Genomic DNA, 275,235 nt, shown 5'->3' with positions numbered 1-275,235 from the left:
AGCAGTGAGCAACACCACGTATGTGGGGCCTGCATGGACTTTCTAATGTACTGGGAAGGCAAACGGTTCCTGTGGTATATGGCGATGGTTATGAGCAGGGAAGGCACAATGGGGGACAATGAGAAGCACCTTTTGGATGAAATGGCATGTAAGCTGAGATGTAAAGGGCCAGTGCAAGTTAGTCTAAGGGGCAGGGCACTACGTATGTGTGGGTGCAAAGGCAGCAGAAAGCTCAGTCAGTTTGAGAAAGTAAGAAGAGTCTAGTGCCACTGCCTGCCAGGGCTGGGGGAGTGGCCCAGGATAGGGGAGGGAGGGATGTGGAGGCTCATAGCCAAGTTGGGGAGTTTCACTTCATCCTAAGGGAAACAGTTTAAAGAATCAGAATAATTTAGTAAGCTCAGCTTTCTTTCTTTTTTTTTTTTTTTGGAAGCTCTCTCCATTTCTTAAGAACGAATTCAGGGGATAAAGCATAGTGTACATGCAGACCACTTGAGAAGCTGTTGGTCTTGTATGTAAGAAGGCAACTTAAGCATCCAGGTGAACAGCAACACCTCTCTCAGATGGGGAAATGCAAGATGATTTGGAGAGAGGGAGATGATGGAGATTTGAAGGTGAGAGGATGGAGCATGCAGAGGTGAAGAGCTCACTGATAGCTAGGAGAGGCCGACCATGGTTAAAGCAGGTGGGCAGGGTGTGAGTAAAGGAATGTACAAGGGACTTTGGGATAAACAATCAGGCCATGTGTAAACTTGCCCTGGGGGTAACAGTTGGGATGTGTTTCTCTTATACATGGTGCTCGGTGGGAAAACATTCTGGGGGCATCAGTACCAACCAACTGCCACCCAGCCTCCATCTCTGTAGGAGCATCCTCAGTAAGATTTGCACAACACTGCTGCCATTAGTTACAAGAAGGTAAAGGGACAAGCACTTCACCAACTTTTAAAAGTAATGGTGTTAATAGCTGATACTGAAAAAGCTCTTACTATGTACTAGGCAGGGTTCTAAGCACTCTGTGCACAAACTGTGGAGTCCACGTGGCAACTGCAAGGTAGATGCCATTACTGCCTGGAGCCCATGCCACAAGCCACATAAACTGAGCCGTAAAGAGGTGAATTAACGCTTAAGGTGGAACTGGGATTGAATTCAAACCCAGAAAGTTCTGTTGAGTGACCCTCCCACCCCTGCCCTATTCCCACCCCATCAGATCTCCTGCCTCTCAGGACCCTTACAGCATCCTGCCTTTCAGAGTCTCTGTTCTAACCAGTGAGCATTAGGACGAGGCAAACCTTTAATTTCAGGGCAGGAAAATGACACACTTGACTAGGATAATAAGCTACTCTCATCTTAAGGAAGGGGAAGTGTTGAGCATGGTGTTGGGGGAGGAGGCATGTAAGCTCTGCAGAAAATAAGAAATAAGTTCACAAAGCCGCAGAAATTCTCCATCAGAAATAAAAATACAAAGGAGAGACTTTATTTTAGTGATAGTTAAGTCTCCTTTGTCACTAGAAAACAAGCAGAACCCATGGGGTTGCTGCCTTTCTCTCTGAAGACAGATGAGGAGAGGACAAAGGTAACAGAGCCCACAAAACCTGCAGAACTGCTGGGGAAGGGCTGTCTTTGAAGTGTTTGCCTCAGGCTGGGAAGGGTGGGTGGGAGGAGAGAAAAGGAATTTCCTGCCCTGCTGCTGAACTCCCACCTCCCAATTTGGAAAGTTGAGACCCCCCAGATGAGAACAGAAGTAGCAATCTCCCAGGTGAGTCCTTCTCAAGCTACTTAAAAATATCTTTACGCCAAAATAAGACAGACATTTCAGAAAATGTAGAAAATAAAAATCACCCATAATATGTCTACTACTGGTAATGTTTTTTATTCTATGCCTGTACATATTTTCCTCTTAAAAAGACCACTTTCTAATAGTATTTTGGTTTTTAAACTTTACAATCTATTGAAATTTTATAAAATAATCACTCATAACGGTTGCATCATTTTCTATCATTAGTAATTTGGTCTTTAGGTAGCCAACATTTATTTTATTTTTTATTGGAATATAGTTGATACACAATATTATTTTGGTTTTGATGTGCAACATTGTGACTCGATAATTATATACATTACTAAATGCTCACCATGTAAGTGTAGTTATCCCCTACTACCATACCAAGATATAATATTACTGGTCAAATTCTCTATGCTGTATTTGCATTCCTAAGACTGATTTTATTTTATAATTTAAAATTTGTAATTAGGTTACCAAATTAAAAAAAAAATTCTTATGACCAGTGGTTTGATAGCGTTTTACATTATTGCCGTGGGATAAATGACTAGAAATGGAATGGATGGCTAGATCGAGAGAAATGCACATTTTAGTGGCTTTTGATCTGTCTCAAATTGCCCACCAAGAAAGTTAATCAAGTTATACTCTCACTGGCAGTGTTCCATTTTCCCACAATTTCACCAGCATGGGAATTATCATTTAAAAAAAATAAGCAAGTTGAAAGAAAATATGTTTTGATTCACACTTTTTTCATTTTTCCTGAAGTCAAATTCTTAGAATATAGTTTGCTTACTCTTTATAACAAAGTCATATTGAAAATGGCACAAGTTTGACATTCAAGATGTCCATGTTTGAGAAAAGTCAAAACTATGATTCTTTGTCTAAATTAAATAGTGCGTGGCAGGCACACAGATAGGCAGGAATCTGAACCTGGGCAAGACATGACATTCCTGAAACAGGCCTGGGTCTCTCCTCTTAAGCTCCCTGGTGATAGAGGAGCATCGCAGGGCCTGGGGACCATCCCTCTTCACACTGAGAGGCGAACAGCTGTTTGGCATTTCAGATTTCCCATGATGCCCCAGTGCCCCCAGAAAAGGAAGTTTCACAACATAGGAATGTCCTAAGCAGCCTGTCTGGGGCAGCTTGAACTAGCTTGAACTGTTCCTGAACCTGGGGTAGCAGATGATTCTCAACTTGGCAGGGCACTGCTGAGGGTTTGGCAACTGTGGACTTCCCCACAGCAGAGCTTCACTGAGGGAGCAAGTAGCCCAGCCTCCAACAAATTAAGCCTGTTTGCAGATTAAGCCTGCTGCCTGTGGCTGAACATCTGGAGTGGCTTGGGGTCTGTGAAGGAAGAAATACAGCTCAACAGGAACACACCAAGCATGAGGCTTCTGGGGAAGTTTCTTGAACCCTTGAGCATCTGGGCTCCAGAGACTTGTGGTGCTGTAGCCTTTCTATGGGAGGGCCATTACCACTCCTTCCTGCTCCTATCATTCACTCATTCGTGTGCTCATTCACTCAACAAACTTTTTTTTTCTTTTATTAAAATGTTTTTATTGTAATACAACACAAACAGAAAATATGTAAGTATAAGTGTACAGCTCAATGAATTATTACAAAGCAAATACCCTTGGAACCATCACCCAGGACTAAGACTAGAACAATGTCCCTACCTCTGAAATCCTCACTGCTCGCTCCCGTCAGTGTCCCCTCCAGCCCCCAGAATAGCCACTATCTCCACTTTGGTAGCAACCCTTTCTGCTGTTTTTTTTTCTTTTAGGAGTTTTGCCGTCCAAGTAAGCATCCTTACCCACTGTCATTTAGTTTCTCCTCTTCTTGAACTTCATTCAGTGGAATCATACAGGCTGTATTGTTTGTGTCTGACTTCTTTCTCTTGGACCTGCTTGTGAGATTCATCCACTTCGTTGCACATAAGTGTAGCTTGTTCTCATGGCTGTGTAATGTAATAGCATGTGAATATACCACAATTTACTCAACTGTTTTTTTTTTTTTTGAGAGGGCATCTCTCGTATTTATTGATCAAATGGTTGTTAACAACAATAAAATTCTGTATAGGGGACTCAATGCACAATCATTAATCAACCCCAAACCTAATTCTCAACAGTCTCCAATCTTCTGAAGCATAACGAACGAGTTCTTACATGGTGAACAAATTCTTACATAGTGAATAAGTTCTTACATGGTGAACAGTACAAGGGCAGTCATCACAGAAACTTTTGGTTTTGATCACGCATTATGAACTATAAACAATCAGGTCAAATATGAATATTCGTTTGATTTTTATACTTGATTTATATGTGAATCCCACATTTCTCCCTTATTATTATTATTTTTTTTTTTTAAATAAAATGCTGAAGTGGTAGGTAGATGCAAGATAAAGGTAGAAAGCATAATTTAGTGCTGTAAGAGGGCAAAATTCAACAAACTTTTTTTTATTTAGAAATTGATTTACCCAAAGCCTGATACTAGGCTCCAGGGACACACAGTGAATAAGACTCAGTCTTTGCCCTCAAAGAGTTTGCAGACTAATGGGGAAGAAAGAGATTAAACAGGCACACTGAAATTTAAGGTGGAATTTAAAGAATAAAATTTGGGATACCAGCCAAGTGCCTGGAGAGTGAAGAGGGAGGAGGAGTTAATTTTTTGGGGGGATGAGAAAGATTCCCCAGGGCAAGTGCCATTTGCTTTGCATCATGAAGGATGAATTGTGTTTCAATACTATAGGTAGCAAAGTGAACAAGAAGCTGTAGAGTGGGAAACATGAAGAAAAGCACTTTTCAGACTCTAGAGACCTATAGGAGGAGCAAAAGTACCAGTATGTAAAACTATAAATCATCTGAAATTGCCATTTTGGCAGATTAATGAAAAAAACCAGATAGGGGCACTTTCAACCCAAAACAAAATTAGAGATGCCTTTCTGCTCTGGGTTGGCTAAACTTTTATTATTTTAATCACACGAAAGAAATTTCAGGACTCCCTACAAAAATAGACCACTAAGCACAGCTGACTTTTTGGTCACTATCTGCCAGCTCCATTCCCTGCCCACAGGGGCGTCTTCAGAAATCACTTGGTTCAAGTCTCCAATACAGGGCCAATCCACTTGCTCTTTGGGACAGACAACAGAAGGGATGCCTACCGTTTGCAACCAGGTTTATGCCAGCAACAGCCAGGCAGCTGTTCCAATGTTAAGAAATGTTTTTACCTTTTTTGTTTTCCTTAGAGCAGAAATTGAGGGACAGTAGGTACATCCAACTACAACACTCTTTACTTACAAATTTCCCTATTTTCATTAGAAACACTCAAAAATAATTAAAACCGTTTTAGAATATATGTTACAACATCAGAAATAATACTTTTCAACTAAGAGATTTGCAAAGAAAAAGCTTTAAAATATTTAGTGGGACTAAATTGGTACATTCTCTATAATTTGGCAATGGCCATCAAATTATAATGTAGTTCCTCTTTTACTGAACAATTCGATTCTAAAGCCATTAAGTGGGGGCAGAGTAACAAAATCAGAAAGCGAAACCAAACAATATTAACCCACAGTGTCAGACTGGAATTGTAGGTATTGATGTGAATGTGCAGTTTTCAATCTGCTTAAATAGATATAGAAATAAATAGAGGTGTAATTCATGTATGCATGTACATACACAGAGAGATTCCCCGGCTCTTCCCAGAGGGCTTGGGAGCAGTGACACCTCAATAGTAGTAAGCACACCTAGAGCTCAGATCTTGGCTTTTAGATACTGTATTCACTAAAAGGAACTAGGGCTCTTTGGAGAAATGGCTGCTTCCAGAGCTGAGGCAGGAAGGTTACAAGATGAGCCTGGGACATTTTGTTCTATCAGAAAGCAAGAAAGTGCTCAAAGAATGATGAGTACATGCCCCAAGGACTGCCACTTGAAGGGGCTTCTACTGACCAAATCAGAAACAATTTGAGTATCAAAATAGTGATGATAATGGGTTACAATCTATTGAATAAAATAGGAGACCATGAATCCATATAGAAAAGCAGAAGCCTGTTACACATTACTTCAATCAAGTGGGACAAATCAAAATCACGTACCACTGGAAGGGATGCAGGGAGAGAACCAGAATCACTCCCATGAGGTCCCACTGCAGTGCAATGTAAATCTCATCATGAAGAAAAAAGATACCACCCAAACTGAGTAATGATTTACAAAAGAACTGCCCTGTAATCTTCAAAGTCATGAAAGTCAAGGAAATTCCAGACTGAAGGAGACCAAAAAGACATGAATAAAGAGAAATTCAAGGTATGATTCTAAACTGGATCCTTTTGCCAAAAAATATGTTATTGGAGCAATTGGGGAAACTATGAGGATTAGATGGTAGTGATGTATTCATGTTAATTTCTTGATTTGTTGGTTATATTTGTGTTATGTTGGAGAATGTCCCAGTTAATGTGTTTGGAGGGGATTGGGCACCATTGGTTAAGGAAGCTTTCTGTAAGTTTATAATTGCTTCTAAATAAAATTATTTGCTTACCTTTCAAAACATTACAATGCCCCTTGATGTCTGAATGAATCTATCCAAATTCCCTCTTCTTATAAGGGCACCTTAGAAGGAAAGTAGAAGTTGAGCTTTCAGGAATTTTTCCTATAGATATCTTGCCCATATGTGAACTATCACATGTGTACAAGCTGTTCATTGCAATTGTCTGATAAAGCCAAAATTTGAAAATAACCTTAAAAAATCACAAATATGGGCTGGTGTGGGTAAAATTGTAATTCCAGAATATCTCACCTGGCTTTAGTATATCTGCATATCAAAAGGCGTTCAGAGGTGGAAAGAAGTATGGCTTTAGCGCATTTGCATCTTTCCTCAGGGATTGGAGAATCATCTCCATATCAATGGGTGATTACCTGGGCAACCGAGGGCTTATCTGTACCTGAGAGGTGATGGGGAGGGTGGGTGTGGTTGCTACTTGAGCAAGAGAATAAAGATGACCTGAGACTGCAGTTTGTGAGAAATAAACGGGTTTTAAACTTTTTTCTCCCTTTGACTGATTTTGGTTTTTAGGAGTATTTTGCCTGGGATTTCCTTTCCCGGGACTGACAGTTAGCATAGTCGGCAGGATTCTTCTGAACCTGAAATCTGTTATAATGGGTGCGACCTTTGGGAGGGCCGCCCCTAGAAATGATGGGGAGAAGCGGCGCTCACGCCGAGGGACATGTGTCTACACTTGTGTGGTCGTGAAGGCACCACCACCGCTGCTGACCACGCCGACCCTGGCCTGTGGCCCGAGCCTAAGGCTACTGCTTCTGCCACTGCTGCTGCTCTTGCTGCCATCCGGTGCCTGGCCACAACCATGGAAAGGAGCAGAGGTCCAGTTCACCTTGATAGAGAAGCAACTGGCTGCTGTGTACCACGCCTTGCTGGCTACAGAGCCCATCGCCGGAACGGCTCCGACCAAGGTAATAACCTCCTATCCCATCACTGGGTGGGTGCGAGACTGGACCCAAAGGCCACAGAGTGGTGTGGCACAGACACCTACAGTATATCATGTGACTGGCCACTTGCCTTTGGCATCCCCAGGGAATGATGAAGCAGACGCGTTGGCCCAGATGCGCTGACTGGAAAGAAAGCCTGCCTCTGATGTGGCCCAATGGCTACATCAGTGTTTGTTGCACGTGGGGCAAAAGACAATGTGGGCCTGTCGGTGGGGCTTGCCTTTCACCTTTGAAGAAGTCAGCCAAGCCCGGAAGGAGTGCCCTGAATGTTGTGCAGATCAGCAAACCACCAAGAGGGACCTAGAGCGTCTCTCTGCAGCCTATGGTTGGTCACCAGTTACTGAGAGCGATTGAGGCACCCGCTTTATTGGACATGTGTTGCATGGATGGGTGCAACAATTAGAAGTAAAATGGATGTGGCCCTGGACATTTCAACACATGGATCGGCAATGGCTGGCTCTTCTGGCACCTTGGGGAAAAGGCCTGGAAGCTGGCCTTATTTGTTTCTACGGTCTTCATGTCCTGGATGCGCCCCCTGGCTGCAGCTGCTCACGTGATGACTGGAATGGACGAATTTTGAACTTAATCTGCATGGGACTTTGAACCTAGCTGAATCCTCTGGCTTGAGAATTGTGATTGTGTTGCTGTTGTCAAGAAAAGAATGTTTAAAGAGAGGCTTGACTTTGTCTAATGTTTGGTAAAAGTTTTGTGAGCAATCTAGCATGATTGTTAGGAATGAGTAAACAAGTGTAGAAATGTATTTTGTGCTTAGTGAGAGATTGTGCTGTAAAGTACATTTACTTGATCTGCATAGGCTGAATCCTCTGGCTTGAGGATTATCAAGATTTTATTGCTGTTACTATTGCATGTTACTAGATTGGTCGGAAGATGGGGATTGAGTAAATCGTAAAGTGAGATTTCTGTAGGGGTGGATTGTGGGTAAAATTGTAACATTTCTAGAATATCTCACCTGGCTTTAGTATATCTGCATATCAAAAGGCGTTCAGAGGTGGAAAGAGTGGCTTTAGTGCATTTGCATCTTTTCTCTGGGGTGGAGAAGTCATCTCCCTATCAATGGGTAATTAATTACCTGGGCAACAGAGGGCTTATCTGTACCTGAGAGGTGAGGGGGAGGGCGGGTGTGGTTGCTACTTGAGCAAGATAAGAAAGGCGGCCTGAGACTGCAGTTTGTGAGAAATAAACGGTTTTTAAACTTTGTTTCTCCCTTTGACTGATTTTGGTTTTTAGGAGTATTTTGCCCAGGATTTCCTTTCCCTGGACTGACAGCTGGCTAAACACATATGATACATCCAAACTCAAAATAGATACAGAAAATGAGAGAATCAAATAGCTCTGGCCCAATCTGCAGAATACATTGTCGTATGGAAAAAGTGAGGTACAGTACAGGGGTGTGGAATGTTATCATCTGTGTACCAAAAATAGATAAAAAGGAATGTGTCAATGTACATGTTTTTCTATTGATAGGGCAAAAATTTCAAACTGTCCTGAATTTAGTGTCATCAGGACCAGAGAATGAGGGAGAAAGACAAGGGAAGGTCATCACTCAATAGCTGCAGACCACAGCTAATCAGAAACTCCATGTTCCTGAATCAAGTCATTTCAACAAGCACCTTAGGAGGTCCCCAGGACCACTGCATCCCCCTTGTGTGTGGCCAGTGTCTGACCACCATCAACAGCCATTCAGTGAGCCTTCTCTATGGACTAACCACCTATCCCCAGCCTCTCCCCACTTGAGTTAGCCCACCTTCCTTATCTGTAGCCAGTGTGAGCTTAATGAATTTTCTTGCCTTGAGACCCCCTCATAAATAAATGTCCTGTTTCTTGGGTCTGGTGGACAAGTTGTTTCTGTTAACTGGCCTTGCTGATGGTGAAGCAGAAACTTCCTGTCCCAGGACTCAGTCCTTATCTGGCTAGTGTCTATAAAATTCTTAATAAACCCCTTTATTTCAGAGATCTCTCTGTGTCTACAGAGTTTTTGACTTGACTTTATGCACAGGGATCTCTACAGATATGAGCAGTACCAGGTGCTTCAACAAAGGGAGAACGACATGAGAAGAGGCATCCTTTATACCTTTCGTACTTCTGAATTTTGAAGCAAGTAAGTATATTATCTGTTCAATAAATTAAATGATTTCTAAAAAAGCATGATGTGTTACCTACACACAGAGGGAATGTTCACAAGGAATTTCACAAATCGATCTATTTCTTGGGCTCTTCAGTGTTGTGAACTAAACTGTTCCCCCAGCAACAAAAGAATATATATGTGAAGTCCTAACTCCCAGTACCTCAGGATGTGACCATATTTGGAGATAGTCTTTAAAGAATTAATTAAATTAAAATGAGGTCATTAGGGTGGGCCCTAATCCCAAATGATTGGTGTCCTTATAAGAAGAGGGAATTTGGACACAAACACATTCAGGGGGCAATGTGAAGACACAGCTGGCTACAAACCAAGAAGAGATGCCTGGAACGGATTCTTAGCCTCACAGTCCTTAGAAGGAGCTGACCCTGCTGACATCTTGATCTCAGACTTCTGGTCTCCAGAACTGGGAAGATTTAAAGACGTTGGATGTCTAATCCTGGATTTGGGAGCTCAGACCACTGGCGACTCCCTGCACCCAATCCCCTTAGCAGCCCCTGGAGCCAGGGAGCCGGGAGCGCTCAGTCCACTGGCGCCATCTAGTGTTGGATGGGAGGTGTCTTTGCTGGTCTCTGATGGGGAGGTTTAGGCCTAAGGGACTGACTAGAAAGTCGAGATCAACCCTGTGTGGCAGGGTTTTGAGCAGCTGTGGCCTTGGAAGACAGTGGAGAGTATGACCCAGGAGTTTGTGAGTAATGAATCTTGGACTCTGTATTAGAGTCCTAGGCCTGCTGTAACAAATTACTACTAACAGGGTTTAAAGCAACAGAAATGTATTCTTTCATGATTCTGGAGGCTAGAAGTCCAAAATCAAGGTGCTAACAGGGCTATTCAACCTCTGAAAACTCTAGGGAAATGTGCTGTCCTTGCTTCTCGTGGCTGCATCACTCCAATCTCTGCCTCCATCCTCACAGGGCAGTCTTCTCTGTGTCTGTGGCCAAATTTCCCTCTACTTACGAGGGCACCAGTCACTGGATTAGGATCTACCCAATCCAGTATGATCTCAGCATAACTTGATCACATCTGCAAAGACCCAGTTTCCATATAAGGTCACACTCCCAGGTATGGGCTTTAGGGCTTGAATGTATCATTTGGGGCGGCACAACTCAATCTATAACAGATGCCCTTCATCCCACAGATGTTCCCTGAGCACCTGCAAAGTGCCAAGCCTGTGCTGGAGGTTGAGCTTGCAAGGCTGAATATGCAGACCAGCTCAGTCCTTGAGGTTTTCACATGTGCTTCTTTAATATGTTGGGTCTCTGAAGGGCCTCCTGGTTCACCCTTGACCTCTCAGCACCCAGGAGGGCAGGGCATAGCCTCCATATTTCATTAGTAGGAAAAGAAGTCCTGAGGAAGGGCAGGAGGAAAGAAAGGCTGCTGGAATGAGAGGAGGGAGAGGACACAGGAAGGGGGTACAGAACATCTGGCTAGAGCTTTGCAGAGCAAGTGACATTTGAGCTGGGGCTCAGTAGCAAATGGAGTTTGCAGATAGAAAAGAGATAAGCCAGGGGGAGGAATCTTCTAGGAGGGGCTAAAAGTGTGAGCAATGGCCTAGGAGTGGGAAAGGGGCTGTGATGTTGGGAGGATAGGGGAGTCTGATGAGGCTGGAAAAAAGGGTGTGTGTAGGTGAGGGCATGCTGCCATATGCACAGACCTTGAGAGCAGCTCTGCGGAGAAGGGCTTTGAGAGCCATCCTCATAGCTTTGAATATTCTGTGGGTGGAGGGGCACCTTGGGAGGTTTTAAAACATGCTCTAGGTGTCATAATTACCTGGGACTGTGCAGGAGGCAGAAAAGGGGTCCAGAGGCCCTCTTAGATAAAAATTGAAATATCATTCATGGAATAGGCCCTACTTTCTGACAGCACCAAATCTAGGATAAAACTATGTTACCTTGAAACTTACCCAAAATACCTAAGACAAATCTGACTTTTAAAAGAAGCCCCTGATAGCATCTTCTTACTGAGGTATGCAAGCTCCCTCATGGCAACACATAACAGGAAATCTAATCTGTGGGGCTTGAGGTGAGTCACTCAGAGTCTTTATCTGTGGGCATCAATGTAGTTATGGAAGTGTCTTTAATTCCTAGTTTGCTGAGAGTTGTTAAAAATGAATGTGTGTTTAATTTTATTAAATGCCTTTTCTGCATTTGTTAAGATGATGTTTTTTTCTTTAATCTGTTGAGGTAATGCGTTGTATTGAATATCAATAGAATTTATTGCTTTAAACCATCCTTCTCTCCTTGGTTAGATATGATAACAGCATATGGGCATGTGTGCATGTATATTTAAAAATATACTGCTGCTTTGTTTTGCTCATGCATCTATGTTCACAAATGAAAATGGTCTATAATTTTCTTTTCTTGTCCTTGTTTGCTAGCAGAACTATACTAACTACATAAAACAAAATAGGTGGCTCACCTCTTTTTAATTTTCTGAAGCCATTTGTAGGATATAGCCTATTGGTTTCTTAACAGTTGGATAAAACTGACCTATAAAACAGTATGTGCCTGGTATCTTTTGGTGGGGGAGACTTGATTACCAGTGCAATTTCCTCAGTGATTATTGATTTAATTGGCTTTTCTATTTTATTTAGGTAATGGTGGTGCTTTTTTCTATAAAGTTATCCATTTTAATACATGGCTTTCAAATTTGCTGGTATAAAGTGTTTTTTGACTTAAAAACATATTATCCATAATCATGTCCCCTTTTATATATCTCAATTCCTAAAATTGTTTACTTTTCTGACTTTCTGTATTTTCTTGTTCCGTCTCACCAGAGGTTTAAGTCTATTTCATTAGCTTTGTTTTATTCAGGTTTATTAACATATAATTTATATACAGTAAAATTTACTCTTTTTTAAAGTTTTTAGTTTTGATACTCATACAGTCGTGTAACCACTGCTACTATCAAGACCTCTGCCATCATCTCCCAAAATTCCTTCGAATGCTTTTGTAGCTGAGCTCTCCCTAACACCAGCCCTTGGCAACTGCTGATCTGTTTTCTGTCTCCATAGCTTTGCTTTTTTACAGAAGGTCATGTAAATAGAATTATATATTCTGTAGCTTTTTGAGTCTGGCTTCTTTTACTTAGCATAACGCATTTGCGTTTGATTTCCCTTCGTTTTATTGCCAAAAAGTATCCCAAAGTATGGATATACCAGTGTTTATTTAACCACCAGTTGGGGGGCATTTGAGTTGTTTCCATTTTTGACCAATGATACGGGCGTCTTTTCATGTGCGTATTTGCCACCCATTTGTCTTCTCTGGTTAAGTGTCTGTTCAAATCTTTTGCCCATTTAAAAAATTGTTTTTTTTTCTTATTAAGTTTTGAGTGTTATTTTCTATCAGATACAAGTCTTTTGTCAGATACATATTTTACAAATATTTGCTCCCTTTTTGTTTTTCTTTCTTTCTTTCTTTCTTTTTTTTTTGCTTTATCAACAGTGTCTTTCAAAGACCAGAAGTTTCCAAATTAAATGAAGTTCATAAGTTTTTTAAAAAAATAACTCATTTTGGGTTTTGTCGGTCTCTCCCTTTCTATGATTTCTGTTGGTGGTGCTTTTTATTTCAATTTATCTTTTCATTTAAAAATTTCCTTTTTTGTTTTTTAGGCTTATTCTCTATTTCCCTTTGGCTTCATGAGTTGAACACAACTTAATTTATTTACATTTGTTTTTCAGTAAATGCATTTAAGGTTACAGGTTACCCCCTAAATACCACTTTAGCTACATCTTGCATGATTTTGATTAGTAGTACTTCCTTCATTCAATTCTAAACAAGTGTAATTTCTCCTTCAGTCATGAGTTATTTGGGAGTAAATTTTTAAGTTTTCAAATATGGATTTAACTTTTGAATTTTAATTTAATTGTATTGTGTTTAGTAGAGACAGTGTTTAGTACATTATATGAAATACGCTGAGGTTTTTTGATTTTATAACTGGTCAATATTTGTGATGCTCTTCTCACATCTGAAATAACATATTCACTCTTTTTTTGTGCAGGTTTCTGTATTCAAAGAAGATACTTCAAATGGTGGCTGGCACATAGGTTCTTACTAGCTGTGAGCTAATAATATTTTTATCTTCTATTTTATGATTTTTTTTCAGCATGATCCGTCCATGTATGATAGAAGCTGTTAGAATCTTCCACTAGACCCAGGGGTATATCCGTTTCCTCTTATAATTATGTCAGTTTTTGCTTTCTATAATTTGAAGCAACTTTTTTAGTTATCTATTACTGTGTAGCACATTAACCCTTCCAAATGTAATGATTTAAAACAACACTAAGCACAATCTCACAGGTTCTGAGTCTGGGGTTCAGACCTGCTTCCCCGCTCACCCGTGGTTGGCAGGTTGGAGCATCAGCCTCTCTCCACGTGGAGCTCCCCCTGCTGCTGGAGAGTTCATGTGACATGGCAGCTGCCTTTCCCCAGAGCTAGCGATTCAAGAGTGTGCAAGGCAGAAGCTGTGATGTTTTATGATGTAGCTTCAGAAGCCACACATTGTTACTTCACCACATTCTAGTCATTTAGAAATGAGTCACTAAGCTCAGCTGATATTCAAGGCAGGGGAGTGAGGCTCTACCTTTTGAAGGAAAGAGGGTTAAAGAATTTGCACACATATTTAAAAACAACTCAGCTGTGTTATTCAATTTACTCAGATTTTGATGTTCTGTTTTCTTAATGGAGTATTCCTTTATTATGTTCTTTTTCCCCATTGATGTATTTTTAATACTGTATAGTTTATTTTATTTGCTTATGTTATGTTGCTAAGCCAGCCTTTCACTTCTTTATTTTCAAATTTTCTTTCCGGTTTGTTGGAGTTCTCTCTTTTAAGTAGCATTTTATTGGAATTTTAGGACTTTTGGTCTGATACATTTTTTTAATATCCAAGTTTATTGGTTTGTCTTATAACTATTAATACTTTTAGACTTATTTCTATTCTTATTTTGTATTATATTTTTATTTTCTTTCCTTTATTTTTTCTACTTTAGTTTTGATTGAAAATGTTATCAATTTTCTATCTCTTTTTTCCTTGTCTAGTTGGGAAGCCATAACACTATATTTCCATTATTTTAGTGGTCACCAAATTTTTTCTAAAAGAAATTGAAGTTATTATTTCCATCCTCCCAAATATTTCACAGGTCTTGCCAATTTTAAATTTAAAAAAAACCTACTTTTGTTATAAATTTCTGATTTTATTGCTTTGTCATCAAAGAATATAGTCTGGTAAAAATCTTTTGGAATTTGTAGAGGCTTCTTTTATGGCTTTCTATATTGTTTTAAATATTATATAATCTCAAAAATAATGTGTATTTTTTTCCCAGGTCCTATATACAATTAATAGCACCGTCTTATTAATTATATTGCTTGACCACAGAGGAGTGTGGTAATATTTCAAACTAAAATATTTCAAACTGAAGTTTTGTCAGCTATTGCTTGCCCTATGCCAAGATGTTCTCCTGCACTTTCAAAGACAGATGCCACATTGATTTTTCAGTGCATTTATGTTTATTTAATTTTAATGCCAAGCTCTGTTATTTGTTCCATTTGGATAGTTTGTTGCTCAGGCACATGGTCCTCTTTCAAATTAAAATAAAAACGTTGGAAAAGGTCAGAAGTGTGTTTAGGTTCATCAAATGGTGGTCAGGCACTGAAAATGGATTTGATAATGGGACAACACCTGTGTGAGAACGTTTGAAGGGCTTTCCGACATTAATCTCATGTTATCTAGTGAGAGCGTACAATGCAACTCTTCCACCAGGTGGCAGATGAAGCATATAGTTCAGGGTTCATTTCTCCCTGTTCTTCTCAAGCAAGAAGATCCCAGAAGAAATACAAGCAATGGAAGGTTTTCCCATGAAAGATAGGAAGGAGGTCCATATCCAATAGTTGTGTGTGCCTGTGAATGTACCAGAAGCAGAAACTTATAATAACAGAATCTGAGATACAGATTGGATCCTCTGAATCTCCTTTTTCCTTTTTTTTAACAGATAATCCAGAGAATGAAACAAACGGTTTGATTTATTTTTCCATTTGTTTGCTCATTCATTTGGAAACATTTCTTCGTATTTTTTTTCTCATTTTATAAAAAACCCCCCATCCACATATTAATGTAATAAAAAAATATTTGATCTATTAATTTTTTCTGTAATGTAGCATTTGTTTTATTTTAAATTTAACAGGATGATTTGATATTTCTGCTGCTGAGAAATTGGATATGTTGTTTTAATTGTTGGAAAAAGAAAACTGAGTTGTTATACTATGTTATACCCCAACATTGTTGTTCATGTAGGACACTTTAAATTTTTTCCATGCAGCCACTTGCAATCATAATTATAAAGGTTTTATTGCTATGTGGAAATTTCTTATAATGTGGCAGGTAACAAAAAGAAGGCAGAAAATAGATTTGCTGTTCTTACAGCTGTGTAAAGATGTGTGCACCTATGGATGTAGGTTAGAAGTGGAGGAGGGAGATAAAAACGTGGTTTTCTTGAGACTGGAATTGTGCATGGTTTTTGCCTTTTACAAATCATACATTGTTGCTATAATAATTTGATGAAGAATAAAATAAGTAAAGCATGCATTATATATGTGTGTGGATATATATGTCCATGTTTATGTAGATATATATATATATACGCATACACTTCAATATGCAATATTTAATACAAGAAAAACTTCACTGTGTCTCTTTTCTGGTCATTTTTATCTCTTTTATTCCATGATTCTTGATGAAAATAATTTTGTTGTATAGAAGACGATGTTAAAAATGATCAGTTCTGGAGGTCAAACGTACCAGGTCTACCACTGTTGTGGCCTGGGTTTCTCCTCTGACAACTGGAAATAAGAACAGGACCGTGTGACGGTTGAGCGATTTGTATTAATTGGCTGAAATAATCACCTTACAGTTATTCATTAAATTAAGAAAGCCAGCCGAGGTAGAGGGGGTGCATCTCCCTTTTGGGAGACTTTTCTCTGAACAGGCCCCGTAGTTGAAGCACCTGCAGAAGCGTGGACACAGGGATGGCTTTGTCTCTGGTTGCGGGCGTGGGAGGCGAGGGGCCGCTGGGCCTCGCTCGGGGGCCCTCCCTGCAGCTGCCACAGCACAGGCGCTGCCTTTCCTGCTGCCTGGGGCGTGGCAACAGCAGGAGAGCTCCCTGGGTCCAGTCGGCGCGGGAGTCAGAGTCAGAAGGAAGGAGAAAGTTGAAGGCCTCTCTCTCCTGAACGAAGAGGTCTGGGCAGGCAGGAGCTCTGCCGGTGTTGGCCCGGTGGGCTGGACCGGGCCTCAGGGTTTCCCACATGGTTGGTTTCATGACCGAGGGGCCTTCTCTCTCTGGCCAGGTCCAGGGTTCACTGGACTTTTCCCAAGGGGGGCGGGGCCGGCTCCGGGTTCTGCTCCCAGGACTTTATTTGAGAAAACAACCAAGGCTTGGAAGGACGTCCACCTGTCGGCGATGTATGCGTGGGGTCTGTTATATGGTGATATTTTGGATTCTTCCTGATTGTTTATGTCTACTTTTTCCCATGAGGCACATATAGAAAAACAGACAATTTGTTTAAAGGCAATTAAACCACTCAAAATAAATAACTTTTCATTTCATTAATCCCCGTATCATTGCATTTGAAAGCAAGAAGGGCAACCAGGTGCTCCCCTCAGAGGAAGAAGGTCCTGGAGCTGGAAGAACCTGTCCGTCAAAGACTGGGTCTCAGGGAGGCTGCTGGAAAGCGCTCTGTTTCCTTAGGTGTAAAAGAGAGTGGAGATGGGGGTGCACAGGTGTGGGCGTGGGAGGGGACCACACAGCCAACAGAATCTGGGGAGTCTTCAGACCTGTGTGCGCACGTGCAAGGAGCACTTAGGGCAAGTCGCCCTGAGAAGCCACCTGCTTCAGAGAATGTCACCTGATGGGGAAGCTGGGGCTGGATTCAGTGCGAAGCCAGGTCTCCAGCCTCCACCTGGGGTGGGGTGCCTGGCAGCACAATTGCCGCTTTGAGTCTGCCTCCCTGTGGTTGTGTGTTGAGCCCCCTGGCTCGGGCCTGTGGTCTTCCCATCTTGTTCTAGCCTTAAAAAAACTTTTTAGAAGAGTGTACCTTTAGCTATGCTGTTGACATCTAAACCTTTTCAACATTGGTTTACATAGTTACATAGGGTGTAGTTTCTGGTGGATTTTCAGTGTTGACATGTCAAAATACAACACACCACTCTTTTAAAATAAATCCATTGATATCCAAATACCATTGCAATTGATATCCATCATGGTCCATTTTAATACACAGAAAACAGCTCTTCTAACAGACGGAAATTTATATCATTCCTCTTCCTGAGCTCTTTTCCATTCCATTCCTCCCCGCCCCCCAGAATTTTACTACAATGTTTTACACCTGGAAGTATTTTTAAGTATCTTTTTTATCTCTATGCATTAAAATTAGGTATACAAACAAATTTTAAAAATCTTAATTATCTGTGATCAAAGCAACAAAAATATGTAAAAAAATTTTGATAGTTATTCCATTTTAAAAGTAATTTTACTGGAAATACATCCCTCATTAATAAGGTGGAGAGGGCTATTTTTTTCCACGAACCTTGGATAAATAAAATTCATTACAAGAAGGAGACATTTATGTATGTAAGTGCCATGAGATGTTGTTTATATAGGCATGTAGAGGGGAATGGATGAAATTTTGTTAAAGCAATGCCACTCAGTTTATAAAATTCCTTATGAGTTACATGTCAAAAATCTTTTATTAATGATCAAAAATTATACTTAATAGGGTATTAGCTGGCAACTCAGTTATGTCCTCCTCCAATTTAGTTAAAAGCAAAGACTGGAACCATTTGAGATACAAAGGATTTTGTTATCCTGTCATTAGACACACGGGCTTTCTCAATATCTATCCAATATTTCTAATTATCCCTTTGTTTTCTGCCGTGGGGTGCTGCTCTCACACTGGGCAAAAAAGGTAACTTCTCACCCAACTCAAATCTTGTCTAGTGGGAAAGGGGCAGTTAGAAAAGGGACTGGAGAGCTCTTGGTCACATGAACTTAGGAAGGAGTCATACCGAAGTGGAAGCTTGTTATGGACTGAATGTCTGTGCATCCCCCAGATTTAGATGTTGAGATCTTCACCCCCAGGTGGTATCTGGAGGTGTGTCCTATGGGAAATGATTAAGCAATGGGATTAGTGCCCTTTTCTTAAAGGAGACCCCAGAGAGCTCCATTACCCCTTTCTCTGTGTGAGGAAACGGCAAGAAGATGGCTGGCTCCTTAAAACTGTAACATTTCCAGACTATCTCGCCTGGCTGTAGTTGATTTGCATATCCTCAGGGGTAAGAGAAGTTCATCTCCATGTCAATGGGTAATTACCTGGGCAACTGAGGGCGTGTCTGAACCTGAGAGGTTAAGGGGAGGGGCTGGCTGGCTTGCCGGCTTTTTCGGGAGCAGAGGAGAGAGACGGCCCTGGACTGCAGTTTGTAAGCAATGAATGGGTTTTCAACTTAATTTCTCCCTTTGACTGATTTGGATTGTTACAGGTATTTTGCCCCAGGATTCCCTCTCCCCAGACTTACACTCGTCTATGAACCAGGACACTGAATCTCCTGGCACCTTGATCTCAGGCTTCCCAGTCTTCAGAACTATGAGAAATAAATTTTTATTATTTGTAAGGCACCCAGGTTATGGTATTCTGTTAAAGCAGCCCAAACTGACTAAGACGAGGACACCCAGAGTATTTGAGCCCCTCAGCCTAAAATCAATTACACTTTCAACCTCTGCTTTCCAAGGCACACAGCTCTACTCTGTGCTCCCCTCCATTCTGTTCTAGAATTGACCTAGGCCCAGTGGAAAGAGCAAATGGCTTTAAGTTTGGACAGATGGATCCTGCACTGTCACTAATAGTTACTGAACTTGGGAAATAGACCTCTTCTGACACATTTCTTCTTTCATAAAAAAGGGTTAGCAATACCCATCCCTGGTACTGAGAAGTCAAATGAAACAGGTCTATGAAACCCTTTGTAAAGTGCTTGGCACATTGTAGGCCTCCAATTTTTCCTGAATTTTACAAGGTACTGTAGGTAATTATTAGGGTATAATCTTATGTTACACATAGTGAGGAAAATACATGTGACTCAGCCAGATAAGGTGGTTTCCCATATCTTTGCCAAAGCAGAGTCTAGGGCAGGAAGATAAGCTGGTTTGGCTTGCTCTGGTGGAAGGGTGGTGGGTGGCTGTAAGGTGGATCTATGGCAGACTGGGCCATGTTGTCATGAGCTGCTCATTTGCTCAACATTTGCAGTGTCAGGCTAGTTTACAATGACCCTCTTAAACCTCATCCTCTATGAGGTGGATTCTCCGATGGCCTTGTTTTTACCATGTGATCTCCTCCTCTGATGGGACTCCACCCAAACTGGGCTAATCAGATTTTCCTCTCCAGGGAACCTGGAATTGGAACTAAAGAGTTTCCAGTCTCATTCTGGGGTCTACTTTGGATGGAGAAGATGTAAAAATGGGGTGACATGGTGTGGTCATCTCTGCCATATGGATCGAGAGGCAGGAAAGGCCAGGCTGCAGGGAGAGAGCAAATGAGAAAAAAAAAAAAAATAAACTGAGAAGAGAGAGGAAGACTATGCTCCTGAATTCTTGACAGTTCCCGCTTCCTGTTCCCAGACTTCTTCTCAGGCCTGGGCATATTCTTGCCCTTGGATTTCATGAGACACTTCTGGCTCCTTCATGATAAACCCATCTTTAGTTGCTTGCACTAGGTAATGTTTTATTCTGTGATCAAGTTACAGAAGCCAACTTGAGCTAGCTTAAGCAAAAAGAGGAAATGAGTGGAAGGTGCTGGGAGATTTCATGAAATCCAAGAGGTTTGAACAACTGTTTTAGGAGGTGCCAGCACCAGAGCCGCTCTGAGTACTTCAGTCACGGCCTGGGAAGCTGACTTCCTTCTGGAATGCTGCCATTAAGATGCCTTACTGTTGGGTTTCTTGGTTCAACATGCCAAAATTCCTGGGGTACAGAGAATCTCATTGATCCATGATGAACCCATTAGTAATGGCTATGGGGAAGCTTGGGCAACATCACTGTAGCTGCTGAAAGAATCTAGTCATGAGGATGGACGTACCACCTTTCAAGAACAGAGTGGTGCTGATTAGCCAGCTCAGGTGGTGTCTCTACTGGCTGGTCTGTGTGACTGCCTACAATTTACCGTGCATGGGGAATCATGCTTCTCACTGAGAGGGATACAAGATTTATAAAAGACGTCTCTGACATCAAAGAATTTATAATCTGTCCACAAATAATAATACTCAAGGCAATCTGTGACAACTACTGGAGATGCACAAGCATGAAGTGCTGCAGGAATTCAGAGAAGGGTGAGATACCTTTGAGCTGTGGGGACTACCACCCAGATTCCAGCCATGTCACGGTTGGCAAATGACTTACTGAACAAAATGTTAAAAATAAGCTCAGCATGCTTTATAATAATAACCGGAAAGAGCATATATTTAAAATCAAATGTTAAGTACAATAAAACAAGAAAGTGTTTTTGATGGACTGTTCTAGAGTGTGTGAGCCACTTTGACATGAGCAAATGCACCAAGTGGGAAGTAGACACACACAGATCATGCCAGGGTCCTGTCTGAATCCTATGGCAAGTTAATCATATGACTACAAACCTTGGTCCTAACCCAGACTGTAAGCCTCTGGTCAGCTAGTCTCCCTTGAACCTTAGTGCCCATAATGTTCCTGCTTGGTATCTCCTCTGCTCACGGCCCCTTCCTTTTCCACTGGTCATTGCAATGTTCCTTCCATGGCAAAGTTTTAAAAAGTTATTTTTAATGGGATATAATTGACAAATAACATTAACTTCAGATATACCATATAATGATGTTTGTGTACATTGCCGCATGATTGCCACAATGTCTACTCATAAAACATAGTCACAACTTTTTTTCATGTGGTGAGAACTTTAAAAATATACTTTCTGAGCAGCTTTCAAATATTCAATATGGTGTTATTAACTATGGTTACCATGCTGTACATTATGTTCCTGTGACTTACTTTTTGGCAAATACATTCTTTATCTATTCATTGAATATTCCCTTCATGTCTTTGCCTCAGCAAAAACCCAGGTGACTTCATTTATTTTAATGGTCTCAACTGTCACATACATGGAATTCCTTTCAACTTAATCTTAGAAACTGCTCTGGCCGATATCTGCCTCCTATGCTTCAGACCTACGCATCCTACTACCTGATGGACTCTCTTCCCAAGATGTTCTCGGTCCTCCCAACTCAGTGAACCCACGTGAACTCATGGGCATTACTCCTTCACCGTGTCTCCTCTACTGTGACGTACTGCATACTCTTGTTAAAGTCTGGAAGTGAAATTTGATTCTTGTTTCTACCACCACCACATCAATCACCAAGTGATTTGCTTTCTCAATATTTCTACACACAGTTCCCTCCCTTTACCATTACCCAGCAATCCCATGACTGACTTAAGGCACACCTATTGTTTTTGCTCATCATCTGTATTATCTATTGTTACATGACAAATTGCTAAAACAGCATGTATTATCTCAAAATGTTTCCAAGGGCTAGGAAGCTGGGGGTGGCTTAGTTGGGTGGTTCTGGCTCAGGGTCGCTCAAGGTTATGGTCAAGCTGTGGGTCAGGGCTGTAGTCATTTCAGGGCTCACTTGGGGCTGGAGAATCTGCCTCTGAGCCGACTCACCTGGTTGTGGGCAGGCCTCCGTCCATTGCTGGCTGCTGGCTAGAGGCTTCATTTACCATCTGCATTGGTTTGAGTGTCACTACGCTATTGCCAGCTTTTCCATGCAGGAGTGATGTGTGCACATGTGTGTGTGAAAGAGATACCAAGAGAGCGCGAGACACCTCAAGATGGAAGCCATAGTCTTTTTAAACCTAATTTCCAATGTTTTCACTTCTGTCATATTCTACTAGTCACATAGACCAGACCTAGTATGTTTGGGGTGAGCAGTGAATATAAAAATGGGACGATCCTTGGGGGTCATTGTGAGGGTTGGCTCCACAATATCGGTTTAGCCTTCTTATGGTAAAGCAGTGTCCTTTGGGGCACCACCTCTCCCCCACTGCCCTCCTCCACCCCTGGCATGGGTCTGGTATATGGGTCCTGGTCAGCTGAAGCCTGTACCTGCATATCCCACTATGGATTGAATGATTGCGGCCCTCCAAAGTGACAGTATTTGGAGGTGGGGCCTCTAGCAGTTAACCAGGAGTAGATTAGGTCATGAGGGTGGGGCCTCGTGATGAGATTAGTGCTCTTATAAAAAGGAGAGCAGGCACAGGATTTCTCTCTCCCTCACACTAGTGAAGGTCATATGAGGACGTGATCAGGAGGAGGGCCCTCACCAAGAGCCCGGATGTGCTGACACCCTGATCTTAGACTTCCAGCCCCAGAACTGTGAGAAATAAATGTTTGTTGTGTAAGCCACCCAGTCTATTGTATTCTATTATAGAAGCCTTAATTTGTGTTTTCTACAAATTGAAGTTTCATGGCTTCCTTTTTAAGATACAGTCACTCTGGCCATAGTATAGGTTCAGGGATGAGCAGATCACCCAGCTGAAAGCCAGGGAGACATCAGGAAGTGTCTGTTAGGGCTCCTGAGAGGATCTGCGCAACTTCAGGGGAGGCTCCTGGAAGGTATGCTGGCCTCCTCTGGCCTTGGTGGTGTGAGGTTGTGAGGCGAGGGCTGCTGGCATCTTGCTAACACAAGGCAAGACAGGCTGGGAATGAAGTTGACGCTCACAAGAAGTACAGCCAAGATATGGATGCTGGAGATACCTACAGCTGGGCATGGCCATAAATTACTCAGTTATATTAGTCAATATAAGTTCCTTCTCTTAATATGATTGTGCCCGAGATTCTGTTCTCTGCCATATAGAGTATCCTAACTGATTTTTACCATCACCCTCCTCAAAACCTTCCCCTCTGTCTTGCCAATGGGTTTCAGCCCCTGGCAAGTTCACTATGGATTCAGTGTGAAAAAAGAAATTGACAGCAAAATGTTCTTGGGGTGAAAGGGTTATACCCAACTTTATTTCCAGGTGGCAGGTCAGTCACTAAAATCCCGTTCACTCAGAGCGAGTCTGCACGCAGCAAGTCAGTCTGCCTCTGGGCCCCTCTGTCTGCACAGCTGTCCTCTGGGCCTCTCTGCACAGTCGTCCTGCAGAGCCATCCTCTGGGCCTCTGTCCTTGGCACTGCCACCACTCCAGCCTCTGCTCTCCTGCAGCCTTGCAGCTCCGCCACCATGTCGCCCGCAGAGCACTGGGCAGAGCTCTTTTTATAGAGTCAACAGCCATGCATTGCCCACAGGTGTGTAGTGAGCTAGTCAACCAGGGCCAGGTGAAAATCCTGGCCACAGGAACTCTCATTTTATCCACACGCTCTAAAACATAAAGCATGTTATCTTCTTGCAACATACACTCTGTGTCCACAGGATAAAGTCTAAGCCCATTAACATGGAAGTTAAGTCCTACCATAGTCCTCTGTCTCCACCTCAAGCCTCGTCTTTCCTTGCTTCCACTATGAGCTTAATTTCAATATTGTTGTGTCTCAAGGAATAGGGAGGCTCAAGGAGAGGAGATGGGGGAATGGACTGTCAGTGGAGCAGTCAGAACACACACATTTATTCATTCAGTTTGCTGTCTTTCATGGCCTGTGGTTCGTGGAGTCTCAAAACAATTATGACATCGAAGATCACTGGTCACAGATCACCATAAAAAATATAATGATAAAGTTTGAAATATTGTGAGAATAATAAAAATGTGACACAGAGACATTAAGTGAGTAAAGGCTGTTTGAAAAATGGCACCAACAGACTTGGCTCAACAAAGAATTGCCACGAAACTTCAGTTTGTAGAAAATGCAATAACCCTCAAAGTGCAGAAAAGTGAGGTATGCCTGTAATCAATAACTAACATACCTGCTAGCAATGAAGGAGAAATGGTTGCTTGAGAAAAAGCATGGAATGGCTGCTTAGATAATGAGAAAAGGACATGGGAAACAACGTGCAGGTGTGGGTTGTGATGCAAATTATAGCTGGGAACCTCCTGATTAGGGTGCCAGTTAAAGACTGAGATTCCTGAGCCTTACATTCCTGAATCAGGCACTCTGGGAAAATAGCACTGGGAGACTCCATTTGGAATACCACCCAAATGATTCTTTTAAAGAACCATTGAGTTTGATGGCAATTGAGAGTAGACGTCAAAGAGGAACAGAAACAGTGGCTAAAGCAAGAATTTAAATTGGGTGCTAACTCCTAGCACAAAATGACATCAAATAAGGACTGTGTTATGGACCTATGAAGAATTTCTAAATGTTGTCAATGCATTCTGAAGTAGTGGAAATTATTTTCTATCCCTAAGAAAATAAACTCAGGGGTCCTTATGATAACCTTCTTTGCCTTTATCTCTAAAGATACTTCCCTCTTTCTCCTTTAGTTTAATTCCTATGCTCTGCCTATTCTAATTTCCATCTCACTCCAAACTTCTCTGGCCTTGGTGGTCAGGACTCAAAAATTCAGAAGCCCTTCTTGTTTCTGGGAATTCTGGGGCCACCCTAATTCAAAGAAAAGCATCATGTGAAAATCATACTGCAGCTTTTGTGAACAGAGCCTCGGCAGGAAAACCAGAAAGTGGGGTGTTCTGGGCAGAATAGATCGTTAGTTCTCTAAGCTTGGTTTCCTCACTTAATAAATGTTGTAACACCTGAATGCAAGAATTAGCATAGAAACTGACTGAGATAATGCATGCAATGTTCTTAACACAGTGCCTGGCACATAATAGTGGCTCAGGAAATGGCAGCTGTCTATAATAAGTGGAATGATAAGGGAGATATACATGGGTGCCCTGAATTTAAGTTTCTTTTGATGTTAGAATGGTTTGTGTCCCAAGTTTGCTCCCCTGTGACTCTCTGTGGATAAAATGAAGGTTCCTGTGGCCAGGATTCTCACAAAGCCCTGGTTGGCTAGCTCACTACACACGTGTGGGCGATGCATCGTTACTGACTCTATATAAAGAGCCCTGCCTAGTGTGCTGGACGACATGGTGGCACAGCTGCAAGGCTGCAGGAGAGCAGAGCAGAGGACAGAGGCCCAGAGGACGGCTCTGCAGGTAGAGAGACCCAGAGGCAGAGACCCGCTTGCTGCATGGAAACTCACTCTGAGTGAACAGGATTTTACCGATTGACCTGCCACCTGGGAATAAAGTTGGGTATAATCCTTTCACCCCAAGAACGTTCTGCCATTCCTTTGATCACATTGAATCCATAGTGAACTTACCCAGGGCTGAAACCCATTGGCAAGACAATTGGCGACATCCTCAGGGTTTATTGGTGACCAAGGAAAAAGAACAGGCTGCCCTCATGGAAGGAGTGTTCAGCAGGCTGCACCTATGGACGGGGACACATTCGAGTGTCTCCTGTGGACATGTGGTGCTGTGAAGGGGTGGAGGACTGGGGTGCACCCCAAGAGAAAGAAAATTTGTTGCTGACTGAAACGGTGTCACTATGAAGTGCTGTGGAAATAGTAAAGGCCTGAGAGGAGGCAGCCCGAGGAGGAGCAGAGGCCCGAGGAGGAGCAGCACGCAGGCTGCCAGGTGCTGTGGGGCAAGAGAAAGATGCAGTGGGGTGGTCAGCACAGAAATGGAGGAGTGGAGGCCTGACGAACTGGTGGGGGTGGAGGCTGCCAGTGCCGGAGGCATCGGCCTCTCCTCGGTTGAGACCCCACCTGGTTGAAAGCTGGTAGAAAGCCAGAAGGGCTTGGCAACCCTGGGCTCTTCCAGGAGAGGTGCAGCCCCTCCTCAGCGTGTGGAGCGCTCCATGCTCTGCCTCTGCCCTCAGGCTCAAGTACAGAAGGAAATACTGTCTGCTTCTTGACGGAAGAATTTAAAGGGCCCCGTGAAGGTCATGAGGACCCAGATGTGGGTTGGTTTGAAAAGGCAGGAGCAGACAGAAAAAAAATTGGATGACTTGGAGGTATGGCAACAACCGAGACCGGAGCAGGGGTTCCATCTGTTAAGAATAAAGAGGCAGAGGTCAGAGACAGAGCAACAAGATCAGCCTGTGTGTCTGCAAGACTTTCTGCTGGAGAGGCTGGAGAAGGTGGGTATTGTAAAGCCCACCCATGGTCCTTTTGGTGAACTCATTCGAGTAGAACTGGTTTGAATACAGCCAGGATGACCACTTGGTGGCAATGGGTCTCCTCAGGCTGGAGGGTTGTTATAATTTGTTGTAATTTTTGTTATTTGTGTATTGTCATCGGTTATGGAATTTGGTTACAATGCTCCAGCTTTCTTTCACAGGGACTATTGCAGAGGATTGAGGGCACATAGATTGAGAGGTGAGAATCCTGGAGGGGTGGAGTGTGGATAAAATGAAGGTTTCTGTGGCCAGGATTCTCACCTGGCCTTGGTTGGCTAGCCCACTACACATATGTGGGCAATGCATCATTATTGATTCTATATAAAGAGCCGTGCCCAGTGCTCTGGGCGACATGGTGGCACAGCTGCAAGGCTGCAGAACAGAGCAGTGGCTGGAGTAGTGGCAGCACTGAGGACAGAGGCCCAGAGGATGGCTGTGCAGGCAGAAGGGCCCAGAGGCAGAGACAGGTTTGCTGTATGCAGACTCGCTCTGAGTGAATGGGATTTTAGTGATTGATCTGCCAACCCTTTCACCCCAAGAATGTTTTACTGTCATTTCTTTGGTCACATTGCATCTATAGTGAACTTGCCCGGGTCTGAAATCCATTGGCAAGACAGTCCAAGTCAGAGCTCCAGCCATAATCTGAGTGAGATATGAGTACTGGAGAAGGGAAGTTGGAGCCAGAAGACAGATGGATTTTATGGGGAACAAAAAGATGAGTCCCTAGGCCTAGGTCAGCACCCCTCCAACACTCCCGAGTGTTGGAATTACCTGCAGCCCCCAACAAGCTAGGGCTCCTCCCCAGACCACATAAATATGAATTTCTGTCAGCGGGGACCTTGGTGACAATGCTATAAGCACTTTCTGATCATCCTAGTACGCAGCTCGTGTCGAGAAACACCGATGTAGGCAAAGTAGTGGAGTCACAGGTATTTATTATTGTCCACAAAATTAACAAAATCATGATGTACAATAGAAAGAAGTCAGAGATATGGGGTGAATCTGAGTAAAAAACTGAACATTTAAAAAAACTATACATTCTCAGATTATTTAAGGATACTTATTATTCAAAAAAATCTTTAGAATTATTAGCTAGAAGCAAGGAAGCAACTTTTTTAGTGTTGGGAGTTTGGGACAAGAATTTTAAGCCCTCTGTTGAAATGTATGACATTTCAGAAACAGAATTGCTGGTCATATTTTCCACAGACATGTAGTTGTGTCATGTTAAGTGGAAAAACATACAAATTTGAATGTACACTTTTGATCATAAATATATTAAAGAAAAATGGAGAATGCCCATGGCTAAGTTTTATGAATAAAAAACTTTCATGATCCCAAATTCTATTTGTGAGAATGATTCATATTTTGAAGATACAATTGTGCTTACAAAAAAACACTAAAGGGAAATTGTAAAAAACCAGACAGCTATCCCTCAGGGCTGGGAATAAGGTCGGCCTTCTAAATTCTCACGTTTCTAAAAATGATGATGTGTCCCTTTTGAACTGGAAAAGAAAACATATCAAATACTCTGTAAGAAAACATGAGAAGGAAATAAAGTAAAATATAATCAGGTTGATTTGGTGAGAAGGGCTCATGAGGGTTTTCTTTCAATTATTTTTCCTATTGAACATTTTCCTAATAATGAATATATATTTATTATTGGAATAAACTCTATTTAAAAGTGAACATTGACTCTTACCTTCTTGTTTATACTTTACTGTCTGACAAAGGGATTTGGATGGAACGTTTACAGAGCAGTTTATAAAGTTTAGGAAATCAGCTCAGGAGTTGGCAGTTTTCTGTAAAAGGCCAGTAGTAAATGTTTCTTAGGTATTGTGGTCCATGTGGTCTCTCTCACGACTATACAGCCCAGCTTTTGTAGCAGGACAACTGTAGACAATAAGTAAATGAGCAGCAGGGGCTATGTTCCAAAAACACCTCGATGGCTACTGACCTTTGAATTTCATATATTGTTATGAAGTATTCTTCTTCCCGATCCCCTCCCCCTAACCTTTAAAAATGTAAAACCATCTTCAGGCCATACAAAAACAGGAGGCAGCCTGAATTAGGCTTAGAGACTGTGATCTGCTGACCCGAGTTGGATGAAATCAGGAATGTGATGAATGAAAAATGCCACAGTCATGCTGAAAGTTCCCAACAGGGATAGCCAATAACCTTTGTGCTTATTTTAATCTGTGATTTCTCTGCATTTGTTTTCTGTTACTAAAGATTTGCTACTCAGTTGGATGTCTTAGGTAAAGGATGCCACACCATTTTGTTGAAAGATGGAAATATGATGACCTGAAAAAAATCCTAATGCAAATCCAGGTCTTTCCTGTGCTTTCTGAAAACAGAAGAATTTCTAGAAAATGAAAACATGAATAACTCGTATCTTTATTAAATCAGTGATGAAGGAATTATAAGGGATATACATAAAAAAATTGTAGGATCACAAAGGAGAGTAATTTTCATGGAAGATGATTTAGTGTTTATTGGAGACAGTAAGAGACAATGTGGTAGGGAGACTTTCTAGACATTTCTGGAACAAACATTGCAGAAGACAAGTGGTGTAAAATACAGTAGATCAAGTCACTAGACACTCTAATGAAAAAATTTTGTGGAAATCACAAACTTTAACAGTAAATAAATCAAGGGCAAAGTCTTTATAAAGAAATGAGTCCTGAAGAAAATCACGATCCCAAAGGTCGAAGGCAGCAAGTTTTTCCATGGTGCACGCACAGCCCCATCGCTTTTTTCCACCCAAGAAAACCTTTTCTAGATTACTTTCTCTTATTGAAGCAAACATAATGTTTAGTGAGTGAAATTACGAGCAGTTGCTTCCATAATCAACACAATGTAGAAAATAATAAAATAATTAGGCAGAAAGCAAACAACTAAGTACTGGTTTGGGACAATTTGTGCGTTATAAAATGCTTATGTTTATCAGGCTAGTAGCTAAAGAAAAGCATTCTTTTTAGTTCAACAATTACATATTTCTTTTTAAATCCATCCTTAATTCCCCACACTTGAGATAACTAACTTCACAATTTTAATGCGTACCCACTGAGGTTCTTTTTAAAATAAACATAGTAAACATACAGATGTATGAATGGACAAGCTCATGCCATACCAACTATCCAAGTTCTAATCCAGAGTGCCTATGCACCCTGGAGGTCAGGGTAAGGGCTGGTAGCTTTGCTTCATCTTGAACAACGTTATCTCTGTGTAACAGTAGCTGCAAGCAGCAACCCTAGATTCTGGGTACCTCTCAAAAGTGGGGTGCTTTGGGTTCTACCTAAAAACATTAAAGAAGAGTTGTAACCTTTTCACCATCATCCTCTTCATGCCGAAATTTCTAAGCCTGACAACCTGACTGGGGAGAAGGGGAGTTAAGGATGTGGACTGCTGTGTTTCACACCCATTTTGAAAACCCAACATTCTGTTCCCGAAGCACGGTAAATTTTCGTGTGTCACGTACATTACAGAAACCTGAACAGGAAGGGTTAACCAAATATCATTTGGGCTTGAAAGCTCTTCCAGCCAGCTTAGTCCTAGAGTAGTGGAAATGCAGTAATCTGCATTCTGGTCTCAATTCCAGATGGCCTTCTGGCTGCATTCCCAATTTCGGTGTTCCATCACGCAAAAACAGTCCATTAAAAAAATACTGCCGTTCTTTAGTCTTTCTATTATAACCAAACCACACCTCCATGGTTTGGTTAAACTATTCACTTGAGCATCAAGGGGCACTCTCCCAAGTGCAACCGTAAATTGCAAGCAGCAAGGTATCAGAGATGGACAGGTATTTTTGCAAAGCCTGAATTTCTCTTACCTAGTACTCCTCTGAGCATCCGTAAAATAAACTTCTGATAAAAAAGAGGTGACATCTGTCTTAGGATATTTTTATAGGATAACTAAATGATGAACCGAACGCGATCATCTAGGAGGAGCAAACATTTTTTTACAAAAGTCCCTCCGGCGCCGGGTACCTGACCGCTAAGCTCAAGCCAGCACCTTTGCCTCGGTCCCGCACCACACGGGTGAGGGTCGCTGGGGTGATTACCATAAAGAAGCCCCGGCCCCGCGGAAACTTCCGGCCATTGGGGAACTTCCGCTCCTGGATCCAACCGTGAGAGCCCAGGGGTGGTTCCGGAAGTGACGCAACGCGTGCCCTCCATTTTGTAGAACGCCAGAGCAGCTAAGTGCGTCAGTTGTGGAAAGACGTAGACGAGTTGAGTCCTGGTCTGCGGGGAGATAGACGGCTCCGTCGCAGACTACGGACCTCTCTGGTCTCAGCTGCCAAAGATCCTGTCCGGTAGGTGAGTGGCTCGCTTTGAGGGAAAGGCTTCTCGGATCGAGGCTTCTTCATGGCCGCTCAGATCGTGAGTGGCCAGGGCTGCTCTCTTTGCGGAGGACGGCGTCCAATGAGCGCAGTTTATTCGAGGTGGGCGCTGGGGCACGTCTCCCTTTGGGCATTGTCTGAGGGGAACAGGTGGTGGAAGGGCGGTCGTGGTACGGTCGTTTTTATAGAGGGGTCGTGTGCCCCTCCTTGGCCTCCTCCTCCATCCGCACCCTCTCCCCGCCCTCCCCTGAGTATTTGACCGAGACCTTTTGCTTGGGGTGTGGTCAGGCCTTTCTGCGGGCGGGTGCAGTGGCTCCGGAACTGTGGAGTCGGGGGAGGGGGAGGGAGAAGGGAGTTTGGCTCGCGCGGCTCTCCCCACCGCTAGCTCCGCCGCCGCCATTTTGTGGCTGCCCAGCGTCCGCCCGTAGCCTCAGCGCAGGCGCGGCTGTGGCGTCGCCTGATTCCGGCTTCTACCCGCTGTGATGCTCCCGGGAGGCGGCGACGCGTGCGCGGCCCGTCGCCATTGGGCTGGCCTTGGCGGAGGGCGGGGTCGGCTCCGCCCGCACTTCTCGGCCTTTCCTAACTGCGGCAGATGGGAGGGGGCCAGAAGAGCCGCGGAGAGAGTGCGGCTGCGCAGTTCCAGAGGCGTCTGTGGGCGTTGCGGTTGCTGCGGTCTGGGCCCAGGGAAGGATCGTGTTGGGAGCCGAGTTTTAATTTTGTCTGCAAGGGACCTGGCCTAATAAGAGGCACTCTTGGCAATCTTGTATATAACATCACCGGGTAAACATTTTATTTTATGCCGTTTATGTTTTTGACCCCTTGACCGGGCATTCCTCTGATACTCACTAGTGTTGTCTCAACTGAATTATTTTGTAATAGGAAGTACTAGCCGGACAACATGAGTGGCTGTCGAGTATTCATCGGGAGGCTAAATCCAGCGGCCAGGGAGAAAGACGTGGAAAGGTTCTTCAAGGGGTATGGACGAATAAGAGACATTGATCTGAAGAGAGGCTTTGGTTTTGTGGTAAGTATTTAGAATTAGTTGGATTATCTATTGTGAAGTAGGTAAAGAGTTTGATAAAAAGTGTTTTTGATAAGAGTCCAGGTAGAGAGAATATCTTTAGGGAAAAGCGGTGAATTTTCTTAAAGGATAAAAGCACCTCACTGCTGGCTGGAGGGAAACCACTTCTGGTCACTCCATTAAGCCTACTTGGCTGGCACTGTCATTAAGATACTCATTTCCATTCTATCACACGGTTCTTAGTGCCCTTGCTGTATTGTAGAACACACTTCTAAACAGGGTCACGAATTGTGATCGGTTTTTTTATGCTTATTTTAGGAATTTGAGGATCCCCGGGATGCAGATGATGCTGTATATGAACTTGATGGAAAAGAACTCTGCAGTGAAAGGTGTTTTTATTTATGGTTTTATTTAGAATTGTACAGTAGAGTAGGTCAGCAGGCATAGTATTCTAAGTAGGTTTTTGCATAGCTCAAGTGGTAATGATTTTTCTTCCCTTCCTGTAGGGTTACTATTGAACATGCTAGGGCTCGATCTAGAGGTGGAAGAGGTAGAGGACGCTACTCTGACCGTTTTAGTAGTCGCAGACCTCGAAATGATAGACGGTATGTGATGGATGGTGGATAGCTGCTTGGAATAATCATTGCTGTGGGCGTGTTTAATGTTTAAAAACTATCAACAGTAGTGATTCTGATATTTACCATATAATTCTATTCCTATGTTCACTTTCTGATAAGTCTGTATAATGAGTCATAAAATAATGCAGAGACTATAGATAAAGGTCCATTTGAATGGATTATCATATCTGATTGCTTTAACTTGCCCACAGTTGAACAGAGTAAGTGCACATTGCTGCATTTCTTCCATTTTGAGTACTCATTTTTTTCTTCAGAAATGCTCCACCTGTAAGAACAGAAAATCGACTTATAGTTGAGAATTTATCTTCAAGAGTCAGCTGGCAGGTTTGTTGAAATACAGTTTTGAGATATTTTAATGTGGCTTTTTAAAAATTAATGGGTAGCTAATGTTTTATTACATTTTATTAAAAGTAATTTATCTTAAATTAACTTAATTATAATTTAAAATTTTTAATTAAACGTAAATGGGGGAATATTTCAGACTTTAATTAATTAGTGATGAAATGTAAATGTTTTGAGGATATTTTTTCTTGTTTTTTAAAATCAATTTTAACCAAATATTAAACCCTTTATTTGCCAGCCTATCTGTGTCGTTGGCCTTATGACGAGGAGTGCCTGTGGGTTATCCTAATCGTTGTCTTGGTCACTCTTGGTTGGGCCTGGTTGACTTTTCCAGTCAGCTCCTACAGTGATCTATTGGCCACCTCTAGATCTGTGTTTGCCGGTCTAGACGTAATCGGTGCACTTACTTGAAGTGCCAGGTTGCAGCGATCCCAGAGCGTTGATAACGTGATCTGATTCCTAAGTTGAGAGCTGTCTCCTGTAACGCTTCCGAATAAGAGGTCCTGGTCGAAAAGAGTTGAAAGAGATACGAAATTAGGTGGTCGTTGGAATCCTGATCGCAGTAAAGTGGTCCTTGGTAACTGCACAAGAGTAGAACATGTCTGCATCCGCCACTAGTCGGCTAATAGGGAGGGCTGTGCGATTTAAAGGCTTCCATCGTTTGGGTAGTGTTCTTCAAGTGGGTGGCGAAGAGCCAGTCGGGCATATGTCATGAAGGTTTCTCCGACCGATTAATGGTTTGCTGCTTGACTAGCCTAGGGAAATAATAATAAAGGTAAAGTAAACTTTTTTAATGACATATGGGGCACAAAGTAACTGGTGTCTTGTAAATGTTCTGTTTTTAAATATAAAATTTCTATTTTAGTCTTTAAAAATATGTACTGTTTGTTTCTTTTGTTTGTTTTTTTTTTGTTTTGTTTTTTCTTTTGTATTGAGCTCAGTATAGACTAATACTACTTTAATGTTAAAATCTGAATTTCCTCTAGCATTTTGCTTAAAAGCAATATGCTATTTGCTTATTTCGTGCCCTGACAGATAATTTTGAATTCTGATAGAATACAAGTGTGGTAAATGCCATGTTTGTACTTTATCTAACATCTTCTCTTCCAGTAGTCTTGTTTTTATACCATGTGGTTGTTTGTGTGTCATGTTTCCTTTTCTGTGCTTAACACAATTGTCTTGTGTTAAGGATCTCAAAGATTTCATGAGACAAGCTGGGGAAGTAACCTTTGCAGATGCACATCGACCTAAATTAAATGAAGGGTAAGTATGTACTGAAATTATAAGTCTTTTCAAGTACCCTGATAATTGGGCTGTGAATATTTGAGTACTTAAAATTAGGACATGGTTGATTTATGGTTACTACAAGTGTTTTTTTCATTGTAGGGTGGTTGAGTTTGCCTCTTATGGTGATTTAAAGAATGCTATTGAAAAACTTTCCGGAAAGGAAATAAATGGGAGAAAAATTAAGTTAATTGAAGGAAGCAAAAGGCACAGGTATCTCTTTAATATAGCCAATATATTTAAAGTTTTATTTAATGGATTTTTAGAGTCTGCCACTTTTATTTTATTTTATTTTTTCTTCCTAGTAGGTCACGAAGCAGGTCTCGTTCCCGGACCAGGAGTTCCTCTAGGTCTCGTAGCCGATCTCGTTCCCGGAGTCGCAAATCTTACAGCCGGTCCAGGAGCCGGAGCAGGAGCAGGAGCAAGTCTCGTTCTGTTAGTAGGTCTCCTGCGCCTGAGAAGAGCCAGAAACGTGGTTCTTCAAGTAGATCTAAGTCTCCAGCATCTGTGGATCGCCAGAGGTCCCGGTCCCGGTCCCGGTCCCGGTCGAGGTCCAGATCAGTTGACAGTGGCAATTAAACTGTAAATAACTTGCCCTGGGGGCCTTTTTAAAAAAAAAAAATTCCCAAACCATACTTGCTAAAAATTCTGGTAAGTATGTGCTTTTCTGTGGTGGGGGGAGAGGGGAATTTGGAGGGGGGGTGGGTTGGGCTGGATATCTTTGTAGATGTGGACCACCAAGGGGTTGTTAAACTAATTGTATTAAATGTCTTTTGATAAGCCTTCTGCTCACATTTTTGTGAATGTCTGAAGTATATAGTTTGTGTATATTGATAGAGCTCTTTTATAACTAAAGCAAAATTTAATTTTTTTGTACTAGAAAAAATTTGAACATTTTAGTTCCTGGTTATTCAAATATGCTAATTAAGAATTAGTTTAATGCCACAGTTAAACTAATTGATAGCTTTGGACACTTAAAAGAGCTCTAAATTTGCTTGTACATAAAAGGCTTAATTTGAGTTTTCCTTGTTAGGGTTGGGTGTCCTCCCACCCGCCGTTTAACAGCTGCCTGGCAAAGACATAAAAGCAGCTGTTATTGATAATAAAAGATTATAAAACTGCTTTTGTCTGTTTGTCTGAGGAAAGTGTACTGTTTACTCCTCCCTCCTCATCTACATATGGCACATTTAAAATCCCTCAGAGAATCCTGGAGTTTGATGGGATTGGTGTTTTTGAAACTTAAAAACTTAAATGTTTCTGACAGGGTTTTCAAAAGATGGCGGGAGAAGTCAGGGAAGTGTTCAAAAATTGTGACTTTAATAGTTGTTTGACAGTTTCCCTTGTGATCTATGTTCCTTATCCCTTGACTTTGTTGTGTTGGCATCAGGTTACGTACGCTTCAATAGCTAAGGGAAGGACAGCTTAGGAAGCAAATTGTGAAAGTTAATACTTCATGTGTATCTTACAAGTAAGAATATTGATCACACACAGCTTTTTAAAAAACTACATGAAAATGAGACATGGACATGACAATATGTGTTAAAGGGGAAACAAGTGAAAACTGCTTAAGGTTCTATATCTTCATTGTTAAAATTTAAAACTACCTGCAGGGAATGAGCTTTATTCTAGGAATCTCATATTGATGAGATTTTCATAGTCCACTGTTTGAGTGCTAGGCCAGATAAATGGTTAACAGTGGATAACGTAGACACTGTTCCATGTATTGTGCTTATTAAATTTTCGTAACTGTAACACTGTTTTACAGGAGTAAATTCAGGACCAAAGAGGAGAGCAAATAAATGGTAGATTGCTATTGGAACTTGGAAAGCCTAGTTCCAGGACGTTCAAACCACGCTTGTAGTGTAGGACTGATCTGCCCTGGCCTTGGAAGGGTTTTGAGGAAAGCAGTGGGAAGCATTTTAGCAAGATTACCTTTGGCTTCCCTTAAGTGGGGGTTTGGTAGCAGGATCTCCATATGTGGGTAGGTTTGAAGGGTTTTGCTGAACTTGGCTGAAAGCTCCTTTGTATCAAAAGACTACAGAATTTAAGCCATAAAATACTGATACTTCAACAGGTGGCTGATCATAGACTGAGTTTGTCTGGTATACTTAATTACTTGAATTGGGTTTATTTAAAATGTTGGAACCCAAAGGTGTTTCTTAGAGGATATCTGAAGGCTGTATGACGAGTCAGAAGTTAACTAACTATCCAATGGAGGGTTGTTTTTTTTTTTTTAATCCTTGGGCATTTTAAGTATAAATCGGTACCAACTCACTTTGTGTTTTTAACTTACCTACTCCTAAATAAGTAAATACTAGTGGCATAACCACTTTAATATTACAAACAGTTGTTAAGCAGTAAGGCAATAAGTCTCTTTGAAGAACTTGGCAGAGAGAGGACTTGTAGTTTATTTGGATATGTATGGGTATAATATGTAAAAATGACAAGCGGTACAACTTTTCACAAATCTGCATTTTTTAAGGGGGTGTTAGTGACCCAAATTGGTGATTCTTACACTTGTTCTGGTAATGGAGGTACTGATGATCCTGGGCATTTGCCAGACTGATGCCCTAAAACTGTCTTAAAGGTTTCAATTATACTTAATATTAAGTGATAGGAAAATTATAAGAAACAAGGCATTGTCTGTTGGCAAATAGTAGTTGTAAATCTTTCACCCAATGCATCTATGTGAGTGGGAAATGTTTAAATTTCATTGGAGAAAATTTGAAATTTAAGGATTCTGGTTTGAGAAACCACTCATTTTGGAATAGCTCGCAAGTACTTGAGTGTTGAGCAAGCATAATGGGAAAACAGCCAGTGGAGGAAGGGATAGATAATTAGTGAAATCTGCTGATAATTGTGTTTCTTGTTTACTGCCTTTTTCTTAAAAGTTTCCCCTCTATTTGGGATTGTATTCTCGGAAAGTGTCTGTTCTGTTATGGCTGAGTTTTTGAGTTTGTCTTGCTTAACTGCTTTGGCATTACCATGTCTGTTGTATACTTGGTGCCATGTTTCTGTTCTTAGCTCTTATCCAAAAAATGTCAAAAAGAGAAGGATCTGAATTTTTCAGGTTAGAAAAGACTTCAGAAATCTAATCGTCAAGCACTGTGAGCATTTATTTACCTTTTGGGTCTCAAAAATGAGAAGAGGATTTAGATACTTAGTTTTAGGGTAGAAAACCCATTTATTGGCTAGTTAAACAGTGCTTTTTATATGCCTCTCAGGCATTGTTTTGTACATGCAGGGGTAAAAGGCAATTTTGATTCCTGCCTTCATGGGGCTGCTAATAAGTATTTTTAAAAAGTGTCAATTCTGAACTGGTATAGGTGAGGCTCTTTGGGTAGACTCCCTGTCTTCCAGGCAAGGCTTGAAGCTGCTGATAGTTTCTTCTGGAAATACTGGTGGAAGACTGAGGCAAGACTGGTGTTCTGTCACCTTGTTCTGTGGTTGACCACAGTGGCTTTCTGAATGATTCTGACTAGAATCCAGGCCATGGGGTGACTGCTTGGCTGTGCAAGGCTTGCCCTCCTCCCCTTTGTGGGTGCCATTTCTCAGGACTCCTGGAGTTGTTTCTTCAGTTTTGGCAGCTGTATAGATCATTTTTCTTTTATCTGTAAAGTTGAGGAATGGTCAAAAATGGGAAGGAGAACAACAGAGTTAATACAACGCTTGTTCAGTGTGGGAAATGGATACCACTTCATCCCTAGGGTTTGCTGTCTTTTTGTTTTTTCCTTCATCTCATTGCCTTATCCCCTCCCATTAATGTTAAGTGTTGGGGAATTGCTCTGCCATCAACATCCTTGATGGTAATAATGTAGGTGATGTCTAATTGTTAAGAGTATTAATCACTTCCAACTTATTTGTGCATGCAATACAGTCAGGCAGTTTATGAAAGCAAAGTTCACTGTTTAATTCTGGGAGCAAGGAGGGGGCAGGGAGAAAAGAGCTTTAGGGGGCAGGCTTCCCAAGGAAGTTTCCATGCCCCTCCCTTACTGTGTTAGTCTACCTGTCTGCCTTCATAGAGGTGGTGAGCTGTGACATACAAGAGTCAGGGTCCATCTGTTCAGTTCCCATCTCAGAGAGGGTACAGGGGTCAAAAGCACAAAAGTGGATTATTCATCCTGAGCACTGCTGCATGGTCCTTTACAGTCCATTAACCCTAAACTAGGTTTTCACTTAGTTTTTTCACAGGTGGCTTCTGAGTGCACTGAGTGAACAACTAGTTAGGTGTTGATAGCTGAAGAATCATAATTACAGTATAGCCCCGGAATGCATCCTAGGTCTTCCTGGGACTAAGACTGAAAACCTGATCAATTGATGTAAAAATGTCTCCGCCTCCCACATTTGAGAGAGTGGAGACTTAAGTGGGCAGTATATGTTTTTGAGTTGCTCTCATCAGACTAGATTGTTTTCCACAACTGCACAATAGTGTTGAGCTAGAGCTTATATCAAATGGTTCTGAAGTATGATCATCTACTTGTTTTTGGGTGTTTGATAACCAAGATTGCTAAATTTTAGCTAACTGTAAATTACATTGGTACTGTAAGACACTTCCATCAGGCGAGGTTGTCTTCTATCTTGTAAGTCAATCTCCAGGGTCTAGAAAAGGTCTTGAAGGGTCCCTCAATTAAGTTCTTGAGAAATAGACAATTGAAGGACTTGAGGGATTAAGAATATACCTGAGAGTTAACACTGAAGTGTTACTAAGTAAGGTTGATTTTCCTGGTTTGAAAAGACTCTTGCTGTTAAGGTCTACTCTGAGGAATTTACTGGGCTTTAGGTTTGATTATATTTCAAAGAGAGTGAAGTGCTGTGAGCATCTTATAAAAAGGGTGGGGAGCTATTAGGAAGTTACTCAGTAATCTAAAGTATAAATCCAGATGACTGTGATAGTTAACTGTTTAATAGACTGTACTGTGTAACCAGAGTTGGAGTCCTCCTCTTTTGGATTCTGCATTGCTTTAATGTTTCCCCTCATTTGGGGTGTCAGTGTTGCTAGGGCTCTGACAGTTTTAGGGTATGAAAACATAGTCTTAACACAAACTTACAGGACTTTTGTGAATATGGGCCTTTTGCACTAGTATCGTGCAATGATCTAATGTTCAAGGTGGTTCTGCCTTCCTCAACTTGAGTCCTACATGGTTTCCCCAGTTAAAGTAGGCAAAAATGGCCTCAGTCTTAGGAGGCTAAATCCATCCACAGTTGATTTTTCTGGCTACAAGGCAGAGATGGAGTGTAGATACTGGAAGTAGCCTTCCTACTTCTTGCTACATGGTTCCTAATGACTTGGTAATAAAAGTCCCATCCAAAAGGTTCTTGCTAAAGACTTGATTGTTGGCAGAATCAGGTCTAAAATGAGAGAACTCGAAAGTGATTCAGTACTCACCCTCGGCATGCTTGATTTTCTTATAGCACCGAAAGATGGCAATGAAGAGAAGCCCTTCTCCAAGCTGGAAAATCATGTAGAGGAGAGGAAAGAAAAAAAGTGGCCCAATGGCTTCAGGGGGGAAGGTCACATTGAGAATGGTGGAACATAGTTGAATATTTTGGCATCCGGTTTCCATGCTGACAGTGCGTCTGCTTCTGTGTAGGTTAAAAAAATCAATCCTATATTCTGAGGAGAAAGGTTATGACGGTGCATTTTCATGTGCCCATATCCTATTCAGCTAATCTTTTAAGACCCACTGAACAGTCCAACACAAATGCAAATGAGTCAGGTGTGTGGAGCACACACAGGTTTCAAGAGAAGTTGACTAATCTCAAAATTACCAGTTCAACCTGTGGAAGATGGTGAAGAATAGGTTCATGTTGGAGTTTTTAATAAAACTTGAGTAGCTTGGAGAAAATTGGGAGAAATGTTTGGCTCGTGAGGGGTAGGAGGAAGGTGAATCAGCTATTATTCATTGGCTTGTTATATTGGGCTTGCATATAAGAGAATAGAATTTTCAGCATGCAGTAGAAGAATGAAATGTCTGGGGATCTTATCCTGTCCCAAGCTTTTGGCTTAGGCATATTTCTAAAACACTATTAAAAGTACAAACTTAATTCATTATCATTGTTTTTTGGAGCACATTCTCTTGGTTTTGCTTTCTATGGAGCAAAAAGAATGGGATGTTTACATATAATGCCCAGTTGAATTGCAGTTTGTGTTTTAAAAATAGTTAATTCACTTAAGCAAACCGAGGGCCATCCCAGCACGTTTATTAATGAGGGAGGCTACCGTGGTGGCACCTGATGATGTGGCCATTTATTAATGATCTGTATCACTTGTGAAAATTGACATTGAGTGGTGATTGGTAGCCTTTTGATTCTACTGTATAACCATGTATTACATCCTAATGTATTAACATGGCTTTGAAAATGGGTAACTACTTTTAAATTGTATTTTAAGAACAATTGAGTTTTTTGGGGGAGGGAGGGAATATCAGAGTGCTACTGATACTTAGACTTAACACATAAGGAATTGCCAGTTATGGCTGAAAAGAAGTTCCTGAAATGTACTTTACTGTATAGATAGGGTGCTTGATAGTCCCATCAGGCCCTTAAGTTGGCTGTTCCCAAAAAGTAGCAGCTGTGTTTGTGAGTTAGGTTAGGCGATAACAGAGATCCACAGCTGCTTCAGCTATTAGTGCCACTTAGCAGGGCTGTCACCCAGTGGTGTCCTTGTCAAGACTAAAGCTAGGTAGACAAGAAAAGGGGGAAAGGAAGAATACTTGTGATGACATGGAGCTACAGTGCCATTTAGCTGCCAGGGATTTGGACAGGAGATGGAATCTATATCTGGAGGGTGCACTTCGCCAAGAGCTATTGCTCTTTGCCTTTGGTCTCTTGGACTTGTTTCTAACCCATTCGATACCTTCCATCTCCAATAGTTCTCACGCTAGGAAAATACCTTCCCCAGATCTTGGATCTCATCCTTTTCCTGAGAGACCCGAGCAAGAATGAGGTCCATGGGACATAGGAATCTAAAGTAATACGTACCGTCCATTGAGCTGGAAGAGAGCAGAGAGGAGGTAACCCAGTAGGAAACCAATGAAAGGCATTAGGGAGGAGGTGGCCAGCAAGTGTGGTGTCATGACAAACATGATGCTCTTGCCCACATTGATGACAGAGAGTGCTATGATGGCCACAGCAAGCAGAAGCTTGATAATCAGCCCTCCCTGTGAATGAGGACAAGAAAAGGCAATCAGAAGGGGTAGGCTATGGAGAGAGGGGTGGAGGCCTGGAGAAGCACAGGTGGGCATTGGAGGTGGAAACACTGCAATTTAAAAAATGGGTATTTGAAGTAGAATGGAATATGAAATATCTTTTACATGTTTTCAGAATTACTGGTAGCTAGAAAGTTTCTTGGAGGAAAGAGACCTGATTAACAATTCTGTTAAAAAAACCCAGCTATTTACCAACAGCATTAATTTATTCAGGAGTGGTAGAGAGTCAAGCAAACTGGCAAACCAAAGACGAGTCTGGAGAACAGAGGATAGGAACTTGCCTTTGGGAAGGGCGGAAGCTGGGAGAGGTTTATTGAGTTCTCCTTGGCTGGTCTGGTCCTGGGCAAGAAGAAATTCTCCTTGCTGAAGTATAAAGTAAATTTACCTGTGCTGGGGAATGCATGGCATGCTTCTTAACTGCCATTGGTAGTACACGAGAGCTCCTCCTTTAGGCCTGCCCAACTCCATTTTAAATGAGGTTTCTTTCATTTTTACATTTCCCCATTTTGATCAAGCTCTTCCCTCAAAAGCATTGCTGATCAAGAATCCACATTTAGTGGTTTTGTCCCTTGGTGCCAGAAAGGACAGTTCATGAATGTCTTGTCCCATGTCAGAGAGAAAATGCATAGATTGGAAACCACTGGGGCCTCACCTGAGTACCAGGGAAGATAGGAGGGAGAATTATCAGGCATGCCCACATAAGGTCTACATCTTAACAAGGTTATAAGTGTTGGGAGATAACTCAGTGGTGGGCTAACATCACCTATTGGGTGCATCTCTTAGTGTAGAGATTTGATAAGTAACAGGTATAAAGTTTAAGAATGATTATATTGCAGAATAGTGACTCCAGTTTGTATGTATAATAATAAAACCAGTAGCCCAGATTTGAAGGCAACCAGCTAAAGATCAATGGTCATCATCCATGGTGGTGATTGGAGAAAAGTTGAACCAAGATACAGGAACACCTTGCTGTAACAGCCTAATCTGATAGGTCTTGTGGTTACAATTTGGAATCAAAGAGGAATTGGTTACAGCTAAGATCCAGGGATCTCTAGCATTATGAATAGATAGGAATTTCTGGTGACAGATCCAACAGAAAGGGTACCCCCTTTTGCCACAGATATGGCCAAGAAAGAAAGGGAGAAAGATAAGCAACTGTAGGACAGAGGTATTACAGATTTGGTCTCGATATCTTAGGAAAACTGTTTCCTTCAATTGTTTGAAATTTAGACAATTGTTAGAATTCATAGTTTACCAATGGCTATTTTTTTTTTTTTTTTTTTTTGTGTGTGTGTGAATTGGAAATTTTATTACAGGGGGAAGAAATGCAATGTCTGAATCAAACATCAGCAATGTAGCTAGAGTGGGAGAGACTCAAGGATCTGTGAATCATATTTCCTTTAAAGGACTACCAATGGCTATTTTAAAAGTGAAAATAATAAATATGTTGTCTGTTTCAATTCCTGGAAATCCTTATTTTCAGGTCACCAATTGGTATGCTGGTCCAGTTAGGGTTTGGTGTTTTCTTTAGATGATGCTAGTCGAGTCCTTAGAGTTTGGTGACACAAAGGTTGGTTAACAGTACCTGTACCTGATAGGGGCCTTTCCAGTGGAGCTGAAGAGAGTCGTCTTTTCTAATAGATGAAATCTCTGGGCTGCATGGTGTGATGTCTTCGTCTCTTGGGAGTGTGCTGCAGAAAGATCATTCTGCTAAAGCATGGTTAACAATAGACTGGAGATTTAGAAGAATTAATGTCAGTGTCTTTAGTGCAGGTATTTGAAGGTCCTCTACAAATTTTGCCAGTTGAGTCTTAATGATGACATCAGTGCCTTTGACTAGCCCTGAGGATCGAAGGTGGTAAGTGCAGTGAAAGTGGTGCACAGCTAGCCAAACTGCACAGATCTATAGAAGCACTTGACCAGTAAAGTGAGTTCCCTTGTCACTGAAATTTGAAAGGGGTTCCCTGGGTAGAGATGATCATTACCAGTAGGATTTCAGCCATATAAGTAGCAGTAGCCTATCTAAAAGGCAAGGCTTCAGTCCAAGAAAATATAGACCATTACCAAGACATACTTATATATCCATGAGATGGGAAAGTAAAATGCCATTTGCCACACCTCAAATAGTTCATTAGGCAATTTAAAGTGGGAGCAGTACAGAAAGGTTTTCTTGAATTGTATTTTGGGCAAGCGGGGCAAGCTACATAGGCACACTTTGGGGCCTTGTTAATATTTTTCACCAGTATCGGTTTATAAAGGTTAGACAGTAGTCAGTAATGGGCACTTTAAGAGTTTCTGGCAGGACTGGATTATTTGGCCCAGGTGAGTTTTCTTTTTTAATTGAATTATGGTTATTAGATTTCCAAAATTGTTTTTCCTTCTCTGAGGTGGAATTCTAGGGCATCTCTAGTCAGTTTTTCTGGATTATCATTTGGGGGAACTTCCCTTTGATCTATGACAGGTTGGGCTTTTGGTTACTTTGGAAGCAGTGCTCTCTGTAGAAATATCAGCAAGGTGGTTTCCTTTAGCCCCCAGGGAATCATATTTGGAATGTCCAGGGGCTTTAATAATGGGGCCAAGTTGGCTGACAAGAGTATGGCATCTATTAATTCCTGAACAGAGGACCCATTTTTTTTCTTGCTGGATGTGAGGAAGCCTTGCCATTTCTATAGCATTCCAAAGTCACGAGCTATTCCAAGAGCATATCTACTGTCAGTTATAGGTAGTTGCAGTTTTGCTCTTTGCTAAAATGCAGGCCTGAGCAAGAGCCTGTTGGGCCAACATAGTTTAGGACAACTTGGTGACTTCAAAAGGAATTGCAATAGCGTACCTAGCATGATATTTATTATTTTCACTTTTAAAATAGCCATTGGTAAACCATGAAGTCAGCATTGTCAGTCATGAGGAGTATTATCTGCAGAGGAGGAGAAAAGGGTGGCAGGATTAAGACTATTGCGGTGAAGTTGATTATTGGGATATCCAAGGGCGGGGGAACTTAACATGCTTTCTTTTAGGGCTTAAAAGGCCAAGTTATCTTGATCTTCCGAAATAACAGGGTTTTGGGAAGTTCAGGATCCATGAACTTTTTGGATCTGAATGTAGCCCTTGTTCTGAGATTAGGTGCCCCAAATATCAAACCTGAGTTTGAGTAAACTGCAAGTCCTGGTTGGAGACTGTCCCTTTAAGATTAAGAGCTCTAACAAGTGGCTGCTGTCATCCTGCTAAGAGGCTTGAGCATCTAAATAAACTTTTAAGGCTTGGGAGAAATCAGAGGGACTTTTGGTAAAATCCTGGGACATTGCTGTGCATTGTTTTCCTTCCTAAATAAAGGCAAAGAGATACTGGCTGGCCTTATCCCCAGGACAGAGGATGAGGCCCTAAGCCTTAACATCTTTTATGGGCTTGATGTTTTACAGCTGCTAATCCAATAGGAATAAATAGTTATTATCCTTAAAATTAGCTCTAGTGTTGTTAGAGATAGAACAAATAAAAGATGCTGAAAGGTAATTTGATTCACTTGGTTGGCAATATCAGATTCTAGAGTTATCTCCCCCTTTTGGGAGAGAAATTCAGGCATGATATTTCTCCAAGAAATCTTGGCCCAGTAAATGAATAGGGGCAGAGGAATTAAGGACAACCATTTTAGTATTCTGAAATAGGTGCTGTTTAATAACTGGGGTCATACACAGTCTGGAGTGTTATTTCTCCAAGCCAGTGTTTTGCCTGAGGGGAACTGTCCCCAGGCAAGTTCATCGTAGATCTGGTGAGACCAAATAACAACTGAACTGTTAGGGAAAAAGGGTTTATACCAAGCTTTATTCTTACAATAGTGGGTTGAGTACTGGAATCATGTCTTCCTCTGGGACATTCGCAATCCATCTCTGTTTTTGCCTGTGGCCAGAGCACTCTGTGGAGCTCTTTATCTAGTAACACCAACAACAATGGTTTATAGCCAAAGGGTGTGTAAGCATTAGCCTAGCAGCAGGCCAATTACATCATCAAGTAGATTAGGGTCAGGAGAGAATCCTGACCATAGGAACTTCCATTTTCCCTACAGCCAGTCAAGTAGAAAGATTGGGAAAAGCCCCTGTAGTTCCTCAGAGTCCCATAATTAGAGAAAACCTGGAGGACTGAAGGTGTTTGGAGCACTTCAGTTTGTAACCACTTTCTTCCAGTGCCCTGGATTTTTGCAGTAATGGCAAAGACCAGGAAGAGTTTAGTTTTATTTAGGGACCTCCATTTGTTGTAGTTGAAAATTAAAGGATTAGTGTTCTTCCTTTTCATTGAATCATCTAGGGTGCAGGTGAGCTGATTTGCTAAATTAACTAAATCTGAAGTGGACATAGTTTCTTGTTTCATTCTGGTCTTTTTATTAGAAGGAAAAGATCCTGGTTCAACCCATTAATGAACAAAGAGGCTACCCGAGTGGATTCAACATCAATAGGAAGGTGTGGAGAAAGTGAAGGTTCCTATGGCCAGGATTCTCACCTGGCTCTGGTACGCTTGCTCACTACACATGTGCGGGCAATACGCTGTTACTGACTCTATATAAAGAACTCTGTCCAGTGCTCTGGGCTGCTGCAAGGCTGCAAGAGAGCAGAGACTGGAGTGGTGGCAGCACCGAGGACAGAGACTGAGCTGGCTGCAAGGGCAGAGAGGCCCAGAGGTAAAGACCTGCTTGCTGCATGCAGATTTGCTCTGAATGAAAGGGATTCCAGTGATTGATCTGCCATCAAGGGAATAAAGTTGGGCATAAATCCTTTCACCCTAAGAACATTCCATTGTCGTTTTTTTGGTCTCATTTGAATCCATACTTAACTTGTTTGGAGCTGAAACCCATTGGCAAGACAGAAGGCTAGAATTTTTTCCTTAAAAAACCTTAGAGCCAATATAATAATCATACATAGGCTCCCTGAGCTTATGGGTACAAGCCTGATTCTTACTGCAATTAGCAGGTTTTGAGAAAGCCCTAGAGATTGCTAGGTGAAGTCATTTAGCTATTGACCTAGCCTGATGGTATAATGGGAGGGGGTTTGTCTCCCATTTGCAGTTCTAGAGATTTAAAAAAAATCATTCCAATTAGCTCTTTTCATCCGGTGTTGGGCTTGGTTTTCGACAATGAGTATGTGAACTTGATGGTGTAAATCTGAGAAACCTGGTTGATAAGTTTGAATGACTATATTAAGTTCCTCAGCAAATTTGTGAGGATCCTCAAGTACTTTGGGAAAATCTTTGAGATGGCTTGTAGTTCAGCCTAATCCAGGGGACAGGAAATTAGGGGTTTAGCATTAAGATCCTCAGTGTCTAATTTTAAACTGGCAGATTCTAATGGGTTCGGATGGCGAAGAAGTAGGGAGAGGTTTGGGAAAAAAGGGAAGTTCAGTTAGAGGGCTGGAAGGAAGAAGAGAAGGGTACCAAGGAGGGTGCAGAAGAGGAAGAGGAAATTAGTGGGGATGCATGGTGAAGGTGGAGTGGAGAGACCTCTAATGCCTTTTTATCTCTTTTCAATTGTTTATTTGCTTTGGTCAATTTAGAAATGGTATTTTGTAAAAAGGCAATTTTAGAGCTCTGAATACACTTGGAAGCCTTAAGATACCAATTGAAATAGGCATCCTATTCAGTTTTATTTTAGAGCCATGGTCTTCTAATTTGGTTCTAAGAAAAGCAAGTTTGGGGAGATCAAAAATTCCCTATAATGGTCATTGGAGTGCTAAATTATTTTTGGTTAAGGCGATCAAATTAGTAAAAAATGTACATGAGGAGGGACCATAGTTTATTTTTTTTCATTTTTAATTGAAATAAAGTTGATAAACTATTGGTTTTAGGTGTACAACATCATGATTCAACGATTATATACATTACTAAATGTGTAAGTGTAGTTACCTTCTGTCAACATACAAAGATATTACAATATTATTGCTATATTCCCCATGCTGTGCTTTCATCCCTATGACTAATTTTATAATTGGGAGTTTGTATCTCTTTATTCCCTTCATCTGTTTTGTCTACCCACTCACCCTCTTCCCCTGTACTCTGTATTTGTGAATCTGTTTCTGTTTTGTTTGTTTCATTTATTTTGTGTTTTAGAGTCCACATATAAGTGAAATCATATAGTTTTTGTCTTTCTCTGTTTAACTTATTTCACTTAGCATAAAATCCTTTAGGTCCATCCATGTTGTTGCAAATGTCAAGATTTCATTCCTTTTTATGGATTTACAATATCCCATTTTATATATGTATCACATCTTTATCCATTCATCTATCATTGGGCACTTAGGTTGCTTCCATATCTTGTCTATTGTAAATAATGCTGTGATAAATGTAGGAGTGTATATATCTTTTCAAATTAGTGATTTTGTTTTCTTCAGGTAAATTCTCAGGAGTGGAATTACTGGGTCATATGGTATTTCTATTGTTTGGTTTTATGAGAACCCTACATACTGCTTTCCATGGTGGTAGCACCAATTTACGTTCCCACCAACAGTGCACAAGGGTTCCTATTTCTCCCCATCCTTGCCAACACTTGTTATTGATTGTCTTTTGGATAGTAGCCATTCTGACTGCTCTGAGGTGATACCTCGTGATTTTGATTTGCATTTCCCTGATGTTTAGTGATTTTTGAGCATCTTTTCATGTGTCCATTGGCCATGCTTTTCATGCTGTCTTTGGAAAAATGTCTATTCAGGTGCTCTGCCCAGTTTTTAATTGTACTGTGTTATTTTGCTAATGAGTTTCAGGAGTTCTTTATATAGTTTTGGCATTAAATTTTTTAATACATATTTTAGATACCCCTTACTGGATATATCATTTGCAAATATATTCTCCCATTTAGTAGGTTGTCTTTTTGTTTTGTTGCAGTTTTCCTTTTCTGTGCAGAAGCTTTTTAGTTTGATATAGTCCCAGTTGTTTATAGGAGCATAGTTTTTTTTTATTTACAATTTATAAAATTGAGGTATTATTGATACACACTTTTATGAAGGTTTCACATGAAAAAGAATGTGGTTACTACATTCACCCATATTATCGAGTACCCCCCGACCCCGTTGCAGTCACTGTCCATCAGTGTAGTAAGATGCCACAGAGTCACTACTTGTTTTCTCTCTGTTACACTGTCGTCCTCATGATCCCCTCCATGTGTACTAATCATAATGCCACTCAATCCCCTTCTTCCTCCCTCCCCACCTGCCCTCCCACACCTCTCCCCTTTGGTAACTGATAGTCCCTTATTGGAGTTTGTGAGTCTGCTGTTTTGTTCCTTCAGTTTTGCTTTGTTATACACCACAAATGAGGGAAATCATTTGGTACTTGTCTTTCTCCGCCTGGCTTATTTCACTGAGCGTAATACACTCCAGCTCCATCCATATTGTTGCAAATGGTAGGATTTTTTTCTTTCTTATGGCTGAATAGTATTCCATTGTGTACATGTACGACATCTTCTTTATCCATTCATCTACTGATGAACACTTAGGTTGCTTCCACATCTTGGCTATTATAAATAGTGCTGCAATAAACATAGGGGCGCATATGTCTTTTTGAATCTTCAAACTTGCATTCTTTGGGTAAATTCCTAGGAGTGGAATTACTGGGTCAAATGGTATTTCTATTTTTAGTTTTTTGAGGAATCTCCATCTTGCTTTCCACAATGGTTGAACTACTTTACATTCCCACCAGCAGTGTTGGAGGATTCCCCTTTCTCCACATCCTCGCCAGCATTTGCTTAGTCTTTTTGATGTTGGCCATCCTAACTGGTGTGAGGTGATATCTCATTGTGGTTTTAATTTGCATTTCCCTGATAATTAGCGATGTGGAGCATCTTTTCATGTGCCTGTTGGCCATCTGAATTTCTTCTTTGGAGAGTTGTCTGTTCATATCCTCTGCTCATTTTTAATCAGCCATTTGCTTTTTGGTTGTTGAGGTATGTGAGTTCTTTATATATTTTGGATGTTAACCCCTTGTTGGATATGTCATTTACAAATATATTCTCCCATAGTGTAGGATGCCTTTTTTGTTCTGCTGATGGTGTCCTTTGCTGTACAGAAGCTTTTTAGTTTGATGTAGCCCCATTTGTTCATTTTGGCTTTTGTTTCCCTTGCCTGAGGAGATGCATTCAGGAAGAAGTTGCTCATGTTTATATTCAGGGGATTTTTGCCTATGTTGTCTTCTAAGAGTTTTATGGTTTAGTGACTTAAATTCAGGTCTTTGATCCATTTCAAGTTTACTTTTGTGTATACAGTTAGACCATAATCCAGTTTAATTCTCTTGCATGTAGCTGTCCAGTTTTGCCAACACCAGCTGTTGAAGAGGCTGTCATTTCCCCATTACATGTCCTTGGCTCCTTTATCGTATATTAATTGACCATATATGTTTGGGTTTATATCTTGACTCTTTAGTCTGTTTCCATTGGTCAATGGGTCTCTTCTTATGCCAGTACCAAATTGTCTTGATTACTGTGGCTGTGTAGTAGAGCTTGAAGTTGGGGAGTATAATCCTCCCAGCTTTATTCTTCCTTCTCAGGATTGCTTTGGCTATTCAGGGTCTTTTGTGGTTCCATATGAATTTTAGAACTATTTGCTCTAGTTCGTTGAAGAATGCTGTTGGTATTTTTATAGGGATTGCATTGAATCTGTAGATTGCTTTAGGCAGGATGGCCATTTTGACAATACTAATTCTTCCTATCAGTGTGCACAGGATGTATTTCTATTTATTGGTATCTTTAATTTCTCTCATGAGTAGTTTTCAGGGTATAGGTCTTTTACTTCCTTGGTTAGGTTTATTCCTAGGTATTTTATTCTTTTTAATGCAATTGTGAATGGAATTGTTTTCCTGATTTCTCTTTCTGCTGGTTCATCATTAGTGTATAGGAATGCAACAGATTTCCGTGTATTAATTTTGTATCCTTTAACTTTGCTGAATTCAGATATTTGATCTAGTAGTTTTGGAGTAGAGTCTTTAGGGTTTTTTATGTACGATATCATGTTATCTGCAAACAGTGACAGTTAAACTTCTTCTTTACCAATCTGGATTTTTTTGTGTGTGTGTGTTGTCTGATTGCTGTGGCTAGGACTTCCAGAACTAAGTTGAATAAAAGTGGGGAGAGTGGGCATCCTTCTCTTGTTCCCAGTCTTAAAGGAAAAGCTTTCAGCTTCTCGCTGTTAAGTATGATGTTGTCTGTGGGCTTGTCATATATGGCCTTTATTATGTTGAGGTCCTTGCCCTCCTTACCCATTTTGTTGACAGTTTTTATCATGAATGGATGTTGAATTTTGTCAAATGCTTTCTTAGCATCTATGGAGATGATCATGTGGTTTTTGTCCTTTTTGTTGATGTGGTGGATGATGTTGATGAATTTTCCAATATTGTGCCATCCTTGCATCCCTGGAATAAATCCTACTTGATCATGATGGATGATCTTTTTGTTGTATTTTTTAATTCAGTTTGCTATATTTTGTTGAGTATTTTTGCATCTATGTTCATCAGGGATATTGGTCTGTAATTTTCTTTTTTTGTGGTGTTTTTGCCTGGTTTGGGTATTAGAGTGATTTTGGCCTCATAGAATGAGTTTGGAAGTATTCCCTCCTCTTCTACTTTTTGGAAAACTTTAAGGAGGATTGGTTTTAGGTCTTCACTAAATCTTTTATAAAATTCAGTGGTGAAGTCATCTGGTCAAGGTCTTTTGCTCTTAGGTTTTTTGATTACCAATTCAATTTTGTTGCTGGTAATTGGTCTGTTCAGATTTTCTGTTTCTTTCTGGGTCAGCCTTGGATGGTTGTATTTTTCTAGAAAGTTGTCCATATTTCTTCTAGGTTATCCAGTTTGTTAGCATATAATTTTTCATAGTATTCTCTAATCATTCTTTCTATTTCTGTGGTGTCTGTAGGGATTTTTCCTCTCTCATTTGTAATTCTTTTTATGTGTGCTTCGATTATGTGTGTAGACTGTCTTTTTTTCCTGATAAGTCTGGTTAGGGGTTTATCTAATTAATTTTCTTGAATAACAAGCTTCTGGTTTCATTGAGTCTTTCTATTGTTTTATTCTCGATTTTATTTATTTCTGCTCTAATCTTTATGTCCCTCCTTCTACTGACTTTGGGCCTCAATGTTCTTAATTTTCTAGTTTCTTTAATTGTGAGTTTAGACTGTTCATATTGGATTGTTCTTTCCTGAGGTAAGCCTATATTGCAATATACTTCCCTCTTAGTATGGCTTTTGCTGGGTCCCACGGATTTTGCGGTGTTGGATTATTGTTGTCATTTGTCACCATATATTGTTTGATCTCTGTTTTTATTTGGTCATTGAGCCATTGGTTATTTAGGAGCATGTTGTGAAGCCTCCATGTGTTTGTGAGCTTTTTTGTTTTCTTTGCATAATTTATTTCTAGTTTCATACCTTCATGGTCTGAGAAGCTGGTTGGTACAATGTCAATCCTTTTGAATTTACCAAGGCTCTTTTTGTGGCCTAGTATATGATCTATTCTTGAAAATGTTCCACGTGTACTGGAGAAGAATTTGTATCCTGCTGCTTTTGGGTGGAGTGTTCTATAGATGTTTGTTAGGTCAATGTGTTCTAATGTGTTGTTCAATGCCTCTGTCTCCTTACTTATTTTCTGTCTGGTTGATCTGTCCTTTGGAGTGAGTGGTGTGTTGAAGTCTCCTAAAATGAATGCATTGCATTTTATTTCCCCCTATAATTCTGTTAGTATTTGTTTCACATATGTAGGTGTTCCTATGTTTGGTGCATAGATATTTATAATGGTTGTATTCTCTTCTTTGACTGACTCCTTTATCTTTATGTAATGTCCTTCTTTATCTCTTGTTACTTTTTTGTTTTGAAGTCTGTTTTGTCTGATACAAGTACTGTAACTCCTGCTTTTTCCCTGTGATTTGTATGAGATATCTTTTTTCATCCCTTCACTTTTATTTAGTCTGTGTATGTCTTTGTGTTTGAAGTGAGTCTCTTGTAGGCAGCATATAGACAGGTCTTGTTTTTTATCCATTCAGTAACTACATCTTTTGATTGGTGCATTCAGTCCATTTATATCTAGGGTGATTATCAGTAGATACGTACTTATTGCCATTGCAGGCTTTAGATTTGTGGTTACCAAAGGTTTAAGGGTATCTTTATTATCTAACAGTCTAACAACTAACTTAATACGTATTTCAAACACAATTTAAAGGTTCTTTTTTTCACCCTTCTTTTTCTTCCTCCTCCATTCTTTATATATATCATATTCTGTATTCTTTGTGTATCCTTTGACTGACTTTGGGGGTAGTTGACTTAATTTTGCATTTGCTTAGTAATTAATTGGTGTACTTCCTTTACTGTGATTTTTTTCTGATGAAAGCTATTTAACCTTAGGAGCACTTCCAGCTATAGAGGTCCCTCCAAAATTCACTGTAGAGGTGGTGTGTGGGAAGTAAATTATCTCAGCTTTTGCTTATCTGGAAATTATCATTTAAATTTGAAGCAGGGATTAAACAATCTTGCTGGGTAGAGTATTCTTGGTTCAAGGCTCTTCTGTTTTATTTCATTAAATGTATCATGCCACTCCCATCTGTCCTGTAAGATTTCTGCTGAGAAGTCTATTGATAGCCTGATGGGTTTTCCTTTGTATGTGATCTTTTTTCTCTGTCTCTGGCTGCTTTTAATACTCTGTCCTTATCCTTGATCTTTGCCATTTTATTTATTATATGTCTTGGTGTTATCTTCCTTGGGTCTCTTGTGTTGGGAGATCTGTGCACCTTCATGGCCTGAGAGACTATCTCCTTCCCTAGATTGGGAAAGTTTTCTGGAATTACCTCCTCAAAGACACTTTCTATCCCTTTTCTCTCTCTCTTCTTCTGGTACCCCTATAATGTGAATATTGTCCTGTTTGGATTGATCATACTGTTCTCTTAATATTGTTTCATTCGTAGAGATCCCTTTTCTCTCTGTGCCTCAGCTTCATTGTATTTCTGTTCTCTAATTTCTATTTCTTTTACTATTTCCTCTACCTCATCTAATCTTTTAAATCCCTCCATTGTATGTTTCATTTTGAATACTGTGTTTTTCAAAGTTTCTATCTTTTTCTTAAATTCCTCCCTGAGTTCTTGAATATTTTTCTGTAGGTCTGTGGGCATGTTTATGATTTTTATTTTAAAATCTTTTTCAGGAAGTTTGGTAATTTCAGTTTCATTTCACCCTCTTTCTGGTGTTTGTGGGATTTTGGTTTGTACCCGTTTCTTTTGACATTTCATATTTGTAATGAATAATATGGAGTAATAACTTTGAGTAGGTGGTGCCCTCTAGTGCCCAGAAGCTCTACTTTCTGGAGCTGCTCAGCCTCTGGAGCAATAGCGTGGGGGTCTCAGGTGAGTGGTGGTTGTGCCTCTCAGGAGGAAAGTGTACTTGCCTGCTTCCACTTTCATGGCCAGTGGGCTGAGTGCATAGGGAGGAGCCTTTATGCCATGTCCCTGTAGGTGCCATACATAGGTGGGGCTTCCCTCTGCCTGGCTTGGTGCAATGGTGGGTTTTCGAGCCATTGCTGGCTGGGACAGAGGAGTAGCAGGCTGAGTACTGCAGTTGGCGGACCTTGGTTGGGGCTGTGTTGCCAGCCAAGGGGATGGGGCACCTGAAGCTCCTGAAAGTTCCCAATGTGCTGGGCTGAGTATGCTGAGTCAATTTTGTCCACCCGTCATTTCTCCTGAGCAGCAAGCTCTGTGCAGTCCTTGCCCATTTAGCAGCCCTCTTGCTGTTGGGAAGTCTCTCAGAGTGCCTGCCTTTCTTTTGTCCCAGAGTGGCTGGTGTGTAGGTACTTGTTCTCCACAAGCAGCTGGAATCTCAGTTTCTCTGTGTTCTGCCTGTCTTAGCTTTCCAACCCCGCTTACCTCCAGGGCACCATGTGTTGTAGGTTCACACTCCCAGAGCAGAACTCCAAGGCTGGTTGTTCAGCATTCCTAGGCCTCCAACCCCTCCCCGTTTCTCTTCCTCCTGCTGGTGAGCTGGGGTGGGGGAAGGACTTGGGTCCCGCCAGATCACCACTTTGCCACTTTACCCCTTTTTGTGAGATATTCTCTTCCCCAGATGTAGGAAGTCTGTCCAGTATTCTTTCCTGTCGCTCTTTCCGAATTAGTTGTATTTGCTATATTTCCACATTATATATGGTTTTGGGAGGAGGTTTCTGTCTTACTTCTCATGCTGCCATCTTTAATCCCTTCTGAAAGTGTTTATCATGAATGGATATTGAATTTTGTCACACGATTTTTCAGCATCTATTGAGATGATCGTGTTTTTATCCTTCCTTTTCTTTATGTGATATATGACATTGATTAATTTACAAATTGTACCATCCTTTCATTCCTGGAATAAATTACACTTGGTCATGATGGATAATATTTTTGATGTATTTTTGAATTCAGTTTGTTAATATTTTGTTAAGGATTTTTGCATCTATGTTCATCAGAGATATTGGTCTATTATTTTCTTCTTATGTGTGTGGTGTCTTTGTCTGGAGTGATGCTGGCCTCATAGAATGAGTTTGAAAGTATTCCCTCCTCTTCTACTTTTTGGAATACTTTAAGAAGGATGGGTATTAGCTTCTCTTTAAATTTTTAGTAGAATTTAGCTGTGAAGCCATCTGGTCCTGGAATTTTGTTTGTTGGGATTTTTGATTACTAATTCAATTCCATTGCTCGTTATTGGTTTGTTCAGATTTTCTGTTTTCTTTCTGGGTCAGCCTTGGAAGGTTGTATTTTTCTAGAAAGTTGTCCATTTCTTCTAGGTTATCCAATTATTTAGCATGTAATTTTTCATAGTATTCTCTAATCTTTGTATTTCTGTGGTGTCCATAGTGATTTTTCCTTTCTCATTTCTGATTCTGTTTATATGTGTAGACTGTTTTTTTTTTTTTCTTGTTAAGTCTGCCTAGGGGTTTATCTGTTTTATTTTCTTAAAGAATCAGTTCTTTGTTTCATTGATTATTTTTCTATTGTTTTATTCTTCTCTATATTATTTATTTCTGTTCTGATCTTTATTATGTCAGTTATATTAACTTTGGGTACATTTGTTCTTCTTTTTTATAATTTTTTTAACTATGAGTTTAGACTGTTTATTTTGGATTGTTCTTATTTCTTGAGGTAGGCCATAATGCTATGTACTTCCCTCCTAGAATCACTTTTGCAGCATCCCACAGATTTCAAATGGTTGAATTTTTGTTTCCATTTGTCTCCATGTATTGCTTAATCTCTGTCCTAATTTGTTCGTTGATCTTTTTAGTTGTATTTGCTGTATTTTCATACTATATGTGGTTTGGGGAGGAAATTTCTGCCTCACTTCTCATGCCATCATCTTTTTCCTCTCCAGTCCATTGATTATTTAGAAGCATGTTGTTTAGCTTCCATGTGTTTGTAGGCTTTTTTGTTTTGTGTAATTTATTTCTAGTTTTATACCATTGTGTTCTGAGAAGCTGCTTGATACAAATTTCAGTCTCTTTGAACTTATTGAGGCTCTTTTTGTGGCCTTGTATGTGATCTATTCTGGAGAACATTCTGTATACACTTGAGAAAAATGTGTATCCTGCTGATTTGGGGTGGATTGTTCTGTAGATATGTTAAGTCCATCTGATCTAATGTATTGTTCAGTGTCTCTGTTTCCTTATTTACTTTGTCTGATTGGTCTATCAATGTGAGTTGTGTGTTAAAGTCTCCTAAAATGAGGGTGTTGCAATCTATTTCCCCCTTTAATTCTGTATTTGTTTTACATATTTAGGTACTCCTATGTTGGGTGCATAGATGTCTATAATGGTTATATCCTCTTGTTGGACTGACCACTTTAGCATTATTTAATGTCCTTCTTTTTTACTTTCTTTGTTTTGAAGTAAATGTTTTCTTATGTAATTTCTGCTACTCTTGCTATTTTCTATTATTTGCATGAAATATCCTTTTCTATCTCTTCACTTTTAGTCTGTGTATATTTTTGTGTCTGAAATGAGTCTCTTGTGGGCAGCATAAATGAGTCTTATTTCTTTATCCATTCTGCCACTGTGTCTTTTGTTTGTATTCAGTCCATTTACATTTAAGATAATTATTGATAGGTATGTACTTACTGCATTTTATCAATTGTTTTCTGGTTATTCTTATAGTTCCTCTATTCCTTTCTTCCTCTCTAATATTCTTGTTATTTGATGGTTTTCTTTAGCATTGTGATTGGATTCCTCTTTTTTTTTAAGCTTTTTATGTATCTATTGTAACTTTAGGTTTGTGTTTGTCATAAGGTTCAAGAATAGCTTCCTGACTACGTAACAGTCTATATTAAGTTGATGATTGCTCTATTTCAAACACAATCTAAAGTACTTTTTTCTTCTTCTTCCCCCTCCACATTCATGTATTAGGTGTTATAATCTGCACTTTTTGTGTATCCCTTGACTGATTTTGTATATAGTTTGTTTCACTACTTGTGTTTTAATTTCATAGTTGCTTGGTAATTAATGGGTCTACTACCTTTACAGCGGTTTTATTTTCACTGGTGAAAACTGCTTAGCCTTAGGAATATTTCCATCTATAACAGTCCCTTTAACATATCCTTTAAGGCTGTCTTAGTGGTTATAAATTTCTTGAGACATTGTTTATCTGGGAATTGTTTAATCTCTTTTTCAAATTTGAATAATAATCTTGCTGGGTAGAGGATTCTTGGTTGAAGGTCCTTTTGTTTCAATACATTAAATATTTCATGCCAATCCCTTCTGGCCTGTTAAATTTCTGCTGAGAAGACTGCTGGTAGCCTGATGGGGTTTCCCTTATAAGTAATATTTTCTCTTTCTCTGGCTGCTTTCAGTACTGTCTCCTTATCTTTAATACTTGTCATTTTAACTGTTATATGTCTTGGTGTTGTCTTCCTGGGGTTCCTTTTGTTAGGGTCTCTGTGCTTCCATGACCTGATTGTTTCCTTCCCCAGATTGGGGAAGTTTTCAACAATTGTTTCCTCAAAGAGACTTTCTATCCCTGTGTCTCTCTCTTCTCCTAGTGGCCCTATTATGTGAATATTGTTTCATCTGGATTGGTCACATAGCTCTCTTATTGTTCTTTCATTCCTAGAACTTCTTTTTTTCTCTCTGCTCCTCAGCTTCATTGTGTTCCTTTTCTCTAATTTCCATCTCATTTATTGTCTCCTCTACTTGCAGTAATCTATTATTCATTCCCTCCATTGTATGTTTCATTTCAGTTATGTATTCTCCAGCTCTGAGTGGCTCTTTTTCAGCTCTTGTATCTTTTTTTAAAAAAATTCTTTATTAAGGTATGATTGATGTACACTCTTATGAAGGTTTCACATGAAAAAACAATGTGGTTACTACATTCACCCACACCATCAAGTCCCCACCCATACCCCAATGCAGTCACTGTCCATCAGTGCAGCAAGTTGCCACAGATCCACTATGTGCCTTCTCTGTGCTACACTGTTCTCCCCATGATACCCCACACCATGTGTACTAAACATAATACCCCTCAGTCCCCTTGTCACTCCCTCTCCACCCACTCTCCCACACCCCTCCCCTTTGGTAACCACTAGTTCATGCTTGGAGTGTCTGAGTCTGCTGCTATTTTGTTCCTTCAGTTTTGCTTCACTGTTATACTCCGCAAATGAGGGAAATCATTTGGCACTTGTCTTTCTCCACCTGGCTTATTTCACTAAGCATAAGGTCCTCCAGCTCAATCCATGTTGTTCAGCTCTTGTATCTTTCTGTTGCAGTCCTCCATGAGAGTCTCAATACTTTTGTGCAGATCATATTAATGACTTTTACTTTGAAATCTTTATCAAGAATATTGGTGATCTCATGAATCCAGAAGACCTCTTCCATTTAGCCCTCTTTCTGGTGCCTTATCCTGTAGTTTTGTTTGGAACATATTCCTCTGCCTCTTCATTTTGTTAGGGTTTCTGTGTTTCTTCCTTTGTGTAGATGGATCTGCTATGCTTCCTGGCCTGGAGAGTAATAACTCTATGAAGAAGGCCTCCTGTGGTATCCAGAAGCTCAAGACTCTTGACTCTCCAGTGCCTGGTTCTCCTTTGCAGTGGAGCCCTGGTTGCTCTTGGTGGGCAATGGGCCTTTCTGTCTGTCTGCTAGCAGTGGTTAATCTCAGTGTGCTGCAGCTGGAAGTTTGCCTCAGCCCACCCTTTCTGATCAGGGCAGTGGCTTTTGCTGGGATCATTGTGGATGGGGCTGCCCTCTGCCTGCCCTGTAGTGATGGCGGGGATGTCCTGCAATGAGGGTGGGGTGGTTGTGCAGCTCTGGGCCAGGTTGGGGGATGAGCGACATGGTGGCAGGGAGCACTGTGGTGGTGTCATACAGGCACCCCCTAGCAGTGGTGTAGCACATGGCACTGGGCTTTGCCTCCAGCAGGGATGGAGGAGCTCTTGGATCTGGCCCCCGCAGGCACCTCCCCGGTTGGGCTGAGAAAGCTGGGAGAGCCTCCCTCTGCCTGCCAGGCAGCAAAACCTGGCTGCCAGGCTGAGTGTTCTAGTGCTGCTGGCAGTATGCAGGGAAGCGCCTTGGGGCAGAGCTGCTAGCGAGGGGGATGGAGTGTCTGGGGCTCCTGAGAGTGCCAGAACTGTTGGGCCAAGGGTGAGCTGGGAGATATGTCCACCTGCACTTTCTTTTGCAGAGAAAGCTCTGTCCAGCCTTGCCCCTCTGGCTCCCCTCCCACTGCTAGCAAGTCTTTCAAATGGCTGCCTCTGCTTTGGGTCTCAGAAGGACTGGGGAAGCTTGCCTGTCCTCCACTGCAGCTGAGATCTCAGCCTCCCAGAGTGTTCCAACTATCCTTGGTGTCCAGCCCTGCTAATCACCAAAACCCAATGTAGTGTAGACTCATGCTCCCAGAGTAGATCTCCAGAGCCAGGTATGCCGAGTTCCTGAGAGCCTATCCCCCTTCCTGCTCCATTCCTCTTCCTCCTGCCTGTGGGCTGGAATGGGGGAAGGGCTTGGGTCCCACTTAATTGCATCTCGGGCTGTAATGGGGGAAGGGCTTGGGTCCCACTTAATTGCATCTCAGTCACTTTACACTTTACTGTATGGTCTTTCCTTTACCAGGTGTAGGTGGTCTGTTCTGCAGTCTTCAGGTCATTTTCAAGTTCAGTTGTATTTTCTGTAGTTACTTCCTTGGTGTGTGTGGCAGGAGGTTTCTGCCTTGCCTTCCTACTTTGCCATCCTTTTTCTCTATCTCCCAGTCAAAAACCAAATAGTTTTTGCCCCCATCAAAAGAGTGGAATGGCTAATGTAGAGGACATGGGCTAACAGGAATTGTGCATGAATCCAGAAGCTCTTTTGCTTTGGACATTCACTCTCATTCCCTCACTCTTGTTTTCCCACTCTTGGGGTCTATAAAGTGGGTATGAACGCATATGTTACTGTGACCCTGGTGTGAAACCTGGCTCTGCTGGTCTCTAGATGTATAAACTTTGGTGAGTCACTTATCCTCTCTGAGTGAGGTTGATAGCACAGAACCTGGCATATAAGAACCATTCACTAAATTGTTGCTTTTGTTACTACTCAAAGGTAAAGGACAGGAATTTAACATCCCAAAGTTTCTTGTCACTCTCAGTCCTGCCATTTCGTGAAATCTCATGACTACAACCTCTTGTGGAGACAAGAGGCTAAAGGTAGTTGCTTCTCCATAGGTTATCATGTTTTTTACCACCTGACTTCACTGCTTTGTCATAGCACATTGACTTGTGATGAGTGTCTATTCATGAGCAGCCAATCCATCAGCTTGCCCAAAAGATGACTCGGTTCAAGCCAGTTTGCTCCAGGAAGCTTTCCTTGACTACCTGTCTCTCACCAACCCCATTTTCTTGCATTCTGCGAATACCTAACTGCATACCATATTTGATCTTGTTTCTCATGTCACTTCACTTTCTGCTATTATCAAACTCTTTGAGGACAGTGAATCCTCAGTGTTGCACAAAACTTAGTCTCTAAGTAGATGCATAGCACAAGTTTAGTTTTATTATTAAAGTAATGATTCTAATAAATTCATTGTTGTGTTACTTTTTCCTCCTAGCTTTTCAAAATGTGCATTCCTTTTAACAATGAACATTGCAATCCCATGAGGCAGGCATACAAATATTAGACTTTTTTTCAATAAGGAAGGAAACTGACACAGAAAAAGCCCAAATGACTTTCTTCAAGCAATGCACTTGAGATGATGGCGATCCTGCTCCCTGCCCGGCCCCATCATTCTTACCTTGGTGACATAGGGTACATATTGTGGCCGTTTGGCATTGAGGATGATTCCTATGGTGCAAGGAATGAGAACCAGGATCAGTGATACCATAATGCCACCATAGGGTACTTTGTCCTTGAGGTTCCCATCATAGATCCCCTTGGAGTAGATATACAGGAGGAGGGGCATCATGCCCAGGGCAAAGAAGGTGGAGCACGTGGTCATCACAATACTGAGTGGGAGAAACAAGAATAGGGCAAGGAGAGAGAGCCCATTAATATAGACTATTGTTTTTTACTTAAACAATATAAATTTATTTTCTCACAGTTCTGAGGCTGGAAGTCCAAGGTCAAGGTGCCGCCAGGGTTGGTTTTCTTTAAGGCCTCTCTCCTTGTCTTATACATGGCTGCCCTCTTGCTGCCTCGTCACATGGGTGTCCCTCTGTGAGTTGTGTCCTAGATATCTCTTTCTCTTCTTAATATAGACTATTTTGTTGAGTGCCTATTATGTGCCAGGCACTGTGCTAAACACTTTACATACATTACTTCCTTTACTTCTCCCAGGAGCTTTACAAGATACAGGCTGCAGGCTGATATTCTCATGTTCTTTACTTTCTGGTTTATCCTTACATTATTTAAGATAAATTGAGTGTGAGTCTCAGAGTGTGAATAATATATCCTCTCAGCTCTAATCGTCTTCTAATTTGACTATTACCATTTCCATTTGGAATCTAATACATACGAGGCCTCAGACCCTGTACAGGGAGAGGCTCTCCAAAAGGCCGACTGAGAGAATGAAGCTGCTAGGAGACATTTTGGATTTGTGGACATTATTCATGTTATAATATATGGCTCTGAATTCCATTCTAGTGGGAAAACTGGGGGTGAGGGCTTGGCAAGAACAGGAAAACCACACCAAGTATGTGGTCCTCCTCCTTACAGCCCTATCATCTATTTACACTTCTTCATGGTTACTGTAGTGGTGAAATGTGACTTAAATGAACACCAAGTATGGCCTAGATGGAAGGGCACAGAGAGTAACCAGCAAGAACAGCAGCAGGCAGAGGTATCACAAGGGATAAGAAGCCATCACAGGTGAGGAGAGACCCTCAGAGAATACTGTGGACTAAATAATGGGAAAACTTCCTTCATGAACACCTAAAACACTTCAGCACATACTTAAGCTTGTAAAATTGTAAGGGAGTTTTCCAAGGACCAGAAACAAAGAATGCAAAGTAGCTAGTGGGTGATTGTATGATGAAGCAGTGCTGTGTGGACTGGGTAGGGATGGAGAGCTAATCTTGGTAATCTGGAGGGTTAGGTTTTAACACCCAAGGGAGGTTTTTGGTTTTGAGAAGAGTTGAAACTGAAACATTACTAATAATTAGATTTTAATTTTTCCGATAATCCTTTTATCTCATGGGCTAAATATGAAACCATAATAGACAAAATATTTGGAAGAGAATAATGATACAACACATTTTAAAACGTGAGGGGATAAACTTTGATTAGACAATAGTTTCTTAGAGCACCTAAAGCACAAGAAACCAAAGAAAAAATAAATTTGACTTCATCAAAATGAAAAACCTTATGTCTCAAAGGATACTATCAAAAAAGATATACAAATGGCCAATAAGCACAAGAAAAGATGTTCAACATCATTAGTCATTAGGGAAATACAAATCAAGACTACAATGAGATACCACTTTATACCCACTAGTATGGTGACAATAAAAATGATGGATAAAAAATTTTGGTGAGGATGTGGAGAAATTGAAATCCTTATATGCTGTTGATTGGAATATAAAATGGTACAGCTGCTCTAGAAAAACAGTTCCTCAAAAAATTAAATAGTGTTACCATATGATCCAGCAACTCTACTCCTTGATACTCAAAAGAGAATGAAACACATGTTCACACAGAAACTAATATATTAATATTCATAGCACCATTATTCATAATAGCAAAAAAGTTGAACACAATGAAAATACCAGCTGATGAATGAATAAGCAAAAAATATGGGACATAAAGCAATGTAAGTACTGCTACATGCTATCACATGCACGAACCTTGGAAACATTATGCTAAGTGAGAGAAGCAGAAACATAAAAGGTCACATATTGTCTGATTCCATTTATATGAAATTTATGGAGACATAAAGATTAGTTGTTGCCAGGGGCTGGGATGAAGAGAGGAATGGGGAGGGACTGCTAATTAGACAGTGGTGATAGTTGTACAACTATACTTGTGAATATACTAAAAGGTATTGAATTTTTCACTTTTAAAGGGTGAATTTTGTGTTATGTGAATTATATCTCAATAAAAAAATAAATTTAAAAAATCTTGGGAGCAGCAAAAATAATTCTCAGAGGAAAATTTATAGCCTTAAATGTTTACATAGGAAAAGACTAAAAATTAATGAGCAAAGCATCTTACTCAAGAAATTAAAAGAAGCAACGCAAATTTTAGAAAAAAATATTAAATGGAGAGAATAAATTTTAAAAATAACAAATTAACTAAGAGGATCAATTAAACCAAGAGTAGATTCTTTGCAAAGTCCAATAAAATAGATTGTTTCTCACATCACTTCACTTTCTGCTATTATCAAACTCTTTGAGGACAGTAAATCCTCAGTGTTGCACAAAACTTAGCCTCTAAGTAGATGCATAGCACAAGTTTAGTTTTAGATACTTCTGGCAAGACTAATCAAGGAAAAAGAAGGCACAAGTTGATTATATTAGGTATGTAAGAAAAAATAATTACAGATACACTAAAGATTATAGAGAGTCATAGAAGAAACCAAGGACAGTTTTGTACTTTAATTTTTGGTTTGGATTGAATGGGCAACTTCTTGGAAAATATAATAACTAACTCAAAATAAAGGTGAAAATGTGAAGCAACTTAGAATCACTAAAGGCATTTAATGAGCTTAAAACCTATCCTCCCAACCCCATATGGTACATATAATTTTAAAGGACAGTTCTGCTAAAGATTCAAAGTACAGATAGTCCCAAGCTGATATAAACAGGGAATACAATAAGAGGAAATATGCCCCAATTTATTCTATATGCATAGTATAATTTTAGAACCAAAGTTGCAAAAGGACATTCTGAGAAAGGAAAATGAGGACTATTCTTACAAACAAAGAAACAAAAGCTAGATAAAAATTAGCAAATGTATCTGGCAACGGCTTTAAAAATAATACAATTATAAAATTCACTTATCCCACCCTATTGACATATATCACTGTATTATCAGATTAAAGAAAAAATGGTATAATCAACTCATAGATGCAAAAAATTGTTCAACAAAATTCAATGTTAATGCATGATGAAAATTAGCACACTAGCAACCGTGGAAATTTCCTAACCTGAAAAAGGCATCCTTCAAAAATCTACAACAAACAGACTTAATGGTGAAAAATGAGAACGTTTCCTTTAAGGGGAATAAAGCAGATACCTGTTACCACTGTCTTTATTGTAAATCATACTATACATAGGTTTTTGCTACAACAGCAAAACATGAAATAGAAAATGTGTAGGGATGGGAAAGGAAAGATACCAAACTTTCATTATTTGCCAATGTTAGGATGGTCCACAGAGGAAATCCAAGTGTCTCTCAGGATCAGAGGGCCAGGGACTGGAGGAAAGGAATACATTTGGTTTTGTATTTATCCTTCCTGCTTAAGTTGTCAGAGCACTGCATACACCCTACTTTTGGATGTCGGTACCCCCGCTTGAGGGGTGGTTTTTGAGCCCCTGTTAACAGACACTGGAGGCCAACGGAGGGAGCTGTGAAGGGACCTGTCAGAAGCTCTACAGTGAAGTGGGAAACTTCGGAGAACCTGAATGGTGTCTGTCTTATCCTGTTTAGGCTTCCTACGTCATTGTGGGGAGGCCTGGGAGCCTCAGGCAGGGCAGTTGGTGAGCTGGAGGAGCAGCAGAAGTGGGCAGAGGGGTCCAGTTCCCTCTGGCACTCTCTTCTGTTCCCAGTGAGACAAGCCCACTTCAACTTTGAGAGCATTTTCTCTTGCTTGTGGGTCACCTGTAGTTTTTGGATCTTGTCTAGTGGCATCCTTGAGGAAGGAGCTGCCATGCCTGGCTGCCTTGAGAGGGCCACCTGGTGGCCTGGTTCCCCCAAAGGTGCCCACCTTACTGTGTTAGCTGGTGGTCCCCAGATGCACTCTAGCTGTGAGGTGGAATAATAGGGAAGAGAGAACCCAGAATCCACAAAACCTGGGAAACCTCTGGCAAGTCTTTGGACTTCAGTTTTCTCACCTGTGAAGTGGAATCAGTATCTTAAGATTCCCCTCAACTCTAAATGGGAACTAATATAATGTACTTACAGTTGTCTCAAACTGGCAGCCCCTGAGCTGCATCTGGCCCCTCAATATATACTGTTTGGCTTGCACAATGTTTTAATTTCTTTTTAGTGAGTTTCCAATATTTAAAAACTTGGAGATTGTATATAAAAATGGAGATTCTACCTTCTCTTTAAAAGTAGGAAATGGTGGCGGCTGTAGGTCCCCACTCCCACAGCACACCCAGGCAGAGATACTTGGAATCTGCCCTGTTTAGGGGGCTCCATGCTTCCCAGGCAGGCAGTCAGCCTCTAGCTCCTTTGTTTATGTACATGCCTGGCCCTGAAGGTACTGGAGTAAAAGCACAGGATTTGGAGGCCCCCGGACCTAAGACAAATTTATTAACCTCTCTAAGGCTCAGTTTCCTCATCTCTAAAACAGGACTGTTTACAGCACCTCCTCACAGGATGCTGTGTGAAGATCTCATGTAAAAGTGCTCGATGCAGTGCCTGGCTGTTTTTTATTATCAGTATTATTATTGCTACCATAATACATGCAATAAGTTGTCCCAGATGAACTCAAATTGGAATTCCAAGTCTGACAGCACGTGATGATAGATGGTAAGACTCACGTTCCACCGGTGGGGTCTGAGGCGTGGTTTAATGTGCATGGGAAGTCTGTGGAAGCAGGCTTAATGGCAGAAGATGGCCCTCCCAACAGAGTGTTCTCTCTTGTGGGGTTTCAGTAGAAGTCAGAGTCTCCACATGCCCAGATAGGAGGCTGAGCAGGAGAGCAGGAGAGCACGAAGGCTCACGTACCTGAGTTACTAGAGGCTCTGCCAGTGGGGTCTTTGAACCTTAGAAATGTAGCTGTACTGGAGAGACCTTGTTGGCCCCCACTGGCTGAAGAGGCTGGGACATCTGGTCACTCACACTTAAGGCCCCATTTTCCTTTACGATGTCTCGCCTGTTCGACTGTTTCTACAGGTCTACACAACCCTCAGAGCACCCCTTCCCTGACCTCTGACTTCTTGCTTCCTTTTGACACCGAATTAAGCTATAGTCTGAGTTTCTCAGGGCACAGAGGCTGTGACGAACCTTGATCACAGGTCAGATGGAAGTCAGAGGGCTTGCTTTGCAGCAGGAAAGATTTGGATTAGATAGAGGGAAGAATTTCTTTCCAGTGAGGTGGTTGAACATTGAATATGTTTCCATGTGACACTGTACAAGTCAAACCCACTCTGTGCCTTTTTTCCCATCAACTCCCTCAGTGAGGGCTGAGTCATAGGGTAGAGAGTCCAGAGCTTAGATGACAGGTCCTGGTAAATTTCATTCTTTCTCTCAGTTTTTCATTTAAAAATCAGTCCTGGCCTCGCTTTGCAACACACAGGGGGTTCCTTGCTTGGCTGGGTTCCTTACTACAGTTTGGCAGGGTGCTGCCTGACACAAGCAGACTGACAGTCTGAACTCATTGCCCTACCCGGCATGGAATAGCTTCTCCACTGAGGAGTTGCTCAGGAGTTGCTTTCAGCCAGCAGAGGCTGCTGTTGGGCAGATTCGTGCAGGAGTGAGCCCTCGCTGGTTTCTGCTGCCATGTTCGGTGAGGGGATGCTACTGGTTGTCCCTCTACCAGTTTGGCTGGGGCCCATCATGACCTGGGTGGGCTGTGGGAAGGTCCAGTATCTACCTGGTTGTGTTTCTGTATCTGATGGGTGGATGGGAAGTTAAGAGAAGATCCCACCTGCCCAGATAGCTGGGAGGATCTTTAGAAATTCTTGCCTGCTCTGCAGGCATTGGAGGTGTTCTGTGGTTCCAAGACACCTTGACCTCCTTAGGGAAGCCTGGAACCAGACTATGCTGCTATCAGATCTCTGACCTTAAAGCAGACAACTTACCCATCATGGGAAGTAGATAAAGTTCTCCAGAGACCCCTTGGGTTTAAATCTGTACTCCTTCAAGACCATCTTTGTGTTCCACTTGAGATACCTCTGGGAGTAAGGGGGTCTCCAGGATGCTTTGGACCAGCTTGGCCCCTTTGGGTTGGTACTTAAACCAAGATGTATCCCAGCTCCTGTCTCCAGTCCAGTGTAAGCTCTTGACAATAACGGCCACCACCCTCTTCCCTAGCATCCACCTGGCCCCACTCATTCCCTCTCCTAGCTTTAGCTCAGCTCTTCTTCTCCTAGATCAGGACATCTGCAACATGGCTGCTGTTCCCCATTCACCCCCAGTCCTACCTGAGATTCATGTCACCTTTTATAGCCAGACTGAAGACATTGGACAGGTTTCCCCCAGGTGAGCAGCCGCAGATCAGGATGGCCAGTGCCTCAATATTTTTCAGCCGAAAGACCTTGCCCAGTGCAAAGGCAGTGAGGGGCATGATGCCATACTGTGCCACCAGGGCGATGGCCAACCCCTTAGGCTTCCATAAGTGAGCCTTGATCTTGCTGAACTCCATGGTGCAACCCAGCGAAAGCATGATGAGGAGGAGCAGTAACACCAGGAGGACGCTTAGCGCCAGGTCGGTGGGGCGCTTGCCAAAGTTGGGTGGGAGGGTGAAGTTGAGTGGGGCAGATGCGTTGTGGGCTTGCATCCTCCTGTGTGGCAGTGGAAGGCTGAAGGATGCAGCACACCCCTTACTCGTCTACTGATTCCTTTCCCTGCCCAGTCCTTGCTGGGCGTCTTCTTCAGTCTCCTCCCAGAGCAGAGAGCTTCGGGCCAACATGTAGCTCTGGGCAAACACAAAGATTATGCAATTATCTGTGCAGCCTGTCTGGCTGCGGTCCCAAAGGGGAGAGTGCCCAGAGCCTTCTCTGCCTCTCCCAGCTCCATGGCTCCGCTGCCTGGCTGGGGGCATCACACTCCTCCCTGTGCATTTTGCTTCTCCCAGGACAAGAGGGGCTTATTCCTCTTCACCCCCAACTGGAACGCCTTAAAGGTTTTCTGTTCTGGGGACAGTCTAGGCCTGCAGCAACCCAGGTCTAGTCCTCCTCATTCCTGGCAGTCATATCCATCTGCCCTCCAACCCATGGAGTGGAGAGTTTAGTGTCACCTTCCTTCCTGGACATAGGGAGCATATCCCGAGTGGCTGTGGGACAGCGTAGGGGCAGCTGTGTTGGCCTCCAGGAGGAGATGCGTCCGTGATTCTTCTCCTGGGAGCTGAGAGGGGCCCATGTCCTTTTTGCCTGTTCTGGGGAAACCCTTGTCTTACCCCAAACCTGGACGGTACAAGTCCAGGGTGAGGAACACGCTCCCCAGCACACTTCAGAGGGAAGAGCCTGCTGGGATAGCTGAGGGGTTCTCAGAAAGTTGGGGGTCTCTCTCCCTAAAAGGCAGCTCTGAGGGAACCCTGGCTATGGAGATTTATTTGTGCTCAGATCTCCTGGCCAGCAGCCCAAGGAGCCCCCCAAGTAATCCCTGGGGATACTTGCTGAGAAGGAGGCTGGGATGCATAGTTTTTCTTCCTGATTTCCGGCTGCTTTACTTTTGCTCGGTGCCTGTGTGTCTTAGGCTGAGAGCCACGCTCTGGGCGAGCAGCTGCAGTAGAGAGGGGCAGGCGTGCCTGGGGTAGGTGAGCTGTGTGTGGCTGTCTTGAGCCTCCCTCCTCCCATCCCAATGACAGGGTTAGTACTTCAGAGGTGGGACATCTGCAGAGCAATGGCCCCTTGGCTGGGGTGGAACCCACGAGGCCTGGGTGGGGTCTCATTGTTTCATATTTGTGAAATAGGAGATTAGGCTTTTTGTGTGGGATTCCAGAGGACAGGACAGGGCACAGGGTGTGAATGGCTATAGGATGAGGTGGGGACAGATTTTGGCTTGGTATGACGAACCATCTAAAAATGAACACTCCAACAATAGCCCCAGGCTGGATTTCTCTGGAAGTCTGAGTGTATACGGGTCCTGCAACAGGATCTGTACACTGTCTGTCATGTGCGTGAGAAGCAGCTCCTTAAGAGTTGTGCAATGCACACAGCCTGTGGGCTGTACACCCGGGCCCTGAGTGACACGAACTTGAAGCCCCATTCCCTCTGAGAGTCTCTGTTGTTAATCATTTCCTGGTGCTTGAATTGATCTGGTCTCCAGGGGAAGGAAGGCACAGTGCTGGGTACTGAACTGAATGCGGCTGGTGGGGGTATGTAGATGTGGGGCTGAGTGTGCCTGGAGGGACAGGGACAGGTCCAAAGAGGGCTGCTTTCTGTCCCTGGAGCTGGTCAGAAGCTCCCTAAGAGTGTTCTTTTCCTACATATACACATACATATATGTGTATATGTATTGTGGGTGAAATTATAATATTTCAGGAATATCTCACCTGGCTTTAGTTCATCTGCATATGAACAGGCATTTCTCAAGGGTGGAGAAAAGTTCATCTCCATATCAATGGGTAATTACCTGGGCAACTGAGGGCTTATCTGAACCTGAGAGGTTAAGGGGAGTTTTTGCTTGCTTCTGCCTGAGCAGGAAAAGATGGCACTGACTGCAGTTTGTAAGCAATAAATGGGTTTTAAACTTTATTTCTCCCTTTGACTGATTTTGATTTTAGAGGTATTTTGCTCCAGGATTTCCTCTCCTTGGAGTTACAGTATATATATGAAACAATATTATACTCAGTAGTAATAGTAGTATAATTTCGTTCAGGTTCTCAGACCCCATTCCAATGTGTGTAAGTATGGGGGAGGAGATCTTCCCACACATTAACACCAAGCAATTCTCAAACAACAGCAGGGTGTCCGAGAACTCAATTCTGATGCTATCTGCTCTGAGACATGTAAGTCTGGGGAGAGGAAATCCTGGAGCAAAATACCTCTAAAAACCAAAATCAGTCAAAGGGAGAAATAAAGTTAAAAATCCATTTATTGCTCACAAGCTGCAGTCCTGGGCTGCCTCTCTTTCCTGCTCCAGCAGAAGCAAAACCGGCCCTCCCCTCACCTCTCAGGTACAGATAAGCCCTCCTTGCCCAGGCAATTACCTATTGATATGGAGATGAACTTCTCTCCACCCATGAGGAATGATGTAAATGCACTAAAGCCATACTTTCCACCTCTGAACGCCTATTGATATGCAGATGTAGTAAAGCCAGGCAAGATATTCTGGAAATATTACAGTTTCACCCACAGACAGCACTAGATTCCCCAGATTAAGGGCTCTGTCCTACAAGATTGCCCTCCACCCCCAACTCAGATGCCGGAAGCAAGCCACAGGCTGTTACCTGTGCTTCTGACCTACTGGCTACAGATTGGAGGTTCCCATGACAACCCCCTTAGTTTCGGTTAATTTGCTAGAGCAGCTCACAGAACTCAGGAAAACACATTTACCAGTTTAATAAAGGATACAAGTTAGCAGCCAGATGAAGAGAGACATAGGGCAGGTCCCAAATAAAGGAGCTTCTATCCTCGTGGAGCCTGGGGCCTGGCTCAGCGGCATGTGGAGGCATTCTCATTCCCCAAGCATCTCTCTCTTATCAAGAAGCAGGATGCAACCAAGCAGAGCAGAGAGAGCCATAAGCTTTTCTCCCGGGGGTTTTGTGAGGGCTTCATTGCATAGTCATGATTGACTAAATTATTGGCCATTGGCTGATTCAACCTCTAGCCCCTGCCCTTGGGTGGGGTCCAAAAGTCTCTCGTTAACATGACAAAACACCCATTTCACCTTTAAGACTGCAGTGTTTTCAGGAACTGTGGATGAAGACCAAATACACCTGGGAAATGTCTATTTGGTCATGTGAATGACCAAATATGTATTTCTTATGACTCATTGTATCATACTCCCTGATAATGTTGGTAGGGGAGAACTATTGATTGTCAACTGAGTGCCAGGCACTATGGGGGTATAAAAAACTATGTAATCCATGTTCCTGTCCTCAGGGACCTTATGGTTCCTGTGAGATCACAGGTGACCAGATGGCACACAGTGCAAAGCAGAGGCACGTGAGGGTGGAGTCCATGTAGGGCTGCTGTGTACAGTTGTGCACAGTGTGTACTGCACAATGCTGGGGATGCTACCCACTCAGACACCCTGGGCAACCATACCCGGAGTGCTGAAGCTAAAAAGAGCAGTCAATCAGTAACTGTTACTAGATCAGGGCTTCAGGATGTGTCTTGGTCAAATCATGCACATAAAAAGAGCAGAGCTTTTATTAACACATCTGTAAACTGGATACTAAGCCATTTAATTTCGACCAACTCTCCCTCCTCACCTCTTCTCAGAAATCCAGAGTTCTACTTCCTATTGTGGATTTTTCCCTTTGGGAAAACACACTTTTGTCCTGGCCCCACGTCCCTCCTCACTCTTCCCTTTCTGTTTGCTCCTAGCAATGTGACTTTGTAGAGATTGGAAAAATCTCTTTTAGGAAGCTACAGCCTCTGTCCTATTCTCCTTGTCTTTCGTGCACCTAGTCTGATGCTATAAAATTTGGGGGGTGGATCTTTTGTGTAATATTAATGATAACTGACAGTTATTGTGCATATACTATGTGACAATGTGATTTAAATTACATTTCTTATTTAGTCCTCACAACAGCCTTATGAGGTTGGTGCTATTACTATCCTGGTTTTCACATTTTAGGAGAGTAAGGGTCAGTAAGTAAACTATGTGCCCAATTCAAACAGCTACTGAGTGGTGGAATTGTAATTCACACCCAGGCCTGGGGGTATGGTATTCACACCCAGCCTGATTCCATGCTCCTAACTGCTGTGCCGTGTTGCTTTCTCACATTCCTTGTTCTGCCTTCTCTTACTTCTCTAATTACTCTGCTTTTTGAGACCTGGAAGCTTTGTCAGTGAGGCTGGATGGAATCTTTGTGGAGGTATCTTTTCTAATAAACCATGTTCCCAGGTTGAAGGCCATGATGTTTGATATCTTCATCTCCCAGGAGTGTACTGTGGAAAAGACTGTTCTACCAATTTCTTATTTCCTTGAAGGGTCTGAATTAATCCCTTACAATAAGTCCTCATATCACCATAGGCTCCTTGATCTAATCTCATTGGTTCTTCCAGTAATGATTTCAAAGGGTGAGAGTTTAGGTCTCCCATGGGGAATGGATCTTAGATTCAGTAGTTCTGAGGGAAGAGCTTTTGGCAGTGGTGGATGGAAATATTCCATAAGTTTTGCCAACTGGGTTTTTATAACACCATTGATTTGTTCTATAGGGCTGGATGATTGGGGATGATAGGCATAGTGAAATGTTGCATTATTGGCCAAATGTGACAAACAGTTTGTAATATCTGTCTAGTGAAATGGAATCCTCGGGCATTGTGAAATTCTAATGTTATTCCCCAATTTGGAATACTTTTTTCTCGAGTAATATTTTTCCTATAGTTGAGGCTGTAGTTAGTGACTTGAAAGGCTTCTACCCAATGAGAAAACAGACAAACCATTATTAAACATATTTTTATCCTCGAGATGGTGGCAGTCGGATAAAATCCAATTGCTATATCTCAAAGGTTCAGAAGTCAAGGGAAATGTCCAGTTGAAGTATAAATAGGTTTCCCTGGATTATGTTTGAGGCAAATTTGACATTTGAAAAGTTATTTTAGGGGATGGTTTCTAATAGTACTGTTTTCTCCAAAGGATCATCTTCTCTGTGTTCAGTGGTTAGTTTATGCACATAGTTGAGGATTTGTTCCTGGAGGCAACCAGGAAGGACTGGTCTGCCATTTGGGTCATACCAGAGTTTCTTTTCAGAGTTAAATTCAGTTTTGTCCAGGCCAGTTCTTTCTATCTTGCTCTTAGACTATTTCTTGAGCATCCCCAAGTGTGCCCTTGAGGTGTTATGTAGGTAATGGTGTGAAAGGCAATTCCAAGATTATTTTTCTTTTTAGAGGGTTGACCAAATGGTTTCCTTTTACTTCCTGTGTCTGCCATTGAATTACCAGAATTTTTTATAATAGCTAAAGATTTAGGCTTTTGAATGGCATTTAGGAGTTCTAAAACATGTGAACTGTTTTTAATCTTTTATCCTGAAGAGGTTAGGAAGCTTCTTTGTTTCCAGTGTATACCAGTCATGAGCATGGGCATGGGCACAAAGTATTGGCAGTTTGGTCTTTGGCCAAGAGGCAAATCCTAGTTAAGATGACCAGTTCAGATGCTTCATATGTAAGGATCCAGCCTCAATGGTTTCTATCAGGAAACAATACTGTTACCAGCCTTACATGTCCCTGTGTCATATTTAAATAGGAACTGTCAATTAACCAAATTAAATCTGCATTTTCAAGTGGTGTTGCTTGTAAGTCAGGTCTGGGGACTAGAAGCTCATTCATCAAAGTAACACAATAATGGGCTGTTTCCGCAGAGAGTAGGGCTAACACAGTGGCAGGATTTAAAGAGTGACAGTGAACAATAGTGATGTTTGGAGGCAAGAGTAAGAGAATTTCATAGAAGGTTGAAGGTTTTAGAGAAAGAACAGGGATAGAAATGAGGGTGTTGGGATCTTCTTGAAGGTTTGGATTTGGTGGTTTGATATTTTAAAACATTTCCCTCTTTTGGGAAAAGGAGATGTGTGTTGATGGGCTTCAGGAAAATCACCCTGATAAATGAATAGGAACCAATGGGACCAGGACAAACGGATGATGTTCTTGATTGGGTCCCAGTTAGAATGGGATGGGGAAGGATTTCTATAGGGCGATTAGAGACTCCAACCATTTGTAGAGTTTGAGTACTCTGAGGAAGGAGATAGGAGAGGCTGATTTTGTTTAAAATTGATAGAACTGCCCCTTTGTCTATTACAGCTTTAGTTACCTCTCTCACCATGGTTAGATCAATTTTCCCCAAGTTATTGGTTTGATTTTAATTGGAGCCATAATAATGGGGGGAAGGGTCAAGAGGGGTGTTCTGTCTGGGGGAGGGTCAGGGTCCCTGGCAAAGGGGAGTTCAACTGCAGAGGATAGAAAGGAGGGGGTAGTGAAGAAGGAGCAGGAATGGTAGTGGAGCTAAAAGAGGAGAAAAAATTTGTGAGGCTTCATCCAATTTTTCTAATTTGGAAAGCCACCTTTTCAGTGTTTCACTTGGAGGCCTCCAGATACCAATTAAAATAAGCTTTCCATTTATTTTGTCTGGTTTTATAATTCTTCTAATTGTATACACAAGTATACCAACTTATGAAGTTGAAATGAGCCCCAACTTGGCCAATAGAGTCTAAGATCATCCCTGGTGATGAATTTAGAACAGGAAGGACCACATTCCTTAAACATGAATACTGCAGGAGTCCCACATGGGGCTTGTTGTTAGAGGTCCCTTAGAAAAATTATTTCCCATAACCGAGTACTGGTCAGAAAGGTAACAACCTGAGACCTGAACATTCCACTCAGAAGTGAGTGAAGACAGAATCCTCCCCTCAGAAATGACTGAGGGCAAAAGCTGACAACAAGGGACATCCAAGTGAAGGTCTGAATCTTAACCAAGGAGAATGTTCAGGTCCAAGAGGACTTACCACCTGGTAAGGGGCCGCTGGAGGAGATGGTAGAGAGCACTAGCCTCTTGGAGGTGTCCTGCAGTGTCTGCAGTGACACCAGAATTGGAGGCGAGTCATTCTGGATCCCACTTTTCTGACACTGTGTAATATCAATCAGAAAAAAGACAATACTGTAAAATAATTACTTATATTTATTTGGGGTCTTAGGGATCACAATTAAGGACTATAGATTAAGGAGGAAATCCAAATGTGTGTTCCAAAGAGGGGAAAGGGTTTTAGGGTTTTTACAACTGAAAAGAAAACATGGAGGAGGCTTATATTGTTTTGAAAGAATTACAATTGGCCAGAGGTATTGTGACCATTCAGCTACACGGTTGCTAAGGCTATTCACTAAGCAAAAAGTCCACTTTGTTTCAGGCAGCTGATGTTTGTCCAGAATGTTTATGAGCAGTGAGTTTCCAAGAAGGGGACATGCATAGACCATATTTCTTTAATGGCATCCTAACTGTATTTTTGTTTACTTTTACTATCAATGTGAACTCCATTTTGTATACATTTATACTACATAAAAGAGAATAAGAAGGCATAACAACCTCTTTATGTATAATGCAATGTATGATGGCACACTGATTGAAAAAATATCTAAAAATATTTTTGGGGGTAACTGGGAAAATTTGAATATGGGTTTATATTAGATGATATTATGGAATCATTATTAGTATTGTATTGTGGTTATGTAGAAGAATGGTCTTATTTTAGGAGATTCAGACATGCTTTTATGAATAAAGTATGATGTCCACAATTAATTTAAAAATGGTTTGGGATAATGTGTTTGTGTACTGTGTGTATAGAGAGAGCAAAAGCAGATATGGCAAAATGATAACAATTGGTGAATTATGTGAAGATGAAACATGGCTGGCAAAACTCAAGGAAAAAAAGTATCAGAGAAATAAAGTTGAAATGGAAGGAGTACAAATAATGGGCAATTAAGAAAACCATAGTGAGAAGTAAGGAGGAGAGAAATGAGAAAGGCAAATAAAAATAGAGTGGAAATAATTCAAAAAAAGAATAGAGAGAAAATGATAAAGAATGTAAGCAAAGAAGGTTCATGCTATACATAATTGGAGCCTCTAAGGAATAAAACCAAAACAGGAACAGATTGAATAAAAATATAATTTTCTGAAATAAAGAAGGCTCTAATATATACCATGTGTCAGGAAAAATTAACCCAGATGAGTCAGCCTAGAGATATCCCAGTAAAGTTGTTAGACTTTAAAGATGATCAATTAAGCAGAACAATCAAGTCACTTACAGGGGAGAAGACACAGGCTGGTCTCAGGGTTTATAGCAACATTCAGTGTCCGAAGATGGTGGTGCAATGCTTAAAAGACCTTAAAGGGAAAAAAGTGCTACTTTGGGATTTTATGTCCAGCCAAATCACCCTTTGACTATAAAGACTGCAGATAATCTTGAACATGAAAAAATTCAGAGAATATCGATTCTATGAACCCTTCTTGAGGTAAACACCAGAGGATGAATTAAAATAAGGGGAAATTATGGGGAAAAGACCAGCAGCAAGCTTTGAATACATTTACTGTTGACTAAAGCTAAAATAATTCTATACCTTAGAGTAATTGAAGAGGGTGTAACACTTAATTATGTTTCCTGAAAATATTTAAACAATGTAACAAATATTAGTAAAGGAAGGAAAAAGGTAGGTGAGATGTAGATTAAGTTTTCTGATTTCTGCATCTATAATAACTGGGAATCAAAACATTCCTGAAAGCTGGCAAACCAAGTAATAAAATAAGCAATTTTAAAATACAAAGATAAACTCTGAGCAAGATATTACTGACTAAAATTGAGTAGAAGAAGAGAGGACGGTAGAAGAGAAAATGTGCTTATTTGTCATTGTTCATAGTAAGGAACTAAGACATTTGTTAAATAATACAAAGCTAGAGGTATCATTTAAAGATTTCATAACAAAAGCAAAAATGAAAACCTGAAATGTAAGAGGAATTACAGCAACAAAGACAACAGATTACTTAGTGAAAGCTTTTTAAAAACTATAAAAATAGGTGTAATATAATATGAATATGGTGGAACTAAGGCTAACCTAAATGACATATCAATAAATGTTGAAATAGGCTTAACTTACCTATTAAATGAAAAAAAAATACTGACTGTTCCTTAGGCAAAACCCACCTTTATACTGTAATCAAGCAAATGACCCATTTTAAGACAAAGTGTTTTCTGAAGGGTTGAAGATACAGTTCTAAAAAGGCATATGAGGCAAATACAAAGAAAAGAAAGCACAGGCGATGACCTTGGTATCACAGAAGATGAAGGTGGGGAAAGGTACTTTATAATGCCCAAAGATGCAGCTCACAGTGAAGACATAAAAGTTATAAATGTCTGTGTACCAAGTAAGCCAAGCACAGTATTCATAAAGCTAAAATTATAGGAGATCAAAGGAAAAAGCCAACAAGCAAATAGTAGGAGATTTCAATTCACTTTTCTCAATCATCTAAGTTGCTCATCTAGAAAAAATAAATTGGGATATAGAAGGTTAAAATATCATATCTAAATAAACAGGTGCACGCTATTTTTATTTTTATGTACTTATTTGTTTAGGTTCACAATTTCTTATCTAAAATCTTCTGTAATTTTCAAAGTTTGGAAAGATGATATATAGTACATACACTGTATATGCTCCCCTCCTAAATGTGGGGAGGGGGGCAGTCCCATGATCAGACACATCCGTATTGCTGCAGTGCATCATAGGATGGGGAACATAAAGACTATAAACAGCCACACACCTGTTCAGAATAAGGTTTGCTGTCCAAGGAATTACCGAAAAACACTTAGATTTCAGAACATCTTGGATTTGGGAACTGTAGAGCTGGGAAGGGGGATCTGTATTTGATTCCACAAAGAGAAAACTTGTACTCTCTAAGTGGTTAATCAAAGAAATGAAGTACCTTGGGAGTTCCTGTCACTGGGGATGGCTGGGTGGCTGAGGTTCAAGCAGAGATGACCATTTTTCAGGGGACCGAAGTATCAAGTGTCAATCTAACCTGGGATTCTAGCATTAGACTAGTCATGGGGTACAAGTTAGTGAAGGGGGGTGAACAGAAGATGTTCACACAATCCTAAACATTGTTTGTCAGTCATGTCTGTTGAGATTAGAGCCAAGTACTGTCCAATGTTCTAACATACGGTTGGGAAGTGTATCTACAGGCTATTAAATCAGCAAAGATAGCAAGCTCTACATTTTATACACTCTCAGAGGATTGATCCCATTCCAAAACACACACAGTATGTGCTGAAAGGTGGGGTAACAAGTGGGGCATTGAAAGCTGTCCTCGTACTTTCTGTGCTGGAGACAGTGATGCCGCTCCTGGAGGCCTTCTGAACCTCTATCCACAAAGCACATTTGGAAATGTCTGAATTTGATGCTGCACTGCTGGGGGCCTCAGCAAGTTTGCAGGTGGTCACCTTGATACTGGTAACAGAGAACTGGGCCCATCTCAGAGCTGGTAGGTCAGGAGGGTGCTGGCTAGAGGAGGCGGTGCAGAGGGCGAGGCCAGGACTGGCAGACCTGATAATTGTGAGCTGGCACTGGTGGATGGGAGCACACTCCCAGTGTCTTACTGCAACTTTTGCTGAAGTTCTTCAGTTAGCATCTGGAATCACTCAGACTGTGATTCCTGTCACACTATGCTTCCTACACCCCTCAGCCTGAAAAATGGTGAGGCTGGTGGTGTGGAGGTAAGCCGCTTCTTCTGAAGCACTTCTTACCTGCTGGAAAGCAAATACTCGGTGGCCAGGAGAGAGCAAAGTGCATGGGAGACTAAAGTCCCTGGGGCAGAATGCTGAGGGACTTGCAGGGTCAGGAGTCCTTTGTAACATTGATTTCTTTTCTGCTTAAACAAAATTACACAAGTCCCAGCAAGTGTAGCTTTGTGTAAGCAGAAAATAAAGATAAGCACAAAGACGAAAACAAAAATCTCACCACCCAGAGATAAGCACAGTTAATATTTTAGTTTGGTGTTTTCCAGCTGAATTCCTAGAAGACCCAGGCTTCTGTGGAGGTGCTTCTCAGGCTCGATGAATGCCAGAATTTAATCAAAGAAATGTGCAGGAAGCAATAGTGCAGGTGAGCCTGGATGAGCAATACCTGTGTGGAGATCATCAACATAGAAATGCGTGTGTCTCTCTTTGCCAGCCTTGAACCCATGCCTGCCCCCCTGCTGATCTTGGGCGTTTATTTGCCCTTGGCATACATGTGCCTTGGTGTGCAGGCTGGAGCCCTGCAGACCAGCTTGTGTACCCATGGGAATCATAGAAGAGCCCCCGCTAAGGCAGTACACAGTACAGTTCTGGATTACAGGCCTGGAAGGCTCAGGGCCTTCCCTTATGCACACATATCTTCACCTCACGGGGAAATCATGAATTATGCAACAAGAAGTGAATTTTCTTTTTTGATTTTATGGCTCTGTTTTTTTTTAATTTTTATTTTTTTGGTATCATTAATATACACTTACATGAACAACATTGTGGTTATTAGATTCTCCCCATTATCAAGTCCCCACCACATACCCCATACCCCATTATAGTCACTGTCCATCAGCGTAGTAAGATGCTGTAGAATCACTACTTGTCTTCTCTGTGCTGTACTGCCTTCCCCATGCCCCACCCCCTACATTATGTGTGCTAATCATAATGACCCTTTTTCCCCTTATCCCTCCCTTCCCACATGCCCCTGTTCCTTTCCCTTTGGTAACTGTTAGTCCATTCTTGGGTTCTGTGAGTCTACTGCTGTTTTGTTCCTTCAGTTTTTCCTTTGTTCTTATACTCCACATATGAGTGAAATTATTTGGTACTTGTCTTTTTCCACTTGGCTTATTTCACTGAGCATAATACCCTCTAGCTCCATTCATGTTGTTGCAAATGGTAGGATTTGTTTTCTTCTTATGGCTGAATAATATTCCATTGTGTATATGTACTGCATTTTCTTTATCCATTCTGACCTCCATAAGAGGCAAAAACATTATTGGATTGGATTCCCCTTGGTTGGGGGAGAGAGACAGCATACAGGGCCTTAGAAGTCACTGTCAGCATTCTCTTTCTTGATCAGGTTGATAATACTTAAATATATGTTGTATTATTCTTTGTAATATACACCTGCATCATTTAGATGTAGAAAGTATTTCATAATAAATACAAACACTAAAAAAATCCCTGGAATGAATTGGAAATCAAGTAATGGTTAACTCAGGCTTCCAAATGCAACTCTGTTCATATCTGGGGAAAAGTAAACTAGTCTGCTTTCATTGATTTAGTGTTCTAGATCAGGGATAGAAAACAGTCCTTGACACCCCAAAATAGGTTTAGTACTTTTGTGCCCTGGAAATACAATCTGTTCAGTGCAACATTAGGCCACGCTAATGTTGGTTCACACTCCCAGCTCTGATAGCCATTTGAAGTCAGATGAAATTCTGCAATCCAATAATCATGGCATAGTGTTATCAATAAGGGGTGATCTGTTATATACATTTTAAATCTTTAAATTTGCCTGTCAAAAAGTTGCCCAATTAGGAAAACTGCCAAAGAAAACAGAAAAGAGAAAAGGAAATATAGGAAAGTTGGAGACATTTTGCTGATCAAGTCAGAAAAATAACTTTTAAGCTCTTTTGGACATTGTTTTATATCTGTGCTTATAAATGATCTCCTCCCTTGGTGAAGTGTGAACAATTAAAGCTTTATATGAGTACTTATAGGCAATTCCTTATCTGAGCATAAGAAATTATATAGTTTCTGTTTTTATTAGAGAATCCCTACTCCAAGTTAAACATATGTTCACAGAGATTTGAAGGTATCCCAAGTTATCAGATCAGCTGTCCAGGAGTCTGACTGTCTCTATCTGACTCTGGGAAGGAGTTTAGGTTTGTACATGTGTCCACTCCTGTAGCTCCTAGAACTAGATGCATGTTAAATGAATGATTGCTTTGTGCCCAGTAAACCATGTTCTGTTTACTGGAAGAATCAAACCAATGGACAAAATCCTAGCCACCCTTAACAATTCTGCCACCAGATGGCAGCAAGTCACCTCTGATGGGATTGCCCTACACCTGGGGACTTGCTGGGGTTGGGAGTGGAGGAGGAAACGGGTGTGTGTAGAGGCTGTAGAAAGTGCAGGGATGGCATTTTGAAATGGAGAACTCTTCGTGGAAAAGGGGAAAGGCTGCCAGAAGTATAACTCAACTTTACACAGTTCACAACTTCTTAAGGGACCGTGTATAGGCAACTTTGTCGATTAACGTAATTAAAGTTATTTTTGTATGCATCCATAGTTCCTCTTGACTTTTCATCCATGGCGGTTCCTAAATAATGTAAGCTTCTCTTCCTTTCGTGGTCTAAGTCTTCTGTTCCAAACTCAGTCTTTTAATTGGTTCATAAAAAGGCACTTAAGAATACAAAATCTGCTGCTGTCCCTATTTAAGGAATACCTATAGCATTTATTGAGGACTTCCCTTGTGCTAAACATTTTACATGTCAAGTCCTTTTTGTTTTTCCCAACAACCCTGTGAAATAGTCACTATTAGCCCCATTTTCACATGGGAAAACTGAGGTGCAGAGAGAGAAAATAATTGGTTCTAGAACAAGTCAGTGGCAGTCAGGGTCTGAACCCCAAATCTGTGGGCCTCCATACTCATGCATGTATCATAGGGTTTCTTACCCCCAGCACTGCTAATATTTTGGGCTGGACACTTCTTTGTCAGCAGGGGAAGGAGCACAGGTGTTATCCTGCATGATGTAGGATATTTAGCAGCACTTGGGCCTCAACCACTAGATGCTGGTAGCACCCCTCTCCCCAGCTTGTGACAACCGAAAATGTCTCCAGGTGTTGCCAAATGACTCCTGGAGGCCAACCCATTACCACTGAGAATCTCTGATACACTTGGAAGCTTTGGCTAGGCTTCCAATTGCTGCAGACAAGGGCAGCCCTAGAGTCGGGAGGCAGGCCTCTGCCAGGTACTGGCTTCTCGACAGGCCTGTTTTGGAGGGTGAGGAGGCCACGGAGCCAAGGACACATGCTTACCTGGAACACCCCCACTTTTCTGAACCATATTATTTTTTCCAGGGCCTATGTGGGTTTACCGCCAGTTCCCCTGGCTGAAGGAGTATGCATTCCTGCCCCCGAGGGGTGGCTCAGGGTGTCTAGTGAGCGGGGAGGGAGGTGGACAGTGCTCGACATGCCAACTAGGTTGTTTGGACACAAATGTGCACGCAAGGCCCTTCTGATGAAGGATGGTGTTGGAGATGGAAAAAGAAGGATGGTGGGGTAGGGGCTGGGGGCCTCCATTTGTATTTTGACTTGGCCTGCAAATATTAGGGCAGGCCTACTCTGGACCCCAGCTGCTGGTGTGGCTGGTGAGAAATGTGGTTGGAGGCCACACATTTTTGACACATCCGTTTTAATACCTCAGGATCTATTTGCCAATATAGAAGCCTCTTAGGTCTCTAGTTTTTCTCATAAATCCTGTTTTCAGTAGAGGAATGTTCACTATATTTGCTTCTTGTCTGATGGTCATTTCGCACAAAGAAGCAGTTACCATTTTTCTTCTGGAAATGCAAAAAGGAGTCAAACCAATAAAGGCGCAAGCAGGGCTCAGCCATTCTCATCTGCTGAGGGCTCCTTGCCTGCAGTGGCCTCCTAGTGGGGTGCATGCAGCTCTGCAGAGGAGTAGATGAAATTATACCCTCCCTCCGCTCCACACACACACAAAAAGATGCAACTATCTTTATTATCTTTATATTGAAATGACCTGGTCACAAGTAACTCAGATGTGGAAAAGTTTTAACTTATTTGGAATTACTTAAGGCACAAAGTATCGATTCCTGTTAATGGATATTTATAACATTAATTTCAGTTTTTTGAACACTGTAAGTAATTCATGTCTGTCGGTGGAGGACTGGTTATTTAGCATGTCCATATGCTGGAATCTAAGGCAACAATTACAACCAGTAGCAGGCTTAAAATGATGAGCCAGGGCTCATTTCTTTGTTTGTTCATGTGGCGAATATATTCTGAGCACATAGAATGTGTTGGGGCTGGGTTAGGTGCTGGATAATACATATCGTGACTTGCAAAGATGTCCATAATAAAGTATTAAGTCTAAAAAAACCCACATATAATACAATCCCATATATGCTATCATGTATTTGTATAAATGTAATCATAACCACTCCCTGAATGCTGGGATTCACTGTGCGTGAAATACTAGACTAAGCATGCATACACGAGGGTTCCTTTTAACCCTCATATCTATGAGGTAGGTAGTATCCTCCCCATTTTTCAAAAGAGATAACTGAGGCTTAGGGAGGTTAAGAACATGGCTAAGAACACACAGAATTGGGATCACTTCTGAACACAGAGTCTAAGACCTCTGCTACTGTGCATTACAGCTTTCCCCCAAATACGTAGGCATATGTAAGATGGTTGCACTAACGCTGTCGAAGGAAGTGAACATGCCATTTAGGATCATGGGCAAATTGCAGAGGTTATGCTTTCTATTTTCTATGTTTTAAATGAATTATAGAGTAAATTCATCAACTTCCAGGAAAAAAGTTGTGATTTTAAGATTGTGTTTAATTTATAGAATACTGTGGGTAGAATTACCATCTACTAATTTTCAGAATTCCCGACTAGGAATATTGCAATCTTTCCATATATATTCACGTTATTTCTATCCTGCCCTTATACTAAGTGTGAAAATCTTAAGTGCATAGATTTCACATGGTTCTTGTTAGGTTTAATCCTAGGTATTTCTTAGTTTTGGTTGCTACTTTAAAATAGACTTTCCCTCCAGTTTCCATTTCTAACTGAATATTTCTATCCTAAGTCAAGGTAATTGATTGTTACATATTAATTTTCTTTTCAGCCACTATATTGAACCACCTTACCTTTTTTAAAATGGAGGGAAAGTTCCTATAACATAAGATTCACTATTTTTAAGTGAACAATTCAGTGACATTTAGTACATTTACAATGTTGTACAACCGCCAACTTTGTCTAATTCCAAAACATTCAGTCACCCTGAAATAAACCCCTGTGCTCATTGAGGTGTCATTCCCCATGAACCATCTTATTTTCTGAATTCATTTTTAGCAGCTGGGGCTGTGGAACCCACGGATCTCATTGGGCTGTGTGGCATTGCCTTGAGCAGATGTGAATGCTGTGCTGAGGCAGGCTATGGATCTTTTTGTCTCCTAAGCTGGATCTGTGGGCAACCCCGCAGATGTGGAATTTTTCCATTACAGATTCTCACTCAGACTCCAGCCTTCCTTCCTTGCAACTAGACTTCCCTGCTTCTGAGATGAAGCTGAGGCCTGTGGACTGGCTTCTGGGCCACTTGCTTCCTTTCCCATTAGGACTAATTCCTCAAATTCCCTGGAGTTTGTAAGAAAAGCCCTGAATATGTGTTTTGGGATGTGCCAGGTAGAGAAATGAAATGGGTCTAAGGTTTCTCCAGGTCTTAGACACATCTCTACCCCCATTCTCAGCCTGCTTGAAAATAAATAGTTTGAGATATTCACACTGAAATGACCCTCAGACCTCCTCTGGCCAGTCACAAGCCTGGGTCTTGCTGCCAAGGATAATCAGTGCTTCTGCACGGCTGAGCCGAGCTACGTGCTACCAGGGCTGGCCAAGAAGCCCTGGGGGCTTGGTGAAGGTGGAGGGGTGGGAGTGAGGGCAAGCACACCCAGAAAGTCCACTTGGTTTGTGATTGCCAACACTCAGGGACATTTGCATAATATCTGTGTATTATTTGTATAAATGGAAATTTATTCTTCATTAAATTTAAATTTCCTAAATTCTTCAAAAATATTTTTATTTAATCACACAAGTAATACACAAAAACCTTCCCAATGCTTTTACTGTCATTGTAAATCTGTTTCCTATTTCATTTTTCATGTCTGTAACTGGGTCCAGGATTGCTCTATTACTGTGTGTGTGTGTGTGTGTGTGTGTGTGTGTGTGTGTGTGTGAGAGAGAGAGCCATGACCTTCTAACCTGTGCTAGGTGTTGTCTTAAATGTGTTGACTAAGCTCCTGTTTGGGAGGATTAGAAGCTCAGTTCCCTTGGCTTTCCATCTCCATCCCATGTGCCTTCTTTTTCTTCACATGCAGCTATAGCTGGGGTTGTAGGACTGGTTAGTTTCATCTAGCAGAGGTGAGGTGTGGGGTGATGTAGGCTCACAAATGAAGAGTCAGCTCCCAGTGGATCATAGTGGTGCCAGGAAACTTGTGGCATCCAGTGGAGGTGTGGAAACCCTGCACTGTCTGAGCCCCTGCCTTGGGCTTTGGTGTCTGTTACATACTGAGAGTTTGTGTCCCTCCCCCCCCCCGACAAATTCATATGTTGAAACCCTGCCCACCAATGTGATGGTATTTAGAGGTGGGCCTCTGAGAGGTGATTAGAATTAGATAAGGTCATGAGGATGGGGCCCTTGTGAATGGGATTAGTGCCCTTAGAAGAGTCATGAGAGACACTGCTTCTGCTCTCTGCTCTCTGCCATGTAAGGATACAGTGAGAAGATGGTAGTCCACAACCCACAAGAGGACTTTCATCAGAACTCCCCTGATCTGGGACTACCAGGTTCCAGAACTGTGAGAAATAAATTTCTGTTGTTAATAAGCCACCCAATCTATGTTATTTCTATTATATTATATAGCATGAATAGACTAAAATAGTATCTAATGCTGGTGTTCAAGCACTGTGGACTTGTATCTAGACAGTGGTGAGTGAGGGCCCCTCTTGGGCTTAGCAGGAGACTGATTATCAAAGACATTCTAGATTATGCCTCGACTGGATGATTTTCCCTTTCATCCCCCTCACTGGGCAACCTCAAAGCCCACACTGTGGGCTCTCCACCTGCTGGCCTCATGATTCCTACCTACCTCTCATACCCCCTCACTTGTTCTCTTTTTCAATTGTGTGTTTTCTTTATTGATAATTAAACATTTCTGAAAGATTTAATGCATTAATTAAATTAAGTATTCAACAATTTGCCAAAGATCATACTGTATCATGGAAATAAATATCACCAGCAACACTTTTGATAATAGAAAATAGAGCAAAACAAGGTTTAAAGTGCAATCGAGCAATAGGGAACTGCTGTGCAGGCAAAATGACTCCCACAATGTAAGGTATGGAACCCAGGACCCAGATCATGAGATCTCAGTTATAAATGTTACGTCGTTGTCATATGTTTTGTCTAGAGCTAGAGTAATTAGAGTAACCCAATAAAGAGAACTTTCTTAATCAACTTATTAGTCACCTTGTTATATGATAGGTAGGATGAAAACTACTCTTTTCATTTATTTATTAGTTTTTAAGACATTAAGTTGGTTGCCTAGCAGGTTCCAAAGTTCACCAATGGTTTTCTTAGTATCATTATAAACTCATAAATAAATGTATTTGATGTCTTTCAATCTTACAGGCATCTTTATTAGTGGTCAAATTGTCCCATCTTTGGCCAGTGGGAATTTATTTAGGTTGGCATCTGAGTCTCTTTGATATAATCTTAGTAGTCTTTTATAGTGTCTTTGCTATCTTGTATCATAAGGTATTTCAGATTTATCTTGTAATCTTACCTTAGAACTGAAATCAGCCATTTCTCAAGAGTTCTGACTCCTTTTAATGGGAATGATATGTAGAGATGACAATCTGTGTACTTGTATTCTCACTACTATTGAGTTGATCGTTATTACCAGGACTTTTGAGTGGGCAGAGCTAGAAAAGGTGTTATTTGTATGTATTTAAAGATAAAATTAATCATGAGTTTATATTGATACTTATAGTTCAAATTTAAGGTTGTGAATTTTTTAATCTAACCTCATTAATCTTACATCAGTATCACATTTTGACCACACCCCAAATTTGGTTTTCAATGTCACTAACAAATTACTTAGTTGATTTATTCCACATTACACACATATTAATATTAGAATAGAAATACCTACACACATACCAACATTGTGAATATTGAAAATCATTTAGGAGGCTTTTTTTTTTGTCTTCAGAATATATCTCACTAGGGATGTACACATTTTTGTGTTTTACAGTCACTTAGAAGGGCTCTTCCTCTGTGGTTATGCTTCCAAATGAATACATAGTTGGGTTCACTTGTTATATTTAACTTTTGATTTTTCAATATTACCCTATAAACACATTTTTATTTTATAATTATGTAAGTATAGTGCATAATTTAAAAGTCAAATAATCTAAATGAAGTGACAATCAAAGGAGTGTACCTTATATCCCTATCCTTTCAATTCCATTTCCTCCATCCCCCTAGGTAATCACTTAAGAAAATATTAACATGTATCCTTCTGTTAAAAAATATATACAGATATATGTATTTATATTTTACCTCTTTGAAAACATGGTGACATACTATGTATACTTTCCTTCAATTCTCTTTCCTTCCCTTTAACACCGTATTCTAGAGATTACTACATACTATTATATAGAGATTTTTATTCCTTTTTACAGCCACATAATAGTACATTCTCTCAATGTACCATAGTTTATTCAAGCAGTCTTCTCCTGATGAACATTTCCCTATCCCTTTTGTTATTACAAATAGGGTAGTAAAGAATAGACTTGTATGTATGTCTTCTTATATTTTTGCCCGCCTTTCTCTGAGATAGATTTCTAGAAGTGGTTGTTGGGTCAAAGGGTTAAGTGTATATGTAATTTTGTTTTATATTGCCAAATTCCCCTTCATAGGGATTGTACCATTTTTCATTCTAACACTTGATGAGAGTGCCCATTTCCCCATAGCCTCACCAAAAGAATAGGTTGCTGTGGAAGAGCATGATTTTTAAAGGGGGCTACAACAATATTCCTCATCCCTCTTCTAAAACTACTCCTTCATCAAGAGGTGAAGTCCAACTTCCTTTCCCTTGAAACTCTGAGGGCTTTTTTACTACCATGGCCACAGAGAATGCTAGAAATGACGCTGTACAACTTCTGTGGCTGGTTCATAAAAATGCTATGATATCCTATAAGAGTGTTTCTTTTTATTTTTTCTTGAAAATTATATAGTTTTTTTCTTTATGAAAGTGATTGCTATATATTGATAGCTTTGTATCTTCATGGTGAATTATAGACTTCATCATTGTAAAATGCCCTTCTTTGTTCCTTTTACTGTCACTCGTTCTTTCAATGTCATTATTGTTATTTTTTGGATTTACATATTTCTCGTATACCTTTGTCCATTTAAAAATTATTAACCTATCTAAATCTCCATCTAGGTTTCCTGTATGTGGCAGAGGTTTTCATTTTGCTTTGCTGGTTAATCTAAAAACCTTTTCTTTTTAGTAAGTGAGTTAAACATATTTACACTATAGATATGATGGATACATTTGGCTCAGTTCTGTCATATTATTATGATATATGTCATATACCTATTTTATCTTTCATATATCTTGTCATATATCTTTCATTATGGGAACTTTTTTCATTTTCTCACTCCTGATATACCTTTCGGTATTTAGGAGGGTTTAAATTTTTGTTCTAATGGTTATCTTTATATTTATACCCTTTATATTACCTGTAGTACTCACTCATCTTTGGAGGTGGCCTATGGTCTTTTGGTGTTATAATATGAACAATATTAAAAATAGGCAATAACCTTTTCTCCCTATCACCTCCTTTTCCACCAGTATTTGAAATAATATTCTCTTATTCCCAGATAATACTTACAAGGCAATGAGCACTCTTATTCTGTTTTTCATATATATTCTCTATCATTGTCCCATTTTGTTATAGTTGCATTGTATTTATCTGATCAGCATATAAGCACCATATGCTATCTTGTCTCACCTATGACCATTTTTGGTTTTAATTGTAGAAGTAAATGTTTATTTAATGTTCACCACCAGTGCCTATGTAGGTGTCTTTCTAAACTAATTTGTTTTCTAAAACGAATTTTCTAGTAGATTCCTCAGGAGGGTATCATGGAAAAAATATTCCCAACTTCTTGCATGTTATTAAAAATTTACCTGTGGCCTTTATACTTGAAAGTCACTTTGGCTGGATAAAAAAAACCCAGTCCACTTTCCTTTTCTTGAATATCTTAAATGTTATTCTGTTGTATTTTGGCAAAAAGCGTGGCTGTTGGATGGCTGATGACAACCTCATTTTCTTTCCCTTATAAGTGATTTGGTCCTTTTGTTTGAATGTTCACACGATCCTTTTCTGTTCCTACTTTATTAAGTGAATTGGATATTTTTGGAGAGTTGTTGAGTCAGGAGAATTTTTCTAGTTCCTTGGTTCTGCAGCTCCTTCTTCTGTTGTTTTTGCGCAGTGATAAAAATATGGCCTGGTATTTTCTGACGTCTGTTTCCTCTGCTCCACTCTCCTACTTCTATCTGACATTTTCTATCCTTTGCTCCTATTGTCCAGTCCTGTTCCATTTGGATACAATTTCCAGCACTTTGTCTCCAGGGTATTTCTCTGGGAAAGAGCTTTGGTTTGTTCATTTTGCGAGCTCAGAGAGCTCAGATTGCTCCTGCTCTGTCAGTCACTACTGTATCGCGGTGCCTTGTCCTGACCCAGGAATCGGATCCTGCAGAAGCCCCTCAGTTTCAGCTACTTTTCTTAGAGTGACTTGCTACATTTTAGTGAATTTTGGGAATTTGAGGGTATTTAGCCCTTTTGAGGGGCACCTTATCACCTAATACTGTTGTAGATATTGTCTGTGGGCCTTTGACTTTGCTATCCTGGTTACCCCTTCTGTGTTTGGGGGAGTACTGGGAGGTTAAAAAACTGTGCTACAGCACCACTTTTTCAGAATCCACTCTTTCACTCCCACTTTTACCAATAAACTTTACTTTGAAAGACAGTTTGGTTCACAGAAACATTGTAAAAATAATACAGAGAGGTCCCATATACATATACTTTGCACCCAGGTTTCCCTATTATTAACATCTTACATTAGTATGGTACATTCTTGTAATTAACGAGCTGGTATCAATACATAATTATTAATTAAAGTCCACATTTCACCCACATTCTCTCAGTTTTTACTTACGGTCCCTTGTCTGTCCCAGGAGCCTGTCTAAGATGCCGCACTGCCTTTGGCCACCACAGCTCCTTAGGCTTCCCTCGGCTGGACAGCTTCTCAGCCTCTCCTTGTTTTTTGAGGAGTACTGGTCAGGTATTTTTTAGAAAGTCTGTCAGCTGGGCCATGTCTGATGTTTTGCTTAGAATCAGGCTGGATTGTGGGTTTTGGGGAGGAAAACCACAGAGGTAAAATGCTATTCTCTTCACATCCTGTCTGGGCTACATGCTGCCTCAGTTTCCCTGCTCATTCTTATTCCTCTGCCCAGCTCAGAAAAACCCACACTTACTAAACTTGAATAAGATCCCAGAGGCAGAAAGTGGCAGAGCCAGGAATCAACCCAAACTCAGTCTGTCTCACCTTGGAATCTTACTCTTAACTACTCTGCCATGCTGGCTCTAGGACTGATTAATTTAGCAAGGGCCCCACACCACCCTCCTCTTTCCAGTTCAGCACTCTCTCCTCTCCCTGGAGGCCCTCTCACCACGGGGTCATGCATCTCCTTTTATCCTTGCTGTAAATGGAAGATGTCCACTCTTCTTCCCTGTCCAGGGTCCAGGTCATTTCCCCCTTGCCCACCTCCCCTCATCAAGTGCAAAGAGGCCAGAGATGAATGGGAGGGAAAATGAAAGGGGAGGGAGGGGGACAAGAGGAGGAGGAGTTCCAGTGGGTGGAGTGGGGCCCAGAGCCACAACCTTAATTTAATCACAGGGCCCCATGCTCAATTTAACAGACACAAGGGCTCAGAATGGGGTCTCTGTGTGGCGGTGGGGCAATCAGCCTGCTGCAGTTCCTGGGAAAGCATTAATTGCGGATGACAATGTGTAAACAGTGGGGATGAATGAATTGTGCAGGTGTGAGCGGCTGGGGCCAGCTGGGACTGTTTTCACACGAGCTGCAGCTCCCTCACTGCTGACCTGCTCCCCAGAACTGGATTAGTGGCAGCAGTTGGGAAACCGTTGATGGTGTTGGTGTTTGGCAAAGAGCAAGTGGCCAGGAATAGAGGGGGAGTGGGGGGGGACTGGAAAGGCAAAGACTTGGGAGATGAATCATGGAGGGTGTTTGTGTGTATGCATCTGTGCGTGCATGCATGCGTGTGTGTGTGTGTAAGCATGCACGCTACACACTACCTGCATCTGGTCCATCCCCAGTCAAGCCGCTGGCTTTCTGGAAAACAAGGCTGGACTTTTAGTGATAGCTAAGCATGTCAGGGCCTAGGCAGCACAGAGGCTGGGCTTGGGTCTGCTGTCCACGTAGGCTGGGAGGCTGGAGAGAGTTCCTCAAGGTCCTAAGGTCTGAGGGCCCAGAGGTCTTGAAGTCCAAGGGTCCGAGGGCCCAGAGATGTTCTTGGGGAAGGTGAGGCAGTGATGCAGCCCCTTAGTGAACCAGCATGGAGATGCCCCACCTGATCTGGGTGGGAGAGCAATGATGTGAGGAACTACAGAGTTGCTCAGAGAAAAGTCCAGAAAAACCTAGATATTCAAACGTTTTTCATCTGGGAATCCCAAAGCTGTTTTCCAAAGCTGCCTCCACCTGGCACTGTTAAACCTGAGGCCCAGTGTGTGTAGGATGGGGATGAGTTCTCTGCCCAGCCACAGCTGCCTCCTTGAATATGCCTGAATGAGCAAGTATTGCTTAATTTTGGCACATAATATCCTATAATAATGATAAGGCTACTTATTAATACTTTGAGTTCTACTTATGGAGCTTTTACCAGGTGCTAGGCCTTCTACCAAACCCGGGACCTCCGTCAGCCTTGGGTCTGCTTCCCCTGCAGCTTCCTCTTTCTCCTGTCCTCCCAGTTCTGTTGAGGCTTTCTGGGGACAAAGCAGTGTCCCCTGTGTCTCTTACCTCTGCCAGGGCTCCTAGAACTGAGCTGGGCCCTCAGGGATCCCTGGAGTTCAGCCTTTGTCCTGTAGGCAATGGAGGGTGTATGTGTCCACAGCCTGTCTTAGTTGATTTTCATTGTGTTTCAGGTAAGGGTGGCCACAGTGGGACGGTGCAGAACGGAGGACAGCTTGGAGGCCGCAGGGCTTGAAGTAGTCACAACAAACTGGGTGAAGAGTGAGGACAGGCGAGGCAGTGGAGCTGAGCAACGGTGGGGAGAGTTGAGAGATAGAAAAGAGAAGAGTTCCCAGGATTTTGGGCTGGCTGTGGGGTGCAATGGCTCAGGTCCGACTGGCCTGACTGGCGAGGGGGAGATGGCAGCATGGGTGCTGGGGAACAGATTCGGGGGGCAGTGAAGATGAGTTGGACTCAAGGTTGGTAACAGTGAGGAACTGAGAGCCAAAAACGAGTCAGTGGGGATTTCCCGCAAGAGGGTCAGCTTGCTGGGTCCCCCTGCCTCCTTCTAGCTGAGAGCCCTGGGCAGGCTGATCCCCGAGTGGGAGTGCCCGGGGCTGCCAGCCTCATTCTGAACACCTGCTGGGTGCTGGGCTGGAGCCAGGGAGCAGGCAGGGTGAACTGCTTGTGCAAACTGGCGACAAGCTCAGAAGAGGAAAAAAATCAAGCTGACTCTAAAATAGCTCATGAAGAAGCCAAGGAAAATAACACACAGATGCGAATTGAGCTCAGGACCTCGACTCTGTATTTTCTTCAGGTAGCCTGTTCAGTTCCTCCCCACTGCTTGTTTTATTGCCTTTTTTAAAGAGAGAGAGACAGAGATGATTTTTTTTTTTCCTGCAAGCCAGGCACCTGAAATGAGGTTAAAAACTGAAGTGACTTTCTAACCGAAGGAAGGTCAATGGTAACCCAGGCCTAAAAAACTGGAGGTGAGAAGCTGGATATTGAATACTATCCGTATTTTTGGGTCATTTCCTATCATAGTTTTTAAATAATTGTTTCTAGTATGATGGTTCTGGAGCCAGAGCCTGGGACCAGATCCCAGCTCTACCACTTGCCAGCTGTGTGATTTTGGGAAAATATCCTTAAATGCTCTCTGCCTCAGTTTTTCTACCTATAAAATTGGGGTACTAATACCTGCTGTATGGCACTCTTGCAAGGATCACTTGCTTGGCAGTGTGTTTGGCTCATTGCAAGCATCACTAAATGCTTTCATGACAACTGAGGGCTTCCCAGCCTTTCCTGCTTCAGCCCAAGAAAGGCTCTGCTTGGGGAGCCATCTGGCTTTTCTGCTCCATCGGTCCTTGTGAGGCTGTCACATCGGTTTCTTAGACCCTCAAGATGAGGTTCTAAAGAGAGGTCAGGAGATTCATTGTTCCAGCTTTTTAACCTGAGATGCTTTATTTCTACAGGCCAGACTTGGCCAGTGGCTCCTTCCTGTTCGGATTTCTTGAATCAGACAGAAAAAATTGACTTTGGTTTGTCATATCTAGAGTAGTTAACTGTTCTGGCAAGTAGGGATATTAAAGAAAGAATAATAATCATTTCACATAGCAACATTTTTGCACCAAAATTGTTGAAAGGGGGCATTGTCCATCTTTCCCCACAATCCACCCCTGACTCAAAGCTGAAGCCTGGGATACCAGTGACTGAGCTCTGTGGCTGCACCAGACCCAGTGAGGCACAAAGAGACGTACTGGGATTCTGGGAACGAAGTGGCTGCTCCTTTCTGCTGAACTCTCACCTACGGGGACACAATAGTAGAGGTGGTGCTGCCATGCCGCTATGATGCAGAGCGCGAAGCCAGCACAGAGAAAGGCAGAATCAAAGGATGACGTTGCTGAACCCTGACGTTGCTCCAAGTCCAGCTGAGCCTAAAGCCTCTGGCTTTTTTTAAAATGTAAACTTTTAATTTTAGAATAGTTTCAGATTGAGAGAAAAATTGGGCAAAGATTGCAGAAAGTTCCCATAGGCCCCATACCCAGTTTCTACTGTTAACATCTTATATTAGCTTGGTATATTTGTCTTAATTAATGAAGTGATATTGATACATTATCATTAGACAAAATCCATGTTTTATTCAGGTATTCTTAGTTTTCTTCTAATGCCCCGGGATCCTATCCAGGATACTACATTACACTGAGTCATCGTCATGCCTCCTTAGAATGGAAGGCCGCAGAAATAAAGTGCCATTCTCATCCCATCATATCAAGGGTACATACTGTCAACACGACCGCTATCACTTCATGTGAGGGAGATTTGTTTCTTCTCCCTCATTTATTCATTCAATCGTTTATGTATATAAATATGAATGCCTATGTATTTTCTTATACTTTGGGGTCTAATCCAGTTCTACTTATTTTGTTGTTCAAATTGTTCCAACTTGAGCACTGGGAGATCTTTCAGGTGGTTCCCATCAGTGTGGTCACCTGGACTTGCCGGTGGCATGAGCTATCAATTCCTTTTTACTCTAAGTCAGTTTGGATCAGGGTTCCTGTCACTTGTAACCAAAAGATTCTTAACATCTTAAAAGAAGAGAGAACCTTTAGGTTGCATAACTTGTTGAAAATTTCACACGTTGCCCATGTTCTTATGTCAATGCAGCTAAAATGACAATTTTACCCTGGAAAGCACAGATCTCCCCTTGGTGACAGTGGGCTATGGTGACTGCTTTGCTGAGCACTGTAATAACATTGGGAAGGTCTAGAGATTGGAGCTGTGTGTGGTTCCAGTTGCAGTTTTGTGATTTTTAGGCAAATCATATAATCTCTGAGTAAGACAGAGGGCACAGAGATGAGAGGGATTAAGTGGTAAAACATCACTGTGATGTGATCCGGAGGCCAACACTATGCCTCTCATCTGCTGGGAAGTGCAAATGAACCCCCCAAACTAGCACTGCTAGGCAAAATGTAGGATGCCCGGTAAACTCTGAATTTCAGAAAAATAAGGGTTTTTAGTATATTCAGAGTTAGTTGGGTGTCCTGTATTTTTATTTGCTAAAATCTGGTAACCTTACCCCAAATGCCCTCCCATTTTTAGATTCCTCAGGGCATGTACTCCAGGGAACCTGATGGCAATTTCAACTTCACAGATAAAGGGATGTGCACCCTGTGCTATCCTGGGAAGAGCAGGACTTTGTGGTCAGATTCATATGAATTCAAATCTCTGCTCCACTGCTTTGGGCAAGTTACTGAGCCATTCTAAACTGTTTGCATACTGCATCATGCAAGGGACTGGTCATTCACAGGTGCACTGTAAGACTTTACAGGGTTCTGTGTGGATTAAATGAGCTATGGCTCTGACATCTAGTGGGCACTCAGTCAATGGTGGCTGCTGCTGATGGTGCTCTTATCGGACAAATGAACAGAAAGTCCTGAGAGGGCAAGAGAGGAGATTCAAAGTCAGGGCAAGGCAGCCTCCTCACTCCCAATCCGTCTGTCCCCTTCTTTGAGCCAGCAGGAACGCCAAATCCAGAAGCTGAGGCTAGGGGTGTGGAGGGGGCATGGGTGCTCTGTGAGGATGTTTCTGTGCCTGGCCTCTTGGTTGGAGCTCAGCATCTCATCAGGGTCCAGCTTTCTGAGGCCTTGGGATCCTCCAGGTGCAGCTGGGCCTGAGGTTGAAGGGCCCTTGTTGATAAGGGTCTGGAAGGGGCTAGTTCTGGGAGATGAAAGAAAAAACTAGTTTCTGGGGGAGGCAGACCTTACTCTTCACAAGCAGGTAGGCAGGTACAAAATAATGAGAACTAAATTTACTGAGCACTTTGCATGTGCCAGGCACTATGTTATGTAGTCCCCCTGCCTCATTTTATTGAGATTCATACGTCAATTATATCTACGTCAATTATATCTAACTGTATTAGCCCAAGGTGTACAACGTAATGATTCTATGTATGTATATATCGTGAAATGATTACCACAGTAAGGTTAGTTAACATATACATCACAGCACAGTTACAATTTTTTTCTTGTGTTGAGAACTGTTAAGATTTATTCTCTTAACTTTCAAACACAAAACAGTGTTGTTAGTGGTAGTCACCATGCTGTGCATTATGTTCCCAGAACTTATTTATCTTATAAACAGAAGTTTGTGCCTTTACCACCTTCACCCATTTCACCTACTCCCCACCTCTGGCAATCACGAATCTGTTCTCTGTTTCTATGAGTTCTTTTTTTTTTTGGGTTCTACATATAAGTGAGATCACCTAGTATTTGTCTATCTTTGACTTATTTCATTTAGCCTAATGCCCTCAAGTTCCATTGATACTGTAGCAAATGCCAGGAATTTGAGATAATGATTTTGCTTCCTTTGGATCTTTACCCAGAAGTGGAATTGCTGGATCATATAGTAGACCTGTTTTTAATTTCTGAGAACCCTCCGTACTGTTCCCATAGTGGCTGCACCAATTTACATCCCCACCAACAATGCACAGGGTTCCCTGTTCTCCACATAGTTGCTAACACTTACCTCTCGTCTTTTTGATAATAGCCATTCTAACAGGTGTGAGGTGTTACCTACTTTTTATGGAATACTTAATTTAATCTTCACAACTCTGCATTTTATTGGTGGAGGAAGCATAGAAGGATTAGGAAACTTGCCCAAGGTCACACAGGTAGTTAATGGGACAGCCAGGCAGCTGTGCTCTGTGGGCAGGGTTTGACAGCTCTGAGAAGGCAGACTCCTTATACTCTCTTTCCAGTCCCCACCAGCCTGGCATGGCCTCAGTTAACGAGCAGGGAGGGACTCAGGGCATCAGTTTCACTTAGTTCTCTGGGGAGTCCTCTGAGGTCAGTGTGTTTGTGTATCTTCATTGTACAGTGGAGGACTTGAGGGTTATATAACTTAACTTGCCCAAGGCCATAATTTATAGGGACCACAATTCACACGTGGATTCCCAAATTGCAGGTGCCTGGAGGTGTCAGGGAGGGGAGGAGGGGGCTGGTGATGACCTTTCCCCTCCATGCCAGCTCTGGAAAGAGGTGGAAGTGTTTGCCTTATGCCTTTGATTTATAGGGGGCCGTGTGGGTGGGGGTGGGGGTGTTGGTCCCAGCTGTCAATTTGGGAAGCCACTTGAGGATTCTATTTAAAAACAAAATTGCCTTGTAATTTATAATAGTGGGAAACACAAACAAACCAAACAACAAACTCCAAGCAAACAGGAAAACACCTTAAACATCTAACAATGGGGGGAAACAGTTAAATCAATTATGGTACAAGCCCTTATATCCGTTTAAGAATATTTTCAAAGACTGTTAACATAGGAAAATGCTCCATATAAAATAAAAACAGGAGATAAAACTTTCTACACAACATGATCTTAATTAGACAATTGTAATTTTACAAATGATTTATCATCCAGAAAACTCTGGAATGTTGATAGTGGTTATCTCGACTGTGAAGTTTTACACAACTTAAAAAAGTTTCAATTATACTATTATGCACTTGCCACGTATTTTACCAATCATTTCGCTGACTTACAGATCATTGGAGTTGAAAAGTATGAAGGTGGCATCCAACCACGGCATTTTAAAGGTGGGGAAGCTGAGCCCAGACCTGGCAAGGTGGTTCAGGCTGGCGGGGAAGCCAGGCACCTTGCCCTGCGGACGGGGATCCGAGAGCGGCCCGGGGAGCCCACGCCTCCACCAGTGGGAGGCGGACGACTGCGTAGGGGAGAGGGGGCGCCCCGCCCCAAAGGGCACAGCCAGAGCACAGAGCAGGGGAGCAGGGAGAGGTGAGGGTGGGTGGGGGCTGGGAGGATCAAGGATTGGGGACCTTTCAAAAATGGAAACCAGATGAGTCTTTCAAAGGGGAGCACATTCTCCACGGCGCGCTCCTTTGTTGCGAGCGTGTGAGGCAGAGGCAGCTGCGCGCCTCGCCCGCAGCCCACGGCCCGATGGGGCGGACACGGATAACTGCATTAGATGCACTCAGCTCTTTTCAATAAAACACTCTTGTTGCCGCACAATAGGGGGAACCCGGCAGCAACCCCAGGCCGGGCCGGCGCGCCCTGCCCTCCCCGCGGAGAACAGACGGGGCACTCATTTTTCAGGGCTCGGCTAATTGACGTTTGGCCGCTGCGTGGTTCAAAAGAAAAGGCCGAACTCCCAAGTCCCCAAGTCCACTTCCACCGGAAATGAGGCCGCCCCTTCTCTCCCCCAGTGGGTCGGCCTTGGGAGGTGGGGGGCAGCCGCGGACCACGGGGCAGCTGGCCACAGGGGGCGAGGGGGCATGCGCCTTGCAGAGGCCCTTCCCCAGTGTAGCTTGACTCAGACTATGAGGTGTCCTGAAGGTGTCTCCCAAAGGGCGAGGACGCCCAGCCTTCTAGTTTCTCCTTTGGGAAGGTAGAAGGTGACAATCGCGAGTGTGAGAAGTGTCAGGCTTAAAGACTTCATTAATGATTATCAAATGTCGCATTTTTTTTTTTTAGGATTTCTAATAAAGATAGCCCAGAATATTTTTCCTGAGTTAAAAGAAAAGAAAGGAAGAAAAGCATGGGTATTTCTTGCTCCCTATGATGCTTTATCTAGGAGTAAGGTCTATCTCCCGTTTTCCAGGTGTGGAAGCCAAGGCCTAGAGAGGTTGTTGGCTTGCTAAAACTGCACAGCTAGGAAATGGTGGAACTGAACCCAAGTCTGTTTGACTTCAAAGTCGGGTTTTTCAACCTGGGCTCTATTGACATTTGGTCTTGATAACTGTTGGGGGCTGTCCCCGGGCACCGTGGGATGTATGGCAGCATCTCTAGCCTTCTACAGGCCATTATCATTCCCTTCCCCAGGAGGCAACCAAAAATGGTTCCAGGTATTGCCAAATGTTCCCTGGGGGGCAGGGGAGAGGGGCACAAATCACCCCCTGTGGAGAACCACTGTTTCAAAGCAACCCTGACATGCTGTGTGTGCTGGTTTTTGGTGGGCTCAGTATTTCATCAATTTGACCATCAATGTGGGATTCTTTCTTTTCATAAAGGTCAGCCCTGTGGTTTGTTGAGAGAGGGTATGGCTAGAGAAGAATTGGTTGAAGCAGACAAGGTCTAACTGGACACCAGAACCCAGAGTTACATTGAGTATTGGGGCATTTTGAATTGGTATCTGCCTGTCTGTGTGGAATGGCCCTCAGTCCCTTCAATTGCTCTCCCCATTTCTCTTTGCCAAGACTGTCCTGCAGAGGGTGAGTCAGCCTCCTTCTGACATTCACTCTGCCAGAGAGCAAGAGAAGCCTTGGCCGCTAGAAGAGCTAAAGCATCAGGAGATGCAACCAGTGAGGGCGGCATAATGGAAGGTGATGTCATCCATGCAAAAATGGAGCCTGAGCCTCATTGTGAATTAAGAGGACCTTGCTGCAGCAGCCAGCCCACCGCTGGCACACGATGAGGGGAAGGGTCTTATACCTGATTTTCTTAAGTGCTTACAACATTTTTAGCTGCCACTGTGTGTGACTCTTCCTCCACTGCCTAGTCCTGCTGAGGCCTGTTGCTGCTTTAGTTACTGACCAGTTCCACTCTCCAGTCCCCAAAGCTGAAGGTCACTCGAAGGCCAACCCCAGGCTCAGGAGCCACATTGAACTGAGGCCTGTTTCAGTTCAACTGCTTCCTTCTCATTTAGAGTTGATAAATAACTGGACTCCATCATATTTGTTTCTCCAATTCTGACCTTCCTACTAACCCAAATGGCTCTATTGGCTTCTTATTGGAAATGGAAATGCCATTTACAAAGGGCCCTTCTGGGAAAAGTGTCAGTCCATAGGACAGTTAGAGACAATGAGACAAAAGCCACTAGGCTTTAGGCTTGTCCCCAGTACCCTCCTGGGCTGCAAGGTATTCAATATGTTCATGGGGGGGAAGTGGGTGAGTTCAGGCACTTGGGGATGAGGTTTATCTTTTTTGGTAGAGTCTTGCCAGATAGCATAGTGGATAAAGGCTTGAGGAGTTAAAAGAGAAGACCAGACATCAAGAAAGAAAGAAAGTGGGAAATTGGGATAGTAAAGAGCAATGAACAATGCAGATAAGGGAGGGTTGTGATTTTTGATAAGTTGGTTTTTTATCTCACTCTTCCTCTAATATGCCCATAAGCATTTGCGGAGGGCATAAAAACATGTATGTGCATAACACACACACCACATCCTTAGTTTGCTGTAGTTTGGCATAGGATCCACATCTTTTCTGTTTCCCCTCTTAGCCAATGATACATATTTGGTGGCCACAGTTCCTTCCAAAATGACCGTGTTAAAAAAAAAAAGACAGGAAAACAAGTGTGTGTGAATGAGTGTATGTGTCTCAACCAGACTCTGAGTTTGCATGCCCCCCTCCCTGGGTGGCTCACACTTGCCCTCCTTTTGCTGAGATAATTTGCATTCTCCAACTTCATTAGTTGCAACCCCCTCCTGCCCTGGGACAAAAAATAGGACCAAACTGTTCAAAAGAACACATGGAGACCCCATTAATGCTGGCCCTAATTGTGCCAATTCAAACCCCTCAATAACTCTAATTAAAACCTGTCTTGTGTGGGGTGCTGAATGGCAACACAGCTGTCATTCCAAACGATCACGTAACAGAGCTATGCACAAAGAAAAGGTCTCTATGTGCAATTTTTGTTGGTGGTTGTTAGGGAAAGGGTCAGTGGAGAGGATTAAGATGGGGGTGCTGTCAGAGTGGGGGACCTTGGAAAAGTCTTCTCTGTGAGGTCACAGTTGGAAATCTGAAGACCTTTAGCTTTTTCTGTCTAGCTTCTCCCCTCTCCCTCCCCTACCCTGGATAGGAACCCGGGCCAGCTGACTGGAAGGAACCAGACCACCAGACACATGGCCACCACAAGTTCACTGAAACATCTGAAAGGAAAGGAAAAAAACAAATCCAACCAACAAAACTGCACAACAACAACTGAGAAAGAGTTTTTTCCTCTGCTTCCACCCTCATCTCTTAGGATCCAGCTGAACTTTTCTGGGCACCATAAATAACTCTGCAATTACATTAATTGGTTGCGTATTTGTTGACACTGAAGGAGAAGTGCTTGAGGTTGGGGGAGGCAGATTTCAGCTGCAACTTAACATGCTTTTCCTCTGCCTTCCCTCCAAGTCCTATTTCCAACCACCCTGTTTCTGGCTGGAGGGAAGCAGTGGGCTGATAGGCCTCCTCCTGAATCCTCTGACAGCCCCCAGTCAGACTCACGGCTCATCTGTTGGCTGTCCCTGGATCCGTTTGCTGAGCCACTGGGTTTAGAAGTTATATCCCAATATGGTAGAATGCAAGAAAGACGGGGGGCCTGGCAACATTCAGTAGAGTTTAATTCCCTTTGGAGGCAGTGGGTGTGGTGGGCTTATTGTCAAGCATATTGTTCGAATCAGATGAGAACTGGCTAGACCTTTGTGTGAATCCCCAAACCCATCTCGGATTCTTCTATGGCTTGGCCCACTCTACAGATTCCATTCCTTGGGAAGCAACAGGATCTTAGTTACCCCATTCACTCTACTTCAATCAGTGGGCAAGAATTGGAGAGTTCAGCTGGAAAACCAGCTCTCTCTTAGCCAGGAGAACTTCACGGAACAGGGTGGGGGGCAGTGGGAGAAGGCAGCAGAGACTGAGCCCCAGCTGGCACTCAAAGCTGGCTGGGATCCAAAGATTCAAAATTCATTTTCCCTCTGCCAGAGCTAGGATGGGGGAATTCCTCTGCGGTCCTGTCTTAGGACTGGAGGGGGTGTGTGCCTTGTGAGTGGCCCTGCTGAGTGGTTGGCGGCATCCCTGGGAGGAGGGAACACGTTTGTCTTGCTCATTGCTGTATCCTCGCAGTGCCCAGCATGAGCCTGGCACATAGGAGGCTCTTAGCTAATGTCAGATGGATGGATGAAGATTTGAAGTTCTGGTTTCCAGGTGCTCTGAGCTTTTCAGAAAGAAGGAATTACATCAGTCTGAAGTCATATGGTTCACTTCTACATGGTATGGTGGAATGCGCATAGGCTTCGGAACCAGCAGACCATAACTTTACTACACCTATTTTTCAGAGCCATGGTAAGGATAAATAAGCTCACGTTAGGTAAACACAACAAAAGTTACTTCCTTTTCCTCTCTGTGAAACCAGTGCAGAGAAGACCTTTCTGAATCTCAACCCCTGAATTCCCCACTGCAAAATAAGGATAATGTAGTCCTGCAAATTAGCAAAAAGGAAAGCAAATTTGAGAACCTAAAAGGCCCCTCAACAGCAATCCAAACTTGGGGGTTAATTTCCCAGCACTTCTGAGCCTCAGTTTCCTCATCTGAAGACAGTAATAGTTGCTACCTCAAAGGAGCATGGGGCGAATGAGATAATGCTCAAAAATTGTTTATGACAACCCTTGACACAAAGTGTGTATACAACAAATACTTTTCCATTGTCATCAGGGTCATCACCATCTTCAATACCTTGATGCTAAGACCCTCCTAACGGAGAGTGGGCTGATCTAAGGCCTGGTAGTGCCATGGCCTGAAATGACGAAAGGGAAAGCAGACTTTTATTTTGAAATACTCTTCCCCAGCTTAATCACCCTGAAGGAGGGATAAGCCACACCCTGTTTGCTGCTTGTGTTCCTCTGCTCTCTTATTTTTAAAACTTGCACTGGGTTGCTAATCACATAGTCATGTAGCTGCAGAAGGACCACAAATTCCTCATTGAGTTTATTCCCTTGAGCTTGAACAACTGGTGCAGACAGTCCCCAGATGGTATTTGGGTCATCGTCACCTTGACAAGGAATCTGATTTCCCTTCAAACCAGAACAGATTTCAGTCCAAAGCCGGACTATATGCCATCCTTTCAAAGAGGCTAAACAGATGAGTCAGGAAGAGACAAATCTGAGTATTTTTTTTTTTTTTTTTCAGTTTCCCCAGGAGGTTGTGAGTGGGTACATCTGGAACATGTCAACATTTCCCTACTGTAGTTATTTACCCATTCACCCTACACTCAACTGTATTGTATGACTGTATAGGTCTGTCTATTTAAGAGCACATGAAGAAACACATGACACACGTACAAACCCTAGTCATTCCTTACTTTTGGAGAAATAGTAAGGGTTTTGGAATTATCTTGACCTTAACTTCAAGTTTTAGGTTTCTCATATAATGGCTCTGTGACCCTGGTCAAGTCATTCTCACTGGTTAAAGCATAACTGGCTAAAATATCCTTGGTGGGAAGTGCAATGTTGTTTCTTTGTGTGAACACTTTATGCTCAGCAAAAAGAGCTCTTCTTATTGCTCGAGGCAGAAGAGGTGGGGTTGGCTAAGCAAAACTGGGTTCCTGGGCAAGGAAAGAGAAGAGAAGGGGATACAAATTTGGGGATGGGAGGGACCTTCTAGATGTGGAGAATCATTCCCTGGAGCCAGGTGCCATACACTCGGGCCCACTCGGTCAGGCTGGGGTCGGGTCCCCCCCATGTCTGAGGTCATTCAGTGCTTCTCATCCCAGCAGCATGGCCCTCTCACTTTGTAGACCTCGGTGCAAGCCATTACCTTGGCTCAGCTCCCAAGTAGGGAGAGCTGACCAGCAGAAGGTGGAACAAAGAGCTAAGAAAGATTCCATCTATGGTGATGTTGCTGAGTCAAAGAGCTTTATTGATAAGGGGATCAAAGTGGTCACCAACGGGTGGCCCAAGACAGTCCACTGGATGGTGATAAGAGAATAGTAGAGCCCCTATTCTATCTGTAATCTGTCTAAAAACAAGAAACAAAAGTGCTTGTTAATGGTTAATCACAGAGTGACTTTTACTCCCTCCCTCAGTCCATATATCAGATGTGCACTATTCCAGTTGTGTGAGTGGTATCTCTGCATCAGGACAGGGTGCCCTCACCCTACCTTGGGCTTCCAGAGCCTTGTGACCTATTATGGTGTATTTGTGCCTGTTAATAATAATTTACAAAGTATATTTTTAGGTTTAACTAACACCCTCACAAAGTAGATAGACAGCCTAAAAACAGTCCTGCAAAAAGCTGAGTATTAAAGAGAATTTTAATAATATAATATAGAATAATAATATTGTTTGACAAACAAAAACAATGACAATGGCTGAGCTTACACTATAATTTCTATAATTTCCCTTATGAGTTCTTGTCAGCCACATTGTGGGGTAAGAACAATAATGTGGCAAGAAATCAGTGACAAAAACAAACAGAAATTATATTAAAGTCTACTTGAAATATGGGTTTATAACAACTTTTAGTATAGAGTCTTGTCCTAGGTAAATATTTTGCTTTGAAATATTAGCAAGTAATAAATTGAAGCCATCCTGGCTAGTAAGACATAAAAATATTTATTTCATGTTTCTCTTATCCTTTAAAATTTTCTGTATGTTGTATATATATCAGTCCAAATAATACATTATAACAATATATATACTATACATATATATAATACATGTACATGTATATTGCCATACATGTGTGTGTATATACATACATACATACATACATACATACATACATATATAGTGGGGATGAATGCTCAAAACATTTTTACTGATAGATGCACATAATAAAAACAATTTGGAGCCCACCCATCGAGACAGGCTCACCTCTGGTTGTATAGAGGGAGTAATTGAGGGCAGAGGAATAAAGGCATGTGTTCAAGGTCCCATGTGAGCTAGCCTTGAGGCTCAGATGACTGCCTGTCCAAAACTTTTTTAGCTGTACAGGATGTTGTTGCAGTAGCTAAGCATATAACACCTTGCAGCCTGTTTACTGTGCATTGTGGAAACAGCTCTGAGTATTTTTTCCTCTCTGTGGTTTAGTTATAGCTGTTAAAACAAACAAACCAAACAGGGTGGCAGTGCCAAGGCCCAGATAGTCACCTCCAAAACACTTACACACTAATAACCGATATACTGATTACATTTTATTTGTACCGATTACAGACTTAGAGAGTGCTGTTCGCCTGTAACTCTCTTAGTAGACAGTGTATATTCTGTAACCTAATAAAATGGAATTTTAGAAATCCTCTGTTCACCAGGTGTTGACATTATTCCATTCATCAGGGTTTTAGGTGATGGACTGTTGGTGCCTCAGGTGAGGAAGAAAGAGAAAATGTTTACTGGGCAGAGGGAGGAAGAGGCTGCTGGGAGTGAGCTGGAAGGCAGGTGCGAAGGGAGCCGTGATGGGAGTGGAGCTCGGGGAGAAAGGAGAGACCAAGCCAGTGACCAGGAAGAGAGAGAAGCATGGGAGAGGGGCGGGAGAGAGGAGGTGGGTGGAAGTGGGGGGGCAGGGGACCCAGGCGAGGAAGGGCCGTGGGCTCACTACACTCCCTGCTTCTATTAATCTGATTAAAGTGTTGAAAATCAGATCACATGTGGAGCTTTCAACATGAATTTTTCATTAGGGCGTTGGGAGGGGGTGGGGGCGGGGGAGGGGGAAGAAGGGGGCGGAGGGAGCACCACTGTAGTGATGCAGGGAAGGGCAGGCCTCCTGGTTCTCCCGACATGCGCCTGTGATGCTGGGCCTGGGCCGGGTTCTGTTCTGGGGCCCACGAGAAACGCCGGCCTTCTCCCTCAGGTACCTGCTGCCCCATTTTTATTTCCTTTAATCCCAGACCACCCTGTTCTGTTGGTAGGGCGCTAGGCAGGTAGGGTCAGAAAGAGGGGTTCATTGAAGGCCCCCTGCTTTGACCTCAGAAAGGACACCCCTGCCTTTTGGACACCGGGTTCCAAAGGCAGAGGAGAAAGGCGTAAGATACCAACACTCAATCCCCATTTGCTTTTAATTTAACCCCCGTTTGCTTCAGAACTTGGTGTGAGAAAAATAGCTCAGGAATCCCAGCCCCTCAGAAAGGTCCCCTTTCGATGCGGGATAACAGCCCAGGGAAGAGGCGGTTTGCTCTGGCGGGAAAGGCAGCGCTCATTCCCCAGGCTCCCTTCCTGCAGCAGTTCACCGGCCGTACTTTATTTACTCGACTCAAATATTCTTATGGTGCCCAACTCCATCAGAGAGGCTGTGATGCCTGGCCCCGTGCCAGCTGCTGGGTCTCCAGCCCAGAGCTCGTGGATTGTGTTGGTTGAGACAGACGATAAACAAGCAAGCAAACAAGCACATTCCTTCAGGTTGTCCTCGGTGGGATGAAGAAAATACCCAGATGACACATCTTACCATTTTTCAGTCTTGGTTGCAGCCTCTCTCATAGGATAGCGGGGCAGCTGGCCAAGCCGAGGCAAAAAGGCCCAGGTTGGCCAGTTAGCTGGTGAGCATGGGATGAAAACCCAAAATCTGCCTTCTTTCAGATCTCCCCCAGCCCTGGATTTCCTCCCAAGTTAATTTTGTTGTGTGGTAAATAAATTTGGTTAAGTCAATACAAAGTCGAAAGGATAAGCATGTTTGGCCACATTCAGTACAGTGTTCTGGTCTTTTCCCAAGGACTTGCCTTTGCCTCTTGCCTGTCTGGTTCTGGGATGGACCAGAGGCTTGATTCAGGTGGGTGGGGATCTGGGTCGGCATGGAGGGCTCTTTCCTTGCGCTCCCTTCTCCATGCTCAGCTCCCCTTCTGCACTGGGTGGGGGGCTCCCTTGAGCCTGTGGTTTCATCTCCGCCAGGCCTCTGGGCCACTGGGCCTGCCCGTGTGTGGTCTTTCACACTGATGTGCCTCAGCAGCTGGAAATAGTGAGGAGGGAAGGGGGGGACCTTGAGCATAAAACCCTGGCACTTCTCAAAACAAAACGAATGCCGCCAGCTTTTAATCAGTTTAGGAGCTGAGGCGGGAGAATTGTGTTTGGTTTTACATAGACAAAGCCCGTTTTAGGTCCCTGTTTTAAGAGGTATCTTTGGCTTTATGCAAGTGGTCACAGCAGCCTGGACAGGAGGGTCTGGGGGGAGGAGACCAGACCCTTGGGGTGCATGGGGATCATTTGCCCTTTATCAATGGCCCTCTCTGTCTGCAGCGGACCTTTGTACCTGTCTGTCTTGCTCTTGGAAGCCAGAAGAGCCACAGCTTTTGGGACTGGCTTGCATAGCCTGAAGCTTTGACAGGTGGGCTCCTTGAAAGTGGAACTTAACTGTGAAAGAGTACATTTGCAAAGCAAAGAATCCTGTCCCATCCTCTGCTCCCCAACAGCTGCCCTGTCCAGATTTTTAGTTACCTGGACGTTCTAGAATCTATAATCATCCTAAAGTGACTAATTATAAAACACTGAAGGCCTTGGGTTGTTAGATTTGGCAAATCAAAACACAGTGCACACCCAGCTGAATTTCAGATAAGCAATGAATAATTATTTTTGCGGAAGTGTGTCCCATGCAATAAATCAGGGTTATGCAGTATTTGGAACATACTTATTACAAAAAAATGATTTCTTGTTCATCTGACATTCAAATTTGTCAGGGCATCCTGTGTTTTTCTGGCAGCCCTGTTCTGGCCCTTTTTCACTTGAGCCCCTGCACATATTTGCTTTTCTTGCCCCTCTAGGTCCTCTTCTTTTTCTCTGGAACTTAAAGGGTTTCCCTGGGCCCGTGCAAACCCTTTACCTTTCCATCCAATTATAATTGCCCCACGTCTCGATCTGGGGTTTTTCTATGCCACTGCCCTCTTTTGCTCAGTCTTACATGTAGGCCCTGGGTTTGTCATAATTCAGCCACAGGTTCTGAGGACCAAGCCAATGATGGTGATAGCTACCACGTGTAACACCCACTATGCACCAGGCACTTTCAGCTGCCTTACCACTGTGAATCCATTTAGTCCTCACAATAAAACTATAAGGAAGATACTTTTTGGGGGTGGTAAAATATATGTAACATAAAGTTTACCAATGTAATTGTTTTAGCTATACTAAATATAGTCACATTGCTATACAACCATCATTGTATTTCATCTCCAAAACTTTTTCATCTTTCCAAATTGAAACTCCATATGCATTAAACACTAACTCCCCATTTCTGTGTCTCTCCAGCCCCTGGCTACCACCATTCCATTGTCTCTGCTTATGAATTCAACTATCCTAGGTGCCTCATGTAAGTGGAATCACACAGTAAATTTGTTCCCTTGGGTCAGGGTTATTTCACTTAGCATAATGTCCTCAAGTTTCATGTGGTAGCATGTGTCAGAATCTCCTTCTTTTTTAAGGCTGAATAATATTCCACTGCATGTATAGACCACATTTTGTTTATCCATTCTTCTCTCGATGGACTTTTGCATTGCTCCCACCTTTCCACATGATGCTGCTATGAACATGGGTGACAAATACCTATTCTAGTCCCTGCTTTCAATTATTTTGGGCACATACTCAGAACTGTAATTGCTGGGTCCTATGGCAATTCTATATTTAATGTTTTTACTGTTTAAGGAACTGGCATATTGTTTTCCATGACAACTGCATCATTTCATCCCCACCAGCAATGTACAAGGGTTCTAGTTTCTCCATATCCTTGTCAACACTTATTTTCTCTTTTAATTTTAATAATTGCCATCCTTTGTTGTGAGCAAAGAAGGTATTTGTAATTATTATCTCACGAAAGAGAAAACTGAGGCCCAGAGAGGTAGAGTGATTTGTCTATGTTCAGCCAGAACACTACAGAGATGGAATTTGAACCAAGTTCAAAGAGAGAGGATCAGATCAGAGAGAGTGGAAGATTCTATGCTGCTGGCTTCTAAGTTAGAGGATGGGCCTTATTAGGCCAGGGAATGTAGGTGGACACTGGAGACAAGGCAAGAAAGTAGACTCTTCACTAGAGGCTCCAGGAGGAATGCAGCCCTGCAGACACTTTGATTTTAGCCCACTGAGACTGCTTTTGGACTTCTGACCTCCAGAATTGTAAGATAATAAATTTGGATTGTTTTATACCACAGTGGTGATTTGTTACAGCAGCAGTAGGAAACTAATACAGAGAGGGAACTAGCCTACTTACCCTGACCAGGTGCAGTGCAGGGGTTTTGCTGGGTCACTAGGGTGACATAGTTTGCTTTGGGGGTAGGGACAGCATGCTCGAGGCTGTGCTGGGCAGGCCCTTGCCAGCTGAAAATGGATGCCCGATGCTAGGGCAGGTTTCTCCCCCTCCTCCCTCACTGTGCATCACACATCCCTTGGTGCCTGTGACCTTCCCATGGGGATGAATCACATCTGCTCTTTGCCTCTCCATGGCTGACAGTGGCCAGGCGGCATGGGTAGCCAGTATCAGCCTTGGCGAAGGGTGCAAGCTCTAGGTGCCCTCTTCTGCAAGACCCCAGAGTGCCGCCTGGGGAGGTTGGGAGGTCAGCAAGGTGGCTCACAGACAGGGCAGTAACTGTGCTTTTAGTAGCCAGGAAGAAGGGACGCAGTAGCTGAGCTGGTGAAGGAATCCTCCTGAGGTGAGAGGCAGAGCTTGGTGGGGTGGGATGGCTGAACCTTCTGAGCTTCCTGCTGTTGCAATATTGAAATGGCTCAAGGGATGGTGCCTTCTCCTCATCTGGAGCCATACACAGTCAGGTGGGCCTAGCCCTCAGATCTGAGCCCTGGTGTCCCAGCTCTCCAAGTGTCCTCGTTCACTCACACAGCCAGTCCCAGGGTGCAAACAGCTCCAAGAGGGCTGAGAGTCAGAAAAACCCAGCCCTGCCACTTCCCAGACCCAGAATGGAGGTCCCTCTCCCCTCCCCAGTGGCCAAATTCCTCTAAAGGAACAAAGCAGCTCCCAGCACAAACAGGCCTCTTCCCAGAAACCCGAAGCCTGTTGCCCCTTCATTTACATGACTAAAGGGACTCCAATGACCCTTCTAAAACAAGACCCATCTTCTTTGAGATGAGTTTCTGCCCCTGTCTGTACCCCAAGGTAGCTGGCAAATTGTCTTGCTATAGAAGATGAAAACCAGAGAGCATTCTACCATGATATCATTTATTACTCCAAGCAACATTGTGAGGACTTCATCATCCCTCTTTGGTAGAGGTGGCAGTAGAAGTCTGCAAGGCCTGGATTGGAATCCAAGTCTTCCATCTCCATGCCCAGGGCTATTCTGCTCTTTCCTAAATGAGATCAGACTGTCCATCTGCCACACCTGGGAACCCATCCCAACTTTCTGTCAAGTGGATAAAGAATTTTTGGTGGTTTTAGACAGCTCCTCATTTTAATGACCTCTAAACGCATTAGATATTTTAAGATAAAAAGATGTCTTTTTATTATACCTTATTTCTCCTGAACTGCAGTCTACCTTCATTAACCAGTCCCCTGGCCCTTTTGGCCTGCTTTCATTGACCACTTTTCTCTGTCCTGAGAAGATGGCATCCATGGCCAGACCTCCAGGTAGAGCCAGAATAGTCCTACCAGGGGTTTGGGAGCTGCAGCTACTTTATTGTGGTGCGGTTTCACCCATGTCTCCATTTAGGTTTTTCCAATGGCAGATTCTGAGACAAGGGATTTTGGTGCAAGTAGTTTATCTGGAGGTGACTCAAGGCCGTACAGTGAGGGAGTGTGGAAGTACAGAAGTGCAACAGGGAAGGAGAAATGCCAGCTTAATGCCTTTCATGAATGACAGGGCTACTGTTGTGGGCAAGTGGGGCTTACTCCCATTGGGGACCCCCTGAGAAACTGTGAAACATGCCCCAGAATTGTCTTGCTGAGGTGTGAGCAAGTTGGGGAATTTACTCACTGGTGCTGATTCTCCACTGGTTGAAGGCTCCTGGGGGTATTACCTTCCAGGCACTCCAGGCCTGCCCTGCATATGGTGAGTGGGTGCCTGGGCGCAGGAAGAAGAGTGTCTACTTTAGGTCAGGTAGGTGGAGCCACTGCTCCCAAATCCACTAGAGCTGTTGTATTAATACCATCCAGGCTCCATTGGACCCAACTTTAGCTGACTTTTCAAAGTAATGTTAACTTTTGTAAAGCATTGCATTGATATTTCTTGACTTTTATTCTTTTTAAGGTATGTTCCAGAACACAAAGAGAAAATTTACTTAGTTTTAAAAGATAGAAAAAACTCACTTTACCTTGCAATTATGACATAGGTGCACTGGAACCCTTCTATAAATTAAGATACATTATGAGATCTTAGTGATCTTACTGTTTTCTGTCTCGTAACATTCAGTTATTTTGTCATTTTAGGAATTATTTAATTATTATTCATCAATTATTCCCTTAAAAAGACTAAAATAATAAGAAATGAAGAATGATGGAATTACTTAGAAGGATGATGCAATAGTGTAATAAATCATCAACTTTGTATTATTTTCACTTTTCTTTATTGCCTACACTATGATACCATTTTTCAAGAAGATTTGAAAGAAGACTGCAGACACCATCTCTGTGGTTTGTTTTTGTGTTATTGGATACAACTGAAAATTCTGAATTTTTCATTCTGTATTTAATGGTAAAGAGAAAAAAATTGATAGAAGAAGAGGTTTCACAATTATTACATAAATCAAAAGATGAATGCAGAGAGGCACTAGCCCTTTAGAATATAGGCAAATGATAATGGTGATATTGCCTATAAATCTTTAGAAGATGATTTTTCTCAAACTCAATTATCAATGAATTAAGAATATGTTTTTAAGGATGAAAAAGAAATGTTTATCCAGTTAACCACTCAATGAGATGGACTTGATTACACAATATTTTATGATAATAACTTGAACCTTCCTATTTTGCTAGAAAGACATGAAAATATTCTTTGGTCTTTTAGATTTTTGTGCACCAAAACTTACTTCATTTGTGAGTGTGCAAATGTTGAAGGAAAGTGTGTATGCAAAGAAGAAATAGATGATGTAGGCATGAAAATATTAATTGAATTGAAGGTTTTAAATTATGCTTATGAAGCTGAAAATGAAAATGTTTTGCAATTATGGAGAAAACATGGCCATACTCTCTTCACAAAATTATAAGCCACCAAAGCTTTCAAAAGTATTGTGTTTCGATGATGCAAATGCAAACAGGAGGCATAAGGAATGATAAGCTAGACCAATTAGAGGTCATTTGAAATCTGGCTGGAATCAGTATTTACATGATGAACATGTTCCAGGTTCATGACATTTGATGAACAGATGATTTCAGTCAAAGTTTGTTGTTTATGTCAGTTATGTTACCTTCAAAACTAGGAAAGTATGGGATAAAATTTTGAGTTTATTCTACTTAAATTCTTACTAACATTTCTAACAAAGCCATTTTTCACTACCGGTGGTAGCCAGCCTCCAGGATGGCTCCCAGTGATCCCTGCCTTGTTTAGCCATACCCTCATGCAGTCCCCTCCCACCCTGTACCAGGTTGGTCGGTGTGGCCAATAGAATATGGGAGAAGTGATGATGTCACTCCTGAGATTCTAGGTTGTAAAAGACAGTGGCTTCCACCTTGAGCTTGAATCCCCTTCACTTGCTCTGGGAGGAGGCTGCCTGCCCTGTTGCAAGGACCCATGTGGAGAAGAACGGACATTGCCAGCCGATAGCCAGTGAGGAATTGACGCCTGTGAACCACCGTGACCGTGTGGGTGAGCTTGGAAGTGGGTCTTCTAGCACTAGATGACTGTCACCCTGGCTGATTGGCTGACTATAACCAAGACTGGATGCATAATTTAGGAGGCCCAGTGCAAAATGAAAGTGAAAATTGTTCAAAAATTATAAAAATTTTAAGCAACAACAAAGTATTAAGCCAAGCATGGGACTTTTCATGACTGCCCAGGTTGCATGCTTGTGAATCTAACCCTGACTATATCCTCAAGAGGGATCCTGAGTCAGAACCACCCAGCTAAGCCACTCCCAGATTCCTGACCCACAGTGACTATGAGATGTTTGTTGTTTTAAGCTCAGTTTTGGGAGCAACTTGTTATGTAGTAATGGAAAACTGATACACTATCTCTTTATTCCATTTCTGCAAATTATTTGCAAAGTGACTTAAAAATATAAAAGAACAAAATGAATCTATAGACCATGATGGTAAATGTGATACCTATTTTTCCTGGGCTACTGAGGGCTGAAGGGATAAGAGTGATTCAGTTAGTTGCAAATTTAGTTCTTCATTCTCTCCTGCCTCAGGGCCTTTGCTCATGCTGTTTGCCATGCCCAGAATCTCCAAACCACACCCTCTCCCACCCACCCATCCCCGGGTCTTTGTTCAGCTTAAGCTGAACATCCTTTAGATCTCAACTTAAACACTGCTTCCTTAGGAAAGTTGACCCGCCAGACTGAGTTAGGCACCCTTTTTAATAACTCCCCTGCAAACACCGTGTACATCTTTGCAGTATGGTAGACACTTGTAATTAGTGAATTATTGATAATTAGTTGCTTAATGTCTGTCTTTCCACTAAACTGTAAGCTCCTTGATACAGTCAACTTCTCTCTTTGTTCTCATTGTATGCTCATTGCCTGGTATAGTTCTTGGCACACAGTAGGGATGCAATACAATTTGTTTTACTAGCTGGTTTGTTGCTGTGCCAATGGATTAGGATCACATGGTGATGGTTTTCAGTGAAGTCTTAAACCCTAGTCTAAATGGGGTTATTGCAACAATGCTTTCTTTGGAGTCCCCAAGAGTGATGGTTATGGGCTGAAGACATGGGAAAGAGACTTTGCTTTTTATGGGCTTCAGTGTAAACAATACAAGTAAAGTAGGAAAATGAAAGATAAAACAGATGAGTGAGGAAAATTCATACACATGGAAATAGGCGTTAACCTTACTTCAGTAATATACAAAATAGCATGTACAAATATAACATGTGCTTCTGACTCTTAGGACTGATAGATTTAAGAGTCAAAACTCTCAAATGTCAAAACTTCTGATGTGCATGTAAAATATAAGGACACCTTCTGGTAAATTTAACCTTTGTGGTTAAGCTTCAGTTTCTCATCTGCATGATGGGACTAATAGTACTGATATTATAGGCTAGGTCTGAGGATATGAGATCATATCCTTAGTAAAAAGTTCAGCTCTTAGTACCATAAGGTGGTTTGGGTTCCAGGTCCAATTCTGCTACTCATTTCTGGCTATATGAGCTATGCAACTTTCAAAAGTCTAATTTCTTCATTAGTGAAATAGGGAAAATAATAATACCTACCTTGTAGAATAAAACATAAGAGCATGTATTAAGCCCTTTGTGCTTGGCATTTGCTAAGCCATCATAGTTACTACTAATATTATGGTTATTAATTTTGAAACTAGGTCACAGAAAAGTAACCAGGTAAAAAGAGAGATTCCCCTGTAGGCAGAAGAGTGAGGGAAAGAAATGGAAACAGAAGAATACAGACAATTGCCAGGAATATTTTCACGAAGATGTGCATTATTCCCTGTGATCATAATTGACCCCTGCTCTCTTTAGGGGGCTTCCTTCTGGCCACCCTGGCACCACATAGCTTGAGTTTTACCCAATATTCATTCTCAGTTCCTCCCACATTAAGGTGCCTGAGAGAGGGAAATACCAGAAGCAAATTTTTGTGGCATCAAGAATCTGGCCAAAAATAGAATTAACATATGATTCAGCAATTCCACTTCTGGGTATTTATCCAAAGGAAGTGAAAACACTAAGTCGAGGAGATATAGGCACCCTCATGTTCATAGCAGCATTGTTTACAATAGCCAAGATACAGAAACAACCATGGATGAATGAATGGAAAAAGAAAATGTGGGGTCTGTGTACAATGGAATATCATTCAACCATCAAAGAGAATGAAATCTTGCCACTTGTGGCAACACAGATGGACTTTGAGGGCATTTTGCTAAGTGAAATAAGTCAGACAGAAGAAAATACCATGTGATCTCATTTGTATATGAAATCTAAAAAAACAGAACTCAGAAAAACAGAGAACAAATGGGTGGTTGCCAGAGGTAGGGGGTGGAGGGTGGGGCAAAATGGGTGAAGGGGGTCAAAATGTACGAACTTCCAGTTATAAGATGAATAAATCCTGGGACTGTAATGTATAGCATGGTAACTGTAATTAACAATACTGTATTGTATATTTGAAAGTTCCTAAGAGAGTAGATCTTAAAAGTCTCATCACAAGAAAAAAATGTGTTAACTATGTGAGGAGATGGATATTAACTAAACTTATTGTGGTAATCATTTCACAATATATACATTTGTCAAATCATTATGTTATGTACCTTGGACTAATGTAATGTTATGTGTCAATTATGTCTCAAAAAAAGGAGTCTTATTGTCTGACTCTAAGGCAATTAATATTTTTGAGCATGAGGAAGCTGGACAGGCAGAATTACAGGGAAGCTACAAGTGAGCACTCTAGACTTCAGGGCATTGTCCATGGTTTTTTGCTTGACAACTCAAGGTATCATAATGATGATAGCTCCTAGTGTTAATTGTCCCAGTATTTTATTCTTCCTTAGTAATACAAATTCTGACTTTTAGCTGCACACCTGTGGCCACCTTGGGTTAAGACTACATTTGTTTTGTTTTTTCTTCAGTCTTCTTTGTAGCTTGATGCAATCATATGAGCAAGTTCTAGCCAATGGACAAAATGAAATGTGACTTCTGGGAGGTCTCCTTAAAGAGGGGTATCTTCTACTCTTTTTTCCCCCTGCTGACTAGAAAACAGATGTGGCTGGTGGCTAGGGCTTGAGCAACCATTTTGGACCATGAGGCAGAAGCTGCTTATTAAGAATGACATAGCAATACAGAGGGGGCTTGGGTTACAGGGAGCTACCCTAGACTTTGAAGGGAGTTTGTGTACAAGAAATAAATGAGCTTCTAAATTAAGTCACTCTGGTTACTTTCATCATGCTTATTTTTTCTCAGCTTTGCTGAGGTCTAATTGACAAAATAAAATTGTAAGATATTAGAAGTATATGGCAATGATGATATGTGTGTGTGTATATACATATACACACACATATACACATACAGTGAAAGAATTCCCCCTAATTAACATATCCATCACTTCACATATTTATTTATTTATTTTTTGGCAAGTTGTCATGTATATTTAAAATTTGAGGACTGACCTTGGTAAGATTTACTTCTGTGGGTCAATCTCATCTGCACAATAGGACTAATAATACCTATCTCAAAAAAAATACTAAGTGTTATATTGCAAGTTAGTCATAAATCCAGAACAGAACCCAGGATTCCTGGTGTCCCAGACTTCTGAGCATGGTAGGTTATTTGAAAAGAATCCTAGAGACTTTAGACACAAGTCACCTTTTTCTGTTGGTAACTGTTGTCACAAGCAAAGCAAACTCAAATCAAGATATATTTATATTATAGAAGTATGTTTCTCCAAAGCACCATTCAAGATCTAACTTCTTCATGAGATCTTTCTTGCCCATTAGATCTATAGTGAGTCTCTGCTCTCTGAGTTCCCTAAATACACCACAGGCTTTGCTCTGAAATGTGGTCTCTAGGTCTCTGTCTTAAATTAGATTGTGATCTCTCAGAGGGCAGGGTGTGCATCCAAAGATTCTTCATAATAGGAAGCATTGTGCTGGGCACAGAAGGGGATGCATCAAAGTGCTTGTGAAAATTAATGGAAAGGTTCTATTCTGAATACAACAGAAGGCAAGAGTCCTCTGAATTACACAGAAACAGACATATTTGAAACTGGTGTTCCTGGCTAGTACTAAATATTTGAGACCTTCAGGCCTCAGTATGGAATATGAGGTATTATTTTTCTTCTACTGAAATATTCCCTTGCAAATAGAAGTCCCACAGGACAAGGAGTATGGCTGAAACTGGACAGACCAGATGCCAGGATAGCTAGATTTATTTTTGGACCATAAGGTTGGCCTTCAGGGAAAGAAGGAACTTGTCAATTTCACTTTCTGCTTGGATCAGAAGATCGCGCCTGGCAGAGAGACACTGTTTGGGACTAGTAGTTCTCTGGAATTTCTATCCTTCTCTGGGGTTGGGAGGGGTTGGGAGAAGAAAATGCATCGTTTGAATGATGGCCATGGTTACGACAGGCCCCACATGCCAACCAGAGGGAAAGAAAATACTTGCTGAGCAAAGTAACTGGAAAGCAGTTGCTCATATTTTAAACTAAACTACATGGTTGAAATCCAGAATAATGTAGACTTTTGGACCAGTGACCACTTGGAAATAGGCTTTCTGGCTGGAAAGAAGCATGTGGTGTTATAGATGGAAAGGACTACTACAATGCTTTTCCCCCAAGGTGCTTTGTGCTGCCAGATACTGGGGGCCATCTCAAGCATATTTACTTACTCCAGCAGATTTCTCAATAATTCCAGCAGCAGAAAGAATTTGACCAGCTTGATGGGGTACATGTGGCCAGGTGGTAGACTCAGGACAAACCTGCCAGGCTGCTGAGCCTGATAGTAACATTTTCATCCTGCCAAGCCCCTGGTGGTTAAACACTTAGGTGGGTACATGGAAATTGATGTAAGTGCTGCAAGAAACACAGCAGTACTGGACAAATGTCACAAGTCCAGCTGGGTACATTCCCAGAATGCCAGATCACAAGGGCTGACTCTTGCTGTTTCCATGCTCTTCCCCTGCAACTCAGTGAAGCTTAGAAGTCTCAGTTCTCTTGCAGGCCACTAAAGAAATGCCTGTGTCTAACCCTATGGCATTTGAGATTGAGCATGGCAGTCATCATATGTCAGAGTCAGAATCAGACTCTGAAAACCTGGGCTTGACTCTCGAATGTCCTTCACCAGCCAAATGAGGCCAGGCAAGTCACAATATCCTGGAGTATCCATTGACCTACCTGTAAAGTTGGCTCTGTCTACTTCACAGGATCATTCCGAACATAAAATGAGATGAGGCATTTGTCATGCTCTCTTCATATGCCAGATGGTGATATTTCTAACTCAACTATTCGAAGGGCTTTACACACTCCATCTCCTTTAATCCTGGCAAGAACTCATGCATTGGATACTGTTTTTATCCCCATTTTACAGAGGGAAGTACTAGACCCCAGACAAGTAAAGTTACTTGTGCAAGGTTATGCCACTAGGTGGCAAACCCAGTATTTGAACCCAACCTGTTTAGCTAGAGAGAGCTGCATTATTTCCCAGCTGAGGAAGACAGGCAAATTCTCTTAGAGGTGCTCTTCATTTTCATTTGGAGAATCAACAGTACTTCGTTACTGTTCTAGTGTCCACTCTGGGCTTTTTTACCTGAGAGCACTGGGAAAGTGGAAGACTTTTATGCACTCAGGTTTGCTTTTCCGAAGGATTCAGGTAGAAGGCTGGAAGGGGAAGAAAAGGGGAATGGGCAAAGCTGGATGAGGGAACTGGGTGGGAAGCCTGTTCATACAGTTCAGGAGCGAAGCCCTAAAGGAGCAGAGCAAAGCTTTGTCAGGACCTCTCAGGCCCAGACAAGCAGGAGTTAAGTGCCAGCACTGCCTCCAGTCTGTTTGGAGAAAAGAGTTCCTCCTCCTGAAGTGAGTGTCCATACCAATGGGAGTAAACCCTAAGGGCTGTGCTATATATAAGAAGAGAAATCATGGTTCTCTTGGGTTGAAAGCAGTGGACCACCCTGGCTGGGTTGACGAGCTGGTGTGATGCGGTTGTGGCCATTCCCAAGAGGGTCCTCTGGGGACCAGCCTGGGCAGAGCCCTCCAACCTCCCTCTGGATCCTTTGCTGTGCTGTCCTTTCCAAGTGGCAGGGCACACAGGAGAGATCTCCTCTCCCTCCGCTGACCCATCTCTGAGGTCTCTGCACCCACAGAAATCAATGCTTTCTTCCTCCCTCTCTTGCACCAGGAGACCCTCTGCATCTCCTCCCAGGGCTTGTAGGCCCACAGAGGTTGACCCTTGGCCGTCCAGTTCAAGGCAGGGAGCCCGGGTGCTGGGGTTCCAATCCTGGGCCTCCGCAGGGCCACAGGTGGGCATGTCCGCATACCCACAGGGACCCTCGCCAGCAGCCCAGCACACGCTTCACCTTGTTCCTTTGACACTTCTCCCAAGACCACTACTGTAGGACTTGGGGTGTCACCCCCTGGAAGCTTCTTTGAAAGAAGTGAACGTGCCCGCTTCCCACTCCCAACGCCAGTCACAGCCTGTCCTGTGCTGGTCACATTCTCAGTTGCTGGTGTCCATGCAGCGGGAAGCAGATTTCTCAGCGCCTTGGCATCCTAGTATCTTCATCAGAAAAATGGCGCGAGGATTATTTTCTTGCCTATATCATGAGGCTGTAGTGATAACTCATCACTGTGTGAAAACTCTGCATTTAAGGCATCATGATTAACCGGGTGCGCATTCTGGTAGGTTTAGGCTGCTGGATCTCGTCCAGGTTTCTCCGGAGAGCAGGGCCGAGAAAAACGTCCTCTTTAGCCCAATCTCCTGGAGCCCACCCCGGCGGTGTAAGCGGGTGTCTCTCCTCAGTGGGGTTGACGGCGAGCCGCCCCTCTTTCCTCTTTCCCATTGGCTTTCACCTGCCAGAGGGTCGGCGGCTACGGGCCTCTCGGCCCGTCAATCAGGGTCGCCGGGCTCCGCCCCTCCCCTCCCGGGGGTTTATAACGGGAATTCCCATGGCCCAGGCTCTGGCATCCAACCTGCTGCCGCTGCGGCCCGGCCAAGCGGAGCGAACACCACACACGGACCACACGCTCGCGCTCCAGCTCCCCTCCTGCGCGGTTCATGACCGCGCGCCGCGACCGCAGCCTCTGCCCGTCTGCGCCGCCCGCCCGCCGCCGCGAGGACCCCGAGGGAAGGAAGGCAGGAAGGCAGGAGCGGCTGTGCGCCCCGCAGAGCCCGCGACGCCTGCCCGCAGCCGGCTGCCCGGCCCGGCTGGCACCATGCTGCCCGCGCGCTGCGTCCGCCTGCTCACGCCCCACTTGCTGCTCGTGCTGGTGCAGCTGTCTCCGACTCGCGGCCATCGCACCACGGGCCCCAGGGTAAGTGCGCCCAGCCGCGGGTCCACCTGCGGAGGGAGACCGAGGGCAGGGGAGGGCGAAGGGCGGTGTCAGACCTTGTCCCCCGACATACTACCCAATACTCTGCGGGCTTTTTGGCGAAGTTGCCTAAATAAACATTTTCCCATTCTACACCCCTACCCCCATCCTTTCTTGCAGCACTGACTCTGCCTTCCTCCACAGCCCTGACCTGTGACTAGTGGGTGGGTTTTCTTTCCCCATCTCTTCTCCTAGGGCATTTTGCTCCAGGACCCTTCGAGGTGCCTCCTGCTTCAGAGTAGGGCTGCCCTGTGTTCTCACACTGCGCCCGGTCCGGCGCGCTGGAGTTCTTGGCAGGCGGCGGGGCGCAGCTCTGCCTCCAGAGTTTTAGGTTACCCGAGAGCCACACAAGGACCCTGTGTTGTTGTTTTAAAAAGCGATCGCTGCTCATAAAACCCACAGCAGATAATTTTAATGCTCCCTCCCGCTGGGCACAGCCCTGGAGCAGTTAGAGGTGGGGGGCTGAGGAGAGGTGGCGGAGAGGAGCTGCGCAGTATTCCAGCGTCTCTTCCCCTGGGTTCAGAGCTGGGAGGTTGAACTAATTGGTGAGTCTTGGTCTGATTGGAGTTTCTGAACGACATGAAATGTGGCGGTTCTGTGCACAGGACAGGCTGTCCAGGGCACTGTAAAAATCTCCTAAACTGTCAACATTGTGTTCATCTCTGGTCTAGAGTATTGAGTCCCCCCACCCCAGTTGGTCTAATGAAGGATTCCATTACCTTAGGAAAAGAAATTAAACCACCTAGTCGTTCATTTTAACAAACCTAACGCAGACAACCTCTGGCCAAGAATTAGTTTATATCAGGGCAGTCTTCTTTATCAATAGCTGCTTGTCTTAACCAGCAGTGTGAGTCTATGCAAAAGTAGCTGGGATCTCTATGAAAATGGGATTGGTTCCTAACCTACTTGTGCTTTCCTTGGTATCCCTTGGCAGCCCCATTACCACCTGTTCAGATTGTCGGTTCTTTATTCATAGCTTTTGCTATATGAGAATCGTCTTTATAGACTTTATAGCTGTTGTGTGTGGAGGAAAAGCCTTGCAAAGCATGCCGAGCAGTAATGACTGCCCAGATGCCGGCTGATTACACGAGCCCAGCTATCACTGTGAGATCAGATTTGCAGCCACTTAGGAAAGAAAAGTGTTTGTCCTCGTGTTGGGCTGGCCCCTGCTTTTATGACCAGATGTGCAACAGCAGCAGTTAAAGTGCGGCAGATTAGATCCAGGGCGTGTCATAAATCCTCGACAGCAGGCATTCCCAAAGCTGGGGCAAGTAAGGGCTCCGGAGTAACTTTTATGGATGCAGATGAGGATGCCTTTTAAATGAAGCTGCTTGGTTTGGTATTAGGACTCACAGCTCTTAAACTCCGAGGTCAGGAGAGCCACGGTGTTCCCTCCAATAATTAGGAACAGTCAAGACGGAGACGCAGACCAGAGCACCCTGTCTGAAATCTGGATGCCCGCCCACATGAGGCCCGGAGACAAATGGTGGGGGGCTCGTTTGCTGCTGGGCATGTCTAGCGTCTCAAGCCATATGGCTCTCCTTCCCTGCCTTCTGAAATTGGAGGAAGCAACTTTTAGGGGAAAGCTAGGGACTTCAGGGGAAAATAGGGACATTGGTTAGGTTTCCTTCCAGCTTCTCTAGTTTATTAATTTGATAGAAGTGGTGGAAAATGAACAGGAAGTGTCAATAGGCTTGTGTGTGTCCCAGATGCATTTCCTCTCCTGCTCCCTCCTGCCCCATACATGTGTTTAGAAAGTACGAAGGGGAAACTGGTCTCTTGAGTGGGTGGTTACCTGGGTTGCATTTATAGGCAATGGTAAGAGCTACCATTTATGAATACTTGGGCAAGGCACTTTCTGTGATCACTTGGGCATATAAGAACATGAAGGTGGGTCTTTTTAGTGCCATTTTGCAAGTGAGACTCAGGGAGGCTGAATGGCTTGCTTGGAACACTCGTGTGTGTAGCTCTGGGAGCCAAATCCCAGTTTATATGGATGTACAGGTGGTGTGCTTTCCACACCACCAAGCAGCTGCAGGGAATGTTCATCCAACTGGTGATGCCGTTCCTGTTAAAGGAAGAGATGGCTCAGTGAGAAAATACTGAACCCAGATACATCAGGCAAGCCTGTAGGAAAGCATTAGTAATAATATTTTTGGTGTCTGTATTGCTAAAGGGTGATATCTTTGAGTTGCAACCTATCCCAAGAGAACTCAGTTCTCTTCTGTGGCTCCTTGGTGGCGTTAGCCGTGTAGCTCTCATTGAAAGTGGTGGTGTCACAAGGAGGAGCAGAAACATCTGGCTTGCTGCAGTATTCCCTTGGGCACCCCTGGGTCTCTTCTGTTAATCTTTTGAGTGACAGAGGCTTAAGGATTGGCATCTTTTCCAGCTGGCTTTCTAGGAAACCGAGAGCATGCCCTTGTGCTTTAACTTTATCTGGCACACTAATTGAGCTCCCTAGAGGGCTAGACTCCAATCCTTGCCCCCTTATTTGCTTCCTGCCTTCATAAAATTCCTGACATTTGTTTGACTCTGGAAACCAGCACCTATCAAGTATCAGATTGGAGGCTATTATGTAGGAAGCACCTGATTTTTTGGTCTCTCAGCTCTGAGCGGCCGCTTGGCTACCTGGGACACTGGTCAGGATCCTTTTAATTACGGAAGAGGCAGCCATTTCTTTAATCCTGTACAATTTACTGAACATGTTTCAGGGCAGGATGACATGGGGGAGGGACTGTCATGGACTGATGTAGTCTGGCTGATTTCAGGCCAAGCCAACTGCATGTCTTTGTTTAATCCTGTGTCTGCCCTCAAAGACTGGCATCTGGGTGAGGGTGGCAACTGTGCCCACCTTGTCCATGGGAGTATCCCTGGAGCTCAGCATAGGGCCGGGTGCCTGGATGGACTTTGTTGGTGTTTGTCGAAAAACTAAATAAATGCAGACAATGCATGTTAGATAGTGACCCATGTTTCTAAGTGCTTTAGCATGACTGGAAGCAGGAAATAGATTTAAGAAGTTTGAGAAAATGGGAAGGTCAAGAAGTCTGAGCAAGAAATTTGACTTCTTAATTGTTTTATGTATATTCTTTACATGTTCTCTCCTCTCACTTACTTGGTTCACCCCTCAAAAGCCATCCATCTCCAGCATCATTCCCTAGGAACTTCCCTGCAGGATACTTTTTTTGGTTAGAAAAAAACACTTTTTTGATCACTTTCACCCTCACAGAACTTCTGTATTTGGTTCACTGTGTTCTAACTTTTGCTAATCCTACAATACATATCTTGAGATCAGGCCAACATTTTCATCTTCTCAGCACTAACTTGCTCCTCCGGCACTTTAAGCAGGATCCCGTCTTGCTAATGAACAAACTCACAACCCCTTGAGAGCAGAATAGACCTCCCCTTCGTCAGTGTGTTGGGTCATACTGCAAAGCATTCAGTAAACATTTATTGAAACAAACTGGACTGTACAGGGATGTCCAAGCTGGACCCCTCTTCTCATTCAAACCTGGAATTGGTTGCACAAACTATTTCCCCTCCATTTTTAGGCTGTTGTCTTTGTTTAAAAATAAGTGTGTGTGGTGGTTATAGAAGATTGAAGGAGGAGAGACTGAGCAAGCAAACGGGTGAGGGAACAGGCTTTAGCTGCATCCAGATCCCCTTTTTGTTTCAATCCTGCATTTGCCAGTGTGAAGCAGTTTCTAGACAGTTCCTTTCCATTTGGTCAGCCTGCCTCTGTCTGGGGCCTTGTGTCTGCATAGATGCCATTATTATCTATGTGACTATAAAGAATCCTTCTTTTCTACTTGGGGAATTTATCTGAAATGCTACTCAGGTGTTAGGCCAGGAACTTGACTTAAACTTTTTGATAGAGCTGACATGTTAAATGTAAAGAAACAAAATTGAAGAGAACAGGAAGAAGAAAGAATCATCTTAGAAACTCTAGGAAATGCAATCAAATGGAAAACATTTTTATATTATCTCATCTCCTAAAGCTGAAATGCACATTTCTTATGACCTTGCATTCCACTCCTGGGTATGTATGTCTAGGAGACATAAGCAACTATATTGATAATACTATACTTCTGGAAAGAGCCCAGATGCCCATCAGTTGGAGGGCACATTAGTTGACATATTCACACAGTAGAGAATTATACTTGGTCAAAACAAATGAGCAGCAGTGCCATGCAAAAATGAGGATGAATCTTGGTAATATGATATTAAGCAAAATAAATATACCAAAAGATATAGCATGACATCTTTTATAAACTTAGGAGTGACTAAAATTAAAGAAAACTTTCAGGAATGCAATACTACTCTATGAAAAGAAAAGCAAGGTAATGATGGAACAGGATTCTGGGTGAGGTTAGGGTGAGACAGGGGGTCAAATTGGTAGGGAAAGCCTTTGGGGTAGCTAAAGTTAGTGTCACTACTTTACGTTTCTTTGGGTGGGAGGGAGGGTGGGTTTGAAGGTATTTGTCCACTAGTAAAAGTCAAAGAGTGAATTCAATACAAAATAAAAGTGGGCCCTGCATGGACTGGTGTTGAGTGTGTCATAACAAAAGATTATGATTAAATCAATTCTTGGCACCTGAGGTCAGACAACAGAAATTCCCAGATTAGGGACCCCTTTCTTGCCTCCTTCTGCTTCCCCCTCTGTAGATGTGCATGTGACCCCACCTGAAATCTCACACTGGGGAGTGACTGCTGGCTTTGGTTTCAGTTCTTGACCAGTTAGACCCATGGCAGGCCCAGACCCTGGCATGAATACCTATGTCAGCTGGCCAAAGGGCTCATTTGGAAGACTGAGCCAGCAGGGGGTCGGCCCTGTGTATTTGCCTCGGAGCCCTGCAGTGTGGCAAAGTTCACTGGCTGGTGCCGGTCCCGAAGCCTTATTTGCCAGTTGGGGGCGGGGGAGGCTTGTTTCTGATTTGATGACTGTCTTCATTCCAACCTCCTCCCTCCCTCCGCTTTGCAGAGGCTGAGGGAGGGGGAGCAGGCCTTGCACAGCAGGTACAGGGCACCTTTACTCTCCCAACCACATAGAGATCTATTGTTTAAGCAGCCAAGTTCCTGGCATTGCTGGTGGTAGGGGGGAATGTTGGTGTGGAGGGCCTCCTCCGTCAGCATTTGTCACTATGGAGCAGTTTGGGAGAGGACAAGGGTTGAGTTGCGGATGAGAAATCGATTGGAGTTGCTTGGGAGGCCTGCCAAACAGGGTTAGCATTGTACATATGCGCTGTGCATGAACCCCCAGGCACCAAGGGGCTAAGAGACTTGGATCTCTGTGAGTACTCCCAACAGTCCTAGGAAGGCCCCGAAGCAACACAGGTCATTATAGCGATTATTGGATTTCCCTTTGTAGCTGACATCATTCTAAACTCAACCGCTAGATCATAAAATAATCTTACCTTTGGCAGGCATCTAAGCTTGTTAGGTGTGGAGCTCAGTGTACTCCAGCATTACCGCTGTTGATTTCAGCCTCCTTTTTTATTGTTGGACTCAGAGTGGGGCAGCCTCTGCAAAAGCAGGGAAGCCTGCCCAGGAGAGCGGTACTCTCTACACAGCCCCGCCCAACATCCAGCAGGACCAGGGCTGAGCCAAGTGCCTAGAGATAATGTGTTAGGAGCTTTTAAACCTGACAAATAACCTATAGATGTGAGCGGCTGTGCCTGTCCCCCTTAAATTTCACACTACAGCATTAATCTGATTCAAATTAGGGTGGAGTTTTTGTTTTTATTTTTAAGGGTTGACAGTGGAGAAAAACTGGATCCATTTTCCAGACTGGTCATTTTTAGGACTAGATTAAGCATCTTAAGGACGGTGCTGGGCATTTGAAATATTTTTTTTGTGGATGTTTATTGCGCAGCTATTCTTGAAAACTTCTGCAAAGCTCCCGGAGAAAAGACCCAGTAGTAGGTAATAAGTAAAAGGATGAGGTGCAGAGTGCTGTGAAAAGACATACATGAATCACTCCTTCAGGTGCAGTGCCACTGACCAGCTCAAGAACAGGGACTCCAGCGACTTCCCTTTGTCAGCAGTGCTGTAATAGACCTTTTGGCTGGGATGGAAATGTTCTGTATACACACTGTCCAATATTAAACACACGTGGCTATTTAAGTTTTAAATGAATTTAGTAAAACTGAGGAACTGGATTTTAAATTTGATATCACTTAATTTAAATTTAAGTGGTAATAGTCCCAAGTGGCTACTGGCTATCACATCAGACACACTGGTCTCTCACCAATGTGCCTGCTGTTGCTCCACCCACTGGCTGAACCATGTTGCATTTCCTGACCTCTCCTAGCCTCCCCATCTCTGTCAAAATTCTGCCCATCATTCAAAAGGCTCACCCCAGGTAGAGTTCTCTCAGCCCCCTGTGCTCTTTGCCCTGGGGTGGCATGTGTCCCTCTCTGTCCTGTGTCCCACCACAGGAAGGAAGGGAGCGAGCAGCCTTGGCACAGGCTCAGCAGGTAGACAGACCCAAGTTTGGGTCCAGCTCTGCTACCATGAGCCTGGGCTCGTCTTTTAACCATGTGAGTCCTCATGTCCATGACTTGTCCAATGAAAGTCACACAGCATCTATATTCAAGGTGTGCAGAGAATGAAGGAGGATGTCTTAGTTTCCAATTCCTATTCCTCTTCTGCTGTAACACATATCACAAACGCAGTGGCTTAACACACATTTCTGGAGGTCAGAAGTTTGACACAGGTCTCAATGGGCTAAAAAGAGTCATTTTCTTTCCTTTTCTACTTCAAGAAACTGCCTGCATTCCTTGGCTGTAGCCCCCTTCCACCTTCAAAGCTAGCAATAACCGGTCAAATCTTTTGTATGCTGTCATCTCTCTGGTTCTGACTCTTCTGCTTCCTTCCTCCCCATTTAAGGACCCTTGAGGCTGATTAATTGGGCCCACCTGGAAAGTCCAGACTGTTCTCTTATTTTAATTTTAGCTTAATAGCAACCTTAATTCCTCCTTGACATGTAACATAGCAGGGTTAGGACATGGGCATCTTTGTGGGGAGCATTATTCTGCCTATCACATCTATTAAGGGTCTAATACAATGCCTGACTCATAGAAGGGGTTTGATAAATAGGGGCCATTACTATCACCTGCATGTATTAATTTCTTTCCTTTAAGAGTGGGGGGTCTCTTAATGGTAGACTTGCTTAATTTCTTTATAGACTCCATCCTGCACAAGAAAAGGTGCTCAGTAAATATTTATTGAATAGTTGAATTTTGGATGAATGTAGATAGTTTCTTTCCTTGTAAAGATATATTGAACAATCAAAAGAAGTAAAATACAAACCAGAATATATGATCCCTTTTGTGCAAAAATTAAGTTGGTTTATATAGAGAAAATCAGGTGGATTATGTCACGCTGTTAATGGTGGTTGTTATGGGGATGTTCCATTTCCATAAAATGTATTTTAGTAATTATTAAAACAATTTATTTATAATGAGTATTTTTTAATCTTAGAGGAAAGTAATAAATCTTAAAACATGCATGATTAAAAAAATCCCAAACTTGTCTCAATCCAGCCTGATCCCTAAGTCACCGTTGAATTCAGTCTATACCTGACACAGTCAGCCTATGCTCATGTTGGATTGATTTTCAGGGTTAGTAACTATTAGTACCAGGCTTCCTCCACATTTTGTCTGTTTTGAACTCAGTTTCTTTAACGGAGAATTTTCAGTTAACCTCAGTAGGACATAAGTGTAAAAAATGTATTTATTGCTGTTGGTGTAATCTAAATTAGTACGATCATTTTGTAGAATTACAGTTGAAGTTGCACACACTCTTTGACCTTATAATTCCACTCCGTCAAGTACCCTAGAGAAGCACACTCAAATATATACCGAGAGACATGTTTAAGGACATCCATAGGAGTACTTTTTGGTAGTAGTGAAAAATTGGAAACCAGATAAATGCCCAGCAACAGGAGACTAGAAATATAAATTGTGGTATATCCAAGTAATGAAATCCTACACAGTCAATGGTAACTCTGATCTCAGATTAGTGGTTACCCAGGGTGTGAGGGCAGGAGGGAGAGAGACACGTGGGAGGGGACACTGAGGACTTGCTCTGAATTAATGATGTTCTGTTTTTAAAGTGGAAGGTGAGTACATGGATTTTTAAATTCCATTTTGTATTATATAATACATAATAAAGTTTTCCTAAAAGATAAAAGTGCACATACATAGATCAAAATAAAGTTTTAAGAGCAAATAATAAAAGGGATGCTTCTATGAGGGGTCGTCTACTCTGTGCTGCTCATCACACTTTTCCTTTCCCCTGAAAAACATGCTCCGGGACATTCAGCCAAACTTGCAATCCCCCTCACCCTGTTGCATGGCTGGCCACCTCCCCGCTGCCCTCCTGAGGCCCTGAGGCCACACTTCCTCCAGCCCAGGGCCAGGTACACCTGTGTTTCCTTCTCTGGCTTCTGCCTGACAGGTATTCTTCTCTGCTGTCTTGGGTGATTAGGAATGAGGCTGGTCATTTTCTCAAATTTATTATGAAAATACTGACATAGGATTGCCTAAATTGCAAATTGCATAAGTATGGATAATATCATTAAGTAATATGATGTAAATAATGTAATCACATAAATATGAGTTCATATAAACAACAAATAGTATGTTAGTATAAGTATGGCCCCAATAAAATATTATTTGTTATTTATCTAAAGTTATTTGTTACTTACCTGAAATTCAAATTTAACTGGGTATCCAGTGTTATATCTGGCAACACTACTTTTACGTTCCTTTTCTTTTGGGAACCATCTGTCCAGATTTTTTGCTAATTTTCAAAATAGGAGTGGTAGTTTTTTTTTTTCTACCTTACTCACTGACTTGGAACATGTCTACCTTAAATGTGATACAAGTGCTCAGAACACTTATATTAGCCTGTGGTTGGGCAGTATCATCTAACACAAAGCCTATTATGTAATTAAGTGTTGAATATCTCATGTTATTCATTGAATGCCGCAGTGAAACTGATACATAGAGTGGTTGTATGGGTTCAGAATGATTGTAAGTGTATTGGTCATTTACCTTTGTGATCAGGTGACTGACTAGGAGCTGTGGTTCACTGCCTCTGCCCAGGATCACAAGAGACCATCATGTGGCATACTTCTAGCTCAGGAAAAATGCAAAATCTGAAGTGCCATTTCTACTGAATGTGTATTGCTTTCATGTTATCGTAAGTTGAAATACAGTAAGTCAAACCACTAAGTCAGGGACCATCTGTTACATGAATTCCCTTGGAACTCTCACCCAGTTTCAGCAATCAACAAATCCTAGCCAATGTCATTTTTTTCGACCTGTTCCCTTAGTCCCCTGTTCAGATTATTTTAAAGCAAGTCCAGACATTAAATCTTATCATCTGTATATATTTTCATGTATCTCTCTAAAACATAAAGATGGTAAAAGAAATCTAACCATAGTATCACAACCAAAGAATATTAATGATAATTCCTTAATACAGTTGTCCCCTGCTTTTTGAAACTTTGTGTTAATGCCCTTTTGCTTTTAGGAAAGACCTATCAGTACCTATTTTTAATAACTGAAAGGAATCCGAAGAGGACTTTTGCTTTTATGAGAAAAGGCGAAAAGTGGAAATAATTTTCAGCAGCTGTTTTTGCAGCGAGCTGTTACAGAGGTGGAGGCACCCGGAGCAGTGAACGGGGCCTGCTGGTCTCCTTTGCCAGGAGCTATGCTAGCATCTCAGCATCATGCTGCCTCAGATCTGAACTGTGTCTGTGAGCATCTGTGCTTTATCTCCATTTATTTTGTGCATCCATTAGCAAGATGTGTCCTAAGGTATCAGAAAAGCCTAAAATAGGTGATTTTTTGGGGTCAGGGAATGTTTAAAATTTTTTCCATGTAAGTTAATGGTAATTTCTTCTTCTCTTTACACCATTTTGGCTTATGAAAGTTTTCATAGGAAACTTCCACAGAGTGGGGGAAACCTATCTAATACAACTAAATTAACATTCATATCTCCCTGATTATCTCCCAAATATGGTTTTCTGTTAGTTTGAATCAAGATCCAGATAAGAGCCACCCACATACTAGCTTATCTGTATCTTAAATCTCTTAGTCTATGTGTTTCCCCTCTACCTCCTTTTTACTTTGTAATTTATTTGTTGAATAAATAGGTTGTTGTATGGTTTTCCACACTAGATTTTGCTAGCTGCATTCCCTTAGTGTTGTGTAATGCATTCCTCCTTTATATTTCTTTTAAACTGATAGGTTGATCTAGAAGCTTGATTAGTTATAGATGTGATAGTGTTTTTGGCAAGTATATTTCATGGGAGTTGGTGTGTGCTTCCATCAGGAGACACATAACATCTGTGGTATTAGCATGCGGTGATGATCATTTTGTGATCCATTAATTTATTAGTTGTCACTGATTTTTAAACAAGTAAAAAGTTATACTGAAAATGGTGTGTAACTGTTGTGTGGCATTGCCACCATTCACATCTCTGGTGTTGCCATGGAGCGGCACAGAGGAAGGAAGCTTAGATGCCAGTGGTTCCTTTTAGGAGTGGCCTCCTTTCAGTTCTGTGGCTGCAGAACTTCGAGAGGGAAACTGCCCTGAGTTCTTGGCTGGTGGCTCAGGAAGGGGAATCTTCTCAGTTTCTGGTAGAAGCAGAGAGAGCATGAGAGAGCTGGTTTTACTTTCTAGTGCCTATTGGGAGACCTTTAAAGTATAATTGTAGATTAGCTTTGTGCATGATCTTCAGTATGTACACATCATTTGGGAATTACTCAATGTGGGGCATTCCCAGGCTCAAGGGATAGAAAGTACAGATACAAGGTGGGTATCAGGATGGGTTTGATTCAGTAGTTTAACAGTTTTATCAGACCCTCAGCAAGGTTATGCCTTTCCCTTCTGCCTTTTGTGTTGTTTGTTTAATCTCAAACCTAGCTTTTCATGGGGGCAGAACTGCTGCAGTGTTTCCATGTTTCATATCTAAACACCACACTTTCTACAAGAGGGAAGAGAGAACTGGCTTCCAGTAGCCCTCTCTGAAGAGAGACAATCTTTATTTCTAGGTGCTCTCAGAAAATCTTGGCTCTTAGCTTGTTGATCTAAATTGGAACAAATATCCATTAACCAATCCCTTTGGCCAGGAGAGTGCCAGGCTATGGGTGACTTAAGCCTAGAGTCCTCAGACCAATCATGAGGCAGGTAGGAGACAGGACACCAATTTCTGGAGCTGGGGGTCAAGTTATTCCTTCTCCTTCCTCCTGACTATGTGGCTGTACAAGGTAGGATAGTGGAAGGGATGCTAGAGCAACAAGCAAAGTGTCCATTTGGGGATTTGTGGCATTTGTAGACCAGTAGAATAGTGGGGTGGAATATGTGATGAGAAGTGAGTTGGACTATGATGGTCACAGCCCAGAGAGCGAGATCTGTTCCTGGGAGATTAGAGCTGGTAGAACAAAGGGAACATAGGAAAAGTTGGGACACTTTCAGCATGGAAAAAAATAGGCCAGATGAAGATGCTTCCAGAAGATCATTTGGGGGGGGATTCCCTGCCCCCAAAATGAGATGAGCATGATCACATAGTCCCACAGCCAAAAGAAATCTCATGGATGCCTTCCTTTTATGCATGAGGTAAGGACTGTTCCCAGTCCCTATGGGCAACTAGTGGCAAAACCTGAGCCAGACCCCAGATCTTTACTTCCATTGCTCTGTCCATGACTTTTCCATTCAAGATGCCTTGGAGAACTTGGAAAAGTGGCAAAAGTCTAGCCAAAGGGAAGAAATAGCTTGAATTTTAGTAGAGGATTCTATTTCTGAATTACCTTGGGGCAGTTCACCAATTTGCAGTGCTTAGAACACGTGGCCAAAACACTCCAGACATATGAGTTTCTTCACCATCTTTGCTACCTGACTATTGGTGCTATAATACCTTCCCTTTCACAGGGTTCTGGTTTCTCTGTCCCTTAAAGCTCGTGAATTATTGGCTTCTGCAAATGCTGGAGTTAGGAAATGTACAACAGAGCACACAGAAGAAGTAGCCAGAAACAAAGTTTGAAGAAGTAAAGGTAGATCTTGGTGTAAGACTCTTAATGTTTGTTAGTAGTAATGCAATTAGTGCAGAAGGACACAGTCAAATGGTAAATGGCCTGGGTCACAGGTGCATGTTTTATGGTTGGCACAATGGTCTACAAATGCCACTTTTGGGAGGCTTTTTAAAATCAATACCCAGTTTGAGGGTTGAAGTGGACACTGTTTGTATTTGTTAAAGAAGGTCTGAAAGTGTTCAGGGCCCTCCTGAGGACACTTGTCACTGGCACCTTTGGCAGTGACTTCAGATAAATTTAGGGTGGATCCACAGCTGCATTGGCCCAAGTAGCCTGAGGTCAGGGGCTGAATACAAGACAAAATGTATCATTTCCATCCATCTTGTCTTCTCCTTGGCTTTGAGGATCAAGAACCCTCTCCTAATGGGTGTGTTACTGTACTTTCCTCTCCCCGTCAAGGTGGAGCTTAGCAAGAGATGACCCACAGCCTAGGCTCCATCTCCTGCTTATGTCCAGGTTGTACCTTTTCTTTCCTTAAAGCTGCATCTACCTTGAGAATGAAATGCACTTCCTTATCATTGCTGGGTGATGAGAAAAGTCTGAACCACTACCTTTTGCCTAGCTGCTGGTTTCCTTGCCATCCGGAAGGCAGTGGTAGCATACAGGTTTGGGGCTAAAGGACCTGGGATCAAGTTCTAGTTCTGCTCCTTCTAACTGTGTGTTCCTGGGCAAATTAAGCGCTAAGCTTCGGCTCCCTAATCTGTAAAATGAGGATTTTATTTACTTCATTGGGTCATTGTGAAGCTTAAATGAAATAATGGCAGGATGTTCAGTAAATATTAATTATTCATAAAAATAACAGATATAACAAGAAAATATGAGAAATTCATCTGAGAACCCAAAATTATTTCATTTCCTTCAGTTTTCCCCTTTGGAATTAAAGGTAAAAAGTCCATCAATATGTGGAAGATTTCTAATCTGTGTGGTTCTGGTCCCTTCTTTTGTAAAATGAAGCTAGTCATTTTGTGCAATAAATCACATTCCTCTCCTTTCTCAACCCAAATGGGTCAGGAGAAACCTCCTAAAAGGAAATCAGTGGGGAAAAGATTCTCTTCGGTGCGATCTTTCTCCACCTGCCATGTGGCTATGTCCTCTCCTCCAGGCAACTCTAGACTGTCTCCTTCCTGGAGTCTTCTTTCATTTTCTCTTTTCCTCCTGGGTTGTAGGTTGTTTTCCTGTGTTTAGCATCTGAAGGAAGCACGAGTGAGCTTGATCACCTCCCCTTTTTCTTTAAGACTGTGAGAAGCAGTTTTACTCTTAGGTAACCAGAGGGCCATGTTGATGTGCACGCCTCATGACTTCAGGGCCTGGGGGTCAGGCTGGGGATTGCCCAGCATGCTCCCAGTCCTGGTGCCCAGGCAAATTCCCTGGAACTGAAGGAGCAGGGCCTGATTTTTCTAGTGCTTCTCCTATTCTTGCCTCATGCGGAACCCAGCCTTCCCTTGTCCAGGGTTGGAGAGCTTATCACAGCGGGCCCTGCAGGTGGGCCCACTGAGGCCAGGCCCCCAGCCCGACTGCTCTCAGAATGGCATTTCAGTAAAGACTCTTGACAGCATGATTTCCTGGAGGGAAATTTCCATATAAGGTGGCTTGTAACAACCATATCCACTATTTCTTCAGTCTAAATACTTATAATCTGTATACTTAGGCCTTTGATGTTTAAAGTGATTGTTGATACATTTGAATTAACATCTGCCATATGGTTCTGTCTTCTATTCATTTTTCATGTTCTTTGTTTTTATTTTTTTCCTCCCTTCCTCTTTTGCCTTTGTGCTTTTAATTGAGCATTTTAGAAGATTCTATTTTTCTCCTTTCTTTTATCATATTATAATACTTAATTAAAAAAATTTTTTTAGTAGTTGCTCTAGAGTTTACAATATATATCTGCAATTAATTTGAGTCTGCTTTCAAACACCACTATACCACTTCATAGGTAATGTAAGTACCTGATGGTAACAAATATTCCTAATTCATCAATCCTGTACCTTGTTTCATTGCTGTAATTTACCTCACTTTATACGTAAGCTACAATCGTTGAGTGCATTGTTGTTATTATTGTTTTGAACAAACTGTTACATTAGATCAATTAAGAATAAGAAAAACAATTTTTTTCTCTTCAATGTTCTTCCTTTCTTTATGTAAGTCTGAATTTCTGACTCATCCCATTTTTCTTCTCCCCGAAGAACTTCTTTTAGTATTTCTTATAAGGCATATCTACTGGCAATAAATTTCCTTAGTTTTTATTTGTCTGAGAAAGTCTATTTCTCCACTTTTGAAGGATACTTTTGCAGGATACAGAACTTTAGGTTTATTTTTTTTCTCTCAACACTTTAAATATTTCACTCCACTACATTCTTGCTTGCATGGTTTCTGAGAACCCCAACGTAATTCTTATATTTCCTTTTCTATAGGTGAGATGTTTTTTTCAAGATTTTTTAAATCTTTGATTTTTCTGCAGTTTGAATATGATATGCTGAGGTACAGTGTTTTTATTATTATTATTTTTGGGGTGTGTCAGTAGGGGGGTGTTGGCACATTTATCCTGCTTGAGCTTCCTGGATCTTTGGTTTGGTATCTGACATTAATTTGGGGGACATTCTCAGTTATTATTGTTTCAAATATTTCTTCTGTTCCTTTCTCTCTTTTTTCTCCTTCTTGTATCTCCATTGCATGTATGTCACATCTTTGGCAGTTGTGGCCTATTTCTTGGATATTCTATGTTCTATTCTTTTCTTTTTCCCCCCTCTCAGTCTTTTTTCTCTTTCTTTTGCAGTTTTGGAAGTTTCTGCTCACATATCCCCAAGCTCAGAGATTCTTTCCTCAGCTATGTCCAATCTACTGTGAGTCCATCAAAGGCATTCTTCATTTCTGTTATAGTGTTTTTGTCCCTAGCATTTCTTTAAGATTCTTTATTAGAATTTCTACCTCTCTGTTCACACTACCCATCTGTTCTTGGATGTTGTCTGTTTTTCCAATCAGAGCCCTTAGCATATTAATCATAGTGCTTTAAAATTGCTGCTCTGTTAATTTGAACATCTCTGCCATACCTGAACCTGGTTCCGATGGTTGCTCTGTCTCTTCTTCATCTTATGTTTTTTGCCTTTTAGTATGCCTTGTAATTTTTAAATTGAAAGGCAGGCATGATATACTGGATTAAAAGAACTGTGATAAATAGACCTTTAGTAATATCATGGTGAGGGGGGTGGTGAAGCATTCTCTAGTCCTGTGAGTAGGTCCCAGTCTTTGACTGAGCCTGGGCTTCTGGACTGTGAACTTCACAAGTGCTTCTCAGTGTTTTCCTTCCATTAGGTAGCATAGGATGGCTAGAGGGGGCTGGAGTTGGGTATTTCCCTCTTCTAGGTCTATTAGGCTCTGATAAAGCCCCAATAAGTTAGGCTCTGATAAAACAGTTTCTCTTGAGGGCAGGTCTTGTTAAGAAGAGCAGAATGCTTTAAATGGTTACTTTCCCTTACCCCTACTGGAAGCATGAGGGGATTATCCTTTGATATTCACTGTGAGACCCTGGTATATGTTCTCGACTGTCCTCAATAGTCAAAGGCTCTCTCCTTATGCTAACTAGGAAAACCCAATAACCAGGTGTTCCCTGGTGTGTATCAGAGTGGTGATGGCTTGCCCATCCCTATGTTTACCACAGCTGACTGGCCTGAAGACTGCATACCACAATGCCTGGTCCAGTTCATGTATACCTTAGTCATACCAGCCTGTAACTGGATGTCAGTAGTAAAATCTTGGCTTCTTCTCTAAGGAGCTTAGATCCACCAGTTAAGGATCTCATTACATCCTGTAGATGAGTATTTCTCAAAGAGTGTATTTCCCAAAGTATAGTCTATAGCTCACCTGAGATACTGTAGTGTCCAGCAATCTGCATTTCTAAAAAGCACTGCAAGTGATTCTCATGCACACTCCAGTTTGAGACTTCTTTAGGCTAAAATTGTGGAAGAGAATAAAATCTATCAGGCAAGGCCTGGAACCCATGGCCTATGCAACTGTGACTTAAAAGAATACAGATGAATCCAAATTCCATTTGTTTTTGCCAATGGCTACTTACATATATCAAGATAAGCTCCCTGGAAGGAAGGGAGCCTTTTAAAGTCTCTGGCCTCTGCTCTCCGAGATGTTATATTCATGTGTGAGGGTAGAGGAGCATCTGATTTTGGATTGGAGACATTCCTGTACTTACAGGAATTGAGAATCTTAGCTGGGCAGCTGCAGTTCTAAAAGGGTGATGTCCAATTCCATGGAAGACCAAGTCTTAAGGGCCACAAGGCAGCTGCTATACTATGTGATGAAATTTAAAAGGAAGATTTCTTCTGCTAGCCCTTTGTCCCATACTCAGGAGATGTCCAGGAGTAGGAAACCAAGTGCTACAATGTAATTTAGTATACTGGAGTCCAAAAGGTTCCAAAGAGTTGAATTGCTGGTTGGATCTCTCCAGTGACTATCTTTGTCTCCCGTAGCTGGGGGCTTTGGATATGAGCACAGCTGTAGTTAGAGAGGCACATTTTAATTAATTCCCTTATTCATTTATTCATTTATGAGTTGGCCTTTGATAGGGCTGTGTGAGGCAAGGAGGAAATTGTGTTTGCATCTGGTATAGAAAAACCACTAAGTTAAAAGACAAAAAAAGCATTCTGATTCCTGTTAGGGAGGGGTGTCTTTCGGGAGCAATGTGACAAATGTGTGAGAAAGGACATCTTTTGCCAGATGGAAGAATTGTGCAAGAGCTTGTTGCAAAAGGCTTTGTCCTATGTCTTTGTTTTCCAGACACACGACAAATTATTCAATGGTGCACATACCACCCTACTGGGAAACAGGACTTGTTGGCTGGCAGTGTCATGATGCACTGGAAGAGAGAAGTTCAGGGAATTCTGTGGTGGCTTTTGCCCTGTCACCGTCTTTAGAAGCCTATTGTAGTAAATATACGTTGTTTTGGTCTGCCTAGTATCTATTCTCTCTTTTCTGGGAAGAGAGTTTCTACTTTTGCAGAAAACCCCTCCCTCACTCTCAGTCCCCGTAACGGAAGTGGACTGATCCCACTTCCCATTGCAGGGCTTGGTGATCTGTGGGCTCTCTCCTGGGTCAGGGATGGTCATGTGACCCAAGATGGGCCAATCAGTGTAATTCTGGGACCTCAAGTTGTAACTACCAAGGAATTGAATCCCTGGGGCAGGGACACTGTGAGGACGTAGGCTTATAGTGGTTGGTAGTCACTTGGTTACTATGAATGAAAAGCTTGCCTGAGAATAAAGCCGACAGAGCAAAACAAAGGTGAGAAAGGAAACAGGTTTCGATAATACATCGTGAGCATCTGGATGCAGCTATGCTTAAGGCTGCCTTGTATCTCCCGTTGTATTTGCCCGTAACTTTCTGTGGTAGGTTAAATATGGTCACAGTTTCTTGTGGTTTCTTCCATTAAGCGGTGGAATCTGTTTCACCACCTCTTGAATCTGGCCTGGCCTGTGACTTGCCTTGGCTCAGAGAATGTGGTGGGAGAATTGTGGAGACTGGGCCTAAAGGTACCTTGCAGCTTCGGCTTTCAGCCTCTGGGGCCTCTGCCCTGAGGCTGCCACGTGAGGAAAGTCAGTCTGCTGCAAGGTGAGAGGCCATGGGCAGGAGATCTGGAGTGTTCCAGCCAACTGCTATGCCAACTGCCCAATGTGTCCACGAGGCCATCTTGGACCTTCCAGCTTAATTGGCTCTCAAGCTGAATGCAGCTACATGAGTGAGTCCAGGTGAAACGAGAAGAGCTGCTTAGTTAACCCACACAATCACAGATTGTTATTTTAAGCCATTGCATTTTGGAGTGTTTTGTTATGTACATTAATCAATAGTGGATACCCTCTTCTTTTGGCTTAAGTCACTGTGATTTTACTTTCTGGCATTTGCAGCAGAAAGTGATTTGCAACAGTTCTGACCGATCCACTTGTGTAATAAATTAAGTCTTACCAGAAATGTACGTTTGCAGAGCTTCTTCCCACCTCTGCCATTGAGGCAGTGAATTAATATGCATCCACCTAAATCTTCACTTCTCAGGTGTGCATGTATGAATTCACTTGTTGAGGGAATCTGTTTCTTACTCATGTTTGTGTAACTTATCTGAATGACAATGCCACTGTCCCCAGAAGGGTGGGTTTCTCTAGCATGTGCACTTGAGGGGAGACCATTCAACAACTCTTCCTTACTGGTCACTTACGTGACTTGACACTTGACAGTCTTCTGCCTCATTGGAGAAAGTTGTCTCCAGGATGACTTCTTGAAGTTGGTAGTTCCTTTTTATAGACTCTTACACATTTGGCTTCTGGGGTTCCTCATCTGTCCTTAAAAGGTCTAGGAGATGTGAAAGTTATTTGAGACTAAGGAATGTAGTAGAGGCAGTGAACCAGCCCAGACACTAGACCCTGGAGTTGAGCTCAAAGGCTGGCTTGGCCACTTGCTATCTGAGGTCTTGTGCACATCACCTGATCTGCATGAAATTTGGTTTTCCTATAGGTACAGTGGGAGGTAATGGTATGTACTCCATGGGTTGTGGTGCACATTCCATGGAGGAAGGCGTGGGGAGGGCCTGGCAGTGTGTTGGCAACACATTTCGTTGTGATTTTTAACTTTGTTCCTTTTGTTGGAGGCAGGGTATCATAGAACATCACTTTTTTCTCACTTTATCTGATATTTAACACAGAAAGAATCAGGTATTATTTGGTTTGGTATCAAGACTGTGATGGCTTTCCTATGATAAAGAGAATTCTTTCTGATAGCATATGTTTATTTCTTTTCAAATATGACTCATAGCCATGATGATCAGAATGCAGACAATGTATACAAATTATAACATGTGGTGGTGTCATGTGCAATGAAAACGTGTTGATGGTGGGAAGGGGTGCTATTGCAGCCCACAGGCTAGAGTGGCTACTGTTCTTCTGGGAGCAGAGGCAAAAAGTCTGACTTGATCTAGGTATTTAACACCGAGTAGTAGAAGTTTCCAAGGCAGGGATTGGAGAGGAATTTCCAGGCAGAGGAAATGGCACATGCAAAGGCATGGAGGTATGAGTGAGACTGGTGTGTTCTAGAGACTGCTAGAAGTGAGATAGGGTGATTGTGAGGGAATTGAAGGAGTGAAGCTGGAAGGGGAGGGAGCAGCCAATCATGAGGGACAGTGTGTCGCTGCACTAGGGCACTGGACTTGGTGCTGTAGATAGTGAGCCATCACTGAAGGACTCTAAGCAGGGGAGCAACATGATTAATACTTTAGGAAGTCCAGGTGGTGAGCACGTTGGGGCAAGACTGGAGATTAAGGGACTGGTTATGAACTAATTACAAAAGTCCATTTAGAGATGATGAGAATCTGAGTGAATGTGGTTGTGATGACAGTTTTACCTCCTTGTCTCTCCCATTATCAAGAGGGCAGCATCACTGGGAGTTGGTGGCCAGTTGGATGTGGAAGGGTTGAGAGTGAGAGACGGAGAAATGGAAGATGCCTATTTGTTTTCTCACTTAGATGATTTCAGCAATTAGTGGTGCCACAAATCACATCAGGGAGTACAAGAAAAGCTGCATCCTTGATGAGGGTCAACGAAGCACTGTTTTAGACTTGTTGAATTAGAAGCATCTCGAGAAATCCAGGAGGAGCTATCAGGTGTAGTGTAGATCAGATGTAGATTTAGGAGCCATGAATGTGTAGAACAGAGTTCAAGCCACAGACATGGATGTAGTCCAGGGAAAGTATGTGATCAGATTCTGGAGAATTCTACCATTAAGTTGGGCATAGGAAGATAAGTCATGTAAGAGGATTGTAGTAGATTGCAATTTCCAAACATGACTGCAACAATATCCTCCAATCCCCCATGCCCTTCTTACTGTGATAGTGGCATTCTTCCTAGAGAGAGGGAGGGTCTCTGTCTCCTTCCCGTGATCTGATCAGGCTTGTGCTCTAGTAGAGGTGATGCTGTGTGACTTCCAGGGTTCAGTAATAAAAGAAGATGTAACTTGCACTGTTTTTCATAGGTCATTGACCTTTGGAGCCCTGAGCTGTCATGTAAGAATCTGAGGTTGCTGTGTTTTGAAGACTTTAGGCTACAGGGAGAAGCCACGTGTAGGTGTTTTGGCTGACAGCCCTAGCTGAGGGCCCAGATGACAGGCAGCATCGGCTGCCAGATGTGTGAATGAGGATACCACCAGATGACCACTGCCCCCAGCTGTAAATTCTCCCATCGCCTTCGAGTCCTTCGTGAAGCAGAGACATGCCACCCCCACTGTGCCCTTCTGAATTCCTGACCCATAGAATCTGTGGACATGAAAAAATTATTGCTTCAAGTTGCTAAGTTTTAGGGTGTTATGGGCTGAATGTGTGTCCCCTCCAAATATATATATATATATATCAAAATCCAAACCCTCATTGTGATGTTTTTAGGAGGTGGGGCCTTTGGGAGGTATTTAAGTCATGAGAGTGGAGCCTTCATGAACGGGATCGGTGCTCTAATAAAAGAGACCCCAGTGAGCTCTCTCAGCCCCCACTTTGCCGCGTGAGGACATAGTGAGAAGATGCCATCTATACACCAGGCAGTGCTGGCACCTTGATCTTGGACTCGCCATTCTCCGGAACTGTGAGAAATAGATGCTTGCTGTTTAAGCCACCAAGTCAATGGTATTTTTATTATAGCAGCCTGAACTGACAGTGACATGGGGCAATTCGCTATACAGTTACACAGATAATTTGATAACCATAATGAGGACAAGAAGGAAGAGTCAAGAGAAATTGGAAGCTACCAAGAGAGAGCGAAACTTAGAAGGGGTCCAGACAGCTAACATCTAGGAAGTGTCCAATGGGTTTGGCCACTAGGAAAACTGTTAGCAATTGCTGCAAGAGCACTTTCAGTGTATCATGAGGGCTGAAGTCTGATTGCTGTGAGAGAGGAAAGTGAAAACTGAGGGCAGGCCACGTTGTCAATAAGGTTGGCCATGAAGCATGGGCAGGAAGGGTGAGAATTAGATGGAGATACAGGATCAAAGAATTTTCTTTTAAAGATGGTAGGTTGAGATTTGAAAGGAGAAAGAGGTTGGAAATGCAGAAAGAAAGAATCATTATCAGAGGCAAGTCTGAAGGAAACAGAAGGGGTTGAATGAAGACAACTACCCTCATGAAGAAATGGTCTGGGACAACCTCTGGTGGAGAGGGAAGGTTTAATGGGTGGTGGTGGAGATAATGCCTGAGGCTGGAACCGTAACTGCTTTTTCTTCTGGTGGCCACCATGAGGCTCTCTGTGGACCAGACATGGCCTTAGAATTCAGGGATTGACAACCACAGGAAGCAGTACTATTCTATTTTTTGGCTTTTTATTGAGGAATTATGTTATTGTTTTAACAGGAAAATGTAGTTAACTTTATTGTCTATTTATAAAAGATGAAATGTACCACGAGGAATCTTAGATATCTTTTTGCCTCTACTATGATTAAGAAATTCTTCCTGTAACACCCTTACTGATTATCTACTTTATTAAGTATGTTAAGTGATCACATTTTCCATTGAATGTAATCCTACCTTTCTGAGACTTGTTCTCATCGGTCCTAGTTCTCCCTTCAGAGCTACACAAAAGAGTAGACATTCAGATCCCGTTTTATCTTGTGATTAACCAAGGGTAAAGGGAACAAAAGTAAGGGCCCCAAATTTAAGGTTATTGCTATTTTTGACTGTAAGGGCAGTGTGCCTCTAATTCAATGACGCTGAGAAAAATGAGGGTAGATAAGACAGAAACAGAAGAGAAGAATTAAGCATGAACCTCAATAAAAAGTAGGTAAGTTATGGTACAGATCCATGACACCATCTGGAAAAATGGCATTGTGCTTTTAATATGGATAAATTCATAATGGGTCTAGTATGGGAAAAAAAGCTTAAAACATTGTATATAGTATTGTAGAGATCCATTTTGTAAATAATACATATGCCTAGAAAAAAAGAGTATTCAAAAATGTTCATAATTTCCTCTGGGTGCTGGGATTGTGGAGACTTTTCCTTTCCTTGTTTCAAAGGAAAATGCATTTCTTGTGTGTATAAATACAGGTAATAAAAATGCAGCCACTGCTGAATCTGCATGTCTGTCCACTTCAAAAGTGGAAGTTAACCAATAGTATTGCAGTTATCGAAGTCCTGGCTGCTGCCTTTTCTGATCTTTTACCCCCTTGAATGAGACCATGTTGCACCTTTGTGATGGTTGCTCCTCAGAGGGTGGTGGGAACATGCCAGGCTGCCATAGGACAGGCTGTGTTTGAAGGAGGAAAAGGAGAAAACACAGCCCCTGAGAATCTGCCAGCCAGGACTGGGAGGGCCTGGGCCTCTGCATCCGTTCTGCCGTTCTTCTCATCTGGCCTCTGTCCCCTCATGGCCACAGGTATCTCCTGGATGCTTCTCTGATTCTGATAGTGCCTTGGGGTCTCTGGGTGCCATGCTGGCCTTTGGTGCCCCCTGCCGTTCTTCCTGTTAGTGGTGGAGGCTGGAAGGGGAGACCATTCTGGTCTATTGTGGCAACCTCCTCAGGTGCAAGTAGGCCGTTTTGGGTGGGCTGAGCTCAAAACAGGTCAGGGCAGCTGTTTTTCTGTTTTCTTCTTCCCTTTTTCCTGTTAGTCCTGAGTATTGGGGTGTGTGTGTGTGTGTGTGTATGTGTGTGTGTGTGTGTGTGTGTGTGTGTATTTATTTATTTATTTTTGGAGAATTTTATTTAGGAGAATTCTACTCTCCAGATTCTCTCTGAAATGTCCCTCTCCTCTTCCTCTCTGTTTCCTAACACTCCCACCTGCTAAAGCTCTCTATGGTGATGGATTGATTTGTTCACTGTACATTTATCTTTTTATGCCACTAGACTGTGGGCTCCTTGAGGGCAGGGACCTCATGCTACCAACTTCATCAAAAGAGCTCAGAGGACAGAGACCTGTCTTCAATCTCTATAGTCCCAGGGCCCAACACCATATCAAGTGCTGAGTAATCATTGGTGATGGCACCGACCAGCATTTCATCATAAATAAGTGAGTTCCTGTGTCTCTAGATCATAGTACATCTTTACTCTATATGCTATGGAATTTTACTTTAATTAGTGTGTGAAATACTGTCCTATGATCTGAACATATAATAAACCACATCTGATAATTATGGGATTGATTAATGTTTGTGGTAAACTTCTCTAAGCAAATACATGTCCTCTCATGGACTTCGGTTTGATTTTATAGGCTGATACATCAATTTCCAACTTACAAAGTTCCCCTTGTAGTGTCTAGGCGGTAGAAAGTTTGGCTGGGAAGGGAGACAGCTTTTAGTTCAGATTGTAGCATGAGGGAAACATGATTTCTGGCGAGGATTTATGTAGAAGCTTTCAAAATTGTGACTGTATCTTTAATGAATGTTCAGTCTCTTATTTTTGTGAAGAGCTATTTTCCATTGGAAAGCAATCTTGGGTTTTAAGTTATTCTGTGTAAAAAGTTTCCAGAAAATGTCAGGGCCTTTTCCAAGAGCACCCTAGGAGGTAGGAGCAGTTAAAACACTGAAAAAAAAAGATCTGTATTCTCATGGACATTGGCCATTTAATTTGTTTTTCATTGATTCTTGGGCCAAAAAGAATTCCAGCTGGGTGTGAATGAGGATTGCGGGAGTGAGAGCAGAGGTTTATTGGTCTAACACTCCCTAGGAAGTACCCCACTTGATTAGTAGTCAAGGTGACACAATTGGAGACCACATTTCTTTTCTTTACTCACGTGTCAGTCACTCCTTTGAACCAGGTTCCCCAGCTCAGAGCAGATGGTTTCTTCCTGGTCTCTGATCATTTGCCTCTCCTTTCTGTTTTCTAGTAGATGTGGGGTAACTTCAGATGGGGACAAAAAGACTTAAATGTGATGAACATGTTTTATGAATCGAGTCCCACATAGACTCTAATTTATTTCAAGTAACAGTCCTGCAAAGAGAACAAATTCTTACCCTCACTTATTAATGAGCAAACAAGGTACAGAGAATTAAGGAAAGTGCTTGGGGTCCCTGAGAAGATACTGGATTTGAACCCAAGTTTGTCGAGTTACTAAGTTCTCAGTTTTCAGTTTTCCAACACACCAGGCTGCATTAATAGCATATTAGAGTGGGGTTCAGGTTGCCCAGCACAGGTGGGTGGAAGAAATAGTTGGGAAGAAAACTCTGTGAAGGTTTTTACTATATTTCAAGCATCTAGGGTGGGGTTTATGTGGCCAGGTGGGAGGCTTGAAGTTGGCAAAGCCACTCTGGCACCTTCTACCCACAAGACAGGCTCTGTTTATTTCATGCCAGCTAATGTGGAGGGTGTCTTAAATGATTTATGTTTGAAGGATTTTTCTTTTTGGTCAACAAAAGTACCCCTATTGCAATAAGTCTTGGATACTCAATTTTTTAATAAACCAGGCTTAGTAGCTGCATAAGGTTAAGAGAGAGAAACTGTTTATATTGAGGAGGTGTCAGAGTGAAAGCGCCTCTGGTCAAAATCCCTCTTGAGCAGATAGAGTTTCCATGGCCTGGCAATCAGGGATTAACCCTGGACGTTCAGAGCTTTAGGGCACAGTGACCTCTGGGCGGTCATCAGAGATAACTACTGGGAAGCCTGAAGCTGGGGTTTCAGTGGGAGTGGGTCTGCTGTCTGTATTATTACCAGCGAGTTTCCAAGGACTGACTGTTGTGAACTATAGATTTAAGACGGACACATTGAACAGCATCCAGACTCCACATTACCCTGGGCAGATCCTCAAGTCCTGGGAGTTGGGCAGCTGCAAAGGCCAGTAGCAGGGAGTCACCATGGAACTTGTTGCTAGTGTTTATTCAGTGGTCTGTATGGAGCTGCATACAATATGGCTATTGTTCTGCATTTCAGGGGTGCCAGGTAGTGGCTGGTGTTAAAATGTGTCCAGAATTTGGATGGAGAATCCTCTCTGCCTACCAGTGAATTAGATTCTGGAAGGATGTCCAGAATCTGGGGGGTAGGTGGTCGGGACAGCATTGAGTGGAGCAGACACCAAGACTGAGACCAAGGGGGACCCCAGGAAAGCCATGTGGCCTACATTTGTTTTCCTGGTGGGCACTCACTTAAACTTTTAAAAATTTAGTTTTCAATTTACATAGAGTTAATGAAACACTCTCTTTTGGTGTACAGTTCTGTGAGTTCTGGCAAATGTAGAGTTGTGTAAGCACCACAGTAAGGATACAGAGCTATCACCCTGCAAAATCCTCTTGTGTTGCTTCATTAAATTGACCCTTCCTACCTTAACCCCTGACAACCACGGATCTGTTTTCCATCCCTATAGTTTTGCCTTTTCCAGAATGTCATACAAATGGAGTTATGTAGTCTTTTGAGTCTGGCTTCTTTCATGTACTATAGAAGATTATATGTGAGATTCATCCATCTTATTGCATATATCAACAGTTTGTGCCTTTTTATTGCTGAATATATATAATATATATAATATGGGTTGTTTATTCATTCACCAGTTGAAGGACATTTGGGTTGTTTCTAGTTTTTGGAGATTATGAACAAAGTTGCTAGAAACATCCATGTATAGTTTTTTACGTGAACTAGAAATAAAAATAAATTTTTATTTCCAGGATTACTGGATCATGGGATAAGTGTATATCTATCTTCATGAAAAACTGCCAAATTGTTTTCCAGAGCGGCTGTACCATTTTGTATTCTCATCATCAGTGTATGAGGATTCTAGTTTCTCTGCCTTCTTACCAGCACTGGTATTGTCAGTATTTCTTTGTTTACTTATGTTTGTGTTTAGCATAGATACGTGGCATCTCATTGTAGTTTTAACTTGCATTTCTATTTAAATGTTTGGACATTGTTTCCAAACTGAGGTTACATGTACAGTCACAATTTTCTGGATTTCAGAAATAAATGGTACAATTACATTAAAAGTGTACTTTTGTATGTGAGAGAAAAAAACAGTGTTTTTGTCAAGTGTATATATTTAAAATTCAACATAATTTTGGTAACCTGGTTTTGATATTTCTGTATATTTTAACATACCCTGAGCCAGTGGCATTTAGGAATGGTGTCTGGGTACAAATAAGAGATACTCCACTATAGTTGAGGCTTAATCATATCTGGGTTTATTCTGTCATGAAAAGGAATTCCAAGTGTATGGTGGCTGTTAAAAATCATCAGTGACCCAGGTTCTTCTATTTTCCTGTGCTTTCATCCTTAGATTGTGGCTTCCTTTCTCAAGGTCACAAGGTGGTTTCTAGAGCTCTAGCCCTAATATCGTCTTCCTGGCAGGAGAGAGGGAGCGGGAGAAGGCCCTTCAGCCTCTTCTCGTGGGGGTGAGTGCTCCTTTCTTCACTCTCCTGGTTGCATCCCTGCCCAGGCTCTGACCGTCCTACATCCTTTGGTGTGTGTGACTACTTTCTGCCAAGGAGAAACCCAAACTCCCACTTAGGCCTTGTTCATTTTCCGTAAATACCATGTGAGCAAGTCTGTTACTTTAAGTTCATTTGAAAGTTGGAAGCATCAAATTAGAAAGCTGGAGGAGGGATGGCTCAAAGTCTAGCCTATGGAGACACTGATCACTGACAGTTTGACAATGAAGGACGAGGCAGAAAAAACCCAGATGATACTAAGGCCTCTACTGTTGGGGTGAACAGCTCCGTACGGCTTCAAAGCCTCTGGTGTCTTGATGGTGCAATTCCATGGAAAGGGTTGGCTTGCTGTGTAAGAAAATAATTTCTCCATCTCTTTTTTTTCTACTAGGCTGTACCCTCCTGACTCAGGGCAGGAACATGGAGGCTTTCCCTCTATATCCAGTGTTCTGCATACCTCTACCTGTGAATTATGTGCTCCTTGCCAGCTTTCTAGTAAGACCAAAGAAAGTGAAATATGACTGGATGCTTTGGGAACCTTATAGGAGGGGTGCCAGGTAAAATACAGAACATGTGTTAACTTTGAATTTAAATCAACAAATTTTTTCAGTTTAAGTATGTCCCAAATAGTGTAGTACATGGGATATACTTACACTAAGAACAAACTCACTGGCTTATTTGAAATTCTGATAAACTAGGCATTCTTTATTTTTATTTGCTAAATCTGGCACCCAAACTAGGAGTGCATGAGGTGTCAGCAGAAGGCCCTGATTACCTTTCAGCCTGACGTAGCTGGTGGGGTAGAATCGATTTTAATGGAGCTCTCTCAGTCTTGGCACAATGGTGGAAAATTTGTTGATCTAATTTTGCTCTGAGTGTGGGACTTCTGAAGCTCTTTTGAAGCTGGAAAAATAAGTTGCCCTTTTCATGGCTGCTAAAAAGCTAACTTAATACAGCAGCCTTTAGAGAAACCCTCACTAGGGTTTCAGGAGACCTAGGTTACAACATGGGGTTTTTGTTATTTTCTAGGCTCTTCCCTTCTCTGTTTAGAGAATTTTTTGGAGAGCTGTGGGCCTTCTCCCTGAATATCTGTTTGTGCGTTTGAGCCTAGAGTTAGAATGAAAAAGGCCAAGGTCACCAGAGAGTCATGAATAAGATCCTCTTGATGTGAGCACAACAGGTCACTGTTGACATTCAGAGCCTTCTCTAAACCAGTGGTTCTCAAAGTGTGGTCCCTGGACCAGAAGCATCAGTAACACCTGGGAATTTGCTAGAAATGTAAATTTGAGCACTACCCCAGACCTACTGAATCAGAAACTCTTTACGTGAGGCCCAGCAGTCTGCTTTCAACAAGTCCTAGAGGTGATTCTGATGCACAGTGAAGTTTGAGAACAGCTGCTGTAAATCAGGGTAGGCAGGCTTTTTTTGGGGGAAAGAACCAGATAGTAAACATTTCAGGTTTGAGGGCCACAGGGTCTCTGCTATTCCATTCTGTATTTAGTGCAAGAGCTGCCACAGACAATATGAAAGAGAATGGGTGTGGCTGTGTTATAAAGCAAATAAAGCTTTATAGTCACAAAAACAGCAGCCAGGCCAGATGTGTCCCTCCTGAATCATTTGCTGACCCTTGCAAAAACGAAGACACCTTCAAAGTAGCTGGACTTGCCTGTTACTTGAGATGAGATATGCTCCTAAATAGCCCAACCATCAGACATGAGAGATAGCAGAAGGAAGAAACCAAAAATAACAGAACCTCCTGGGTCTGAAGAAGCAGCTGCTCTCATCACAGAACGCTCCCGCTCAAGGGCCCAGTGATTCATGTCTTGTCCATCCATAAGCCTTACCCTGTTTCCAACTGTAACCCTTACTAATGAGGCCATTCTGACTCTCCTTACTGGGAGTTTGTTCCTATTTATCCCAAGTGCTGCTGGCAGTCCTGTTCTGTTTCTTGTCCATTCATTCCAGCACTTTGTCCTCCCTCCTTGCTCTCAGCTGATGGCCTTGTTTCCCCTTTCATTGAGAAAACAGAGGCAAGAGAAGAGAACTTGGCAGGTGCCATTACTACATCTCTGAACCTACCCGTTTCTGGCCCCAGATACTCCATCTGTCCTGTCACTGCAGATGACGTGCCATTGTGTGTGTGCAAGGCAAACCTTCCACTTTGCACTAGATCTCATCTCTTTGCAAGTACTCTAGGACATTACTTTAGCAATTGCCTCCCTGTATTACTATTTCCCTTCCTATACTGGATCATTTTCTTGGTGTCAAAGCTGTTGTACTCTCCCCTATGTTTCCTTCTCGCTACCACCCCATTTCTCTGTTGCCCTGCACAGCTAAACTCTCTGGAAGGGTTACCTATACATACTTTGCCCAATTCCTTGCCTGTCTTCTCTTGAACTCACACCTACCAGGCTTTTGTCTCCACCACTTCCCTGAAATAATTTGTCAATGTCACATTGACCTCCAAGCATGGTTCAGTCCCCTTCTTTCAGCAAGCTTTCAGCAGCCCTTGACATACGTGTTCACTGCCTTCTTCATGATGTGCTGCTCTCAGGTCTGGGATATCACTCCTGCCTTCCTAGAGGCTCCCAACTGTCTCATTTCCTGGTTCCTCCTCATCTCCTGGTTCTTCCTCCTCCATCGAAATGTTAGGGCTCCTTGGGGTTCAGCCTTGGAATTCTTCTCTATCTATACTCAGTCCTTTGCTGATCTTAACAAATGTTAGGGTTTAAATAGTATCAGTGTACAGAGCAATCACAGATCTACGTGTCTAGTTTGCTGGATATATTTGTATCAACACACCCAACTTCCTACTAAACATTTCTACAGAGATGTCTAATAGGTATCTGAAATGAAAAATGACCAAAACTGAACTCCAGATTTTTCCCACCAACCCTACCAAACCCATTTTCCCTGTGGTGTTCCCAACTCACTCAGTGACAACACAATCTTTACAAGGAACCTTGGAGTCATCCTTGACATTTCTTTTTCTTGGATCCCAAATCATATTCATCAGCACATCATACTGATTTTACTGTCAGAATGTATCCAGAATTCATCTACTTACTATCCCCACCTGCTATATCCTGATCCAAACAATTATTGCCTCTTAACAGGATTACTGCAATAATTGCCATACTGGTTTCCTTTCTTTAACCTTTGTTCCCCTTGACTCTGTCATCAGCACAGCAGCAGAGAGAGCCTTTTCTAATGAAGATCAGATAAGCCACTGCCCTGCTTCCCATCTGACAGTGGTTCCAAAGCCCCGCGTGACCGAGCTGCCTCTCTGATCTGAATTCCTGGTGCTGTTCTCTTTACTCCAGCTGTCTGGCCTCCTTGCTGTTCCCTGACACTCCAGTTGCACTCCCTCCTCAGGGCCTTTGCACTTGCTCTTCCCTCTGCATGGAATGTTCTCTCCTTAGAAAATTGCATGGCTCATTTGTTCACTTCCTTCAGGCCCCTACTCAAATGTCACCTCCTCTGAGTCTCTTCCCTGACCAACCTGTGTGTAAGAACTGCCATCCTCCAACCTCTGCACACCCTTCACACTCTGTCTTGCTTTTTTCCTCCCTAGCACACATCAGCATCGGCTAGGTCATATATTTACTTGTGTGTTAGCTGTGTCCTTCTACTAGAGTGAAAAGTCCATGACAGCAGGGACCCCAGTGCCAAGAAAGTGCCTGAGCTCTAGAACATGCTGGAAGCATGGTGAGCGAATGAATTCTCACTTCTCAGACTTACTTATGTGGCCTTGTAATTGGGTAGTGGTCTTAAACTTTTAGAAAGCAGGATAATTCTTTTTTCTAAGCCAATTTAGAAGGAACCTCAGTTTGTAGAGTAGATAGATACCAATGACATTTGATCAGTTAGAATTTATCTGATTTTAATGTTTTTGTTGTCTTTTTGTAAAGTGTTGAGAAAGTTCTGATTTACATTGCAATAGCAGAATACTCTTGAGTTAAGCTGACCCAGAAGTCTGAAGGAAGGATAGTGAAATATTTTTATTTCGAAGTTGAATTACTAGCAGTATTTAACAGTTGTTCATTCCTTATTGTGCACACACACACACACAAACATCAGTCAGGGAAGTATCCAGATTTATAATAAGGTCTCAAAGTGTCAACATTGGGTGTTACTGCAATGTGATAAGTTACACATTCATAGGTTCTTAAACAATTGAGCCAAACACCCTGATGAGAATACTTGCTGAATGTATGTGCCTGAGCATTTGACTATAGTGCACATGTACTATTGTAGTGAACTTTCCTTGCTTCTAGAATTTTATGTGAATAGACATGTGCAGCCTGAATTAAAAAAACAAAACAAAACAAAACACAAAGAGCTACAGCTTCTTAATCAACAAATAACATATTTAGGAAACATTTAAATAAACACACAGAGATGGCCTGGGAGAAGTTTTGTTAATGAGTGTTGTGCAAAAACCTTGGGAGCGTTAGACAATGTGTTGGCAGTCTTCAGTATGTTAACATTTGGACTGTAACACACCAGTTGTTCATATAAAAATGGTTTTAAAACAGACTCTTTGACTTACATTCTTTCTTTTAAAAACAGCAAACACTGTTTTTTGGGTTTCTACATGAACAAAATTTACTGAGTAGTGTACGGTAGGCTGGTGAACTTGGGTGTCTTTTCCAAAGGGCCCTTAGGGTTGATTCCAAAGATGGCTTTTAAGCACATGGAAGACACTCAATTAATAAATGTTAGATTTTGAATGAACACAGCTGAAGTCAGAAGGGGAGGCAACACACAGTGTCCTCTGTAAAAAGAAAACCTTCCTTCCTGCATGTATGGTGTGTTTTGACCATGAGCCCTATATGGGCGGACCAGCTGATTCCATTCTTGAAGCTGTCACTTACTAGCTGGTGAAGTTAGCCTAGGAAGAGAACTTCCTTGTGCCTTAATTTCTTCATCTTCTATTTAGAATCTATAAAAATACCTATTTCACAGGAGTATTTAGAGGGTTAAATTAATTAACATGTTAAACAGCTAGAGTAATGCCTGGCAATTAAAAAAAGTCATTATTATTATTCTTCTGAGAGATGATGCTTTCATAGTTGCTCAGCTGGCAAAGACAGGATGTTGAGCTGAGACCAAAGCTTTTGAATTGTAGCATTTTGCGGTGCTTCGGGTAATTCTAAGAACATCAAACACATCGTGGCAAATGAGACAGGGATATGGGCACATCCTATTTCTCTTAATGTGGGTAATCAAGGGTGTGCTGATTATGAGTGTCTCTGATTCCTGCTTCTCTGGAGCTTAAACCTTATGTTTTCTTTGCTACTAGCCCGGGGGCACACACACTTGGGGTGGGGTGGAGAAGTGCTGACTCAGGGTTATTTTTGGTAGAATTGAGTGGAATTTTCTTTCTCAGGGGGCTACTTTCCCATTGGGCAACCCTGTTAGTGCCTTATACAGTGGATCAGGCCTGTGGGAAGAGCTCGGCTAAGCAACTTTCTCCTATTTTGGGACAAAGAGGATGTTCAGAAACCCAGATGTTCCCCATGGGGATGGAGACTAACACCCAGGCTCCTGGGGCAGTCCTTCCAACCTCTTTCCCCTGTTTGGATTCTTACCTATCCAGCATTGTGCCTCTCTTTTCCAGCTTATGTTCCAGCCGCAAAGGAAGTTATTCTATTTCCCACATACACTCTGAACCTTTTGCGTTCTGTTCTTTAAAAAATGATAGCGATTATTATTTTAACCACATCAGCTATTACTACTGGTATTTACTGAGATCTAGAAGGTGCCAGGCACATATAATATCATTACATACCTGTGGTTATTTATATTTCACAGACATGCAGAGGAAACTGGAGCATTAAATTTGACCTAAACTCAAGATCGCTTGGTTTGTGAATGTAAAGCTGGGCTTCAAGCTCTGTGACTTACAGTCTCATCCTCTTAATTTACAGTTGTCAAAGCTGCAGTGGAGATGGTGGGGGGCACTAAGCCCTGCAGGGAATCCTACTTCGTTCACTCTCTTGGCTTTGATGAAAGCAGTGGAAACTTGCCAGAGGTAGATTTTTCAAAAAATGTGTTTTTATTATACAATTATCCAACATAAATCTGGAGAAGGATTATCCAACATAGAAGGAACAGAACCATCTGGACTAAATCATCTGATTAAGATGAATACGAAATACCACACACACATGCACACACACACACACTCCTGTGGAGTAGGGAGAAGAGGCACACATCCTACCTTAATGCCAAGGTGGGTGGTTGCTACGTTGTCTCCTGGGAGCTGTTGGTGGGCTCTCTCTCTCTCATTCCCTGGTGGTTGAAAGAGAGCGAGGCCAAGAAACTCTCAAGGGAGATCTGCAGGCAGAGGAATAGACTGTGCCTTGCAGCTGGGACAGGTGCCAATGAGCTGTAAAAGCCCCACAGACCTTCTTTTCTCTTGTGGGAAACTCTTCCCATGATCGGTTTCTCCAGGGCTTTGCTATGATTGACTCTTTGCTAATGAATAAACTCTAATGTGCTGATTCTAGATATGATTGGTGTCCATGCTGGCTCTGTCCTGGCCACCACCTGGCTGTAGGTTTTATAGATAAGCCAGTTACGCAGGTGCATATGAGATATGGGGCCCTTACTGGGAGCAGAAAAAACAGCATTATCATAGATAAAGGGCTGTTGCCAGGCTGAGACTCAGAATCCTAATTCATTTGCTCATGTCTTGCAGCAGCTTCCTGAAATATGCAAACTATTTGCTCCACCTCAAATGCATCACCCTGTCACCCTCCCAACCCTATTCTAACATTCATCTAACACATTCCTATTGAGCTTCTGCTCTGTGCCAGGCACAGCTCCAGGTGAGGATACAATGAGAAGAGCAAGAGATGCAGTCGCTGCCATCTCTGGGTTTATGTCTATGGGGAAGCAGTAAAATAATTGTCCAAATAAAATACAACCTCAGCATAGTGAAAACTACAGAGTAGATCTGCTTGGCCCTGGAGCTTTTCCCCATCTGGAAGGTCAGTGGGACACAGAGGGCTTCCCTGGAGATGTGAGGCTCCAGGTGAGGTCTGGAGGAGGAGGAAGATTTGCTCAGGGAAGAGGGGAGGGAGGTACCCTCAGCAGAGGCACAGGCACGTGGAAAGGCTCTGAGGATGGGAGGTTCCATCCATTCTTGAAACCAGTTCACAGTCCCATTCAGACGGGGAGCCCTGCTCTGTGCTCCTTAACATGGGGTTTCTTAGGCTCAATTGGTTGCCCCAAACAGGCCGTGCACTGCCCCCTCTCACATCAGCTTCCTGCTGCAGGGCCGGCCAGATGCCTCCTGAGCTCCGAGTCATAGCCTGGGGAGGCTAGGGACAGGGAGGGGAATAAGCTGGACTCTGCAGCCCCAAGCTCTGCAGACTTCTGCCTTGGATATCACATCCTGGGCAAGTTCTTGCAGGCTGGTAGAGAGAAGGAGTGGCCGGCCTGACCAGGCCCTGATGTCTCACACGGTGTGCCTGCACCTTCTCAGGGCAGGTTGGCAGGACATGAGGCCTACACTGTTTTTTCATTTCCATTTACTCACTGTGAAATTTAGAGCGATGAGTTCTTCTCTGTTCTGGGCCAAGTTTCCCAGTAGAGCAGAGGAGACATCAGTTCATTTAACAAACATTTATTGCACACCCGTAATGCCTCGTGTATGAGTCCTGGACTCTGGGTCCTGGGGACAGGCTCTGTCCCCTGTTCTCAGGGGCTCCAAGCCTAGTGAAAATGCCAGCCCTTACCCTTCTCTGGACTAGTCTGCAAAGAAGGTGAATTAAGTTGCCTGTCTATGCACGGCTTTGCATTTGGGGAGGGAGATGTGGACATAAACCACAGGAGAATCATATTAGTTTTATGTTCCCAACAAAAGAACATTTCCAGGGGCTGGGCTGGGGCCCTAACTTGGGTGGTCTCAATGCATCATCCAGCTGGAGAACAAACTGATGCTTCTCATGTGCTTCTTTCTTTTTATAAAATGGCTCAGAGGGTCTTGAAAGCCCTGGTGCTTGTGGCAGCACCCAAAGACAGCAGGCTAGGCGTTAACATGGAGAGAGGTGGAGACTGAGGGAAGGCAGCCTCCCCCTCGACCCCAGGACTCCTGAAGGGCCCCAGCTGGTTTGGCTGGCTGTGGTCATGGGATGCCCCACCTGGGCACTCTGCTCCTCTGTGCCACTGCCTCCCTCTCTAGACCCAGTGATCTGTTATGGAATGAGGCAGAGCCCCAGCTCACAGTGACTGGGCTTCAGACCCCATTAGCTCATTGAGAAGACAGCTCCGTTGTCATGACACAGTGTGCAGGCACTAGAATGGGGCTGCTTGGGTATTGCTGCATTGTCCTGTGCCAGTAATGTAACCTCTGGAGCTTTCTCGTTGGTAAGATATCAGTTCAAGTACCACAGGTTGTGCAGAGAGAGTGAAAAAGCACTTAATGTCTTTTGCCTGTCCTGAAGTCGGCAAGCTGAATAAATGAGGTAGATGCTGTTACTTGTTTTACTCTTCCCATCATGCTCAGGCCGTGAAGTTCTGCAGATCATGTGCTCAGGCACTGTGCCTGCTGCTGCTTGACATGCGGGCATGTGGCGCAGGGTCCACTCACCTCTTCCTGCTATAGGAGCTGGCTTTCCAAGGAAAGGTCATGGCGCAGGTTGAACTGCTGTTGCCCTTGACAGTTGCTGTTGGGTGTAATGTGTTTTCTACACCCTTGATGCTCAGTGTGGTCTGCCGGCCAGTATCATTGGCATCACCTCAAGGCTTAAGTGCACCATCTCAGCCCCCTCCACACCCCATGAATGAGAATCTGTGTGGTTACAAGATCCCAGTGATTCGTATGCACCTTAAAGCTCAAGAAGCCTGCTTGACGTTGTATCAGCTCATGGGATAGAGCCCTCACTCTACTTTTGGTGTGGTAGGGAGAGGGCAGACATAAGCAGAGGAGGCGAGGGGATGGAGCAGATGAGATAACTGAAATCAAACTGCACAACTTAACCTGTGATTTCTGCTTCCCATCAACTGTCACACTGAACCTCAGTCACCTGTTGACTGCCTCCTCCCTTAGGTGAACTCCTGGGGCAGGGCTTGTGCCGTCCTTACTGCTCACCCTCCACACCAGCTCACTGCCTGGCTCACAGTAGGACTCAGTAAAGGTTTGCCTAAATGCAGCAAATTATTTCCATGGAAATGTGAGTTTCCTCTCACTGGTTCTGAAACCCAGGTGCAGACAGAAGTTGGGTAACTTGGTGTGCACCAGGAGTGAGACTGGCTGGCTCTCCTTGTATCTTACTGGGTTTTCCTTCTTGGACTCCTTGGCTGCCTCCGCCTCGTCTGCCCTCTTAGGGTGGGATTTTCCAATGCCTTGGCCCTAGGCCTTCTGTCTGAAGATGTACTCTTTCCCTGAGATGATCTCATTGAGTCCCATGGCTTTAAGTCCATGCCCTGGTGACTCTCAATTACGTCCCTAGCCCTTTCCTTGAGACACCTATGGCAGATGACTCTTGGACATATTCATTTAGGTGTTGTCTTAGTTGGGTTCCCTGATCTCAGACAGAGCCTGAGGCAGGGATTCCAGTGCATGGGATTTATTGAGGGCATGCTCTCAGGGGAAGTGGGGGAGGGCAGGAGGAAGCAGGATGGGACAGGGGAAGAGGCTAAGCCAGGATGTGGTGCCACTCCCTTATATGTAGAATCTAAAAAAGTCAAACTTATAGAAACAGAAATAGAATGGCGGTTACCAGAGTTTGGGGTGGATGGGGGATGGAGAGATGTTGGTCACAGGGTACAAACTTCCAGTTATAAGAGGGAATATATTCTGGAGGTCTAATGTGCAGCACGGTGGCTATAGTTCAAACTGTATGATATATTTAAAAGTTGCTAAGAAAGTAGATCTTTAGTGTTCTCACCACACCAAAAAAGGTAACTGTGTGAGGTGATGGGTATGTTAATTAGCTTGATTGTAGTACTCATTTCACAAGTATATATATCAAAACATCACACTGTATATTTATCAAAGGTTAAGGTTTACACTTTAAACATACAATTTTTATTTGCCAGTCATACTTCAGTAAAACTGAGAAAAAAATGATGTGGTGTCAGGAAACGTCTGGCCTTGGCCTGATTTCCTGTGGGGGGAGGGGAAGGCAGGTACATAACCACCTGGGTGTTCCCTGGTGGAGTGTCTGCCTTTGTCAAGGCAATTCTGCAGAGAAGATCTGCTATACTTTCAGCAACTGGGCATTGGGTGCACCAGACAGAAAACAGGGTTTGGGTGGGCTGTCGATAGAAGCCACTCCTGTTATCTAATAAGCATCTATAACTTAACAAGCCTCAAATTGCTCTTCCCTTGCAAACTTAGCCCTCCCCAGACTTTCTATCTCAGGAAATAGCACCACCACCCACCCACTCGCTCAAGCCAAAACTCTAGAGATCACTCTTGTCCTTTTGTTTTTTTCTTGACCATCCACATCGGATCCATCAGTAAATACCGTTGAGTCTACTTCCAGACTGTGTCTCATCCACATAGACTTCTCTCTCTATGCACTTAGGCCACCTTACTCTAAACTGCCTCCCTCATTTCCTGGGCCCGGAAAGCCTCAATAACCTCAGTATTGATTTACCTGGTTCTTTTCTAATTCTTCACATAGCAGCTGGGATTAAAGACTTTATTTTTTAGGGCAGTTTTAGGTTTGCAACAAAATTAAAAGGAAGGTGCAGAGATTTCCCATTTAGCCCCCTGTCCACACACATGCACAGCCTCTCCCACTCTCCACATCCCCCACCAGAGTGGGACGTTGGTTACAGTGTTGTACACTGGGTTTGGACAAATGTTTAATGGTATGTATCTTCCATTATAGTATCATAAGAATATTTTCACCGCCGAAAAAATCCTCTGTGCTTTGCCTATTCATCGCTCTCCTGCAACTGCTGGCAACCACTGACCTTTTACTGTCTCCCTAGTTCTGCCTTTTCCAGATTGTCATGTAGATGGAATCACGTGGTATGTAGTCGTTCCAGATTGGCTTCTTTTACTTAGTAATATGCATTTAAGGTTCCTCCGTGTCTTTTCATGGCTTGATAGCTCATTTCCTTCAATGCTGAATAATAGTCCATTCTCTGGATGCACTACAGTTTATTTATCCATTCACATACTGAAGGATGTCTTGGTTGTTCAAGTTTTGGCAATAATGAATAAAACTGCTATAAACATGCGTGTGCTGGCTTTCGTGTGGATATAAGTTTTCATCTTTGGGTAAATACCAAGGAGCACGATTGCTGGATCATATAGTAAAAGTAAGTGTAGCTTTGTAAGAACCCTCCAGGCTGTTTTCCAGGGTGGCTGTGTCCCTTTGCATTTCCATTAGCCGCGGATGAGCGTCCCCATTGCTCCTGCCAGCATTTGGTGGTGTTAGTGCTCAAGTCTCGGCCGTGCTAGTGGGTGTGTGGTGGTATCTCACTGTTGCTTTAATTTGCATTTCCCTGATGACATATGGTGTGGAGCATCTTTTCATGTGCTTATTTGCCATCTGTGTATCTTCTTTGGTGAGATGTCTGCTAAGGTCTCTGGCCTACTTTTAATTGGGATTGTTTTATTTGAGGGGTATAGTTTTAAAAATGAACATAAGCGATATCATTCCCTTGTGTAAAACCCTTCAGTGCCTTCTCATGGCACTTAGGATGAAATGTGAGCTCCTCAACCTAGCCTGTGTCAAGTCCTACATAACCCAACCTCTGCCCCCTCTGCCCCTCCCACATCTCCTCCCACCTCCTGCATCAGGCAGGAGATGGTAAGGTAGGTAATGTAGGGTGTGTCTTTCATATTTGTGCATCTTTTTTTCTCTACTAGACTGTCCTCCACTCTCTTGAGGGGAGAGCTATGGTCTTCCCTCGAATGCGGGCAGCACATACATAACATTCAAGTACAGGCTCAGATGTTACCTGCCTTGTCCGATCATTCCTCAGCCACAGGATCCAGTCACTTACTGTGCCATCAGCCCATTTTATTTTCTTCAGAACACAAATGATGGTCTGAAATGGTTTGTCCATTTATTTGTGTATGTGTCTGTCTGTCTCAGATGTCGATCCTGGGAAAGCAGGCACCTTGTGTATCTTGGCACTCTTGTATCCCCAGCACTAGTATACTGGGCACATAGTAGGCTCAAGTGTCTACTGACTGAATGACTGAACTGAAGAAGTGAATCATGTGAACGAAGAGACTGGAGGGCTGCTGGTTCTCTGGAAACTTCCGGCAGCCAATTTAAAGCCCATTTAAGCTCTATCCAGAAAGTTCATTGTAGATTAGAAGTTGTTCTTTTTCCAACTTTCTTTTTATCAAAATAAGCAGAGCAGGAAATGAAACCCAGTTTCCTGCTTATACTCAGACCACCAGGAAAGATAGACAAATCTGGAAAACTGAGCACACATTGAAGTGATGTCCTGGCTCTTTCCGACTGAAGACACCCCTCTCTGGGGACTTGCACAGCTCTCCACGAGAGCTCATCTCAGGAACCTCTGGCATTGAGGTCTGTGGAACTGGTTAATATCACAGCCTTTTTCATTTGTTTCCATCTCCTCACTTGGTGTAACCGACCCCGACAAAGTCTGAAAGTTGCGTATCTAGGGAACAAACACATATGAACTATGTTCTCTTGGATGACAACTTTGAAGAACAAGAAGCAGGATTTTCCTGATGGGAGGTTCTTAGGGCGGTAATGAAGTTGAGCCAGTCAGGCCTCTGAACTGTGTTCTGAGGAGAAGTTTTGGGAGAGAAGGCTCAGTATCCGGACCAGTCGCTCCCCTGCAGAGGCTGGGTTGGATTTGAGTGTTTGACTTTGTGCCAGGCGACCAGGGAGGACGGAGCCATCCTCTCTGCTTCAAGCTTCAGGTCAGCCTATGGGGCAGGACAGACTGCTTGTCCTGGTAACAGTGAGAGCCTGGGGAAGGTAAAGTGGAAAAAAAGGGGCTCCAGCAAATGAGGGGAGTTTTGGATTCCACCTTTGCTGGATCTGCCTCTCAGGGCCTCCAGTTCTAGAGGCTCTGCAGAGGAGTAAATGGCTTATTCTTCAGAGAGGCTGAGTCTTACTGCTGTCCCTCAGCCAGCACCTCAGACCTGTCCTGTCACTTGTTCCGAAACCAGCTTCTTCTCTTCACGCTCTCTGCTTCTCCCCGGGGTACTACAGGGGACCATGCCTGCCCTGCTCACTGTTGCAGCAGCTTGAGCAGAATGGCACTCAGGCACCAAATAACCTTCTTGGATGTGGCATGGTGGGAAGTACACTGGAGTAAGATGACCTCGCTGAAAGCTGTGTTCTAGCACTTCTTTTCACACTGACCTTGAGAAAGTTGCTTGGCCTCCCTGAACTTAGTTAATCCACCCATGATGGCTCACAGGTTGCTGTGCGAACCCCGATGTGCTTATGATGATGACAATGGCTAACGTTTACTGAGTGCTCAATCTCTGTTAGGCATGAGTCTATATTCTTTACATGTCTCCTTATACTTCACTTGGCTTATAGCATCCTTATGCCGTGGTTCTATTCATGCCCCCATTTGATAGCTGCAGGGACTGAAACACAGATAAGATAATCAGCATGTCCAAGGCTGCAGACTGGAGCTAGGGATTGAACCCATGCATTTATTTCTCATGACCAACTGAGAGAATCTATGCAGAGCATGCTTTGTGAAGTGCTGGCCAACTTCCAGTTGTCTCAATATTATACATGCAAGGATTCTTTGCAAGGTCCAGGCCTGGAGGCTGGTTTTGGAGGGCATAGACATCTGAGGATTTGCTGCATATGTGCTGGGACGCACAAACGCCAGATAGGAAGGGCTGGGTGATTGCTTGAGAATGTGAGGGTGCTGGCAGTTTAGGGAACTGGGCTCAGTAAAATGTAAGAGGAAACCTTTTACCCATGCCAGAAACCCTCAGAGGGGGTGCGGGATTGCTTGGGGGCGAAGTCACTTGGAGGTAGGGTTGGAAGGGTCTGTTCCTTCTTCTTTGTTCACATCTGAACCAAGTATTTGGCAGCACTGATCACCCAGCAGGACTTCCAAGCCACTTCGGCCAGGGGTAATGGAGCAGAATTCCCTTCTGTCCTATAATGTGAAGCTAAGAGGGAGCCCTTGAGGAAACTAGAAGGGGAATGAACAGAAGGTCAGGGTCCGTGTGGGGAAGAGAGGGTGGCTGGGACCTGGGTAAGCAGGGCTGCGGGGCTGATGCAGTGAAATTCCTGCCAAAGAGCAGGGATGCCTTGGATAAATCTAGGAAGCTTCAGACCTGAGGCCCTGAAGAAGAGCCTTGAGAAGGCCCAGAGGAGATACATGTTTATGTGTGTGAATGGCTACAGCTGGCTCCCAGGCTGGGAAGCAGGAAGTCGGGGTCAGCCTCCCCCTCCAGGAAGCAGGCAGGTTTCCTCGGAGCTGCTGTGCCATGGGCAGCTCTGATTTATTTCGAGGTTTCCTTGTCTGTATCAGAGATGGTTGTTCTTGGCAAATCACAACTTTTTTCAGAAAGCAAAAATGCAGTCTCCTCGTGGCCTGGGTCAGTGTAATCCCCTGTTTGTTTATGCAGGCTCTGTGTGCTGGAGGCCAGAGCCAGAGCCAGCCTAGGGTACGGGTCCAGCCCAGCCCGGACAGCTTTGTAGGTGGGTATGCAAACTCCAGCATGGCTCCAGCTCCGGGTCCTCTGACCCCTGGTGCCCCAGTGCGACTGTGGGCCTTGGGTCTGCTCTGGGCCCTACTTTGGGGGTGCTCTTCGGTGGGGCCTTTTCTGCTTCCCGAGACCTTTATTTCAGAGTGCAAGTGAAATAAGAACTTGCCTCACATAACAAATAGGGAGAAAATTTAGATTAATCTATTTTGCCCAATTAATATGCTCATCTGGATGAAGTTAGTAATATTACATATCTTCAGATCCCAAATAGTTAAATCCATACACACCTATGTTTCCTCCCATGCTTATGTTTGTTCTTATTTTCTATCTTTATCATAAATTCACCAAAGGCAGGTCAGGAAAACATACCTCTTGAACCCAAGTGTTAAATGGTGTGGGTGCTGGGATATTTGATGAGGACAAATGTCTTTCTGAGAGGAAATGACCGTCTGGAAGTGTCACACTAGAGTGGCAACTCTTGGGAGGGCCCAGATCTCTCAGGAAGGTCTCTTCAAGGGACTGGAGTCTTCCCAGCCTAGATAATCTCACAAGATGCACAGAGGAGACCTTCTTGGGGCCAGCATGTGCTATATCTGAAGTCCCTGGAGACTCCGTGCTGACCTGTTAGGATAGGGAGCAGAAGGAGCCAGTTGGAGCCATCTCACTTGCAAAGTCTTTCTCTTCCATTCCCTATTCCCTCTGCATTCTCCATTCAGTTTTGGTCTGAGGGCTGTGGAGTGGTTTTAATAAACATAGCTACCATCTATCAAGTGTTTACACTGTGCCAAACATGCTAAGTGATTTATATGCATCATTTCTCTAGTACTCATGGCAAACCCATGCAGTGGACATTATACTTATTTTACAAATGAAGAAGCTGAGCCTCAGAGGGGTTAAGTGACTGTCCCAAGGTCACACAACAAGTAAGTGGTAGAGCCCGGATTTAAATCCTGGTCTGTCTGATTCTAAAGCCATGCTCTTAAATATTGTACTACACTGGTCACAGAAACACCTGAGAAAATTGAGTGCCTTCTAGAACATTGGGTGGGTGTTCTAGAAGATGTTCTGGAAGCCACTTGAGACTTAAACCTGGGATACATTCAGGGTACTGAATCTTAGGGGCTTCTTTAGGAATCGGAGCCCTCAGAGAGGGAGGGAGAGAGGAATGTGATCTCCAGGGGAAAATACAAGGCATTAAAGAGCTTCTTGCATCTGAATTAAACACAGGTGGGACTTCTTAATGGTAACTGCTAGACTCCATGGAGCTTATTTCTCAGCGTGGACACGAAGGAGGCAGGCCAAGGGGAGTAGGGCTGGTGAAGAAGAGAAGACTCTTCACAAGGAAACTTCTGTGCCAAGAAGTTCTGGGCCAAGCTGGGGACAGCTTCTTTCTGGAGGTCCCCTTAGGGCCTGGTGCAGACCTTGACAAGGGCCGTCTTCCCCACGTCCACTTAGTGATCTTCCTTTAAGGGGGAGGGTGGCCAGGACATGCCCGAGAGAGCAGCCCAACCCCAAGTCCACCTTGGAGACTGGGCTCAACACCCACACATACTTCTGCTGCCTTGTTTCTGGATCATTCTGGCTCTGTTCCATCCTCTGCCTCTAGTTCCCATCGTCCCCTGACACCCTTGATGGTTCCCTTCCCACCTCTGCCATCTCCAGCCAGGTCACTGACTACAGTCAGTCCCATGAGCCAGCTTCTGGGCTACCTCATTCAAAGGTCCATGTGGCACTTGTCTTGTGCCGACATTTCTGAGGGTAGATGGATGTGTGCTTGTGGTGAGGGTCAGGGATACCAAGTCCTCTCCTGTGGAATGTTAGTTTACATTGCCTGGACCAAACTGTGGCTTTAGGGTAGGTGTCTTTTTTCCTTTGGCAGCCAACAGGGTGCAGAGTAACACCACCTTGCCACTTCCCAGCACGTCTCCTGGGCAGGAGCCAGCAGCCAGGTTCCAGGGTGAGTGTGGAGGGTTGGAGGTCCCCAGGTGAGTTTGGAGGATGGGATGTCTGAGCAGGGGCCCAACGGAGAACCCTGGAGAATGGGTCAGGGAACCAGAGCTGCTGGCATCTAGTTTTGGGGCTTGGGAATGCTCCCTCAAGGGAGGACCGGGCAAGACTGCCCCTAGAGAAGCCTGGTTGGCAAGAGAGCACTCCTGAAGCTCCTCCCTGACAAGGACACTCATTGCCCAGTGCCTGAAGCAGCTCTTGGCCTGGAGCAGGGAATGGAGGAGGTGACCTAATTACATTGCTTTTACTGAAGTAGGCTGGAAGCAAGAGATACTGACAGCTATTTCCAGACTCTTCCTCTAAACCATCTCCTGTACTGATTCTTTCTTTCCATCCCCACTGCCACTGGGTAGCCCAGGTGCCTGTCAACACCTCCTGTCTGGTTTTCTGCCAGTGCCCGTTACCAATCCATGTTGCATTTATTCTGTTTCCCCTTCAGTCTCTTCTATCCACTGTGGCCAGAATAACCAATTGAAAATGCCAGTTTTATGAAGTGACTTTCCGACCCAAGCCTCCAAGGGCTCCTTTTGGCCTGAAGAGCTGAGGGCCCTGCTCTAGCTTCACACAGACATACTGCCTCAGCCAAATCGGTCTCTCCTTGTTCCCTGCACAGAACAATTTGCTCCAGGCGCTTCTTCCCACAGCCATGAGCACAAGTGCATTAATCCCTCAAGGAGCAGCATTGTCCTATGCCCTGTGCGCAGTCTCCTCAGATGCTTCAACTCATCCTTCTGGAAGACTCTGTAGCCCCACTTGCTCTCACTGCTTTTGACAGCTAGGCAATGAAGAAGGCAGTGTACGGCTTCTTATTTGTCAGTCTTTTCTCCTCAACCAAGCATTGGCTCCTGGAAGGAAGAAGCCAGATCATGTTCTTTTGTGGCCCCGAGCAGGCGCGGGTCAGGCCTCTACTGGGTACTCAAGGGAAAATTGTTGAATTGACTAACAGGAAATAAGCCTAAATTGCAACAGAAGGCATTTAGATTAGATTTAAGGGTTTCTATAGAGCAGTTAGATGTTTAAAAAGTATGACTGAGGAAGGTTGTAGTGGTACATCTTGTAACATCTCTGAAAAATCAGAGAATATTCTTCTGAGAAATGCCATTAGGTATTGTGGTGTGGTTACTACCACAGTACTCAAGGTTTGTGTCGAGAAAGAGGGGGGAGAAAGAAAGAAATGACCAGCCCCCAGTGTTGGCCTCCAGTCTACTGACTCCATATTGTCAGTAGGCATCTGACTTCCTATTTCTGATTCTGCACAGGCACAACTTCCTGAAAGCTCCATTTGGGAAGGAGGTGCACACTGGCTTAATAGTGAACATGCAGGTATATTTTGCAGTACAAAACGTGCCTAAGAAACTCGAATATGGCTGAGACAGAGGTGATGACCTTCTGCCATTTTGGGTGCTTCTGGGGAGAGCACCCGCAGACTGCTGCAGCTCTGCCATCTGCCCCCCAGCTCCTAGGGGTAGGGGCCCTGAGAGAAAGCAGTGGCAGAGGTGGGAGACAGTGACAGCCACAAAGGAGTCCGGAGGAGAAGGGGCAGTGAGCGCCAGAGGGATGTTGCATTGTTCATACCAGTCCCGCCCTCTTCTCCCAGCCGCTCTCAAGGGCTGAGTTAGGAACATTCAGTGACCCTCTGCTCTATTCAGTCATGGCAGCTTTGTGGCCTGGGGACCATGCTTGTGCTCTGAGAACCCTGTGCGTGAGGATGGAGAGGCTGACTGGGCAATGGTGGCTTTTTCTCAGTAACCACAGGGGCTGTGATGGGAGTGAGGGAGCAAAGGTACTCTGCACAGCAGAGTTTGTGGAGGGCGGGACACGGCTTTTCCTGTTACCCTGTGGGCAATTCTGAGATAAGGTGTATGAGAGTAGACTGGCCTCAGGCAGCAGTCTTCAGGCTTCTTGAAGAGATGGAACTCTTACATGAAGTCAAACCGTATTATTAGTATGTATAGAGTGACATACATATTATGATGTGCAAAACAAAACTTTAATATTGATAGGATTCTCTTGAGTTTTGCCCACGGAATGGCACAGGCGAAAAAAAAAGGAGGGGGCGGGTAGTTTTGCTGTAAAATGAATCTTTAAGGTAAAGTTTTTATCTTATTCATTTACTTCAAGCCAGTGACCCTTACTGGAAAGAATGAGGTCTGAAATACAGTATTGAGGGCAGTTGTATTTCCTTATTATAAGATTCAGATGGCAGTTGTGGGATTGTAATAACATTATTCTCCCATTTAAAAAATTCCCTGTTGCCCTCACCATAAGACAAATAAAAGACTTTTTTGACTATGACTAGTAACAGTTATACCATTTTTTAAATTTATCTTTTTAGAACTTAAATATTTTCTACTTCCTCCCATGGTTCTTGATAATACTGCGGTGGGGTTGAAAATCAGTATAATATGAAATTAGAAAGAAATGCACCCATGCAAAGGTAAAATACAAAAAAAATTGGCTGTTTCACAAATATCCACAAGTTTAACTATTTGCAAACCAGTCCCCAAGGTCTTTGGTGAGGTCACGTGGAACTACAGAATGCAGTTTGAAAAACCCTGATTGAATTGATAACAGAGGTAATACTATAGTTAATATCCAAGTTTTATCAAGAACTGTTAATGTGCCAACCTACTCTTTTATCTTCAGATTAACCTTTGATAGTAGAACTGCTATTTTCATTGTGTCAACAGATGAGGAAACAGAGACTCATAGAGGTGGGTATGTTGACTGAGGCCTACAGACCAGGGACTAGATCCACAGCTGGGAACCAGGTGCTGTGGCCTGTGAGGGATCCAGAATCTTTGTTTAGTTCTACTCTTCCCCGCCACCTTCCTGTCACAGGGATGGGCAGGAGAAGGTGAGAATGTGGTAGTTGGGTAGCAGAAGGCTGCATGTTCTTTACTCAGCTGTGTGAGGACATACTGTGCCAGACTGTGGTTTTTGAGTTGCTGAGCCTTTATGAAGTCCAAAGCTAGCTCAGGTAACTCTTGGTGGTGCTCACATGGTTCTTTGGCCTTGCTGGCCATGATATTATGGAATCATAGGTCTGGGCTTGGATTCTGTGTGGCCTTAAGCAGTTGCTTAACTTCCCTAGCTTCACTTTTCTCATCTGCAAAGTGGAATGCAAGACATAAATTCTTGGGTGGTTGTTAGGATCAAAGAAAATAATTTATGTAAGATTCCTAGCACTGTGCCAGGCACATAGAAGACATATAATAAATGAGAATACCCCAGATTTATTTCCACTATGGCCTCTTCCCCTCCAACTCTCTCTTAGACTGCTTTGAAATTTTGGCTGTGCAATTAGGTGTTTATTATAGTCCAGGTTAGATAAATATAGTCTTTCTTGGAACTTCTGCACTAAAATAAGGTGTTCTTAAGCAGTTTTCTGGTGGATACTGAGACTCCAGCAGATTTAGATCTGGCATGGAGAATCTATTTAAAGCAAAGAAGCTTCTACTTTAAGCATCTTCTTCAAATTTGGTTTAAAGTGCAAGACTTGGGAGGATATACTCAATTGAGTAAAATAGGATTTTTTTACTCTATTAAGTAAAAAATTGTATTTTTCTGCTTTCCTTAGAAGGCATAGTTGCTTAGACCAAGTGCTCCAGCGTGTTACCCTTAGTCCTCTTGGAGGCCAGGCCAGGAGGTGCTCACCCTTAGATCCTGACCCAGCCTGTGTACTCTGATTAGCTTGAGCAACATTGGGACTGGGTCTCGGGGGCCTTGTGAGTCCCTCTTCCGGTGAGTTCTCAGGGTTCTCTTTAGAGTCAGTCTGTTTTTTTGGATCAGCTCAGGAGCAGCATCATCTTCTGTGGAGGGCAGCTGTGCTGTGACTAAGACCAAGAAGAACCTTCTCCAGGGAGTTTGCTGCATGTGGGCGGTACATCCTCCCTTGGCTTACCCCTGCTCTTGAAATCTGTGCCTGGTCCCCACTCTGTCGCTTGGTGGTCCCAAGGGCTTAGAAGGACGTCATCTGTATGTGAAATGTGGACAGCAGGGTAGTAGAGATTCAAGCACAGCTCATGAGGGTGGAGACTTTATCAGTGTCTCTCATACTGTGTGACCAGCACCATTCTGGGTCCATAGAGGGGTTAATAGATTCGTTCTATCTAATTAAAGAATGTGGCAGGTTGTGGAGCCTACTTGGCAGGTTTTGGTTTCGTTTGCATGGAAGTAAACGCAAGCACATTTTTGTTCTAAAGGCTTCTTTCCAGAGTGGTGGAAGAATAGATGGCCCTCCGCTAGGCTCCCATACCTGAAGCTAGAGCTGCTTATTCTTAAGGCCTTATGTGCAGCCATGAGATTTTTCTCTCCTTCCCTGTGCTACTGATTGACAACTGAATCATCCTCTGTCATCACCCTGTAGGCTGATGGCTGATGCAGGATACGTGATCTTTGGACAGCTGCTGAATGCTGCCGGCAAATCCTGTCACCACACTTCTTTGGACTAGAGGATTAGAGTTCACCCTGGCTGGTGAGACTCAGAATTCCTTCAGTAGAGAAGGCTGAAGACTGCCTGGCTGTGCCATCTGGGGTGAAGTGGGGGACAGTGTGGTGGCGTGGCTGTTGCCTGGACAGACGCTGCCGAGGGGTGACACCCACGGGAAGCCTGCTGAGTTGTTCTGTGCCTACTCTAGGGAGTTCTGGGATGCAGAACAGGGAACCTGACCAGACTCCCAGAGGCAAAGGAGCCAGGACGAAGGCACCACTTCCTCCCCTCCAAGCCGGGGCAGGCTTCTCCGATTCGGATTCTCCTTGCCTGGCCTTGCGGCTGTTGGCTCTGAGGATCCTGTGGTCACCCCAGGGTAGATCGTTGGAAGTCACTTTGCTTAAGAGGCAGGTCTGGAGCAATCCATTTGGAGTTTTGTGTGTGCTTCACCCTCAAATCCTGTAAAACGTGCTTATTGTCGGAAACTTGGAGAACAAAGAAAAGTGCAGAGAAACAAACCAGCACAACTGTATCCCTACCATCTAGAGACCTGCCAACATTTTGGAGTATTTCTTCTGTCTTTTCTCCTTTCTCTCTCTCTCTCTGGAGTGTGAGGAAGATACATATGCATGTATGTGTGTGTGTATATATATCACATGTGTGCATATAAGTATGCATGTGTGTGTATATATATATATATATACATCTACCTGTCTGTTATCTGGCTATCTAATGTCTATATGCTTGATATTCTGCTCTGGTTTTATTAATTTAAGATTTCCTTGGCCAATCAAAGAAAGCCCTTGGGAGAATGCTTTGAAAGCCTTTGGTGCTAGTTTTTGTGGGCCCTGTACTTCATGTCACAGAGCCTGGGAAGCCCGTTCTTTGGGAGCAGGCAGGCTTGCTTGGTGCACCCTGGACACTTTCCTGAGCAGATCCAGCCCACCGTCCGCTGTCTTGTTTCCACACAACGCAGCTGCTCAGTGCAAATGCAAATGTCTTCTCAGTCAGGTCCCCTAATCCAGTGCTTGAGGGAAATCTGGATGTAAGGGTTATACATGTCTGCACTAAAAGAGAAGATCCCCTAAAGTAAAATGCAGGTTTTTATCCTTAAAAGAAAGACCTCTTTCCCTCTGAGCTTAAAGGGTTGGAAACGGAAGAACCATTTTTTCCTCCACCAGGAGTGGGCTTGCTTTGGCTTTCCACTCATCTTCCATTCCTGCCTGTAGAATTTGACATGGTTCTATTTACTTTTCCTTGGCTCAGTTTGGGTCAACAGGATTTCTCTCCTGCCCAGAACAGCCTCACACTTGTGTGAAGTAAGACGTGAGCCTGGGCTCTGGACAGCAGTAATTAATCCTTGTCTGAGAGACACAGTGGGGATTTTCAGCCCAAGATGGTTTGACAGCATCAGGTTTTGGGTGGCACATGGCAGTCCCACGTGGGCCAACTCCTCTTTTGTCTTTACGTGACTTTAAAGGCATTGTGTGCGCATGCTTGTATGCATTCACCAGCTTGTATGCATATGCTGGCGTGTTCGGTGAGCTGAAGCCCAGCACTAGTACAGCAGAATCTCAAGATAATGGTGGAAATAGCAATCAAAGGACACACACAATCTAAACACACACAGCCCCAACATAATTTGATGACATAGCAAGACTGGGATTTCCTTTTCTGTTTGTTTTAGCCTGTACTTGCTCAGCTTTCATCCCCAGGGCTTAGTGCTGTAAGGGAGTGGATTTCCTCAAGTGCTGTGGATAAAGTGCTTCTTCCTCTGTTATCTCCCTTGTCAATGTAAATTGTTCCACTGTGGAAGTGAATATGAAGATGAGCCCATATATATATATATATATATATATATATATATATGCCATAGTATCTTGCCCAAATGAAATGGACATTAAAATGACATTTTCTTTTGTAATAATCCCATGACATTGAAAGTATACCAGTTTCTCCATTGAGTTATTATGGAGCCATGAAGTCATTCCCAGGGGCCAGGAGGGTGTAATACTCTTGCCCCTTCTTCTGGCTATGTTTAGACCTTGTGTGGAAGTCTGTGTTCTTGGGTGGGCCATGGTGGGGCTGTTTTGAGCCCTTTTGTGGTGATAAGGGGAGCAGTCAGTAAAAGTAAAAGCTGAGGACTCACTGCAAAACCTGTGAGTGGACAGGCATCTTCTTGGGTCAGAAGATTGACAGCAGCTGCACCAAGAATCCTAAGCGGTGGGCTTGTGAAGGCCAGAGAAAGGGGACTCTGCTAGGATGCAAATGTGTCTGTTGGGTTAAGCAGCCCAGTCCTGAAGTGGCACTGTGTCTCTCCACCAGCCAGGGTTCTGTAGGGCTGTTGGTACGAGGTTCAAGGCTGGGAAGCCCACTGCAGAGGTTCACCTGGCACAACTGGCCCATTGCAGGAGACACCAGGAACATCTGGTCATGCCTTCTGTGGGTGGTGTGAGAAATTACTAAATAGGGTCTCCATTCACCACCTTTGGGGAACAAATGGTGGTGTCAAGGACTTACAAGTGACAGTACAGAACAAATCCTTGAGGAGAGGACAGTTGGTTTCCAGTGCTATTATTTCTGTAAGTAACTCACTAGCAGCTTTTTCTCCTTCACCTTTCTTGACCCTAGAGTCTAGTGACTGTGGGCAGAATGTGTGGTCCCAAGTGTGTGCATGTGCACGCATCTGTACCGAGGACACCCTCGGGCCTCTGCTCACAACAGGTTCAGTTGACAAGCCCTTTTAATTAGGGGACTGGCCAACTCCCGCCCCTCTCAGACTCCCTGCTTTTCTCTGGGCCAGTGCTAGGAGCTTTATTTCAGCCATGTTATGAATTGCTGAGGCATATTGTTGACCAGCCTGGAAGCCTGACAACCATGTGCAGTTGCCATTTGGAAAATCGATCTCTGGATCCTCAACTGGTCTTTGCAAATTCTTCCTAAGTTTAGGGCTGCTTGTTTTGACTTCCACGGTGTGTTAAGTGGACTTGCACTCCCATTAGTGTCTATTCATAACTGGTATTTCCAAATTTCTCTGCCTGTGCTTACAAAATGGTGCCACATTTTCATTTACTCCCCAGCTGCAATGACCTCAGGGCCCTCATCTGCTCAGACAGCAATCCCCCCACTGCCCACTTTAGGGTGCCTTAAGTATTCCCACAAACTAGTCATAATTGTGCTCAGTGCCCAAAGGGACCTCACTGCTGGTGGTGTCTGTCACGAGAACAGCCGAGTCTGTGCCAGTGGAACTGTCTCCCGCTGCTGCCAGGGCTGTTGATTCAACGCTGTTGAAACCCAGCAAGGCTGGGCTTCATGCAGAGGTGGGGAAAAGGACCTGCCTCATTTCTGTGTCTCCTTGTCACTGAGGCCCTGAAATTGAATCTCTCAAAGTGGCCTTAAATCTCTTGAACACCCTTTTCATATTCTGTACCTTCCACTTTGCCCAGAATTTCACCAAGTCTAAAACAAGTCATCTGGGGAACTTGTCCTTCCAGCCAGGGAAGCTCAGTCACTGCCCAGCATCCCCTGGGGGCATAGCGATCAATCCCCCCAGTCGTCAGTCCCAATCCTGACCCATCTCCTCACTCATTCCCCCAGTTATAAAACACATGTCACATGTTACTGGGAATAAAATCCTACCAGTGAAGGAGGGACACAATACTGTGGGGCAGGGCCCAGGTGTGCAGGAGCAAGGAGCAGTGTCTGGGCCCCGTCACCACCAGCCAAGACGCTCTGTGATGTGTGACCATGCATATGCCCTATTCTCAGTAACAGCTAGTGAAAACCTGGAGTGAGGAAGGCTTTGCCTGGGGGAGTGTTGAGGATAACCTTGTAGGGAGCCACCAGCCTTGGCAGAATAAATTGCTCTTGCCAGGTGGAGAGATAGTGCTAATTTAGCAAATCCTTACATTAGACATGTGTGTCACTGGGATGAAGGGCTGAACAGGTGCCACCAAACAGGTCCTCTCTGCTTTGTACCCCAAGTCTGAATTCCCTCTTGTGACTCACCATCTCTTGGATGCACCCTGAATATAAGACCACTTTGTTGCTTCTTGTTAATCATCAACTTACCCTCTATTTCCTTCCCCGCTCCCCCACTGCTAGTGGGCTGAGAGAATTTAAAAACATCTAGGTACTGGGACCTGAGAGTGGTCTGTTTATTTGATTTGGAGTGACAGCAGTTTTTATTTAGGCTGGTGGCAGAATTTGAGGGATGCGGCGGGGGGTGGGTGGGCAAGTGACTCTCCACGCTATCACTTCGTGAGATCCATTGGCTGGTGTTTAGAGACAGGGGAGTGCAAGCGGGCAACAGAAGTTACTGTTTTCTGTCTGATGGAAAGGCTGGTGCCTTGTTGGCAGTCAAGGAGGGCTAAAATCTAAATTGGTTTTAAGCTGAAGGAATATTCTCTCCACATGTCCTCCTCTTCTTCCTTGTCAGCATGTATACTTGTGGCATCCCAGCTTCCCTTCCTGGCCTTGCGGGGTCCTGCAGGGCTGTCATGGGGTCCGCAGCCCGTCTCCCACAGGGCAGCACCCCTCCCTGCAGAGAGCTGTTTGGTTCTTGGTGCCTTTATCTCCCCCAGCTGCCTAACCAGCCACTTCCCTGGCCCGACTTCGCCGCTGTCCTCCGTTCCTGCTGCTGGGTTCAGCTGCAGAGCCTCCTCATCAATCTCTTTGTTGCTTTCATGCCTCTGCCAGAGAGTTCTGAAGCCCCGGTTTGATTTTGTCTTCTACTTCCTTCACTGGCCTCCAACTGGGTATTTCTAAGACTTTCCATGATCTCGCCTTCAACCTGGCCCTAGAGCCTTATTTCACACATGAACAGTCATTTCCAACCTATCTTTTTGAAACGAATTTGCTCCTTCACCTTTGTATACCTGTAGCTGTTACTTAGGATGTCCTTTGGACAGCCCGTCCTGTCTGTGGAAATTCCTTAGCACCTAGCATATGGCCCCCTCTCTGAGAGGTCCTCCTGGATCCTTCTAGTCTGCATTGCCCTCTCACTCTGACCCCACAGAACATAGGGTCAGCTGCTGTGTCCCCAGCACTCAGCACGGCCCTGGGGCACTATAGGTGCTCAGTAATTCTCTGCTGAAAGGGTGACTTTTTTCTTCCCTCCTCTCCCCTCCCCTCCCTCCCCTCCCTCCTCTCCTCTCCTTCCTCTCTCTCTCTTTTAAAGACTTAGCCACCTCACGTCTTGGACTTCCTGGCATCCCATTTGCAAATATTCTGTCCTTTTGTCTGTGACTGAGGCTTTGCTTGCTGGTTGCTGCTTTTGAAATGTAGTCCCTAGAGAGTTAGCTGTACACATGTCAGTCTTTGCTCAGCTTTTAGGGGCAGGGCCTTTGTTCTTGTTTATTTTCATAACCCCTGATGCACCTAGCATGATGCCTGGTAATTGAAGCGGGTGGGCAGAGAAAGCTCCAGAAACCTCTCTGAGCACCTATGGGAGGTCTGATATGCTCTTCAAAACAAACATCATTTGGAATTATTTTCTTTAGTTTTATGCTTTTCTTTTTTTCATTTCATTGAGGTATGATTTACACGCAGTACACTTCACCTTTTTAGGTAATATACACTTTAATGATTTTTAACAAATCTATAAAATTATGGTGGATTTTACAATTCCACCACCATAATCAAGATAGAGAATATTTCCACCCCCGCCCCACTTCTCTTACGTTTCTCCCTCTACCTCCAACCCCTGGCAATCATGGTCTGGTTTCTAGCTGTACAGTTTTGCCTTTTCCATGGTCATATAAACGGAATCATACAGCATGTAGCTTTTTGAGTCTGACTCCTGTCACTAATAATGCTTATATTTTGCAAATGTGATGGCCTGGGACCTAATCCCACCTCACCTGCACCCGCCTTTCTGACAGACAGGCACTGGGGCCCGGCTGGGGGTGGGGCCGGGCATGTGGGTTGGAGGGCTGAGTCGGCCCCACCTCTTAGTCCCACCCATGCCCTTTCCCACCCGGCCTCTCAGGTGCTGGTCAGGCCCACTGCCCTTCCCTCCCCTCTTCTTCCCACTAAGACCTGCTTAAGATGACCTTCCCCCCTGGTTCTGACCAGTCATTCCCATGGCTGTGGGGGGCCAGTGGAGGAGGGAAGTGGGGTGGACAGGCTGGGGTGACCACTAAATTCCTCCCTTGGGAAGGGGGTAGGGACGGGGTGACGAAGGTCAGGCCTCTCCTGGCTAAAACAACAGAAGTGGTTCCAGCTGTGGAACAGCTGGAGGGGGATGTCTGCTTTCCCTCAGCAGCGTGAAAAGCCCTTTAATCGGGGCTTGCTGTTGTCAAGCCCCGCAGTGAGGTGCCGAAGAAGAGCAGACGCCGCCATAGCCGCAGACCTCCCTTCCCTTTGACCTCCCTTATCTCCCCTCCTCCATCTTCCCAGTCCGGCCCTGAACCGGCCCTGATCGGGGCCTTTCTTTGCACCTGTATAAATGCGGTGGCTCTGGGGTCAGGGAAGGGTGAGGGCGAGCTGGCAGAAATAGGGATGTGGGTTTCCATGCCGATGATGGATTGGTGAGTGACGTTTTAACGTGCAACTGCTCTTCATTCCCAAAGGTGTGGGCCCAGGCCCTGGAGGAAAAGGCCAAAGTGTGGTTTTGCAGATGGTGAAGCAAGTGGCAAGAGGCGGACAGTCGCTAGTTGGAGAGGAAGACACTGAGCTGCTGCTGGACGTCTGGAATGTGCTTCTCTACTTTTCGTTCCAGGCACTGGCTCCGGGAGCAGCTTTTTCCTCCTTTCAATAGCAGATTTACCTCCAAGAAATGATTTTGTAGTGCCTGAGTTTTAAAAACTTGAGCTGGACTTTGACTTACAAATACAACAGGAAAAATATCCCTCCCTTAGGAAAGCTCCCTGTACCCACAGAGCCCCTCTCCTTGCCTGTTCACTGAGGGGCCGCTGCTGCTGAGCCCCCACTGCCCCTTGGCCAGCCTCTGGGGCTCAGCAATCCCTCTCCTGTATTGAAGGAGGCAGTGTGGTGGTAGGAAGAATCTGGGCCTACGGAGTCCGATTTGAAGGTGCTCTGTGCTGCTTCCCTGGATGGGTCCCAGCCTCCTCATTAATTCAGTCAATATTTATCAAGCCCAGTTTGGGCAAGGACCCTGCTGGGCACTAGGAATCCAGCATTGTGGCACCCAGATCTTGGATCCTGCCTGTAGGGAGCTTACAGCTTAATGGGGAGGATGGGCAAGACACATAATTAAATGGTTGGTTATTTGATTACAATTGTGACACAGGCCACAGGGAAAGTAGAGGGTATTAAGGAGGCTCATGGCAGGACCCTGGTCTTCTTGGGAAGTTAAATGCCCTAAGGAAGCAGCATTTGCACTGAGATTGGCAGGATGAAGAAGAGTTAGGAGGTGGATGCACAGTCTAGGGAGAAGGGCCAGCTCATGCCAAGGCCTGAGGCAGGAAGGAACAGCTCAGGGGACTGGCCGCTTCTACCCAGCCTGGGGCCCAGGTGTTAGGGGCCTTTACTTTAAGGTGCCTGTGACCCACCCAGCAGGCATACAGATAATCATCCACTTTCCCATTTCTTCCAAGTAGGCATTTGCACATTGTTCTGGGAAACTCACCATTATTTACAACTTTAATTCTGTGGAAACATGAATTGTGGGTATCAAAAATCTGACTTGTAAGCAAATTCATTTATCATCTGGCTTTTGGCTCTTACCCAAGTGCATGCATATGGTAGCTACAAGAAAAACCAGAGTGTTAACCACATTGGCTGTTAAATTATCAAAATTTTCTACCTTGACATTCACTCATTTCAGGCTCAGCAACCCTAGGCCTCTCAGATTACTGCCTGACTTCTGGGTGAGCTGAGTTATCGTCGGGGTGGTGGGAAGGCTTTTGGGAGGGCTGTGTGAGGAGGATTCTCAGGCCAAGGCCAGTCTCATTGGGAATGAGTTCCATGGTCACTTAGTGATATCTGCCGTGGGTGTATGGGTAGTGTCTCTGCCACTCTGAGACATACATTCTTTTCAGACTTAGGAATTTCTTTTCCTTTAATTCAAGGGAAAAATCCTGTGTTTAATGTATGGCTTTCCTTATCTAGTAGATGTTCCTTAAAAGGAAAAAAAAGAACAAAGAGCTTACATTACTCCATGCATTTGAGAGCTTGCCTAAGCTTTCTGTGGTGGTTGGATGAAAGCTATCTCTTTGCACAGTAAGTGATAGGAAAAGAAGCTTATGCAGGGTATATTTTAGGTAAGGTTTTATAGTCACCCCTTCTTCAAACATGTACTAAACAAACACTTTATACCAGGCACTGTGTTAGTCCCCATGTGTATAAAGAGAAACAAGACAGTCTTTTACAGATGTGTAAGCACATCAATGATAATGCAGTACATTGAGGATTTTGAAAGAAGTCTGAACTCAGCACAGCAAGAGCTCCAAAGGAGCTAATGTTGATGTTTTAAATGTGGAAGCATTTTCTTTTTAGGATGATAACCTCAGTGGCAGTATGGAATTTGGACTTGAATGGGGAGGAAAGTTTGGTGGCAAAGAGATGAACTCATCCCGGATGAGAGAGGAAAGCTTGCTGGAGGGAGGGGCCCAGTAGCACCTCAGTCATTTCAGCCGCTGAAACTAAAGCACCAGTGAATGAAGTCATAGGGATGTTCCAGCCCCAGCCAGGCTCACAACTGAATGCAGCCAAATGTGTTACCTCCACTGAATCCAAGCAGAGCAGAAGAATCTCTCAGTTGAGCCCAGTCAACTCACAGAGTTGAGAGAAATAATCAATTGTTTGAAGCCACTAAGTTTGGGTATAAGGTCTGTTTTGCAGCAATAGATAAGTGGAGCAAAAATGTTCAAAGTAAGTAGCTGAAGCTAATTTGAAGTTTAGTTGAGTTTGGCCTGTGATTTTTTAGTCTGATATCATAAAGGGGAATGCCTCTTGCTGCTCCAAATTGTGGCCTTCGTGCTTCCAAACCCAGTGGATGGGCGGTTGTCCTGATCATTTAGTATGGCTCCTGCCCCCTCTCTATATGTGGAAAAAAATAAGGAGCTATACATGTTACCAGAAAATTGCTTATTTAGGATTTTAGATGCTGGTCAGCGTGGTACAGGTAGAAGTGAAGTCTGAAACTGAAAGGAAAGGAGCGACACACAGCAGCAATTCACCGGAGAATTCCGCTTTATTAGGGAAAGGTGCTGGGTTATATAGGAAGGGGCATAGGGTGATTGTGGTGTTACTTCTAAGGGGCTGTTGGCTGTTGGCTAGGTGCTGGGATTGGGAGGGGGGCGAGAGGTGATTGGGCTTCAGGTGGCGCTGGCAGGAACCGAGGACCCCGAAGAGAAGCCGGAAGTTTGCCATCTTACTGGTGGGGGCCCTTCAGAATCCAACTCCATATTACAAAGATTCAAACATCTCATCCCAGATGGAAGTTTAGGCTGCCTCCATTGTTCCCTGTATTGTCATGGAAACTTGGCAGTCAGTCAGAACCTAACACAGCCTGTGGTTTTGCCGTGGTCTCCCGGAGCAGAAGCTGTGGCAGGGTTTGCATGCTACTGTGCTTGAGATGAAGTGCAGGGACCAGCATGTGTGTATTCGGGATGGAAGGCATTGTCGGTCCAACACTGATTTCATGTGCTTCCCTTTCTTCTGTGGTGAAGACAGCCTGCAGCCGGTAGCTGGCTTTTCCAGTAGGAAGGATGGGTTGTTTATATGTATTTCAAGTGCTTGTCCTACTTTATGAATGTGTGCAGAGCACAAAATGCTGTGTGTTTGCTTTGGAATCATTCACTCCCCTAGGAGAGAGGGTAGGAGGAGGAGATGATTGTCACTGCACAATTGTCCCTGCCCCTTTTGTTTGGTTTCTGTATTTCACAATCACATTTAACATAATTATTTTGTTTTTGTTGTCTTTTGGTTAGGAAGAAGGAAGGGAATGTATGTGAGGATTTTTATGGAAATATTGTATCACACCCAGAGGGAAATGGTTCAGCATTTGCCCAGTTAGGGAGACTGCTTGCCTCTACCCAACACCAAAAATTTCCATTAACCCGAGTTGCTCTGATGCCCACAACAGACTTCTGTGGCCCAAGGAGGTTCCGGTCCCAGCAGGGTGACTCACAGCCTGAGTTTTGTCTGTGTGCTCAGGGAACTGACCCACACCACAGACTAGTGCTCCGGATTCCAGCTGAAGAGAGGAAAAAGCCACCTTTTTGACTTCAGGTGGATTGTGATGAACTCCTGGGACATCCTGCTATGGACCCATAAGTAATGAACTGATGTCTAGTTTTAAAATGTGGAAATTAATCTCAGGAACTGCCTCTTTCTCCCCTGGGTCCGATCAGTCTTAGCTTGGCTCAGCTGGGAGAAACTCCAGTGAGAGGTGAGCAGGAGCTTCTCCCCTCTATAGCTGTGTTCTTGAACATGGTAGCCACCAGCCACATGAGGCTATGCAAATTTAACTAAAATTAAATGCAACTAAAAATGTAGTTCCTCAATTGCATTAACTATATTGTAGTGCTTAATAGCCACATGTGGTTTGTGGCTACCATATTGGATAGCACAGATATAGACCATGTCTGCCACTCCAGAAAGTTCTATTGGATCATGTGGCTTTGTAGCATTGCAGAGTCTCTAGGATTAAATCCTCTCATGGCCCCACAGTCCCTGTCCCCTTGCTGTATGACCAGTGTTGGCTCTCTTGTCGTCTCCACCCCAAAATGCAAGCTCAATGAGGGCAACGCTCTGCTAGTTGTGCTTTGCCTCCCACACCTGAGGCGGTGTGGGCTCGCTGGGTGAGTGCAAGAGGCGAGGGAGAGATGACTAAACAGGAGGCGTGTGGACCTAAAGTAACCCACTCAGGGCCCTGGAGGTTTGGGGGGTCCTAGTAGGACATGGTCATCCTATTAAAACTCTCCTTTATGGAACTCATTGCCCTGTTTTGAAAACAACCACAAACACACACAGTTCCTAAAACAGATTAAAATGAGACACCATAGACGATTGAAGATTGTCTTTAGCAAAGGCCCCGTGCTGTCTCATAATTTTATACTTGGCCTCAGGGACTGGTAATTTCTAGATGGAACCTTCTGGGAGCTCTTCAGAAGCCAGGAAGGATCTCTGTGTGTTGGGGCTTCTGCTGAAGCTCTTTAACCTGTCTGTCTTGCAGACAGAGTGCTCCCCTAGTTATTAAGCTGGGCTCAGGCACAGCTGCTCTGGTGTCTGTTGGTCCAGAGCAACCGTTTCCAAACCCAATTTATGGCCTGCAGTTCAATGCCATGGTGACGCCCACAGCTCTCCTGTGAGCTGAGGAGGAGACAGCAAGGCTGCCTCCTTGAGTTTGAAAAGAAACTTTGTCTTCCTTGATTCCTGATATTTTCAAGGTGAGTAGGAGCCCTGTGAGGAGCTTCTCGCAGGAGGCTTAAAGTGCCCAGGGAGCAGGCCTGTCTTGTTTGGATCTTTAGCAATGGTTATCTGGCACATAGTAGGCTCTTAGTAAGCAGTTTTTCACTTTGCAAATCTAGTTTAGCAATTGGGTCAGAGTTTCTATTTGCAGCATTCCTCTGTAATAACAGAAGGCAGTGTAGTGGTTAGAAGCCACGTCTCTGGAGCCAGGTCGGGGGTGTCAATCCCAGCACTGACAAGCACATGCCGTTTAACCTTGAAGAAGTCACCTAACTTCTCTGGGCTTTAGTCTCCTCATCTGTAAAATGAGGATTGTAACATACCCTGCATTACAGGGTTATGGTGAAGATTAGATTAAGTTGACATTACCATAAGTAAGATCGAATCATCAGCTCTATTACTGTTACTTTTCAGACTTAAAGTCTGGCTACCAAATCCCTCTGTGACCAAGGAAGAGGTCCTTGGTTTTCACAGGCATTAGGAGGCACAGATAGTTCTGTCCTTGTGTGATCATGAGAACAAAGGCCGTGCTGTTCCTTGGCTGCTGCTGATTCACATGGCAAAATAACCAAACAAAGTGGGTCTTAAAAACAGGGTTTTACTTCAAGTAAGTAACACATGCGTCCACAGAGCAGGAGAGAGTAACATGGTAACAGCAGTGCCTTGACTTGCTCTGGACGGCCTTGAGGCTCTGGCTGGCCTGGAAGCCTCGGTGTGAAGGTGGTGATCCCATCCCCTGGCCTGGTGTCTGCTGCTCACCAAGCAGAATTTCAGAGCCAGTCTGGTTGCATTTCTAGGTGGCAGGCAGGTTAGGAACAGGACTGAAGGAGCCATACAGAGGGAGGAAGAGAGCCTGCTGAGGCCAGCTTCGCTCGTGGCAGTCACCTGTGTCCTGTGCCCATCCAGGAGCCTGTGCCCAGGGCCTCCCAAACCTGCCTTGTTCAACTGGACCTTTGGGTTCGGAGTTTTCCCTAATGCAGTGTGTTGTAGGCTAGAAGGCTGTAGTGGCAGAGGGTCCGGGGGTGAGGGGGTAGCAGAAGGAGAGAAAAGACCTATCTCCCAGCCTCAGAGATAACTCAGTTCTGAGGTGGAGCTAGGGGAGGAAGCTGTGGACGGCCTTTGCCCACCTTGTAATGCTGGAGGGAGGGGGAGAGCTCAGCACGTGGGGGTTGGGATGGTGGGGGAGGGGGAGCAGGAGCCTGGGAGGCCAGGCTTGTCACATCAACCAGGTAATGCCCTGCTGGAAATGCCCCTACAAGGATGCACCCATCTCACAGATGACCGAGCGCCCCAGCATTGTATTCACAGGCAAAATAGATACCACCCTTGTGTTTGTGGGACTCTCAGTTGGGGATTCCATTGTTAATTGTTTCACATAGATTAATTCACCATAAAAAACTGTGTTAAGTGCCATGAAGGAAAAGTGGGATGTGAGAAGTCATTACAGAGGGATCTGTCATCACCTGTGAGACAGCCTCCTCTATGAGAAGGGAAATCCTCCTGAAATCTGAACGGGGGTGGGAGGGAAGGGAGAAGGTGTGTTCAGAGGCCTGGAGGTAGGGGCAATTGTAGCTCATTTGGGAAATGGAAGTGGGCCAGTGTGCTCCACCAGTGCTGAGCCAGGCAGTGAGCAGTCTGACAAAGCAGCAAGAACTGAGGTCAGAGCGGGGTCCCTGGGGCAGATTCTGCCAGGCCCAGGAGACTGGGAGACCATGTGAAGGTCCCCAAGGGCAGTGAGTGGGACCCCACTCAAGGGTTCTGAGCAAGGACAACCTGAGGGGAGTGGAGGCCGGGATCCCGTGCAGGGTGTTGTGACCGACACTGCCCCCTCCTGTTGAACTGTCAGCTCAAGCTCCTCTCTCCTCTGCGTGGCAGCTGGGGAGGCAGTGGGCTTCCTCTGGGGGTACGGCTCACTATATTACTGAGTTATCCTAGAACACTAGACTCTACCGTGAGACACTAACAGGACATTTTCCTTTGGGCTTTGGGCAGGACTCAGGTTGAACCTGTAAGTGTGGGAACCCAGAGTGTCTGGAGAGGACAGGTTGCAGTCTCTATCCTGACACAGCCTGGGTGGCAGTCTCAGCTCTCAGCTGTTCCCTCCCTGTGCTGAGCAGCTGGCACCCGGGCATGAATGAGGTCAGGGGGGTAGGAGGAGAGGCTGATTATGCAGCTGGGAGGCGGTCTACTCACGGACAGGCTCAGACTCTTGGAATTTGGCCAGTAGGGAGTATGTGTTCCCAGTGCTCCCATGAAGGGAGTGGTACTGTCCTTAGGCCTCCTTCTGCTCTTCTGGAGAAGGGTTAACAAGTTCTTATCAGTTTGCTTCACACAAAGGGGCTGCAGATACATCTAAAACAAAGGTTATATTTACATCTTCCTTAAGCCCTATGAGCTTGGTGTGACTATTCAGGCAACTGTAGCATCACTGATGGCCAGACGTGGGCTCACGACATTGCCATTCCTCACTGTGGGGCACTCATTCTCAGTTCATACTGATAAAGAGCCTTCAGTATGCTCCAGCGCTGCTATGGAGGGGTGGATAAGCATGGATTCAGCTCTCAAGGCCCATACAGTCTAATTGGGGATCGTTCAGCAGAAGCTCATGGATTGTATGGTCCAATTATTGTTTTCCAACTGTACTCTGTACTTGTTAACAGGAGTTCACTGATAAAGGGGTTCACGGTCAAATAGGTTTGGGAGATGCATCACCACACATACCCCTTGATCTGGTTATCTATTGCTGTGTAACTGCCACAAAACATAATGGCTTAAGACAATAATTCATTATTATCTCAACGTTACGTGGGTTGATTTGGTTCAGCTGGGAGGTTCGCACTTGGGGTTTCTCATGCAATTACTTATTTCATCTGGTAGTTGCAGTCAGATGATAGTTGGGGATAGAATCATCTGAAGGCTTCTTTACTCACATGTCCCTGTGCCTGGGTCTGTTAGGCATTTCTCTCAGTACGTAGTTTTGCCACGTGCTAGCTTAGCCTTCCTTTTGGCATGGTAGTCTCAGAGTTTTGGGCTCCTTACATGGCAGCTGGTTTTCCCAGAGTGTTACAAGAGGACTGGGAGGAAGCTGTAAAGCTTCAGGAGTTCACTCCTTTGTCAGGAGCCCCAAAACATCATTTGTACAGCATTTTATTGGTTAAGCAAGGTACTAAAGTCAGTCCAGATTCAAGAGGAGGAAATTAGCTCAATGGAAAGAGTAGCAAATAATTTGTAGCTGCCTTTAATTTACTGTATCACCATGCATAAGAATGTACCAAAGGTGTCTGAGAAGTCCTGTAGGAAAGAAACCAGTTTATCAGCATTTCCCAACCTGATTACTAGTATTATTTTAAATCAGGAAATCCCTTTCTAATGAAAAGTCAGTTAGCCTGTATTCTGCCAGAGGGCTGTGGGCAGATATTGAAGGGCAATAGATTTGGATCTTAATACTACTTTCCAAAAAATAAAGCTTTCCAAAGATGAAATGTAGATTGCTAGTAATCCCTGGTTTGGCAAAGTACTCAAATAGAGGTGACATGACTACCTGCATGGACAAAGAAGATGAGTGTCCCAGTGGTGAAAGCTTTGATATGACTTCTGACCAATACAGTTCGGATTCACCACTTATAGCTATGGAACATTGTTCAAGTTACCTCTCCCTAGGCTTCAGTTTTCTTATCTACAAAATAAATAGTTCCTGTTTCATAGGGTTGTGTGGATTAGCGATATCTGGTGTGTGAATTACTTAGTGCAGGATGCCTTCCTTGGTTAGAGTTTGTTGCTGTTCAGTTTCCTTCCACTTCTAGGGCTTAATAACTTTGGGTTTATTCTGGACTTGCTCCCTGAGGCGAACCAGTATTGTAAGTCATGGACTCACCTCTACTTTTCTTGCAAAAGTAACCTATATACTCTCACTTTTTTCCAACCTAGTTTCTTATAAGTGACCGTGACCCTCAGTGCAACCTCCACTGCTCCAGGACTCAACCCAAGCCCATCTGTGCCTCTGACGGCAGGTCTTATGAGTCCATGTGTGAGTACCAGCGAGCCAAGTGCAGAGACCCGACCCTGGGTGTGGTACACCGTGGTAGATGCAAAGGTGAGTGTGTGCACCTCCTTCCACTGGAGGAGATGCTCCTGGGCACCACAGCCCCAGCACTGTGCACTCCCACAAGGGGAACTTGGAATGAGTCTGTTCATTGGGTCTGCTACTATCCCTCCACCCCTTCTACCAGGGAATATAGGAAGGAGAACTGGTCTGTCTGAAGGAATGAGCACTTTTCTGTCTTTTGAACACTGCTACCAGGCTAGGGCTTAGAGAGATGCGCTGCGGTCTGGCTAGGGCTATTTATTTTATTTATTTGTATTTTTGTAAGTGGAGATGTTTAAAATGGCAAGACATTCTTGTTGGCTCCTGAATAGGGATTCCAAATTGTTGGCCAACAGATGTATTTTGTTTGGTCTGCTCACATGTTTAAAAATATTAAAAACATTTGAGACAACATTTAACAATTGGGAGATTCAACATAAAAATCTGGATTTTTGTACTTCTCATAAAAAAATGGAAGCTCTGGTACTATTAAGTCTGTATTGTTTCCCATGGCGAGAGCTAAGTAGGAGCTACCACCTTTTACAGGGAGCCGGCTCCCCAGTTTGCTGCCATCCTCAGCACTCCTTCTGATGTCTCCAAGCCAAATGCCATTCTTTGCATACCCACCCAGCTCACTTGTTTAATTTATATCACTTTCCTATGCCTTGTGGGTATTTGAATTTGTGACTCCTGGACTTCTCAAAGCCATTATAGGAATTTTGGGAGTCTAAGCAGGCTGCCCTAGAGTCTCTGATTTTCCAAAGAAAGCACTTGCAATTCTTGTACTATAAAACATTTTCGGGATCCCTTGGGCTTGCATGTTTTTTAATAAACCCAGTGAAAAATAATAGAAGTGATACATTTTTTACGCCCCTGGGAGGGTCTGGGGATACTTGGGAGAAAAAAATAAACAGAACCTGGTATAAACACGACCCCCGCCTCCCTTTTCTAAGAGTAACATTAAGAGGAAGATGAGGCCAAGCATACTCACCAGCTACTGCCCTTGCGTCGTTAGAAAGCCAGTCGGTGGTGTGTGGGCTCATCCACAGGCCGAGTGGTTTTCTCTCAGCAGTCCTAGAACTGGGCAGCCATTTTATCCCATGGCTCTAGTGTGGAATCCAAGTGAGGTATGAAATACACTCGTTTCTCTCCTCTTTCAGATGCTGGCCAGAGCAAGTGTCGCCTGGAGCGGGCTCAGGCCCTTGAGCAGGCCAAGAAGCCCCAGGAGGCCGTGTTTGTCCCAGAGTGCAGCGAGGACGGCTCCTTTGCCCAGGTGAGGACTTGGCCAAGTTTCCCAGGTGCTTTTCCTGGATTGCGGCTGAGGGGCGGTGCCTGAGGGCGGCAGGGCTGCGCAGAGCCCCACTTTCTGGGAAGCAGCTGAGGACTCTTTGACACCCCTCTGTGCTGCCTTCTGGTGCCTGCATTCCTCCTCCTGGGCCCACCACACCACTTTGCCAGCTGGCAGTGGGTCCTGAAAAGGTACATGGAAGTCTGAGCCAGGAACTGGCATTGCTTGGTCCCCATCCTCCCTGCTGGCTGTCTTCATTTTTCTCTTCCGTCAAATGCAAGCTGATTATTTTTTCTTAGCCCTGCCAGTTTCCATGGGCAACCCCGGTATTCCCTTCAGTGTTTATTTCTTTCCTTCTGTACTGCCCTTCTTCCTACCCTCATCCTCACACAAAGCAATGCTCCCTTTGAGAACAAAGTATATCATGGTTCTCAGAGCATCTGTGTGTGTGTGTGTGTGTGTGTGTGTGTGTGCATGTGCACACATGCACACATGTATGCGTGCACTCAGATTTGAATATTTCTTTTTTAGGCATCCACCTCTCATCCTTCATGGTCTTCTGGTTGATGCTGTGTGTAAAAGTAATGCTGGCCATGTTGATGTTGGCACATGCTATTCCTAAAACATGGGCAGCAGGGAACAATCCAGTGCTCTTTTGTAAAGCTTTTTGGCTGGAGGGGGATCCTAGCCTGGGGAGCAGGAGGCAGCTGGGTGAAGGCACTGTCTGGATGAAAGTGGGGAAGGCCACCTGGCAAGAGTGGGTTGGGGATGGTCCTGGTGCCTTGACTGCTGTTGTGGTATACAGCAGCATTTGGGGGAGTCCCACTAACTTAGGGCTGGAAGCAGAGGCTTCAGAGGTTTAATAGCTTCCCAGCAGCTCTGAATCAGTGGGGCAAAGGGTGTAGGCTGGCCTTTGGTCCCATGGGTTTCAGGTTTTGTTCTGGGGCTGGGCCTAGGGATTGCTGATTTCAGGCCAACTGCCTCTCGGGGTGGAAAAGTGGAGGGGTGGTGCAATAGGGACTGGGCATCACATTTTTTAAAATTCTCAGCTGATTCAAATGTTCAGCCACTGGATTAAACCGACCTTGGCTACCCACCCTGTGAGAGGTGTTTTTATTCATTTTCTCAGTTAGGCTTCACCGCAGGCCTGTGAGGTGGGTGTTAACATCCCCATTTACAGATGATGCAAGAACAATGGACAAAGAGTGGCGGAGCTGGGATTCAAACTCAGAGCCGTCTAGCTCCAAGCCCTCCAGAGGCCTCCCTACTCTGCTCTTTGAAGTGGCAACTTTAAAGGAGGCTCTGAGGTGCAGACTGGAAGAAGGCAGTGCAGTGCTGTGGTTAGCACAGCGCTCCTGGAGCCAGACTGCCTGGGCAAAAATCCCAGCCCCCACTACTTCAGGCACGTCACTGGACTTCTCTGGGTCACAAGACTTTTATGTGTAAAAGGAGACTGTTATCTCCATTATTATTTATATTGTAATAATAATTATATTACACATATGGTTATGTTACTATTTTATTACATTATTAATGAGTGTTACTAAAGTCACCTCCCAGGGTTGTGATGAGGTGTAAATGAGTGAACATACTTGAAACACTAGGAACATAAATGTTGTATAAACCTCTGTCATTGTTACCATCATTATCCCCATCTCTACTCTGGTTCTACTATTCAAGTCTTCCCAAGATGCTATGGATGATGTCACTTAAGGAAAAAAAAAAACTTTTTTGAATGTCCTTCTCACTGATTTAATATTTATTATTTATCCTAGTGGAAAGATGGCAGGTGATCTCTGTGTGTATATCTGAAACTGCACTGCCGAAAATTCAGGTATAGGGCAGAAAATCAGACCTCTCTCAACTTAGTTTGGAGTAAAGATAACAGGGAAGTGGTGAAGTTGACAGCAATAATTTTTCCTTTTCTCCAGGCTTGTGTAATCCCAAGTGTATTGCTTATGGAATGGTTGACCCCTGCCCTCCTGGTTCTGGGGGGCAGTGCTTTCTGCTTCAGGACAGACAGCTGCTGGCCAGCTTTTATTTTGTCAAGGCCAGGCCAGGCCAGGTGGTGTTTGCCGGGGAAACAAGCTTCCAGATTAGCCCAGGCAAAATTGCTAGCTAGGGGGCTTCTGAAGTTCAGCAAAGGTTAGATAGACAGTCAGGAAGTCCCTCATTTGTTTGACACTCTAAGCACTGCCATGTGTCGGCCGGCTGGAGGCTGGCTCACCCTGGTGGGCAGCCAGGCAGCCAGACAGCCAGCCCTTCCTCGTTACAGTGATTGAAATGGATGTGCTTTTCCCCTTGATCAAAGACACTGCAATAACTCCACGAAATGAGGCTGCCTCTTCGAGTGTGCTTCAGTTGCATTGACAGGCTGCCAAAAGGCCATGAGACAAAATGCTTTCCTCCCTCCCCCAACCTTCATTGTCACTTAGCTGGACTTCTTTGTTTTTTAAGACCAAAACCCCAAGACCAGCTGCATTGCTTTACTATTCTTTAGAATACTGATATGCACGCATCCTGGTGTTATTAACATATTTTAGCCCTGTGAATTATTATACAGTAGTGGGCTCTTGAAGTTTATGGAGGAAGTGAAAGGACTCTAATGGAGCTGGCTTTATTTGGCATGGGACACAGGTTTGGCCCACATGAATGGGATGGTTTTAATGGGCATAGTGTGGGAAACAATGGTCTCTGGTCTCTTCTTTGTTTTCCCTTGTCCTCTTCTCTCCTAGTCCCAGCCCAGCTCATGTAGCAGAACGATGCACAGTAGATCACATTCAATTTCTGAAAACCTTGATACCTAGTCCACATCCTGGGCCATTAAATCAAATTCTGGGAGTGGGACCCAGACATTGTATTATTTCAAGCTCCCAGGTGATGACAGCATTTGGTCAAACTGGGAATGACCCACTGCTGCAAGAGTTTCATCACTCTTGTTCTTGATTGCATCACTGGAAGGTAGAGTTAATGCTCTTGTGGTGACCTGCTGAGTAAGGTTGGGAGCTTTGGACTTCGTCTTATGCTGTTATATTATCTGTTATCTCTTCTGGCTTTCAGGAATGTAATTTCTGACATTCATTCTACCAACTCCTCTGCCAGCAGCTGTGTGGTGCCCAAACAGATTAACTGAAATCTCAGCCATAGTAGAATATTGGATCACCACCACCAGGAAATGAGGGCTGGAGCTTTTCAAGCTTGTGAATCACTGAATAATAATGATGACAACTCTATTAAGTGCTAGGCACTGAGTTTTACACCCATTTACCTTCACTGGAACCTCTTGAGGTAGTTATTAATAACCTTGTTTATAAAGGGAAACAGAGTTTCAGGGTTAAATAACTGGCTCAAGTTCATTAAGCTAGGAAGAATTTGTACCCAGGCCTGCCTAATTTCAAGGCCTGTGCTCCTAACTTTTTTATGGTATAAAAGTGGCCTTGATAAATATGTAATTCATTTTCATTATCATTATTATTCCAGAAGTCCCCTCTCTGATGCTGTTGACCAATCAATCAAGCAATCATTAAGAAAATATCCTTTTGATCATGGAAATTTTCAAATATACAGAAAGTAGAAATAATAGTATACTGAACTCCATGTACCCATTGCCCAGCTTCAACAGTGATTAACATGTGACTGATTCTGTCTCATTTCTACCCAATTTTCATCTCCCACCCCAAACTGATGGTTTCAAAGCGAATTTCAGACAATATTTTTTCATCTCAGACAATCTGGAGTTCTGGTCTGTGTACTGATTGCTGTGGGGGACTCAAGAAATGTCAAGACTCGTGTCTTCAAGGAGCTTACATGTGGAAAAGTTATGAAAATATGATAAAGTAGCTTGTATAGAAGACCATACATATATGTACAAGAGGTTATATTTCAAATGCCCATTTACTAATCAGTAATTAGAATTCTGAGTAATTTTGGAACATTAAAGTTTATTGCTGAGAAAATATATACACATTCAAAATTCCTGAACATAAAGAAACACCTTAAACAAAGTTAAAAGGCAAATGACATATATTAGCTTGACAAAAGGCTAACAAATAAAGAACTCTTACAAACCAGAAAGAAAAGTGGGAAGAGATGTCAACCAGCAGGTCACACAATAATAACAAATAGCCAGTAACTGGATGTGAATGATGTTAATAATTAAAGAAATACAACTACAAATAATGATGTGTCCCTTTCTTACCAAATTGTTAAGAACTGGACAAAAGAGAGTAATATTCAGGCTTGAGTGAAGGGAAAGGCCACCCCCACATTGCAGTTGGGAAAGTAAATTGGCACTGACATTTTATGGGATAATTTTGCAATATATGTCAAAAGTCCTTAATTATGTCCACATCTTGAGCCTGCAATTCTACTCCTAGGAATTTACTCCAAGTAGATAATTAAGAATATGTGCAAATATTTATCCACAAGGATTCCCATCTGAGTTCTGCCTATAGTAGCAAAAACTTGGAAACAATCTAAATATCCAATAACAGAGAACTGCTTACACAAATTATGACATAGCCACACTAGGCAGCTATAAAGTGCTGTGCTGGAGAGGCTTTTTTTACATAGCATGTGTATGTATTTATTTAGAGAATTAATCAAAAATTAAAAAGAAATATTTTCTTTTTTTGGCAAATTATATGTACTTTGTAAAATAAAAATCTGACGACACAAAAGTACATAGACAGAAAGGTAAACTGCAGTAACTTCATCTCCTTGAAATAGCAACAGTTAAATCTATAATCCTCTAGTTTTTTTCTTCGTGTTTGCTTATCATTATTTAGGAAAAAATTGTATAACACCTTATATCCTTTTATTTTCTAGTTCCTTTAGGTTTAAACTTAAATTGTTTATTTGAGATTTTTCTTGTGTCTTGGAGGTGGGCCTGTATTGCTATAAACTTCCCTCTTAGAATCTCTTTTGCTATATCCCATAGATTTTGGTATGTTGTTTATCTGTTTTTATTGGTCTTTTGTTAATTTTTGATTTACCCTATGACCCAGTAGTTGTTCATGTTATTTGATCTCCATGTATTACAGTTTTTCCAGTTCTCTTTTTGTAATTGTTTTGTTGTTTCATACCATTGTGGTTGGAAAAGATACTCCAACAGTCTTCTTGAATTTATTGAGACTTATTTTGTGGCCTAATATGTGATCTGTGTTGGAGACTGTTCCATATGTACTTCAGAAGAATGTGTATTCTGCTGCTTTTGATGGAATGTTCTGTATCTGTCTATTAAGTCCATCTGGTCTAATGTATCATTCAAGGCTGATGTTTCCTTATTAATTTTCTGTCTGCATGATCTATCCATTGATGTAAATTGGGTGTAAAAATCCCATACTATTATTGTATTGCTGTCCACTTTCCCCTTTAGTTCTGTTAATTTTTCTTTATGTGTTTTGGTGCTCCTAGATTGGGTATATATATATATATACCCAATATATATATATATATATATATGTGTAAATGTTACATATTTTTGCTGGATTGAACCTTTTATCATTATATAATGCCATCCTTTGTCTCGTGGCAGTCTTTCTTTTAAAGTTTATTGTGTTATTGTGTCTGGCATGGGTATAGCTATACCAGCTTTCTTTTTTGATTTCCATAGAATATCTTTTTCCATCCCTTCACTTTCAGTCTTTGTTTATCCTTACTTCTGAAGTGAGTCTCTTGTAGGTAGTATATAGATGAGTCTTTTTTTAAAATCCATTTGGCCCCTCTACACTCTACTACACTCTATTGATTAGAGAATTTAGTCCATTTACATTTAGAGGCATTATTGACAGGTATGTAGTTACTTGTATTTTGTTAACTGTTTTCTGTATTTTTTTGAAGTTCCTCTCTGTTCCTTCTTCTCATTCTGTCTTCCCTTGTGATATGATGTCTTTCTCTAGTGTTATGTTTAGATTCTTTTCTCATTTCCTTTTGTGCATTTAGTATAAATAAGGTTTTGTTTTGTGGTTACCATGAGGTTCACATATAGCATCCTATGTATATAACAGTCTATTTTAGGTTGCTAGCAACTTAAATTTGAACACATTCTAAAACTACATTTTTATTCCCCCCAACCATATTTTATGCTTTTGATGTCACATTTCACCTCTTCTTACTTTATGTATTCCTTAACTAATTATTATAGTTCTAAGTAATTTTACTACTTTTGTCTTTTAACCTTCATATTGGCTTAACAAGCAATTTATCCATTGCCTTTACTATATATTTGCTGGTGAGATTTTTTACTTTCATATGTTCTCTTGTTATTAATTAGTGTTATTTATTTTCAGCTTAAAGATGTCCTTTTAGCATTTATTGTAAGGCTGGTTTTGTGGTGATGAACTCCTTTAGCATTTGCTTATCTGTAAAACTCTTTATCTCTCCTTCAATCTTGAATGCTAGATTATAACCTTGCCAGGTAGAGTATTCTTGGCTGGAAGTTTTTCCTTTCAGCACTTTGAATATGTCATATCACTCCCTTCTGACCTGCAAAGTTTCTGCTGAAAAATCTGCTAATGGCCTTACTGAGTAACCCTTGTGTGTAACAAGTTGCTTTTCTCTTGCTACTTTTAAGTTTCTCTTTATATTTAACTTGTGAAATTTTAATTTTAATGTGTCTTGGTTTGGATCTCTTCAGGTTCATTTTATTTGCATCTCTCAGTGATTCCTGGACCTGGTAGTCTGTTTCCTTCCCAAGGTTAGGGAAGTTTTCAGCCACTATTTCTTCAAATAAAGTTTCTGCCCTTCTATCTCTCCTTCTTCTAGGACCCCTAGGATGTGAATGTTATTCTGCTTGTAGTTGTTCCATAGGTCCTGAGTTAAAATTCTTTTTCTTTTTTTGCTCTGTGTGGGTGGGTTCCAGTGCTTTGTCTTCCAGCACACTGAACTGTTCTTCTGTTTCATCCAGTCTGCTATTGAACCACTCTTGCATATTTTTCAGTTATTGTGTTCTTCAACTCTGTGATTTCTGTTTGGTATTTTTATATATTTTCTGTCTCTTTGTCGACATTTTCACTGGGTTCATTTCTTCTCTTCCCAAGTTCAGTGAGCATCTTTATGACCATTACTTTGAATTCTTTATCAGGTAGATTACTTAACCTCCATATCGTTAAGGTCTTTACTGAGGTTTTGTCTTGTTCTCTCGTTTGGAACATAGTTCTCTGTTGCCTTATTTTGTTTGAGTCTCTGTGTTTGTCTCTGTGTATTAGGTGAAAAAGCTACCTTTTTCAGTCTTGAAGGAGTGGACCTTCTCATGCACCCTTGTCCTAGTTTTTGGTTGTTTCTTTAATCTTTGTGATTGTTTAAACAGCCTAATTTATTTTTGGTAAGTCCCTATCGTTGAGGGAACACCAAGACCTGTCAGTGCTCCAAGGGGAGGAATCTCAGTTAGCACCTACTTTCAGGTTCAGTGAAAGACTCTCAGACAGCAGGTTTTAAAGTATGTAAATATATACAGTCCTGCAAGGCTGCGCTCATAAACCCTGATGACCTCTAGATCAGGAAATCTGCAAGTGTGCCCAATGTGACAGTTATGAAAAATGGAGATCTGCATGAGTGTATAAGCTCCTTTCTTGTTGAGCTGTAGTGAGGTCAAGGGAGTATGCCAGGGTGTTGTCCCCCTGCTGACGTTCCTTGGGAGCACCTCCATAGCCTCTAGATATGTGGGAAACCTGAAGCCTGCCCCTCAGGCTTATGCTCTAGGATAAGTAAATAGATTTTTTTACAGGAAGGTCAGTCTGCTGTCGGTGCAGTGCCCTGAATGCGTTGGCTTGCCAAGAACTGTATTTCCAAAAGTTATAGTCCTTTGGAGCTCAGGAACACCAGTGCTCTTGTCCACCAGGGCCGGGTGAGCAAGGGGCCTCTCCTGTGTGGTTTGCGCATGCCTGCTGTCTTAAGCAGAGAGCTGGAGAGGGTAGGGGTGGGGCATGCTCACTGGCTTCAGAAAGGCAGTGGGAAATCGCCTTGACTGTGCACACTGGTGGGCTGCAGTGACGCTGCTGGACAGTGCCCTGCCTGTGCGTGTGAGCGGGCTCCGGTCGGGCAACCACCCCGACTCAAAGAGCAGGAGGTGCCTGTGACTGTCAGTGCTCATCTGCCCCAGCCAGGCCGTGGGGTGCTGCTGTCACTGCCCATGTTCTTGGCCTCAACAAGGAAGTAGGAAGTGCCTTGACTGCTGGCCCTGCCTGTCCCAGAGAGTGTCTGAGTGTGCCTGCCCATGTTAGCAAGGTAGGTAGCGTATGGATGGCATTGTCGGTACCTCCATCCCAGGGGAGGCACTGGTATATGTGGAACTATCTCACCAAGGGCAGCAGCGTGGATCTCTCCTCAGACAGTGCAGAGGCCTCTAGGAGAAGGACCAAGACCCTGGCTTCATCCCTAAGCTGGAGTGTTCTTAGCTTCCCCACTACAAACGGCTTCTTGGGATGCCCCCAAACAAAACCAGTTCTGTATGTTTTAGTGGACAGTGCCCTGCCTTAGGCTCCCTCAGCCTTCTGTGGCATGTGCAATGCCAACTTATTTTATTTTTAAAGCAGTCACTCTGTAAAAATTCAAGTCCATCCTTTATGTGTAGATGGCATAATGGTAAATAGACCCACTGTTGAGCTAGTTGTTGCTTTTTTTTGTCCTTTTGTGTTAAGGGTTCAATACACACATTATTGTTATTATAATTGGGACATCTCCTGTGCCCAGAGCATTTTACCACTTGGTTTACATGTGTTTTTCATTCAATTGCTTTTATCCCAAACAACCAGATATTGTATATGATAATTTGTCTGAAAATACCCACTATCTAGCACATAATTGCTTTTCAGCAAATGTTAGTTTTCTTCCTCTTTAGGTCTCAGTTTCCTCCACTGTAACTTGGGAAAACTAGTTGAGCTATTCCAGAGGTTGGCAAACTGTGACCTGTGGGCTGACCACCTGGTTTTGTTCTTGAAAACAAAAGCTTTATTGAGCTATAATTCACAGGTGGCATCATTTACTTTGCAAGGTAGTCACACAACTCAGGCCGGCAGGGTGACTTCAGGAAGCTCAGTTTTGTACTGTGGGGGTGGGGAGGATGAGGAGCTAAAAAGCAACATACCAACGTACTTCATTGCTCCGACCCAGGCAGTCAGGAAAGGAACAGCGGAGAGGGTAATGAAGCCCTGTCACTGAGTTTCCCCTGAGAGGCTCCAGCCTCCAGCCTCCCCTCCCTCCCAAGTACAAGCCCTTGCAGAAGAGCAGCAGCAGATGTCGCCCAGCGCTTGCTCCTTTCATTTCCTCAATAGACAAAGTGTAGAGACAGACCCACGAAGGGCTGTGGAGAGCTCCCAGACCCTGGTCACCCAGCTTGCAAGGGCTACGTAGAGTCAGGCTTCAAGCCCAAGCAGCCTGGCTGCAGAGTTTTTGGTCCTAACTACTACTATATTCCACCTTTCTAAAGGACATTACTGTTTTTTGGAGTGTTGCCAAACTACAGCATATGTAGGAGGGTGATTCAGGTCAGTAAGTTCAGGAAATTTTGTCACATGAGGAATATTCAAAGGAGCCAGAAACGTTTGATTTGCAGAATGAGAAGAACCAGAGTGGGGTGAGAGAGATGGCCAAAGGGATACATGAGAGCCATCTTCAAACATTGTTCTCCAGATGGCGATAGCTTTGTACGGAATAGTCCCGCAGAGCTGACCCAAGATCACTGGGTAAAATGTATAATGACTCAGATTCTGACTCAAAATAGGAAAGAAGTTTTTACAAGTAGAGCACTCCATAGATGGAATGCCTGACTAAAAACTTAACTTCCCATCCTGGGAATTGGGCATGTGGGGACTTAATGGGTATCTGGCAGGGGTACGGCGGGGGCGGGGAAAGAGCACTGGGAAGGAGGTCAAATTGATGGCTTCTAGGAGGTAACCACACTTTTTAGGATTTTTTTGAGACAGGAGCTAATGTTCAGTTGGGTAGATAGGCACAAACAGTCCCACAGAAAATGCCTATTCAGGAACCTTCCAGACAAAGCCTTACACACATTTAGGGCTATTGCCACTCCACAGTGGGTACATATAATATGTTAGGAGGGGACCCTGCCATTCAGTCAACTAAATTCTTCTGCAGAATTAAAGGGATCAGATTATTTTTTCCATCAAAGTAAGGAAAGGTAATAGGAACACAGGAGGAAGGTATGAAGGCAGAAAAGTTTAATTAAAGTGAAGTCAGATCTGGGAAGCAAGAAGGAGCTCCCATTTCTGCAGGCCACCTTTGTCCTGCAAAGATTGGCCAGATTTTCACAGGTCAGGTCTGAACAAAGCTTCTACACATGAGGGACTTTCTCATTGGGTTTTTTAAAAAACATATTTGATATTTTCTCTCCCAAATGGAAATAAAAATGAATGGAGAAGAGGTTTTATATTTGCTGTTTACAAAGCCTGAACTCTTCTAGCACTAAACAGGGGCAGGAATCAAGGAAATGAAGTTCTTTGGGTCCTTGAAGCCCTAACACTCAGGTTTTAAAAACATCTTTCTGTGTGTGTTGGGGGCACGGTGTTCAAATTGTTTGGAAAATGCAAGAAAATATTCCTCGTGTGCTTAGAAAACTGGCCTTCACACTGACAATTAGGTACTAGTTTATAAATTTCTATCTTGCTCCTAAGCAGAGAAATTTCAGTTTAGAGCAGGATTTTAGAATCACAGAACTATGGGGTCAAAGAGGAGCTCAGAAGTATCTGTTTTATCTTTTCCCTCTCTCTACCCAGGACTAAGAATCTATACAGGGCTAAGGATCCAATCGTCTACTTTCTGCTTGATTGCCACCAGAGACAGGAAGCTTATTACTGCCAATGTCAACATACATAATTTAGTTGGGAAGTCCTTCTGTGTATTGACTGGAGACTTGTATTTTCCAACAGATGATCCCTGTTCTAGCTATGGAACTTAGAGAACCCACAGAAATCCCACTTTCCTATGGAACTTAGAGAACCCACAGAAATCCCACTTTCCATGGAAAGATTTGAAGATAGACACCGTTTTGTCCTTGTCAAATCCTCTCTTAGCCAACAAATATCTCTTTTCGCCCTGGCAAAAATCCTTAATTCTACCATTCATCCCCATATCGTAGGGGCTTATGCTTCTCTTTCTTTCTGGTCCATTTCCTCTGAATTCCATTTGCAAAGGCCCCTCTTACAGAATGTCCTTCCCCAAACTGGACCCAGTATTTCAGATGTTGTGGCCACAAACAGCCTCAGGCAGACTGGGACTGTCTCTCATTCTAAACATACCACTTCTAACTAATATTATGCTGGCAGTTACACCAGCTCGTAAAAAGCCTCATCAACAAAGACTCCCATATATAGGAGGATGAGGTAAAAACTGTAAAAGGAAAAACCCTTGTTTTCCCCAATGACCAGTCCTCCTCAGACCTGGCATAGAGCAGGAGACAATGCCTACAGACAAGAAGAATAGCAGTGTGTCAAAGCTGCGGCCTGTATACTCCTTAGAGAAGGGAGGAGAACCCTACACCCTGCACTATTTTATATGCTTTTTATATCTTGTCTCATTCCATCCACCTTCAAGGTGCACACCATGGACCCTATACCATAGATAGCTTCAGAGAGGTTAAGTGACTTTATTGAACTCACACAGCTTGTGGCAGAGATTGGTATTTAAACCCAGGTCGTTTTGACTCCAAAGCCATGTTTTTCCTTCTGCATCTTGTTGCTTCTGAGCCAAACCTGACTAAAGATGAGGGGGATTTTGTGGGATAACCTTTTCCAAACTGAGGGAAAAACAGTACATGCTAGCCAGACCAGAAGGATTACACCATCCCTTCCTTTCCCACCCCTTCTCAATGCAATCAAACTCTCTTCAATGTGTGAAATCACCCAGAAGATTTAATGCTGCAATCACTAGATCCTCGAATTTAAAAAAGCACATGTCATCAAAACAACTGAAACATAAATACTTTGGAGAGAAGTATGGTCAGAAGGCCTCTTATTCTCACATTGCCACCTAGAAAAGTCCTTGTTTTTTGAGTATTGCATGATAAAGGCCAGAAAGGGTGGGGTAGGGAAGTTTCCTTTAAAATGGTGGTTCTTGGGGCGTGGCCCCTGGCCCAGCAGCACCTGCATCACTTGGGAACCTGTCAGAAATGCAGATTCTCCAGCTGACCCCAGACCTAAGGAACTCTGGGAGTGAGACTCAGCCGCCTGCTGTCATACACCCTCCAGGCGAACCTCTTGCACAGTAAACAGCGTTTTGTAGTTCTGGTGGAGAGATGTTCCGGGGGAACAATTGACAACCTCAGGTGGCCCAGGGACTCAGGCTTCCAGCCAGGGCCCATGCACCCATGGCAGAACACAATTCCTTAGAGGTCCTATAGAAACTGCAGAGGAGAGGAAAATGGGACAAAATGAAAATACTGTCCTGAAACAAAGTTATCAGGTGGACCTTCCTTTTCACTGTGCATTAGCTCAATCCAAAGAACCCACTAATGGATTGGGAGCAACTGGCCAATGGAAAAGAAAAAAACAGTCTCAGACTCCCACTGCCAAAAGAGAGCTAGACAAATATCCATGTGCCTTCTGCTTTTAGTTCAACTTTTTCCCACTAGGAAATGTTCAAGTTCGTGATAGCCGTCATTTCCTTACAAGGTCGGTAGTTACTACCAAGAATGCTGAATCAAGCCTGTCCCTTTGCATATGTTTCATATTTTCTATTTCACAAAAGAGGCACAAAGAAATGGGAACGGGGGTGAGAAGCTGCTGTACCTTGGAGGGGATCCCAGTTGTCAGTGAAGGTCCAAGGCACTCGAAGATGGATTTGTTAATAGATATAGGGCTTGAGAAAAAGTTACAGAAATGTGGGTGGGGGGTTGCCAGAGGGAAAGAGTAGTGAACTAAATGAGAATCTGCTACCTGAACTGTAAGAAGGTAGGACTGGGGAAGCGAAGAAATGAGCAGGGCCCTGCACTTCCTTATACTGACTTTTTCTTCTAAAAAAGCATGTTTCAGAGAGCACCATAAAATAGTACCATGATGTGCTCCTCAAGCAAATAAAATTAAGGGAGGATCCCACAGTTAAATAAGTTTAGGAATTGCTGCAAATGATATTTTCCTCAGTGCTAAATCACTAATTGACTTAAGGCTCTGAGAAGTTCTGCAGTCAAGGACTCTTTTGATTGTATTTAACCCAACATTTCCAAAGTTATTTGGCTGGAGAACCATCCCTTGCCCCCAACCCTGTGCAATGATTCCTTGCTGCCCCAAGTAGAACGCCAGCTACACTCATCCCTGTGTCTAAGGCAGTGGGAACAGCAGCTTCACGTTCCTGGAGGGAAGAGAGGAAAGTGGGCACGTGTAAGGGCGACGGGTCTTCTCAGGAAGCAGGGCCTCTTGGTAGGACTTAGGGCAAAAGTCCAACAACAAAGAGGCTTCTCTGGGATGTGAGGTCCAACCCCTGTCAGAGAAGCCCCCCAGGAACAGCAAAGGAAAGCAGGCCAGCCAGGACTCGAGCAGGAGCCCCATGCTGTCACCCAAACCACTCCTGAAACGGCCTTTCCTTCTAACTGGAGCGAGACTTCCTTCCAGCTGCCTTCTTGATGAGATTAGCCATCCGGTCTCCCTCTCCTCCCCCAGAAGAGTCCGTTTGCCAAAGAACAGCAAGGCACAACAAGGTGACCCAGTCATGTCCCTCGGACACCAGCACAAGGAACTACACCTTTCTCTTCCTCCCTCCCAGGTCTGCGGGGCTTCCATCTGCCAGGATGAGGTACCGGCAGTCAGGCTACCTCCCTGTCTCTGGGCCTCAGTTTCCTCATTTGTAAAACACATGGGTTAGACTGGTGAGCTCTAAGGGTTTTTCCATTTTTGTCAGTTCTGACATTTTATGAGAGCTTGGAGACATTCCCATGCTGTTATGGAGTAACCGTGACATTTGAAGAATAACCTCTGCTTTGAGGGCCTCTCCTAAAGTGAGCTTGCACACATGGCCACTCTGAGGACCGAATGAGATAGTGCAGAGATCACTGACGGTGACTGAAAAGCTGCTGTGAGAGTAGAGGATGGGGTTCCCCATTTTGGGCACGTGCCCTGTGGGTGATAGTTGTGTGTATGGACGGCCCATTTGTCTCGTCTGTTTTCCGTGGTGCTTTCTTTCTACTCAGTCTACGATCTGCTTTATCCTGTGAGCTGGTTTTTTCTGTTTTCTGTACTCGTCAGTTACTCAGCCACATTTGCTGCGAGTGCTAGCCTCCCACATTCTTCCAGATGTCCAGGAGTTGGGCTAATGTTGAAGATTAACAGGCTGAAAATAATTTCATATTTGTCTTACTTTGGACAGAGGTTGACCTGAAATAGACCATTGGGCTGTTTATGCAAAGGGCTTCTTGCCAAAAATATTTAAGTACGTGAGTCAGAGATGAAATTTACTTACCTAAGAACACACTGTTTTAAAGTACCTTTAAGGAATACCAGTTATATTCAACAATATAATTAAGCAGAGAGTAACTTTATTTAGGCTGATGTACGAACACTTTGTCTCTTAAGGAAGACCCATCAATTGATATTTCAGCCTTCCTAAGATGCTCTGGTGTGGGACAGATGAGAACAAATGTCATGGTTTGTATCTGTACCTTTGGGGCTGGAACAACCCTGAGTTTTGAGAACTGCATAGTGAGTGACTAGAAATGGCTCATTACCTTGTCAGTTCTGCTGGCCTGTGCTTTTCCTGTAGATTAAGTCTGAGAGTTGATTAATTTGAGGCTGTGGGGTGGGAGAGGTAAAACAAAGGGGATTACTTATTAATTTGAAAGAATAAATAAGTTTGCAAGGGAGGAAGCTAAACAAGGTAGAATTTACCTCTTGATCATGTATATACAAACCATCAATTCTATATAGACTTTAGATCCTGATTTTCTTTTCTGCAAGAAGCCTTGGCTCTTCTGAGAATAATAGAACCATTTCTATACTCCCCTTGGAAACAAACTCCCCTTCCTCCACTAACATCTTTTCAGACTGCTGAGTTCAGACTGCCCCGTCCCCTGGGACTGGTCAGGACTGGTTTTGGTTCCCATCTGAGAATCTGGCTGCATCCTTTATGAGTGTACAAATAGTTTGCTGAAACATAACACAATGATAATAAAAAGAAATAGTTAAACTTAACTGGGCACTTACCATGTGAGCTAAGTGCTTTATTTACATTATTTAATTTAATCTTCTCAACAACTGAGTGTGGCGAGTATTATTATTATTATTTTCTTTTTTTCTTTTTTGCATCATTAATATACACTCACATGAACAACAAAGTGGTTACTAGATTCCCCCCATTATCAAGTCCCCACCACACATCCCATTACAGTCACTGTCCATCAGTGTAAGTAAGATGCTATGGAATCACTGTTTGTCTTCTCTGTGCTATACTGCCTTCCCCGTACCCCCACCCACACATTATGTATGCTAATCATAATGACCCTTTTTCCCCTTATCCCCCCCTTCCCACCCATCCTCCTCAGTTCCTTTCCCTTTGGTAACTGTTAGTCCATTCTTGGGTTCTGTGAGTCTGTGTGGCAAGTATTATTATCTCCCCTTTGGAAATAGACACAGTAGGAGGCTTGGTTTGATTAAGAACCTTTCCAAGGCTACAGAGATTTGGAAAGATAAGTGGTTGACTTAAGTGGTGGAGCTGGTCAGTTAAGGAAGGCGGGCTGCAGTCTGATTTCATGACCACTGCTTTCTGTCTCCGGGTAACTGCATCTTTTTTTTCCAAGAAGACATCTTGAAAACTCCCTAAGACAACTTACAAACAACCTCTCAATTGAGAATCGTGGGCTGATTCACTCAGGGCTCCTTCAGCAAAAGGGAGACACACCTTGCTGGCCACTTTCTGCAGCTGAGCTATGCTGGGTGCTCTGTGTCTCGTTGCTGCCCCCTCCCTTGCAGCTCATCTGGGGCAGGTGTGCCTGTTACTATGTACCCCGGGCCTTAGAGGGACGTGGCCACAATTCCTCATTTGATTCCAGTTTTCTAGGATTTGGAGGCAGTTTCCAGCCTGAGGATTTTGTAATCTGGATTCTGGTCTGAGGGAAATGCTGAGGGCCCCGGGGAGAAAGGGCTGTGTTGGGGCCTGTGGGCCTGGCTGAGAGGCAACGTCCATGTGCCCACAGTGATACAAAGGGCACACTCAGTGAGCATGTGGCCCTTGGGACTCAGAGCCCAGAGGTCAGATTATATCCCCCGAAACAAAGCTTTGGGCTTAGCCTCTCACTCATGCTTTTCGTTCTGTCCTTAGTAGCCCTGGCTGGGACTCTGCATGCCTTGGGGGTAGGGGTGGGGGGCACTGTGCAGCTGTCCTCCCAGCCTGCTTGACCATAGCATGCAGCTCTAGCAGGCAGCTCAGGGCCAGAGACACAGCCTCTGGTGATGGGCTTGGGGGGACAGTTCTCGTGGAGAGGGAGGCCGACCTTGGCCATGGGTGCCATGGGGTCTGGGAGTGGCCACCCAGCCCAGGGACAGGTTTCCCCAGAGGTGACTGTCAGCCAAGGAAGAGAAAGCAGCCAGCCAGGCCCCATTAAACTGCTGCCACTGGTGAGGAATTGTCTCCAGGAACTATCCCCATGCAGGGCTGACAGAATCTGAAGGGGTAAAATCCAAGTTCCCAGCAGTGTTTTCCACCCGATCCTCTGGAGGTTACTGGGGTGGCAGTGGGGGTGGGGGGCTCTGGCCCAGGAGGAAGCCTACTTACAAAGTGTTCCTGACGCAGCTGAGAGCAGTCACTGCCGAGACCACCCTGTGTCCAGCCATCACCCCTTGCCTGGCACTGGACTCGCACTGTTTCCTCACCAGAGCCCCCTACATTTGGCGCTGCTATCCCCATTTTATAGATGGGGTTCAAAGAGCTGAGGCATGTGCTTTGTTTGTAACTGGTGGGACTAGATGCCCTCCCTCTGGTTCTGATCCTGACTTCTGTGGGTAGGTTCATAGTGAACAACTGGGGAAAATTACAGTGTTTGGTATCCACACAAGAACAGAAGGCTTTCTGCAGCTTCTCTGTCTCACTGGTAATTTCTGGATTTCACCCAGGCCATCAGACCTCTCTTTTACCTCAATATCCCTTGTATACCTTACCATTCAATTTATATGCTGGGACTGTCTATCCTTGATTCCAGTATATCCTTGATCCCAGCATTTTTTCCACACTTTAATATCTCTGCAGTTGGCACACATCTTGTAATTGAGGTCCATATTTAATGCAGTGGGGCTGTTTAAATTGATGCTACATTTTCAGAATTGATGGAGACCGAGAATCGAGGAAATGTGATAATCCATGCATTTATTCAGCTCATCAAATGCCTGCAATAAATGTCAGGCATTATGCTAGAATCTTGGAATACAGAAATAACCAATATGCAGTCCCTTGCCCTAGGGGGATCACAGTCTAGCGGAGGAGATAGACTAGACAGATTAGTAGTTAAGCTCATTGTGATAAGGGCTCTGAATTTAAGGAGTCAGGGTGTGTGGAGGGGCAGGGGCAGGCGGGAGAGGAGGCGGGGAGACTAGGACTGCTTTGCAGAGAAGGTGTATCATGAAGAGGGTGGGAATACGAAGGGTTAGGAGTGGGTTGTAGATGGGTTGGGGAATTGTATCCCAGATCATTGAATAGTTGGAGGAAACAAAAGTTTAGAATCATGAGACACTAGGCTATCTTTGTGGGCTTCAAAGTCTTCACTGTGGCCCAAATGGAGGGTGCGTGTGTGGAGACATGGGTGTAAAATGAGGCTGTGGAGATGCGCAGGGGGAAGATCAAGGGGGACTGGAGCTCCATGCAGATGGGATTCATCCTTATTCTGAGTCAGATGGCAAATCGTTGAGGGGTTTTTAAGCAGGGAAGCAATGCTTCAATTTGTGTTTAGGAACTCAGTTGCGAAGAGGATAGTAAGGTAGGGTGGGAGGAAGGGGGTGGAGTGGCAGCTCTTGGAAGAGAAAGAAAAGTTACTCCGAATGGAGCAAAGTCGTCATTTTCATTACTATTCCTGGATCAGGAGACTTGAGGAACATCACACAGTGATGGAACGGGGTGTCTGGAACTAGAACCTGCAGGCACAAGTGACCTATTCCTGCCTAAACCCATCACATGTGCCCTTGTCTCAGGAGAGCCATCTCACCAACAGGCACGCTGGCTCTCTGAATGGATGCCAGGGAAAGCTCGAGAAAGAAGAAAAGCTTGCCATTTGTCTCTGCTTGTTAAGGAAGCGTCTTACCAACAATGGTGTCATCCAACTTGTACTTGTCAAATGAGTTTTCACCAATCAGAGTTTGTTATAATCGGATGGGAGTGTATGCCAGTGCTTGGGGAAAAAATGTGCACATGTTGATTAGAACCATCACAGGAGGAGCCCAGTGGAGGTGTGTAAGTATGAGACAAGATATTCAGCACGAAAAGTCATAAGAAAAAAGTAAGAAGTCATCACTGCGGTTGTGCACAGAAGTTACACAGCAAACATAATCAATGTTATTGACTGACTGCAGGAGACGCTCTGGGGACAGAGGCCAGGTGAGAGGTAGAAGGTGCTTCACCACATTGGCGATGCTTTGAAAGGGATGGGAGATGCTGTTGACATGGTGACCCCAGACTTACGGTTCTCTTCCCCTCCCCACTTCCCTGCACAGGTGCAGTGTCACACTTACACGGGGTACTGCTGGTGTGTCACCCCAGATGGGAAGCCCATCAGTGGCTCTTCTGTGCAAAATAAAACGCCTGTATGTTCAGGTACTGTAGGGAGGGGCGGGAACAAAGAAAAGGTTTGGATAGAGACCCCTCGGCTGGTCTCTGTGTCTTATGGGGAGCCTTTGAAAGATGGTTGGATGATGGGCGTTGGTTATGAGCCGTCTTCCAGGTCAGGAAGGGTTCCACTCTAACACACTTGCTCTGTAGCTGCAGTTGGGTTGTATGCCTGTGTCTGGTTCAGTGCTCCTTTCCCGAGCACCAGCTGCAACCCCTATAGCATGGCATATAAATTTGTAGCTTGTGTGCTCTGGTTGCTAGTAGTCCTGGGAGCACTTCACTGAGATGGATTTTAAGACCACATGGGAGTTCAACATCAAAAGTTGGATGATCAGTTAGTGATGTCTGTCGTGGGCACAGGAGAGGGCAGTGGTGGCCTCTGTGTCATATATTTGCTGCCCATGAACAACGTAATGTAATGGGAAACTTTATTAACAGTGGCCCTCAGATCTGGCTGTCATCAGCAATGCCTGGGGAATTAAAAGGAACCCCGGGGTTGAGGCGCCTCCTAGTATAGTCTGACCCCGAAGGTCTGGATTGAGTCCACATGCATATGAAGCTTCTCAGGTGGTTCTGATGACCAGACAAATTAGAGAACCGTTGCTTCATAGTGACCCACTGGGTTAGTCCAGAGCAAAAAGTAAGTCCTTTTCTATTTCCGATCTTACAAGCATAGAGAAATTTTGCTTAGTTCAACTTCATGCGACTGTGGATGATGGATTTAGACAAGCACCTCACTTTCCACGTCCATTCAGATGGTAAGGGACTCGGGAGTTGCTCCCTTAGTTCAGTATGTGGCTCAGCCCTCATTCAAACAGGCCAACTCCAGCCAACAGCTGCTTCATATTTCTCTGTATCTTTGTGTTTGAGGTTTTATTTACTTATTTTTAGTTTTTAAGTGCAAGCAAAATACAAGACATTGTTTCAAAAACCTATGGGAAATTCCAAAGGCTAACAGTCCTGCTGTGCTAACATTTTTTCTTTTTTCACAAAATCTATTCATATTTCTACTGGCCCTGCTACATAAAGGGAAAAGTGAGCAGAAAGGGCAATAAGTATCTGCTTTAGGAAACCAAGGTTTGCAGGCCAAAAAGGAAAGTTTACTTTATTTGTGGTTTACATGGAAACTGGAAACCTTAATTGGGGTTGGTGTGGGGAAGGGCAGGAATGAGCCCTCCTTGCAAATGACCTGGAAAATTTCATTTAAAGCAAACAAATGCGCTAGACGCAAGTCATGCAGGGTAACATAATTGAATTCTCACAAAACTATTAGTATAGGGAGAAAAGGTGTGATATAGATTGGGGAAATATGGACCCTTTCTTTTCTGTTGGTGGGACCTCCTCAGATGTCCTTCTGTGGATGAGCTGGCTGAGCCCGGCTTGTGTGGCCTTCACCGAGAAGACAGGTGCCTCAGGGTCAGAACCCTAGGGTGGGAACACACGGCATCCTCGTGTTCGCAGGGCAGAGCATTTGGTCAAACACACACACTGCCCCCTTCTTGAGGAACAGGCTGAGTCTAGAAAATTGTTTCCATGCCTCAGACTATTTTGGCCCATTCAGTTCAATTGGGCCAACAATTTTCTACTTAATGCAGATGGAAAATCACCGATTTCCTGCCCTAACCAGCAAGGGATGTCAATCACTGCATGTGCAGTAAGAGGGGGTTTCTTTTTGGTTGGCCCTACTGAGGGGCTGTGGCTCAGATAGTGGAGCTGCCAGGCAGTGGGGAGATGGGGTGTGAAGGTGGGGAGCAGCTATTGGAATGTTCAGCAGAAGAGTTATGTGGATGTGGGATTTTGTAAAAATCTGGTCAAGGCTATTGCCAGGGAACCAGGAAATCATGGTTCATCTCCACAGTGCTGTGGTATCAGTGACATTGATATTAAGCAAACCCCTCTTGACATGTATGTATGAGTTAACTTTGTATATAACATCCCAAGATGTGTATACAATATATAAATGTATATATACACATAACCATATGCTCATAACATCAGACTTTGCCAGCTCTTTGAAGGAAACCAATGGTGATGCACTCTGAATGGCTTGTGTTTTTGTTTCCCTCTTACCCAAGGTTCAGTCACTGACAAGCCCTTGAGCCAGGGTAACTCAGGAAGGAAAGGTGAGTAGAGTCTTATGCTTTATCTAAATGTTTGCTCCTAAAGCCAGTCCAAGCAGGATTCTTGGGCAAGCTGGAAGGAACCTGGGGTGTAAGCTAAAAGTGTCCTGCAGAAAATCTCCATTCTTATTCTCTGTTTCCTCCCAGAAGCTCTGGAGGTAAGTAAGGCTCCTATGGTGGTGGGGACCAAGCTCCCAGAGGGAGGTGAGTGAGGGCACAGAGCTGGTAGAGACCCTGAGAATCTTGGTTCCTGGAGGGTTCAGTCAGTCAGCTGCCAGTGTAGCCAGTGGTAAGCCAAAAGGGATGATGAAGGTAGGCACGTCCACGTCTGCCCTAACCCTCTTATTTTGGAAATGAATTTGAGTATTTTTTACCCAGTGATTCATTCTCCTTAATAATTGTTCCAGCACATCCAGATTCTTCTCACTAAGAGTAGGCTGGCTTCACGGGCTTGCAACCTGTGCAGTCGTTGTCTTGAAATTCTTAATTATTTTGTCTTTGAACTTGTGTTTTGTTAAGTCTGAGAGGACAATGAAGCATGCATGTGAGCAGAAGAGCTGCGTACAATATGTGTATCTGCTGCCCATCTTTGCCATCTCATCGCATAGGGCTTTTTGTGATGCATGCTATGGGGCTGGGGGTGGGGTTCCATAGTACGCTAAAATGTTTAATTTTTCTTTGCCTAGAACAACATTAAATAGAAATTTTAGAACAGCATGACTAGTCAAGAAAGAGATTGTGGAAGAGAGGGTAAACTTTATATGCAGGTCCTCTCAATGGTACTATTTTCCTGAACAAAGGGTCTTGTTTTTTCATTTTGCACTGGGCTCTACAAATTATGTGGCTAGTCCTGATTAAGGTATTTGTCTCAGTGCTGTTTAGTGGAATAGCCAACATGCAGAATAGGTCCCTGGGATATGCTGACCATAATTTCCAGTGTGAAAGACACTGAGGCTCAAAGCTACTTGCCTCCAGGATGACATACACACAGCAAGCTGGTAGCTGCATCACAAACCAGAATTAGTGTCATTGTACATCCAGAACCCCACTTCAGACTCTCAGGCAAAACCTAGACAGGAGGCCTTGGCTGAGTTTGAGGCTTCCCACCTGAAGCTGGGCCTTGAGAACTTCAAGTCCACAAGAGTCTACAGGGTGAGCTGGGCCTGCAGAGGACCAGCTGACGTGCACGGGCTCATCCTACACGCGCAGTCACAGGAAGACCAGGGTGAAGCCCTGGACTCTGCTGCAGGTGCTTATTCATGGAGACGCAAAGAGAAAGCAAAGTCACCCTGTCTGAATGCAGGAGCCGAGTGTCTAGAGCATTCTGCCCCTAAATGCCGGTGCTCCAGGAAGATGGAAGTGGACCATGGCGATACCACCATCCACTAGAAAACCTGGAACCAGTGGTCTAGACAGGCTGCTCCTCTTTCCATGAGCAGGAATGAGTAAGTGGGAGAAAAGAAGGGAGCAAGTACCTTTCTAGGTGCTTCCCAGAATAGGCAGAGACAGCCATGCACGATGGTGGTTCCCTCCTGGATGGGAAGGCAGGGGAGGGGCATGACTTTCCTTCTGCAAAGACCCATAGTCAGCAGCAAGGAATGGCATGTGTCTGTCTACAACTTACTGGAGTTGGCGGAGGGAACTGCCTTCCTTTGCAACTGAAGTCTTTAGGAACATCACCTTTACTCCAGGGCATGAGGTCCTGGTGACAGAAAAAAAATTGGCAATCATCCAAAACTGACCACCCAGATTTTCCCCACCAAAGGGAACCGAGTGCATGATGCTGAATAAAACACCCACACCAAGACAGGCCAGACATGGGATCTGGGGTCTTAAACTGTATAGAGAAGCACTTTCCAGGGTGATGTGGCTTTGTACCTTGTAGATAACAAAAGAAATAGACCTGTGGTCATTGTGAGCTCCTGCTGATCCAGCTGCAAGAGGGCGAGGATCCTGATGCCTCGGGGATGGTGCAGGGAGCAGGGGGGTAGAGTCTGAAGCCTCATCTCAGAGATAAGCTGCCCAATTGCCAGCTCTTTGCTTCCCTTCCCAGCATGGGCTCCTGCCTGCCAGATGTTGTGTAGACTTCCTGTCCATGTGGTGCAGAAGCCGGAGGCCAGGGGATGCCAGGTCTAACTCACCCTGGAGACTTGACTTCTGCCCAGGGGCCTCTCTCTCCTGCCTTTTGGAGGATCAGTGGGGGGTGTTGAGCCTCTTCTCTTTGTCTGCCACGGCAATGCAGGTTCAGGCCACCTGGAGGGAGGGCCACCTGAAGCCACACCTGTCCAGGAAGCTGGGGTTTGAATGGGGACAAGGTGCGAGAGGGCATTCGTAATATCCTGTGTCGGCTGAGGTCCCTCTTTCAGCTGCCACTTAGGAATGGAATGTGCTCCGGAGGGCAGCAGGTGGGAAGACACAAAGGCCCCTTGTTTGAGCTCATGCCCACACGTGGGTCTCCTAGAAGGCACCTCCCCAAAGCTGAAGCTCGCAGCCCTGAGGCCTGCCCAGAGAGAGACTCGGCCTGGACCTTGTGCAGGGTGAGGGGTAATGGCAGAAAGGAGGAGAGGCCCAGGGTCTGGGTGCGTGCGTGGCAGGGGTGGCGGGGGAGGAGCTGGCCCAGCCTTTTCTCTGCCCAGCCTCTTGCCTCTTTGAACATGCTCCTCTGACAGGGCGTGGAGGGATCGGTTCTCTTGGCCTGGGAGGAATGAAAAGGCGTATTGTGTGACCACAGAGAGTCTGGTTGCCAGCCAGGACTTGGTCCTCTGAAGGGGAGGAGGAGAAAGGCAGGGGAGAGGAGGCCCCGGGGGAGGAGGTTCGGAGAGACAGCAGGAGGAAGGGAGGGGGGAGAGAGGCCAGGCAGTAGAGGTCACAGCCATCTGGCCTGGGATAGGAGGCCTGGGGTGCAGCTCCTGGGTCCACAGGTGTGGGGCCCCGAGGGGAGAAGTGGGGGAAGGAGGGAGGAGGCACTGTTATCTTACTCAGATGCACGTGCTCCAGGAGGGGAGGAGGGTCAGAACTTCAGACTATTCACTTAATCCCTTGGAATGTCCTTTCTGTGCTCTGTTCTTTGGGCCTCTTGTGTTTAACGGACTCCTTTATGGGCACATGTGTGGTAATTAACACGTGCAGTGTAGGTCCCTAGCCATGTGTTTGAGTTTCAAATATCCATTGATCTGGGCACTCCCACGCTGGCGGCCCTCCCCTCTTCTCCTTTGGTCCTGGCTCCTGAAGAGAGATGCAAGGGTTTGTGCGTGCTTGGGGGCTGGGGAGGAGGTTACAGGCGCCTCCACGTGTGTGTTATCGATGCTACGGAGGAATATCAGAAGAGCCTAAGGCTGACAACCTGTGGCTAAAAGAGCTGAAGACAGCCAACGTGGAGATGGAGATGACATTTTGATTTCAACTGCAGCAGCCTGAAAGAAAGTGACTAGGAGGCAAAATGTGTTTAGAGATCATGAATTTACCGTGTGTGGCTTTTCCTGGCCACTCAAGGCTTGTGGATTTTCCTGAGGTGCCTCTTTTCAGGGTCTTGCTGTCCCTGAAGGTGGCTGATTTGGGGAGCTTCCAGGATAACCAGACACAAAGTCGGGGGCTGGTGCTGGGCTTCATTGCTTGTGAGGTGCAGGAAGGGAGTTCTCAGCCTCCGGTGGGGTGCTGGCAGGGGAGAATGATTAAATGAAGATAATGCAGAGCACTTATAAAATTTTTTCTGGCGGTTCTCTGGGTGCATTTTCCTTCTGAGTGCACAAGACCTTAGAGATCCCGGGCAATGCTTTGAGAAATGGCAAGTGAAAGTTTAGGGGTCTGTACTTGGCTTTTTTCCTACTTGTAAGAATTCTGGGAGTTAGCTGTTTAAGGAAAATGAGAGAAAAATGAAAACATTTGCAGACTCTGCTTACGTTTTCTGCATGGGCTTCTGTGTTTGTCGAGCCAGGCTTGGAGAGGGACAGAACTTCCGAAACCCAGCCAACCCACCTTTAATTTGCAGAGATTTTGCTAATCCCCCCTGGCTCCTCCATGGTATATACTCCAAGTAAAGAGTGAGTCAGTTATTTCTCCAAGGTCCCTTTCTGTACCTCTGTTTTTAGAATCTCTCATGGAGCCTGGTCTACAATTGGTGTCAACTTGGAGACCTTGTCACTCAAATGACAGGTTAAGCATCATTCTCATTCAGGGCTGAGAGCTGGGCTCAGGGCAGGGGTGATGGATGGCAAGTATTCCAGATGAAAGGGACTGTGTGGCTTCCAGCCTCAGCTCTCATGGGGATCAGTACACCTGAAGGAGTTTTCCTTCATTGCCCCAAGCCCGGCTGAGGTGTGCAAGGCTTGCTATCTTGGGATGTTTACTTCTGATCACACGACTTTAATTTCTTCCCAGCTACCTTTTTTTTTCTCTTCTCCAGCACTGAAGGAGAGGCTGGATCAGTAGATCTCTCAACATTGGCATCAGATGGCAAAAGTCTGATTACCTACTAGCCAAGACTGGGTTTGAGAGGAGACAGGTTGCTGATGACCTCCATGGGCTGGCCTCTGCCCACACTGGATTTCCCTGTGGAAAGGCTGTCAAGCTGACACAGTGCCTGCTGCTCCAAGCCCATAAGGGGCAGCTCTTATGCCCTCTGCATGCATATTGCTGCAGCTTTCTGGTGCTCTGAGCCATGCTGACTAAGCCCGGCATGTCGATACAGCAGCTTTGCAGATCTCAGTTGTAGAAGGAGTGTGCGTGAGTGCGTGGGCATGCACCATATCTACCCCCTTTTCACAGTATTACTCCATCTGCTCAGCCTTGTGCCCTGCTTCGGGGCCCCTATTCTAAGGTCTCTGAAAAAGAGTTTATCCAGGGAGGATATTAAACTAAGGGTCTGAATCCCTGCCATATTCCCATTTCTAAGGACTGGAGCAGAAATGGGGTTTTGGGACCTGGAAAGCCTCCTAGTCCTAGATGCTTGAGTCCCCAGTGTTATTAGTAACCACTACTGTTTTATACTTTGTTCCTTTATTCAGCAAATATTGAGAACTTAAGTGCCAGGCTTGTTAGAGTCACTGAGGATCCAGTGACAAGTAAAACAAGAAGAGCCCTAACCTGGCCTCTGGGAACTTACATTCTAAGGTCCTTGGCCTCTTTTTATAGAAATTACTTTCAGGTGGAGGTACAGCCTCCCAGGGGAGCCCAGACCTCTAGAGGCTGGGATGCTGTCACTTCTGCAGGGGAGGGAAGGCAGGTGGCTCCTCCAAACATCCCTGGGTGACATCTCCCAAGGGCAGAGCCTCTAAGAAAAGACCCTTGGAGGAGGCTGCCTGGGATGAGCAAAGCCCACTGACGAGTCTTGATCCCTGTGCCTGGTATCTTTGTGAGGCCCCCAAAGTACGGGTGAGGCAGCTCAGAGCTTGCCAGGCCACTGAGAGTAGGTTCATTCACTCACTGCCCCTGGCCTGAGTGAGTTCAGCCCCAGGTGTGGCACAGCGGCCTGGAGGGACAGGGATTTCAGCATGTGTGGACAGGCCTCAGGGCCATATCTGAACCACTCATCTCCAGCTTTGAGCCCCATGTAGTTCCTGTGGAAAATTGTCACTCCCAGGTCCCGATGCACCCATGCTATGCCTGTGGAAAGAAAGCTGTCAGATTCAAGGGTGGGTTATTCTAAGATTTATATGGAAAAGCAATGGGACTAGAATAGCTGAAATAATTTTTAAAAAGAAAAAGTGGAGGTATCACTCTATCTGATTTTTTTTTAAACAGAGATCTTTGTCCTCATGACCCATTATGAATTTTCAATCCATGCTTCCCTTTGTTTTTCTGAACAAATGCTGTGACTCCCCCTTTACTAAATGTTTGTTTCATTTCCTTTTTAAAAAATAACATTTTTTTAGAGCAGTTTTAGGTTTATGGCAAAATGAAGAGGAAGATACAGAGATTTCTCATGAATCTCCTGTCCCCACTCATGCACAGCCTCCCCCATTGCCAACATCCCCCAGAGTGATTCATTTGTTACGATTAATGGATCTACATTGACACATCATTATGACCCCAAGTCCACAGTTTACATTAGGGTTCACCTTGGTGTGGTACATTCTCTGGGAAAGGACAAATGTGTGATGACATGTATCCACAAGTATAGTATCACACAGAATATTTTCACTGTCCTGAAAATCTGTGCTCCACTTCTTCATCCCTTCCCACCCCACCCCCACCCCAACCCCTGGCAACTGCTGATTTTTTTTTGTCATCTCTGTAATTTTACCTTTTCCAGAATGTCACATAGTTGAAATAATATTCTGTTTGATTAAGACTTATATGCTACAATAATCAAGAAAATGTGGTATTGGCCAAGGGATAGACACATAGATCAATGGGACAGAATAGAGAACCCAGAAATAGGCCTACTCAGGTATGACAGACTTTTGACAACTATGTAAAAGCTATTCAGAGGAGGAAGAAAGTCTGAGAAAATCTTCAAAACCTGTAGCTAGGTGACCCTTAAACTTTGGTATCTTAGAACACACACGGGGCCCAAATAATTAAAAACTTGATAAATTGGGTTCAAACTAAATTAAAGGCTTGCTCTGTGAAAGATCCTGTTAAGAGAAGGAAAAATCCTCAGACTGGGAGAAAATACTTACAAACCACATACTGGACATAGGACTTATTTAGAACATATAGATAACTCTCAAAAACTCAGCAGTTGAAAACCAATTCTGTTTAAAACTGGGCAAACTAACCAAATAGACATTTCACCAAAACACATGCAGAGGGCAAATAAACACACAAAGAGATGTTCAACATCCTTAGCCATAAAGAAATGCAAACTAAGTTCATGATACAGTATCACTACACACCAATTGGAAGAGCTAATATAAAAACTAGTGACAATACCAAATACTGGTGAAGCTGCAGTTAAACTGGATCTTTCCTGTATTGTTGGTAAGGATGTAAAATGATACAACCACTCTGGAGAATGCTTTGAAAGTTTCTTAAAAACCTAAACAACTAAACATATACTTACCATATAATCTAGCAATTGCACTTCTGAGCATTTATTCCAGAGAAGGGAAAACTTATGTCCACACCAAAACCTGTGCATGGATGATCACAGCAGCTTTACCTGAAATAGCCAAAGATGGAAACAACCCAAACATCTCCCAGTGGGTAAAACAAACTGTGGTACCTCCCACACCATGAAATATTATTCAGTAATAAAAAGGAACAGATTATTGATACGTGCAACAACAACTTGGACGGGTCTCAAGGGCATTGTGCAAAGTGAAAAAAGCCTATCTTAAAAGCTCATATATTGCATGATTCTATTTACATAATATTCTAGAAATTACAAAATTGTAGAGATGGAGAAAGGACTAATAGTTGCCAAGGGTGAGAGATGATGTGGAAGAAGGGAAGTGTGATTACAAAGGGGTAGCATGAGGAAGAGCTTTGTAGTGAGGCAATAATCCTGCATGTTAAGTGTGAATCTACAAGTGGATAAGATTGCTTAGAGATGCATCCCATCCCCTGCCCCCCACAGTCACATGTAAAACTGGTGGAATATGAGTAAAGTCTGTCGATTATGCCAATATCAATTTCTTGATGGTTGTATTGTACTGATGTTACCTATATGATTATAGTTAACTTTGCAATTATGTTAACTATAAAGATATTACCACTGGGGGGAACTGGGTAAAGGATACATGAGAACTCTCTGTATTATTTTTTGCAACTTTCTGTGAATCTCAGTCACTTCAAAATAAAGAGTTAAGAAAATTAGCAGTCTTCTGTGGGAACCCAGACCTTCTGTGTGAACAGAACCTGCTGCTGCTGGGGCCTGATACTCTTCCCCGCCTTCTCCCCTCTCCCCCTACCTCTCCCCCTTCTCCCCTCCCTCCCTTCTCTCCTTCCTCCTCCCCCCTCTTGTCCTCCTCCTCTTCCATCTCTGGTCCACCTTTTTCACCAGCCCCATGTTTTTGCTCTTGTTCAAGGGAATGTGGAGTTTGAGGATGTGGGGAACTGCTTGCCAAAAGACATCTTTAAGCTTGTTTTCACTTCTTTTGGGGAGGAGAGTGCATGTGGATAGATGGAATGTAAAACATTGATGTCTTGTTCTGGAAAGGACCTGGAGGGTCCAGATAACTTCTGTTGTCAAAGATCAGAACCAGGACAGCTCACCGTACATTTCTGAGCCTCATTGGTCATGGGACCTGCATCTCAGGAAATGCTGAGCTTGACTAAAATTCCATCTTTCTCCTGATATGATTCGGGCCAGGTTCTTAAGGGACTTTTGCAAAACTAGGCACTGTTGTCTTCCTGTGATGCGTAAGTCATCTCTACTTCCACACTGGGTCCCTGAGTCCCATGCTGAGGGGGTGACTCTGGCATAAATGTATGTGGTCTCTTCAAAAACAAGAACCTTCTAGCACTTCTACCAGGCTGAAGTTTATCTCCATGTCTTTGTAAAAGATGGCCAATGACAGCCTAAAAGAATACGAGAGGGAAAGTGACCAGTGATGAACATCGTTTTGGCAGAACCCGAGAACTGGAGCGACCTGGGATCATTGAGAGACCTTCTGAGTCTCAGGATGGGGGTGGTGGTTTCTTTTTTCCTCACTCTTCAAGGCTCCTCAGTCTCGGAGACCCCAAGAGATGCCATTAATACAGATTCCTCCTCTGGCCCCTTTGACACATTTGCTTTTGAAGGACCTGGAAGAGAAAGCTCTTTGTATGTGGTCAGAATAAACTCATTGTACACCCAAACAATTAACTCCTCAATGGACTGCCAGCCCCTTGAAAGGCATGGCCCTGCTTCCCTGGACCTCTTGGGTTCTATTCAGTCCCTTAAGCACACCAATGTTTTTGGGTTTTTGTTTTTTTTTTGTTTGTTATTCTGAAAAGTCTTTCCCTGAGAATAGTCAGAGGGCATCAACATTGTCCTCAGCCCAGCATTTATCTCCACTCACCAGCAAATGTCAATCAGGAATCAAAAAGCCAAACAGAGGAAGCTTTGAACGGTGTCATCGGGGGTCGAAGTGACTTCCAGCTGTCTGTGCGTGGGCCAGGCCTTCTCGCAGGGCAAGGAATTGTGCTGTCACACAAACCCACTGTCTGTAGAGGCTCACAGAGCCTGTGTGGGGGCTGAGACTTTCTGGGGCTGCACCTGCACGGAGGAGGCCTGGTTGGGGGCTGGGGAATCTTGGAAGGCTGAGAGCTATGGCTCTGAGTCTGGGCACTTTCCAGAGCTGCTCACTGCCCCTGGGGCCTTTCTTGTCCTGAGGCTCCATCTCTTTTTATCTGCCTGGTGACTTCCTCTGCCTGTCCGGTAGTGAGAGTAGATGAGGAAAGCCACCTGCCAGAAACACTGAGTGTTGCAAAATGTGGTAGTGCTATTATTATTGTTGATCTTGACATCATCCTCTAGAAATTCTCTCAAGTTTGCCTTATTTTTTTTAAGGTTTCCAAACTTACATTTTTCTCCCTGTAAGAAAAATGTTAATCTTTGGATTGGCTTTTTTCAGTCTGCTATCATCTTCTCTTTGGTCTGGAAGAGATTATGATATTAAAGAGAAATTAAATCTTACTATTTGAGGTCCAGAAGAGTCAGCAAGAGTAGGCAGCAGGCCTCAAATTATCATGTGCATAAATATAAACTGAGGTTCAGATATGTTTTTCTCTAAGATTTATGGAAGAGTCTCCCCCAAATTAAGGATCACTCAAATAATCTAGCTGCTGCTGCCTGATTACTGATCTGTGGTGACTTGAGCACTACCTCCCTTTTATTTTACCAGCTTTACCAAAGTATAATTATATACCATAAAATGTACCCATTATAAATGTACAATTCCATGCATTTAGGACATTTAGAGAGTTGTACAGCCATTACCAGAGACTATTTCCATCACCCCCAAAAGAAACCCATTTATAGTTATACCCCACTCCCTCCTCCAGCCCTAGGCAGCCACAGATCCACTCTGGCTCTCTAGATTTACTGTTACTAGGTTTCATCTAAGTGGAACCATATAATATATAATATTTGTACCTGCTTTATTTAGTATAATGCTTTTGAGGTTCATCTATATTGTTACATGTATTAGTAATTCATTCCTGTTAATTGCTGAATAATATTCCATTATACAGATATATCACAATTTATTTATCTGTTCACCAATTGACAAACATTTGGATTATTTCCAGTCTGAAGCTATTAAGAAAAATGATTCTATGAATATTTGTATACATGTCTTTGGGAGGACATGTTTTATATATATACAGATAGATGGATTCCCAGAAGTGGAATTTCTGGGTTGAATGGTAAATTTATGTTGAACTTTTAAGAGAAATTGCCAAACTCATTTCCAACATGGCTATCCAATTTTACACTCCCATCAGCAATGAACAAGGGTTTCAGTTTCTTCACATCCTTGCTAACACTTGGTATTTTCTATTTGAAAAATTTTGGCCATTCTAGTAGGCATGTGGTCATTTTAGTTTGCATTTTCCTAACAACTAATGATGTTGAGCATCTTTTCACATACTTATTAGCTGTCCATGCACCTTCTTTGGTGAAATGTCAATTAAAATATTTTTCCCATTTTAAAATTACGTTATCTGTGTCCTTACTGAGTTGTAAGGTTTACTTTACTTTTTATTTAAAAACTTGGTTAGGATTTTAATTTTGCAAAGCCAGTTTTAAAGGTAAGCAGTTGGGTAAGATGATTAGCACTCAAGGTATTATATCTCCTTAAAGAAGCTTTTCAAGTCTTTTATTCCTACACAATGTCCTGAGGCTGGGGAGACAGGCATTCTTCATCTTTAGAAGGGGATATACTGCCCAGAGAAGAAAAGTGAGGGGTTAACCTTAGCCAACTTACTAGATATAAAGCTTGGATCTGGAATGTAACTTAACTGGAGACTGGGAGGCCAGGGGAACAAGTGGAAGCTTTTCTCTCTCCCCAGGGCCCAGTGTGGGGCCTGGTGTTGCCCCAAGGGCTGATGTGGATGTTGGACCTGAGCCTTGGACCTGTGTTTGGGAGAAGGGTGCACTTGTTTGCTGGGTTGGGAGCCAGGTGCCTGGAGATGATGACCAGAGGGTCCTGTTGGCTTTGGCTTGGGTTCCCATCATTTGGACATGCTGGATTCCACAGGTGGCTCTCCTGGCAGCAGGGCACCTTGTTATTTTCTCACTTCATAAAGATTTCCATCTAGGGCCTCCATTGTGACAGTGCAGCTGTATCTCTTCACCCTCAGTGACCCTGCCTGCAGGAAGATTCACTCCCTGCACATGGCTTCATGCTATGTGGGCTTTGGGCCCTGCATCTGGGTAATTGTGAAGGTCCTTCACCTGCAGAGGTGCAAAGGTTCTCCAGGGAACTTGGAACCCTGCTTGCTTTCCTTGAGCAGCAGGCCTTCTTTGGTGATCACTGGACCTGATGGGCAGTCCCAGACTCTCATCTGGTTGATGGGAGAAATAAATAGAATGTTTTCTGTTATTGTGCTGCAGAGAGAAATACAGCTCTTAGAGTATGGGAAGATTTTAATTGAATATTAAAATATTGCATAAGCCATTTTTCACTTGGTTCCTGTTGTTGTCCCTCTGGGATGTCTGACTTCTCACTTTCCCCTTGTTACCCTTCAGACTCCTAAAATGAAGTCACACTGTGCTGGGCAGTTTAGACTATGAACTCTGCATCCGGCAGAAGCAACCAAATGTGCATAGCTACTGCCAAAAGACTTCATTCAGTGGCTCATTGAGTTCAATGGAAAGAGGTGTTAATACAGTCAGGGGAAGTGATGCTATTTTTAAAAAGACATTGTGTGGTTCTACTCTATGTTTATTCTCCCTCAGTGACTTCCAGATCAAACCTAGATGGTTTTGCATCAAAAGATGCCTGTTCTGGACTCCAATTTGAGGCAAATCAATATCCAGCACGGCTACTCCTCTCCTCCTGCTGTATCTCATTCCTTAGGATGATGGGCAGGTAGTTCAGGATCACTTCGGCCCCGGTGGGAGTTGGCTCTCGGTGTCAGCACATGAGAATAATAGCAGGGTTCAGTGTCACACAGCTGTCGGGTTGCTGGCCTCAGCTCCAGCCAGAGTTATAAGTCTCTATAGCTCTCCAATCTTAAGATCCAAAGGGTGGGGTGCTGGTGCAAGAAAGGAATAAGGACTTTGTGTTCTTTCCCCTCCCCCTGCTAGGATGTAGGGAAGTTGGCCAAAGGTTCTGGGAGCTCCAGATTGTCAAGGGTTGTTTTTATTGATCTGACCAGTGACACAGAGACTCTGAGAACTTATGTTCTCCATAAATATTTAATGAAATAGGTAAAGGGCATTAAGATGTACAATCTTCTAGTTATAAGATAAACAAAGACACAGGGATATAAGTGCAGCATAAGAAATACAGTCAATAACATTGTAACAACCACATGTGATGACTAGACTAATTGTGGTGACCATTTCATAATGTATGTAAATATTGAATCACCATATTGTACACCTGGAACTAATACAAGTATGTCAATAATTCCATAAGTAAATAAATTTCAATAACTAAAAGTAAAAAAATAAGGACAATTTATAAAATAAACAAACAAATAAATGATGATTAAAATGACAAAAAAAAGTAGTTATGCCCAGGGAATATAGCGTTCAGTGCTAAAAGACCTCTGGGGGTCTTGGATAGAGAGGGATGGTGTCATTATCAAACTGTCTGAGACCAAGTGTTCTCCTTCCCTCCCTGACTGAGGGAGAAAACAGAGAAATCTCTAAACTATGCCTTCTCAGTGGGGGCAAGGACATCTGCTCCCAGCTTTCACTAAGGAGGCAAAAATTAGTTTTTGGGGTTGGGGGAGCAAAATTAACTCCTGCTTTTTTTTTTAAACATAGAAAGCATAGGTATCAACAGATATCCAGTGTATCTGTGTTATTAAAATGTCATTAGGAAGGCGAAAAAGTCTAAAAATGCTCCTTAGATGGACAATAATGGGAAAAAAAAGTTGAGAAACACTGCTCTAAGCTAAGGTTTTAGGATTCTGATGAAAGTAATGCAGAGTCTTGAGAGGCAGACAAAGTCTGCAGTCACTCCTGACCTGCAGGGGCTCTTACTCTGCAGAGAGCTGCCAGCGCTACTAGAATGATAAGCATTATGGCTTTGTTGCTGGGAACTCCATGCTTCCACATCTAGGTTAGACATTTCAAAGCAAACCCAGGTTGCAATTTTCCATGTGCCCTCCCATTTTGCTTGCCCCCCACCTCTCACTGGGAGTGGAGTTTGTGCTGTTTCCTAGTTTAAAGTGTCCTAAGGATTCCCGATTCCCTTCAATTTCATGTGCTGGGGAGAGGATGGTCCTTTTTGCCTTCTCTTCTTTTTGGATGAAAATGGAGAAATAGCTGGGAGTTTGGGAGGTGATAGCACCATGGTCTCTTGTTTCCCTTTGCTCTTCAGTGAGGGCCACTAGAAAAGCAGTAGGCTGGTACCTTTCACAAGAGGGCAGGAGGGAACTGGGACACACAGAATTGGATGCCGCAAGGTGTGTGGACCTTATCCAACCTGCCTGGCTACAACTCAGCTGCCGGGGAAGCTGGCCTCGCAGTTTTCCCGTGGGGAGGAAGAAGGGCTGACAGGGTCCCACTGGTACATGCAGACCCATGGGGAGGGTCCTCCAAAGCCAAGACAGTTTCCCTTAGTTCCTCCCCTGGTATGGCAAGCACAAACCTGGATTCGTCTTAAGGTTGGTGTCTCTCTGTGGTTCTCTCTTCCTTCTTGTTCTTTCCTTCATTTCTTTCTCTTTGGCCTTTTGGATGGGATTTGGCCGGGCCATGTGTAAACCCCAAGCATTCAACAGTGCCGGAGAGTAGATAGTATTTACCTCAATAATGGTAGTCTCTTTTCGGTTCTTTTTAACCCTCAATTCAGATGACGGGTCCAAGCCAACACCCACCATGGAGACTCAGCCGGTGTTTGATGGAGACGGTAAGCTTTTGTATTACTTCCGACTTGCATCCTCCATCCGTTTTCAGATTTGGGAGGTCTTTCCTTCAAATATTTATTTAAGCTTTGTTATTATTATTTTTCTTTTCTAATTTCAGTTTTTCCAAGTTTAAGCTGGGTTGTTTTAACCTTTTAAAAAATGCAAATCCTCCCAGGAACTGGTACACTCTCCACTTCTGGAGAGTTTGGAAGGGCTCTCTGTTCTAGCCAGGCTTCCTGCCTGGCTGCTGATGTCCAACAATAACACAGCCTGGACGGACCCTTCAAGCTGCCCAGACCAAGGAGTCGGGGCTGAGAAAGCCAGTCAGGCGGGCAGTGGCCCTTCGGTGAATGGACCAGCACTTACATGTTCTTGCCCTGTGCGCAGCATTGTGCTAGGCCTTTGGGGAGCAGAGGAGAAATAGATGACATGAAGCCTTTGCTCTCAAGAGAGTGACCACTATTGTGTTTGTGTGTTAATTATATGGCCTCAGTTTTTATGGTAATAGACATTTATGGAAGAAAGAGATCACAGTGGTCTGGGAAAAGATGGGACCTGGGCTGGATCTTAAAACTAGAGGGGAGGAATCAGGGTATTCCAGGTAGGGGGCCTGGCATGGATGAAGGAGGAAATCTGGTGGGGTCAGGTGACAGTGAGGGAAGTGGCAGGAAAGAGACTGGTTAGTGGAGCTGGTTGGCTAAGTTGGACCTTGAGAGCTGAGTCAAGATGTTTGGAAGGGGAGAAATTTTAGGTCATGAAAAATAGTGGTGACTGGTAGCACAATAGAGGCTGGATGTCCCTGGAGGGATGAAGAGTGGACAGGAGGAGCCTGGGGTGAGGAAGTCTGGCCTCAATTTGAGTCTGAGCTGTCCGGGGCCTACAGTCTTCAGTGTCTTTGCTAAGTACTCCAGGTTCCCGTGAAGAGGAACAGGAAGCTGGGCAGAGTGGGGTTTCTGGAAAGTCTGACAGTGAGGTTTGGCTCTCTGTGCAATGTGCAGCCACCTTTCAGTTGAGTGAATCCAGGCCTGGATCGTGAGACTGGGTAGTGAGACAGATGAATAAAAAGAAATTATGCCATTGGTTAGCACTGTGGCTAGGGAGGTTCCTAGCACAGGCTCAGCTCTAGATAGAGGGATTGAAATGTGAGCTATCCTTTGCAACTGGCCATTTAGTAGAACATGTGTTTGTTTGTGCCTACAAGTTCAAAAATTTCTGTGATCCACAAAGATCCTGGATCATTGGCAAGTCTGGGACATAGGGGATTGGGTAGGAAATGGAGACCGTGTTAGCTTGGGATGCCACTCCAGCACCCCTACTGAAGTCACTCCGCAGGCTGTTCAGGGTCATCTTGGATTCCCGCATCACCTGCCCCCGGGTCCCCAAGCCCTGAAGAGCCTGAGGTACCCTGGAGCTGCCTGGAGGGAGTAATTCAGCCTCTGGCGACTGAGAAACCATTCAAAAAGGTGTTGAAGCACACATTAGACCTGCTCTTTTCTTTCCCATGTGGAGCAGAGTCTCAGCAAGCTGCAATCTGTTGTGGCTCAACCATTTCCTCCAAAATGGTCTCTGTGGTTTGTTTGGCATTCATTTGTTGATTTATCCCCTTTAAATCTTCTTCCAGGGAAGCAGCTGAGAGACTTGGCTTGGCCTTGTTCCTCACCTCCTGGGATAATATTTTTATTCCTGGATGGAGCGGCTCAGTGCCTCTGGACTCTGACCACTGTGTCTCCCAGCACAGGAGGCCCTAGCTGACTCCTCTGAGCTGGTGGGGACAGCAGCTTCTGTAGTGAGGAAGGGAGAGGACGTTGGGACAACGTGGATGTGGAACAAGGGAGATAGTTCAAACCTTGATGCCTCAGGCATTTTAAAAAAGCTGTTAAAAAGTCTAAGGGTTGCACTCCAACTTAAATATAAACTCTCTTGCCCAGACTTTATTTTTTCTCCCTTTTTCTTCTTTTTTTCTCAGAAATTACAGCTCCCACACTGTGGATTAAGCACTTGGTAATCAAGGACTCCAAACTGAACAACACCAATGTCAGGAATTCAGGTAAATGGTTTGCCTTGGATTATGTGTGTCCTCTGTCCGTGGTCGCCCCGTGGTGGCTCCAGGCCTACCTATTGTGTGTGCTTGGGTAAGTCATTTCACCTGTCTGGCCTTCAATTTCCAGAGTTGTAAAATGAAGGATTAGATGAGTTAATCCCTCCCAGATTTAATTTTCTTCAATTATTACCTCAGGGATCATCTTTCATGCATAATTGATCCTTTATGTTAAAAACATTTTGACTGTATGTTTTAATATTTTAATTGACGTTCCATATGCTGTACTGAAGAAGTTAAAAGAATTGCTGGGCATAGCAAAGTTGGATTTCAAGCCTCAAGAGACTTTATTCTGTGTGTTTTTAAAGGCTCCAAATAGTTTATAGTCCAGTCTTTCCTGGTCTCATCTTCTGAGGGTTTTGTGAGTCTCAGGTTTTGTCTGAAACCTTTGTGGAAGGTGATGACTTTTGAAGGGTAATCAGATTTGTAGGGTTATTTGTAGAGTTCATTTGCCATCACTGAAGACCAGATGCTCATCAACAGGAAAATACATTAACACACACCTAACCTGTATCTCTGCCTGGCAGGTACTATCCTTCTCTTAGCCTAAGACTTCACTGTGAGAAATGCCACTTGGCATAATTCATGCCAGGTTGTTGAATTTCATTTCAGTTCTGTCATTTTTTCCTTATAGATAGCGAGGTCTATACACAAAAGACACACCCCTTGGAACTAGTAGGCAGAGTTTTACATGGCCATTAAATAAATGAGTGCGCTGCGACTGGCTCCCAGTTGGTCTAACTGTATGCCAGCATCTTTCACCTGGAACATTCACTTGACATTTAACAATTGCTTCTTTTCTATCTACCAGTGATTTATTTCTCTGACTAAGTTATAAACTCTGGGCTGGGCGTGGGGGCAAAGGTTTTATTGCCTGTTGTATCTGTCCTAAAATCTAGCTCAGTGTGTCTGATTGCTTGGAGATGGATGGAGGAGCAAAGGTCAGCATCATCACTGTCAGTACGATCAGAATCATCGCTGCGCTCCTGGCTAGCCCGTGTCAGGGCCTGTAAAACTTCCCAGGTTCATCTCATTTGCACTTCGCCATAACGTAGCGTTACCATCCTCATTTTACAGAGGAAGAATTGGAGGCTGAGAGAGAGGGGAAGTAACTTGTCCTGGTCACAGCTAGGAAGTGGCCGGGCTGCAGAATGCTCTCCGTCTTTGGGAACAGAGCGCCTGCCTCCTTAGGCTGTGTTCTGAGTGTAGTACCATGGTGACATCATTAGCTGGTGATGATCATTCCTACACCCCTTATGGAGTTTCCAATTGGATGAGTATATGGGGATGTATTGAGAAATGGTTTCTAGGCAGGTGCAACCACCTTCTTTTTGTTGGAGTGGCCCAGCTGCCTTCATTTTTCCCTGGCTGGCCCCAGTTATGTCTGTAAGTTTATGTCTGTAAGGTTTGTATATAGGACAGGAGAGTTCAGGGAGAGCTAAAGTTTCCCTGGGAGAAACTGAGGCAAGTGATAATTATCAGAGATTGATACCTTAGGAATTTTCTAGTAAAATTAGGACTTTCTCCATCATGGTCAAGTGGTACTACTGACTGAGTACCTGTCAATAGTTTTTGATGTAATTATGAATAAAAGCCATGGCATTACAAGGGCATACAGAAGGGGTTGGCAAATGGCCATCTGCCTATTTATGACAATGCAGTTTTATTGGAACACAGCCACACCCATTTATTTACATATTGTCCATGGCTGTTTTCATGCCATGACGGTGGAGTTGAATAGTTGTGACAGACACTGTCTGGCCTGCAAAGTTTAAAGTATTCAGTATCCAGCCTTTTACAGAAAAGTTGGTAGTCCCTGGCAGATGGGATTGAAAGAGCATTTGGATGGGCATGTGTGTATGGGGGTATCTTTCTCACGTATTTCTGGCCCCTCTCATAGACCAAGCAGAGGCAGGGGCCGTGCCTCCTGAGATGCTTCCCAATATGCCCAGGGAAGCAGCAAGAGCACAGGAACTCTGGGCAGCTCCCGGACCTCCATGCCATCTCATGTGAGCCTTTGCAAGCTCCAACATTCTGTTTGGTGTATGCCCTCACACATGAGTCATCCTGAGGTTTGAACTTCACAGGCAGGGGGCTAGGGAACCTCTTGTATATAGAAGAGAGAGACCTTGTGATGGCAACAGCCTGGGCTTTGGTATCAGACAGACCCACAGATCTGGTGTCCAATGCTAGTTTCCCACTAAGAGGCTGGGTGACCTTGAGAAAGTTCATTAACTTCCCTGAACTGTCATTTCCTTATATATGAAACAAAGTTATTAGTGCCTTGCAGGATTTTCCTGGGGATTCAACAATATATATAAACTGCCTAGCATGTAGCATGTACACCATAAATGATTTAAAAAAGCCAGTGCCTACTCTTAATGGGTTTGTGCTAGCCACTTTTCATGTTATCTCACTTGGCTTGATTAGAAGTCAGATGCGCTTTGATGATAACTCATGCCTGGGCAGCTGCCTCTGGGCTTGCTGAAAGATTCTGGGTCAGGAGAGTTCCAGCCCAACATCTCTGGGGAGCTAGGAGTAGGGCTCTGAGGAGCTCCTTTGGGCGAGAGCTCTCCTTGTCAGCTCTCTTGCGAAGGCACAAAAGCCATCCCGGTTTCTCTTACACCCCAAACATCCTTCTTTCACACTCAGACCCTGTGACGCCAGGTTTGTTTTCTGGACTGGGGACTGTTGATGTTGGAAAGGTTCCACTGGGCAGCTGAAGTTTTGCAATAACATGACACATACGCCTGCAGACTTATCCTGTCTCCTTCTCTCCTCCTGGATGGAGGTTTTGATCCTTGTTTTTAAGGTTTTTGTCATGTGTTCCCCTGGTCGGAGCTGTCTTTGGAGCACTTGGCAGATGCAGTGCTGACAGGTTTGCCCTGGGGCTTCTCCTTCATTCTAGCCTCCACTGCACCAGTTCTTCTTGCATTTAGGGGAGACACTGCACCTGGTCAGCTCACACCCTAGAACTTGAACTTGAGAGTAGGCATCTTCTCACACATGAGTGTTAGCTAGAGACTCTGTTCTGCTTTGGTAAGAAAATACGAACTTGTGCTGTGATTTTTTTTGTGTCAGAGGCTAGCTACCAAGGCATAACTAGAATAAAAAATAATTTTTAAAAACCATCTACATTTTATAGAAGAGAGTAAAGAGCTTGAAGAAATGACAAAAACTAGGCTCATCTCATTCTTCATTCCATACTGTTTCTATTTTTACTATGTGCAAATGCTTTTCTACAGCTGTGATTTATAAAAGCCTTCTTTTTTCTTTCTGTATGACAAAATTCCATGCTTTTTTGGCAAAATACTATCTTTTAGGACATATGGTCCTGTGAGCCTTTACTCTCCTATTTGTGCAGTCTCACAGTGCCCCCCAGACCCTTCCCCTCTGCCCCACGGGGTGAACCCTTGGAGCCTCTAGCAGGGTGGTTTGACTTCCCTGCCTCCTTCCCCATCTCTTTTCTTTCCTTTATCACCATCTTTCCTAGTTAACTTCTTTTAGGATCTGATCTGGGCCTTCAGGAAGGCCCCAGAACCTGGCGTGCAGGTTCAAACCAAATGGGCTGTGTTTTTCTTCCCTTGCATCTGTGCAGCTACCTTCCTGCTGTGCGTCACCGAATGCAGCAGCTCAGGGTGACTCTGCTCCCTGGAAACGGAGCTATCAGCAGGGAAACAGGTGGAAATGCATTCCTTGTAGGTTTTGCCATGAAAATGACCCTCTGTCCCCTTATACACGAGTGTTTGCCTAACTTGGCATCCATGTCACAGGTAAGCCCTTACCTGCCAGTGCCAGAGCATTGCTCCTGTAGGTCTGCTTTGGGCCCCTTGGCCACATTTTGGGTTGCTCTTCCTTCACTGGGGAAGCTCCTGCCAGTATAGCTCCTATGGCCAGGGTCTGGGGTCACTGAAGCAACTGCGCCTCCTGGCCAATCCTCCACCCTCCAAACCAGCACTCTTGGCTTGCCCAGGAATCACGGGGTGATGTAATGACCTGAGCCCTGGAAAAATAAACAGCTCTCAGGGAAACCAGCGGTAGCCGCTGGAAGCAAATACCCCACAGCCACCTGGAACCATGCACATGACGTGATTAGAAGGAAGAATGAGTAATCCACTAATGCAGCTGAGGACGGGTCTGGGCTTGTGTGCATTTAAAATATCTACATTAAAACAAACCCTTGATGCTTATTTCTATAACTGGCCTTCTGGATATCTCCCCACCTATCCTATGCAGGTGTTTTAGTCAGTCGTGGCCAGTAGGTTGGAGCTGGGGATGGGAAAGGTGGTCATCTCTATGGCTGTCTCCATGGCAACAAAGTCCTCTCTCAAACTTTCCCTTGGTAGAGAGGAGCTGTAAACACTTTTGGAGGCTCCAGAGAGCCCAGCCCCACAGCCCGCTTTCACCTTGTTTTCAAATTAGCTTTCCTGGTTGCCTGGCTGCCTCGCCCATAGTGTCTGCTCGGAACGTGGAGGTACAGTGGTGGGCTGCGAGGGGTGTTGGAGTGTGAAACCACCTCTGGGACTTGCTCCACCAGCAAAGGTTTTGTTTTGGTAGGTGAGTTTGGGTGCTCTTTGGTGTTGATAGCAAAACCGCGTGGCCCTGTATTTTCCTTTTGCCCTCTGCTGCTAAAAAACTAAAATCAAAGGTCTTCCTGAGGTGTTGTAAAGGGCCTCTTCCAATTTGCTAGGAGTCAGCTACAGTTTCTGCTCTGGTCTGAGGGTCCTCATTCTGTATTTATTTGTAAAATGGCTTTGGAAGTAGGCAGGATATATGTTTTATAAACACACTCACGCATGCACCATTAGTGCTTTGGGGAATGAAGAGTAAAGTTGTGACACATTATTTGACAAATTAAGAAAAATCTCTCCCATCTCCTCTTTGGCCTATGCACCCTCCTTCCTTCTCATTTGAAATTTTGTTTACTAGCTCTTGTCCATAAAGGTCATGTCAGTGAAGTTACTGAGAAAAACTAGAAAGAAGACATCTTGCCACATGTTAGTACTTGTCATTGCAAACCTGCTGCGGAGCGTTTCATACTCTTTGTGGTGGAAAGGTCATATGAGCTCACTGAGGGCATGAGTCAGTAGGAATGGAGCCTTTATGAAAGTTTGAGGGGATGTGAGTCAGTGATGCTTTGGGGGAAAGGTTTTTAAAAAGTGCCTTCTGCTATATTGGGATAATCCATACTAGAAGAAACACCTTCTGTAGAATTTATATCCTGTTTTCCTACACTCCTTGGTTTCTGTCTGTGTGGGAAGGAAGAGGTCACTGCTTCAGACAATGGTGAACCATGCTTGGCCATTTTCAGTTCCACAGAAAAAAATTATTTAGACAGGCTGGTTGGTTTGTAATTTTCCTCTACACCTCCTCACCCACGACACTGCATCCCAGCAACAGTCCCTATTTACAGAGCCTGCTGCAAATACTCCTTTGAGGAGGTGCTCTCAGCTAGTGCTGGAGATGCAGGCTGGAGATGGGGCCTCTGGGCCACACAGCAGGACCATGAAGAGGAGAACCTGGGAGCCCCCAGCAGCCTTGCACTTTGCTTAGCCCCTTCCTGGTGCTTAAGTCCTACCGGGATGCGCGAAGCTGAGTTTGGACTGGATCCCGGAGCTGTGGGGAAGGGCACCTGATCCTGTTGAACTGTGAGATTGTGAGCATCATCTAGTACCACTGCTTCATTTTAAATGACATAAAGGAGCCCAGGCTGGTTAAGGCCTTGTCCAGGGTCACAGGCTCTTCGATAACCATTATGTGCCTAGGCCTCTACATGGTGCTAAGTAGGCCAATAGAGGAGATGCAAAGAACATCTAAAGATGTTGGTGACCGCTGGACAGTGACGTGCCAAAGGGAGGGGGCAGTGGTGTTGGCCACCCCAGTGGGGAGAAATATTCTATCATTGATACTATTTTGAGATGCTGGCATGGTGATCATAAAAAGTAGACTGATTCTTAGTTATATTTTTATTCTTTGATTTACTTACAGTGTGCCCCTTGATTGCCTGCACCTGGCGTGGGCTGTTTCCACTTCCCTGCTCTTGATGAGCCCTGGCAGTCCAGGTGGGGAGACTAGTTATTCACAGGGATGGGTCAGGAAGCCTGGGCTTGTCCCACATTTGCTGCAGACACTGCTACCTTAGACCAGCTAAGACCTTAGACCATTTATTGACTTACGGTGGGGCTGGGTTAAATGCTTTATTTATACTATTGCATCTAACCCTCATAATGACCCTATGAAGTCTGTGTACTATTGCTGCACTTTTATGGTTAAGGAACCTGGGAATTAGAGAGCTGAAGTAAACTGCCCAAGGTCACAGAGCTAACAAGTGGTAGAGGCTGATCCATCTGAGCCCGAAGCCCCCGCCCTAGGCCACCATGCCACCGGCCTCCATTCCAGCTGTCAGTGACTTCCCCAGAACAGTACCAGAACCTTCCCTGTGCCAGGCTCTGGGTGCAGTTGCAGGAGCAGGGGTGCTAAGCACTTACTCTTGCTGTCAGCCTTGCCAAAGAAGCCCAAGTATCTCCACTGCCCCCCAACTCCTGTTCCTGGAGCACCTTCCCTCTGGCATTTGGGAACAGCCATCCACCGAGCTTCTATGCCATCTGCACTTCTTCTGGCTGGAGCTGGAGACCGTCTCTGCCCTTGGCCACTCAGCTCATCAGAAGGGGTGCCCTCCTCCATGGAAGTGATACAAGGTCCCTTTGTGGGTTCAGATCAGGTGATGACATCCTCATTTTCACTTCGTCTGGCTGCCTGCTGTACCGGGAGGAGGGCCTTTAGATTACTTGAGACGGGGAACCCCATCTTCCAGTGGGAGAGGTGACTGTTGGGGGCATATTCTGTTTCTCTTCTGCCCACGCAGCTCTACTTGATACACACCCGAGCACAATTTCAGGGATTAACTCTTCTGTTTGTTAGTGAGCCTGCTTCTTCCCTGCCTTGACAGGGCCTCCCTTTTTAGCCTTATTGTCTGCCCTCTGTTACCAAGGGCATCGTGAACAGTGGTTCTATGGGCTGTCCTCTTTAAGGGTTCTTGGAGTCCCTGGATGACCCTGAGACTCAGCAGTTGGTGATGGCCAAGTGTCATTTCGGTGCTGGGCATGATGGAAAGCCCCTGGTGAAAGGCAGAGCCAGCCCAGCAAATGGTGCTTGGAAAAATGATCCTCCAGGGGCCACTTGGCCCCTCCTGTGAAAAAGTGCAAAGTCCATAAGTAAGAAAAATAACCTCTTTACATAGTTGGCTTGAAACCATAGGTGCTAAACCTCGTGTGGCTAAATAAACAGAAAAGGGTCTGCTCAGCAGTATACCATAAATCACTCCTGGAGATTATGGCCTCCAGTGGCTCCTCCTTTCCTGGAGGCCACATCTCCAGCCGCTGAGCCAGCCCTTCAGAAATGAGAGAGTCAGGCGCCTTCAAGCCTGTGCTACTTGTCCCTCCTTTTGTTTCCGTAGTCCTGTCCTCAGCCAGATTCTCTGCAACCGTCTGAGGGCACACACTCGCACACTCACACACTCACCCAGAGAATCTTGAGGCAGGAGCCACACAATTTCTTATGCCTCTGGAATTTCATGTTGTGATTTAGGTCAGGTTGTTTTTAACACACAGTTTGTTATTTTGGGTTCTTGCTCAGCATTCCATTCATTTTTGATAAGAGACTAGGTGGGTGTGAGCTATTTGAAAGGATTTCAGGATAATTGTAGGCGACACAACACTAGTGTTTTCCCTAATGTTCTTGGCCTGGTGGGATGATTCCTCCTTCAGTGAAACCTAAGTAAGCTCCTCTCATTTTTCAGGTGGGTAACCTTTTATTGAGTTTCCCCCTAACAAAACCCAGCACTTGGTAGTCTGAGGGCTGAGTGTAGCATTTACCAGCGTGAGTCAAAGGGACAGATATTCTTTTGTCAGCCTCTAGGGTCTGATCTCCACTGTGGCATTTGCTCAACAGTGGGTGGCTGCATCCCTCATGTGTCAGGCTAGAACAGAACTCTGTGGCTGCGGATAGCATAGCAGGGATGTGAGCAATAGAGGGGTTCTTGGACTGAATACTCTATGGATCCTTTAAACCCGAGATTCTATGGTTCTCTGAGCCAGGGGTCAGAGACGGGTGTGGTGAAAGATTGGGAAGGAAGCGACAGTCCTCACTTTCAGGAGCTTATCGTCTAGTCATGGTGCCAAAGGGAAAGGGTAGAGGAGGGGAACACATACACAGTCTTAGACTCAGCCGAAGGAGACATCACTCTAGGCTGGAGCCTCAGGGGAAGCTTCAGGGATGGAGGAAGGCCTGGAACAAGGGTAGGTTAAGGTCTCCTGGCTAGTTCTTTCTTTCTGCTATGTCTTAGAAAACTTGCTTGACCTCTCCAGAGCCTGACATGGAGCAAACACCTAATACTAGCCTGCGGGAGGAGCTGGGTCACTCAAGGTGCCTGACCTCGGCCTCCTGTCTGTGTGCCCTTGTGTGTGAGACAGCGTCCCTCGTTAGGGCTGAGACTCCAGGAGCAACCTCCTCTCTCTGGACATTGCCTTGCTCTCTGTCAGCTTCCCACCCAACTTTTCTCAAGTGTAAGCAGCTCTTAGTCAGGATGGCCTGAGCAACTGCCCTTAAATACCAACCAAGGCAGCCTCCACTGGGAGGAGGTCTTCTGTTTCTTTCTCTGGGAAGATTATATCATTCATTGAAGCCTCTTCCCAATACATGTTTCTACGGCCTGTGACTCTTCCCATTATTCTGCATATGGTTTTCTGTAGCACTGATCTTTTTTCTTGTTCTCATTCTTCATATGGACCTTGTGATGGTTAATGTATGTGGCAACTTGGCTAGGCTATGGGGCCCAGTTTAGTTAAACACTAGTCTAGATGTTGTGTTGAGGATATTTTTTGGACATGATTAACATTTATAATTAGTTGATCTTAAGTAAAGCAAATGACCCTTCATAATGTGGACAGGCCTCATCCAATCAGTTGAAGGCCTTAAGATCAAAAACTGAGATTTCCTGAAGAAGAAGAAATTCTGCCTCCAGACTGAAACACAGAAATCCTGCTTGAGTTTCCAGCCCACTGGCCTGACCTATTCATTTTCGACTCAAGACATCATCTTACCTGAATTTCCAGCATGACAGCCTGCCCTACGGTTCACACTTGCCAGCCCACAAGATCGTGTGAGCCAAATCCTTAAAATAAAGCACACTCTCTCTCTGTCTCACACACACACACACACATACACACACACACACACACACACACACACACACACACACACACACACACACTTTCTTTAGAGAACCCTGACTGTTACTGCCCTTTTCTGACCACTGCCTTCTCTCTCTACCCATCTCCCCACTGCCACCATCACCATGAGGTCCACGGCTCTTTCTCCAGAGAGTTCTGATGTGACTACCTCACCAATACCTGCTGACTCAGGGGTTGAGTTTCCCAGAATTTCAGCTTTGCTCTCTGCTCCTTCCTTCAGCAGCTCCTCCTCTGGAAGGCAGCACCAGAAAGAAGGACCAGCCCAAGCATGTGAAACTCAAATCTTGTAATGTTTATGTTTGTTGGCCATTTTTATTAAAAAAAAAAAAAAGTAAAGAAGAAGTAAGAAAAAGATGATAAAGGAGAAAAGGTTCCTAGGACAAAAGGATCAACTCTGGGCTAAAATCAAGATTGGGGATTAGCTGAGGCTTTAGGTTGTCTATGCTTTCCTTTGCTTCTAATCACCATGAGTAATTGAGAGGCACAGAGGCACGGACTAGCTGCAGCAGACAGAGCCGTTCTTTATGCTTATCCTGTCTTGGCTGGACACGTAAGAACTGATGCCCTGAGTCTGCAGAGGGTTTATGCTCATCTGGTTCAGTCTTTCCCTTGTTTCCCTCCTTGCCCACTCCCACACCACTCAGTCCTGCCTTGTTCTGGTGCTAATGTGTTGGTGGTAAAGAGGGCTGGGTTTTCTTGCAGCAAGGGCTGGACTGGGTTCTCATTTCTTCCGCAGGATACTTCTCTGTTGTGTTCCTTCTCTTAGGCAATCAGAGATTTCCAAGTGAAACTAACCATGCATTGCCTTGTAGAGAGTGACCTGGCTTTCATTTCTTTGCACCACCCTGGAATAGGATTTTAGGAGTGGGTGTGCATGAGTGTGTAAGAATGTGTGGTCATGTGTTCCCATGCCCCTCTGGACAGCCCTGATTGCTCCCTTTCCCCTGCTGTTTATGTCTTTCCAGCATTTACAGATGGTCCTGGCCTGTTCTCATAATTATCAACCAAATCTTCTAATCTTGTCATTCCTTCCTGCACTTTGTTATGCAGAGATTGAATATTTTAGAACAGGGAGTATCCATTTCTGGGGAGCTCCCTCTCTCAATAGTCATGAAGAATGAATGGTCAAGGGTGATGAAGAGACCCTTGGAACTGACCTTTGTCTTTTGTGTCCAGCCAGTCTGTGTTCCTGGGCTCTCCTCTCCTCAGTGAGGATCATAACACCTATCTTAGAGGCTTGTGATGAGTTGGAAGTGAGTTAATGCAAGTAAAGTGACCAGTACCAGGCTTGGCACATGGTAACCACTTAAATAGATGTTAGCTAGTACTATTCTTTTCACTGTTCTATAATGGCAGGTGAGTTACAAATTTGACTTTAAGGTTTCCAGTTCCAAGGCAAAGTGGGAAAAATATTTGGGTACAAGACGTGTCATGTGCTTAAGCTCAGAAAAATCTCTGGTCCAGCAGAAGCTGTGCTCTGCCAAATGAACACTTATATGTTTTTACCCACTTGGTTCTGAACACAGCAGATTGTGGGTGGTCTGCAAAGGGACTGACCTGGAGGAACTTCACACTGTAACAATAAATGTATTTTTCCCTGAGAGCGAATGATTTGAGGTGATAACTTCTGTCTAGAGTTTAGCAAGACAGGCTCAACTCTCAGATGCCCTTGACTGGGGTCCCAGACCTCCATTCTTCAGGCTGAATGAATGTGGGAAAATCTGGATCTCTCCAAAGCTCAGCTTCCTTTTCTACATCACGGGCATAATAATGGTGCCCCCCTTACACAGACAAAGAAATTGGGCAAGTAAAGCTCTGCGTCTATCACTACTCAGTGAATATCTGCTTTGACTATTATTGATATAAAGATGGTTGTAAGGGAGATTTTCTCTCTGTTTGAAGACAAACTCCCTATAAACTCTTCACGAAAGGTTAGTGTTATTATTAAAAACTTTTCTTCTCTCTTAGGGGAGCACCTGGGCTTGCAGGGACTGTCATAAAACAATAAGCAGGCAAGCCAACAAACAAAAAACTAAAAACCCTGTATTTAAGCTTCTCTCTAATTCTATGCTGGCCCCTATTTTTCCAAATTAGCAAGCTTTATCATTTGTATGGTTTTTATTCTCCATGGAGCTTGGCACAGTCGGTATGGAAGCTAGCTGTAAACATTTCAGAGCAGCCTTCAAAAACTTCCAGAGATCTGTCAACAGCCCCCAAAACATGGGTTCTCACCTCTTCTTAGATGGCTGTGCTCCCCCTATTTCTGCAGTTTCAGGGTCCCCAGTGTGTGAAGTCAGGTCCATCATTTGCTCTACCCCTGGGGAAGCTTTTTCCCCTTCCCTTTGCTTTTGGGCTGATTTCTAGCTTTAGAATGTTGGCCTGGAGGGTCTCAATTTAAAGCCTCTCTCAGAGGTTGTTACCTGAACGGGGTGCCAGTAGAAAGCTATTTTCTTTTGGTTTTGCTCCTCTGTTGCCTTTTTCGTGGCATGAAATATAAAGCAGGGAAATAAGGCTATTGGATTGAGGTTGGGGAAGCTATTGAAAAACTCTCACATAATCCCCTGGAAGGTGCCATGGCTCCATCCCAGCCAGGGGCCAAAGTCAAAATTCTGGGTCTTCAAACCAGGCTTCACTAAGCAGTTCATATTTCTTACTTAAACTGCCTCTAGAGGCCATCCTGATGGTAGTTATTATCAAGTTCAGAATTCCTAATCTAATGTCTATCAACTCTTTTAAACTCCGGCTCCTCTAGCCAAGGAGATTCTGTTCAGTTTTGCTGTGTTTGCATTATGAAAACAATTGTATATTTATTTTTTCATTTTGCAATTCAAAACTATATTTTAATAGGGGATGTGCTCTACATACCTGCCTCCTGACCCTCAGATATTTTTATTCCTCCAAGGAAATAGTCCCCTTTCCCTGCAGTGAGAATCACCAGGCTCTTACTTTGCAGCACTTTTCCTGGGACTGAAACAAAGACTCTTTTTCCATCATCTGACTTCTCTCTAAGACGGCCTTGAGCTGCGTTGCTTCGCTGTGCACACTTGCAATTTGTTTAAACATCTGTACTGTCTGTGCCATTAACAGAGCCATGATTTCAAAGGGTTTGGCTCCTTTAGAGTTGGGTTGCTGTTATTTGGATCACGTGGGCTGCTGTTTAATGAGCAACATGAATGTCCAGGTTGCTGATACCAGATTTCTGGCTCTCTGGTATTTTTGGAACACACTGTGAAAATGTCATGGGATGCCCATGACTGTATTCCATCACCTTCTTCAGTAGGAAAGGTGCGGAAGCATGCTCATGAAAGAAGTAAAGTAATAATACAGTATGCAAACAAATAGATAAATAAGTAGATAAAAAGAGTAACAGTACAGGTTTATGATGTCCTTTTATGGTGAAAAAAACTAAGTAGTTGTGTGCCTTTGTATTTGCAATTTGTGTGTGTGTTTGTGCAAAAGAAAAGGTCTAGGGAAGGTGGTGCTTAACTTTGGTGGGATTCTGGGTTTTTCACAATTTTCTTTATAACAAGTAAAGAAACTCAATGCTATGTATTTTTAATAATTAAAAAAACAAAAGAAGACAAAACAAAACACAGCAACAAAAAAAAAGAAAACAAGAAAGGGAAAACAGGCAGGCAGGTTGACTGATTTGACTAGGTAGGATTTTCAGGCGGGGGTCCTGTGGGTCTGAGGCCCTGAGCTGGCCACACCCGGCACGGGGCACCTCACACTGATTCAGCCAGGTGCTGGCTCGGCGGGGCCCAGGTTTGGCTGCTCCGACACATTCACATGTTTCTGGGGCCACAGAGCGCAGACACCTTCCTGTGGCCCTTCTCTCTCCCATGGGGTGGAAGCAGTGTGCTGTAACTGGCTCAAGCCCATTGAGTCTACTTTGTTGGAGCTGGGAGGGAATGGGGCTGGGCCTCATTTCTGCTCCTCCTGGACACTGAACATTGCTTCCCTGCAGCTGGTGGCCTGTGGCTCTGTCCTGCTGTGTCTGGGCTTGGGAGAGTGTCTACACACACAGGCATTCCTCTGGCAGCTTGTCGGCTTGCAGGGCAGTCAGGTTCCTGTACCCACCTCTCTGGGAGTCAGTAGACAGCGTGTTAGCAGGAACTCCTCTGAAACAGTCAGGAAATTCTGCCCCTGGGGCAAACCACTGCTCTGATAAAGTGCACCCTGCAGTGTTTGGCTGGCTCGTTGCTATGGAACCTGCTGGGTGTGGATGCTGATGAACCCTGATCCTCTTGCTGCCTCCAGCCCCTCACTGTGGGCTCACATAGGAGACACAGTTCTCTGTGTTGTTTCAACAGCCAAACCACCTGTTCCCTGGGGCCAGGCTGGGTCCCTGCGTGGAAGGCAGCAGTGATAAATCACAGGAGTGATATTCATAGGCCGTGTCTTCTCCTGCAGAGAAAGTCTACTCGTGCGACCAGGAGAGGCAGAGTGCCCTGGAAGAGGCCCGACAGAATCCCCGCGAGGGCATTGTCATCCCCGAGTGCGCCCCTGGGGGGCTGTATAAGCCAGTGCAGTGTCACCAGTCCACTGGCTACTGCTGGTGTGTGCTGGTGGACACAGGGCGCCCACTGCCTGGGACCTCCACCCGGTAAGCCCCCTGCCCTCTGCCCCGAGCCTATCCTGTCCCTCAGGTGGGCCCTGGGGTGGGAGAACCAGCCTCTTGTTAGGGCTGGCACCTTGCATCTCCTGGCTTTCTGGCCTGGCCTGGTGAGAGTCAAGGTTCTAGGAGAGCAGAGGGCTCTCAGCACTCTAGTGCTGATGTTCTAGTAGAAAGACCTGGGTCCTGAATTCCAGTCCCAGGTCTGCACATACCAACTGGTGACTTTGAAAAAGTAGGCAACCTCTCTGAACCTCCATTTACCCATGAGGAGGTTACTGCCCTGCTTGCATCACTAGGTTCAATGGATCAAAAAGACCCCATGTGCAGACATAAGGTAACATTGTTGTGCTTGAGTGAGGAAAGCAACATGCTTTGGGAACCTTAATGCCAGGATCGCCTTGGAGCTGCTGGACAGTGTGGTGTATTTTGCTGCCTGCCAGGAAGCTCCAGGCTTAGTGATGGCACAGATCATTTGGGTAGCAGTGGCTCCTGCAGGCTCGGTTCCCAGCCCTCCTTACCCTCCATCTCTCTCTTCCCAGCTATGTAATGCCCAGCTGTGAGAGTGACGCCAGGGCCAGGAGTGCGGAGGCAGATGACCCCTTCAAGGACAGGGAGCTGCCAGGTGGGAGACATGCAGCCCCTTCTGGCTCCTTACCCTCTTTCTGTCCTACCCCACCCCATGCAGAAGCAGCCCTCTACCCTGAGTCTGTCTCCCCATAGGTAAGATGAGCAGGGACACTGGACAGGGGCATCACAGGAGCCCAGAGCCAGGAGCCCTGGGATCTGCATCCAGCCCAGGATTTTCCCTAAATAGTCCTGTGCCCTTGAACATTTCTCCTCTGTGCTCTTACCTTTTATCTTTAAATGCAAGTATTGAGTTAAAATCCTGTCCTTACAATTCTATGATTCCTTCTCTATCTGAGGGTAATCAGGACAATATTCTGCAGGCTGTGGACCATTTTTCCCAGGGCTGAGATTTTTCCCAGGGTAGAGCTGTCCTGAGAGGTGTGGGCAGTGTCTGTCCCCAGCCCTGCAGAGTGTTTTTGCAGTTACTTCCGGTGGTACTGTAACGTGCACAGTTGGGGTCCAGAACCTCTAGCGGTTGAAGTGATGGGTTTCCTTTATCTATAGTGTTCTCTGCAGTCAGTTACAATGAGACTACTAGATACTGGTAGCCTGGGACACTGTAGTCTTTACTAAGCACAAATTTGGATCAGTGCTGGTGGGAGCTAAACCACCTTCCCACACCCCCTTAGGACTCTCCAGTGAGAGCTGACAACAGAGGCTTTTGAAAATCAGGGGGTTTCCAAGTGAGGTTTGTAAAAATCACCCTGCTGCAAGAATGGAGTCAGAGGAGACTATCCCCTCAACAGATGTGAAATGAGATGCTGTGTGCCGGGCACTGTTGTATAATCCAGTGACCAAACCTGACATGAGGCATACACAGTAGAGGAGACAGATCGTACATAAGTAAGGAATACGAACTTGTATAAGCAGTTGGGACAGGCCTTCTCTGCAGCAAAGCAGTGCAGGGGGAATCTGCTTCAGAGTCTGTGGCTTCTCTGGGGAGAGTGTTTAACCGGAGACCTAGGGGATTCGTGGAGGGAAGGGAATATGCTGGCTGCTGCAGAAAGGAGGGTTGTAGGTAGTGCTGAGGGCACATTTGGGGCAGGCAATTGTGAATCTACAGGGACTCCCATATATCCAGTTGTGTGGTGGTGTTTACACCAGCAATACTGGCCTACATGGGGGTAGACTTGAAAGAAGCATGTTTGTGAGAACGTTCATTCATGCCTAGGGTTTTGCTGGAATAGTGCAATGCAGTAAAAGAGAAACTGAGGGGATTTATAAGGGAGATTTGATCGTTGTAATCTAAGTCGGATGAGAAGAGGAGTTAATAAAGAAGGCAGTTCATGGACTGATGAACTGGCAGGTCTGCCTGAGTCAACTTTGACCATCGGGGTTCCCTTTGTCCCTTGTGCCCCTTCGGCCCCTGGTCTTTATCTCGAGTAGCTTTTCACACTCAGTATGACTGCCTGGTCCTACTACACCAAATCTAGCTTGAGTTTCCCAGTGGAATTTCAAGAGCATAAGACCCTGCGTATGACATCCTAACATTTAACATAGTGCCTGAGTTGATACTCAGCAGAAATTTGTGGAATGGAAGAAAATTGAAAGCATTATTATCCATTTGATCTGATTATTTTCCTTGTGGGCCGCAGGTAGAGGAACTGTGGAGGTTTATGAGAAGCATCTGAGCAGTAAACAATCCCCAAAGTGGACTTGGCTGGACACAAAGGACTTGGAGAGGTTTGGGAAACAGTGGTAGTGGAGGAAGCTGTTTATTCGATTATTTACCTGGCATCTGCCTTCAAATCCCATTTTATCTTCCAGGCTGTCCAGAAGCGAAGAAAATGGAATTTATCACCAGCCTCCTGGATGCCCTCACCACGGACATGGTGCAGGCCATTAACTCCGCAACGCCTACTGGAGGTGGAAGGTGAGGAAGTGAGCAGGCCCCTCCTTGGGCCCAGCAGGGAAGGGGGTCCAGATTCTCCAGTGTTGCCTGGGGAGAGTCGGGAGGGGCTGGCGATGGAAAGCCACTGGGCTATGGCTTTGTCCCACCTCCCCCCAACAACAGTCTCCCTGACCTTCTCGCCTTCGGATTCTTAGGGGTTGCTTGTGTCTACCTTTTAGTTAGCTGATTACAGGCAAGGTCAAGGGTGTCTGGAGACTTCCAGCATTTTAGTCTCAGAAGTGGATGCGCTGCAGTGAGAGGCCTGTAGGGCAGGTAGGGGACGGGCGTGTGGCAGAGACAGGTCGGTCAAGGAGCAGGCACAGTGCACGTGATTTCCTTCTGTTCTGAGGAGGCAGGAGCCTTTGCCTTTTGGCTTCCTTAGGATCCCAAGGAGCTCTGGGCAATGGAACTGGACACTCCCCCAGCCAAATCCAGTTTAGTTCAGGAGCTGCTGGGCTAGCCTGGGCAGTGCTGACCCGAGCTGCGGTGCACACACTCCCTGGTGATCAGCTCCACTGGCGCCCCCTAATTTGAACCCATTAGGTCAGTGGTTGGAGCAGCCACCCACCCATCCCCGTAGCCCCTGTTGAACACACACAGCACACCAAGCCCTGGTCTAAGGACTAGGAATCTGGGGATATGGGACATGCCCCTGCTTTCAAAGAGTGCAGCTTACTGGGAAAACAAGGCTGTAGACAGATACTTACAGAGTGCTAAAACAGAGATGGAAGAACAGAGAAGGGTTGGCTAACTCATTCTGGAGGAGTCAGAGAAGGCTTCCTGGAGGAGGGGATAGCTGAGCTGAGTTTTTGATGGAGAGGTAGGACTTAGCCAGTGGAAGAAGGAAAGCCATTCCAAGAAGAAGGAAAGAACATCGTGACTCCGAGAAAGCATACATCCAATGTGCAGTGTGGCTGGGCTAGGGAGGATTAGGGAAGGTGGGGGAAATGGGAGTGGTAATTAGTAGATGAGATAGAAGAGGCAGGTGGGAACCAGATCCCATAGGGCCTGGGAGATGTACTCCCCCTTACAAAGCTGGCGGGGAGGCGTTGGCATCGCTATGTGGGCATTCGGGCTCCTGCAGCAGCCGAGGAAATACCTTGTGCTGGAAATACCAGTGATGGGCAGCCTGCCTCCAGGATTATGTGGCTCACCAAGGAGGGGGGCTAGAGGCAGAGCTGTCTTTAGCAAGGCAAGGAGTGCCACTTGGAGGCAGGCCCAGGCCCCGGGCCTGTAGGAAAGCCCAGGCAAGGCCGCCTCAGGGGTGATCGGCAGGACCACAGGTGTGCATCCAGGCTGGGGAACCCGGACTCCAGGCATAGCTGCTGATGCCTCTGCATCCTCAGGCAGATGGCTAAAGATGCAGCTCTGAGGCCGGCCTCTGTTTTAGCTCACCCTGAGGATGGAGGCCAGGCCACCCCCAGGAGGAGCACACCACTAAGCCCAAGAAGGTGGAGACAGGGTCTGGCAGGCCCAGACGGTCGTTGCTTGGAGGCAGCCCATGGTGCTGTGTGTATCCATATCTCCAGGAAGAGGGGAGGGGGTGAGTTTTGGAAAAGCATATTCAGCATTATATGCCTTGGTTATTTATGCTTAGGGTTTAAAAAAAATGCCTGTTGTTTCCTGAAAAAAACGGATATGAGATATTTATGTTTATTAGAACAGAGGAGAAAGAATAAAGAGGAAGGGATATGGGTTTAAAAATTCCAGGTCTGGTTCATCCCACCTGCGACCGCAAGCACTGCTGGCTCTGGGAGCCCATCCCGGCCGGGCACTGGGCTGGGGAGGCCGGGGTTGATGTCTTGCCCTTGAATCACAGGCTGCAGAGATTTTTACAGAAAATAAAAGCTAAGATGTTTATAAATGTTTTTCATACCAGTGTGTCATTAGGGAAGAGTCTCTTTTTTTCTCATTAAAAAATCTCTTTTTAGGTATAGAGTTGGGAAAAGTCTAAGAAAAAATTCCTTCCTAAACATGTTCTTCATGTTAATCTTATGTTAGCTTGACTGTATTTGGTTTTGATGAGAATGAAAGGTTTGAACTGCATTTGGTAGAGGCTCGACTTGTCATCAAAAGTCAGACAAGATGAACCACGAAATAGTTCAGAAATCAAGAAAGAGGGTGGGGAGAGGGAAACAGGGAGAAGAGAAAGGCAGTTACACAGGGAGGTCCCTGGCCAGGGTTACCACTTTTACTGGATTTAAAGCCCTCCCAGACCTTCCCATGATATTTAGAGCAAGCCCCAACTCTGACCTGAGCCGGCCCTGCTGCGGTCTCAGGGGCCTTCCACACCTCTCATAGTCCTCTCCCTGCCATCACCATGTTCCCGCAGCTAGTGCTCAGCACCTCAAACAGGCTGCGCTCTTACCTGCCCCAGGGCCTCTGTGCCAGCTGCTCCTGCAGCCTGGAATGTGAGTCCCCTGTCTTCCTGTGACAGTCCCCACCTGTCTATATAAATGTCACCTTCTCAGTAACCACCCAGTCTAAAGGAGCATCCCAGCCACTCTTAATTATTACACCCTTTGTAATTCTCAGCCTAGCACTTACCATTATCTGATAGTTGTCTCTTTGGTTTATTTATTATCTATTTTACCCTACCTAATGAAATTTAAGTTCTATGAGAGAAGGAGCATTTTCTGCCTTCCTCCTTGCTGTGTTCCTAGAACTCACATGGTAGGTGCTCAATAAATATCTGTTAAATGAATGAACATCTAGAAGGATGGGCAGATGGATGGCTGGATCCCTATCTGATAGAGAAAATGTCTTGATAAGGCCTCTTTATATGACCTGGCACACATTTGGAGGTCCACCAAGTAGTCAAGACCAACCCTGAGGCCAGATGCAGACATCAGTTATCACCATGTGGACAGACCCTGGCCGGGCACTCTTCTGCAAGGGAAGAGCAAAGGCCCAGGGCAGCATGTCTGGAGCAGGGCTGACCAAGAAAATCAGGGAATCCAGGCTTTGGCCTTGGCTCTGAATTCAGGCACAGTCAGGGTCACAAGCACCTGTTGAGGCCAAGGAAGCCCCATCAGATCCCTCCTGCATCCTCTCGGGGTCTGGCAATTACAGCTGGACATCAGCAGGCACCAGTGGGAAGCAGTCCCACTCGGAGACAGTGGGAAGAAGGGACAGGGAAGATGTTTGGGCAGTGCAGGCAAGAGGATGTCTTCCCCTGACTTGTCAGGCGTGGAGATTTTGACTTTGCACAAACTCGTGCATCTCCACCCTTCCCTGGAGTAAGCTCTGTGTTGTAAACAAGGGCCTAGCCCCAGGCCTGGAGAAGATCCTGGTCAGAGGGGGTGAAGGTACATTATCACATGATTGCACTATGAAGTCAGGGTCATAAGAGAGGCCGAGAGTACTGCAGGGACTCAGGGGAGGGAGGCCATGTGAGCGGAGGCTTACCCAGGAGGTGACGTGTGAGCCACACCCTCACTAATGAACGGAAAAGGCCCGACCCAGATGGACCAGGGGTAAGGGCATCCCAGCAGAGGGGCCCTCAGGAAGTGAGGTAGGGCCTGAGGACTGCAAGGAAGATGGTTAAATTTAGGAGGCAGGCTGTGTCCAGGCAGGGATGAGGCTGTGGAGTTGGGCAGAGCCCAGTTCATACTGGGCTTGCAATCCGTGCCAGAGGGCAGCAGGAGCCATGTGAATGAGACGGTGTTTTGGAGAACCATCCTGATGGCCTTGGGGGAAGAGGGTGGGAGGGCAGCAAGACAGGGTGGGAAGGTAGCAGTCATCATGGGGGAGGGGATTCTTTGCTGAAGCTGAAGTGCTGCAGGCGGTAGGATTTGAAGACTTGTTAAATGCAGGGAGTAGAAGAGAGGGATATGTCTATTTCTTTTTCCGGATTTCTAGCCTAATTTTGGGAGACAGGGGAACAGTGTCACCTAAATCTAAAAATAGGCAAAGTAGAATGGGGTGACCCTGGGAACATCTATGGCTAGTGCATGGGCGGGGGCAACTGCGGGTAGCAGTGGACAGCTGTTCTCAATGAAGCTGTGTTGAGTGATTGAATCATCCTCATGCTCCTTCCCACCAGGACTCCAGGAGGCAGAGCCCCCTCTTAGACCGGCCTCCCATGGCACCCATTCACATTTATCAGTCCCAAAAGAACCGCTGTGGTGTCTTGGCTGGCAGTCTTCTCTGCCTTGCCCTGGAGAGAGTCAACTTTGAGGGAAGGTGGGACTGGCTGTGTGAGCCTCTTGGCCCCTCACATGTCCCCCAAGGAGAGACCATCTGTACTGTGGCTTCCTCCTTCTGCCCAGTGTGGTTACTTGTTATTGGCTTTGCAAGGAAGAGGCTGGAATGTGGCTGACTTCGCATTTCCCAGCCCTACCCACCCGCACAGCTGGCAGGGTCTGGACCCAACTCCAGATGGGGCTTAGTTGGTCTGTCTGCTTGGCTTGGCTAGTGCCTCCAGGACATCCCACCTCACCTTCTGTAAAACTGCTTGGGACAGCAGAACTGGGTCCAAGATCTTGGCCAAAGCAAGTTTTCTTGTGGCAAATGGGGCTGGTTCTCCAGCTGTGCCTGACAGCCAAGGCCTGGCGGGGCTGCAGCTGTAGAAGCAAAACTGAAAGTGTTGGGAGAGAAGGGTGGCGCCTGCACCCAAATCATTCAGGAGAAGGGTCAGTGGGGCCAGCCCAGGGAGGGACTGGTTAATGGGCTTCTTCATCCCTGCAGGCAGGAGTCAATAGGACAGCCACCACAGCAGCCTAGAGGCTGGGCAGACACCAGTGTTTTACTGGACCACGGCCTTCCACAATCTGGAATTTGGTACCATTTGGGTGTGATTTTCCACACCATATCCAAGGGAACTTGGCTGCTCTGCATATCCAATGGACCCTTTTAGGAGAAGTGGGGCATCACATGTAGGGGGAGGGGCATAGCACAGTCCACCAAACCAGTTACGTGATCTTAAGGAATGAGGGCATGCTCTAATGTAGATCCCCAGTCCTTGCCTATGAGCAGCTTTGCATTCCAAGAGCCCTGATTTCCTGTGGGGGTTTGTGTGTATGTGAGAGAAAGGCTGGAAGTTTGGTGCCAGTGTAAGCTTAGAGCTGAGACTGCAGGTTCCCAATGTTTTTAAAGGATACTTCTAGAAAGCTGAAAAAGCTGGAGGGATGAGTGAGGTATGGCTTTTGAGGTCAGAGGTGTATTATGGGGAGTCTAACTACGATGGAAAGGACTCCAGAGAAGACTGCTTGAGAGATTCCTGAAAGCTCTGGGGTAGGCCCTGCCCCACACCGGCTAGCAGTCCGTTGGGAAAATCTTAGTTCTCCTAAGTTAACAGAGGCCTCATGTATCTTCTTTCCTACATGCCCACTGCTGGTTTGGCTAAACCAGGACTCCTGATAGATCTCAGTCTTGACTAGATCTTGTATGAAGCATGGTAGTTTGGGACTTAAGACTGTCACAGAGCCAGAAATCTGATTTTCACAGTTTTAAACCAGATGCCTTCAGTGGTTTTCTTTTTTTTCTATTATGTTTTGTTGGAAATATAAAACTACCCCAGACCTCTCCCAGTTACTGTCTTTTGTCTCACCCCATCTTCTTCTGGAAGGTTTACACCTAACCATTCTTCTGGGGCCATGACTGGAGTCTCCTTCCCTATAGATAAAGGGTTCTTTACCTGAGTCCATGGCCTTGGATGAGAAAGATATAAGGAGTCTCATTAAACCCCTAAAATCTGCAGAGCTCTATGTGTATGTGCAGTTTCCTAGAGAGAAGGGCTACAGCTTTATTTAAGTTCTCAGGAGGGTCCATGATCCCCCAAGCTAAGTACTTCTTGCTCTAACTGCACTTGGAACTTGGCCTAGACAAAGGGCTGGGTTCCAAGGTGGGATCCTAGCGCTGCCAGCTTCACATGTAGAGCTGGGCTCTGTACGGGTAGGTTTCTAGGGGCCGGGGAGTTCAGAAGCAGAGAGCCCTCCACAAGCCGTGGAGGAGGGAGGGAAGAGGCAGGATTTGCAGGCTCCACAGGGCAGGCTGCCGTGGCTGTGGCCATGGTTGCGGCCGTGGCCGTGTCATGGGAGCCAGAGGCCGTGCTTGGAGGGGCCTGGAAGGACCTCTCCTGGGGAAGTACTCTCGGAGCCTCCAGGGGCCTGGCTGGGAAGCGGATGGGGGAGGCCAGCAATCAGGAGGAAGTCGGAATGAGGAGGCCAGGAACGTGGCTCTCCAGACAGGGGAGACAAGTCAAACTGGGAGAGTCAGAAAGTGAGGGGGAGGAACGGAGCAGGAGCCAAGTGTCGGTCACTCTCTGGCCTGGGAAGACACTCTTAGAGGCTGTAAAGTGGGGAGAAGAGCTGCTTCCTGCTGCAGACTAGCTCGAAAGAAGACTGGGGAGTCCATTTATGGAATCACTCAGAACCGGACAGGCGGGAGCCAGGGAACTCACGTTGGAGGCAGAGAGCCTCTCCTGGCAGGGCGTCTGGGCAGGATGACCTCATCCCTTCCCGTCTCAGCAACCGAGGCGATATTATGCCAGCCTAAGGTAGACATCATGCTATGCTGAGCCTAAAGGTTAAAGGAAGAGCTACCTTCGCGGAGGGGCTTACATGGCCCCTGTTGTGGGAGGCTTGGGGAAAGCCGCTGGCTGCCTCCCCTGGACGCCTTAGAAAGCCTCTGGTGGGAGGAGCTGGAACAGCTCCCCTGGGGCCCCCCTGGCTCTCCTCCCCAGCCTGGGTCCTGCCTCAAGCTTAGAGGCAGGCAGAGGCAGGCAGGGTGCTCCGAGAGGAGCTGGCCACCCTCCCTCCTGCACCAAGATCCTCCTCATAGGGAATTTTCTGCTGCCCACCCGATATACCTTGCAGGCTTGAGAGGGAATGTTGCAGATGAAATAAAGCACCAAAATACCATGTACTGGCAGAGATAAAAATCTGAGCTCTGCAATGAATAGCCCCATGCCTGTTTCAAAGACCTTCCAAGTCTGGTTTCCATAACAGATTCAGCAGATTCCCAAAAAGCCAGAGACAGATGGTCCCTCACGCCATCCCCAGGTACAACATGCATTAAACCTGTCAGAATGGGGTCCTGTTGGCAGACCCACAAATTGTTGTCTTAGAATTGGTCCAAGGTGCCTAGGGGAGCCTCTGTCCAAGACCGTAGTCCACTTACTTAGGGATGGGAATTTAGTAGGGATGCCTGGCTTTTCTTTTTAAAAAATTTTTTTATTAAGTTATTATTGATATATACTCTTATGAAGGTTTCACATGATAAAACAATGTGGTTACTACATTTACCCTTATTATTGAGTCCTCACCCATACCGCAATGCAGTCATGGTCCATCAGTGCAGCAAGATGCCACAGATCCACTATGTGCCTTCTCTATGCTACACTGTTCTCCCCGTGATCCCCCACACCATGTGTACTAAACATAATACCCCCCAGTCCCCTTCTCCCTCTGTCCCCACCCGCCCTCCCACACCCCTCCCCTTTGGTAACCACTAGTTCCTTCTTGGATTCTGTGAGTCTGCTGCTATTTTCTTCCTTCAGTTTTGCTTCATTGTTACACTCCACAAATGAGGGAAATCATTTGGCACTTGTCTTTTTCTGCCTGGCTTCTTTCACTGAGCATAATGTCCTCCAGCTCCATCCATGTTGTTGCAACTGGTAGGATTTGTTTCTTTCTTATGGCTGAATAGTATTCCATTGTGTATATGTACCACCTCTTCTTTATCCATTCATCTATTGATGAATACTTAGGTTGCTTCCATATCTTGGCTATTGTAAAAAGTGCTGCAATAAACATAGCAGTACATATGTGTTTTTGAATCTGAGAAGTTGTATTCTTTGGGTAAATTCCAAGGAGTGGGATTCCCAGGTCAAATGGTATTTCTATTTTTAGTTTTTTGAGGAACCTCCATACTGCTTTCCACAATGGTTGAACTAGCTTACATTCTCACCAACAGTGTAGGAGGGTTCCCCTTTCTCCACATCCTCGCCAATGCCTGGCTATTCTTGGTAATGAAACTTTTTTTCTCTAACTGTTGAGGTCACTTGAGGGTGAGAAAGGGAGGGAGTTTGCTGGCTTGTTCATAAGGGGGGGTCAGAGATGGTCTCCTCCCTTTTGGAAAGCTTGGCAAATTCCAGAGAAGAACCTCAAGGCTTTGACAAGTACCTTGAATGCTTTTCTTGCCTGGCACAGCTTCGGGGTGTGCTGGCAGGCCCTGAACCCCTGGTCTAGGATCCCTGTGTGACAGTGAGCCCCTCTACCCCACTTCTGACCCATGGTAGTCATGTAGTCTGTCCTAGTAGCCCTGTAGACTAAGTGTTTGAATATGTGGGCCTCCCAACCTCAGCCTTATTTCTGCTACCAAGGGAAAGTTGCCTGAAACTTTGAACATAAGCACCTGGACCACATTAATTCAGGGCCAAGCCCTGGGAGCAGGTGCCATGGGACTTCTTGTGCTCTGTTCTTTTGGTCAGAGATCCCAGTCACCCTCTTGGGAACAGACCCACCATTGTCTTTAGAAGTCTTAAAGATTTAGCTAGCACCTGAATCCTTTTTGGGAACCGCTGGGGCATAAGCAAATCAAACAGCTGGGTAAGCCATCTGTACAGTTATACATGTAAGCACTGGTCTTGTTACTTTGTGGCCATCACATGTGTGTGGGCTGCGTTAGACATGGTCATTATTGTGCATCTTGACACCAGGAAGCTCTCTTGGTTACTCTAGTCCAGTGCTTCTCAGCAGAATCCCCTTAGGGTTCTAGTTAATATGTGGTTTCCTGGTCCACCCCAGACTTCCTGACTTAGAACCTCTTCATGGAGAAACTCACCCCCAGTAGGTCTGGGACTTGCCAATTTTAGAACCTCTGTTTGTGTCCCTCCCAATTACCTTCTTCCCTCAATTCCTACTGCACTTGGTACCTGATAGTGACTGGTCATGGGAACATAAAGCTCCACACTGAATGGTCACCGCCTGGTTTCATGTTTTTGACTGTTTTGCCAAGCCAGTGAGTGGTTTGAGGCCAGTGACTATGCCTCCCATTTTGGAAGCCTTCCTAGGACTTGGCCTGGTGCTGGGTGTGGGGTGCCCTTTCCCACAGTCACATCACTTGAGTGTACATGCTCATGTGTGAAGCGCAGTTTGTCTGGCAGTGAACAGTAGGCCCGAAGAAGGACCAGCTGGATTCCAGCTGTGCTTTTCTCAGGTGACTTAAATCCAACCAACATGTCTTGAGTACCCATCCCATACAACAACATTCCTGGCTATGGTAGAGGGTGAGGCAGGTTCATGTAATAAGGGTCACCCATGTGGGGACCCCCGAGAAATGAATTGTCCAGTCTTAAGGCTTAAGTTGCAGAGGAGATCTTGATTCTGCTGCAGGCTGAGTGGGGCCTGGAGGTCTCTGGCTTGGAGGAGCCCTTCTCACATGGCTGCTGGCAGCTCAGCATGATTACCCCAGCGTCTGACCACGTGGGAGAGAACTGCAGTGGGGTTGATGGTTCCTGCAGGACCCTGAGCGGTATCCTCTGGTTTGCCTGCTGCCCAGGTTCTCAGAGCCAGACCCCAGCCACACCCTGGAGGAGCGAGTGGTGCACTGGTACTTCAGCCAGCTGGACAGCAATGGCAGCAACGACATTAACAAGCGGGAGATGAAGCCCTTCAAGCGCTACGTGAAGAAAAAGGCCAAGCCCAAGAAGTGTGCCCGGCGCTTCAGCGACTACTGCGACCTGAACAAGGACAAGGTCATCTCCCTGTCTGAGCTGAAGGGCTGCCTGGGTGTTAGCAAAGAAGGTAAGTACTTGTCCTGTGCTCCTGGCCTCCAGTACTTGCCCCACCCTGGCCACAGGGCCCAGGGGCTCCCCAGTAAATGAGACCCCAGGTTCTTCTTTATTCAGCTATTTACTGGGAATGTGTTATAATTCATGCTAGAGGCCTGATACAGTGGATACATTAGGAATTAGGTGGATAGGACAAGGATAAGGTCCCTTTCCTTCCCCAGTGTACTGAAGAGACAAATTTTAAACTATTATGTACATTGTGATCAGTGCTCTGAGAGTGTATTAGGATAGGCAGGCGCGATTCCAGGTCATGGTGTGTGTGTGTGTGTGTGTGTGTGTAGGGGAAGGAATAGGAGTGTGGATTGATCCACGTAGTCACTCTGAGATCCAGACTGAGATCGACTCTGCCATCTTCATTATGTGCTGCCAAGGTCACCCAGGGGGGTCATCTTCATTCCCAGTCACCAGATGGAGGAAAGCATGAATCCGTGCACAAGGGAGAGTTTTATGGGCCATTCCTGGAAGTAACCCACATTACCTCTCATTTTTCACTGGCTGGAGCTGTCGCTAGATCACACCCAATGGTAAGGAAGGCGGGAGCCCAGGGAGAGGAGGAGAGCACGGACTCTGGTGAATACCTTATGTCTCTGTCACGGTAGTGCAAGTGCAGAGTATTGTAAGAACATATTTAGGGGCACCTATATTGGCTCGGGGGCAGACAGCCTTGGAAAACTTTGTGAAGGAAGTGATGTCTAAACCAGGTGTTAGCAAAGTGTGGCTTGTGGGCCCAATCTAGTCCATGAATTTGTATGGCTTGGGAGCTAAGAATGGTTTTGTATTTTTGAAGGGAGGTAATTTTCAAAAAATAAGACTATACAATAAATAATTTATATGGCCCACAAAGCCTCAACTATTTGCTATCTAGTCCTTCACACGTAAGTTAGCCCCTGGTCTAAAGCAATGTGCAGGGAATGAGTAGGGGATGGCCAACCAGAGAGGTCAGGGGAGGGAAGGGTGTCCTGAACGGGGGCAAATGAAGAGTGGAGATCTGGAGGTGAGGAAACAGAATTTTAGAGGAACCATAAGATGTTAGTGTGACTGAAGATGGCAGGAGGGGAGGCGTAGGAGGCAGTGGTGGAGACTTCCTAAGGGCAGTGGAAAGCTGTTGATGGGGTTCAGTCTTTTAAAAAGACCTTTAGAAAATCTTTGTGGCTGCAGTATGGGAAATGGATTGGAGACGAGTGAGGTACAGTACCCAAAGGAGGCTGTGGCATAGTCCAGGCAGGAGATGACGGAGGCTCAGGTGATGAAGGATGCAGAAGGGGATGAAAAGTGGGTGGATTTGAGAGGCAGGACTACAGGGCTGAGTGGCTGAGCAGCCGCAGGGAGGAAGGCTGGTTTGTGCAACTAGAGCGAGCATCCATTTCACTGACATGGGCAACATGGACGGAAGAGCAGAACAGGCCGTGGGGGTGGGGCGACAACTGAGTAGGTTTGGGTGTGTCAATTGGATGCACCCAAAGGTGTGGGGATCTGTAGTGTAGGTGAAGGGGCTGGGCAGAAGATACCTGCTGGGGTGATGCTGACTTACTTGAAATTGAAGCTTTGGAAATGCCAAGATTGCCTAGGGAGCAGACATTTAGCACTTTTCCTTGTTTGAGCCCTCAGTTGACGGTAAATCCAAAGGGTGGCATGGGAGGTGGAGGAGGTACCAAAGCGCCCAGTCTCGGGCCCCACCCCTCCACCTCTGGGCCCCGGCCCTGGGTCTGATGCGAGAGCCTGGGTGAGCAAGCTCGTTGCTCTGGGCTCTCCCCTTGAGGCGGGTGCCTCTCTGCATTCCCACAGTACCCTGAGTCCCCAGGACAGTGCAGTGTCATGGTTCAAACTGGGCCTGTGCCACAGGCTAACTCTGTCACTGTATTTGAACCACTCAACCCTTCTGGGCTTCAGGCTTTCCACCTGTAAAATGGGAATACCTATAGTATCTAGCTCATAGGGCTGTTGATTCAGTGGGACAATGAGTGAAAGCATTTACATGCCTGAGATATTGAGAGAACTCAGTAGAAGTCCTGTATTTCTATTCTTCATAAGATTATTGTCTCTGTCAATAGCACTTATTACACTATCACAGTTAATTTTTCTATTTCCCCCTGAAACCACGGACTGGGTCTTCTCAATTTTCACCTCGAGCACAGTGTATGGCACTTAGGACCAAACTGTTAGATCCTTGTCAAATGAGTGAATGCATGGATGGGGGGTTGCCCCTCGTGGTGACATCACGTTTTGACACCCTTGGCATCTGTGCTCATTTGGCAGAACACAGGCAAGGGTCCAGTGTTAGTGGGGACCCCAGGCCTACTCAGGAGCATCTCTGGACTGAGCAGGTGGAGTCAGAAGCCTGCCCTCACCCCTGCCTGTGCTGCTACATCAGGTCTGTGTGGCACACAGAGGCCAAGGGGAGGCTGAGTGTGGTGACCGTGAGTCCGCAGAGCTTGGGGAGGTTTCCTACCCTTCCTCTGAAGCCTTGCCAGGCACAGGTGTCTGCCAGTCCTGGCTGACGCACAGGACCTGAGGGAGCACCCCAGAGGACTCAGCCAAATGTGGTATTTAGGGTGCACTGCTCATCCAGACGCTCCTCCTCAACCCTGGTCAGCTGAGGACAGGTTTTCAGTTTAAGTTCTTTTCAGTGTTGCCCAGAGAGGCCTCTAGAGGGCCTCAGAGCACCAGTGTCATCGTTCTTGGCCCAACACCTTCAACCCACCTCCTGACCTCCCCACTCCAAGGGTGGGACTGGAGAGACCTGAGAGCTTTGGGGCTGCTGTTGACTTGCACTGCCTGGTTGCAAGTATGGCTGGGGTGCCTGTTTCTGTGCAAGCGCATATGTGTGTGTCTCTGAAGCATGTGTGTGTGCTTGTATCTATGTGTGTATGTGTGAAGGTTTGTGCATTCATGTGTGCATGTTTGAACATGTATCTGTAAGCATGTCTGTGTGTCCATGGCCTGTGTGGATATCTGCACACATGCATGCGTGTGTGTGTATAAGTCTGTGTGCATGTCTCTGTGTGTGTATGGTAGGACGGAGTGAGGGGGAGAGGAAGAAAGGCATGTAATCAGTGGGGATAGGGTGGCAAGGAGGCTGCATAGACTTAGTGGAGCAGGATTACTCACTCCACCACCCATGTCTACATGCACCACAGGATACACTGCACTCCATTCATGGATCTTAGATGGGAAGACTCCTTCGGTCCCCTAGTCCATTTGAAGAATATAGACTAGCCTAGAGATGGGAGACAGCACTTTGCTTGAAGTCACATGTGAGGTAGCATCATTGCTGGCGCTTGGACTCAGCCCCAGGATTCCCAGACCAGGCTGCTGTCTCCTCTGTGAGAAGGGCCCAGAGACTTTGAAGATGGTCCCTTGTGTGAGCAGGTCAGTCTTGCTTGCCTGAGGAAGGGTGAGGGAGGCAGGACCAGTGGTGAGTCCAGAGAAGTAGGGGGGCAGACCCAGGCTGGGGTGCTGGGAACAGGGAGTCTCCAGCAAACTCAGCGGGGAAACCCATAATTTCCAGGCAAGCAGGGCGTGCCAGAGAATGGACCACCAGGAGAAGCACAGGAGAAGCGTGCGGCCGTGGTCCCAGTGCCGGTGGGGAGGGTGGGCTGCAGGTGAGAGCAGAGGCCCTGAAGTCAGACACACCTGGTTTTAAGCCCTGTTCTGCCACTTCCTAGCTCTGTAATCTTAGGCAAGTTACCTAAGCTCTCTGACCCTCAGTTTCCTCCTCTGCAAAATGGAGATGAGAGTATCTACCTCACAGATTTGGTGTGAAGGTTTAACAAGACAGTGTACACGAAGAACTTAGTACCCGGTTCACGGGGAATGTACAGAAGCAATTAGCAGTAGAGGAACACACCCATGGGTCGAAGGCAGCTCTCCTTGGTCCCTCTGCTCTGGGAAACAGAAGGAAAGCCACTTATATAGATGGTATGTAGAAAATGAAGTGCATGAGTTGGTCATCTGGTGTCATGTGGTGCCCTCTGGTGGGCTGAGAGGGGCCTGCATGCCAGGTGGGGGGCGGCCATGGGGTAGGGGGAGCATTTGAGTTTAGGGATGAGTGTAGCTTTGGGTCTGAGGGACCATATTTCTTGGAAATGCCTCTAGAACAGAGGTGTTTTTACCAACCGGACTCCTCACTGGGGAGCTGAATTTTCTGCATAGCATGAATGGGTCAGACATTGTGAGGACTGGGTCCTCTTTCCTAAATGGCCCTTCCTAGTTTATAAAGCACCTTCACCAGGATCACAGCCTCCATCCTGTGAGGCAGGCAGTGTGGAGACTAGATCTTCCATTTTTAAAAAGTGCCAACTCTCCCTTTGAATTGCCCGAGGATGCTGCCTGCTCTGTTCAGGCTTTTTCTCTCTCCTGCCCTCTTTGGTGGTTAAACATGGTTCTAGAAGCAGAGAGCCAGGTCTCAGTTTGTTTCACTGCACAAGTTGGTGCCATCTCCAAGCCTCAGATTCATCATCATAAAATGGGGACAATTGGATATTTTACAAGTACAGGCATTCCTCAAATTATTGCCCTTCACTTTATGAAGCTTTGTGGATACTGTGTTTTTTTTTTACAAATTCAAGTTTGTGGCAACCCTGCATTAGCAAGTCTGTGGGCATTTTTCCAACAGTTTACTCAGCCTGTGTCTCTGTGTCACATTTTGGTAAATCTCAAATATTTCAAACATCTTCATTGTCATTGTAGTTGTTAGGGTGATGTGCGACCAGTGACCTTTGATGTTACTGTTGTAATTGGTTTGGAGTGCCATGAACGGTACCCATGTAAGATGGTGAGCTTAATCAGTAAATGCTTGTGCTCATTGCTCCACCATTCCCCCGTGTCCTTCTCCCTGGGCCCCCCTATTCCCTGAGACACAATATTGAAATCAGGCCAATGAATAACCCTGTACTACCCCCTAAGAGTTCAGGTGAAAGGGAGAGTCACACGTCTTTTACTCCAAACCGAAGCTAGAAGTGATTAAGTTTTGTGAGGAGGCACAGTGAAAGCTGAGACAGGCCGAAAGCTAGGATTCTTGTGCCAGTTAGCAAGTTGTGAATGCAAAGGAAAAGTTCTTGAAGGAAATTAAAAGTGTTACTCCAGTGAACACACGAATGATAAGAAAGTGAAACAGCCTTGTTGCTGATAAAGAGAAAGTTATAGTGGTTTGGAGAGATCAAACCAGCCACAACATTCCTTTCAGCCAAAGCCTAATCCAGAGCAAGGCTCTAATTCTCTTCAATTCTATGAAGGCTGAGAGAGGTAAGGAAGCTGCAGAGAAAAGTTTGAAGCCAGCCAAGGTTGGTTCCTGAGGTTTAAGGGAAGAAGCCAACTCCATAATATAACAGTGCAAGGTGAACAGTGCTGAAAAGAAGATGCAAGTTATCCAGATCTAGCTAAGAAAATTCATGAAGATGACTACACTACACAACAGATTTTAAATGTAGGGGAAACAGCCTTCTGTTGGAGTAAGATGCCATCTGGGGCTTTCATAACTAGAGAGGAGAAGTCAATGCCTGGCTTCAAAGCTTCAAAGGACAGGCTGACTCTCTTATTAGGGACTAATGCAGCTGGTGACTTTAAGTTGAAGCCAGCGGTCATTTACCATTCAGAAAATCTTAAGGCTCTTAAGAAGTATGTTAAGTCTACTCTGCCTGTGTTTTATAAATGGAACAACAAAGCCTGGATGACAGCACATCTGTTTACAGTGTGGTTTACTTGATATTTTTAGCCCACCTTTGAGACCTATTGCTCAGAAAAGAGATTCCTTTCAAATATTACTGCTCATTGACGATGCACCTGGTCACCCATGAGCTCTGATGGAGATGTGCAATGAGATTAATATTGTTTTCATGCCTGCTAACACAACATCCATTCTCCAGCCCATCAAGGAGTAATTTCAACTTTCAAGTCTTATTAAGAATTACATTTCATAAGACTATAGCTGCCATAAATATTGATTCATTTGATGGATCTGGGCAGAGAAAATTGAAACCTTCTGGAAAGGATTCACCATTCTAGATGCTATTAAGAACATTTGTGTTTCATGGGAAGAGGCCAAAATATCAACATTTACAGGAGTTTCAAAAAGCTAATTTCAACCCTCCTGGATGACTTTGAGGGTCTCAAGTCTTCACTGGAGGAAGTAACTGCAGATGTGGCAGAAATAGCAGAAGAACTAGAGTTATAAGTGGAGCCTGAAAACGTGGCTGGACTGCTGCATCTCATGGTTAAACTAACAGATGAGAAGTTGCTTGTTATGAACGAGCATAGAAAGTGGTTTCTTGAGGTGGAATCTACTGGTCAATATGCTGTGAAGATTGTTGAAATGACAAAAAAGGATTTAGAATATTACATAAACTTAGCTGATAAAGCAGTGGCAGGGTTTGAGAGGATTGATTCCAATTTTGAAAGAAGTGCTACTGTAGATAAAATGCTACAAATAGCATCACATGCTACAGAGAAATTGTTCACTAAAGGAGGAGCTACTTGATGTGGCAAACATCACTGTTGTCATATATTAAGAAATTGCCACAGCTCCCCAGCCCTCAGCAGCCACCACCCTGATCCGTTGGCAGCCATCAGCACTGAGGCAGGACCCTCCACCGGCAATAAGATTATGACTGGCTGAAAGCTCAGATGATGGTCAGCATTTTTTTAGCAACATTTTAAAATTAAGGTATGTACACTGTATTTTTTTTTTTACACATCATGCTATGCACACTTAGTAGACTACAGTGTAGTGGGAACATAACTTTTATAAGCACTGAGAAACCAAATAATTCATTTGACTCACTTTATTGCAATACTTGCTTTATTGCCGTGGCCTGGAGGCGAGTAACAACTTCTCTGAGGTAGACCTGTATCATATAATGTCACTCTGAGGATTAAATGATACATTTTAGGTAGAGGGATTAGTGCAATTAGCCTTCACAAGTGAGAGCTGGTTACTACCAGATGTATGTTTTCTTTTCCGAGTCTCAGCTTGGTAGGCAGGCTACCTAGACCCTTCTTTATATGTGTAAATCACGCCATGGAGAGAAGCAGCTGCTGGATGGAGGAAGTGAAAGGTGGGATTCAGAGCCAGGTGACTTGTCTGTGTTACTTCCCCACCTGCCTTCCTTGGGCCCGTCATGCTATCTTTCCAAGTGAGTTTCCTTATCTGTAAAATTGGATATACCAATATGGCCCTGTGCCCCACCCCACCCCGACTTCTGTCTCTCCTTCTCAGGTCTTAAGGAATGTCAGCATAACGGGGGTCGGGGGGTGGGGGGGAGCGGGGAGTGGGGGACGCTGAGCTGTGGGTTCATGTGACCAGTGTGGGTGTGGCTCTGCAGCGCTTTATACTCTTCAAAGCCCCTTCTCCGTTCCCGTGAATTCAGTCAGTCCTCAAGGCACCCCTGTAAGAGAGGCAGAGCAGCAGGGCCGCTGCAGTCCCGGTCCTGTTTCACAGCCCGACCCGGAGGCGGTAAGGAGCATGCCCAAAGTCACATGGCCTCCAGGGGTCCCAGGGACCTGGCCCAGCTCTTAGTGCGCTCGCCTCCCTGATCCCCATTCCTCCTGTAGGAGACCTAGGCCCCACAGAGGCCTCCAGAACTCATCAGCACCCTATGGGGCAGAGTGGTATTAGCAGACAAGCCCTGCTCCTTGGTTTAGCCACTCAGCTGCTCTGAGCCTTCGCTTCCAGACTTGTTAAGTGAAGGGGCTGGACCAGATGACCACTAAAGTTCCTTCCACCTCTGATATTTTGTGACTTGGAGAACCAAGACCCACGAATTTTATGCAAAAGTCCATCAGCACCAAAACCCTTCTTAGCTAATAGCTGAGAAGATTCAAAGAGGCACCCCAGTGGGGGGATTGGCCTTCTGGAAAAGGGACTTTGTTTAAAGGTGTTGGCCAGAAATGGGTGCACCCAGGCTGAACAGGGCCCCCAACACCCACAGAACGGAGGCACAGCCACACACCCTCTGGCTCTTTCCCAAGTCCATCCTCTTTCCAGAGTCAGGTGCCCAGATAGAGAAGAAGCTCTGCCAGTTCTCAGGTCAAGGCTTCTTGAGTGTTGTATGTTCCTATTTGTTGCAGGTAGTAGTCTTGGCAGCTTCCCCCAGCAAAAACAAGCAGGCACAAATTCATTCAGTAAGTTGCCTTCTTTCTTGGGTCCCTTCTTTGGGCCCCCTAATGCAGCTTTAGTAGTGCAGGAGTAGAGGGATTGGGCAAGTTACTTAGCTCTCATTTTAATTTTTTTTTTTTTTTTTTGCTGAGGACACAAAAGAAAGATTGGTTAATGCTACAGGGATCCTGCCTTCTGCACCTATAAGCAAGCACCTGCCATTTCTGCCCCGGGCCCATGGTGCAAGGCTGGCATCTGGAAGCAGCACAGTTTGCACAGGGCGCACGCCCCCCCTGCGCCTGCTGGGCAAAGCCGCGTTCTCTGGAGTGCCAAACTCATTTCACTTGCCACTGTGATGCGTCATGGTGGCAAAGGACAGGCTGGTGAAACCCGGGCTTACCTGCAAGTGTAGGCTGCCATGTCCCACCTGGCCCTGTTTGTACCGACACGTGGACAAGGCCACTCTCGGGAGGGAATTGATATGTGCAGCTGAATTTCTCATAAATTCAACTCTAACTTCCCTGTGCTTGTACCTCCCTTCTTGGTAGGACGCCTCGTCTAAGGAGCAGAAAACCAAAGGGCAGGTGGAGAGACCAGGGAGGCAGGATGGGTCATCAGACGCCTAACCTTCGATGTTGCCCACGGCCCAGCCACACCCCGTGTAACATAAGTGGTGCCCACCATGTTTGCACTTTTAATAACTCTTATTTGTGTGTTTTCTTTTTGGCTTCATTTTAAACACCGATATCTAATTCCACAGTGGGAAAAGGAAAGGGAAGAAGACTGTTTTTTCTCTCTCTTGTAAGTGTTTGGATCTGCTACTGACAACTTTTAGTTTTTTTGTGGGGGAGGGTGCTGTTGGGACACAGAAGAAAGAGATTTATACTGTACATAAATATATATGTAAATTGTATAGTTCTTTTGTACAGGTCTTGGCATTGCTGTTTGTTTATCTCCCTCTCCTTGCTCTGGACACATGGCTGAGCTTTCTAGAACCCAGGACTCTATCCCCAGCCCACCTGGACTCCATCTGTAGACTGAGCCCTGTGTGCGTGTAGATGGGAGCCCTGTGATTATATTGCAGACCCGTTGGTTCTTTTCTGGTGGGAGAGGGGCACCTCCCTTGCCATAGCTGTCGGAGCTGACATGTCACGTGGCAGGTGGCCTTCGCAAGGGAGGCTGGGGTTGGACAGATGGCAGTTGCCTCTGGAGGGAGGGCAGCAGCCAGCTCAGGTGCCAGCTCTCCCACGTCCCATGTTCCTGCTCTCAGACCTGCGGATGGCCCAGACTCATGGGTGCCCCAGTATCCTAGTGACCCGCTGAGCAAGTTCTCCTCACAGGAGTTGCATTAGATTGGATGAAACATTTTCCCCCACATTTAGCATCTACTCTGTAGAGCATGAGAAGGGAGGCAAAGAAGAAAAAGACACACAGTGGGGCCTTTCACTTAGTAGATATTACATAGTTAAGCAGCAGAGGGAAGAGGCCAGAGAGCCGCATTGGGAGCACAGTGCTGACAGGGGGCTTCTCACCTCGGGCAGGCCCACACTGGAGGCCAGAGGCCATCCCGGGTTCTCACCTCCCCTCTCCTTATCCCCACCTGCCATGTCCTCGGAGGTCATCGCAAGCCTGAGGGAGAGTTGGCCCAGTCACCTTTTTGGTAACTCAACGGTTTTATTTTTTTAACCCAATTCTGAGGTTCTTCCTATTCCTGCAAATGCTCTTAAGGGCTTCCAGGCTCAAGGCTAATTTCCGAGCAAAACTGAAAATCTGAGTCGCTAGACAAGAAGTAGGAAAACCTCCTACTTCTGCCTCCCCTAGAAGCGCAAGCATAAATACCCAGGTATGGGGAGATCCAGGCCTAGCTCTGTGCAGACATGTTCCTGGGATTCCAGTGGGGGGGTGCCCGGCCTTGGGGCCAGGTGGGCAGCCTCATCTGCCCAGGCGGCCATGCCCGTTGGTGGACGGTGTCCCGTTTCCGGTCTGCAGGGTGCTGGCTGGCACGGTGAGGACCCGCGCGCTCACAGCCCAGCTCGGGCAGGAGCATAGCCTTTGCAGGGCAGCTCTGATGGGGCCTCAGGCTAGAGAAGGTCCTGCTGTCTTGGTGGAAGTTGTAGAGGTTGTCTCAGGAGTGCTGGGGGCCCCATCGCAGCAGCGTAAGGTCTCTAGAAGGGGGTTCCTCACCCATTAGCCTGGACCAGGATACTTGTGTGCTGGATCTCCTGTGGACCTTCCAGGAGACCCCAGCCCCTCTCCAGCCTGGATGAAACATGTAAACACAGAGAAGGTGCCTCCTTATAGAAGTTCAAAATCCTTCTCAGGCATATTCTCTCCCCCATGTGTGCCTAGGCCGTGTTGTATGGTTTTCCTTTGTGAGGACTGAGGGAGACTATTTGTAGCTTGTGTTATAAAAAATAAAAATGAGTAAACCTTGGTGGCTGGTGCCTCTTTTTTTGGGTGGCTTTCTCTGATAGACATGTTTCATTTCATGTCCTCCATTCTGATCTAGAAAATCTGAGTTGCTAGATAAGAAGGGAGCCCAGAAGTGGCCACAAGGTGGCGCTTTGCTTTGTTGGGCGGACATGGATCCCCTTGGCCCCTGACTATGTTTGCACCCTCTGTAATTCTCCCTCTTTACCTCCACCCATACAGCTGCACCCCTCCCCAGTCCCCCAAACCATTGCTGGAATGTAGGGAATGCTGCTGGCAGCCCTTTGGGGGCAGGGCTGCGGGCAGGCCACTTTACGGCTTCAGGCTGGTAGGGGTGGGCACATTGGCCTTAATCCCCATCATGGGATCCCAGGCTAAGAAGCAGCTGTAGACAGGTGGTGAACCCCCATGGGGTTCATGCCCTCTGTGCCTCAGTTTTTTTGGGTACATATTCGGGTCAAGGCAGCTGGTCTGGTTCACATTGCTGGAGGGCTTCAGGCAGGGGACTGGCAGCAGTCATGGGGTACTGATGTCACTGGCACCTATTCCTTCTGCCCCCTCTCTCCTCACATAGCTGTCCCAGGAAATTGCTTCCTCACCACCCTCTGGAACCTCCCCCCAGACTCTGCCACCTTGTCCACAAGTGAACAGAAGGTAATTTCCCTTGGAAAAGTCTCCCCTAACCTTTTCTTCAGCTAAGTTTTCCTGGGAAAGGACCTACGCCCTTGAGTGTGGTCCCACAGGCCCCTCCTCATCTGGTGCTGACACTGCAGTGCTGTGTGGGCCCCTGTCATATTTAATACCATGGCGCTGTGAGGCAGGAGTTACTGCCCCATGTCACGGGTGTGTGGATGCCGGCCACTCAGGAGGTCAGCAGCTTGCTGGGTGTGCCCATCTGGCAAAGGCAGAGCCAGGAGTTACCCTCCGATTGCTGACTTCAGGCCCAGAGCTCTGCCCGACCCCGCTGCCTTCCATGAGGGGCTAGAACAGCAGCCTTTTCCCTCCTGTCTGGCTTGGACCCTGAGTGGCTGCATTCAGCAGTGAGTACACTTTTTCTGTGAGCAGTTTAGGGTCTTACGAAAAACCGCTAATTTGCAGAGGCCTATTTTAGGCTTCAGGGATTTAGGGGAGAGGTATAAGGAGGCATTTGCCCATGAAGGACCTCACTGGAGGCCTGGGGCGACCTAGCCTCCAGCAGAGAGCCCCAGCCTGGTGTGGGAAGGGGCAGGGCTGAGCTCACACTCGACTCCAGGGCCAGCCTGCAGCCCCCCTTGGCCTTCCTTCAATCTCTCCAAGGACAGGATGACCATGACCAGTAGCAGTCAAGGAAAAGGAAAAGATTCGTCTTCTTTCTTCCTTCAGCAAGAGGCCCCTGAGTCATGTTTAGCCTCTGTGCAGAGGGGAAGTGGGGACATTTTCAGTGGGGATGTGGAAAGATGACTGCTACTGGGGCCAGTACAGGGGCTCTACAATGCCATCAGCAGAGGGTTCCCCAGGCCAGGACACCCCCCTGCCTCCCTAGGGCATTTTGGGGGATGGGAATCTGGCAGTGCCAACCCCCTTATAGAAAACTAGAAAGAGCCAGACTGGTCATCTGGCCGTTTACTCCAAAGGTCCTGAAGTGTCCAAAGGCCACAGGTGTGCCCACCAAGGAGACTGAAGACCTTCCTGGTGCCCTGATCTTCTGGTCTGTGGCATTTAGCTTTTTTTCCCATTGTACATGGGCGAAACTTGACCTTTTTTCATGCAGTGCCACCAAATCAAGCCCTTATGCCTATGGCCTGGATCACAACTCCCCCTTTGTATGACTTCCATGAAGTGCTATGGAGAAGGGTCATGGCTTGGTTGTATGCCTGCCTACTAAATGTTTGTCAGGTGTGTGGCATAGGGATGTCTTGTCACTTCTTGTCATGTGTGGGCGAGCACTCTGGTCAATTCCTTCTGCTCTTATACGCCACCACCTACCAACTCCTCATCCACTCAGCCTCAGCCCTTATCCTGTTTGCACCTCCCCTTCTTCCTTTAACAAGGGCCACCCTGTGAGGGTTGCTTTGCCTAGGGTCTTCCTAGCCAAAGCTTTGAGTGTAGCTAATGGCCCACAGTCCTGCATGTGGCACACACAATCCTAACCATTCACACACTTGACAGTGGAGAAGTGCTGAATATTGGATGTGGTCTCCACTGGATGACAGGCGTGTTGCTAAACTACTCCTAAGAATCAGGAGAGACCAGAACAAGTGCCGTAACATACACCCCTCACCCCATCCTCAGTGGCTCAAATCACAAAGGTGTTCCCACTCATGCAACATATCTGTCATGTGTCAGCAGGGGGCGCTCCCCTTTGTTGGCTTCACTAGGACCCAGGCCCAGGCAGGCTCCATCATCCACCATGCGGATGCAAAAAAAAAAAAAAGAAACATGGTAAATTGCACCCTGGTTCTTCATGTTTCCATCTGGAAGCAAAATATGTCACTTTGCTCACATTTCAATGCCTAAAGCATGTCACTCAAAGGCAGCTGGTAAGTCTCCAGGAGTAGAATTAGAAACATTTGGTCACCAACCCTGGTGACTATCACAACATAGATTATGTTTGTGCTTTCTTTTCTATATTGATTTACAATTTGCAATTTTTGTATTGTCCAAGAACAAGAAGACTTGCTTTTCGCAGTTTAGATGGTACATTTTATGTACATGCTTCTGACAGATCTGTTATTAATTTATAATATGATAGGAGCTCACCTTCCCTCCTGTGAGCCCCCAGCCCCCCCCACTGTAAGCTATATCTCAAGCAACTGAGGCTCCACAGTGCTTGAGAACTTGGAGAGGGTGGTGAGGCCCAGGTAACTTGGTGAAAATAGTTGATGTCAAGTCACCAAACGGGAGGCTTGCTTCCCCTGCAGTCATTCCCACTGGGCTCTACTGCGGCGTCCTTCTGCTGTGCAGTGCGGCCCTTATGTCGGCATGGGCAGCTCCCATAGCTTCCTGGTCAATTCTGTTATTTGTACAGCCAACTCTATCCAATAACTAAACTTCAGTCTCCAGCTTGATTTAGATTCTCCTCCCTTCCATGCCCTGACGCAATCTGGAACTGGCACCCTGACTACTTGGAGGAGAACAAGGGAGCTACCATCAGCCTATGAGGCAATTCCTCCTTCACTTTAACGTGAGCCAGCCCTTCTGAGGTGATGGGGTGGGGAGGCGGGCAAGGGAAATCAAGGGTCTCTTAACAGACAATGGTCGAAGCCCTGTCCGCTTGCTGTAGCAGTTCTCAGATTGGCTCTGGCTTGCCCACTGTGTGGCAAGGACCCAAATGCTGGCTCTTGTGTGGTCAGGTCCTAGGGTGGGGCCTCCCCACTGCACAGGGCCTTTAGTGGGAAGTCCTGCGCTGGCCTGACCTCTCCCATACGTCTCCACACAAATATACCCACATGCACTTTGTTTTAAAGTCCCTGCCTTTGGTTGTGTACTTGTAACATAGCTCATGCTTGGCCCCCTTCTGGGGCATCCATGTGCCCATGGGAAGCTCACACGTCCTTGCTGTACCAAAAGGCAAGGTGCGGGCGACCCTCAGTACTGTCAGTCTCAGCTCTACATCCCTCCCACGTCTCTCCTCCCTGGCTTCAGTGGTAGAGGCTGATCAGCAAGCCTGCCACATCACAGACCTCCACCTGGGAATGAGATGTCAGACGTGCAGTGGCCTAAATCCTGGGGAGCAATTGTCTCAGAGCTTCCCAGCTTTCTCACCTTCGAGGAGGAGGAAAGGAAGCAGTCCTGTGATGCTTGGCTGGCTCTCTCCCTCTCCCCGATCCTCCTTTTATAGGCGGGGATGGGGAGGGCGGCAAGTTGCAGAGCCCTTTCACGTATCATGCTGTCTTTGGGAGGCATGTCAGGCCACAACTGTTGTTCTTTAGGACGTGGGGTACGTAGCATTTTTTTCTTCATTTTAAGCCCTAATCACCAATTCTGGAGAAATAGAAAATGTCCTCACTCAAAGTCCTGTTATGGTGGGTTTAGTGATGGATGCAAGGGAAGTTGACTCCAGAGAGAACCCCAGCAGCTCCAGCTCCAGGCCCAGGGGCCTCCGTGCTCCCCCCATCTCAGAACCCTACTGGGCCTGCTGCCCTAGCCAGCGCAGTCCTTGGGGCATCTACCCAGGGCCAGGTAGGACCCCTGGAGACCGGCTCATCTCCACTCCTCACGTAGGCTTCTGTGCTGTATAAACACATCTTCTAAATTCCCATCAGTGTCCCTTTCCATTACTACTGAATTCCCTGCAATGCTGGAGCAATGAAAGGAGCTGGATCTTTCTAAGGGGAATAATTTTAGAGACACGGCATGTAGCTTCAAATGGAAGCCCCAATCTTTTCATTTCCCCCATCCTCCCCACTGCCCAGTGTTTGGCAATTCTTCCCTACAGGTATACCCCCTTCCTGTGAAAGACAAGATGCTGCTTTCTGAAGGGCCACTCTGAGACCCTGGTAGAGCTATGCTGGGCTGGGCTGGGCTGACCCAAGAATGTCTGATCCACCCCCTGAACAGAGGTCCCTCCAAAATCCTTGACCAGGTGTGGAATGAGCGGAGAAGAGGACCCAGCAGGAGCCCAGCTGAGGTGAGAGAGCCGGGGTCTGTGTGGACCTCTCCACCTGGGAGTTTCCCAGGTGCATCGGAGAGTCCTGGACTTGGAGTCAGAATATCAGCCTCTCATCCTGGCAGCACCTCTGACTTTGGGTCACTCCCTGCACCTTCCACAGAGTGGGATTCTTTCTCTCCAGGCTCTTTGCCCCACTGCACATGGGCAAGCAGGTCTGGCACTGAAGGAGGTTTGTGTGCTTTGGGGGAGGTGGACGTATGCACACAGAGGGAAGGGGGTCCAGACATGAGGGTCAAGAGAGTGAAAGGGAGGTGCCAGTATAGAGATGCAGCAAATGCCCCTTTAGGAAGTAGGACAGGAACGAGAGAGCCTCCTTGCGGGGGACCCACATCATGGGGCTGTGATTAGCAGGAAAGGAAGAAGAAAATGAAATGAGATGTGTATGCTTTAGAGAGGGAATAAGGTGCAGACGGAGCAGGAGGTGAGGAGAGGTATGGGGTGGGGGGCAGAAGCCAGGCCAGGTGAGCCCGACAAGCAGCCCTGAGAGTGCTGAGGGGCTCTCACTGGCTGAAGAGAAGTCCTGGCGGGCTGGCTGCAGGGGAACCTGTGTCCCGGGGGAGGCAAGGATGGCGAGAGGACCAACAGGCCTGGGGGCTGATGAAGGAAGAGGGCTTGGGAGGAAAGAGACTCCTCAGACTGGGGAAACAAACTAGAAATGGGCTGAGGTGTCTCTGCTAAGCTGCTGCAGGTTTTCCTGTCTGTGAGTAGAAAGGTTTACAGGGCAGTGTGAAGCTCTTTTCAGTTCAGAAGAGATGCTCAGGAGATTCATGACTGCACTTGAAATCTGCTACTGAGATGGTCTCAGTCTCAGACTGCAGTGCAGGTCTCTGCCGAGTCCAGGCTTCTGGACATTTCCACATGGGTGTCCTGCAAGCCCCCCAAAGTCAATATGCCTAAAATTGGACAATCCCCACCCACCCTTTAAGGGGGCTGGGTACACCAGCCAGCCACTCCCTAAGCCTGGGCCCCCAGAGCCCTCCTTGCTTCCTCTTTCCAACATCCTTCCCTCCCAGTCCATCAGTCCGTCATCGTGTCCTGTAAAGTCCCTCCCTGCCAGTTTTCTCTCCACTGTTTCTCTCTACTCCCCTGCCACCCCTCCATCTGCTTCCTACAATAGTCACTAGCTGTAAGTGGCTGCTGGTCTCTGTTCCAGCCATCCCCTGTGATGCAGACAGCTAGGCCTCAGCTAACTAAAAGGCAAAACAGATCATGTCACTCTCCTGCTTAGAGTCCCTGAGATGGAGAGACACTGAACTGTGTCCTCCCCAAATTCATATGTTGAAGCTGCAACTTCCAATGTGACCGTATTTTTGAGATGGGTCCTTGAAGGAGATAATTAAGGTTAAATAAGTTCATAAAGGTGCAGCCCTGATCCAGTAGGATTGGTGTCCTCATCAGAAGAGGAGATACCAGACATCTCTCCTTTGCCCAGGGAAGAGGCCATCTGAAGGCACAGAGAGAAGATGGCAAGCCAGGAGGAGGGGCCAAACCCCAAACCACCTGTAATAGCTTGCTGATCATGAGATTCTAGCTTCTAGACTGAGAAAATAAATCTGTGTTGAAGCCACCCAGACTGTATTATTTTGTTATGGCAGCCTGTGTAGACTAATACAAAGGCTTTTAGTTTAGCCCACAAAACCTTCTTGACCTGGTTTCTGATCAGTCCTCCCATATACACATTTTCCTTCAAAATGCACACATCTCCCTGTTGTGGCACCGCCAGGCCACACTAGCATCACACCCCGTTGCTCGCACACTGCACGCTCTTCAGGTCATACATGTGGCGCCGCTCTGTGCCACGGGCTTTCACACCTCAGGTGCCTTCCTAGAACAGCAATGATAACAACGTAAGGAATCACAAATCTACTTGGCAGTGTGATGTGTAAATTGCACCAGTTATATATTTGAATCCCTCCGAAGTCTAAAGTAGATCTAGTATCTTAATTATATAAACGAGCCCAAAATACAAGACTTCAGCATCTTAGGTGACATGAAGTCAAGTTCCCTCTGCTAGTAATATGAGAGCAGGACTGGAAGCCAGATCTCTGCTCTCCATCACATCTCTGCACAGCAATGCTGACCGGCCTGGAACGTGTGCCCCACCTGTCTCTTCATATAGCTGAGTATGTCTGCTCCTTCAAAACTTGGCTCACCCAGCCTGCATCTCAGTGCTTCCTCCCGAATGCCCCCAATCCCCCCTGTACTCACTTCAGCTATCACCCTAAGCTTTCAGGAATCATATGGTGAAAATTGGAGTCTCTCTTTTAGGGTCTTAATTTATCATTGGTTGGGGGAGGCAGTCAACTAAAATCTTTTGAGTTGGTGAAATTATTTTCCTTTTGTTTAACTTTTTTTCTGAACTAAGATGAATACAAACCACAGTAACAATAATTATTCTTCAGGCTTGAAATTCTACCCAAGCATCAGTTCCTTTTAAAAATAATCCCCAACTTCTGTGTTCATTATATGCTACTTTAGAAACGAAAGCTGCTGCTTCAGGCTCCTAATGGCCTGCCTAGCACATATCCCTACCCGTGTTATAATCATTAATTCTCATGTCTGTTCCTTCTGTTATACTGGAGTCACCACCTTAAGGCCGATAATACCTTGCAGACCTGAAGGAGGTCAGTTACAGTAAGACATTTAAAGGCTATATGAGATTACTGAGATGTTTACATGAGAAGAGCGATGCAATTAGCACATTTAAAGATAAAATTGAAGATACAAATAGAGACTGAGGCTGTGTTTCAAGAAAAGCCTTCGTATCTGCATATTTGAGCATGTAGTAAGATATACATGATGTGGGGCAGGGAGACGTGGTAGAGCATCATGGTTTGGAAAAGCAGATGTCACTTGGGCACACATCACATTCATTTAGATGGCTTGTTAGTTTGCTGGGACCCATCCCCAGGCATCTGGAGTCTGGGTGGGGCCTGAGAATTTGCATTTATAACAAATTCCCAGGTGATGCTCATCTGGGCACTGTACTTTGAGAATCACTGGTTTACAGTTTGGTTTCTGGCATCAAATGGATCTGGTGCTGCTAAGAGATAGTCGTGTGACTCTGGGCAAACCTCTTGTTGTTGAGGCTCAGTTTCCCCATCTGTGAAATGGGGATGATGATCCTTTCTCACAGGGTGGCCATGGTGGTTCAGCAAGGTAATAAGGGCAAAGTACTCAACACAGTGCCTGACACAAAGCTGGGGCTCACTCTCTGAGCCATCCTCCTCTTCTGCCTCATCCTTTGCATAGCCAATGAACTTTGGTGCTGAAAATCACCTGCTCTAATGTTTGTACATGAAAAATCCAAGACTCAATAAGCTAAATGGCCATTTTCAGATCAGACACCTAGCTTGTGACAGCCAGAATTCGGATCCACTTCTCTTGGACCTTAGTTTAGTATTCTTTTTTTAAATTAAGGTATTATTGATACACACTCTTATGAGGGTTTCACATGATAAAACTATGTGGTTGCTACATTTACCTATATTATCAAGTCCCCACCCATACCCCAAAGCAGTCACTGTCCATCAGTGTAGTAAGATGCCACAGATTCAATATTTGCCTTCCCTGTGACCCCTCACACCATGTGTACTAAATATAATACCCCTCAGTCCCCTTCTCCCTCCCTCCCCACCCACCCTCCCAGCACCCCTCCCCTTTGGTAACCACTAGTTCCTTTTTGGAGTCTGTGAGTCTGCTGCTGTTTTGTTCCTTCAGTTTTGCTTCATTGTTATACTCCACAAATGAGGGAAATCATTTGGCACTTGTCTTTCTCTGCCTGGCTTATTTCACCGAGTTCCAGCTCCATCCATGTTGTTGCAAATGGTAGGATTTGTTTCTTTCTTATGGCTGAATAGTATTCCATTGTGCATATGTACCACCACTTCCTTATCCATTCATCTACTGATGGACATTTAGGTTGTTTCCATATGTTGGCTATTGTAAATAGTGCTGCAATAAACATAGCAGTGCACATGTCTTTTTGAATCTGAGAAGTTGTATTCTTTGGGTAAATTTCAAGGAGTGGGATTCCTGGGTCAAATGATATTTTTGTTTTTAGTTTTTTGAGGAATCTCCATATTGCTTTCCACAATGGTTGAACTAGCTTGCATTCCCACCAGCAGTGTAGGAGGGTTCCCCTTTCTCTGCATCCTCGCCAGCATTTGTTGTTCTTAGTTTTTTGATGCTGGCCATCCTTACGGGTGTGAGGTGATATCTCATTGTGGTTTTAATTTGCATTTCCCTGATGATTAGTGATGTGGAGCATCTTTTAATGTGTCTGTTGGCCATCTGAATTTCTTCGTTGGAGAATTGTTTCTTCATATTCTCCACCCATTTTTTAATCGGGTTATTTGCTTTTTGGATATTGAGGTGTGTGAGTTCTTTATATATATTGGATATTAACCCCTTGTCAGATATGTCATTTACGAATATATTCTCCCATACTGTAGGATGCCTTTTTGTTCTGTTGATGGTATCCTTTGCCATACAGAAGCTTTTTAGTTTGATTTAGTCCCGTGTGTTCATTTTTGCTTTTGTTTCCCTTGCTTGAGGAGATGCATTCAGGAAGAAGTTGCTCATGTTTATATTCAGGAGATTTTTCCCTATGTTTTCTTATAAGAGTTTTATGGTTTCATGCCTTACATTAAGCATGTAAGTCATGCTTTGTGTTATTCCTTTATGTTGTCTAATTGCTGTGGCGAGGACCTCCAGAACTATGTTGAATAAAACATGATCCATTTCAAGTTTACTTTTGTGTATGAGGTTAAACTATAATCCAGTTTCATTCTCTTGCATGTAGCTGTCCAGTTTTGCCAACACCAGTTGTTGAAGAGGCTGTCATTTCCCCATTGTAGGTCCATGGCTCCTTTATCATATATTAATTGACCATGTATGGTTGGGTTTATATCAGGGCTCTCTAGTCTGTTCCATTGGTCTATGGGTCTGTTCTTGTGCCAGTACTAAATTGTCTTGATTACTGTGGCTTTGTAGTTGGGGAGCTTGAAGTTAGCGAGCATAATCCCCTCAGCTTTATTCTTCCTTCTCAGGATTGCTTTGGCTATTCGGGGTCTTTTGTGGTTCCATATGAATTTTAGAATGATTTGCTCTAGTTCATTGAAGAATGCTGTTGGTATTTTGATAGGAATTGCATTGAATCTGTAGATTGCTTTAGGCAGGATGGCCATTTTAACAATATTAATTCTTCCTATCCATGAGCACATGATGTGTTTCCATTTATTGGTATCTTCTTTAATTTCTTTCCTGAGTGTCTTGTAGTTTTCAAAGTATAGGTCTTTCACTTCTTTGGTTAGGTTTATTCCTAGGTATTTTATTCTTTTTGATGCAATTGTGAAAGGAATTGTTTTTCTGATTTCTCTTTCTGCTAGTTCATCATTAGTGTTTAGGAATGCAACAGATTTCTGTGCATTTTGTATCCTGCAACCTTGCTGAATTCAGATATTAGATCTAGTGGTTTGGGAGTGGATTCTTTAGGGTTTTTTATATACAATATCATGTCATCTGCAAATAGTGACAGTTTAACTTCTTCCTTACCAATCTGGGTGTCCTTTATTCCTTTGTGTTGTCTAATTGCTGTGGTGAGGACCTCCAGAATGATGTTGAATAAAAGTGGAGAGAGTGGCCATCCTTGTCTTGTTCCTAATCTTAAAGGAAAGGCTTTCATCTTCTCACTGTTAAGTATGATGTTGGCTGTGGTTTTGTCGTATATGGCCCTTATTATGTTGAGGTACTTGCCCTCTATACCCATTTTGTTGAGAGTTTTTATCAAGAATGGATGTTGTGGTCAAATGCTCTTTCGGCATCTATGGAGATGATCATGTGGTTTTTGTCCTTCTTTTTTTTCATGTGGTGGATGATGTTGATGGATTTTCTAAACTGTACCATCCTTGCATCCCTGGAATAAATCTTACTTGAGCATGGTGGATGATCTTTTTGATATATATTTGAATTCCATTTGCTAATATTTTGTTGAGGATTTTTGCATCTATGTTCATTAGGGATATTGGTCTGTAATTTTCTTTTTTTGTGGTATCTTTGCCTGGTTTTGGTATTAGAGTGATGCTGGCCTCATAGAATGAGTTTGCATGTATTCCTTCTTTTTCTACTTTTTGGAAAACTTTAAGGAGCATTGGTATTAGTGTTCACTAGGTCTTCACTATCAAACTAAATGTTTGATAAAATTCAGCGGTGAAGCCATGTGGTCCAGGGATTTTGTTCTTAGGTAGTTTTTTGATTAGCAATTCAGTTTCATTGCTGGTAATTGATCTATTCAGATTTTATGTTTCTTCCTGGGTCAGCCTTGGAAGGTTGTATTTTTCTAGAAAGTTGTGTATTTCTTCTAGGTTATCCAGTTTGTTAGCATATCATTTTTGATAGTATTCTGTAATAATTCTTTGTATTTCTGTGGTGTCTGTAATGATTTTTCCTTTCTCATTTCTGATTCTGTTTATGTGTGTAGACTCTCTTTTTTTTTTTGATAAGTCTGGCTAAGGATTCATCTATTTTGTTTATTTTCTCAAAGAACCAGCTCTTGCTTTCATTGATTCTTTCTATTGTTTTATTCTTCTCAATTTTATTTATTTCTGCTCTACTATTTATTATGTTCCTCCTTCCACTGACTTTGGGTGTCATTTTTTCTTCTTTTTCTAGTTTCATTAATTGTGAGTTTAGACTGTTCATATGGGATTATTCTTCTTTTCTGAGGTAGGCCTGTATTGCAGAATTGCCTTCGCTGTGTCCCAGAGATTTTGCAGTGTTGAATTATTGTTGTCATTTGTCTCTGTATATAGCTTGATCTCTGTTTTTATTTGGTCATTGATCCATTGGTTATTTAGGAGCATGTTGTGAAGCCTCCATGTGTTTGTGGGATTTTTCATTTTCTTTGCATAATTTATTTCTAGTTTCATACCTTTGTGGTCTGAGAAACTGGTTGTTACAATGTCAGTCTTTTTTAATTTACTGAGGCTCTTTTTGTGGCCTAGTGTATGATCTATTCTTGAAAATATTCCATGTGCACTTGAGAAGAATGTGTATTCTGCTGCTTTTGGATGTAGAGATCTGTAGATGTCTGTTAGGTCCATCTATTCTAATGTGTTGTTCAGTGCCTCTGTCTCCTTACTTATTTTCTGTCTGTTTAATCTGTCCTTAGGAGTGAGTGGAGTGTTGAAGTACCCTAGAATGAATGCATTGCATTCCATTTCCCCTTTTAATTCTGTTAGTCTTTGTTTCACATATGTAGGTGCTGCTATGTTGAGTGCATAGATATTTATAATGGTTATATGTTCTTGTTGGATTCATCACTTTATCATTATATAATGTCCTTCTTTGTCTCTTGTGACTTTCTTTGTTTTGAAGTCTATTTTGTCTGATACAAGTACTGCAACTCCTGCTTTTTTCTATTATTTGCATGTAATATCTTTTTCCATCCCTTCACTTTTAGTCTGTGTATGTTTTTGGGTTTAAAGTGAGTCTCTTGTAGGCAGCATATAGATGGGTCTTGTTTTTCATCCATTCAGTGACTCTATATCTTTTAATTGGTACATTCAGACTATTTACATTTAGGGTGATTATCGATAGGTATGTACTTATTGCCATTGCAGGCTTTAGATTCGTGGTTACCAAAGGTTCAAGGTTAACTTCTTCACTATCTAAGAGTCTGACTTCACTCACTTAGTATGCTATTACAAACACAATCTAAAGGTTCTTTTTTTTCCCCTCTTTTTTCTTCTTCCTCCATTCTTTATATATTAGTATCATATTTTGTACTCTGTCTATCCCTTGACTGACTTTGGGGGTAGTTGATTTGACTTTGCATTTGCTTAGTAATTAACTGTTCTACTTTCTTTACTGTGGTTTTATTACCTCTGGTGACAGCTGTTATACCTTAGGAACACTTCCATCTATAGCAGTCCCTCCAAAATACACTGTGGAGATGGTTTGTGGAAGGTAAATTCTCTCAGCTTTTGCTTATCTGGAAATTGTTCAATTCCTCCTTCAAATTTAAAGGGTAATCTTGCTGGATAAAGTATTCTTGGTTTGAGGCCCTTCTGCTTCATAGCATTAAATATATCATGCCACTCCCTTCTGGCCTATAAGGTTTCTGCTGAGAAGTCTGTTGTAGCCTGGTGGGCTTTCCTTTGTATGTGATCTTATTTCTCTCTCTGGCTGCTTTTAATTAGTTTAGTATTCTTAATAGCACTTAATTTGGTACATCTAAAGAGAGATGTCATGAAGGGCTGTATTATGGGGAGCTAACCATTGTCGAGAAGGTAAGGGTGAAGGACAATGTGGTATGGCAGGGCAAGGAGGGGAGTGGAACATGGACTCTGGGAGTCCCCACCTGGCTTTGCTGTGAACTGGCTGTGTGTCCCTGAGCAGTTAGTTCCCCCTCTGGGCCTCCTCAGTGTTTTCACCTGTACTTACTATATGTCAGGCACTTGGCTAAGTCTTTCTAATGAAGTCATTATAACAATTCTCTATGGTATGCTAGAAATCTCCTGCCTGACTCTCTAGATTCATTTTCCTCCCTTCTCCACTCACTGTCTGCTCTTCCAGGAGGCTGGCTTGTAGGAAGTGCATCAGTGGAACTCCTGTGCCCTCTGTATAACCAAGAGTCCATCAGGAAATTGTAGGGTAAGGTGGGCAGTAGGAAAGAAGAGAGGACAGGGCATTTATTCTCCTGATTCTTCCTGTGAAGTGGCTTGAGGCTAGTTGCATTTCCACCTGAAATTGTTCCTCTCTAAGATCCTTATCTACATGATTCTCTTTCCTTCTCAGTTTTAAAAACCACCCCACCCCAGCAACTTGGGCCAACAGCTCGACTGCTATTAGCACTGGATATCCAACACTGTTAATACCTTTAAATGTGCCATTTGCTTCTACTGGGATTCTGACTGACACAGGACTGATGCTGGAAGTGGCCCCAGGAAACAAACTCTTAAGATGGGACTCTGGGTTTGGATTGAGCCCAAGGATAACTTCCTTGATGAGGGCAAATTGGTAGTTCATGGTAGATGATGGCATTGTGCTTACTCCCAATAATCAGATGGACTAGCTGACTCATAATGTAAATCTTCAATAGCCTTGTTCTCTAGCCAATCCGATGCTTGCTCAATGGACCCATGTATTAGATGGTCTTGGCAACAGGGATGGAGGCTGTGCTTGAGGTCAGTTCCATGGGTTCCCTCACTGGGGCTCATCAGGTCCTGCTGCATATGGGGGCACAACCTGCTGATAGCAGATGCAACTGATGAACCCCTTGTAGGATACTACCTCCAGGTAAGATAAGCTAGTTACCTGGTATTAGGTTGATTCCATTCCATCATTCCCATCATGGGGGAGGTAGCAATTAGTCTTCATAGGGGATGGACACAAATTCTGGGTGTGGATTTGTCCATAGTGCTTCTGCTAACATCACCATTCATGGACTGCAGGATGCCTTATCCATTGCAACGGCATCTTTCATAACATTGCTAACACTGATCAGAGGCACTAATCTTAGCACATTTCCCATACTCAAAGGCAACTGCCTTGACATAATATTGGAATGACCTGATGCAGGCTCAGTTATAGCACCAGCTAAGAGCTAACACTTTGTGAGGTTGGGATTCTATCATAGTGAATGCAGTGTATGCTTTAAATTGGGGACCAGTATACAGTGCTTATGGCCCCTGACAAGATCCATAGGTCTGGAGACCAAGGGGTGAAGGTGGGGTGATTATTACTATGCCTAATAAACCTCTTAAAGAAATTTGCTTTTTGTCCCTTGAGATCAGTAGGTTTGGAGGGCCTAATGCCCAAGGGAAAAATGCTTCCACCAGGGAACGCAGTTATGGTTCTGATGCCTTAGAAGCTGAGCCTGTCCCCTGGTTTCCAGGCACTTGATGCCAATAAACCACAGGTGCAGGAAGAGCTCACTGAACTGGGTGGCATGATTATGCTAACTACTTGGGGGAAATTGGGTTACTACAAGGAGAATAAGAAGGACTATGTGTGGAATGTGGGGATTCATTGGGGGTGCCTTTTCAAACTTTCTTACCTGAAAGTACTAGTCAATGAAAAACTGGAGCAACACACCAAGAATTCAGATTTTGTGGGAATGAAGATTTGGGTCCTTCTTCAGGTGAAGATCAGGACATGGAATGGCTGGTAAAAGACAGTATGACATGGGAGTGTGCATGTATAGAGAATACCACTTGTTGGTAGTAGTGATATTACACCCTGTGTAAGATGGCCATAATATTTCAGGGTGACCAACCATCCCAGTTTTCCAGGATTGAGGGGTTTCCTGGGACACAGGAATTTCAGTGCTACAATCACAAAACTCCTTGGAAAATCAGAACAGGTCATACTACTTATGCTTCTCACATTTTCCAGCAATATTATGACATAAATAATGCTTACCTTACATACCTAGCAGGTGCATATGAAGATAATGAGCTGTTACCCTGGAATCTGGTAGACCTAGGTGTTAAGTCTAGCTCTACCACTTAAGTGTGGCATGACCTTGAACAGACTACTTAGCATCTTCCAAGGCTTCACCTCCTTCTGTAAGCCTACAGGTATTTCTGGCCACCAAGACCTGCCTTACTTATTAGCATGGAAGACTGTACGGCCTTTGCCCCTTCCATGTCACTCTTTGATACTAAACATATCTGCCTCACTTCTCCACTGTGCCAAGGGGTGTGCCTGGCTTGGGGGTCCTGGTGCCATCTCTCCAAGCCTTAACCTCTGAACCCTTTGCAGGTGCAGGAGCTAGAGGCCTGCTCTTGCCACAGAAGCAAGACTGTGGAGAGCTTTTCTCCACCTTCATGTAGCCTGCCTGGCCCAATGTATAGAGGGATGGCATATTGGATGTGGTTGCCTGAGGCCACCCATCTGCCTCCTAGGGGACACTTTCAGTGCCCTCAACCATTTCAGACTCAGATGGCACAAATTGTAAGCTATTTTCCCATAGATGAGACAAAAGGAACATTTCCAGGGTACATGCTAGGTACCTGGCACTGTGGCGATTGCCTTGAAAAATGCTTCATTTAATGTCTGTAAAACTTAGACTGCAGAAACTCAGTCTCAGGGAAATTAAAGTCACTTGTTTAAAATTCCACATAGGTGAAAATGGTAGAACTGGGATTCAAACCCCACAGAATGCTGGAGGATAGCACCAACCCATGCAAAGCCAAATGCAATACCTCAAACCTTGACCTTGTAATAGATATCACATGCACAAAGTGCTACAGGGACCAGGTGGGCCATGTGAATGAGAGAGGTGGACTGGGTAAAAAATGAGAGCATAAACCCTATCTACATGGGGGGCAGTGCTTATCAAATCCACTGGATCCTTGCCATGTGGGAATGCCCACTAGTATGGCCAGAGAAGCTAAAATCCAGGTTTTTACACAAAATGTTTTAGCTTAAAAATATTAACAATCATTCCATTTAAAAATAAAATACTTCATGTATTAAACACACCAAGCCTGCTGGCCACTAGATTTTAGCATCTGCCCCACAGTCATGGAAAGAGAAATTCGTGGAACAAGGACCCAGCCAGAGGCACTGATCATAGCAGAAAGGCGAAGAGTTATCGTGCAATGTGGGAGCAATCCCATTTACAGCATATGCAGTTATCCTAAAGGTAACTGGGGAACCACAGAGTGACCACCAGCTCTTATTGTGTTTCCACCAATGTAAAATTTGGGGAGAAACTGAGATACAGCAGAAAGGACTAAGAGTAGAAAATGGAACCAAAGAACTTTGAGACATCAGAAAAGTTTACCTTGGGTTACCTCCCTTCCAGATTTTTAAGAAAGAACAATGAATTCCCTTTGAGTTTATGAGTAAAGGGTAATCTAATTTCTTATACAGTTTGATTCCCCTCTTCTCTTCTGAAAAATGTCATAAATGTCACATGATATACCTACAAGGGCAGTTTTCCAGGAATCTTTTGTGGATGTCCTTCTCAAGAGGACGTCTTTTGAATCACTTCTTTCCTGGGACCAGGTAACTCCTCATCATTAATTGTGAGTAATTAGACTCCTCAATCCAAATCACTTTATCACAGTGAAATTCCCCTTTTGGAAATTTCCACCAGTTTGGCTCTTACTGGAACATCCACGCATTCAGCCTCCCCTAGATGCAGCTCTTCGCTCAGTAAGGATGAGACAAAGGGGAGGAAATGGGTCTGAAGGAGGACCAAAGGGTCACTTGCTAGCTGGATGCTCCTGCCTTCCCTGCCGGGCCCCGGCTACCTCCAGGGGCACCCTCACTGGCTACATCAGCCTCCTGGGAGCCTCATTCTTTGTTCTGGTGTTTGTCACGGGGAGGCCATGATATTATGGGAAGAGCTTAAATTTGGGATCAGAAGATTTGTGTTGTGTCCTGCCTCTGACTGTGTACTCCTGGGCAATCATTTAACCTCTAGGAACTTCATAGATAAAATGAGAAGAGTATCTGATTTTTGTGGTTTTTATCCCACTCAAACACACGTATGTATATGAAGGGCTTTTTGTAAATCATAAAACTCCACATAGATAGATCAGATTGCACTTGGCCACTTATACTTAAAATATCTATCTTTAGTCACAGACAGGTTGCAGCTGAGGCACATATTCCAAAAATATTCATCCTATTCCAAAAATGTTCACTGGGAAGTAAGTGGCTTCCCAGCCAGGATGATATTTCCCAATCCCTTCTGCATTTGGGTGAGTTAAAGTGATTCCCAAGTAAAGGTGGACTGAGAAGTCTAATTACAATTAATGATGGGGAGTTACCTGGTCCCAGAAAGCGAGTGATTCTACTTTTACTAGTGGAATATGAGCGAAAGTATCCCTTCAGAGCCACAGCAGTTAGAAGTGTGTGCACCTTCTTTCATTTTCTTCCTACCTCCCACTGGAGGAAGAGGACTCCGAGGCCCCAAAGAGTGGCACAACCGCAAAATGGAAGGAAACCAAGTTCCGGAATCGTGTGGAAGAAAGCCATCTGCTGACGAGAAACATCCTCACTGGGTTACTGCATGCGAAAGACACTTTTCGTTTTGCTAAGTTTTGCTAAGTCACTGAAACATTGGGGTTTATTTATTACAGAAGCTAACATTACTCTAACAAATGAGTCAAGGGGCTAGGAATGCTGTGGCTCAGTCAGTAGAAAGTGCTGGAAGTGAACCTGCACAGTGACTGGTGAGGGCTTTTTCACACTGACTAATCCACACGCCACAGGGCCAAGGAGCTGCAAAAGGACAGCTGTGCTGGGTGGTCAGATAAGGTTGACGGAAGTTTGGTCACACACACCACTTCTGTGTAAGTGTTCCAGAATCCCAGAGTTAAAGCTGGAAGTAATGGGTTTCTGAGGCCATCTATTAAACTCATTTGTAGTTCCGGAAACAGATGCAGAGACATGATGGCGCGGTGCCCGTCCACAGAACTAATTAGCAGTGGCATCCAGACTAATACCCAGGTCTTCAGATTCCCAGACTCTTCTCCTCAGCCCTCCTGCTCACTCCTCTGTGGCTCATCCCAGCTTCTCTCTTGGCAAAGCCTGACATCTGGATGACCCAGAAATGACTCAAAAATGGGGAGAGAT

General features: G+C 44.4%; 3 protein-coding genes and 2 long non-coding RNA genes across 18 annotated transcripts; 3 read left to right on the top strand and 2 right to left on the bottom strand.

The window, feature by feature from the left end:
* Positions 1 to 10,579: 10,579 nt before the first annotated feature.
* LOC140850726 (uncharacterized) lies at positions 10,580 to 16,003 on the top strand. The gene is made up of 3 exons (XR_012133773.1): positions 10,580 to 11,455; positions 13,433 to 13,491; positions 15,423 to 16,003. It is a non-coding gene; the product is annotated as an uncharacterized lncRNA (long non-coding RNA).
* A 14,762-nt stretch (positions 16,004 to 30,765) lies between these two features.
* Positions 30,766 to 35,356, top strand: SRSF5 (serine and arginine rich splicing factor 5). 8 transcript variants are annotated; one of them, XM_037000300.2, is made up of 9 exons: positions 30,783 to 30,927; positions 31,543 to 31,730; positions 31,830 to 31,974; positions 32,290 to 32,360; positions 32,478 to 32,576; positions 32,864 to 32,933; positions 34,141 to 34,214; positions 34,338 to 34,448; positions 34,541 to 35,356. In XM_037000300.2, exons 3-9 carry the CDS (start codon positions 31,849 to 31,851, stop codon positions 34,812 to 34,814), a joined length of 825 nt encoding a protein of 274 aa, XP_036856195.1. In that variant the 5' UTR covers positions 30,783 to 30,927; positions 31,543 to 31,730; positions 31,830 to 31,848; the 3' UTR covers positions 34,815 to 35,356. The 8 variants fall into 8 exon arrangements, 7 of the variants coding, with proteins under 7 accessions (XP_036856298.1, XP_017510284.2, XP_036856162.1 ...); XM_073242214.1 differs by having other exon boundaries at positions 30,787 to 31,052; positions 31,678 to 31,730; XM_037000466.2 differs by having other exon boundaries at positions 30,789 to 30,927; positions 31,678 to 31,730.
* A 2,039-nt stretch (positions 35,357 to 37,395) lies between these two features.
* Positions 37,396 to 67,635, bottom strand: SLC10A1 (solute carrier family 10 member 1). Its single transcript, XM_017654810.3, has 5 exons — positions 67,165 to 67,635; positions 60,651 to 60,861; positions 41,217 to 41,395; positions 39,622 to 39,818; positions 37,396 to 37,846 (listed from the first exon to the last, which is right to left on the bottom strand). Exons 1-5 carry the CDS (start codon positions 67,518 to 67,520, stop codon positions 37,542 to 37,544), a joined length of 1,248 nt encoding a protein of 415 aa, XP_017510299.3. The 5' UTR covers positions 67,521 to 67,635; the 3' UTR covers positions 37,396 to 37,541.
* A 50,986-nt stretch (positions 67,636 to 118,621) lies between these two features.
* SMOC1 (SPARC related modular calcium binding 1) lies at positions 118,622 to 256,992 on the top strand. Of its 7 annotated transcripts, none has more exons than XM_073242209.1 (13): positions 118,627 to 118,996; positions 181,918 to 182,083; positions 183,235 to 183,347; positions 202,001 to 202,100; positions 204,191 to 204,238; positions 218,098 to 218,187; positions 220,152 to 220,232; positions 233,948 to 234,140; positions 234,692 to 234,774; positions 236,547 to 236,652; positions 246,175 to 246,419; positions 254,531 to 254,584; positions 255,107 to 256,992. In XM_073242209.1, exons 1-13 carry the CDS (start codon positions 118,631 to 118,633, stop codon positions 255,118 to 255,120), a joined length of 1,659 nt encoding a protein of 552 aa, XP_073098310.1. In that variant the 5' UTR covers positions 118,627 to 118,630; the 3' UTR covers positions 255,121 to 256,992. The 7 variants fall into 7 exon arrangements, with proteins under 7 accessions (XP_073098313.1, XP_073098308.1, XP_073098310.1 ...); XM_073242210.1 differs by having other exon boundaries at positions 118,628 to 118,996; positions 218,131 to 218,187; XM_073242207.1 differs by lacking the exons at positions 254,531 to 254,584; positions 255,107 to 256,992 and adding an exon at positions 254,721 to 255,091 and having other exon boundaries at positions 118,626 to 118,996.
* Positions 202,123 to 206,772, bottom strand: LOC108393754 (uncharacterized). The gene is made up of 3 exons (XR_005056430.2): positions 205,860 to 206,772; positions 205,711 to 205,767; positions 202,123 to 203,540 (listed from the first exon to the last, which is right to left on the bottom strand). It is a non-coding gene; the product is annotated as an uncharacterized lncRNA (long non-coding RNA).
* Positions 256,993 to 275,235: the final 18,243 nt, after the last annotated feature.

This window comes from Manis javanica, chromosome 8 (assembly GCF_040802235.1).
Source record: "Manis javanica isolate MJ-LG chromosome 8, MJ_LKY, whole genome shotgun sequence".
NCBI lineage: Eukaryota > Metazoa > Chordata > Mammalia > Pholidota > Manidae > Manis > Manis javanica.
Note: the sequence above shows the minus strand (reverse complement) of the source record. Positions and strands in the feature narration are given on the sequence as shown.

Coding starts and splice junctions, on each gene's coding strand:
- SRSF5 (XM_037000403.2), top strand. CDS start 31,849: ATGAGTGGCTGTCGAGTATTCATCGGGAGGCTAAATCCAGCGGCCAGG. Junction 32,361..32,477: donor AAAGAACTCTGCAGTGAAAG/GTGTTTTTATTT, acceptor CCCTTCCTGTAG/GGTTACTATTGAACATGCTA. Junction 32,577..32,863: donor AGACCTCGAAATGATAGACG/GTATGTGATGGA, acceptor TTTTTTCTTCAG/AAATGCTCCACCTGTAAGAA.
- SLC10A1 (XM_017654810.3), bottom strand. CDS start 67,520: ATGCAAGCCCACAACGCATCTGCCCCACTCAACTTCACCCTCCCACCC. Junction 39,819..41,216: donor CTCTTCCAGCTCAATGGACG/GTACGTATTACT, acceptor TAACCTACACAG/AAGCAGACGCACTGTCAGCA. Junction 37,847..39,621: donor GAAAATCAAGCATGCCGAGG/GTGAGTACTGAA, acceptor TCAACTTTACAG/ATAAAAGAAAAATGATCTAT.
- SMOC1 (XM_073242207.1), top strand. CDS start 118,631: ATGGCCCAGGCTCTGGCATCCAACCTGCTGCCGCTGCGGCCCGGCCAA. Junction 118,997..181,917: donor ATCGCACCACGGGCCCCAGG/GTAAGTGCGCCC, acceptor TTTCCAACCTAG/TTTCTTATAAGTGACCGTGA. Junction 234,141..234,691: donor CTGCCTGGGACCTCCACCCG/GTAAGCCCCCTG, acceptor CTCTCTTCCCAG/CTATGTAATGCCCAGCTGTG.